The 258,139-nt window shown below is 34.3% G+C and overlaps 17 protein-coding genes and 1 long non-coding RNA gene across 22 annotated transcripts in view; 10 read left to right on the top strand and 8 right to left on the bottom strand.

The window, feature by feature from the left end:
* Positions 1–134, top strand: part of LOC133205743 (uncharacterized) — a 2,066-nt gene extending 1,932 nt beyond the window's left edge. Inside the window, exon 2 of the mRNA XM_061341611.1 lies at positions 1–134. This exon is cut by the window's left edge and continues 1,266 nt beyond it. The gene's annotated coding sequence lies outside the window, so the exon portion shown is untranslated.
* A 25,865-nt stretch (positions 135–25,999) lies between these two features.
* LOC133171810 (uncharacterized) lies at positions 26,000–28,872 on the top strand. Its single transcript, XM_061306610.1, has 5 exons — positions 26,000–26,123; positions 26,213–26,251; positions 26,835–26,870; positions 27,034–27,546; positions 27,701–28,872. The coding sequence occupies exons 1-5, from the start codon at positions 26,000–26,002 to the stop codon at positions 28,870–28,872; spliced, it is 1,884 nt and encodes a 627-aa protein (XP_061162594.1).
* Positions 28,873–43,406: 14,534 nt separating this feature from the next.
* Positions 43,407–44,393, top strand: LOC133206263 (uncharacterized). The gene is made up of 3 exons (XR_009723727.1): positions 43,407–43,614; positions 43,694–43,732; positions 44,358–44,393. It is a non-coding gene; the product is annotated as an uncharacterized LOC133206263 (long non-coding RNA).
* A 205-nt stretch (positions 44,394–44,598) lies between these two features.
* LOC133205811 (uncharacterized) lies at positions 44,599–46,532 on the top strand. The gene is made up of 2 exons (XM_061341694.1): positions 44,599–45,084; positions 45,241–46,532. Exons 1-2 carry the CDS (start codon positions 44,805–44,807, stop codon positions 46,347–46,349), a joined length of 1,389 nt encoding a protein of 462 aa, XP_061197678.1. The 5' UTR covers positions 44,599–44,804; the 3' UTR covers positions 46,350–46,532.
* A 590-nt stretch (positions 46,533–47,122) lies between these two features.
* Positions 47,123–48,570, bottom strand: LOC133171806 (uncharacterized). Its single transcript, XM_061306605.1, has 5 exons — positions 48,310–48,570; positions 48,040–48,162; positions 47,793–47,937; positions 47,609–47,681; positions 47,123–47,140 (listed from the first exon to the last, which is right to left on the bottom strand). The coding sequence occupies exons 1-5, from the start codon at positions 48,389–48,391 to the stop codon at positions 47,123–47,125; spliced, it is 441 nt and encodes a 146-aa protein (XP_061162589.1). The 5' UTR covers positions 48,392–48,570.
* A 22,256-nt stretch (positions 48,571–70,826) lies between these two features.
* LOC133171589 (transmembrane emp24 domain-containing protein 6-like) lies at positions 70,827–74,484 on the top strand. The gene is made up of 4 exons (XM_061306370.1): positions 70,827–71,081; positions 72,429–72,546; positions 73,679–73,824; positions 74,207–74,484. Exons 1-4 carry the CDS (start codon positions 70,863–70,865, stop codon positions 74,438–74,440), a joined length of 717 nt encoding a protein of 238 aa, XP_061162354.1. The 5' UTR covers positions 70,827–70,862; the 3' UTR covers positions 74,441–74,484.
* Positions 74,485–79,127: 4,643 nt separating this feature from the next.
* Positions 79,128–94,791, bottom strand: LOC133205588 (spermidine synthase-like). The gene is made up of 8 exons (XM_061341428.1): positions 94,587–94,791; positions 90,285–90,405; positions 88,458–88,550; positions 87,367–87,520; positions 84,855–84,938; positions 84,067–84,212; positions 82,915–83,037; positions 79,128–82,351 (listed from the first exon to the last, which is right to left on the bottom strand). Exons 1-8 carry the CDS (start codon positions 94,715–94,717, stop codon positions 82,313–82,315), a joined length of 891 nt encoding a protein of 296 aa, XP_061197412.1. The 5' UTR covers positions 94,718–94,791; the 3' UTR covers positions 79,128–82,312.
* Positions 94,792–104,072: 9,281 nt separating this feature from the next.
* Positions 104,073–110,191, top strand: LOC133172647 (zinc finger protein 664-like). Its single transcript, XM_061307588.1, has 4 exons — positions 104,073–104,136; positions 104,892–104,985; positions 107,486–107,559; positions 108,337–110,191. Exons 2-4 carry the CDS (start codon positions 104,907–104,909, stop codon positions 109,543–109,545), a joined length of 1,362 nt encoding a protein of 453 aa, XP_061163572.1. The 5' UTR covers positions 104,073–104,136; positions 104,892–104,906; the 3' UTR covers positions 109,546–110,191.
* On the top strand, positions 108,547–126,895 carry LOC133172646 (fructose-bisphosphate aldolase-like). 2 transcript variants are annotated; one of them, XM_061307587.1, is made up of 8 exons: positions 108,547–108,559; positions 123,889–124,029; positions 124,394–124,660; positions 124,896–125,056; positions 125,234–125,317; positions 125,419–125,593; positions 125,762–125,961; positions 126,218–126,895. In XM_061307587.1, exons 2-8 carry the CDS (start codon positions 123,918–123,920, stop codon positions 126,308–126,310), a joined length of 1,092 nt encoding a protein of 363 aa, XP_061163571.1. In that variant the 5' UTR covers positions 108,547–108,559; positions 123,889–123,917; the 3' UTR covers positions 126,311–126,895. The 2 variants fall into 2 exon arrangements, with proteins under 2 accessions (XP_061163571.1, XP_061163570.1); XM_061307586.1 differs by lacking the exon at positions 108,547–108,559 and adding an exon at positions 120,978–121,081.
* LOC133172536 (mitochondrial ubiquitin ligase activator of NFKB 1-like) lies at positions 114,802–117,314 on the bottom strand. Its single transcript, XM_061307447.1, has 3 exons — positions 117,145–117,314; positions 115,804–116,006; positions 114,802–115,683 (listed from the first exon to the last, which is right to left on the bottom strand). Exons 1-3 carry the CDS (start codon positions 117,262–117,264, stop codon positions 114,906–114,908), a joined length of 1,101 nt encoding a protein of 366 aa, XP_061163431.1. The 5' UTR covers positions 117,265–117,314; the 3' UTR covers positions 114,802–114,905.
* Positions 126,896–129,003: 2,108 nt separating the features above from the next.
* LOC133172072 (DNA excision repair protein ERCC-6-like) lies at positions 129,004–167,904 on the bottom strand. The gene is made up of 31 exons (XM_061306882.1): positions 167,843–167,904; positions 161,755–161,915; positions 160,876–160,927; positions 159,466–159,758; positions 158,005–158,050; positions 157,542–157,798; positions 157,339–157,378; positions 156,756–156,997; positions 156,587–156,638; positions 153,485–153,741; positions 153,234–153,297; positions 152,831–153,057; positions 152,363–152,556; positions 151,954–152,079; positions 151,595–151,757; positions 150,967–151,092; positions 150,041–150,133; positions 149,531–149,697; positions 147,048–147,153; positions 146,656–146,774; positions 146,274–146,487; positions 145,541–145,654; positions 145,210–145,258; positions 141,652–141,841; positions 134,573–134,721; positions 133,884–133,993; positions 133,281–133,482; positions 132,890–133,104; positions 130,837–132,295; positions 130,570–130,630; positions 129,004–130,368 (listed from the first exon to the last, which is right to left on the bottom strand). The coding sequence occupies exons 1-31, from the start codon at positions 167,892–167,894 to the stop codon at positions 130,242–130,244; spliced, it is 5,727 nt and encodes a 1,908-aa protein (XP_061162866.1). The 5' UTR covers positions 167,895–167,904; the 3' UTR covers positions 129,004–130,241.
* Positions 167,905–174,716: 6,812 nt separating this feature from the next.
* LOC133172472 (glutathione S-transferase theta-1-like) lies at positions 174,717–177,380 on the top strand. Its single transcript, XM_061307358.1, has 4 exons — positions 174,717–174,845; positions 175,883–175,970; positions 176,073–176,226; positions 176,786–177,380. Exons 1-4 carry the CDS (start codon positions 174,731–174,733, stop codon positions 177,131–177,133), a joined length of 705 nt encoding a protein of 234 aa, XP_061163342.1. The 5' UTR covers positions 174,717–174,730; the 3' UTR covers positions 177,134–177,380.
* Positions 177,381–200,305: 22,925 nt separating this feature from the next.
* On the bottom strand, positions 200,306–209,215 carry LOC133172474 (uncharacterized). The gene is made up of 4 exons (XM_061307360.1): positions 209,143–209,215; positions 207,558–207,742; positions 206,464–206,608; positions 200,306–200,385 (listed from the first exon to the last, which is right to left on the bottom strand). Exons 2-4 carry the CDS (start codon positions 207,708–207,710, stop codon positions 200,306–200,308), a joined length of 378 nt encoding a protein of 125 aa, XP_061163344.1. The 5' UTR covers positions 207,711–207,742; positions 209,143–209,215.
* A 1,624-nt stretch (positions 209,216–210,839) lies between these two features.
* Positions 210,840–213,764, top strand: LOC133172473 (glutathione S-transferase theta-1-like). Its single transcript, XM_061307359.1, has 4 exons — positions 210,840–210,971; positions 211,728–211,815; positions 212,151–212,304; positions 213,032–213,764. Exons 1-4 carry the CDS (start codon positions 210,857–210,859, stop codon positions 213,377–213,379), a joined length of 705 nt encoding a protein of 234 aa, XP_061163343.1. The 5' UTR covers positions 210,840–210,856; the 3' UTR covers positions 213,380–213,764.
* Positions 213,765–218,121: 4,357 nt separating this feature from the next.
* Positions 218,122–223,358, top strand: LOC133171691 (vitamin K epoxide reductase complex subunit 1-like protein 1). The gene is made up of 3 exons (XM_061306478.1): positions 218,122–218,332; positions 219,520–219,629; positions 221,236–223,358. Exons 1-3 carry the CDS (start codon positions 218,157–218,159, stop codon positions 221,460–221,462), a joined length of 513 nt encoding a protein of 170 aa, XP_061162462.1. The 5' UTR covers positions 218,122–218,156; the 3' UTR covers positions 221,463–223,358.
* Positions 223,359–224,591: 1,233 nt separating this feature from the next.
* Positions 224,592–240,258, bottom strand: LOC133171690 (fructose-bisphosphate aldolase-like). Of its 3 annotated transcripts, none has more exons than XM_061306476.1 (8): positions 240,155–240,258; positions 231,643–231,761; positions 228,589–228,855; positions 228,261–228,421; positions 226,801–226,884; positions 226,010–226,184; positions 225,369–225,568; positions 224,592–225,151 (listed from the first exon to the last, which is right to left on the bottom strand). In XM_061306476.1, exons 2-8 carry the CDS (start codon positions 231,752–231,754, stop codon positions 225,059–225,061), a joined length of 1,092 nt encoding a protein of 363 aa, XP_061162460.1. In that variant the 5' UTR covers positions 231,755–231,761; positions 240,155–240,258; the 3' UTR covers positions 224,592–225,058. The 3 variants fall into 3 exon arrangements, with proteins under 3 accessions (XP_061162460.1, XP_061162461.1, XP_061162459.1); XM_061306477.1 differs by lacking the exon at positions 240,155–240,258 and adding an exon at positions 239,932–240,039; XM_061306475.1 differs by lacking the exon at positions 240,155–240,258 and adding an exon at positions 231,899–231,945.
* A 3,232-nt stretch (positions 240,259–243,490) lies between these two features.
* On the bottom strand, positions 243,491–247,714 carry LOC133171499 (uncharacterized). The gene is made up of 3 exons (XM_061306263.1): positions 247,429–247,714; positions 246,103–246,296; positions 243,491–245,610 (listed from the first exon to the last, which is right to left on the bottom strand). The coding sequence occupies exons 1-3, from the start codon at positions 247,685–247,687 to the stop codon at positions 243,763–243,765; spliced, it is 2,301 nt and encodes a 766-aa protein (XP_061162247.1). The 5' UTR covers positions 247,688–247,714; the 3' UTR covers positions 243,491–243,762.
* Positions 247,715–250,989: 3,275 nt separating this feature from the next.
* LOC133205346 (density-regulated protein homolog) lies at positions 250,990–256,143 on the bottom strand. 2 transcript variants are annotated; one of them, XM_061341138.1, is made up of 6 exons: positions 256,052–256,143; positions 255,433–255,452; positions 253,971–254,064; positions 253,405–253,566; positions 252,619–252,758; positions 250,990–251,102 (listed from the first exon to the last, which is right to left on the bottom strand). In XM_061341138.1, exons 1-6 carry the CDS (start codon positions 256,137–256,139, stop codon positions 251,058–251,060), a joined length of 549 nt encoding a protein of 182 aa, XP_061197122.1. In that variant the 5' UTR covers positions 256,140–256,143; the 3' UTR covers positions 250,990–251,057. The 2 variants fall into 2 exon arrangements, with proteins under 2 accessions (XP_061197122.1, XP_061197123.1); XM_061341139.1 differs by having other exon boundaries at positions 253,405–253,563.
* Between the last annotated feature and the right edge of the window lie 1,996 nt (positions 256,144–258,139).

The raw sequence follows: 258,139 nt of genomic DNA, 5'->3' as shown, positions 1-258,139 counted from the left end.
AAAATTGACCAATAAAAATTTGTAGCTGACCATTATGTTAGGAAAACCTGCCATTTAGAAAAATTGTCAAATTATCTCAATTTGAGCAGAACAGGCAGAAAAATCATTAAAAAACACAAAGAGCATGTGCTGTAAAGTCAGTTCGTTTGTATACATGTATCTTAAGCTTTATTAAACATTTACATATTGTATACAGTACTGCAGGTTTTTTTCTGACGTACAATTGTTTACATGGATTTCCAGCTCCGATGAACAACAGCGGGTTGATACTGTAAATAAAACAAATTGAACTTGTTTTTTATTTCTAAATACAAATACGCGTCAAACCTAAGACGTAAACATAGGTAGTGACTGTTCCTTCGCCAAGCTCCTGGCATAAGAAGGGAAAGTTACGGGTCTTTTGGATGAGACCTTAAAAACCGAGGTCACGGTAGGCGTGGGCTCGGTAAAGAACTCTCACTGCTCAATGGCCCTGCTTGAGTGTCAAAATAGGTCTAAATTTGAAGCTCTTCACCGGCATATGGTGACATCTCTATATGAGTGAAAAATTCTCGAGTGGGACGTTAAACACCATACAATCAATCAAAATACAAATAGGGCGACATTTTTTTTTAATCTTTTGTTAAATGTTAAAATTTTAAACTGCATAAACACATGTATATATAAAAGCACACTGGTTTGATTCGTTCTTATACCCCAGTAAAGAAGTTTGGTGGTAATATATTTTTACCGTCTCACAGCTACCAAAGATTCCTTAAATTTCTCTCTTCCGTAAGTGCAACTATTTGAAGAACCCTTCCGCAATACTAGTATAATGGAATCATCTCTTAATTCAATTACATCGTTTACATAATTCGTAAATTCCATATTCTGATAAAAAAATCATTGTCTAATCTGTCGAAGATGATCATCTTGGAACAATCTGTGTACTGTTTGCTTTACAATACAAGATATGTTTTATTGCTCTCATGTTTAAATGTACGGGCGGCTCTACCCAGTTGTTATCTGAACTCCGACCTTGAGAAAAACAATCAACTGTCTCTATACCAGAATTCCACAATAGTGAATTAAATCTTGGTAATATGTATTTTTTAAATAAGGAAATCTATCAATATTATAAGGACCCCACATTTCATTCTTGAAAAATTCAGAAGAAACGAACCAATTATCATAATCAACAACCTTACTCAGAAAATCAGCTTTGTCATTCAATGACCTTGGAATCCATGTAACATCTATAGAAATCTGCTTTTGTAAACGCAATAAATATAGAATTGCAATGTCTTGTAAAGCTTTTCTCGTACAGCAAGAATTTACGATTTTTACACAGTTTTGACTATCTGTGAGAATTTTGATTGATTTTCCACTCAACTGGTCTTCAAAAGAAAACAAAGCCTTCTGAATATCTTTTACCTCTTTCGATGTTGAACTTCCTGCACACCCCAATTTTGAAAAATTGGAACGAGAATGTTGGTCCTCATTTTTAAAAGAACATGTGGCACCTGATACCATGCACCGAACTCGTATCTGAACAAACGATTGCATCCGTCTTAAGATAAGACTTTAAAATACGATTATACAAATGACAGTTTATTTAAATGAAGAGACCAAAACAAGAACTCTCGCAAAAATGCATGAGAACAAATTTAAAAATTTATCCCAAGAAATTCTTGACTTAATAAGCATGTTACATTGACATTAAGTCATGAGTCTGCTAACATTCCCTATAGCTAGACCCATGGAAATTATTTTTCCTGTAAACTGTGCTAACTGCCTAGCTGTAATTTTTTGTAACAATTTTGACAGAGTGTCTAAACAGTCCTGAGTCCTTCTATCTGTAATAAACAATAATCAGAAGAATTCCACACCAGAACTTACCATTCTAATTTCTGAATACGTTTAAAAATCGACTTTTCTTTATTCACTAAAAACACAGCTTGTATTAAAGAATCTTTGACAAAAGCACTATGATAAATACAAGATTCAAGAAAGCCATCATATAAATACAAGACAATATTAATGCCCAATTATCTCCGAAACTTTACTATTGGCCAAAGACATTTTGTAAAAATATAAGGCGCTGAACTGAGACCGAAAAATAAAACGGAACACATAAAAATGACCTTTCCAGCAAAAACCTAAAAATGACTTCGCTATACAAAAATCGATGTGTTGTTGTTAACTGAATCGAGATCGGAATTTAAACACAAGGATTCTTTTCAAAGTATTACGCAGCTACTTTTCAATCCTCAAACTTGATCTTATCTTTTCTGACAAAAATGTTTAAAACACTCAAATCTAAAATCAACCTTTTCTCTGCACACAACCAGATTCTAAGGGTTTTGATATAGCCCCTAAAATAAAGTCTTAGTTATAACATGTACCCTATTTTATTATTCTCCTTAGGTTTGAGGGCTGGGAAATCATATTTCTATTTCATTGTCAGATTTTATATTATAAATGCTATTATGAAATATGAAGATAACGAACAGTATTCAATCTCGAAAAGCCAATGAAACGATACAAATTTGGAGCAGAGCAAACACGCACCTCAAAATTTAGAGGTGGGATCAGGTGCCATGGAGGAGTGAGCATCCCCTGCCGACCGGTCACACCCGCCGTGTGCTCCTTGTCATGATCGGGAAATAAAAACTGGAAAAAAATCAGTCTTACTATTTGTGGAGTAAGGTCCGTAGCAAAAAAAGTGTGTTCCTTGGAACACTCTAGTCTTTTAGTTCTTTTGAATGAGAGAAGATAGGGTTTTCGTATGTTACATGTACTTTAATTATGGCAACGTCTTTCCATGATATTTATACCACAAAACATTAATTTATATAAGACCTTTCTTTTGATATCTGACTAAATCGACTGCGTATTCCAGCTAAGAGAACACACAATTATTATACCATGCCCTAAAAATATCCCCACAAGCAAAATTTGGGGGGATATATAGGAATCACATTGTTCCGCCATCTATGTAATCATGTCTGGGTAAAAACTTTTAAAAAGAAACCCTGGAAGCTTATTTTGACATGAATGTTGCTTCTGATCAGGGATTGTGTAATAACCTGAATGCAGTATCGATTTCGACAAGTTTAAGGTAATTTGGCAGGTTCAAGGTCACTGGCAGAGAAGTGTAAAAATCGTTCACTGCCCATTACTTTCTAATGGTGAAAATTGGAAGTAAAAATTGTCACACAGAGATTGCTTCAAGGTATCACACCGGTAATTGTTTTCACTATATAATTCTATATAGAATAAAAAATCATTAAAAATCAGGTATTCGAATTCATGAAAAAATATTTAGCAGGAAGTGTTAAACGTTACCAGTCACATCAGCTGACACCTAAAAAATAGGGTACGTACACGGCATTTTCTGATTTTTTCCATCCGCAAACAGGAATACCCTCAAAACCACGTGTATTCAATGTGTTTATAAACATCCTGTGTGCACCCCAGGAAGTGGCCTCTTATGCCCCGAAAGAAATAGTTCCTGTCAAAAACCTTTAATATTTTACAAAGTACATAAAATATCCTGAGCACAGTTACCAAAAATGTAAAAATAGAATAAGGGAAAAAATAAAATTTCTCACAATAAAAGAAAAATATTTCTTTATTATGTATGGAACTACAATTGACTACTAAGTTCATTTTGATTGGTCAATTACCGGTGTGATACCTTAAAACGTGGGAATGTGTCATGACTTTGACCCAAGGTCAGTTTGTCAAATTCATTTCCACAAAAATACAATTCCTGCCCTGTCCGCATCTTGTAATTTAAAATCATTTGTAAATTGGGGCTGTGTTAGAACCTTGACCAAATGCCATTGGGTCCAGTTCAAGATTTTCTACATCACGCGGCCCCAATGGAAAACCTACTCGTTGCTTTGCAACGATCTTTGCTGTAGTTAAGGTCTTCCGTTTCCAATGGAAGACCTTCTACTGATTGTGATGATTAAGATTATTCTTTTTTTTTCCTAGACGCCAACTTTGACGCTTCATATCTTCCTCATTTTTAAACAGATTTTGTTCAAATTTTCAGAGCTTTTAGACTTTACAAAACACTGTCAGAATACCGTAATACATTTCGGAAATTACCTTCTGTTCACGAGTTATTCCCCTTTGATTGAATTTTGCATGCCTCCGATTTCCAGACAAAGGCTCAGAAATGGTTATAATTGGAGCACAAAACCTTTTGAAATTGAAAAGAGGAAGCATTGAAGTTGTGCACATCGGTTTTTGTTTTTTTGATTTTTGCATTAAAAATGGCGCTAGAGAGGGGTCAAAAGTTAGAACGCGGAAAACAGCAAAAAATTTGACATATTTTCCTTTATATCTTGAAAACTAGAAATATTTTGTTAAGACATGTAGAACAAAAGTTGTGCATAATTGCAAGGGCTTTCATATTATTCTATTTAAAAGGGGCTGGCCCCTATGATTAGGGATCTAGGGCCCTTAAAAGTTTTTGCTTTATAACTCAAAAACGGTAAATATTTCGATCTGGATCTTGGGAACAAAATTGTTCTTTTACACCTTTTTGATCTAATGAAAATGTTGTTTTGTTCGAGTATACCATGGGTATTGCGTAATACGTATTAGAAAGCTGGCCAGGTAAACAGGTAACGTTTTTCATTCGGCAAGGAAATCAGACCTCTTCATGTGTATAACTTAAACAGACTTGCTATCAATAATATACCCTGCGGTATTTAATGTTAATTTTCTTTTTAATAAGGTTTAATACGTGGTTTATGGTTCACTATTATTATTTACAACTAGTCTTTCTTTTCTTCTTTTTTTAAATTAGATTAATAGTGTTCAAAAGCAGAGAATATTAAATCTATCTTTCTACGTTTATTATTAAAACAAACTTTGTAAGTGATTTTAAACTGTATGCATTGAATAATTCATGATCATTAGCTGTATGCATATTACGGTCTCCATATTCAGCTCGATGTTTAGTTATGTAACCCAACGCGCGAATCCCACGCCTTTGATCGAGGTCACCAGTGTACTAGCCACCTGTGGCCATAAACAAAGCTAGTATTTGTGATCGCGTATAATGTCATTTTGTACAAAGAGCTATTAATTAATGGAAAGTTATGTTTTTAATTATATCGAATCAGTAAGATTACTTTACCGATCTTTTATAATCTTAATTCCAAACACTGGTGCATAAAAATCATTTTGAATTTTAATCGCTGTTTTTGTCTGTTCACGCAACAATACATTTACATCGAAATATTTCGAAAAAGCTGCCGTAATTAAAGTTGTTAGTTAACATCTTACTGATCTCAAGAAAACGTTATTTTGTTTGAGTCTTGTGTTCTAAATGAGCTAGAAGCATAACACATATACAGGTAAGCGTTTTCATCCAGCAAGTAAACAAGAGCTCTTCATGCGTGTAATTAAAATAAACTTACTATAAATAATAAACCTAGCTACATTAGATGCTAATATTCTTTAGAATCGGGTTCTTGAAGTGTTCTGAGCTTTATTTCTAAATTATTTACTGACAACTTTCCCTTTTATTTCGTTTGTTTTCAAATTTGGATAAACCAGTCTACTTAACAGGGAAAAAAGATAACCTTTTCTTCTTATCATATAAAAACAAACAATAAAGTTAGAAAATAAAGCAAAACTTTAAACATAGACCATTCACAGCCATTAAGTACACGCCTTTTACATTCACCTTGTGTGTTTACAATTATGTAACCCCTCCCTCGATAGCGCGTGGCAAAGGAGGTCACCGGGGATCAATCGGCGTGTGATCCAGCGACCTAAGGTCATACACAAAACAAACCAGAGAATGGTCTTTCCAAATACATTTTGTAAACTAAGTGATGAGTTGATAAATATGTTGAATCTTTCAGATTATTTTATAATATCTTTGATTAAGTCGCTAGTACATTTCAATTTATATTTTATTCACTGAATTACAAGAAAGTTGTATATTAATTTTATTTTTATATACATTGTATTTCTCGATATCGAGATAATTGCGCTTTGTGAAAAATTACTTTAAAAATCATTCAGAATCTTTCATATTATTTCGTCTTACTGTTTATCACTCGCTCGTTTTAATCAACTAGTCTTAACTGACTTCAAATTCAATGCATTTTGAATGCCGAAAAGACCACTTTGTTTGCGTATTAAAGAAACAGTTTATTTATCTCTCTAATGTTATTATTTAACGAGTTGCTATTTCTTTCATGAACATTAAACAGCATGTATATAATTATCACGATAATTGTACGTAGAGGTCACATTTTTAATTGTCAGGAAAATCGAAAATAAAATTAACTACTTTTGAGTTTGTATTATTTTCTTCCTAACTTACAATATTATTGCATACAAAATACTAGGTCGGACGCAAGTAACCAAAATATTTCACTTGTATTTGAAAATTCTATCGAGCGTCGAATGAATTTTACCCGTTAAAAAGTGTACAAAAAAACCTTCCTATGCAGTTTTCTTTGGGAATCAATTGGCTTAGATAGTCTACTCCGACATGTGTTGACAAAACTCACGCAATGAGAAGCCATACATTTCAAACTTGTGACCTCTTGGTCAGTGCATGTGAAGATTACGCACGACAATTAGTGTCTGGAAAACGAAGTATGTTTTATAAATGATTTGACAGGTTAAGATTTGTTCTCATTCCAAATTAAATACAAGTTTACACAATCCCGTTATTTCTTTGTTATTTTATACCGTCAGTTATATTAGAGATTGTTTTAAAAACGTGTTGTTTAGGAAGATTAACCTTAGACAAAAAGCTCTAAAAAGTAAAAAAGACTCTGATTGGGCAAATTTTAAACATATAAGAAATAAATTCAACAATATGAGAAAACATGCAATTGAAAACTACCATAATAATCTAGAATTACATCTTACAGACGCTAGTAAAAACAACTCGAAACTTTACTGGAAATTATTGAAGGATGTTTTTAAAACTAAAGTTTCCTCTGATATTCCACCATTACAATATACAGCAGATACTGGTGACACAAAAATTGCCTATTCCAATGAAGAGAAAATAGATGTACTTAATAACTATTTTACTTCTGTATCATGTGTTGATGACAGTGGGTCAGAATTACCTGATACATATTATGTTTGTAATAATGAAATTAGTAATGTATGCATTAGTAAACAAGAAATAATTGATATTATATCAATACTCCCTACAAACAAGGCCATTGGTCCTGACAACATTAGTCACAAGATGTTAAAATCTGCAAAGTTTTCTATTGCCAAACCGCTTTGTTTGTTGTTTAATCGATCGTTAAATGAATGTATTTTCCCCTCAGAATGGAAACTAGCTAATGTACTTCCTCTTTTTAAAAAAGAAGATCCTTCTTTAATGTCAAACTATAGACCAGTTTCGTTGCTGAGCTGTGTAGGGAAAATCATGGAACGAGTTGTTTTTAAGTATATTTACAATTATTTTCATGATAATAATCTTTTTTATAAATATCAGGCTGGTTTCTTACCTGGTCACTCTACTAAATTTTGTTGTTTGATATTTTGTGACCTATCAAAAACATTTGATCGTGTCTGGCATAAAGGTATCTTGTTCAAACTTAAAACATATGGGATAAATGGAAATTTGTATAAATGGATAGAAATCTATTTAGAATGTAGGTATCAAAGAATTTTGTATCGTAATTTGTTATCATCACCTAAACCTTTGTATGCTGGTGTTCCTCAGGGCTCAGTATTAGGGCCACTTTTGTTTTTAATCTATGTGAATGATGTTGCTGATAATATGATCACTTTATGTAGACTATTTGCAGATGACAATTCTTTGCAGCATTCATCTCAAAATATGAAAATTATTGAAAGAAATCTTAATCAAGATCTTAATGCACTGGAACTTTGGTAAAAAAAATGGTTAATGAAATTCAACCCCTCTAAAACTAAAGCAATAATTTTCAGCACAAAGAAAAACATCGAATATCCTAAGCTTCTGTTTCAACAATGTCAATTGGACTTTGTCACTGAGCACAAACACCTTGGAGTATTATTTTCTCATGATGCTAGTTGGTCATCACATATTGAAAATTTACCGGCTAGTGCCTACAGAAAATTGGCTCTATTAAAAAAATTACAATTTAAAATGAATCGAAAATCTCTCTCCCTTATGTATACGTCATTTATAAGACCACAACTTGAATATGCTTCTGTGGTATGGGGCTGCTGTCAAAACAATGATAACGATAAACTAGAAAAATTGCAACTTTATGCTGCACGAATTGTCACAGGTTTAACAACTATATCTTATATATAAGATTCACTTTACTTCGAAACGGGATGGGAACCACTTAGTTGTAGAAGACAGACAGCAAGATTAAAGGCATTTTTTAAAATGCATAATAATTTAGTACCAGATTATCTAATGGACATACTTCCCAATATGCGATGCAATACATCTAGCTATTCTACTAGAAATTCTGAAAATTATGATATTCCAAAATGTAGATTACAGACTTATAAGTCATCGTTTATTCCTACTGTAGTTAATGAATGGAACTCATTACCACTTGAAAATAGAAACTTACAACTGTTGTCAAATTTTAAATCTAAAATAAGTATTAAAAAATCTGCCCCACCGTCATACTTTGAATATGGTAACAGGCGACTGAATGTTCTCCAGACCAGACTTCGACATAATTGTGCATTAAATATTGACCTCTACAGATGTAATTTAATCTCAAGTCCTTTATGCTCATGTGGCAAAAAAGAAGATTCTTATAATTATTTTTTATATGTCCAAAATATAAAGAAGCCAGAAAGGAATTTCTTGATAAATTTTTATTATTTGATAAAATTCACATTTTAGATACACATGTTTTATTATGGGGGATAGATTCATTGAGTGCTGTGGAGAATGAACGTCTTTTCTGTATTGTTCAAACTTTTATTAAACATTCTGGCAGATTTACATGTTAGTATTAGTATTATTATAAATATATTTATTTATATATACATGTATATACAAAATTATATGTATGATTTCTTAAAATGCATTGATTTGTAAATTTCACTTATGTTGAATATTTTGAATGTACATATTTAACTGTGACCTAATTTAATTTAATTTAATTCTTGTCATTTACATGTAGGGAGAGGGCTTAATAAGTTTTTAGAACTTGTGCCCAATCCCTTTGTAATTAAAAACTACAATAAAATATGTTCAAACCATTAACCTTATGCATTTGTTTTATTTCATCTAATAAACTGAATTTTCCCATGATACGAATTACTGGTACATGCATGTAAGTACGCGTAAATGCGGTCTTATTTGTTTATGTGGAAGAGCGCCCAAAATAAATACACTTCGAACTCTGGAATTTCCCTATTTTACTGTTTAAATCATAGGTCCGCTCAGCTGACGAGTTGTTTTAATAACGGTTATAAATTATATTCAAAAAAGTCCTGGCCAGCGATCGTTACGCTTGGTTACATTGCAATTAAACAGGTATATACTAATAAGATATAAAGATACTATCGGTATATATATTTTCACCTAATATGTTTTCATTGAGTGTTTTCATAAAAATAAATTGCTGGAGAATATCATGTTCTCCCTGATCATATCGATAGCGCGTAGAAACAGCGGTATATGAACACACGCTTTTGTGTACAAAGCAAACGTGTAAATCAAAAGGATGGGGGAAAACGATGAAATAAAAACATTTCTCTATCAACTGAAATTATTGTCTTTAGACAGATAAAAATAAATGAATATTCGCCTGAGAACATGTGAAAATTATACCCAAATACAATGTAACGAAGGATTTTCGGTTTAATCCGAGTACACAATAACAATGTTGTGTACATGTACATGCAGAATACCTCTTTTTTATCCTTCGCCCATGTGTTCCTCCTTAACGGAAAAAATTATCAGTAAATTATATTATACCGAACGAGGTTGAAAAATGACGAATTTTATTTCTTAAAATTAACAGCAATTATCAGACTTTTCTCATATCACTGTAAAAATGCCCTAAAAACTAAAACCGTCTGGTTTGACTTTGTCAATGCGTTTTAGATCGGGTTCGAGATTTTTATTAAATATCTGGAGTATTTCGCTTATTCTGCAAGTCTTTATAACAAGATTAGCTTTTAAAAAAAAAGCTGAGAGTCAGCCACTGGAATACAGAAAGTTTCTTTCTTGGTTTGTGATGGTATATGATTTGTTTTATCCATCATGTTGTGTTCATTAAAAGTCATTGTCGTCTAAGTTATTAAAATTCGCCCAGTCGTTTTCTTATTTGTAACATAATTCTGTACATAATAGATAATAAAGCATAGAATAAATTTTAGTTAAACTACATCGTGATCATTATGATGACCTCCAATCAATTTCTCTTAGGCGCGGACATCAGATAAAGTTCGTCTCAGAAATGAACAAAGCCAATATGATCCCAATCATTGAACGTGTAAGAATGTATACATTTTCATTTTTACTGTTAAATTCTATAAATAATATAGATTATGATGCTGAAAAGGAAGGTAGACCTTGGGTTAGATTGTGTTAATTATTATTAGATAAAAGTTTTTTAATCGTGCAGGTTCGAGGCAATGCATGATAGGGGAAGGAGGAGGGTGCATACTGTATGTATATTTAATTCAATTTCTAAATTTAAGCATGCATCCATTTTAGTGTTATTAGGAAAGAAAAGAATTGCTTCCAAAATAAAGTAATAAACTGGAGATTCAAAATATTTTATACATACAGTACGTATACCCTAAAATGATACTGGATTCCATCTCGCTCACTCTCTCTAATTGGGGGGGGGGGGGGGGCTGTCTATAAATCCGCGCAGTTTCTCTCAACTATCGCAGTTCTACTGTGGTCAGTTTCTCACCTGTGGGCGCGGTTCACGTGCACAAGCGGCACTTACATGTACATGTCTATCATCGTGTAAATTATAAGAATTTACACATCTTAAGTGATATTCTGACGTTTTCATAACTTTCATCATTAAAGTAAAGAGATTATTTTTTTTTCACTGTCTTGGGACCTTTGTGCAAGTGGATTATTGTGTGAATTCCGACCTGTACCTGTCTTATGCAAGGTATTGATCGAGGGAGTCTTTCATCAGGCATTCAGAGGAATACACACAAATCCTTGAAATTGCAACGGCGATTTAGGGTATATATCAAGTGTTAAATGTGCTCTGCATATAAACTTCTCATCTTCTATAAGAAGCACTGAAATATTTTCATAGTATCATATTTCCCACTTAGAACAATCTCTTCTTTAATTTTTCGTCGAGAACGGCGAAGAACAATGCAGTCTATAAATAGATCGAGGTCGCGTCTTTGTTTAGAGGTGTCTGTGAAGAATCACGCCCTTTGGTTGGAGCAAATAGCACGAGTTTCTTTAGAACAAGTCGTGTACATCTTTTTCCCAGAATTCCAAATTATGCAAGCGTACTTGCAGTTTTATCCCACCGTAACTAGTCAGCCCGTGGGCTGACTAATGAAAAAAAAAAAAAAAAAAAAAACACTGGCAGATTTAGAGGAGGTTCAGGGGGCCTGCAACCCCCTTTTTGTATCCAAAATATACACAAGATTTAATAAATCAATTTTTATGTGGCTTTGGGCCCCTACCCCGACCCAAAACTGGTCGGGCCCCCTTTTCTAGATTCCTTTATCCGCCACTGAAAAAAAGAATGTGTTGTTCTCTTGGATGTCGATATCTGAATTATATTTTAATTAAACATCCTGTCTAATATATCATGGGCGCCCATAATAGGACGATTAGGCCTATTTGTTTTTTAAAATAAAGTGGTTCTTACAAATGTTAAAAAAAACTTACAAACGGCTAAGTAATTATTTAATTCATCTAGAACAAAAGTTAGTTTAGTTATTTGCTTACATAATCTAACTTTTATAAATTAACACGAAAGTCGTGCGAGCGTATACAAATACTCAGAAGCAATCTTCATATTTAATGAACGTATAGGTGAATAAATTGCCTCTCATCGCTATACGTATACCCCCATCCCCGAAATAAATAGAATGTTTTCCTTCGCAGCCGCTTATGTAAGTACAAGTGAGGATGGAGCTTTACAGAAGCAGGTGATGAATTCCGAGAGAAAGGCACTGCCTATTTTATATACATGTACATTCCTAGGGACCTGGTTTTCTGAACCGATGTCACTGCTATTCAAAGACCTAGCTAGAAATTCTCTCTCTCTCTTTGAAATGCAGGCCCGTCGATCGTAAAAAAATGACAAAATAATTTCAATTTTTATTATTTACATTTGCAAATATTTTTCTTAGATGAACCTATTTGAAGAGAAAATATGTTCAATTCTGTACAAACTTATTAGGGGGTCAGAGGTCATGGCGTGACCGTATCACACAGCGAGATGATATACATATTTCTGTCCCGGTGACACTGGTTTCGGAACTTCTAAGCCGTTAAAGCGATGAAAAAGATAAAATTATTAAAACATATATGTTTTTTTTCGTTCAACAAATGATCATTAGTTCTTTCTTCGGTGTGAAGAATGTTTTTAATTAGCCTAAAATCACGCTTACCTTTTTAACCCGAAATTCCTTTGAAGGTATGTAAAGTGAAGACGATATCACCGCGTTTGACTTCATATAAAGAACTCATACAATAATAGTAAGATCATTCTCAGTAGCGATCATTGTTTTTTTTTTTTTTTAGTTTTTTTTATTATGAATAGATATTTCCTGAACTGGACTGCTGAACAGCAATATAAGTATTCAAATGTTGGAGTGAGGCGAACTCTCAAGACCAAACAGCTTCTACGCATGTGAGTTAAGGCTAGGTAGAGGCGTTTCTATACAAATGAGCTAAATAAAAACTCGCAAGAGGTTTATTTATTATTCAAAGAATGTTTTGATTTATTTTCTTATGCATACTTAGTACCCACGAGATGTTATAGCCAGTGCACATTATGACGTCATTGATCTTACCTACTGGAGGTAATTTAAGAAATGAATGTAATATTTTTTTTCTTTGACCGAAGTATCAAACAAAAATTTAGACGGAAAACGTCATCAATGCGCGTAGCGCATTGATGAAAACGTTTTCCGTCCAAATTTTTGTTTGATACTTCGGTCAAAGAAAAAAATATTACTTTCATTTCTTATCATTTAATTATGATTTAAAAATAATAAAATGAAACTTTCTTTCACTTTAATATTTAATTTAAGCATCGAAGACGGTGCGTAGGAATGCATCACAACAACGTTGCTGAAATTCAAAATGGCTGAATGTACAGATCTACGCGCATTGGATTGATGAAATTTTACGTCCAAGCTTTCTATGATACATCGACGAAAGAAAAAAATTATAAGATTTATTTCTTATTATTTGATATTTATCTTTCAATGATGAGATTTAACTTGAGAACGATCGAATGACTGTCCAACATATAGGCCTAGCTTAGTTGCCTAAATTTTCAGACGCAGAGTATTACGAACAAACAACATGTTCAAATATTGTCGTGTCATTACTAACTTTTTCTAACAAAAACAGTTTTAACACAAAAACTTACCTGTTGTATTATTAATTTTTGCTATGTTCCCCCAGTTAGCTGATATCTTTAGATTCGAAAATGTAAAGGGAAGCTACTCAAATTTAACTTAAGAACTCTTTCTAATTCACAGAAATTTTCGGTTTCATATGCGCATCTCTTCATCTGAATTTCAAATCGAACATATATATACGTATCACAACATGTCAATGCATAATACAACATGCTTCAAAATCTGGAAGAGTCTGTTGCCGACTGTTTAACTTTGAAAGAATACCCGTCCTCTATCAGCGTCGTTTTTCTCATGCATTCGTTTCCTAAGAATTAACAGATTAAAGCGGCATTTCCCCGCTTTGGTAGCATAAAAACATTTCTTCACAGTTCTATTGTTCATACCAGTTATCTCAAAGACAAACATTTAACAAATGTATGATGATTTCTTTCCTTTTTTCCCGCGACTGCATTGTTGTCATTTGCAGACGATCTGATTTGTTTAGCAAAGGGGGATAATTCGAAAAGAAACGAAAGTAGAAAATAACTCAGGAACGTAACGGACAAATTTTGAAATTCAGGAAAATAGAGTAAAATTATTTCATTTTTCTTTCACAAAGTAATATGGAAGCTGGAAATATACATGTCAAGTTATCCAAAGTAGTTCCGGCTGTCAAGTGCAAGTGAACTCCAGTTTCTATTGATGCAGTTATCAAAAGAATTTTTTATCCAATCAGAATCAATTATTTTATAGAAATTAAATGATATAACACATCAACAAAACAGCTTCGGCGCAAGGGATTACCCTATTTACTTTTATATATAAATTGTATAATGCTAATAAGAATATTCTATAGATTAATAAAACTGCTGCACAAATCCTAGACATTTTCTCATTTGATCGGAATTTGAGGAAACTTATACCGGACTGTACATTTTTATCCCAATTCAACTTAAAACTTTACAAATAGATATTATACAACTGAGCTGTTGATATTTGTGCAGCAATACCAGCAAACATTGGAATATTTTGCGTCTAAATATACCTTGTTTCAGTTAAATAAAATATAGCATGCCCTTGCGCCGAAGCATTTTTGTTGATATCCATTATAATCTTGTGTAGTAAAGAACAATGACGTCATAATATGACGTCATAATGCGTACTGGCTATCTCATGTCGTGGGTACCAAGTATGTATTAGACAATAAGTTTTAACTTTCTCTGTAAAATAGATATAGTCCTTAGGCATTTTAATAAGTTTATTTGCATAGAAATGCCTATATCTAGCCTTAACTCACCTGCGTAGGTCACTTCGCGTCACAACATAGCATGAATACGGCGGGCCGTTCGTGTAATAAATGCAGTTCTTTTCAGAAAATTCGTCTCAAATGTAAATAAAAGTAATAAACAACAATGTTAAAAAGTTCTCTGGGAAATGAACTTGGTTGGTACCTGATCAAATCTGAGAAGCCCTTAGGGCTTCACAGGATTTGATCACGTGACCAACCAAGTTCATTTCCCAGAGAACTTTTTAACATTGTTGTTTATTTCTTAAATAAGTATCTCATCTCCCAAGCCCAAAGCCCAAAGTAAGCTTTTCTGTTCATAATTCTTCAGCTTTGTTTGCTTTCTTGGCGTATATAAGCGTTATCGTCGTTGTCGTTCTAAAGTTACTTGTAAAATTTTCTCATTTTTATCTTATCATAAAAACTGGGCCATAACAACGAAAATTAACATAGAATATTTTTGGTAAAGTTTTGTTCAAATGAAGGGTCACATCCTCTTTTAACGGATACATGTAGTAAAAATTAGATGGGGTCCAGGCGCGGATCAAGGAATATTTTTTCCACGGGGGGGGGGGGGGATCCCAATAAAAAAATATTTCAACCCAGAAATTTCTTGACGAGCCAAAAAAAAAAAAAAAGAAATTCTTTTCACAAACGTGAAAAACCTATTTCTTGTGTGCGTGTGTGTGTGTGTGTGTGTGGGGGGGGGGGGGGGTCGTTGACTTTTAAAGCTTCATACCTAAGACTTTTCATACCATTTTAACACAGATCCGCGTTATCGAGGGAGGGTCTGCGTTTTCTAGGGGGGGGGGTGGTTACTAGTATATACATTTAACTGCCCCCAACCCCCTCTAGATCCGCGCATGGGGTCATTTGAAAATAGTATTCTCAAGAACCCCTGGACTAGAATAAGAAAATTTCCAACATTCATTTTATTTTTCAAATCTTGATTCCAGGGAGAAGGTTTGGGCCGGAAAGAGTGTTCATAATTTAACATAGGAATTTATATATCCCCCCAAACGAAGTGTGTTGGTTTGGGGTGGGGGTGTTTTGAGTCTTGGAATCACACTGTCCGTCTGTACGTGATAGTTTGCCCAGGATATAACTTTGTTATGAAGAAACTGGAAGGTCATACTTGGTACAAAGATTACTAATGATCCGAGGGTGTGTCATGGTTTTGATCCAACATCATTCCGGCAAATTCAAGGTCACTTAAAAAAAATAGCAAAGTTTTGTCCGACTCATTTATCTGTAATAGAGAGTCACCGGAAGCTCACTAGATACAGGAATTGCTAATGACAAAAAAGGTTTGCCACGACCTTCATTCAAGGTCATTCCTGTAAGTTCAAGGTCACTGACAGAAAAGTGTAAGATTACTGTATGTGCTATAATTTTGGAAGCTCATACTAGTAACAAAGATTGCTTATGATCCACCGGTTTGAGATAACATAGTACTAGATTGGCAGAAGAAGTGGCAAAACTCGTGCCTGGATTATAAATTTATAAGGGGTGGGAGGAACACAGGAAACTTTTTCTCAGATTGCTTGAGATGGGTTTGTCCTGACCTTGAATAGAGGTTTTTCCCGCAAGTTCAAGGTCACTGGCAGATAAATATTAATTTTTTTTTCCATGCTATAACTTTGTAATATAAAATCACTGGAAGCTATTACTTGATACAGAGATTGCTTATGATCCAAGGATGTGTTTTGACCTTGATCCAAGGTCTTTCTGGTAAGTTCAAGGTCACTGACAGAAAAGTGCAATATTCTTTTTCAGGAATATCTTGGTCATTGAGTATCACTGGAAGCTCATAATTAGTTCAAAGGTTGTTTTTGACCTTAAAATAGGTCATTTAGGCAAGTTCAAGGTCACTGATATAATAAGTGTAAAATTCAAAAAGGTCTAGTCGCCCAAATGGCGCAGTGGTAAGAGTGTCTCCTCTAAAGTCGTGGATTAAGGAGTTGATCCTTATGTCGCAGGTTTGAATCCCACTATGGGACGCAGAGACCGATCCTTCAGATGAGACCGTATAAACTGAAGTCCCGTCTGGCAGTAGGTGCTGGCACGAAAAAGATCCTTCACTGTTCAATGGCCATGAGTGCCGAGTATAGGTCAAAATTTGCAGATCTCCATCGGCAAATATGGTGGCGTCTCCACATGATTGAAAAATTCTCGAGAGGGACGTTAAACAAAATACACACAAACAAACAAACAAAAAGGTCTTTAATTTTGTAATACAAAAAATTGCATGCATTTGCATTTCACTGAAAAGATGATAAATATATCATCCAAAGTGTGTAATGGCCTTGACTTAAATTCGAGGTCACTTAGAATATGATGTTTTGGATGAATAGTCTGAAAGAATACGTGACTGTGAATTTTTTTTTGTCGATGACATACAGATGGTGTTTGCTCTTAACCAGCTGCAGAATGTGTCCTGGCTTGACGCACGATTATTTGGACAATTTCAAGTTCACTGACAGGGGAATTTTACATTCTTTTACTGTCTTTCTACTGTTGAAACATTGGAAGTTGATGCCCCTTACAGGATTGTTTATAACCTTAAAATGTTGCATGACCTTGACTCAAGGTCGCTATGTTCTGTCCGGAGCTCCGACGGAAGACCTATTCGTTGCATTGCAACGAGCTCGGCTCTAGTTTTTTTCTTTTTGTTTTTGATGTACATCTGTGTCCATTGTTTGATGTACATCTATTTCCATTGATTTCCAGCTTTGATACTGTTGATATAATAGAACAAACTCTTATTTCAAACCCACTAGTCCATATAAAGACTTTCATCTTCTTTCAACTTGTATTGATATCTGTCTTCACATATCTTTATTTTAAAAAAATGTAATCTACAAAAAAAATATACTTCTGTGCTTGATTTTTATTCTCTGCTGGGAATTATATTTTATCTTGGACGGGTGAACGATGGACATCCATTATATTTGCAGAAGACAGATTTTGTATGTATTAGTCTTTTGGGGTCTTAGCAAATAAACCATGTTAGGAAGATCCCTGCGGGTATTCATTCTTTAGGTCAAATGTCAAAGGCATTATGACGTGTAGATGAAACATTCATTTCCGGATTATGGACAACAAATTGATCTGCACGTATTACTTTTGAGGTCAACGTCTGTGAGGCAGGTTGGAAATAATTTGCGAAAGATAATGGTGAATAAAATAATATGTTTCTCAGAATACAGTATGTAATCTTTATTTATATAAGTGAATCAACAAGGAGAAAATAGTTTTAAATTATTATGACAATATAATGTTTTTGAACAAGTATGTTATTGAGTAAACTGTACTAACTCTGGCAGCAAAAGCTTAAACAAACCTCTTTTGAACTGGGTCCCAATAGTACTTACATACTCTCTTTTAATCCAAAACTTGGCAACATATTGACAGATTCCCAAGGCAACAAGTAAAATTCATGGGGCTGTAGTTAATGGTAAGTGAGTAGATGGGAATCGGAACCCTGTAAACCAGTTGGATGGCATGTTTTGCTAAAGATAGCTGTCTCTTACTTGACGACATCTGATTAAAGAAATGGCTTAGGAGTCCATTCTGAGAAACGAATTAACTAGATTTCACTATCTTTTTTCCTGAATTGTTAAACTGTTTGAACAGACATTTCTTCGAATGCAAGCCCCCTTCAAATCTCTGACGGAATTGTCTTCAGCTTGGCTTCATTCCGCATCCAGTGAAATACTTCCTTAGAGAATCCTGCTTCTTTATGAATCTGTTTTTTAACTCTTTGTAAGAGTTTTGGCGAGGATAGAGCCAATAACTTGCTATTGCTATTTCTTAAATCTGTATAACCCCAGGGTTTCTACACCACATTTTGTCTGTTAAAAAAGGAGAAAAAATATTTAACAGATCAGACATGTCTTTATTTCCTGCTTCACACAATGTAACTGTATAATGCAGGTCATCACTAATTGTACTGTGCTTGCTTGAATTACATATCTCATTATTTGTGTTTTTATGGGTGATTTTTTTTTTTCACCAACTGGTTCAAGCTGTTTTATTTTTTTCGTCAGATAGACATTTAATTCATTTTTTTCTTTTTAAGGTACAAATAATTGACACATTCATAGAGTATTTTGAGCGAAAGCAAATTTTGATGTAATTTTCGTCACCCACTTCTGACACTTGCTCTTGGAAATAAGTTAAATTTTTTTTCATTTCCCCAATTTTTCAGCTCTCCTGCAAAATTACAGTTGTCTGATAATATATTGTTCTGAAATTGTAATGTTCATTGATACCAAGACTTGCTGGCTTAACAATTCTTCCACAAATATTATTTGTCAAATCTTAGCATTTTGTAGTGAAAATTTAAATATGACTATACTATGTACATATATAATTTATTATATCACCAGTAAAATGTCCTAACATGATGGTGTCTGCAAGTTTGGATAGCACAAAAAATATTCAGAGATCATGGATCCAGTATCACTGAGTGAAATATTTGGCTCTGGGAATTTCCCCAAAGTAATTCCAAAGTTATTGAATTTTGTAATAATGTCCAGTAAATCAACATCATGCATACAGTGTATTTGGTGTTTATGGAGGATTCTAAATTTTCTAATATTCATATGTATTAGAAGGAATATTTTTCTTTCATTTCAAATATCTAAATTTGCTCCCATTGTCTCTTTGCACTTTAAAACAACCATGACAAAAATACTATAGTTAACTATTAAAAACGCTGATACTTTGATTTGCAATGAAACTTTACTGTGGAACTTTTTTCAGATTGTAAAGCTAAAAATCTCTTAAATTCGATAAAAGTGGTGTAAAATTTGGAAATAATATGTGAATATACAAGTTATAGTTCCATTTAATGTGAAAAAATGTGCATCTATGAATTGGAGAATATAAATATAAAAATCTGAAATCCTAAATAAAATACTTTTATTATAGTAAAGTATAGTTTGATACTATAGTAAACTAGTATTTTTTTTGCCAGGGAAGTAAGAAAAGTTTCTTGGAAAATCGATCAAAAATAAAAATATGCCAATGTTTAATGATATAGATAAACACACAATGAATGCACAAAAATTGACTGTGTAACAAATAATTTTTTTTTAAAAAGTTAGAAAAACAGACACAGCTGTGAAACAGTTCAAAACTTGGCTTCAGCATGATTCAAGAAAGGATCGGAAACCCGTGATATCAATAGGATGGATCCTAACGAGTTGAAAAATTCTCTTCTTCATGGTTCACAATATGAGCCGGACAACTTAGCAAGTTAACATAGATCCATTGACAGGTTTCTGTGAGGAAAAAAAAGTTAGTCTGGTAACAAACAAGGAATTTGCCTAAAGCAGGACAGTTTTCATATCTAAAGGCAAGGAACTAAAACAAAAAGGAATGGGTGGTAACCAGAACTTTTTTCAAAATCTGCAGAAAAAAATGTTGCAAGAGAAGGGCTGCATTGGTCTTAACAGTCCAAAGGCATTGCTAAACAAAATATGGTTACAGAACACCATGATGTAGGGCACAATCAGAGACTTCTTCTTTTCTCATGGAAGCTTTTGAATACATTCTGCTTCATATAAATACAAAAATTAGTTCTGCAACTAACGGGGTACAATTAGTACCCATGGGAATTCCAACAATTTGTGTTGCAGGGCTTGATCTCCAAGAAATTACATAGATACTATTTTTTCAATCAGAAACTCAAGCATATTTTAATATCAACTTTCAGAACCTTTTTGTATAATCAGAATGTTTTCTAGGAAAGTAATTTTGCTTATAACCAATGACAGGGTATTTAAATTTACGAGATCCAGTTTTATTGAAAAAAGTAGTTGTCTGTAATGTCAAAGAACTTGGACTTTAATTTCTTGTAGAGAATGGTTGAATAAAGTGTTGAAAAGTCGTACATGTACGTTTTGATGCTATTAAATTGGTTAAAAGAATTGATTTCAAATTTTCTTAAAGTTTCTTGGAGTTTTAAGTATCAACGGCTCATGATTAACACACTCTCTCAAATATGTTGTAGTACAGTACTTTCACTGTTGTTATATTCTTACTCAGGAATAAAGAAATAGAACATTAACTAAAACCTGAAATGTTTCTTTGTAAGGATTTTTTATGTAGTTTATGAATCCAGTCTTGGTATGGTAGTTCAAATTCAATTTGATTATTGAGAATATTTAAAATACTTAAAACTGGCATACGTTTTGAAGATTTTTCTTCATAGAAAGAGAACTTTGATTATAAGCTGGGGGAAGGAAGAATAACTTTTAATATTGCTCCCTTGTCTCACACAAATAATAACATTTCGGTCTTTCGTTCATAAAGGTGAATGCATACCAAATAATTAAGTCAAAACTGTACCTGAAATATAATATACCTTAGATACAGTTACTACATATGGAGCATTACAATGCCTAAATAGTGTAAAGAAGAAGTCCTTCTTAACATTACAATAGAGTTAAAGAGCGGAAACCGGATATTATGATTGTCATATGTTGCCTTTTGTTCAAGGTTTGGTTGACAGGAAGGGAATCAAAATATTTACATTTTTCGGATTCAAATGCCGAGGATTTACATTGAAATCCTTTTCAAAATAAAATTGTCAAATGCTCTATCATATATAGATTACCTATGGTTGTGGATTCTTTTTGCAACTTTATTTCATATAATAAATTGGTAAGGTTTTCATCACAGTTTATGCAAGTGAAATGCACTTTCTTTTTATTAAATAAGATGTCAATATGTATAGTAAGAATTTTCATATCAGTTTAATCAACTTAACTGCATATATTGATGTAAAAAGGTGAAGATAACGAACAGTATTCGATCTCGGGAGGAACCTACAAACAATGCAAATTGTGAACAAGGCATGAAACACGGACCCAAATAAATTCCATAATCAACGAAATTCTGACCTTAATTGAGGTTGTTGAAATCCCTGTAACATCAACTCATCTGTCAGTAGCCTGCTTAGGCTTAAAATTTGATCATACCTAGAGCATTTTCTGGAGTTTCGAATAGTTTGGGAGATACAAACATCATATACAGGTGATTGTTGGATATTACTTCTAAATTAAGGAAATTGACGATGGGAAAGCTGAAGTCATCTTATTTGTCATACAATTTAGTTGTTAGCTGGTCGTTATCATCTATAGTCATTAAAACATCCAAATATGAAACATGTGGCAGACTGATTTGTCTTTTATTTCGAATTCACTGGTATATATCTGGTCGACATATGAATGGAAGTAACTAATGTTTATTAATAATACGTCGGCGATATATCTAAATGTCAAGGTGATGGGCACAAAAAGTTTTTTCTTCTCATATGAAGTATTTGAAAAAAAAATTCTGCTTCCCACCTTTGATATTTCAGAGGTCCTTGTTTGCTCTGCTCCTGATTTTTATTGTTTGAATGGACTTTTGAGCTTGAATACTGTTCGTTATCTCCATATTTTATTTATTTTATACAAGCTGATGAAAAAAGGTAATAATGCATGTAAAATTGTAATAGTGTTTTTTTTTCATGAGTTATAGTTCTTTAAAGTTTCAATAGAAACAACCCGATTAAAACGAAAGTTAGCCAGATTATAAACTGGAGGACTATCACTGATTTTCAGGCGGAGTTTTTAAGTTTCTTTGTGTTACCTCGTAGGTTATTGCTGGGTTTGTATCTTCACTTCTCTAACTAAGATGATGGTATTTTGATGAACCTTTATTTCAGACTAGGATTTATGCATTTAAAAAAAAACAATACATGCAGCTAAAAGGGAAAAATATATAAACAATATTTTAATTTATACAGTCTATGATTTGAAGATATACTGCACAAATATTTTCACTCTAATGTGTAGATGATAAACGAATATCAATGAAAAGAAAATTCGCAATTTGAAACTAAAACATGTTACTCTGATATTTAAATAGGGATTGTGAATTGCGCAATTGTAAGAAGTTATTGGCGTTAGCTTTATGTTTAAACGGTTACCAGAATTTTTTTTTAATAATGCATAAACATTCGATAGAACAAACAAATAAAAGATTTTGTGGAAGTAAGATTTAACGCAAACATTTTTAATGTAGAAGAATTCAAAGCGCCGTGAAAACGTAGAACTTCTCTTTAAATGTCAGTTATTTAATCTGTTAAAATCAGTCCAAATAAAATTTTACACAGTAATCAGATGTGAAGATTAAATTCGAATTTTTCATTTATTGTTTATTTCTCTTTGTGTTTTCTTTATGTTTATTTGTTTCCAAATCATACGTGTGCATAATAAGAGAAAGATGCATAAAAGTAATATGCATAATTTGCGAATATAATTTATTTAAAAAAAGTAAATTCCTAACATTCAATATTTTTGGCATCATGATTACATTTCATGGAAGATGTATTCTTTTCCTAAGCGAAATACAAAAGACAAGAAGCGTTTTCGTTAGCTTGCAATGAATAAAGAACTTGGTAGGGTTAAATGTGGGTCGCGATGTTACTCAGGTAAAACACAACTCTTTCCACAGTCTAGTGAGCAGTTGTGTTTGTTAATTTCCTAAATGTTTCTCAAATTTTGAGTACTACACATAACTCAAAAATTTTGTAAACAAAATGTATCCAAAGTATCTAAATATTCAAAATTTGAATTACCCCCTAAATTTTAGAAACTGATAGGGGAAAATGGTATCTTTTTATTTCATGTATGAATCATAATATCATTTTATCAGTTCAAAGTGTTTGGTATACCTTTCGGGGAATGAATTTTTTTTGAGAAATTCACAACCAAAGTATCCATATATCCTTGCAAAATCTTTAATGTCTTTGAAAGGCATAATAACAAACTCTTGAAGTACACGTATCTTATATTGGTATTTTATGAGTAAGTTGACGTTTGTTCTGGAATTTGATAATCATATTTTGAACATATTTTGATAACTATAAATCATAAATTATTATGGAATAACGGTAAATCAAGTTGATTTTGTTTAGCAGATTGTTTTGATCATTAAACAATGAAACCCAGTGTAATTTGTCTTCATGAGAACGAAAGAAAGAATGATTAGACATTGAATGCACACTTAATGAAACAAATGCGAGAAAACATATGGCTTTCGGAAACTTTTATAAAAGACTAAATGAATAGTTGCTAACATATATTTATTGCTGGAAAATTTGGTTTTACAGAGGAAATTATTTGCAATAAGAGCAAAATATTGGAATTATTCACAATAGATATACGAGCTTCATAATCATAAACATTGATACCTGTAGAATCTAATGCCAAACCTTAGCAACCTAGATTCAAACGTAATGCGATACTTGTCAGATCAAATTGTATACCCTACTGAACTATTCTAACACCACCGATCTTTTGTAATATGCTGTAAGGAAATAACAAATTATTACTACTAAAAACGATAACAGACAGAAGGCACGACAGATTATTTTCTTAAAAGATATCGAGAAAAGAACAAGTTGAAATCGTAAATAAAACATTTTTCAGTGGATCCTCTAGATGAGGACGTGGACGTTCCATGTCAGTTTTCGACAGTCACAATTTAAAGGAAGACGATTATTTCGACCTGTGAAATTTGATAAAAGATATCTAATGTCCATTTTGGCTGCCAACCTGAACCAGTGCTTTGTATCCCTTTAGAGAAATGTATTATATGTTGCTGTGAAATGGAACAGTAGCAATCTCTGTATAACTTATATTAATTCCACAATCATCGAACACTGCTTAGCCATTAACAATTTTACCTACAGAAATAATTATCTTCATCATGATATACGTCAGATTATTCTACTGGCTCTTCATTGTTCTGATAAAGAACATTCAAGCAGAAAATATTTCCTTTGTTGTCGTCGATGGATGTCCTTCGAACAAAGCAGACTGGATAAGCAGGGCCGAAGCAAAACATTGTCAAGTTCCACCTGACTATTTTTGTGCTTCTATATACAAGCACCCTGGCCGCTTTGGTGAAATATGCACAAAGAAGGGCTTAATTTCATCAGGTAATTTCTTATGAACTTTTCTACAGTGAGCCCCTTTCAAGTTAAGTCTTAAAATTTAGTCTTTACCGATTTAATTCCAAAATGAGCATGTCACTGTGTAGCAATAATTATTTACTATTAAGTTTCCATTTTAAATGTAAAATCTTTATCATCGCACTTAATTCTGACCCGTATACATACATACATACATACATACATACATACATACATATATATATATATATATATATATATATATATATATATATATATATATATATATATATATATATATATATATATGTTTTTACCCACTGGTAAAAAAACTAATTAAATTTGTCTTTATTTACAGGACATTGCGGTGTACTCCACAGTGATACATATAACTTTGATTACAAGTCATGTCGAGCTATCCGTGGATGTCCTGATCAAATTTATTCGTCAAGTGAACTGTATAAATGTAAGGAGTTTATTAATTTTTCTTCATATTTTCTTTACTTGGTCTTTCAATAAACATTTATTTTTATGTAGTAATATTTTTCATTTAGAGATGAAGAGATTTTGACTATAAATATGTATAACGAATATACTGTCTATGTTTTTCAGTTCCAGTGTGTTTTACTGTATTTTATAGGTAAGACACTTTTTTCTATTATGAATGAAGATTTCATGTGAATTTTGGTTTATTAATAAACAAAAATGGTTCAATATAAAGGGATTTGAAAACTCTCTATATAGATTTCTATGTTCCCTGTATGACATCAAACCATGCAATTGTTTGCCCGAAGCCAATGCCAGAGTCATTAATGAACAAGCTTGAATATTTCATGTTAATGATGGCATATTAATTTGACCAATTGTCCCTCTAATGTTGCAATTTCCACAGTAAAATCAGCAATCAGAATCTGGGATAAATCAGTTAAAATATGTGTGGGACAAACGAAAGCGTGTCTCTTCAAGCAACTTCTAAAGAATAGCAGGGCGACTGGGATTGATTTAAGCCCATGGGCTTCTTGTTAGAAATTTCTTTATCGGAGCTATGTTTTGCATTGAAATAGTATTACCACACAGACATCTACATTGTTATCAGATGGAACCACAACAATCTCAAAATATAAGTAAGTTATATTTATTACAATCTAGTTGTATTTAATCATATCCCTCCGTAAAATTAAGATCAGTCGGTAATGTTTAATGAATGTAAACTGACTATCATTATGATTAGGGCCGACATTGATGAAAATTCTGATACTGGAATTGTACTTGGTTTGATGGTACCAGTGGTGATTCTGGTCACAGCTGTGATTATATTTGTTCTGTACCGTCAAAACAAATTGCCAGGTATGTCACTAGTGACTTCCTTACTGAATAACACCCCTATTTACTATACATGCTTTAAGTTTTAAAAAAAATGTTTATGTTTTTTGCAGGAGTGTTTTGTTGTCGAAATACAGCAACTGATTCAGAAGGTATGAAAAAAAGAAAGGTAATAATTTTTTGCTCTGAATCATTCTTAATAGATTCTTTGTCTAGCAATTACAAATATATCAAAAGTTGTTAAAATTTGCATCCTGAAGGCATTTTAATTTTTTTTTTTCAAAAGTTGTATTTCATGTGGTAGGAAAAGACTCTTTTTTATCCACAGATAAGAATGCATTACTAAGTTTCGATTTTGTACTTAATGTTAAGATTTTTTGAAAAGTTTATTAAGACAAATAAATTCATAATACTTTTCTGTTATTAAGAAGTCGGGTATACATTTGGTTGCATACAATTTAAAAAAAAAAATGAAAAAAATCTTTTTATTATTCAAAGCATTCTGAAAGAAATTTATACCTCGGCCATGCAGCTGAAGAATTACTGTATGTTCACATGCAGTGAGATTATTATCATGTATATTATTTATATGCTTTGATTTGTTTTCATTAAAAAGACGAAAAATATTGAATAGATTTTTTTTAATAAACGGTAAACATCAAAATTGTTATAACGGTTTGGTGTGATACATTGAAGCATAAAAATATTGTTATAAAATTATTGAGAATACTTTAGGTCTGGAAGAGAACAGTCAGATGATTCCTGTAACAGGTAAAGTTTTGCCTACATGTACTTAACCAGAAATAAAAATGAATGCACATTAAAAATAGTCATTAAAGAAAAATCAAATATCAGTCATTTCTGTGACTTTTTACGTTAATTGAATTTGTAGATATGCAGGTACTGTTTTGATAAAATATTTTGATAATTGTAGAAGAGCATTTGAGAGAACTATCATCAATTTCTGGTGAAGAACATGTGAGAATTCTGTCAAAGATTCATAAACTTTCTCGCTATCTTAAGCATATTTTGAAAACTGAGCTTCAAGTGTGGGACTTGAGGGAAAAACTTTTAACTTACTCAGTATCCTTAAATGAGCATTTGGGCGAGCGTTTGTTGAAGGATCTGGAAAACGTGAACAATACTGAGGACTATGACAATTTCGACGTGATGGTTGTGTTTACCTTGTTAATAAATTTCTGTGACAATGTAAAACCTCCTGAGACAGGATGGGGTTATACGCCTAATGATGATGATCACTCTCTTAGAGCTGACATAGAAAGGATCCATATATTGTGGAATCTGTATTGTGACGATCAAGTTGATATTCCAAATCTTCAGGATGTGTATAGACGGATTAGTGAAACATTTGGAGAACTTTCCAACAATGAGTATTTAACTAATCCCAATAAAGCTAAATGTAATGCATTGGAATCGAAAATTAAAAGTAAGGGGGGTATTTCATATGTTTCAAATACATATATACACACAATAAGAATTACTTTTAAAATAAAAGTTCATAATTTTTGAAAGCCACATACTACATTTAAAGGATTGAATGTTAATGTGAAAAGAAAATGATTAACTACTTTTTATTTTAGTTAGTCATTTGAGGAGAAATTGTGATCTTGAAAATGGAATTGTTGTGACAAGGAACATCAAATCGTCTCTGGCACTATTAAACACCTCAGACATTGTTATCTGTGTAGGCGCCATTGGATGTGGTAAAACAACTGCCATGAGATATATACAAGATAGATACGAGGACAAAGGATGGAGAACAGTTTGGTTTGAGGAATATATTAATGAAAATGAACTGATGGAAAATGAAATCAAAGATTCTCTCCTTTGTTGTGACAATTTGTTTGGGGCATTTAACTGCAACGTATTTTCGCTCGAAACTGTCACAGGATTTGAACATATTATACAGAAACAGAGAGAAATATGTAAAGGTCATTTAAAATGTTTATTGGGAATACATCAACATGTATATGATGCAGCTTTGAAATTTGGTAGGGTACGGTTTATGGACACCAAAAATTTGATTGATATTGATCATCTAGATAAAGCAGAAATGTTATTGATTTGGAAAGAGTTGAAAAAAGAAAGCCACTGTGTTCATGGCCCAAGTTGTTGGTTTAAAAACATTGAGTTTACTTCTGTGTCCTCAAAACTGTTACTCAATCAAGGAATTGTGGGTAACGCATTCTTAATGTTGATGTATTGTAAGCACCACGACTTCTTTTCTAATGAGGAATTCACCAAATCACCAGTGACGAGATTAGTAAATCATTTTAAAAGAATGAAAGAGGAGAATAAAGAACTTTTCTTTGTTCTTGTTTATATAATGTTTATAAGAGTTTACAATGTAAACCAAGATGTTATGCCCTGGGCGGGATCGCTTTCAGAAGAATTAACGGAGGAGAGTATAAAACGATGTGTGAAAAAGTATCCTGAGTATCTGACCGAAGAAAATGATACTGTAGAACTGAAACATGAATTACTTAATATTTCACTTTTTAAAGCTTCATATGATATATCCACTGTGTTGTCTGCACTCGTCCACCATTGTGATATATGGACTATTCTCCAATTAACCAGGACCCAGGAGGAATGTGACTGTGATTTTGTCAATTGTTTACCACCGTCTTCCACAGATGACAAGATTAAGATAAAAATCTTAAAAAGGATTGCGGAAGCTAAAGGTTGTCCGTTTACTAGACCACATTATCTATCTAGGAAGTGGAAAAAAGAAAAAAGAAATCATGAATGAAATTGGGAGAATTAAAAAAAAATCCTAAGCAGCTTAAACCTGAGTTAGAATTAACAACCTTTATCAAAACTAAAAGGCATATTTTCAAATGAGAGCAAAAAATTGACAAACACAAAGTTTGTAGCTAACCATTATGATCGGAAAACCTGTCATTTAGAAAAATTGTCAAATTTTCTTAGTTTGAGCAGAACAGACACGACAGGTAAAGGTTTGGAGGTCATAAAAAAATCATTATAAAACTGTAATTTTAAAGTCTATTCGTTTGTATACATGTATCTAAAGCTTTATTAAAAATTTATACTTCTTCAGTTTTTTTGTGTGTGATGTACAATTGTTTGCGTGGATTTCCAGCTCCAATGAACGGCTGCGGGTTGATACTATTAATAAAAGAAATTGAACTTGTTAATTATATCCAAATACAAGTACGCATCAAACCTAAGATGTACACTTAGTGACTGTTCCTTCTCCAAACTCCCGGCATTAGAATAGAAAGTCACGGGTCTTTCGGATGAGACCTATTAAAAAAAAAGGGCTGGGACACAGATTTGAAGCTCATATTTTCTAAAATTTTCTAAATAACATCATGACTTACCTGTTGCTAGTCAGGGATGGGGTAATCGTAATCGAGTAATCGTAATCGATTGTAATGATTACTTTTTTCCAAGTAATCGACAGTAATATGTAATCAAAGAAATTTTCAATTACTTGTAATTGTAATTTAATCGATTACAGCTAAAATTTTCAATGTAATTATAATTACTTTTTGGATTACTTTATACATAAATGAATGTTATTTTGAGAATTATTTCCAGTCAGTCACACATAAACATGATAAATATCAAATACAAACCACCCAGTGATATGTTTTGATTTCCTAAACTTTTATTATCATGTTAATAAATGTTCTTAATAAAATTTGAATTATAGGCCTACTGGTCTAGTCATATTTCAGATGTTTTTTTTTTTTTTTGTTTTTTTTAATTTTTTAATTAATTAATATATTTCAAATGTTAAAAAACTGTCTTGTATTAGAAAATTATAAAAAGCAAAAACAGATTAAAAATGCTGTGTTAAATATAAATAATTTAGTAAATAAACTACATTGTACTTCAAAAAAAGAAGATGGAAATGCTTATTCATTACTGAAAATGTTTAAACAATGTTTTAGTATGTAACTTTAAAATTTGCAAAATCATTCTCATGTTTTCATTCAAAATTGTAAGGTTACTTTTTCGTCAGTGAGAGGTTATAAGTGTCTGTATTTTTGATAGAGGGAGCAAGTGTCGCTGTCTTTGCTTATCTTGGCTAATTAATTGACTGAGATACCTAGTGTTTAACTATTATAATTGATAGTTCCATTGAAGACAAACAATATTATTAAAACAATTAATAGCTCTCAAATCACTTATTTCAATACAGAATGAAATTGTGCTATTGGTTTTACCTAAAGGCACATTTGATTTACATGTTTATTACTAGGAGTTTAAAAATATGAAATTAAACCAGAATAAAACCTTAAAAGAATCTGCACTGAAACTGCAGGAACACATTTAAACTTCAGTAGATATCATCAACATTACCATTTAACATTTAAATATTGCTTTGATATTTGAAGGGATAAAAATTGGAAGTAATCAATTATTAATCGATTACATCTTCTAACGTAATCGATTGCAATCGATTACAGGACAAAAAAAATCGATTAATAATCGATTACACAAAATTCCTGCAAGTAATCGATTATTAATCGATTACATTTTTCAGTAACCGTGCCCATGCCTTTTGCTAGAGCATATTCTAAAATCATGTAAAGGAAATTCTTTTATTTGGAAATTATTAAAACTACGATTTTCGGGACGCGTTTGATTGACACATATCCTTGCACTTTCACAAAGTAAACTTTGTGCATAACACTTAAGAAAAGAAGAAATTTTGTTGAGTATTAATGAAAAATATGCAAAATTGATTTGGAAAGAGTTGAGAAAAGAAAGCCACTGTGTTCGTACCAGAGTTGCTGGTTTAAAGACATCGAGTTTTCTTCTGTATTCTCAAAACTGTCCCTCAGTCAAGGACTTGTGGGTAACCAAATCTTAATGTTGATGTATTGTCAGCACCACGACTTCTTCACTAATGAGAATTTCACCAAATCACAGGTGACGACATTAGTTAATCATTTAAAAAAATGAAGGAGGAGAATAAGAAACTTTTCTTTATTCTTGTTTACATAATGTTTGTAAGAGATTACAATGTAGATGAAGATATTGAGCTATGGACAGGATCGCTTTCAGCAGAGCTAACGGAGGATAGTATAAAACGATATTTGAAAAGGTATCCTGAAAAATGACACTGTAGAACTGAAACATGAACTGCTAACCATTTCACTTTTCAAAGCTTCATATGATATGTACACGGTGTTTGCTGAACTCGTTTTCCATTGTAATATTTGGACTATTCTCCAATTAACCAGGACCGAGGAAGAATGTGACTGTGATTTTGTCAATTGTTTACCACCCTCTTCCACAGATGACAAAAACATGGTAAAGCTCTTTAAAAGGGTTGCGGAAGCGAAGGGTTGTCCGTTTAATAGACCACATTTTTTATCTAGGAAATGGAAAATTTTCAAAAAGAAGTAATGAATGAAATAGGGAGAATTAAAAAAAAATCCTAGGCAGCTTAAACCTGAGTCAGATTTTTTATTTCAAAACTAATAGGCATATTTTAAAATGAAAGCCAAAATTTGACCAACAAAAATGTGTAGCTGAGTATTATATTAGGAAAGCCTGCCATTTAGAAAAATTGTCAAATTTTCTTAATTTGAGCAGAACAGACAACACCGCCGGTGAAAGTTTGAAGGTCTGGACAGAAAAATTATCAGAAAAACTCAAAAGAGCATGTGCTGTAAAGTCAATTTGTATACATGTATATTAAGCTTTATTAAACATTTACATTGTAGGCTACTGCAGTTTTTTGTCTGATGTACAATTGTTTGCATGGATTCCCAGCTGCAATGAACGACAGCGGGTTGATACTGTAAATAAAGCAAACTGAACTTGTTATTTATTTCCTAATACAAATACACGTCAAACCTAAGACGTAAACATAGGTAGTGACTGTTCCTTCGCCAAGCTCCCGGCATTAGAAGGGAAAGTTACAAGTCTTTCGGATGAGATCTTAAAAACTGACTTCACGGTAGGAGTGAGATCGATAAAGAACTCTCAATGCTCAATGGCCCTATATGAGTGCCAGGTATAGGTCTAAATTTGAAGCCCTTCACCTGCATATGGTGACATCTCTTTATGAGTGAAAAATTCTGGAGTGGGACGTTAAACACCATACAATCAATCAAAATACAAATACCACGACACTTTTTCATCTTTTGTTAAATGTTAAAATAAAATTTTTTCATCTTTTGTTAAATGTTAAAATAAAATTTAAAATAAACACATGTATGTATAAAACGCACTGGTTTGATTCGTTTTTATACCCCACTAAAGAAGTTCGGTGGTAATATGTTTTTACCGTCTCACAGCTACCAAAGATCCCTGAAATTTCCTCTTCCGAAAGTGCAACTATTTGAAGAACCCTTCCGCAAAGTAATTGAAGCATCTCTTAATTCAATTACATCATTAACATAATTCTTATATCCCATATTCTGGTCAAAAATCATTGTCCAATCTGTCGAAGAACAATCTGTGTACTGTTTGCTCTACAATACAAGATATGTTTTATTGCTCTCATGATTAAATGTACGGGCGGCACTACCCAGTTGTTATCTGAACTAATCCCTCTGATTACAATACTGCCTTGAGAAAAATAATCAACTGCCTCTATACCAGGATTCCAAAATAATGAATTAAATCTTGGTAATCTAGTATTTTTAAAATAAGGAAATCTATCAATATTATAAGGACCCCACATTTTGTTCATGAAAAATTCTGAAGAAACGAACCAATTATCATAATCAACAAGCTTACTCAGAAAATCAGCCTTGTCATTCACTGACCTTGGAATCCATGTAATATCTATAGAAATCTGCTTTTATAAACACACAACAAATTTAGAAATTGCATTGTTTTTCTCGTACAGCCTGAATTTACGATTTTTACACAGTTTTGACTATCTGTGAGAATCTTGATTGATTTTCCACTTAACTGGTCTTCAAAAGAAAACAAAACATCCTGAATAACTTTTCCTTCTCTCTATGTTGAACTTTCTACACACCCGAATTCTGAAAAACTGGAATGAGAATATTGGTTTTCATTTTCAAATGAACATATGGCACCTGTTGCAATGCACCGAACTCGCATCTGAACAAACGATTGCATCCGTCTTAAGATAAGACTTTAAAACACGATTATTCAAATAACAGTTTATTGAAATGAAAAGACCAAAACACGAATTCTTGCAAAAATGCATGCGAACAAATTTTAAAAATCTATCCCAAGAAATTCTTGACTTTATAAGCATGTAACATTGACACTGAGTCATGAGTCTGCTAACATTACCTACAACTGGACCCAAGGAAATTATTTTTCCTGTAAACTGCTAACTGCCTTGCTGTAATTTTTGTTAGGGAATCATATTTTTATTTGATTGTTAGATTTTATATTATAAATGCTCTTATATAAGTCTTACTATTTGTGGATTAAGGTCCGAAGCAAAACAAAGTGCATTCCTTGGAACACTCTAGTCTTTAGTTCTTCTGAATGAGAGAAGATAGGGTTTTCGTATGTTACAGGTACATTAATTATGGCAACACTTTAGGAAGAACTATTATTTTTTACCATTTGACCTTAACCTAGAAGTTAGACCTACTTATCAAATATTTTAACTTTGGCATAATTTTTGCTTCAGAAGAGACAGGACGTTCATATTTTTTCACATGGCCATTACTTGTGACAAGACCTTTCGGATTGTAATATGATATTTGAACTCATGACCTTGATCTTGAAGTTTGGTGCAGTTTTGAGGAGATATAATCCTTGCTGCAAATTTTATGAATTCAAAATTTTATGTCTTTCTTGTATGATAGACATTAAAGACAGGACACACAAACATGGTTTTTAACCCCCTGATCTTGACCTATTAGTTGAACCAAATTTTCAGAGTTTTCACATTGCTAATAACTTTTGAATGAGAGAAGATAGGGCATTTATATTTAATATGTGCATTACCTCTTTCAAGACCTTTCAGAATGTCGTTTGTTTTTTTTTTTACCTCGTGACTTTGACTTTTCAGTGTAACCTTCAGTCTTTTTCATTCTTTTTTTTATATACATTTTTTACATTATGAATGAGAGAAGATATGGCTTTCATATTTTACATGTACATTACCTATGACAACACCTTTTAGAAAGTTATATCATTTTGACTTCATGACCTTGATTTAGAAGTTTGAAGGACACACAAACAAGACAGTTGCAATATGCTATAAATAATTGCACCACATATACACCAAAAACGAGGGACCGCAATTCTTTGAATTTGGTTGTTTTAAAATGTATCTACATATATTAACATTATCACTGGTGTCGACATAAATGTTTCGAATTCCATTGACCCCAAAAATAGTAGGATCATAGGTAAGTGAAAAAGGTGTATGTCTAGGGTCACTTCAGTGCCCTCTATGCAAAAACCAGCGTCTTTCCATGATATTTATACCACAAAACATTAATTTATATAAGACCTTTTTATTGATATCTGACTAAATCGACTGCGTCTACCAGCTGAGAGTACACACAATTATTATATCATGCCCTAAAATATTCCCACAAGCAAAGTTTGGGGATATATAGGAATCACATTGTACCTCCATCTATGTAATCATGCCTGGGTAAGAACTTTAAAAAAAAAAAGAAACCCTGGAAGCTTATTTTGGCATGAATGTTGCTTCTGAGCAGGGATTGTGTAATAACCTGAATGTAGTGTCGATTTCGACAAGTTCAAAGTAACTTGACAGGTTCAAGGTCACTGACAGAGAAAGTGTAAAAATCGTTTACTGTCCATTACTTTCTAATGGTGAAAATTGGAAGTAAAAATATGTCACAAAAAGATTGGTTATGACTTGGGAATGTGTCATGATCTTGACCCAAGGTTTTGTCAAATTCATTTCCACAAAAATACAATTCCTGCCCTGTCTATATCTTGTAATTTAGAATCATTTGTAAATTGGGGCTGTGTTAGAACCTTGACCCAATGTCATTGGGTCAAGTTCAAGATTTTCTGCATCACGCAACCCCAATGGAAAACCTGCTCGTTGCTTTGCAACGATCTTTGCTCTAGTATTTTTTTGGGGGGGGGGGGGGTTGATGTACATCTGTGTCCATTGATTTCCAGCTTTGATACTGTTGATATAATAGAACAAATTCCTTATTTCAAACGCCTAGTCCCATGACATTCATTTGTATGGTGTTTCCATATAAAGGCTTTCATCTTTCAACTTGTATTGATATCTGTCTTCACATATCTTTATTTTAAAAAATGTAATCTACAAAAAATTATACTTCTGTGCGTGATTTTTATTCTCTGCTAACGAAGTCGCTGGCAACATATTGATAGATTCCCAAAGCAACAAGTAAAGTTCATGTCATGGGACTGTGGTTGATGGTAAGTGAGCAGATGGAAATTTGAACTCCGTAAACCAGTTGGAGGTCATGTTTTGCTAAAGATAGATGTCTCTTACTTGACGAAATCTGGTTAAAGAAATGGATTTAGGAGACCATTCTGAGAAACCAATCAACTAGATTTCACTATCTTTTTTCTTGAATTGTAAATCTGATTGAACAGATATTTCTTCGAATGCAAGCCCCCTTCAAATCTCTGGGGATTTTTTTCAGCTGGGCTTCATTCCTCATCCAATGAAATACTTCCTTAGAGAATCCTGCTTCTTGATGAATTTTATTTTTAACTCTTTGTTAGAATTTTTTGCGAGGATAGAGCCAATAACTTGCTATTGCTATTACTTAAATCTGTATAACCCCCTGGGTTTCTACACCACAAGTTTAAACAAAGCCAAACTACATCCGTTTTCCACCCTCTCCATTTGGATGTCTATGACGTGTTAATTTTTGTGACATTAAAAAGGTTTTCATTTTGTCTGTTAAATCAGAAAAAAAAATTATTCAACAGTTCAGACGTCTTTCTCTCCCGCTTCACACAATATAACTGTATAATGCAGGTCATCACTTATTGTACTGCGCTTGCTTGAATTACATATGTTATTATTTGCGTTTTTAAGGGTGAATTTTTTTTTTTTTCACTAACTGGTTCAGGCTGTTCTACATTTTCGTCAGGTAGACATTTAACTGATCTTTTTATTACTATTTTTTTTTTGAATGTACAAATATTTGTCACATTCATTCAGTATTTTAAGCGAAAGCAAATTTTGATGTAATTTTTGTCACCCATTTTTGACACTTGCTCTTGGAAATAAGTTAAGTAATTTAACTTAAATTCTTTTTCACTTCCCCAATTTTTCAACTCCCCTGCAAAATTACAGTTTCTGATAATATATTTTTTCTGAAACTGTAATGTTCATTGATACCAAGACTTGCTGGCTTAACAATTCTTCCACGAATTTGTCAAGTTTTAGCATTTTGTAGTGAAATTTTAAGTATGACTTTACTATATGTACGTACATATATAATTTATTATATCACCAGTAAAATGTCCTAAAATGACGATATCTGCAAGTTTTGATAGCTCAAAAAAATATTTAGGGATCATGGATCCAGTACCACTGAGAGTAATTCCAAAGTGACTGAATTTTGTAATAATGTCCAGTAAATCAACATATTCGATGTTTATGGAGGCTTCTAAATTTTCTTATAACCATATGTATAAGAAGGAATATTTTTCGTTCGTTTCAAATATCTAGATTTGTCTTTTTAACTTTAAAACAACCCTAACAAAAATACTGTAGTTTACTACAGTTAACTATATTAAAAACATTGACACTTTGATTTGCAATGAAACTTTACTGTGGAACTTTTTTTCAGATTATAAAGTTTAAAATCTCTTAAATTCAATAAAAGTAGTGTAAAAATTAGAAATAATACCGGTATGTGAATATACAAGTAATAGTTCTATTTAATGTGAAAAAAAGTGCATGTATGAATTGGAGAATATAAAATATAACAATCTGAAATCCATAGTAAAATACTTTGATTTACTATATCGAAGTATAGTTTGACTCTAAAGTAAATTATAGTATTTTTTTTGTCAGGGAACGGTCGAAAATTTTCCCGTCCTTTTTTCGTGATCTTCGACAACTCGCCAGGCACAGAAGAGGGGTCCAATGTTAACAAATCAAAGTGACTTATCTTCTCTATTTTAAAAAACCGCCAACAAAATTTTTGAATAAAACGAGATCACAGCACTTTTAATTATGCTTCTAGATAGAGTTTAACTAGTTTAACTGTGCTGCGTTTAAAAATGATACCTTTTTTCTCAATTGACCCATCAGATACAACATACCAATGCAACCTGTAGATGAAGACAAAGTAAGTAAAAGTCTCTTGGAAAATCAATCAAAAAATAAAGAATATGCCAATTTTTAATGATATAAATGAACACACAATGAATGCACAAAAACTGACTGTGCAACAAATAAAAATTAAAAAAAAAAAACAGTAAGAAAGACAGAAACATCTGTGAAACAGTTCGAAACTTGGCTTCAGCATGATTCAAGAAAAGAAGCCCGCGATGTCAATAGGATGGATCCTAACGAGTTGGACATATCTCTTCTCCATGGTTCAGACAACTTAGCAAGTTAACATAGATCCATTGACAGGTTTCTGTGAGGAAAAAAACAACAGTTAGTCTAGTAACAAACAAGGAATTTGCCAGAAGCAGGACAGTTCTAATATCTAAAGGCAAGTAACTAAAACAAAAGGGAAAGGGTGGTAACCAGAACCCTGCAGAAAAAAAAGTTGTTACAAGAGAAGGGCTGCATTGGTCTTAACAGTCCAAAGGAATTGCTAAACAAACTATGGTTACAGAACACCATGATGTAGGCCACAGCAAGAGACTTCTTTTTATACGGAAGCTTTTGAATACATTCTGCTTCATATAAATACAAAAAATAGTTCTGCTACTAACGGAGTGCAATGAGTACCCATGGGAATTCCAAGAGATTGTTGCATGTCTTGATCTCCAAGAAACTACATAGATATTGTTATTTTCAATCAGAAATTCAAGCATCTTTTAATATCAACTTTTCAGAACTTTTGTGTATAATCAGAATGATTTCTAAGAAAGTAATTTTGCTGATAACCAATGACAGGGTATTTGAGATCCAGTTTAATTGAAAGTAGCTGTCTATGATGTCAAAGAGCTTGGACTTTAATTTCTCGTGAAGAATGTGTTGAAAAGTCGTAAATGTAGGTTTTGATGCTATTGAATTGGTTAAAGAATTGATTTCAAATTTTCTTAAAGTTTCTTGGAGTTTTAAGTACCAACAACTGCTCATGATAAACATTCTATCTCGAATCTATTCAGTACTCCTGAATTTTCTACTTCACTGTGTTATTTTTTTAGTGAGGAATAAAGAAAAAGTTTGGTAGAACATTTACTAGAACCTGCAATGTATCTTTGTAAGGAATTTTTATGTAGTTTAGGTAGTTTAGGTAGTTCAAATTCAATTTGATTGTTGAGAATGTTAAAAATATTTAAAACTGACATATGTTTTGAATATTTTTCTCCGTAGAAAGGGAACTTTGAGTATAAGCTGGGGGAAGGAAAAATAACTTTTAATATTGCTCCCTTGTCTCACCCAAATAATAGCATTTCGGTCTTTAGTTCATGAAGGTGAATGCATAACCAAATAATTAAGTCAAAACTGTAGCTGAAATATAATATACTTTGGATATAGGTACTATGGAGCATTACAATGCCTAAATAGTGTAAATAAGATGTCCTTCTTAACATTACAATAGAGTCAAAGAGCGGAAACCGGATATTATGATTGTCGTATGTTGCCTTTTGTTCAAGGTTTAGTTGACAGGAAGGGAATCCGAGTATTTACATTTTTCGGATTCAAATGCCGAAGATTTACATTGAAATCCTTTTCAAAATAAAATTTTCATATGCTCTAGCGTATATAGATTACCTATGGTTGTGGATTCTTGTTTGCAACTTTATTTCATATAAAAAGTCGGTAAGGTTTTCGTCACAGTTTATGCAAGTGAAATGCACTTTCTTTTTATTAGATAAGATGTCAATATGTATAGTAAGAATTTTCACATCCGTTTAATCAACTTAACTGCATATATTAATGTAAAAAAGATGAAGATAACGAACAGTATTCGATCTCGGGAGGAACCTACAAACAGTACAAATTGTGAAAAGGGCATGAAACACGGACCCAAAGAAATTCCATAATTAACGAAATTCTGACCTTAACTGAGTTTGTTGAAATCCCTGTAACATCAACTCATCTGTCAGTAGCCTGCTTAGGCTTAAAATTTGATCATACCTAGAGCATTTTCTGGAGTTTCGAATAGTTTGGGAGATACAAACATCATATACAGGTGAGAGTTGAATATTACTTCTAAATCAAGGAAATTGACGATGGGAAAGCTGAAGTCATCTTATTTGTCATACAATTTAGTTGTTAGCTGGCCGTTATCATCTATAGTCATTAAAACATCAAATATGAAACATGTGGCAGACTGAGGTGTCTTTTATTTCAAATTCACTGGTATATATCTAGTCGACATATGAATGGAAGTAACTATAATGTTTATTGATAAAACGTCGTCGATATATCTAAATGTCAAGGTAATGTCTCATTTGAAGTATTTGAAAAAAATTCTGCTTCATAGGAATATAAAAAAACAACTGAATTATAAAGGAGCACTATTGCCCATCGTATTCGTTTCTGTTCATGAACTATATTTTGATATCAAGGTAATATACATGATCCCACCTCTGATTTTTCAGAGGTCCTTGTTTGTTCTTCTCCTGATTTGTATTGTTTGAATGGACTTTCGAGACTGAATACTGTTCGTTATCTCCATATTTTATTTATTATATGTAGGTAATAATGCACGTAAAATTGTGACAGTGTTTTTTCATGAGTTATAGTTCTTTAAAGTTTCCGTAGAAACAACCTGAACCTGATTAAAACGAAAGTTAGCCAGGTTATAAACTGGAGGACTATCACTGATTTTCAGGCGGAATTTTTAAGTTTCTTTGTGTTACCTCGTATGTTATTGCTGGGTTTGTATCTTCACTTATAAGCTCTAACTAAGAATGATGGTATTCTGATGAACCTTTATTTCAGATTAGGATTTATGCAGTTTTTAAAAAAAAACAATACAGCTAAAATGGAAAATATATATAAACAATATTTAATTTATACAGTATATGATTTGAAGATATACTGCACAAATATTTTCACTCTAATGTGAAGATGATAAACGAATATCAATGAAAAGAAATATTGCAATTTGAAACTAAAACATGTTACTCTGATATTTAAATAGGGATTGTGATTGCGCAGTCGTAAGAACTTATTGGCGTTAGCTTTATGTTTAAATGGTTACCAGAATTTTTTTTTTAATAATCCATAAACATTCGATAGAACAAACAAATAAAAGATTTTGTGGTAGTAAGATTTAACGCAAACATTTTTAATGTAGAAGAATTCAAAGCGCCGTGAAAACGTAGAACTTCTCTTTAAATGTCAGTTATTTAATCTGTTAAAATCAGTCCAAATAAAATTTTACACAGTAATCAGATGTGAAGATTAAATTCGAATTTTTCATTTATTGTTTATTTCTCTTTGTGTTTTCTTAATGTTTATTTGTTTCCAAATCATACGTGTGCATAGTAAGAGAAAGATGCATAAAAGTAATATGCATAATTTGCGAATATAATTTATTTAAAAAAGTAAATTCCTAACATTCAATATTTTTGGCATCATGATTACATTTCATGGAAGATGTATTCTTTTCCTAAGCGAAATACAAAAGACAGGTAGCGTTTTCATTAGCTTGCAATGAATAAAGAACTTGATAGGGTTAAATGTGGGTCGCGATGTTACTCAGGTAAAACACAACTCTTTCCACAGTCTAGTGAGCAGTTGTGTTTGTTAATTTCCTAAATGTTTCTCAAATTTTGATTACTAGACATAACTCAAAATTCAAAAATTTTGTAAAGAAAATGTATCCAAAGTATCTAAATATTCAAAATTTGAATTACGCCCTAGATTTAGAAACTGATAGGGGAAAATGGTATTTTTTTATTTCATGTATGAATCATAATATCATTTTATCTGTTCAAAGTGTTTGGTATACCTTTCGGGGAATGAATTTTTTTGAGAAATTCACAACCAAAGTATCCATATATCCTAGTTATCCTTGCAAAATCTTAAATGTCTTTGAAAGGCATAATAACAAACTCTTGAAGTACACGTATCCTATATTGGTATTTTATGAATAAGTTGACGTTTGTTCTGGAATTTGATAATCATATTTTTGAACATATTTTGATAACTATAAATCATAAATTATTATGGAATAACGGTAAATCAAGTTGATTTTGTTTAGCAGGTTGTTTTGATCATTAAACAATGAAACCCAGTGTAATTTGTTTTCATGAGAACGAAAGAAAGAATGATTAGACATTGAGTGCACACTTAATGAAACAAATGCGAGGAAACGTATGTCTTCCGGAAACTTTTATAAAAGACTAAATGAATATTTGCTAATATATATTTATTGCCGGAAAATTTGGTTTTACTGAGGAAAATATTTGTAATGAGAACAAAATATTAGATTTATTCATAATAGATATACGAGCTTCATAATCATAAGCATTGATACCTGTAAAATCTAATGTCAAACTTTAGCAACCTAGATTCAAACGTGATGCGATATTTGTCAGATCAAATTGTATACCCTACTGAACTATTCTAACACCACCGATCTTTTGTAATATGCTGTAAGAAATAACAAATTATTACTAGTAAGTAAGATAACAGACAGAAGGCACGATAGATCATTTTCTTAAAAGATATCGAGAAAAGAACAGGTTGAAATCGTAAATAAAACATTTTTCAGTGGATCCTTTAGATGAGGACGTGGACGTTCCATGTCAGTTTTCGACAGTCACAATTTAAAGGAAGACGATTATTTCGACCTATGAAATTTGAAAAAAGATATCTAATGTCCATTTTGGCTGCCAACCTGAACCAGTGTTTTGTATCCCTTTAGAGAAATGTATTATATGTTGCTGTGAAATGGAACAGTAGCAGTCTCTGTATAACTTATATTAATTAAACAATCATCGAACACCGGTTAGCCATATACAATTTTACTTACAGAAATAATTATCTCCATCATGACATACGTCAGATTATTCTACTGGCTCTTCATTGTTCTGACAAGGAACATTCAAGCAGAAAATATTTCCTTTGTTGTCGTCGACGGATGTCCTTTGAACAAAGCAGACTGGATAAGCAGAGCCAAAGCCAAAAATTGTCAAGTTCCACCTGACTATTTTTGTGCTTCTATATACAAGCACCCTGGCCGCTTTGGTGAAATATGCACAAAGAAGGGCTTAATTTCATCAGGTAATTTCTTATGAACTTTTCTACAGTGAGCCCCTTTCAAGTTAAGTCTTAAAATTCAGTCTTTACCGATTTAATTCCAAAATGAGCATGTCACTGTGTAGCAATTATTATTTACTATTAAGTTTCCATTTTAAATGGAAAATTACTCTTCATCATCGCACTTAATTTGTCTTTATTTACAGGACATTGCGGTGTACTCCACAGTGACACATATAACTTTGATTACAAGTCATGTCGGGCTATCCGTGGATGTCCTGATCAAATTTATTCATCAAGTGAACTGTATAAATGTAAGGAGTTTATTAATTTTTCTTCATATTTTCTTTACTTGGTCTTTCAATAAACATTTATTTTTATGAAGTAATATTTTTCATTTAGAGATGAAGAGATTTTGACTATAAATATGTATAACGAATATACTGCCTCTGTTTTTCAGTTCCAGTGTGTTTTACTGTATTTAACAGGTAAGACACTTTTTTCTATTATGAATGAAGATTTCATGTGAATTTTGGTTGATTAATAAACAAAAATGGTTCAATGTAAAGGGATTTGAAAACTTTCTATATAGATTTCTATGTTCCCCGTATGACATCAAACCATTCAATTGCCCGGAACCAATGCCAGAGTCATTAATGAACAAGCTTGAATATTTCATGTAAATGATGGCATATTAATTTGACCAATTGTCCCCCTGATGTTGCAATTCCCACAGTAAAATCAGCAATCAGAATCTGGGATAAATCAGTTAAAATATGTGTGGGACAAACGAAAGCGTGTCTCTTCAAGCATCTTCTAAAGAATAGCAGGGCGACTGGGATTGATTTAAGCCCATGGGCTTCTTGTTAGAAATTTCTTTATCGGAGCTATGTTTTGCATTGAAATAGTATTACCACACAGGCATCTACATTGTTATCAGATGGGACCACAACAATCTCAAAATATAAGTAAGTTATATTTATTACAATCTAGTTGTATTTAATCATATCCCTCCGTAAAATTAAGATCAGTCGGTAATGTTTAATGAACGTAAACTGACTATCATTTTGATTAGGGCCGACATGGATGAAAGTTCTGATACTGGAATTGTACTTGGTTTGATGGTACCAGTGGTTATTCTAGTCACAGCTGTGATTATATTTGTTCTGTACCGTCAAAACAAATTGCCAGGTATGTCACTAGTGATTTCCTTACTGAATAACACCCTAATAATTGCTTTAAATAAAAAAATATGTTTATGTTTTTGCAGGAGTGTTTCGTTGTCGAAATACAGCAACTGATTTAGAAGGTATGAAAAAAGAAAGTTAATAATTTTTTGCTCTGAATCATTCTTAATAGATTCTTTGTCTAGCAATTACAAATATACAGAAGTAGCTAAAATTTGCACCCAGACGGCATTTTAATTATTTTTTCATTTTCAAGGTTATATTTTATGTGGTCTTTTTTTATCCACAGATAAGAATGCATTTCTAAGTATAATACCCTGAAGGTAGAGCCAATAAAATAAAAATCGTATCCATGTAAAGTTTTGATTTCGTAGTGAATGTTAAGACTTTTTAAAAATATTTATGAAGACAAATAAATTCATAATACTTTTCTGTTATCAGGAAGTCGGTTATACATTTGGTTGCATGCAATTTTCAAAAAACATGAAAAAATCTTTTTATTATGCAAAGCATTCTGAAAGAAATTTATACCTTGGCCATGCAACTGTAAAATTACTGTATGTTAACGTGCAATGGATTATTAACATGGATATTATTGATATGCTTTGATTTGATTTCATTAAAAATACGAAAAATATTGGATAGATTTTTTTTTAATAAACAGTAAACACCAAAATTGTTATAACGTTTTGGTGTGATACATTGTAGCATAAATATATTTTTATAAAATTGTTGCGAATACTTTAGATAAGGAAGAGAACATTCAGATGATTCCTGCAACAGGTAAAGTTATACCTACATGTACTTAACCAAAAATAAAAATGAATGCACATTAAAATTACTCATTTAAAGATTTTAAATTAAAGAAAAATCAAATATCAATCATTTCTGTGACTTTTTACCTTAGTTGAGTTTGCAGGTATGCAGGTACTGCTTTGATAAAATATTTTGATAATTGTAGAAGAGCAGGTGAGAAAACTATCAACAATTCCTGGTGAAGAACGTTCGAGAATTCTGTCAAAGATTCATAAACTCCCATGCTATCTTACTCATATCTTGAAAACTAAGCTTGAAGTGTGGGACTTGAAGGAAAAAAATATAATTTACTCAGTATCCTTAAATGAGCATTTGGGCGAGCGTTTGTTGAAGGATCTGGAAAACGTGAACAATACTGAGGACTATGACAATGTAAACATGGAGATTGTTTTTACCTTGTTAATAAATTTCTGTGACAATGTAAAGCCTCCTGAGACAGGATGGGGTTATACGCCTAGTGATGACGATCGCTCTCTTGGAGCTGACATAGAAAGGATCCATATATTGTGGAATCTGTATTGTGACAATAAAGTTGATGTTCTAAATCTTCAGGATGTGTATGGAAGGATGAGTGAAAAATTTGGAGAACTTTCCGACGAAGAGTATTTAACTAATCGCAATAAACCTGAATGTAATGCATTGGAATCGAAAATTAAAAGTAAGCGGTATTTCTTCATTTGTTTCAAATACATATATACATACAATAATAATTACTTTCTAAAATATAACTTGATAATTTTTGAAAGCCACATACTACAAGAAAAGGACCGAATAATAATGTGAATTGAAAATAATAAACTACTTTTCATTTCAGTCATTCGTTTGAGGAGAAATTATGATGTTGAAAATGGAATTGTTATGACAAGGAACATAAAGTCCTCTCTGGCACTATTAGACACTTCAGACATTGTTATCTGCATAGGCGCCATTGGATGTGGTAAAACAACTGCCATGAGATATATACAAGATAGATATGAGGACAGAGGATGGAGAACGGTTTGGTTTGAGGAATATATTAATGAAAACGAACTGATGGAAAATGAAATTAAAGATACTCTCCTTTGTTGTGACAATTTGTTTGGGACATTTAACTGCAATGTATTTTCGATCGAAACTGTCACAGGATTTGAACATGTTATACAAAAACAGAGAGAAAAATGTAAAGGTCATTTAAAAGTTTTATTAGGAATACATCAACATGCATACGATGCAGTTTTGAAATTTTGTAGAGTACGGATTATGGACACCAAAAATTTGATTGATATTGATCATCTGGATAAAGCAGAAATGTTATTGATTTGGAAAGAGTTGAAAAAAGAAAGCCACTGTGTTCGTGATCCAAGTTGTTGGTTTAAAAACATCGAGTTTTCTTCTGTATTCTCAAAAATGTTACTCAATCAAGGACTTGTGGGTAACCCAATCTTAATGTTGATGTATTGTCAGCACCATGACTTCTTCACTAATGAGGATTTCATCAAATCACCAGTGACTACATTAGTAAATCATTTTAAAAGAATGAAAGAGGAGAATAAAGAACTTTTCTTTGTTCTTGTTTACATAATGTTTGTAAGAGTTTACAATGTAAACCAAGATATTGAGCCATGGGCGGGATCGCTTTCAGCAGAATTAACGGAGGATAGTATAAAACGATGTGTGAAAATATGTCCTGAGTATCTGATTGAAGAAAATGATATTGTAGAACTGAAACATGAACTACTAAATATTTCACTTTTCAAGGCTTCATATGATATACACACCGTGTTTGATGTACTTGTTCACCATTGTAATATATCGACCATTCTCCAATTAACAAGACCGAAGGAAGAATGTAACTGTGATTTTGTCAGTTCTTTACCACCCCCTTACACAGATGACAAGAACATGGTTAAACTCTTAAAAAGGATTGCGGACACTAGGGGTTGACTGTTTGACATACCAAGTTATCTATCTAGAAAGTGGAAGAAATCGCAACAAGGAAAGTCATAAATGAAGTGGGAAGGTCAAATTGAATAAAAAGAACATTCATTCTAAAAAGCTTCAGAATGAATTGGATTTGACTTTTTTAAATATTAAAGGGACATATAAATACATGCATAAAAATGTTTTAGTAAGAATTTTATAACTGTATATATTAAGTTAAAAAAACAGCGTTATTAGTACAATCAGGACCGTTTGAAAAGTAAAAATTTCATTAATTCTTTAAATGATATATTATCATTCTAATGATAAACTTGGTTCATGTGATATAAGAAGGAGAAATATTTTCCTGACATTGTCTCTTGCAAAGAATGAGTCATTTGATACAAAATTTTACACTTTAAAAGACTTTATTTCTATAAATTTGTTATCTTTGGGTCATATCGGTCATATCCCAATTAAGGTAGAATAACACACCTAGTGATATTTTTGATATCAGTACCTCTCAAATGTATAGAACCATTAACAACATTCCAAGAATGCAGATATTTTTCCTTTATTTTTGAAGAATTCTTTTGTATTATTGAAACAAATTTCAATTTCTTCAATTTTCAATTTGTTTTCTTTCATTTCATTTTCTTTTCACTTGGAACATTCCCGTTTATTATTTAAGAGTTAAAATACAACAAAATAATTTTTATTTTCATCACACATTTTTTACTATTTCTGAAAAAAGGTGATTTTTTAACATTCAAGTTCAATTTCCTGAAAACCGTTGGTTAAAACTGTACCAAAATCTATAAATAGAAAATACACATGATTATCAATGACATGCAAATGAAAAATTGAAAATTTTGATAAACAAAAGTATAAAAAAAATTCATCAAAAATGTTGGTTCAGATCTGGTTTGAAGAGTTATCTTTCTTAATATGGTAGGACCTAAATAAACTGGTACTTTTATATGAAAATTTTACATATAGATAATTTTTTATGAACTTAAAATATTTTTTGCCCAAGAAGATGAAGTTATTAGTAGGTATATACATAAAAAAAGTATGTAGTGCTACATATTTGGCAAATGGATTAGAAAATATGCTTACATGTTTTAGTGCAAAAAGAAACAATTATACATGTATTTAAATGAAGCAGTAGAATGGGGGATATAATATAAAGCAATACACAAAACACAGTAATAAATCAAGAGTTACAAACATGTGAATAGCATACAGATATGATGAAATTTAATGCAAAAAAAAATCTTCACCAAGGCCATATCTACTTTCTCTAATGTATGATGACAAATGTAATGCTTGTCCACAGTTTGAGCACCTTTAATACTAAACATAATATATGTGTGATAAAATTTTTAGATGTACTTCATTTTGACATTTTTTTAATTGTAAAAACCAAACTAATATATAAAACTGTTCAATTATAAATGTACATACCCTTTCTCCAATCCTTCTGCCAAAACATCGAGTTCAACAATATGTCTCCGTTTTACCGACTGTTCTGTGTTGTATGTACAGGAGTCTTCATCTTCACACTCATCTGACTCGGAATCGTTTTCATCTATGCACATCTCACAATAATCTTAAAGTTTAAATATTAAATTCATTACATAATTCCCAGATTGAGTACAACTCTGCGGTATTCAGATTACTTCAATAGCTCATTTTAATATACTTTATATACCTGAAGTAGATGAAGATGTCAATAAATTTGAGTAGGAATGGTCATGTCCTATACATGTATCTTCATGTTGGGACGGTTTCCTCATTTTTCCTTCAAACTGGCCATGCCAATTCCTTTTTCGTTCTATGAAAGAAGTCAAGTTGAATTGACAAGTTTGTCTGAACAATACGTATATTAAAAACATTAATCAATGGTGACAGAAAGCTTGCACCGTGATCAAGTGATATGTTTGGCATACCAGAAATTGAAAACGTATAAAAATTATCTTACCTTCATTACTTTCATGCGTGTAGAAATGGTCATGTTCAATGACTTCAACCAAAGACAAAGCATGTCTGCGATCACTATTCATTTTCTCTCCTATCGCATAACATTCACACTGAACATTAATTCATTATGCCGGTTTCTAACCGGTTATTTACATACTAGTTATTTCAGCGCTTAATTCTTGGTCGATATTATCGTAGCATAAAGCGTTTAAAAGACCTGTGTATTAAAATTATCTTTCTTACAAAAGAGTTCCATTTTCGGGTTCCTGTTTAATTCGCTACATGGAAAATTCTCGTTTTCGCCGGAAGAAGCTAGAGTTTCACCGGAAATGCAGCCATTATGACGTTGTAGCATTCGTCCTTAATCAAAAAAGTTTCAGTGTGTAATTAAACTTACAAAAAGAGCAAAATTTTGTAAAACAAAATAGAGAAGAACCAGTTAACATTTTATGGTCTAAGCTGTAAGCTCTGGTGAGCATTTTTTTTAATCCGTTGTCCAGCGTGCGTCTGTCTGTTCATCTGTAAACTTTTACCATTTTCGACTTCTTCTTCTTCCTCCTCTTCTTCCAATAAAGTACTGATCAGAACTTCTGATATTTCGTACTGGCGCATGGTGGTGCGAGGAAAACAAGGTGATTTAAAAATAAGATAAACTACTTACAGTGCAGGTAAAATAGATTGGTTGGTTTACGGTCGGATGATGTGGCTAGATAGCTTCGATTTGAAGCTATCTAGGGAGGTGGTGGTAACCAAGGATGTTGGCAGAGAGTTCCACACTCGAATACCATCTGGGAAAAATGATTTCTGGTACACTAAGGTTCTGGCATAAGGAACCAAGAACATCATGCTGTTTCCTCGGGTTGTAGTGGCTGGAAACAGGAGGAGTGGTGGAATGTCGATGAGCTGGTACACTATGCGGTACATCATAACAGCTTTTGCTTGACCACGTCGCTCCTGTAGAGATGTCCAACTCAGCTGTTTTAATATGTCCGATACGCTGCTAGTTGTTCTATAGTCAGATGTTACCATACAGGCAGCTCGTCTTTGGACCATCTCCAGTTTGCCAATGCTGTCCTTGGTGTAAGGATCCCAGATGTTGCTCCCGTATTCCAAAATGGGCCTGACAAAGGTCTGATAGCATAGGGCCTTTGTTTCTGATGGACACTGGTGTAGATTGCGTCTCAGAAAGGCAACGGTGGAATTGGCCTTCTTTGCAATGGTGTCAATGTGGTGGTTCCACTTCAGGCCTTGATGAAGGTGGACTCCAAGGTATTTAGCTGTTTCTACTACCTCGAGGACATGACCGTGGATAACATATGGTACATTGACCACCTTCCTTTTGTTGGTAACATGTAAGACCTGACATTTGCCAGGATGAAATTCCATCATCCATTCGTCCTCCCATCTCTGAAGTCCATCTAGGTCTTTCTGGAGCTGTGTGGCATCATCCTCATTTTTGATGTCTCTATATAGAGCACAGTCATCTGCAAATAGGCGGACAGTTGAATTTTTGGATATATACTCTGGCAGATCATTAATAAATAGAAGAAATAGGAGTGGTCCAAGGACACTCCCCTGTGGTACTCCAGATTTTACTTCAGCTGTACTTGATGTTTTTCCCTCTAATAGAACTTGTTGGATGCGTCCACTTAAAAAGTCCTCTATCCATTGCAGGTGACAGCCTCTAATCCCATAATAGCTCAACTTGTACAGGAGGCGATGGTGGGGGACCTTGTCAAAAGCTTTTGAAAAATCTAGCAATATGGTGAAAATGCATTATTTCTTTAAAATTCTTTTTCTTTGATCCTGGGTATTAAGCTGATGAATTAAGAGTATAGTTATGATATGTAAGGATGCCTCTTCCAATATTGTGAATTTTATGGCCCCTGGGTCATGACATCTGTCAGTTGTCTAAGTTGTCACAGTTGTCTAAGTTTTTAGTCAAATCCTGTACTGTTAATATAAGCTGGCTTTCACAGGAGCGGCGTTTCCTGAATCCGTGTTGTGCATCATGCAAGATCTTGTGAGTATCTAGGTGGTCCATGATGTTACTGACCATGATATGTTCAAGAAGCTTGCATGTGACTGAAGTCAAGGACACCGGTCTATAGTTTTCAGCTTTGTCTTTGTCCCCTTTCTTGTATATTGGCACAACATTTGCAGACTTCCAATCAGTTGGTATTGTACCCTGGTTAACTGATGCCTGGAAGAGTAGTTGAAATACTGGGGCTATCTCTTCTGCAAACTCCCTCAACAATCTGCATGGGACATTATCAGGACCGGTGGCCTTGTATGGATTAAGGCCGGCAAAGAGTTTCCTAATCCCACCAGTACTGATGTTGATTTCCTTCATGTCCTGGAATAGTGAAGGACCCTTATCTGGGATGTTATCGATTCTTTCCTCTTTGATGAAAACTGAGGAGAATTGCCCATTCAAGATGTTTGCTTTCTTCTCACTGTCTGATTGTACTACTCCATGCTTATCCTTGAGTGATGAAACTCCTGATGACTCTGTTCTTTTACCTTTTATAAAACTCCAAAAACGCCTAGGGTTCGAGGATGCATCAGGGCTGATGATGTTCTTAATGTACTCGTTATAAGCACTCTGGCAGGTGTTTTTAGCCTCTTTCTTTAGTCTCTGATATCTATCCTTATCCTTTTTCTTCCCTGTTTTTCTAGCCTTCCTGAAGCTTCTGTTCTTCTGTCTAGTAATCCTCTTTACTGTGTTGTTAACCCAGGGTTGACTATATCGAGTGGATGCAAGTTTGGAGGGAATGTGATCCTCCTGGATAGTAAGAAGGCTGGTCTAAATAGAATTCCACATCCCCTTCTCAAGTACCACTGGGTCAATATCAACCAAACTTGACACAAAGCATCCTCGGATAAAGGGAATACGAAATTGTTCAAATGAAGAACAAAGCCACCTTCGAAGGGGATATAATCAAGAAACGCTAAAATAGATTGGGGTCATTTAAATATTTTTTTTCGAGACTCACCTTTTGGCCAAAAAAGAATATGCTTATGTATAGCCTTCCAGACATAATGTGGATTCTTAATTGTTCAAATCATGGCCCGTGGGGATAGTATGGGGCCACAACAGGGACCAAATGGCAATTCTTGAACCCAGGTTAGGGTGGGTCAAAATAGAGATTCAAAGATTTATATGGGAATCTAAAGGAAAAAAAATATTTGAAAATCTTCTTATTTTATTATTTAGGACCATTTTACCAGAGAAGATGAAATATATGTGTTTTCTGACATTGCATGGATTCTGAATTGTTCCATTCATTAACTCGCGGATGGGGCTACATTTAGGCAATCAGAGTATTTAGGAAAGAATCGTCAAAAATTAAAAAAAACACTGGGCCAAGAGAAAAAACAATGAAAATTATGTATAAGCTCCTTGACATAGTGTAGATTATGAGGGAGAGATCAATGTTTTACATGAGGATATAATTAAAGGAAAACACATTCTTCGCAATAACAGCAGAGCAAGATTATTGATTTTAAAAATATGCAAGAATCATCAGATAGTGAAGATTCATATTTGAATTAATGCCCAAAGACCTTTGGTGGGGTCACAATAGAGGAAACTAGTATTTTTATATGGGAATATATAGGAAAATCCTTTTAAATCCTCTGGAAAACTATAATAAATCATTTATTTGCAATCATTCCCAAGATTTGTTGATTCATTTTTCTTTCAAATTATGGGCTCTAGGTAATCTATTAAATTAGATTGCTAAGTAAGGATATGGCTAAAATTGGGAACCATATTATATGTAATGTTTCCTTAGAGCGACTACACTGGTGGATTCATGTAGTGTTACGAGTTTTCTGGGGAATAAGAAGGGATGGAAAACCTTTCTGTTGCCATGACGACGAGTTTCATGTACACGGGAAATTTATTTTCCATAACAACACGGTCATGATAGTCATATTAATATTCAAGTATCTTCATGTTGTATTGATATAGAGACCCCTTAATTCTAGGCGGGGCCACAATATGGGGTGATAATTTTTCTTCGGATTAAAAATTAAGGGGAAAAATATTATGAAGAACAGCAGGGCCAATGTAACTCAGGTGAGCTTTGTGGTCCGCCGTTCTTTTGTATTATGTGTTTCATTGTATGTTAGACCATTCCAATTTTTTTCTTGTTTAACGTCCGCGTGCTCCTTGATTTTGAACACCCAAGAACACACCCTCACACACGCGAGGAATGATTTTTTTTTCTAAATTTCCATGTCCTTTTAAATTTGTCGAGACTGTCAGATAAGCTGATACTTTAAAACTAATATCTTGAATATGCAAAAAACAGGAAGAAATGATACTGTCCTGTATGGCCTCAATTCTGCCAACTATTGAGGACTCTTTTAGACGTTATTTGGCTGACTGCCGCACAAGGTAATAATTAATTGCCTCAACAAGCTGAAGAGGGGGACTAGCACCCTGCAACAGGCCTAACATTGGGGGTAGATGTTAAAATAAGGTCGAAGATTTATGCCAATGAGTTTGTTAAATTTGCTGCTTTATTGCCCAATGACCTTGATTATGAGGACACTGAAAAGTATAAGTCAGTAGATAAAGATGGTCAGTTAATCTTTGTTAAGACAAACGAAAAAGGTTCATTGAAAAAAATTACCAAGTGGGTCGAGGCCTCCACATATGTGAAGATATTTATGCGGAGAAATCCCCCCATGAAACTGGTAAACTGATGACCTCTGCACACGCTGTGCAAAAAATCGCTGATTTCTGTGGGGATCAAGCGACCTTACTGTATGACGAAAAACTTCGGCGTTGGCGCGAAAAAGAACCTTCCTCGAGTGTAGGGATAAGAAAAATATTGAACTATATCAAGAAGCTTTAGTCTCTGGCATAGACTTCAAACTTAAAAGCAGGAAACAAACCTTTCGGGCCCAACCCAAGCAACATAGCTACTGCTATTCCTACAACAATCTTGGCTCATGCAATAAAATCAACTGCTCCGAACAGCATGAAATAGGAAAGCACCCTCGTCGACAATTCCACAATCGATCAAAACAAGGCTTTTCAAAACAAAACTAGCACATCCAACAAACCAGCACCCTTGTCTAAGTGAAAAAGATATAAGTATCATTACTATTCAAGTTGATAAATTGGCTAGTTATCTTGAGGGCTATGATTCTACCTAAACCTCATTTCTAATTCAAGGATTTACCTTCAGTTTTAAAATCCCGTACCAAGGTAGCGCGCATTTCGGATCTTCAAGAACCTCTCGTCTTCTAAGGGTATTGATAAAATTCTTGATAGTAAACTCATCAGTGAATGGCGAGCAAACCCACCATTCCCAAACATTCAGATATCACCCTTAGGATTAGTGCCCAAAAAAGCAGCTGGGGAAATTCGATTGATCCATCATTTATCTTATCCCGAAGGAAATTCACTAAACCAATACATTCCTAAAGAGTTCTGTTCAGTTCAATACCAGTCAGTAGAAACAGCCATTGCAATAATTATACAATTGGGGAGGGGTGCCTTGTTAGCCAAAACTGACCTTGAAAATGTTTATAAACAAATTTCTATTCATCCGGACGATTTTGAACTGCTGGGCTTCATGGTGGACAACAAATATTTCTTCGATAAAACCTTGCCTTTTGGCCTCAGTTATTCTAGTAACCTCTTTGAAAAATTCAGCTCAGCCTTCAATTTATGGATCCTTGAAACAAAATTTTCTGTTTTGCATTGCGTACACATCTTGAATGATTTCCTTTTCATAAGTTCACCTAACCCTCAAAGTGTTACAGTGCTCTCCTACCTTTTTATCAACTAGCAAAAGACATCGGTCTGCCTATCAAATCTGAAAAAAAAAAACTGTTTATCCAACCACAACTCTCACATTCCTAGGTCCTGAGTTAGATACGCTGAACTTGGAAATACGATTACCCTAAGACAAATTAACACAATTAAAGACAGAAATCAAAAAATTCCAAACAAAGCGTTCTGCAACGTTGAAAGAATTGCAATCTTTGATTGGTATGCTTAATTTTTCACGCATCGTTGTACTCCCGGCCGCACTTTCTTAAGACGCCTCATAGATCTAACGATTGGCCTCAAAAAACCTTACCATCACCGTCGGCTCAACTTACAAGTACAGACTGACCTGCGTTCCTTGGATTTGTTCTTAAACATCTTCAATGGCAAGGCCTTTTTTCCATTTGGTATAACTCATTCGTCATCTTCACTGCATTTTACACTGATGCAAGTATTGTAGGATTCGGATTCACTTTTCGTACAATGTAGTTTTACTATGTATTCAATCCAGAGTGATTGAAATACCATATTTCAATAAGGGAATTTCTACCTATTGTCATTGCATTAAAGATATGGGCTCCCCTTTTGGAAAACTGTACTTTAGTTTTACGTTCAGACAACATACATGTAGCTGTGGTGCATGTTAAAAACAAAAATACTTAAAGGATCCTCATGCACCTTATGCAATTGATGAGACGTCTTATGATTCTTTCATTGATTGATTGATTATATGCTGTTTAACGTCCCATTCGAGAATTTTTCACTCATTTAGAGACGTCACCGTATGTCGGTGAAGGGCTTCAAATTTAGACCTATACTCGGCACTCAGGGCCATTGAGCAGTGAGGTCAGTGAGGTTTTTAAGGGCTCATCCGAAAGACCCGTGACTTCTAGTGCCGGGCGCTTGGCGAAGGAACATATTCTTTCTTTGAAACACAATATTCATTTTCAGGCCAAACACATTCCAGGAATATCTAATACAGCTGCTGACTTACTTTCTCACTTGCAAGTGAAAGAATTCCGAGCCCGCTTCCCACATATGGACAGCAGGCCAACTCCAGTTCCTTGAGCATAAGTGAGAATGTGACCCAAACAGCTGACTTTAGTTCGAAATTCCTTATCACCATCAACTCTATCTGCTTACAAGTCAGCCTTTTCATTTTACAAATGTTTCGTTGAACAGTCATTTGGAAACCAAGCATTCCCACTACCACCTTGTGTCCAACACCTATCAGTGTTTATTGCACAGTGCTACCAGAAAGGATTTGCTGCATCCACAACTTCCACACTAATATCCTCATTGAGTTTCATCTTCCAGCTTCACACAGCAGTTCCATTCGGCCTTAGCTTTTTGTAACCTAGACTTACAAAATTACAACAAACATACATTCCGCATTGGCGCTGCCACCACAGCTGCCTCACTTGGGTTCTCTGTATTGCAGATTCAAAGTATGGGCAGATGTAACTCATGTGCTTTTAAAAAGTATATCAGAATCCCAACGCTAAAATTTAAGGTGACTCAAGTGTTGTGAAGACAGAAGCTTCATATCCTCTACAATAGCAACCATGTGGACAGAGGCTACTGGTTGTCAAATAGGCTACATGGTAGACTAACTCAGAGTCGGGGCTTTAAGTACCGGTAGTTAAACATTCTTGTAAGAACATGCACTGTATTTTCTTTTATTGTAACTTTTTCATATCAATAGTATTTTCCGTGTGCTTGATGATAACTAACATATGTTGTACACAGCCACTTCCTTTCCCTTTGTATATATGCATTGAACATGAATGTTGGATATGGGGCGTAAACAAGATAGCCTATATTGTACAGCAGTTAGAGAACTGATAGACATAGCCTACCTTGTTAAGATGGCAGATGAACACTCCATATCACTGCTTTGTTTCGCACATACTTTATATCTAGTCCTTCCAATGGCCCAAACTTTGTTGCATAATATTTTTACTAGTCAGTACATTTTGCAGGATACCACTGTGTGGTAGTTTTGTAATGTTTTGTATATATATATATATATATATATATATATATATATATATATATATATATATATATATATATATATATATATATATATATATATATTTATATATATATATATATAGGACTCCAAAGTGCGATGGGACTCCAGAGTCCGATGGTCACGCCAAGGTCCGATGGTCTGCGCCAAGCCCCGATGGTTTGACACGTCAAAGTCCGATGGTGCGGAAAAACGATTGACGTTTGTGACGTCAAAGAACTACTGCGCCAAACTGCTATCCCGCGCCATGCCAAGGTCTTAAATAAGTATAAATAAATATCATTATGCGAAAAACTAACCCTTATCTCTCGGATAGGTGCGAAACTAACCCTAATCGCTCGAAAAGTGTGTAACAACTATAACCTAGATATCTTGGGTGGGTGCGAGACTAACCCTAATCACTCGGCTAGTGTACAAATCCTAAATCTCTCGGGTTGGTGCGAAGCAAGGACTAACCCTAATCAGTCGAGTGGTGTGCGAGGACTAACCCTAATATCTCTGGTGGATGCAAGCAATAAGCAAAATCAGTAAAATTGTATGCGAGGACGAATACTGAACTGATGGCTTTTGAATGCAGGACAACGGCATCAAGGATTGGCGTCGGAATATTGTGACGTCATAAACGTTGATTGTTTCTCCGCACCATCGGACTTTGGCGTGTCAGACTATCGCACTTTAGCGCAGCGCGTCTCATAGGAAACGAGCCATCGAACTTTGGCGTGACCATCGGATTTTGGCGTCCGTACCGACATCAAACCATCGGGGTTTGGCGCAGACCATCGGGGTTTGGCGAGACCATCGGACTTTGGCGTCACCATCGGACTTTGGAGTCTTACATATATATATATATATAGATATATATATATATATATATATATATATATATATATATATATATATATATATATATATATATATATATATATATATATATATATATGTTTTTGATTTAATGTCATTTATTGAATGAGTGTTGTATTTTGTTCCTGTCGCAACACGTCACATGTTAATTCTAGATTTTGGTGTAATATTCGTTTGTGACTTATTATATGGTATTATGTTTTGTGCAACTCTTATGCTTTGTGCTCCTTAATAAATGACCAGTTTTATTTTTTATATGGTAGTTGAGTCGTCTTACTTATATGGAATCTGGGCAGGCAGGCATGAAAGTAATATATCTTTAGACAAGAAAAAGAGAAATAAAATCTTTTGAATAGTGTCTGTTTAAATTATGACTATAAAGTGTTTGTTTTATTTATTTTTTTTTTTTTTGGCCCATGTGTGGTGAATAGGTAGGTTCTTGAGTGATATTTGGACGGTAAACCAAAACAAAAAATTGAATTCCCTTATAAAGATGTTGAACGAACTAAATTGATGTATCATATACATAATTTTAACCTTTCATATAAATTATTCATTTATTTTGGTTGTGTTTTTTTTAACCGGCACGGATAATTTTTGTTTTCAGGAAATATGATTTCTTTCGTTTGAGGAACGAGTTAGACAGAAATAATTTTTATACCCCCCGCTTGAAAAGTGGGAGGGTATATAGTGATCGGGATGTCCGTCCGTCCGTCCGTCTGTCCGTCTGTACGTCCGTCCGTCTGTTACGCTTTGGGGAACCCATCTCTTATCCGCAACTCCTCTTATACCACTGAATGAATTTTAATGAAACTTTCACAGAATCTTTGTTACATAGTGCCATTGTGCACCTCCTATATTACTTTTTGATCGGACACATATTTCGGGTTTCCCATGGCAAAACATGGACACTGCCATTCTTTCTATAATATTGAAGGGTACCCATCTCTTATCTGTAACTCCTCCTATACCACTGAATAAAATTTAATGACACTTTCACAGATTCTTTATTACATAATGCCATTGTGCACCTCTTATTTTACTTTTTGATCTGACACTTATTTCGGGTTTCTCAGAGCAAAACATGGACTTTGCCATTATAATCATATGGGAGGCGGGGGTATCATTTAGTGAGCTCAGTGCTCACAGTACCTCTAGTCTACTTGGTGTTTTAATGAATTACAAGGTTTTCATTCGAATACCTGGTTAATATCACGTGCTTCTTTAGAACCGGTTTCGTTAGCAAGGCTATATAAGAGGTGAATAATTGTTTAAATGCCAGTTTAGGACGACAGAGGCCTGTTCAACAGAGCGAATGTTCGCGAGCGCTCGCGAACATTTCTGTTGGAAAGATAAGGAATTTTGGCGAGCGCTCGCGAACGTTCGCTCTGTTGAACAGGCCTCTGGTAGAGCACGATGAAAGTTTAAAGGATGATGTGCCAAAACCACTGTCTGGGGCCCTGTAGCAACCTCTAATGATAAAACGCCGCTTAATGATACAAATATCATTAAGCGTTGCAATTGCAACGCTTAATGCCATAAATTATTGCATTAATAGCTGACATTCTCAACCGCTAATGCTAAATCGCCGCTTAATGATAGAATTATATCATAAAGCGTCACAAATGCAGAGCAACACTGACGCTTAATGAAACAATCAAATATCGACATAATCGACGACTAATGAAACACACTAGTGTATCATTAAGCGTTGCAGTTGCAACCTTTAATGATATAAATTTTAGAAATGGTTTGCAATATCTAAGAGAAACACACATCCACCTTTCCTGAACAATGAGATATCACTTGCCAAAACATTTATACAGTACCAACCAGACCCAACCTGACACCAAAGCAGTCCCAGAAAGCAGTCCCCGGGACTGCTTTGGGACCGCTCTGGGACTGCTGTGGGACTGCTCTGGGACCGCTGTGGGACTGCTCTGGGACCGCTATGGGACTGCTGTGGGACTGCTCTAGAAAGCAGACCCAGCAGTCCCTGGGACTGCTTTCTGGGACTGCTTTGTTCACTCATGCGTGAAAAAGGTTCTGAGTGACATGATAGCTCCGCCCCTTGTGTATTCTGAATTTGCAGCTCCTTGTTGTTTTGTTTACTTTCTGCAGAGAGGTGTTTAAGATAAAAACAAATATAAAAAAACAAGTATTAATTTCTTACAAAAATCAAATAAATAGAGATAGTTATACATGTAATTACTAAATGTCTTCAGAGGGCTGTAAATTTACACAATTGTAGTCTAGAATTAATTTTAGAAAATAAAAGTAGTTAAAAAGGTAAGTCAGGGGATGATTTTTATCCCTTAAATTAAACTTCAATACAGGTGTGTGAAAAAAAAAAATTATCAAGGCCTATTTAATAAATTAATACTGTCAAATTACATATGTACTCAAAGTTTGCATTAGCACTATTTAAAAAAACAAACAAACTTGTCATTTCAGTAAGATACATGTATTCAGAGGAACGTACTGTACTGGATTTTTTTTCTTAATTGAAAAAGCTAATACAATGCTTAAAAAAGAGCACTCCATGCTATTTTTACCACCCTCAAATAAAACCTAATACATGTAATTTATTTAATGACCATGAAATAAAATTATTCTACCATTCTTCTTTCACATAAACAATGTGAACAATTATTCGGGGATTTATTTATGAATTAGTTTTTAATTTATAAACAAGTTATTAAAAGAATACATTTATTTAAAAAACAAACATTTGAAAATATCAGGAATTGTGACTTGTTTCTTATTTCTTTTGTTTGTGTTTACCTTGCCGGTTAATACAATGGGATTGTATAAAATGGTGTCAACACCTGAGGTTTCAATCGCCTTTCGGCATAATTAACAGAAAGTCAATGTATGTTCTTTAGGTATCAGTGTTACACATCACTGAACACGCTGGTCAACATTGACACTAATTTCAATCTATGTCCTGCAAAAAATCTTAGTTTCAATAATTGTGTATAAATTTATTTTGGGATTAATTAATTTTGAACATAATCTGAGGGTTCCATTTGTGTGATTTACAAATGTACACTCAAACATTTATATAATAAAACACTTAAAACTGAGAATCTAAAGATAATTAAATTGGAAAGTCATTGAAAATAATCATGACTGAAATATAATACTCGGCAATGTTTAACAAAGAATTTTTCAAAAGCTCCAATACTTAAGAAAAATGCATTCAGAGTATAGTATGGGAATCAACCTTGCCCTATAATTATAATTATCTATTTAAAGCTAATTCTGGTATAAAATAAACAATTCAAGTTTAATTTCTATATAAAAAAATAAATATGTTCATGTTATTAATAGGTGTGAACGTCTTCTTCATTCAATAATTATAATTTGTTTATATACGCGTACTGTGATTTTCTTAACAGTTCGGAAATGACTGTCGTGTAAGAATTGTAAATATTTGTTGATACTACTCAGAAAGAATTGCTCATCAATATCAGCTACCTTTTATATAGTTACATTGTTTATTGGTAATCTCATTCTGAGTAAGCTCCGCCCATTAAATTAATTAACCCCGCCCACTGGGACTGCTGGGACTGCTTTCTGGGACTGCTGGGACTGCTTTCTGGGACCGCTGGGACTGCTGGGACCGCTGTGGGACTGCTCTGGGACTGCTGTGGGACCGCTATGGGACTGCTCTGGGATCGCTGTGGGACTGCTTTAGCAGTCCCAGAAAGCAGTCCCCGGGACTGCTCTGGGACTGCTTTGTGTCAGGTTGGGTCTGGTTGGTACTGTATATGCCCTTGTGCTATATAAATGGTAATTATTTGAGTTTTACTATGTTTTCTAGCTAGTCAAGGGTACTTCTTTAAGCTCCGGATGTTTAAAAGACAGCAGTCAGATAGCTGAGAGAAAGAGATACAGACAAACAGATCAATAAAATGATATTCAAATCCTTTTAAAAGAACCAATTTTTTTTACTGAAAAAACAGAAACAAGCAAATTCCTTTTAAATTGATACAACGATTTGAATAGTCAACCTTAAATATGTATAATATATTTGAATATTTTTTATCGAAACTTTGTATTTTAGATTTGATACAGCTTAACACATGTCACTGTTAACGTTTCAGATATACATATCGAGAAATAAATTTATTATTTTTACTATTGTATTTCTAATCTGCTCCATTTCTCCAAATTTCGAAAAAGAGAGACATCAATATTGACAACTTATGTTTAAGGATACATAACACAAAAAATACAATGTAATACATTGAATAATATATATTGTTTTAAGAAAAAGGTTCATTTATCCTTTATTCGTGATCAGAGTTACTTGAATACATTACTGTTGCATGATTATTTTATTATCATTTTTGAATTTATATCAAAATATAAATATGGATTTTTCATGTTATCAAATCTCATAAAGCCTGGGCCGAGGAGCTTCTTGTTGAAATATGATCATTTACCAATCGTATTTTTATCCTTTTTGATGTTTAAAAATAATACATGTGCCTTATTACTGGTCGGATATAGAGATTTGGACTAAAATCCCCCCCCCCCCCATGGATGGTTTATAGTCGAGTACAAACGGTACTTATAGGAATACTTGTGACTGATTTTTAACAAATATTTGCAAAGTATAGTTTTTAGCCCATGAAATGATTATATTGTCAGACCTCGGTGGTTTATTTTGGAATTTGTTGAACTTGTTGAATACTTACGACGTCATTGTGAATCACGTCGATCATTTATAATTTAACAATGAACTTGTGGTCATGTGGGAAACCTGTTTGTATACAGGGTTAAAACGTAACAATGAGATAATGTTGTGCAAGAGGAAATATTTGCGAAACAATGTAAATATTGAAGAATACAGTGTATAAATTCCACTTTTTCTGTGACTGAAAATAATGGACCCGAAGCGAAATTAATAATTCTAATCCTATAAAATAAATGTATTCTTTGTCCATTTCATACTTCGTGTGTGTGGTGCGCATTTTAATTTTTTATTGTGTGTCATACCAATCCATCCTTATGCTAACTGTTACATGTTACTTATAAATGTTTCATCATTATCATCAGTGGTGGATCTAAGAATGGACTACTAAATAATAAAGATGATTATAAAGATTCCAGTTTGCTTTACTTTAAGTCTTGGTTACAACTATTAAGAGATTTACATGATTTATAGCCAGTGTTTGCAGGCTGGGTGAAAATATTTCTTTTAGTAATAAATCAATGACATCAACAGAGTTAAAATGGTCGGTTTTTAAACCAGATATCTTCTAGTTCAGACCAATTATTATCAGTCGCCCGAAGACATATCCATGCGTGATGCCAATCCGAGGAAGCAATTATTCTTTTGATCTCTAAAACCAGTCCACTAGACGAACCCGCAAGTCTTACGAGTCTTCTGACACTTATGATTGATGGTATATTTGTTGAAAGACTTGGTGAAATATATACTCTTGGGCCTGGTTTAGCATCAATGATTGAACGAAACAATCCATTAACGTTCCTGATACGAAACCTAGAATTGGGATTCATTTCCAAAACGAATTGGAATATTTTACTCCAAATTTCCCGAGGTAGGCACAATGACTTATCTCTTTCAGGACTTTTGCAATAAGGAGGCGTGTTTTTTTTTTTTTTTGCAACTTCTTGACAGGACTGCTACACTTGTTAAGCGTGTCCTCGTTTAGCTTGTCATCAGGATTAGTACAGGTGGGAGGTGTTTTATCGCCAAGATTGTCGACTAGACCGCCGCTGTTTAGAGGTAAGTCCTCTGCTAACACGTCGACAGGAATGTTACAGTTGGGATGCTTGTCTTCTTGCAACTCATCCACACGACTGCTACAGTTGGTAGGTTTGTCTTCGTCCAAATTGTCGAATTGAATACTACAGGTTGGAGTCATATCCTCGTCGAAGTCGTCGATAGATATGCTACAGTTAAAACCGTGTCTTCTTCCAACACGTCCACAGGAATTCTACAGTGTAATGGTGTGTCTTCTTGCAACTCATAAACAGGACTGTTACGGCTGGGAGGCGAATCTTCCTCCAAGTTGTTGACAGGTAAAAAGTCTCGAGATGCCTCATCAAAAGATTCAATATTTTGCAAAATATAAGAGACTTTGACTTGATGTAACCTAATGCTTACGTAATGCTACCCCCGTCCTTCGGGGAAATATTCCAGACAGAGCAATGTTAGGTTTGAATCATATTTTCCGTCACTGGATATTATTCTACAATGACTCAAACCGTCTGATGACACAATTAAGAACTGTAAATTGAGCTCTCGAACCAATGCTTGCAAAGTTATGTTATCTCCATACTCCCCATCGTTTGACATATTTCTAATATATTCTGAAAAGCTATGGCAAACGTAAGATTTATAGAATTCTTCGTTTTTCTTTAAATGATTCACAGTCTTTTTTCTAATGATAGAAGCTGTGATGTAAATGCCAGTCATGGATAACTTATGAACAACTGCTTCAAACTGGCAGTTACCATCACCAGGAGGGTCAGCAGAACGTTGACAAACTTATTTTTAATCAAATCAAGAGCTTTCAGTCTGTCTCTGTGTGACAAAGGAATAAGATATTTCTTCTTGTGTTCCTTGATTCTTGTATTCATTTCACAGGTACTCGTGGACAGGACCCCCCCCCCCCCCAAATATACCCGCTGGGTCAAAAAATATTTTTATATCTTTTTCTCATAAATTATTCTTCTAGTACACATTTACAATGTATTCCGTGAGAAAAATCCAAAAAATAACGCAGAATTAACGTTTTACTAAAAAATCATACCCGTGGTATTATAAAATAAAGAAGGTAAGTCACTTCCATTTGTTTACACTGGACCCCTCTTTGATATCAGGCCCGAGTATCCATCGTCAAACGTGAAAAATGCTACAAGATTTAGAAATGTCAAAGTAGAAATTACGGACGTGATGCAAAAACGACACCTAGCGTGTAACTCTCGAGTTCCGAGTGTTATAGAATCGAGGGAAATGCCAGAGGTCTACGAAAAAGTTCGGGAAAATTTTGATAAAGAAGTCGAAATTGATTCATTAGAATTTAATAAATTCTGCTTAATTCTGCTTAATTTTCGAGATGAGTGAGGGTAGTCTTCAGTATACCCTTTAAAGGATGTTATCACTGATAGCAATTAGCGTTTAAAAAATCGCTTAAACATTACAAGACATGTAAACCCCCCCTTTCCCCTTCTACATGAAGATGCTTGCAACTAAATTCCGCTAATATTAAGCTTTATAATTATGTGTATTATTCTAATATTCTTATGCTATGATTATCATTTGCCAAGGAATTTAAATGTGAGTCTTTTCAATATTAATTCTTAAGAGTGAAAATCAGAACCCCCCCCTTTTTTTAAAATTTTCATTATCTCCTTTACTCTCGCGTCGCACTGCTTAGTTTATTTCTGGCCTTGACTATATACATGTATATATATCAAGCTGCTATTATTTTAATTGAACAGACGGAAGCTTAACTTCTATGATATTAAAGACTTTTTAAAATTTTGTTTAGGTACGTCTTTTCTAACAGTCATAGCTTAATAATTGCCACTTGTAGTAAGTAGCTTTTGACGACCAAATATTGCATGGATTGTACAACCATTCATCAAACGATCAATTGTTTTTCTCCAACATTGTAATCTGTAATGACATGCACAGCCCCGTCCCCAAATTAATCAATATTATACATTGTAGCCGACTCATAACAAATGGAAAATAAAAAAAAAATTGTACGGTTTTAACTCATCACATTTCTGTCTTTACTTATTTTTAAAACTAGTTTATCATTCTAAATATTATATTTACTACCGCATTAATTTAACGGATATCCACCTTTCCGCAGACACAATTTAATGAAAATTCCATGTACACGCAGAAGGGGAAGCGGCCGAGGTGGGGACACTGGGGGTGGTTTACATGTCAAGATTATAATGTTTAAGCGATTTTTAAAACGCTATTTGGTATCAGTGATAACATCCTTTAAAGGGAATATTGACGAATACCCTCACTCATTTCGAAAATTAAGCAGAATTAAGGAGGCTCAGGGGTCAACAAATTAACCATCAGATATAACTTATTTTTTTTAGATATGATATCTTAAGGTGTGAACTATCATTTGACAAAGAAAAATTTCATACATTTTAGTTTTAAAATTTGATCATTTTTGTATATCTTCATATGGAGCTCTTCTTCTAAAGGAGATCAATATAGTCTGAAAATGGCCACAACCACCCAGCCCTCTTAAGCAGAATTTATTAAATTCTAATGAATCAAATTTCGACTTCTTTATCAAAATTTTCCCGAACTTTTTTGCAGACCTCTGGCTTTTCCCTCGATTCTATAACACTCGGAACTCGAGAGTTACACGCTAGGTGTCGTTTTTGCATCACTTCCGTAATTTCTACTTTGACATTTCTAAATCTTGTAGCATTTTTCACGTTTTTGACGATGAATACTCGAATTATTATGGAAGGCTTGGGCAATTAAAGAGCACGATTAAAGACAAAAATATCTACCGAAATAAGATATAATGACACATTTTGGTGACATGTATTAGGTAAATGATATTTCGGGCCTAATGTCCAAGAGGGGTCCAGTGTAAACAAATGGAAGTGACTTACCTTCTTTATTTTATAATACCACGGGTATGATTTTTTAGTTAAACGTTAATTCTGCGTTATTTTTTGGATTTTTCTCACGGAATACATTGTAAATGTGTACTAGAAGAATAATTTATGAGAAAAAGATATAAAAATATTTTTTGACCCAGCGGGTATATTCGAGGGGGGGGGGGGGGTCCTGTGCACAAGTACCTGTGATTCATTTGCCTTAATGTTTCCTGTTGCAAAGTCTCACTTGTGATATTCTCTACACCAATCCATTCTTTTTCAACGGAGTTACATTTTGGTTCACAAAACTTAACGAGAAATTAATGAGTTTTAAATCTGTCCAATATTCTACCAGGTAAAATATATCTGCATCTTGGTATTCTGGATTTGAATGTGGGAAAATATCTCATTCCTTTGTCACATAGAGACAGACTGAAAGCTCTTGATTTGATTAAAAATAAGTTTGTCAACGTTTTGTTTGACCCTCCTGACGATGTTAACTGCCAGTTTGAAGCAGTTGTTTACCAGTTATCCATGACTGGCATTTACACCACAGCTTTTATCATTGGAAAAAAAAGGCTGTGAATCATTTAAAGAAAAACGAAGAATTTTATAAATCTTACGTTTGCCATAGCTTTTCAGAATATATTAAAAATATGTCAAACGATGGGGAGTATGGAGATAACATAACTTTGCAAGCATTGGCTCGAGAGCTCAATTTACAGTTCCTAATTGTTTCATCAGACGGCCTGAGTCATTGTAGAATAATATCCAATGACGGAAAATATGATTCAAACCTAACATTGCTCTGTCTGGGATATTTCCCCGAGGGACGGGGGGAGCATAACGTAAACATTAGGGTACATCATGACAAAGTCTCTTATATTTTGCAAAATATTGAATCTTTTGATGAGGCATCTCGAGACTTTTTACCTGTCAACAACTTGGAGGAAGATTCGCCTCCCAGCCGTAACAGTCCTGTTTATGAGTTGCAAGAAGACACACCATTACACTGTAGAATTCCTGTGGACGTGTTGGAAGAAGACACGGTTTTAACTGTAGCATATCTATCGACGACTTCGACGAGGATATGTCTCCAACCTGTAGTATTCAATTCGACAATTTGGACGAAGACAAACCTACCAACTGTAGCAGTCGTGTGGATGAGTTGCAAGAAGACAAGCATCCCAACTGTAACATTCCTGTCGACGTGTTAGCAGAAGACTTACCTCTAAACAGCGGCGGTCTAGTCGACAATCTTGGCGATAAAACACCTCCCACCTGTACTAATCCTGATGACAAGCTAAACGAGGACACGCTTAACAAGTGTAGCAGTCCTGTCAAGAAGTTGCAAAAAAAAAAAAAAAACACGCCTCCTTATTGCAAAAGTCCTGAAAGAGATAAGTCATTGTGCCTACCTCGGGAAATTTGGAGTAAAATATTCCAATTCGTTTTGGAAATGAATCCCAATTCTAGGTTTTGTATCAGGAACGTTAATGGATTAAATTGTTTCGTTCAATCATTGATGCTAAACCAGGCCCAAGAGTATATATTTCACCAAGTCTTTCAACAAATATACCATCAATCATAAGTGTCAGAAGACTCGTAAGACTTGCGGGTTCGTCTAGTGGACTGGTTTTAGAGATCAAAAGAATAATTGCTTCCTCGGATTGGCATCACGCATGGATATGTCTTCGGGCGACTGATAATAATTGGTCTGAACTAGAAGATATCTGGTTTAAAAACCGACCATTTTAACTCTGTTGATGTCATTGATTTATTACTAAAAGAAATATTTTCACCCAGCCTGCAAACACTGGCTATAAATCATGTAAATCTCTTAATAGTTGTAACCAAGACTTAAAGTAAAGCAAACTGAAATCTTTATAATCATCTTTATTATTTAGTAGTCCATTCTTAGATCCACCACTGATGATAATGATGAAACATTTATAAGTAACATGTAACAGTTAGCATAAGGATGGATTGGTATGACACACAATAAAAAATTAAAATGCGCACCACACACACGAAGTATGAAATGGACAAAGAATACATTTATTTTATAGGATTAGAATTATTAATTTCGCTTCGGGTCCATTATTTTCAGTCACAGAAAAAGTGGAATTTATACACTGTATTCTTCAATATTTACATTGTTTCGCAAATATTTCCTCTTGCACAACATTATCTCATTGTTACGTTTTAACCCTGTATACAAACAGGTTTCCCACATGACCACAAGTTCATTGTTAAATTATAAATGATCGACGTGATTCACAATGACGTCGTAAGTATTCAACAAGTTCAACAAATTCCAAAATAAACCACCGAGGTCTGACAATATAATCATTTCATGGGCTAAAAACTATACTTTGCAAATATTTGTTAAAAATCAGTCACAAGTATTCCTATAAGTACCGTTTGTACTCGACTATAAATCGTGGGAGGGGGGGGGGGTGATTTTAGTCCAAATCTCTATATCCGACCAGTAATAAGGCACATGTATTATTTTTAAACATCAAAAGGGATAAAAATACGATTGGTAAATGATCATATTTCAACAAGAAGCTCCTCGGCCCAGGCTTTATGAGATTTGATAACATGAAAAATCCATATTTATATTTTGATATAAATTCAAAAATGATAATAAAATAATCATGCAACAGTAATGTATTCAAGTAACTCTGATCACGAATAAAGGATAAATGAACCTTTTTCTCAAAACAATATATATTATTCAATGTATTACATTGTATTTTTTGTGTTATGTATCCTTAAACATAAGTTGTCAATATTGATGTCTCTCTTTTTCGAAATTTGGAGAAATGGAGCAGATTAGAAATACAATAGTGAAAATAATAAATTTATTTCTCGATATGTATATCTGAAACGTTAACAGTGACATGTGTTAAGCTGTATCAAATCTAAAATACAAAGTTTCGATAAAAAATATTCAAATATATTATACATATTTTAGGTTGACTATTCAAATCGTTGAATCAATTTAAAAGGAATTTGCTTGTTTCTGTATTTTCAGTAAAAAAAAATGGTTCTTTTAAAAGGATTTGAATATCATTTTATTGATCTGTTTGTCTGTATCTCTTTCTATCTGACTGTCTGTCTTTTAAACACCCGGAGCTTAAAGAAGTACCCTTGACTAGCTAGAAAACATAGTAAAACTCAAATAATTACCATTTATATAGCACAAGGGCATATATAAATGTTTTGACAAGTGATATCTCATTGTTCAGGAAAGGTGGATGTGTGTTTCTCTTAGATATTGCAAACCATTTCTAAATTTTATATCATTTAAGGTTGCAACTGCAACGCTAAATGATACACTAGTGTGTATCATTAGCCGTCGATTATGTCGATATTTGATTGTTTCATTAAGCGTCAGTGTTGCTCTGCATTTGTGACGCTTAATGATATAATTCTATCATTAAGCGGCGATTTAGCATTAGCGGTTGAGAATGTCAGCTATTAATGCAATAATTTATGGCATTAAGCGTTGCAATTGCAACGCTTAATGATATTTGTATCATTAAGCGGAGTTTTATCATTAGAGGTTGCTACAGGGCCCCTTTTTCTACGACGAATTATATGTTTTCCTCAACGGTTTTGATAGGTTTCAAACAAGAGTGAATAAATACAACGTTCTTTTAATAGTTTCAATACTTCCAACACATTATAATTATGAGGATTATTGCATTATCTATGATTTTGTAGACCCCTTGACAGCAAAATTTGGCCTGGTTTGTGACAATGTGTTCCATTATGAATAAGAATAGGCGTGTCTTAGTACAATAGAGGGATATGCAAGTCCGAGAAATATACCTTATATGGCTATTGTTATTATTTCGCCCATAGTCGCTTACAGAGAACAATTGTCCAATCCGATGACTGAACGACAAAACGTGCTGGTTTACTATTGTTTACATTTTATCAAAGACACGTGGTTTAGGTCAATTTACACATTATCTCTACTACTTTTAAAAACTTTTAATAGTCAGCAAAGGCTTTTTTAATGCATGATAATATACATGGGACAATAGCATATGAAACTAGTATTCACTGATACTCAGTAATATACATGTAGCCAATTGCCCACCAAACGCCTTACAAAACTATGACATTATACAAAGTAAGTTTAAAAATCAATTCTTTGTAATTATGAGCAGGGAAATTGCTGATTCGTGTCTAATCTGTGACTGAAATGCATAAAAAGTGTCAATCGGAAAGCAAGTAAAAATAAAATGCCTTTTTTCAAGCACAACATTGTGATACTCACTCGTAATGCAACTCATTTAGCTGATTGGTCAGTTGGAAAGTCGCGCCGGTGCCTCAATATTAGCATATGAATTTATTCTTACGTCAGAAAAAAATAGTTTCGTCGATTTGTTCATAATGGGAAAGGCCAGCTAGATTTTACAATTTTTTAAACACAACATGTGAGCGCAGTTAGGTACATTTTACTCCTTTCACATATAGGTAGATTTCAATAAAATACAGTGACCAGCCAAAGGAGAAAAATGTACCTTCTTGCGCTCGTATATTTTAAGGGCTTCAAAGAGTGGGGCGGGGCCAAAATTCAATGGGAATTGGATGTAAACATGGTACCCCTACTCAAAATAAAGACATATACCTTCCAAATAATGTTTCCATTTTCGGTAAAAGTTGTATTCCATGAGGGCACACATATCAGTGACTAAGTGCGTGTAAAATTAGAGTAAAATTTAGATATTTAATTTTTTGTCAATTTACCGGGGGCCGTATGGCACATCATCCTTTTATCTATATTTATTCAATCCATCATTACGATATACATGTATATAATTATGGATTTTCATGTTTTACATGTTATATGTACATTATACAATAAAGCTGCTACGTGTCGTTGCTTTGTCCAAATAGTGTGTTGTTGTTTATTGTACTTTCATTTGAAAGTAATGAATGGATTTAAAGTAGAAATATGATGAATTGGTGCAAGCAAGTCCGTGGTACTTCGTATCGGAAATTTAATGCATAATACATGTAGTATTTTAAACGAAAACTGTACTTCATTAAAATCTTTAAGGATATTCCTGTTTACTTTTTTTAGCGTTGCTGAACTTATATAAGAAAGAATTTATTTTTAAAAGCTATTATTTTGTCACCATAAATAAAGCAATGTTAAGAAATATTCTAAAAGTGATGGCATATCTTATCAGTTCTGTACAAGAAACACGTGGAAAACATGGCGCTGTCCACAAATTCTTTACGTCTAGTTTACTTACTCTGTTTCTATCAAGTGTCATTGCCAGAAAAACTTGGAGGGAGTCTTCCAAACTTTGAATTCGATTTCGATGCACTTCCTGGAACTCAGCATGAATTCAAAGTCGACGTAAAGGCAGGGAAAGAGGAATGTTTTGTACAGAAGGTGGCTCAAGGAGCCAATTTATACGTCCAATTTGAGGTAAAATCTCATTTTCAGAAAAAAGCGATTTTTGGTCAATGATATAGATCTACATGTATTATGAATTAAGAAATGTAATGTGTGTGTGAAATTTTACGTAAGAGCTTAAGTAAAAATCACTAGTAACAAGAAATCTTATATCTTAGATAAAGTTCTTTGGTTGTCAGGTGTATTTATCAACGTTACCTGAGTTTATGTAGCTAATTGTGGTATCTCTAATAGAATTGTAACACTATAATGATCTCTCAAAATTAACAAAATGGATAAATAAAACTTGAATTAGGTAAGAATCATGAACTAACAGAAGTATTAGCTTTACAAATAATATAAATGTATGAGAAATAACTTGGGTTACAAGAGGAAGTATAGTCTCCATCAAATTATCAGATTATCATTCAAAAGTTGTGTGACTTTCACATGTATGCCAGGGCAAGAGGTGATCATGATGGCTCAGGTACCTGGTTTTTTTTTACTACTTTCGTATATTTTAAATATTTTAACTTATCCATTTTAAACATTAATTAACATTAAAACTTTTAAAATATTTTTTGAATTTGTTTTTAATACCGTATTTAGTACATGATCCTGCTGTATTCATTATGAAAAAGTGTAAGAATTTTCAGGTTTAATGACGTTGGTCATCAACACCATTAAGGTTGGTTCCATATCTTTCCTATAAGACTTCTTAAAGATTTAAAGATTTGTACAATTTCGTGTATTTCAAAAATCTATGCAATTATTCATATTGCAGATACTTCTGTTAGGAAAAACGTGAAAAGACCTGACACCTCAATATCATTTTTTAAAAAAGCAAAGATTCTTAAACTTTTCAATTACAGAAGGGATAATGTGCCATTACCAAAGGAGGATCCAGCGCCAGCGCCCCCCCCCCCTCATTTAAATTATTTTTACATGTATGTAGAAGTTATATGTCCATTTTCCTAAAATCAAGGGAAAAACACCTCTTATTTGTAAGAATTCGTCAGTCCCCCACTAGGGCGTTGCAGCCCCCAGACTGCAGACTTTGCAGCCCCTCTTCCTTCTACTGCCCCACCCCCCGTTATGAAATTTCTGGATCCGCCACTGATTACATAAAAATAATTTGCAAATTGCAACTTTTCTGAAAAATATTTTCTGTTCTTTGTGAATTTTTGATGTTAGTGAAGCAATTTTTACCTGAAATATGAATAAAAATAATATTTATGATTTTTTTTAAAGACAGTACATTGTCTTTAAAACAAAGTTTACTTATAAGAAAATATTTCCGTATTATGTTTTACATTGAAATACAAATTACGTAATATCAATATCTAGAGGATGACTATCCCATGTGATGTTATATTTCAGGTTTTACGGGGAGGAGATAGGTCCATAAACGTGGTGTTGATCGATCCTCACTATCAAATCATTCAACATTTACCCTATCAAACAGACGGCAAAATAGACCATGTAGCGGTGATGTATGGTAAATCATCAAAATTGCAATAAGCTTTGAAAGCCTTTTATGTAGTATCGTCGGATACCCACGGGTGATCTCGGCTACTTATTACTTATGATAACTAAAAGACGAGATCACTCGTGGGTATCCGACGAAGTTTTAGTACTTGTTTCAAGTAACTGGATGTTTGATATTCTGCATTTTGTTTTTAAAACAGGGTACCGTCTTAAGTTTTCTCCATAGAGAGGGAATTAAAAGAAGGTACCTGAAATACTGTTTATTCGGAATTAATAAACTTTCATTTATCGAATGTATTTTATGTAACACAATCTTGAAATAATTCTGCATTTTTATGCCCCCGATCCGAATTCGAAATTTCGGGGACACGTAGTTTTTGCCCTGTCTGTTCATCTGTCTGCTTGTCTGTTTGTCCACAAAAACTTGAACCTTGCCCATAACATTTGATTGGCTGGAGCTATGGCTTTCATATTTCACCTGTGTATTCCTTGTGACAAGACCTTTCTTTGGGTACCAACGCGTTTGACCTTTTGAGCTTGACCTTTGAGTTTGTCCCAGTTTTGCATAATTTTACCCAACCTTAACCTTGGTTATAATTTTTGAATTTCTTGTGACAAGACCTTCCTTTGAATACCAAAAATTATAGCCCATTGACCTTGGCCTTGGAGTTTGACCTACTTTTGGAAAACTTTAACCCTGACCATTACTTTTGAACAGTTGGTGCTAAGGTTTTCATACTTCACATATGTAATCATTGTGACAAGACCTTACTTTGGATACCAACAAATTTGACCTTTACCTTGGAGTCTACTTTTGAAAAACTTTAAACTTGGCCATAACTTTTGAATGGTTGGCTAGGGCTTTCATATTTCACATGTGCATTTCTTGTGAGAAGCCTTTCCTTGGACACCATTAATTTTAACCATTTGACTTTGATGTTTGACTTACTTTTGAAAAACTTCAACCTTTCCATATCTTTTCAATAGTTGCTGCGAGGGCTTTCACATTTCACAAGTATATTCCTCGAGACAAGACCTTACTTTGGGTACCAACATATTTGATTTGCATATGAGAAAGTTTAACTTTCACTATAAGTTGCCATACGGGGGCATCAGTGTTTCACAAACATATCTTCTTTAAGGTGCATATCAACTTTGTTTCGACAATACCGCCAGTAGATTCGCTGGAAAGCTGGTATACATTTACATCGTGACGTACGTTACAGAGGAATGGACGAAATATCTAGAGGAGATTCAGAGTGTCAGTGCCTCTGTTAACAATTTTACGGTAAATACTTATACTTAAAATCTACCATGATCGCTAGGTTGAAAATTCTTTGCAAAAGCCCAATTAATTTTTCAAAGATCTTTCAATTTTTTTATGTATCCATAAATTTTCTTAAATGCATGTCACTTTGTGTATCTTTCAAAAAGCAAGAAATGTATCTTCAGGAATAAATATATCTTCTTTTGATCGAAAAAAAATCTTCAGGAAAGAGATTTTTAATACATTAAGAAATACTTTGTTCTGGCAATAAATATTTCAAAGAACTTACAGTGCCAATTTCTGGAATGAAAAGCATTATCAAAAGTTCGAAATGTTTAAAACATATAAACTAGAAACATTTCTGGTACATATTCATATTTATAAGAAGTCTTTATTCATCAAGGGTGCATTGGCTGGAGTCCAAACATCTATAGAGCAAATGAAACTCCATCAAACAGAGAGCCGGATGCACGTCATAAAGGATTGGTATCTCGTGACCGGAAATAACAAATACGTCATGTATTGGTCCATTTTCCAAATGTGTGTTGTTCTTTTCACAGGAGTATTCCAAGTATTTTGTTTAAGGAGATTATTCCGAGTGCAAAGTGTGACTCCAACGTCAAAGCCAAGAGCCTGATATATCGTCAGATTTCACCACCATTTGTTTGTAAAGCCGGTTAACTAAACATGTCATCCATTTATTTTTTAAATAAGTATAGATCATATATAATATGTATGCCCAAGTCGACATTGCCAATCTTATTCAAAATGTGAAATTCATGGCATTGTGTACATTTCTAGATTAGTTGTATCGAAATGCACTCCATCAATGGTTCATGTTAACCAGATTAAGACATTTTATTGATTGATATGTCTACCGGGTATTATGGGCATTTATTCCGAATAAAATTCGCTCAAATTTGTTGTTTTGAGTCAATATAGAGAACTTTGCTGTTAATGATATATAAAATATTTGATGGATGTATTGATTGATTTGTTTCATTATTGATTAATTTGATCGTATTTAAGTTCTTGTTTATATTCATATGTTTTTTATATTTCATCGAGTTCAACTTAACATGTCACGACAAGAAACACTGCCAATAAAATTGATATAAACTTGTTTTTGTGCATCTGACCTTTATTAATCTCTACAGTGATTATGATGTCGTATGATTGACACAAATATTGTACCAGCTAGACAGAAACCAGTGAGACAAATCCTGTGAAAAAAGGCAGGCCTTAATGCATTTTAAGCAAATACTAGTTCCTCGCCCACCTTTTATTCTCAGTGCATAGAAAAAACAATGCACAGCATCGACTCACCAGTTGATTGATTCTGGGTGTTTTTCAACTCAAGGTACCTGAATACTCAAGAAAAATGTGCTGATCAATATCACATCTCATCGGTGTTACCGATCATGGTGCAACAGATCATGCAGATATATGTAGTTACTAGTATCCCGGCGGAAAAAAAACTTTCAGGAAGTTCATAGTTATTAAACGCACAAACTGACAGCACTACCGCGACACATAGAAGTTATGTCAAACAGAGGGTAGGCCTTTGATTCCTACATAGAGAAAATACTAGTAGTTAGTGGTGATAAATGCAGCAAGTAGTTGTTTACCTTAGTTAAAGACCAGAAATGAGACAGCAGTGGCATCTCACCACTCAAGAAAAGTAGAATTCCAAGAGTTGATCCAAAGGATAAGGTGGACATTCTGAGTAAATTTTCTGTTTTTTTTTCTGTAGAGGGTAATTCAGTACTTCCTGATCTTGGTACCCATTCAAGACCTGCAGCCCATATCCGTCAGCTGCTATCAAGACTGACCCCGCTTAAAGCCAGCGGTCCGGATGAGGTGCTCACCCGCTTACTCAAGAAAATGACCAGGAAAATCACACCCGCACTCACATTTGTCTCAGGTCTCACTACACCTGTACAAAACCCGAACAGACTGGAAGAAAGCGACAATAGCATAGATTTTCAAGGAAGACAAGAGCAAACCATCCAACTATCGCCCAGTGTTTCGAACTTCGGTGTGTTGCAGTCTTAGAACAATTAAGTTATAGACAGCTCCATCATGCAGTTTTTCGACCAGCACAACATCTTGTCAGGCGTGCAGCATGTCTTCCGAAAATCACTATCCTTCGAATCCGAACTTATCCAAGATCTGAACTTATCCTTATCATTCAAGACAAAGCGAATGGACAGACGATTACTTCCATACTGAAGTTGTGCTCCTTCACTTCTTTAAGGCATAAAGTGTATCAGCACCAGGCTAAAAAAACTACATCACTATGGAATCAATGACCCTAAGTGCCTCACTTGTCTTGGGTTGACTCATACCTAAACAACAGAATTCAGCCAGTGGCCGTTGAAGGCGTGATGTCGGAATCAGCACCAGTATAATATCCGGAGTACAACAAAGGGCTCTGATGGACCCGTTGTATTCTTTGTTTATATAATTGAGGAACAGCAATGTGGAAGACATGACGGAATTTCAATTTCATACAACACGGCCTGAACAATCTTCAAGAATGGGAAGCTAACTGGTTAATGGCATTTAACCCCTATAATTTTGAAGTAATCTGTCTCGAGTCCGACCAAAAGGGCCAAATGCTACACTGTAGCACGTTGGAGTGACTGAGAATCTCATCTGTAACCACTGCATAGACCAGGTGTCTAAGAAGGTTAACTCCAACACAGACTTTCTCCGACGGAACCTTCCATCCTGTCTTCGAAAAACCGAGGAGATGTGTTGTATCTCAGTGGTCCGACCACCAATTGGACTATGCCTGTACTACAGTAATTGACACCCTGTACCCAGAGCAACATGAACGAAGTGTTTACAGCACAGGGCTGCATGATATGTGCTTACCGACTACCAGCAGTGTCACATTTATAATTCAACAACTGGGATGAGAATCCCTTCCACAACACAGACAGGCAGCAAAAGCAATGATGATGTATAGGATCTTACGCTCCCTATTATAATGTACTAATAATCATTACATCTTCATTCTGCAATCCTTTTGGTACTGCAACTAAAGTTTATCATCAACGACTGCAGAACCACCGGGACAGACATCATCAAAGGATCTTTTTTTTTCTATCTCGTGATCTTGGATCCGCCTGTGGAACACAACCATCCAGTGTCACAGGAGCCCAAACCCCCACTCGTTAAAGTCGGGGCTTGCAAAGATGAAGCAAATATCAGTACCAATAATTGGTTGGACTAAATTTAACTTAAAAATATAAAGGAAAAAAAAACAACTTTTAAAATCTTCTCAAGGACATCAAAGGCACGATGAGTCATATTATCATTTCGATATGGAAGCATCCCCAGGCACTGTAAAATTCAAGTTTATTCAAATCATGACCTACGGGGGTAGGGTAGGGCCTCAATAGGCGATCAAATTTTTATACAGGAATATATAGGGAAACAATCTGCTGATGAAGATCAACAGGACCATTGTGACTCAGGATGGGTCTTTTGTTCTTTGGCTTTGCAACTTCATTTTGTAAATGCATATCAAAGATAGGGTATGAAATCTTATCCGATTTTCCTTGGATCAAGTTTTACAGAAAGTACTAGGAAAATTCATGAAACTATAACGTGGAATGCAGAAAACCAGGATATTTTCTTGTGTTTTAGCTCTGCTAGTCAGAGACCAGAAGTACTTATGTATTAGCAAGGTGTCCGTCTGTTTGTTCGTCTGTAAAAAAAAATTAAACGCTATTTCTTTTACAGTACTGTTTTGATTTGATCTCAGTAAGACTTCGTAAAGAAGTAGACTAGATACCAAGATACATAATTCTCTTTGTCGATTTTGGATTTCAATAGAGAGTGTTACCATGGGAAATAAAAATATTTTTAAACTTATTTCAAAATGCTCCTTCTTACAGTGTTTTGGTATGATTTCAATAAGAATATACATACAGTGTAATACTGTATATATCGACATCCGATATCGTGAACAGTGTTGTTAGAGTTACTAAAAATAGACAAATATAAATTGATTTTTTTCAAAAACGATGTTCCTCCCAAAGATTTGGTAAGATTTTAACAATACTTAATGCCCAAGTAGATTATAGTAAGATACATAATTTTCTGGTGTTATCATGGCTACTGAACACAGAAAAATTGTGATTTTTTTTTCAAAATGCTTCTCCTCCTAGACTCTTGGTCCGATTTCAGTAAGATGTTATATGAAAACAGACTATATAAAGAAATATAATTCTGTATATCGGTTTCTTATTTATATGAAGGGTGTAGCCATAGTTACAAAAAAAAAAAAAAAATAGAAAAATCTTTCTCTGAAAATCTTTCAAAACGCTTCTAAGATACGTTATTCTATTTATTTATTTCTGATTTTTCAAGGTGTTACTATGGCTGCTAAAAAAGAATTTTTTTGTGATTTTCTTTAACTCCCTCCTACAGCCAATAAGACACGATGCACAAACAGACTGTACTAAGATACAATATTCTCTATCAGTTTGTTTTCTTTTTAGTTTTCACGAATGGTGTTGCCATGGTTACTAAAAATAGAATTACTTGTGAAAATGCTTCTACTCTTACAATCAAGTTCAATTTCATTAAAACTAAGACATTTTAGATAGTTTTGGTCTTATTTGAAGAGGACTGTGTACACAAGTAGTCTATACTTAGATCATACATGTATATCTTTTTATAAGGTTTTAATTTAGATATACATGTAAAATTTTACAATGTTTATTGATAGACCTCAGGAAAATGTTTTAATTATTTCAAAATGCCATCCCCCTTCTGTTTTTGGTCCAAGTTTAATAAAAACCTGGTACACAAGTAAACTAAACCGAGGATCATTTCTTATTTATTGGTAATGAAATGGTTACTAAGTTTCAAGTCAAGTTTTTTTATTCTTTTTTCTAAATTTGTCAGGCTTCTGATGCCTCCGAGACTTCTGGTTGTTTTTTTTTTAAATTCTTTTTTTAATATTTTTTTAATATCAGAGACCTAGACCTCTAGGTCTATGTTAATATATGACTTTGTCTCCATGTGTGTGTGTGTGTGTGTGTGTGTGTGTGTGTTTGGAGGGGGGGGGGGTTAGGTTTATTAAACTGTATGGGTTCAGTAATGGTCCTTTCTGGTAGGGCTATATTAAAAAGGAGTGTAAAGTGGAATAAGTACATAATTATTAACTATCAATAAATGTAATACATTTACATGTAATAAGTGATCCTAATAAATATGTAAAACATGTCCACTGTTTGATTTTACTGTAAAGTATATTCCACATTCCATTATTTGTTTAAAGCTGGTTTGAAATGATAACTAACATACAAATCATAGTATATTTATTGCATTAATAAAATTCATAGACCAAACTTAATCTAACAAAGGAAAAGATAGAATCACAATATATCATCAATCACTAACAAAAATATTGTCCACTACCTGAAAAGAACTAACAGGCAAGTATATTGGATGGTGAGCAAACAATCAGAAGAATTCTAAAGATAGCACTAGTAAAAATTAGTATCTATCACAAGGTCACTGGATTGTATACTAAGTTGCCAGAGAAGATATATATATTGCACAACAACCAAACTAAATTTCAATACACAGAGTGAAAACTCATTCAGCATTTGGTATATATAGCATATTTTCTCCACAATGTGGAAGATGAAGTGAAAGATTAAAAAAGAATTAAACTTATAACATATGATTCCTCATTTATTATGATAATTCTGAAAAATATACATGAAGACAAGATTTTTTATAATCAAAAAAAAAAAAAAGAAACCCACCACAAATTGATGTTAAGGTGTCCTAGAGTGCTGCAATTGCCAAAAGTAACATATTTTTTTTTTTACCATTTCAAATCTTTTCTAATTACTGGCAAATCAGAGGAAATAAAAAGAGACAAATGTTCCTTTCCTCAAATATTTTTTTAATGAACGCAATGAATATATAGATATATATATCTGCTATATAAACACAATCAATAATGCTCTCTTCAATGTTTGAGAAAGCCAGGGTTTATGTGTGTCCAATACATGTAAGTTAAAACAATAATTACTTTTAAAAATTAAGGGAGATAATAATTCAAACAGTAGTCATTAAAAAATATTCTCCCCCCAAAATTATAGAAATCTATGCAAATTTTAAGTGCCTTAAAGTTTCAATATTTCTAGAGAATTACAAAGCAATCTGAGAACAGAAGCACTGAATTACTGACTTGAACTTTTCCTATGTGACCTTTGACCTAATTAATTCTTTGAATTACTGCAAAATACATGAAATACTTTTAAAAGATACTTTTTCTGGATATTTTTAAATAATTTTTTGAATCACACATACATTACATCAATTCCTATTTCTTTTTTTACTACAGTGCATGTGAACAAGTCACATATAAAATGTTGTCTCATCCAATATAAATCATCTATCACTTGCCTCTTAAGTGCTATATCACATGACTTCTTAGCCATTTCCAGCATCAATGACAATTTTCTAAAAATTCTATCCAAAACAAATAAAAAATGATAAAATGTTGTGTCATCAAAAATTTCTGTTTTCCTAAATTTTTTTTAAATTTATTTTTTCTTGCCATATAATAAAAAAATCAGAACATTATTAACATGATATTCAATTTTTACTTTGCATCTCATAACACTCTTCAATATAAACTGGACATTAACCTTAAAACCTGGAGGGTGACTTCAGACTGACATAGGATACTACAGAAAAACAGCATGTGAGAGTCTTTATATTCAAATCTCCATTAAACTAACTCATATAGATATGTAAAAATATACAACTGATTTGGTATTTATCTTATAACTGTCCAAGCAATATATCCATCTAAAACAACTGTCAAGTCTATATTATAGTACATAAAATATGAATGATAATAAAATAGACTTGTATCTCGTAAAATAAAATTGAACTCAATTGAATTCGGTTACATTTTTAAGAGGAAACAATCATGAACAAAGCATGCTGATTTTAAAGAAAAAGCTTAGAATTTAAAGCATAACATAAAATCTGGGAATGTTATTATAACAAAGAAATATTAATAATTGCATTGTTCTACATGGCAGCCCTATTGTAGAGAGAACACATGATCATACTGAAAACATTATAAAGTACCAAAAAGCATCAATATTACAAAAAAGAATCTAGTGAGATTTTCACTTTTTATATCTATATATAAAAAAATGTCTTCATCAATCGTTTTTTTTTTTTACACTGAAAAAAAATCTTAACTTACCTATTTTTTACTGCAGAAAACAAAGAACATTACAAGATGCAGGGCTTAAAAATAATGTACCGATATGCCCATCAAGGTAGCCAATATACCATGAGTTAAAATAATATAACTGTGTTTTGGGACAAGACCTCAACACACTTGAATATGTCCAATATAGTGGCAATATAGCAATTAATTGAAGTGGATCTGTTAATTTAAACCGGGTCCATAGTACAATATCACTTAGCAATAGAATACTCCAACCAGTACACCACTGATTTACCCAGTCTGTCCTATTCATCTGATTTCTTGACAAATATTTTCTTTGTTGATGAAAAATCCATTTTGGTACTTATAAAACTCTTTTTAGGAGCTTAAGATTCATGATTTTAATGTTGAAATGTTTGTATTCCAGAAATTTCTTTTTCTTTTGAGTAAATATGATCAACAACAAAACAATGTAGAAGACAATTGTACAGTGATGTGATTTTGAAATGGATTTATTTCCAGGAATTGTGAAAGACAAGTAAGAATGGAACAAACACTTTAGGCTAAACAATACGCTAATGATTCATGCAGAACTACAGTGAAGGACAAAGATGGCTTCTCTTTTGTACAGAGACCCTAGTTTTTTTTTGGGGGGGGGGGTTTAATTTCATTTTTTTTCCATGTTGTGTGTATCAATATAAACAAACATTAAAGCAGTCAATGGATTTTATTTTTGAGGCCAAAACTTCCATTCAGAAGCAGTTAAGCTTCTTTTAGAAGCTATATTTTTTAGAAATCATTCGAATCCTTTTGAACTGAAACTATTATACCTTTGCTTAATTTGTTGAAATTCAGACTGACTCAATATTTGGTGAAATGATTAAAATTACATTCTGTCGGTAGAAAAGGACAGGTTATGTGGTTTCAAACCTTTAAAAGATGCAATATAAAGTTTGTGTTCTGACTAATTCAAAGTTGTAAAATTTAACATAAAATAATGCTATGATTAAAATATCCATATTTCCTACATAGACTGAGTATTTATTCAAACTGTATACTAGCATAAAAGCTACTCTAAAACTTTCCTATAGTAAAAAAAAATCTCTAAATATTCAGGAAAACTGGCCAAGGCAAAAACCAAGGATCTGAACTCTTGATCATCACATCTGCATATTGAAATTCATCTGTCTATACACATCATTACTGGAGTGCAGGAAGAGTGCAAGAAGGTCATACAGATTACGCAGTAATCAGTGCAGTGGCAACTCAGGTTAAAACAGCTGATCATGTGTCAGAAACTCCATTGGAGACCTGTTCCAGGGCCTGAAATACATACAGTCCAAGAATTGCAGTGAGTTCTGGCTATCTCAGAAGACTGATACTGTGAGAGACAAGATTGCTATTCTTGTTGTGCATTTATGTGTTGAATAGATGATAATCATACAGTGTGAATTTATGTTGGCCTTAGATCCAATAATAAAAAATGGTGAACATATTCATAAAGCCTTCTAAGCAAACAATGATCCAATGTGCTACATAAAGCTGATGACAATGCAACATATTATTAATGTTTTAATCATTTTTACTTCAATATTCTATTATTTCAATGAGATTTTTCACTCACTTTACATCAAATGTCACTATCAATGGTCACAGTTCTCCAGATGTAATGAATGAAGCAAAACTCCATGGTACATGGCTTTGCTTTTTTTAATGTGTAATTATCTACCACAAGTATGAGATATATAACAAAATACACTTGTTTTTGTTTTTTTTTACCTATCCTCAATTTTATCCCTGTTTTTCATTCTCCATGAACTGATTGAACTCTGAAGTACACACATTAATTTACAAACAGGACATAACTATATTTTCAAAATTCTCACCTCCTTAGCAAATTGTGGAATCACGAACGATGCCTTATGAATTTCTGAGTTGTAATACTTCATTTTCATCTTCTTGATCTCACTCTCATTGTAAATTCTTCTTGGTTCATTAAATTTAACATCCTTAAATCAAAATAATCCATGATTATGAATTGATCGATCAAGCTGTATATACATTAAAAAAAACACAATGCTCCAGATAGTGATAAAAAAAATTGACCTTGCAACATCACCTTAAATAAGGATATGATGCTGAACTTTATCAAATATGAAGCTTTTTCCTTGAAACTAAAATACTACATTTTAAATATGAAACCTGCCTTCAAAGTACAGTAATTATGACCAAAGGTAAGGTTATAGATAGACATATACACCCAAGAAAAAATGCTTCTCTTTTTGATATACCGTATATACTCGCCTATAAGTCGGTTTTTTGGGAGTTAAACTTTGGTCCAAAACTCTGTGTCCGACTTATAGGAGAGTCATAAAATGATTGGTATTTAAGAGGGTCAATCCCTCTAATATAAGCTTAAAAAATGCAACCGACTTATAGGCGGACCGACTTATAGGTGAGTATATACGGTACATGTATGTATATATAGAGAGAATCTATTGACTTTATGTTCACTTGATGGCATGATCTCTACCGTATATACTCGCCTATAAGTCGGTCCGTCTATAAGTCGGTTGTATTTTTTGAGGTCATTTTGGAGGGATTTGCTATTGACCGCTCATAAGTCGGTACAACTTTTTGCCAGAATCAGTTAACAATTTCAAATCAATGCTCTGATCTTTGAACCTGGTTTCCATTAATATTTTTAGAAAAGACGCCGATATTTAATTTTAAATCATTAAGAAAAATACACTTAAAAATACACTTAAGATAAAAAAGTTATCAAAATGTGTAAATACTTGTAATTAATGTATATTTTTAGAATACATGAATGATATAATATATCCAGACCTTGTTCAACAATAATCGTGGAAAATGTTTTATTAAATTCTACATTTCGACGTCCTGAAAAATACTTATTTTTATATGACTTGCCTACAAGTCGGACATAGAGATTTGGACCAGAATTCAACTCCCAAAAAACCGACTTATAGGCAAGTATATACGGTAATTCAAAGTGTGACAAATATTTCTCTTACCGGACTGGTGCTGGAAAGAACAAATCCAATATGGCCACCAGTGTATGTGGGAATCAGAGTGTAGGCATATCCCACAGCTTGGAAAGTCTGTCTACAAATTCCCATCAGCTTCTTAATCAATGGTAGATCAAGGTACAGATTCTCCCCTGTGAAAGAATTTAAATTTCAAAGCAATTTACCAAAATATGATTATTTATAGCTCTGAGTAATATTTATCAGAAGTATCAGACACTATGCCATACTTCAAAGGAAGGACTTGAAATTGTTTGAGAAGAAAATGTGCATTTTTTCTCAGCTTTTATGTATTTAGGATAAACCAGGAAAAAAAATAGCAAGTTGAAATAATATTGGAAGTTGTAGATTATATAGTACTGTGGAATCATTTTCATTTGTGGGGGTCAATGTTCATGGACAACCAAAATTTTATTGATAATTTCGTGGGTAACTAATATATTCACCCTCCTTCCACATATAGTACATGTATATATTGGAATTCTTAGTTGCACATAAGGTGTATCTTTGAATGTTTTTTGGAATCATGGATTAGATGCAAAATTTTATCTACATATTTTACCTTGTAACTCTTGTTAAGGGCAGTATAAAACCTATTTAAATTCAGATAGTGCCAGACAAATGAAACCAAAGCTTTTCACAGAAGCTTTTACCAATGCATAATTTATATGCTGCATCTGACCTTCCTGTTTTACTTTTAAGTATTATTCCTAAGTGCACATTTTGCAATTTTGACAACTTTCATAAAAAACTACAGACTTGAGACTGGGTCTAACCTTGACAGCAGATGATTCCATTGGTACGTAGAGCTGCCTTCATACTAGCATAATACGACTCCTCATAGAGCCCGGCTGCTGCACCTAAAAGGCATTTAAATATATCTCTTATAGTGGATGAATCCAAAGGATGCAATTAACATTCAAAAATCATCATAAATCATGTAGGTTCTACACATGAAGATTTTCCTTTTTCCTGAGTGGAACAAAAATTGTTGCTTACAGGAAAAAAAACTAGCTGCCATAACAATGTACATGATAACAAATACATGTACTAAGTATACATCTAACACCTATTCTCACATAATCCGTCCACATGCAGCCTAACTTTCATTGAAAAAATAAAGTCATTATTTGGGGGAGAAGTCGATGTTTTTTAGCAAACAAATCATGGGAGAATTATTTTTCAAAATATCAGAACTCAACCATGCATGATGACAAAAATATTCAATATGCAATATAGGTAGTGTATTTACCTTCGTAATTTACGTTATTATCTTACGTCGAAATGAACCCGTCAAAAATCGTTTTATTGCCGAAATGAATATTCAGTTTCACTTGGATTTTTTTAGCACTATGTCTGTACTAATAAAAATACTTCGAAAATTTTGTTTTTTGCCAGTGTTTTTCTCTTAATTTGTAATTAACAAATTTTATTTGCTTTAATCTTATTTTTCAACTGAAATAATTCTGTTCCTTCTTACTAGAAATGTTTAAGCTGAATTCCTGTGCGACTTACTTTTATGTTTATGAATCATAAGAGAAGAGGATTTTAAAATTTAATTTGGGAAGAGACTGTGAAAATTCTAAATTGGTTTTTCTTAAAGAAATATATTGATAACGTAAATTACAATTTTACTGGTATTCAAACCAAAAATTAATATTTTCTTGAACTTATTTTCATCCATCTAATGACATGCATTATTTTCAATTGCCCACAAAATGCCACAAACACTGATTATTTTTCATCCTTTTGAGAGATTCACAGTTAAATATAATGACAATGTAAGATCTGCTGTTGGTATGTATTTTTTCCTATCTTTCTCTAGTTATGCCTCTCCCTATTTTTTCCTCTTTTATTCCCCATTTGCTTTTTTAATTTCTGCTTTTGACTTTACAATCTCTGTTAAATGAAATCTATGAAATATAATTACGGAGAAAGGCAATTAAATTATATTTAATTTATGTTATTTTTACTGTAATTTACGTTATGAATGTTTTGCTTCATCAAGTAATCAATGAAGAGAGATTTATGCGTAAAATATTGCTACAAATAAATAGAAGTACACCTTGTTTGTAAAATCAACTGAAATTCACGCCAAAAATACATCTTTGAGGAATTATTTGAAAGTTGTTAAAGGTAACACGTAATTTACATTATCTGATGGCGCTTCCTGCATCAGATCTACATCGGAAGTTCGGTGATGTTAAGATGCTTTCGAGAAGAAACCAATAACGTTTCCTGCATGGTTCCGTATTGTCCCGACGTCTTATTTGCAAGATAGGTACCATATATGTATTATACTGATAACGTAAATTACATAACGTAAATTACTTTCTATCAGATTAATTAGTGTAAAATGTGTAGTCGCACAGATCAATGTTCGTTTTAATATTTTACGTGTTTGGTAGGTCAGGAGGAAGAAATAAATTAATATGCAAAGACAATTTTACTTGTATTCTTTAAGTATCGTTGATAACGTAAAATACATCCTTAAAACGAACCACTCACCTCTGGTTAAAAGACCAATGTGTTTCTGTAAGTATTCTGTCATATAACTTTTCTTTGTTTCTGATTGCATTTTATGGACTTTGTTGGATATTCTAGTAGATATTTTATGTTTTTAGATACCCTTTTATGCTGTTTACACAAATACTAAGATTTTGATAACGTAAATTACAGAAATTTAGCGACAAAGTTATTTCATATTTTTTAAAAATTTCACTGTAGACAAATATCTAAAAGTGTGAAAAATCAATATATTCATGCATTGTTATATGTAAAAGTCGTGCTTTTTAGCATAAAATGTAATTGTTTTGTTTTATTCATTGGTCCAAACTTTGCCTTTTGCCTAAGCGACAGATCGAGAAGCCATTTATTAGACTATATACTTGGATCCCAGGGAGGTTTTAACCTGTGTATTAACACTTAACAATGTTGGTTTGGTAACTAGACGTATCACAAACGAAAACACTACAAAATTTACCAATTATTTTAATAATAATGTAATTTAAATTGCTTGCGACATCCAAATAGCGCATATGGACGGATTATGTGAGAATAGGTGCTAAATATTTTAGGCAGAGTATAAAATTCTAGTCAGTGCTGCATGTCCAACATCAGTAAAATTTCATCAGGACTGACACTTGTAAGGAATTTTTAGCATGAAAAAAAAAAAATAAGTTCAATGGGTTTTTTTTTTTTTGATATATAATAAATAAGGATTTGTAACATTTAAGAGTTTCCTACACTATAGGAATTTTACATGTAATTTACTAATTATTTAAATACCAATAGGATCTGGTGCATCAGTGATGATGACATCAAACTGTCCCTTGTGTTCCTTCATATACTTAATTCCATCTCCCACAAACACGGTCACTCTGGGATCACTGAGACAGGAAGCCATGGAGGGAAGATGCTTCTTACATACTTCAATAACCCGCTGTCTCCAAAGAAAACAAAGTCAAGTGAACAGATTTCATATAAGATCACTTCATTATTAAAGGTTTTAGCACTCTTTTTTTTCTTTAAATCTATGGTTATTACATTTGAAACAAACTATTCAACTAGTTCTACTTTATACAAATCACTGGTTTCATTCTTCCCCCTTAAATCCTGTGATATATCGTACCAAGACTGCATCATTCTATGTGTATAAAATTTGCAGCTTATTCCATTGTACTGAATTAATGTAAAGGGCAATTATAGAATCACATGTACTTTAATCTAATGAAGTCAAAGAAGGACAACTAAAAACTGCTGTAGATCCACAACTACTACTACATGTATTTGTTGAATGTTATCTCAGGCCATCATTATAGTGAAATTTGGTTATAAAGAACTTGCTTATAAGGAAATTTCACTTCAAAGTACTTTAAAATGGGTGATATTGTAAAGCTTTATCATGTTTGTATGAAATGTATGTCCATACAGTTCACCATAGATTTTAGAAGACAAAACAAAAACTGCAAGTTGTTTAAGGGAAATATTAAAAATGTTCATCCCTTGAAAACCATATTAATTAAATAAATATTGTAAACAATTAATTACATCTAGCATTACTGATAATGCCCTAATTTATTCTTCCAGATAAAGTGTATGTTTGCCTGTCCAATACTTGAATCATGGATATAACTTTGTAAGTGTGAAATGAAGACTTTATTTATTCAGGTCTTTGAAAGCAACCTCCATAAATAATGCCAAGGCAATCAATGTCAAATGTATACATGTATTTGATCTATATATACATGATATAGGGATCAAAGTTTAAAATAGAATCTGATATCACCATAGTCATTGTGTTTGAACAACACATTTTCCTAATAATAATTAATATAATAAAACCTTATTTGAGGTGACCTTATAAGAATTAACATTACCTCATCTATTTCACACAAAATGACCTTCTGGACACTTGTATTTTTCAGAACCTCCCGGACTACACCTCCATCTCCACCTCCCACAACAAGCACCTGCAGGAGGTATACAGTAAAACATATACAATGTACTTGGAGCAAACATAATACATGTATACTTAAAGCAAGTCTGGTCCTAAGAACATAAAGTGAAAACAGATTTATCAATATAGTCAAAATTTAGATTTTGAATGTCTATGTATGTTTAAAAAGTTGAAAGTTTGTATAATACTCAAATACAAATATATGATGAAAATTTAAAGTTTTGGTGTAAGGAAGGTCTAAACACTAATTAAAAAAAAAATGGGACTTTGAAAAAATTATATCATATTAAGATTACATACTGAATTTATCTCGTTCATTTTCAACACAGTGTGTCTTCCATATTTCTCCAGGAAAAATGTTCAAAGATAATAAAGTAATAAAGTACAGAATTTACTGTTGTTAACTTACAATGGAAAAATATAAATGCAAAATAATGTTTCAGTTACTCACACAACTTTTAAAATATCTTTTTCAAATTCTGTCATTTATAGGGCTGGGACGATATATGGATAATATCAATTTTGTGTGAGGAAGATACGCATATCAATACATATTGTGTAAAAATATCGAAATATTGCCAAAAATTTTCGACTTATTTTTTTTTCTTTGTCTGATTAATATTTTGGGTTAAATATATAAAACAAATATGCTAAATATAAATATGAAATACATAATAATTAATACCACTTTTGAGAAATAATTTTGTTTGACAACAGATAAACATCTATGAATAAATTATTCTTTTTTGCAAAGAAACGTTTCGTTCTTTCTTAATAGAAAAAGATTTTATAACTAATTCAAAATATTGCGATACATATCACACTGTGGCTCTTATATCGTGATATGTATCGATATAAAAAAAAGTTGTATCGCCCCAGCTCTTGTCATTTTTTTTATAGATTTCTGGGTTTTTTTTCCATTTTACGTTGAAGATAAGATCATTCTTACTGCATAAAACTACCAGGGAATCAGAACTCCTCAGTGAGCAGTGTTTAGAGCTTCCTTATGTCTTTTCTTAGTTCATGGTTTTGAGACCTGTTTACAAAGTCACACTTTGTCAGCAGAAAGTTCAGACTATAGTGAAATATCTACTGGATATGTTGAATATCTACTGGATAAGATGAATATCTACTGGATAAGGTGAATATCTACTGGATCTGATGAATAAAGATAACAAAGTGACACCAGCTTCTCTAAAAGTTCTGTAAATTCCTGATCTACTGTTTTCATTATGACTGATGTACCAAAAATTTAATATGCATACATTTCAGGGATTAATCTAGGTTTTGGGGAAAACTACCCTTTTTGGAGAAATTGGGAAAATCAGCCGGGGGTGTAGGGACCTTCCAGGCCCCTAGCAGGTGCAGGGCAAGCCCTGCTGGGGAGCCCAGTTAAATTTCAGCATGTTTATGACCATTTAGATTGCATGAACCATATTTCAGAGATATCTGATGAAAATTTTACTTTAAATTTCAAGTTTTTAAGAATGAAAAAAAAATTATTTTACTTTTCATTTTTGTAAGGGAAATTTTTTACTCATCAAAAGGAGAAAATGGGATAATCAATGGAAATTTTCTCTTGTGGAAAAATACTGAATATCGGTAGTAAATATGCCCTTATTAATCCCTGCATTTTATTTCTAAGTAAAATGATATTTTGTGTCTATTCAGTATTTGTAGCATCCACAAGTCAAGTCACGTCAGTACATAACACTATGGACACACTGCCTTATATACTGTTGTATACCTGCTGAGGGTTTTCATGGCAGGACAGGGGCAGGTGGGCTATCATCTCCTGGTAGGCATGCTCATCTCTCTCCGTACACTGAATAATACCGTCAAGGACCAGCACATTCCCAAATGATTTGCTTCAAAACAATTCAACTGGCATTATTTCACAATTTTATTATACAGTGCTACCTCGGTATATTGCCCTCCGTTATATTGCAACCCTTACTAAATTGCCAGGAATTCTCGAAGAGTGGATTTCCCCGTGTTAATACACTGTTATATTGCCACCCCCGCTTATTGCCATTCTGATTCAGAAATTCTTGAGACAGTGAAATAATCTACTTTCGATTCAGATGCAATTAATGATAATTCTCAAATTTTTATACCAAGAGGCTATAACGGCCACTGACATCTTTGTCATTGGGTTATTAAATTCTTAGAGCATGATGAAAGGAAACTGATGTGTTCAATATTCTGATATTTTTATATTTATTTTCCATCAAAATATTGTAAACAAAAAAAATAATAATAATAATAATAATGACTTTTTTTTCAAATAGAAATGAGAGATACCCTTATACACATGTGACATCAGAAGCTTATGTAATCTGAAATAGATTGTAACTGAAATAAATTACATAATCTATTTATTTTGTTTTGATTACCCACTGAATTGTAATTTATGACAGAATTCATTTTATTGCCACCCTCGCTTTAATGCCAAAATCTGTCTTGGACAAAAGTTGGCAATATACCGAGGTAGCACTGTATCTTTTAAGAATTCTAAAGGACTAAGTAATGCAAGAATTATGGATAAAGGTAAAGTTTTGCATTATCATTGTGGGTCACACCTTTATCAAGAAATAAATCAAATAAATAATAATGTTTTATTTACTTTTGGTCTTTAAAAAGTACATAAACATGATAATGTTAATCTTCTATTAAAGTTTGCACACATTGCAAGTTGCAACACATATTTAATAGTCAAATATAACCTAAGTGTTTTCTCAAGTATTTGTCATGTGATCATATGATTATTACATAATATATATCATATTACCAGGTACTTGTAATATTTGCACAACTGATTTACAAGTATGATTTATCTTCACAAATGAGCCATTTTTATGTCACACACAAGTATCTCATACTGCTCTAAGATAAATTTATGGTCAAGTAAAAAAAATCATAAATTTCTTTTGGTCAACAATAAACTTCTAAGTTTCTGCGGTACTCTGTCATTTAAAAAGGGATTTCAAGAGATCCATTGTTGCAAACCATGGGTTGTATTGCAATTTTAACTCCTATAAAACCTGTCACTGCAAAAAGCTCTTGAAAATTTTAATTTGGTCTGGCAGACTTTGACCAGGACTGGTAACTTTTAAGAGAGATATTTTCCAACCCTGTCCTTGGGAAGCTTCCATGAAAGTTTCACCTTTTCTGGCCCAGTGGTTCTTGAGAAGATTTTTAAATATTTTTCCTATATATTTCAATTTAAAAATTTTATCCATTATTGTGGCCCCACTCTAACCCAGGGGATCATGATTTGAACAATTTAGAATCTACACTTCCTCAGGAAGCTTCCACATAAGTTTCATTTTTTCTGGCCCAGTGGTTCCTGAGAAGACTTTTAATGACCCCACCCTATATTTTATCTTTTCTTGATTATCTCCCTTTGGAATAGGACTTGGCCTTTCATTTGAGCAATTTAGAATTCCTTTCATTTAGGATGCTTTGTCTCAACTTTGGTTAAAATTGGCCCAGTGGTTCTTGAGAATAACTTGAAAATATGGAAAGATTACCACTGTTTACAGATGGACACACAGACAGCTAGACAGACAGATGGATCCGCGCAGGACAATGGGTGATCAGAAAAACTCACTTGAGCTTTCACCTCAAGTGAGCTAAAAACAGTTTGCCTGCTATATTTTGGGGGTTTGAAGATTCTAAATATATATCCATGATAAATGCATTTTCTCCCCATTTTCTATATTTGATCACTTAGCCTTGGGGCCAAAACCTTTTCTCAAGAAATGTGAATTTCAAGGATCTATTTCTTGTCATGTCCTTAATTAAATGTACACGTAATGAAGAAGTTTTAGAAGCTCATACATGGCACAGAATGTAAGTTATGGTTAAACAATTTGCAATGAATCTGAGCCAAGGTTATTCGAACAAAGTCAAATCTGTCCCATTGAACTGGGACACATTCAGAGGCATTCATGTTCTAATAAACACATCTTGATTTCATAATTTTTTGTACAATTCATTTTCAAATTGACTACATTGGAAAACAAATCCAATTTTTCTTTGGCTCATTTTTTTCTTTCTTTCTTTTTTTTTTCTTTAAAAATGGAGGAATTAAATTACTAACTGGCTATCCTGCTTCATCTTTTGTAGAACATTCAATGCTAAAACTTTGACCTACTTCATTTTGTTCTTTCAAACTTAAAAAAAAAACAAAAAAAAAAACCTAAAGAACTTTGCTTGACATTTTAAAAACTAAAATGTCTAAGATAGTATTGGTTCCTTCTTCATGCATAAATGCTTTACAATAAGACTCGGATTTATTTTACATACATATACTTTTAAAACCTGTACATTAGCTATGGAGGTCAAGATTACAGATTTTTAAAATAGCTGAGATTCACTAGACTGGCAACCAAACTGCATTAAAGGTTTGGGCCTTTAGGAAAATTGGGACATATTTAAATAATTACATTGAAAATTATTATAAAATATTGCACAGAATGCTGTCTCCGGTGGGTACTGTTGGATCCAGATGGTATTTCTATAGCTGTTGCCTTTAAGTTTATTCCACCATCTATGTATTGCATACAATTGTTATTTACATATTTATTATGTACATGTAATTAATGGTCACGTCACAAAAAGCATGTCAATCATAATGTAATTATTGTTTTTATTTGATTGAAATTATGTCTCACAGGGTTAAATTATGTTGTAAATTAGGTATCTTCTAAGTTTCAAGTTGAAATGGTCACTTAATAACCAATGTACTGTTTCTGAAACTAACATGTTTTGATTTTGCATTTTCCCCCTTGTTTGGTGAATCCCTTTAAATATACTATTGCCCATAAAACACACCCCTTTAAATACAATCTGACAATTGCCCATAAAACAATGACATTATGGATATTAACGGGAAAAAATCATTTCAATGCTACAGTCATTTTACCAGTAACAAATATTTGCCAGTATCAAATATTTTTTAATTTAATTATTCTTGACAAGCATAGTGACGGGTTTAAAATTTTCTTACTATGTAAATACAGTAAATGGATGAATATTCTATCCCTGTGTTGTGTCTTTGTAACACCTGCATGGTTATTTTTCGCACTATTTACAATTTGAAACAATGACCCAGATTTGAACACACGCAAGTGCAAGTCATAGAAAACGAAAGTGTGTGAACAAATGCCTCTAAATCAAACTTTTCAGTGTGCTGTTGATCCAGATTGAGTATGTTATCAATATTTAGGATAACTGTAACAATTTTAAATATTAAAATAAATAATAATTGACTTTTAATTGAAATTATAACATCCAAACTAACCACTGGCTGTTTTCCTAGTTTCGAATCATGAATTTTCGAAGTTTGAAAAATGTCGTTTTACAGGATGCAAGAACATGAAAAGCTCACAGAAGTGAAAATACTACCAAAATAAATTACAAGCAAAGATATTTCTTGAAAATTATGTCTTTGAGATCGTTGATTTAATTTTGATAAAGCATATCACGACAAGTTTATCATAAAATGCAAAGTTTATATTGATATACTTGTTTTGTAGAATTTTTCCTGAAGGCATATTTCAACAATAATTTCGACCCGCCGATTTTATTTATTGGGTCAGCAGTAGTAGAGGGTGCTCGATTCGATACTGAAAAATCAATTCGAAACTAGGAAAATAGGGGGTGTTGTAATTGACATCTCTGTCCCTGTACCATTCATATTTTGGGAATTTTGGTACCACTTATTTGAAAAGCATAGAAATACAATTTAAATAACAACCAAGAACATTTGGAACTTTGTAGGTTGTGTGCAAGACGTAAACAATAAACCGATTCGTTACCGGTAAAACGACTGTATAATATGTGGGAATATTTTCTGTTTGTTAAATCATGTATAAACATGATAAACAAGAAAAAGATTTTTTTTCCCTTCCAACCCCCATGATTTTTTTTTTCATTAAGCAGTTAACAAATTTTAATTTTATTCACTAAATTCATCATGGAAAAATTAACAATCTCTTATCACCTTCATCAAGTCATCGTGATAAATGTAACGTGCGCTTACCTTTTAAACACGAGGATCTCTTGAAATTTAGATTTTTCTTGGTGCAAAATTTGTTCTATTTGCAAAGACACACAATATCCAGACCACATCTCGTTCATTTCACGAAACCATTTCCCCTCAATGCACGACATTTTTTGCTTGCAATTTGTCTCTGTGCTAACAGCATCCAAGTATTTCTTAAACAAATACTTCGTCGTCTACTTCTTTACCATGTATTTTTGTTTAACACAATTTAGAGAATAACAAGCCCGATGTGACAATCAAATTGCTCATACAGTGCATGCAGTTAAAACATGAATTATGTAAGACTTACATTTGCTTCAGTAATTGATATTAATAAACAAAATAGAGGGACCAGATCAAGAGAACTTTAACAAATGTCACGTAGGTAATTTTAGGACAAAAAAAGGCAAACAACTCACTGTCCAAACACTTTCCTTTGTCAATTTACTTCAGATTCAGGACTCTTCTTACCATATTAAGGAGGGTCCATGTTTTTCGGGGGAGGGGGGGAGTCATATTTTTCGTTACTTTCACATGTAGAATTTTAATTACTCTCAAAATCCCACGGGGGTCTGGACCCCTCCCCCCCCCCCCCCTGAGCCGATCAGATTAAATTTTACCTATTAAAATGTAGGTTACACGTAGCTATGTATGCAGCCAGCGTCCGTAACACGATTCAAAATGCAAAACCTATGCAAATACAAGTTAGCCGTTAATAACACTTCTGTTGGAAATATTTTTCATATCATGCTTAGGCGCGGATCCAGAATTTTTTTTCCAGGGGAGGGTTCCACACCAGTCAAAAACATTTCGGACCCAAAAAGCGTATTAGACGCTGAAAATTTCTTGACAAGCGAAAAAAAAAATCCGCGCATGATGCTGCAAACATCTTTACTATCTGGATTGAATTCAAGAATCTTTTTTATTTATTTTTTTCCTTCAAAAATCGAGCTATATATGTTTTTAATCTCTATATCTAATTCCAGATAATGTATATACATAGCATCTTAATGAAAGCATCCATATCTATAATGATATTGTTATGCAACGATCATAAAAGATGGTTATTGTCACGGTAGAACTTCAGTAATTAACGTGATCTCTCGTATACTAGACATGCAGCATCCGAGTCGTATTTAAATGGTATCCTTTTATATTGGAATTTCCCATGTAACTTACAACAATAAAACCAAAACAATGTCCCGATCAGTCTCACTCTGCAGAAAATAAATGTTACATGCAAAATCCGAACTATTAATTGTAATTGCGATATGCAACCTTGTTGTCATTATGCAGTTTTATCTCAACATATAGCCACTGGCGGATTTAAGGGGGGGGGGCGTGGGGGGCGCACGCCACCCCTAAAATTTTCAAAGTATGATATGACTAATATCAATAATGCCATACTTTGGTATATAACAAACCAATACCTCTATTTTTGTGCCTGGTTTTACTCTTAAAATACACGAAAACCCAGGAGCTTCCGGGGGCTTCGCCCCCTGGGCCCCCTCTATTCAAAGTATGATATGACTAGTATTAATAATGCCAAACTTTGGTACATATAAACTAACCAATACCCCTATTATTGTGCCTGGTTTTACTCTTAAAATACACGCAAACCCAGGAGCTTCCGGGGGCTTCGCCCCCTGGGCCCACACCAGGGCTTTGCCCTGGGCCCCCAGACCCCCTGCCTGAACAAAGTTATCCACGCCCCCCCCCCCCCCCAATCACAAATCCTGTATCCGCCCATGATAGCTACTTGGAATAATAAACCCACTTTAAAAATACAACCCATCACTAATCCGAAAAAAATCAGTTTACAAGTAATATCGGCATCCTAAATACAGTCAAACCTCGTTACATCAAACACAATGGCACCGAGAAGAAATTTCGAGATATCCGAGGATTCGAAATATAAAATTCAATGTTAAAATATATGAAGAGAAATTGATTGGTACTTCCAAATCACTTCGATATATCCAAGGTATTCGAGATATCAGTGTTCGAGATACCGAAGTTCAACTGTAGTTTTTTTAACCTTTCTCTCTCGTTTTGCGTTTAAGATTTTCTACAAACGCCTTATCAGACTGTACAGAGACCTTTTCTTTATTTGCTGTAAAAATCGGAAACCCATCCCGCATCAGTCCCCACAAGAGTATAAAATCGAAACGTAGGCTTCTGATCTGTTCCTCACATTTAATTAATTTTTCATAAAAAATATTCACACATCAGCAATTTGTATTGCTATACTACTGATAAATAAAGGGAAAATTTCTTCTCATAAATTTGTATACGCACTGAAACCAACCAGTTCTCCCTTGGATCAAGACAAGGCTGCGTCTTTCCACAATTTTTGGGAGGGGAACATGGATGTCAATTTATTGTTATTAATTTATCTCAAGTACAAAAGCCTATTGAAAATTATAGAAAAATTATTTAAGAAAACTTTAATCTCCTATTGTGGCCCTGTCCTAACCCAGCAGGCAATGATCTGAACAAACTTGAAGCTACACTATACCAGGAAGTTTTTACACATATGTTTCATCTTTCCGACCCAGGGTTCTTGAGAAGAAGTTTTCTTTTGTATAATACCACCCTATATTTGCCTTTTCTTGATTAATTCCCCTTGATAAGAGGAGTTGCCCTTCATTTGAAGAAACCTGCATTCCCTTCATCCAAGGATACTTTATACATGTCAAGTTTGGTTGAAATAGGACCATTGATTCCGGAAGAGATGAAAATGTGAAAGGTTAACAACGACCCCGACAGACAACGGACAAATTTTGATCAGGAAAATTCATTTGAGCCTTCGACTCAGGTGGTCGCCCGCGTGGCGCAGTGGTTAGAGCGTCTGTTCTAGAGTCGCAGAGTAAAGAGATGATCCTTACGTCGCGGATTCGAATCCCACTGCGGGACGTGGAGACCGGTCCTTTCGGAGGAGACCGTATAAACCGAGGTCCCGTGTCGCAGTAGGCGCTGGCACGAAAAAGATCCCTCACTGCTCAATGGCCCTAAGTGCCGAGTATAGGTCAAAATTTGTAGCCCTCCATCGGCAAGTGGTGGCGTCTCCATATGAGTGAAAAATTCTCAAGAGGGACGTTAAACAACATACAATCAATCAATCAATCGACTCAGGTGAGCTAAAAATTCTTATTCGTGAAATTAATTGTATAACCACCAACCATAAAAACCTGAATACCCTCTATTTACAAAAGTCATACTAATCACTGTGTTATTTTGTGTTTTCTTTGTCTCTCTCTTATTATTCATACTAATATTTTATTGAATAATGACAATTTAACAGCCAAACATTCTTAAATTTCTATGCAGTAGAAATTAATTGACAGGTCTATGCAATAAATATTTGTTGTATACTTGAAGAACAATGGTATTTTTAAGTGTTTTTCTACCCCTATAGCTGCTGATGCTGTTCTGATTTCAATGCCTTCTCTGAATCACAGGTCAAACCTCCGCATATTAGTCCCTTACCGAAGGTGCACGTGACTATAAGTTTCGATCCTCTCGTCTGTCTGTCAACCTGTCCCACTAGCTGCAGAACTGTAGCGTTATTGTTTTATATTTCAGTCTTTGACCATAACTAAGATATAAAATCATAAGGCTACAGTTCTGCAGCTACCTGTCCCACCTGATTTTCCACTTTTTTTCTACACGCTTGCACATATTAACCAAATATTGGATATATGAGTCTACCTTCATGAGTTATACAGGGTGATCTTATCCTGTTAGATTTTATGTTGCCCTCGTAGTGTACAACATATTTAAGAATCCAAAATTGATTTTCCATACAAGTTATTGAAAAGAAATTTGACAGTACATTGAGTGGGAAATAGCTTCATATTTTCAACTAAAATATATTCTGTAGGTAAAAGTAATATTTTTACTATTTGGGAGTGGAAGGGAGGGGGGGGGTTAAAACAAATTCCACTTTTCCACTAAAGTTTTTGAGTCTGCTACTTTGTCAAATACATTGGGATGTGAAATTTTGAGAGGATAAAAACACCTGCAATTTGTAAGAATGGGTTCAACTTGTTAGTTAATTTAAAAAAAAACTGACAATAGTGGAATCTTTTATTGGAAGAAATTCTGTAGATTTTCGCAGTAAAGAACTACGCACGCTAACTCTCGATTCCCGCCTACATTTTACATCTATTTGATTCAATACTAATGGCAATTTGGCCGTAAAATCTTTGTTTAATGCAAAGAACAGTTCAATTGTAATTGACTGATAATTTTAATACCAGTGTTAAATAGTTAATTACCCCTAATTCCAGCTCTTTAAATAAGGGGGGTAGACGATATTTTTCATTGAAATCGGGCTTTAAAGCATCAACACATTTTAAAATATTCTTGGATATGAATAAATGTTCCTTAAATCTTTTCTTATGTTTTACTCATATAAAATAAAACATATATTATTAATAAAATACAATGTTTTAGTTATAAACCCCTTTGAAATTGGTGAAAAAATAAGCATTTTTGTAGTTTTTTGTCTGTAAACATATGTTCCCCCCCCCCCCCCCCGTGAAACACAAAAAGCGTTGGTATGAATTTGTGAAATGACAGTCCATATTACCTGTGAAAAGGAATTTTTGTTTCACGGGGGGGGGGGGGGGGGGGAGAGAGAGGTTTTAAAAATATTTTCCGTTTTCCTTTGATTTCTTTAGTGAAAAACAGAAGTTTTACCAAAATTATAGAGTTATCTCTCTTTGTTTTTCCAAAGAAGTAATGTTTTATGAAAATTCATATAAATATCTAATATATAGATATGAAAAATCATTCAAATGTGTTAACTTTTGAAAATTGACTTGGAGGTAGGCGGAGAACAATACTATCGTTCGCAGTTCTTTAGGCTGAACTTCTCGGGGGGGGGGGGGGGGGGTCAAAATAGAATATACAAATATATAATAGGAAATTACGAAAGCCTATTAGGATCAAACTACGGTAAAAAAAAAAAAAATTGAAAGGCGTAATAACGCCTTTTGAAAAGGCGTTATTACGCCTTTTAATTTTTTTTTTTTACCATAGTTTAATCCTAATAGGCTTTCCCGTTTAAAATATATTTATTCATTACAAATGAAATGGATTGAACAGCAGGCATAATGCCTATAATCGTTCTCTCCATAGGTCAAGGTACATATAACAATTATTGGTACATTTAACATTGAAAACAGTATGTAAAATAGATCATTAATTGGTACATATATAAGGTGAATCCAGAGAAAGAGAGAGTAAAATAAAGAGAAAAAAAAAACATAATAAAGTACATTTAACATTGAAAAGCAGTATATAAAATAAACCATTAATTGGTACATGTATAAAGTGAATCCGCAGAGGGTGAAAGAGAGAGAGAGAGAGTAAATAGAGACAGAGAAAGACCATAAAAAGAAAAAAAAAGAAAACATAATAAAGTTGACTCAGAGTGAAAAAACTTCCTTAACATACCTAAAATGAGATATTATTCTTCCTAGCATATCATGATAAACTAAGATTTCAGTGAAAACTTCTTTGAGTTTCTTATAAAGGTATGTATATGATCAAAAAATGAAAAGTTGTCTTCTAAACATAAGGATTCAGCACCATATAGTATATTATCTATATTAATTGGTATGTCTTTCTCATTCATATATTTAATCAGCATCTGTCTTTGAAGAACGTATTGTGGGCAATACATGAAAAAATGTAATGAATCTTCAATTTGGTATCCACAATTTGTACATTTTGGTGAATCATTGAGGTGGTCTTTAAAAAGATCAGCATTAAGGTTACTACATTTATTTCTCAACTGGCAATGTAGTATATTTTCAATTCTATTCCCATAATTGTACAACTTAACTTTATTTTTCTGGAAGGGATTGGTGTAGGTTAATCTTTTTTTGAAATTTTGCAATGTAGGGGAAGTTCTACAATCATCAGGTAAATTATTCCATAAGGATATTGTGGATGGTACAAAACTATTATAGTAAGACACTGTTCGAGTGATTGGGATACGATATGAGTTTTGGTTGCGTAAATTATAATTATGCTGAATTGGCATACATCCTTTGAGCATATTATACATGTAATCAGGGGTAAGGTTATTAAGAATTTTATACATCAGTGTGAGCTTATGCTTTTCCCTTCTTGAACTTGAGGTTTCCCATCCCAACTCATAATATAGGTTAGTTTTTGATGTATTGCACCTAATACCTGTAATTATTCTTGCAGCTTCCACCTGAACACTTTTCAGTAATTTGGATTGTTCTTCAGTGCAATTATCCCATACCACATCCCCATATTCTACAACTGGTCGAACAAATGAAAGATATATTTTGATTAACAAGTCCCTTTTTAATTTATATTTAAGTGTACGCAATATATTTAGTCGTAAGCAAGCTTTCTCATAAATTGTTGTAATATGTTCGGACCACCCCCCATTAGACTGTAATGTCAACCCTAGATGACAGTGACTTTGATTCTGAGAAATAATATTCATTGTGTTCCCAAATGAGATATTTGGGTGTACTCGTTGAGATCTGGTAAAATTAACATTTACTGTCTTCATAGGGTTAAATTCAACTAGCCATTGATGAGACCATTGTCTTATTTTTTCAAGATCATCAGTAAGAGATACTGCTGGGCTGACTTTGTCAGCATCTACAATGACAAACAAGGATGTGTCATCTGCAAACAGTCTTATTTGGTTTTGTATGTTTTCAGTTATGTCATTGATATAGATAAGAAAAAGAAATGGACCTAAAACTGACCCTTGCGGGCTTTCGTAGAAAATAAACGAACAAATAAAAAAAATAAGGTAAATGAAAAAAGAAATTTAATGTTCGAAACTGCGATCTAGAGACAAAGTTATATTAAAGATTTCTAATTTTTGACCATGCACGCAAGAAGATAGAAGTTTTTTTTTTCTTTAAAATTTCTGCCTTTGGGATGTAAATAAGGCTGGAATGGGTTGATTTTAGTGCATAAATGAAATGTAGAAAGTATGGAAAATAATTTGTATAATTTATAATAATGGAAAAAAATTATTTTTAAATGTAGTAGGAGGGGTGTAAAGAGGCCATGTTTAATATTACCTTGTGAAATATGCATTCAGGGAAGGGGTTACTTGTTTTTTTCGAGGGGGGGGGGCAATGATTATTCTGAGAATAGTTTTTTGCTGTAATTTTCATATGTGAATTTTCATTTAAACCTGTCCCTCTTTCTTTGTTGCTGTAAGGTCGAATTCGGGAAAATTCCAGCATATGAAAAACAAAATATACCGAAAAGTTAGAGAGATTTCAATCCACCGACCTCCCCCTCCAATTTTCAAGTTTTGAGAGTATACGTGTGTTTTGTTTTTCCTGCTTGTTAATATGGGGTGCTGGTTGCCCCAACCCATTTTGAAAATTGTTGCTACGGAACCTGCTTTTAATGACTTCACCCCAAAACTAGATCGAAAGAATTTTTTGTCATAATAAAATTACTTGATAAACTTGTGTAAATATAGGTTTTGTAATTTATTAAGACACAATCTAATTAAAATCAGATCCTTTGATACGCTCAGATTTTTGTTTGACCCAATAACAGATTGTTGTTCAAAGCAGGTTAATTGGGGGGCAACAGATCCTTTCGAGGGTCAAAAGAACTTGATGGATATATTTTGTCAGCACAGAACGAGTCTCGTTAAATATCGGGATCGGCATTTCGGTTTGTTTACCCAAAGGGTAACAGGTGATTTTTCGATTTTTTTCTTATTAACCAAAAAAAAAAAAAAAGAAATCTAATGTTGACCCTTGCACAAAGATATGCTTTAAAACAAGATGTCATCGTAAGAAATAGAGATATATTGCTGAGAAAGGTTTGAGAAACAAGATATCATTATAAATATATCATCATAATGTTGTTCCATTCCCTACCATAGGGCAGGCATATATTATTATATATGACTCTGGTTTTATACGTTTCTGCATATTATAGAGGAAAGTGTTGATAGATAAAATGTTTTCATTAAACTTACAAATACTATTGAACTGAAATGCCATTCCGGGATACAGTCAGGCTATTTTGATTTGCTCTATGTGATGAAATAAGGCCTAACAGTAAGGTGTATCAAAAGGGTGTTGCTAAAACGCGGAACGGAACGGAAAACGGAAAATATGATACCAGTTTAAAGCCCTTGAAAAATACAAATTATACCAAAAACAATATAAATTATATGTGTTGTTCATATTTAACCTTGATTATTAAGAATGAGTTGATCTCTTCATGTAAACCGGTATTCTCATATGAAGTTTCCAGTACAAAAGCAAAGCATAGGGTACGGAAAACATAAAATATATACATGTGGTATATATAAAACGTTGTGGTGAGAAATGAGTGATTTAGCTTTATAAAAGACCACTCTGATCAACATGAATAGCCAGTATTCGATATTTATATGTGCGAACACAACATAATTTTCGATGCACAGGCACCTAGAGCGCGAATGATCATGATATCGTACAACTCTGCATCCCCACCCACCCCCATCCCCCGTATTTGGCCAAATTGTGAAACTGGAAAACAACACTGACCGATTGCACAGAATATGTTTAAAATTGCTATGATGGAGAAATCACACATTTTTCAGAAAATGCACTCTGGTAATTTATATATTATTTGGTAGAGATGGGGGGTGATGCATAGATGTAGCCTACGTTGTCCTTTCTTCAAGTGCCTAATGGTGGATAGCGCGGATTCAGGATATTTTTAGGAGTGGATGGGTTATATTGTGTACTTTTCCCATCAACTTCACAGGGGTCCGTGATTTTTTTTGGGGGGGGGGGGGGGGGTCATTTTTCTTAATAAATATTTACTTTACAACGTACACGTAATAACTCCGCAAATTTCAGGGGGCCCGAACCTCATCCCACACCCACTCTAGATCCACACATGCCCTTAGTTTTAATAAGCATGTCCTCTATGCTTCCTTAATGTCAGTGATCATTGTCTGGAACACAAATGTGTACATAATTATTCTCTTTCTCTGCCACCCAACCCCCCCACCCCTCCCCTGTTTTAAAACACCATTGTCTGTTACATAATAAATGATAAAAAAGAGAGTTTTGTCTTTGGTGAATAAGCTTTAAAAATTAGATTTGGACAAGTGATGAATGAGTATCAGATAGATACTTGGCTTGGGCTGTGTGTCTAATTAGTATGTATTTCATTGACCACCGCATGTAGTTCTGAGGGGGGGGGGGGGGGGATGGAAGGGTCATGAATAAATTGAATTGTTATGTTATTTTTTTTAATGAGACATAAACTGTATGATAAAGAATACTGGTTCCTGTCTGATTTATATATGCTTGAAGTAAATAACTTGATATAAGATTTTCCGTTTTCCGTTCCCTTCCACTTTCCGTTCCGCGTTTTAGCAACACCCGTATCAAAAGGATGAGCATGGAATAGGTCCAGCACAGTCTTCTGATTTAGCTATACAGCTTGAAATAGCTATATAGCTGAATGAAGCTATTCAAAGAAGGCAGATAGAACTATTTAATTACTGTTTTTCGTAAGTTTTTTCTTTCCTCAAGAATTTTTATACACAAAAAGTCGCAATTATGTGACTACTTAGTTGTACTAAGGTCTATTGAAAAAACAATTCGAATCAAATGGTAGTTTAAACACTGCTTTTGAACACTTTTGAACAAAAGATGTATTTCATTTGTTTGGATAACTGTATCAGGTTGGGTACACTCGTAACCTTTTTATGGAAGGCAGTTTTCAATATTGACAATGTTTTCATCAGTCCCATTCTCCAATCAATTGAATGAATTGCAAAGCATATGATGTGTTTATGATTCAACAGCAACATGTGGTTTTTGTCAGTTTACTGCATAAAATTTATTTGGTCACTGGAAAAACTGTACAGCTTCTTTTTTCACTTTATAAGGCTGAAATTGAAAGACTACATTCCAAAGACAATGTTCCATGCTCACATTTAATATTGTTTTAGATGATTAATATTTGCTTCAAATTCCATACAAATGCTTTGATGTTTGCATGTACATTAAATACATGTTGATGATAATGAGTTGAACAATAATTACGTACTGTACTTGGTACTGTAGGGCATATTTCTTTATTAGATGTTATAAATTTTATGAATCAGTCGTGTATTTTGAAACATTTTGTATGAATTTGAAAAATCTTGTTGCTATTCTATATTTATCAGTGATCTTTTTAAGAGATTTGTGTATAATACAATTTTTTCTAATTTTCTAGAATTATTGTAAACAATTTGTTTATTTTGTTTTTATAAAACAGTTTTTTTGAGCAGTAATGCAGATTATGATGTCAGAGTTTAAGATATGGCCTACATCTTTTTCTGAAGATCCAGTTTCAGATGACGAATCTACTGGTATGTATAATAATAAAAGAAAATCCTTTGTAAAGTAATTCCTCAAGTAATTAATGAATTCCAACTACATCAACATTTTTTTTGACCTTGACCTTTCCTTTGACCTCACTTTTCTTAAATTAGTGTTTAACTTAGTTTTAAAGAAACCATTCAAGATATTCATTATCAAACTTCATATGCTGATACATTCCCAAGTAACTATAAGCCCTACCTGGTCCAAACTTGCATCAATGATGTATCTATGGATGTACACCAACCAACCTGCTTCGGATGCTGGATCTGACCTAGATTTTCCACATGAGTGAATTTTAGCCATATTTTTAACCAAATTAGCATGGATGATGTATGTAGGGATGGACACTTTCAGACTTGCTTTTTATTCTGAATCTGACCTACATTTTCCAGATGAGTGACCAGGATAATGTTTTTTGAGTAGCTATTATTATACTTTCATGTTAAATACTAAAATCTGATTGGTTTAGACGCATTTAACAATATATAAATATTGCATGTAGTTGAGTGTAACATTGAAAATTTTCACCCCAAGAAAACCATTGTCAACCGAGGCGCAGCCGAGGTTGACAATGGTTTTCGAGGGGTGAAAATTTTCAATGTTACACTCAACTACATGCAATATTTATTATATTATACTGAATGTTTTATATAAATACATATAACAGTGAACCTTGCGCGCATAAATTCTGCGCAGTCGCTATTTTTTGGAATAACACCCGTCGTCAAGCAATGTTAACTGTTGCTACGCTGGTGGGCGTGGCTTCATTATTCAGCGGGTAATAGTGTTTTTTAACAAATGTTTCTCGACGAATCAGATTCAACTAATTTACATGAAAGTATAATATTCCGTAATGTTACCCTCAGCGTTAGCAACACACCTGACAACGGGTAACATTACGAAAATATCACATGCGTTCAAATCATGCGCGTACGGTTCACCGTAGAATTCTCAAAACGTCGGTTGTGCGTTTGAAAGAAGCCGAATAAACGACGTCAATATAAGCTTGCGTCCGATGTAGCTTACTTGAAAACAACAAACGACAGACGAAACATCCTTGCGAGTCCAAACTTTAGATGATAAAGGACTTTTTGAGTAGCAAACAAACAATAAAGAGGTTGGTAAATCTTTTCCGAAGCTTTCTTATTGAGAAAAATAGAAGCGGGGAGTTTGAAAGCTTTCTAAGCGTGACCTTAACGACGATCTCCGAATTTTTTTATGACATCCGAAATCAAAAAGACATTCAGTATAATAAAATAAATAGTGCACGTTTTTGAGGGTAACAGTTGAAATTGACACCCCTCGGAAAACCATTGTCAACCTCCGCTGACGCGTCGGTTGACAATGGTTTTCCGAGGGGTGTCAATTTCAACTGTTACCCTCAAAAACGTGCACTATTTATATATTATAAATAATATTATTGCCTGTTATGATTAAACTTGCATAGATGGTGCATCTAAGGATGAAAACTTCCAGACTTGCTTTGGATGTTAGGACTGACCAAAATTTTCTTGATTAGTAAACAGGTTAAAAGTTTTTTGAGCAAGTCTATTTCCAAGTAACAATAAGTCCTACTTAAACCAATCTTGCATGGATATTGATCTTGGGATGTACACTAACTAGAAAAGAAAATGATGCGAGATTTGCCTTACTTATGGACAACATTGGTTGAAGTGAGCTTTGTAATCTTTGATTACCTTTTTTTTAACATGTGCCCTCTGAGCATGTAGATCTAATTTTACCAAGCCCACAACAATATCAACATCCACTAGTCAAAATTTCTGCATTTTTGTGAAACAAAAAAAAACTTTTCAGATGTTTCATATTTATTACAATTAAGTACTACAGTCAGACTTTGTTATCTAGAACTCAGTGGAACCAAGAAAAAATACCACGATATCTGAAGGTCTGAGATGTTGAGGTTAAAAATTGGCTGGGACTTCCAACTCCCTGACATATCCATGTCATGTGTGAAATACACGTGTACCAAAGTTCAGTTGTCTTTGACTTCCCTAATATATTTCATTGTCTGTAACTCTTTACTCTGCATTACCAAACTCTTCCCCTCCACTTACACCCTAGGGATGTAGTAACCGTTTTAATCATTAATTTTTCTTTTTCTAAAACATATTAGAAATGCATTCCATGCAAAAAAAAAAAGTTTATAAACTCGAGAAATTATCAAAATATTTTTAATAATCTTAAGGGTCATATTTATTATGAAGGTAAGTTACTTATGTTTGATTATATTCTTATGCAGACCTCTCTATGATATCTGGCCTAAAATTTTCTGTTTGCTTCTTTTCACCAAAATTTGTCAAAACATTGTCTTGGGGGACTCTTGCTGTGATATTGAATTGTAAAGGCAACACTCTTCAAGTTCCCCCATCCAAGTAAAGATTAGTGGCCTTGGTCCAAATGATTTACTGCATTCTTGTATTAAAAAGAACTTGTAGCCTCCATAAAGATAAGTTCTCTTTATTGTAGAAAAGGAGAAAACATATGATAACTGTGACCCCACAAATGAAAAAGAAGAAACTCCAGAGCAGAAAATGTTGAAGGTAAATAAATTTTTAGAACCTTGTTTCAAGGTTCTGTGGTAATCAGTGTGCCCGTCTGTCTGTCCATCAGGCATCTGTCAAATGCACAAATTTATAAACCATCACAAAAGCTCAGTAGGTAGAACCCTTGTTCTGTAGTTGGAAGGTCTTGGGTTGGCACCCTGGCCATGACAAACCTATGTTGATTAAAAATAGGTAGCAACTGTTCCTTTACCTAGCACTTGGCACTTTGAGGTGGTAGTTGTGGATCTTTTGGATGAAGTTCTAGAAAATGAGGCCCTGTGTCATGGTAGGCATTGGTACTGTAAAGAAACCTCACTGCTCAATGGCCCTGAGTGCTAAGTAAATTTTGAACTCTTCACCAGCATCTGATGACATGATTGACATCCCTAATGAGTGATGGAGTTGTTTATGGAAATTCCATATTTATCCCAGATTTTTGTTTCAAAATACAGATTATGGAATTGCATCCAGAAATTAAGCTTCTAGATTTGCTCATTTTGATGTCACGATGAGGCTACAGAGATGTTAATAAAAATACATGTATAACAATACAGGGCAGTGAGAAATTCAAACATTAAGTGTATTTTTGCTGCTTCTAAACATTTAAAATGTAAATATAAGGAAGGTGTGTCACATATTAAATGAAAAGGAAAGTATTTTGCATACTTCTGGTTCATTTAAATAATGATTGACTCACCTACTTACATGTAATATCACCTAAACATTTCCTTGATATAGTATTAAAAGAAATGATTTTTTGGTCAATTTTTACAGGGGGATCAAATGGCTTATTTGAGCCTTTTACATAGTCAAAGTGGTGCTGAAAAGTTAAAAAACTTTACTGTTGATGACAACCAAACAGAGATTTTGGAAAGACACATCAGTACTCATTCAAGTAAAAAGTCTAATGAATGTAACATCTGTGGAAAAATACTAAGTCGCTCAAGTCATTTACAAAGACACATGAGGACACATACGGGTGATAAACCTTTTAAATGTGATTTGTGTCAGAAAGCATTTTGTGAAAAATCTAACTTAAAGAAACATGTGAGGATACATACCAATGAAAAACCATATGATTGTGATGTGTGTGGAAAGACATTTCATTACAAAGAAAGCTTAAAACATCATATGTGGATACACAAATGTGAAAAGCCATATCATTGTAAGATGTGTGTGATGGCCTTCCGTGAAAAAACATCCTTGCAAAATCACACGAGGATGCATAAAATTTATAAACTTCATAAATGTGATGTGTGTGGGAAGGAATTCAAACGATCAGGTGAATTACAGAATCACGTGCGAATACATACAGGTGATAAACCTTATAAATGTGATGTTTGTGGAAAGGATTTTCACCAGTCGGGACACTTACAGTTACACATGAGGACACATACAGGCGACACACCCTATGAATGTAGCGTATGTGGGAAAGCATTCAAGCAGTCAGCGCACTTACAGTATCACCTCAGAAAGCATACAGGGGAAAAACCTTATGAATGTTATGTGTGTAGAAAAGCATTCTCTGATTCAAGTAGCTTACAGATACACTTGAGGATACATACAGGTGAGAAACCTTATAAATGTGATGTGTGTGGGAAGGCATTCTGTGATTCAACCAACTTACAGAAACACTCAAGGATACATACAGGTGATAAACGGTATCAGTGTGATTTATGTGGGAAGACATTCCATCGATCAGATCACCTACAGATGCACATGATGAGGTCACATACTGAAGACAAATCTTATCAATGTGATGTGTGTGGGAAGACATTTAATGTTGTACAATCCCTTTATTACCATATGAGGATACATACAGGGGAAGATCTTAATGATTGTACTCTGTGTGGGAAAGCCTTCAGTCAAAAGAAATCCTTGCAGAGACACATGAGGACACATACAAGTGAAAAGAAGGAAACATTTGATATAAGTGTATATGGGAAGTTGGTTCGTTGCTTAGATGAAGATGCACACACATGAAAAACATTGGAAATGTAATCTGTATAGAAGGCCTTTCATATAAAAAAAGTTAAGCATTTACACATGAGGACATTACTGATTTGAAACCTTAAAAATATTACATATATCAGAAGGCATTCAATGAACATAAAGGGACATCTGAGGATTCATACTGTTAGTAAACCTTTTCAATGTACATGTATTGTATGCAGGGCAGCATTCAACTAATCAGACACATATGGACAGATAGCCATACAAGTGATAAGATATATGAAAGCAGACACATGGTTGATCATTTTACTTACAAAGACATATGATGGCGCATGCTACAGTGTAGTTAAACACCTTATGAAGATGAAGCCTGTAAGTGGAAAAGAGGTCCATCGGACAAGAAAAAGAGAAATAAGAAAACATATCTGTATTGGAGAAAAACCTTTTCTCACCTGAGCTGAAAGCTAGAAACACATGAAGATACATACAGATGAAAAAAATGAAAATATGATTTGTGCAGAAAAGCATATATTTAAAATTGAAAATATGATTTGTGTAGAAAAGCATTTATTTAAAATGGACACTTTGAAAAGATGTGCAAACACTCATATTGATGAAATGATTTGTTTCAAAAAACATTCAGTGAAAAGCAGACAGACTAAAAGGGTTACTTGAATACAGAACACAATAAAACTTATAAATTCAGAGAATTGTGGTCTCTCTCTCTTCAGGTGCAAAAGCAATTGCCAAGGTTCAAAAAGTATGTCAAACTTCATGGTCATGAGGTAGAAAATGATAGTAATTGAAGGATGTTGTCACAGGGAAAGTACACGTGAAATATGAAAATCTTATCTTCTCTAATTCAAAAAGTTATTACCAATGATAATTAAAAATTTTGAAAATAAGGTCAAACTTTAAAAGGCAAAAATTATACAATGTAGTACTATTGGAAAGGTCTTGTCACAGGTAATTCACATGTGAAATACTTATCTCATTTTAAAAGTTATGACTAAGGTCAAATTTTTTGTGACAGACAGCCAGCCAGACAAATTAGATTTAATGTCCTTGCACTTTTGCAAAAGCGGGGGACAAGAAGTATTTAATGTGATGTATGGGTAAAGTTGCTAAGTAATTCATGGGGATGAAAATACAGTAAAACTTGGTTATAGTAAAGTCCTGTGGACCACTATATCCGTAATTCGTTATATACATATAGAATTTGTTAAAGCATATACATGTTTATGGTGAATCACTATATACATGTGTCCTTTCAAGTATTACTACCTTATATGTTCAGAGAAGTATTTATATACAAAACTAAATTAATTTGAATTAAACTAATTTGCATTAAATTCTTTATGTGAATGAGGTAAAAATGTAATTTGCAGTAACTTTTGTTCAGTTCAAATTAAGCTGTCCATGTGAACAGAGAATTAAGTCCAACAAATGTTAAGATTACCAGAACCTATTTATTTGATATGATTGCACATGTATGTTGAGCAACCTACAAGTAAAAATTGTTCTATAGGCTCTATGATTCAGAAGATCATACTGTACAGTTTTGCTTTTAGAAATAAGTCTAGATATCATTTCATCTTTAATCCATATATTTAATTGCAGGTCATTAAAAATAAGACTCTGTTTTCATGGTTACTAAGCAGTATAAGTGAAAAAAATTCAACATTTTTCAATGTCTTGCAATTATTTTTTAATTAAGTGTGCTTTTCTGATCACCTATCATCCTTCCATCCATCTGTCTGTCCATCCATCCATCAATCTATAAACTTCTCACATTTTTGACTTAATTCCTCTCAAGAACCACTGAGCCAATTTTTGCAAAAAAATGATTAAGTACAATAGCTGGTATTTTTTCACAAATTATCAAAAATCAATTCCATTCAGTATGCCCATCTCTGATATATGTATAACTGATCTGCAAAATAAGAACTTCCTATCTTGAAGACTGTAGGAGGAGTTATCCTGACAAATGGGGTACCCTATAAGCAATCTTTTGCACACAAAAAAAGTTCAGCAGCTAATATTTTTCTCATAAATTATCAAAAATCAAAACCAAAGCAGTATGCACATCTCCAATATATGTACAATTATTCTACAAAATTAAAAAAGTCCCTCTCTTGAAAACTGTAGGAGACAAATGATGAACTCTTTTTGCAGCCACCTGCTTGCCATTTTCATTTTTCACCATTTCAGTAACTAAATTTTTCCTGCGAAAAACCTGGTTTAAAAAATTGACATAATGTTTAAATTTAGCCCTTAAGTTGCAAAAGTAGGTTAGGGTGACCTACTTTTTGGTTGATACACTTCGAGAACTCAAGAAGCATCATCTTAAAAATTTTGATAATTCCAAGTCAATTAGTATCTGAAATATTTAAATTAAGCCATGAAATTGCAAAACTAGGTCAGGGTGACCTACTTTTTGGTTGATAAGATGCATCAACTGACAAAGTTTGATGATTCTAAGCCCATTAGTAATTGAAAAATCCACATTCCAAAAGGTCACGGTGACCTACTTTTTGGTTGACACACTTTGCGGACCCAAGATGAATCAACTGACAAGGTTTGATGATTCTAAGCCAATTTGTAACTGAAAAGCCATCAAATTCCAAAAGTAGGTCACAGTGACCTACTTTGTGGGTGACACACTTTGAGGACCCAAAATGCATCAACTGACATCAAATTTCACTCCTCACATGCAAATTTCAAGACTAGGTCACAGTGACCTACTTTTTGGTTGATACACTCCAAGGACCCAAAATGCATCGACTGACAAAGTCAATTAGTGTCTGAATTAGCTTCAAATTCCAAAAGTAGGTCATAGTGACCTACTTTTTGGTTGACACACTTTGAGAACCCAAGATGCATCAACTGACAATGTTTGATGATTCTTAGCCAATTAGTATGTGAATTAGCCATGAAATTGCAAAAGATGGTTGTGTATTGTATGTCAATAACTGTGTATCAGGGCTTGGTTGTGTATTGTATGTCACTTACTGTGTCTTGTATATTGTAGGTCATTATGAATGAAAATGTACACTTTAAGCACAAAATAAACAAACTATAAAAAGAATTACAGTAACAGAAAGTAGGTCATGGTGCCCTACTTTTTGGTTGACATACTTTGAGGACCAAAGATGCATCAACCAAAAAGTAGGTCACCAAAGATGCACCAACTGACAAAGTTTGATGATTCCAATCCAATTATAGTATCTGAAACATTTAAATTAAGCCATGAAATTGCAAAAGTAGGTCAAGGTACCTACTTCTTGGTTGATACACTCCAAGGACTCAACATGCATAAAAAAAATCAAAATGTAGGTAATTGTGACCTACTTTTTGATAAATATGTTTTAAGGCCCCAATGTGCATCAACTTACAAGGTTTGATGATTCTAAACCTCTTAGTACCTGAAATAATGACCTTTCGTGTTTAGAAAATGATTAGCCATAAAATTCAGAAAGTAGGTCATGGTGACCTACATTTTGGTTGACACACTTCAAGGTTTCATGATGCATAAACTGACAAGTTTTGTTGATCATAGGCATCAAAGTATCCAAGTTATGCATCAAAATTAAACTGAAAATGAATACCTGCAAAATTCAAAAAGTAGGTCACTGTGACCTACTTTTGAGTCAACATGATATGAGGTCCGAAGATGCATCAACTGACAAGATTTGATGATCCTAGGCCATACAGTGGGCAAAATATCAAAGTTTTAACAAAACATAATTTTTGGTTAACTTTGAAGTGACCTTGAGACCACACCCTTTGCCCCAGGGTGATGCGTTGAACAATTTTTAATCTACAATATATCCTCATCCTTTAATTTAAGTATGGTGATAATTTACACAGTGGTTCGTGAGAGGTAGATTTTTTTAGCAACCACTACCTTTGCTTTTATTTCCCTAATTATCTCCCCTTATTTAAGGGACACATCCCTAGTTTTAGTACAAATGAAAGCCCTTGGGCCAAGGATACTCTGTGACAAATTTGAAAAAAAAAATGACCAAGTGGTTCTTGAGATATGGCACATTTTCCAAAAAAGTTTACGCACACCTCACAAATGGCCATTGCATTAGCTTTTTGAGCCTAGCTAAAAATGGTCTAAAGTTTAAGATGTTTTTTCAATATTTCAACCTCTGATCCCAAATTTGCAATTATACTGTTTCTGAAGATTATAAAGCACATTTTATTACTCTGCTGGTCAGAGACCAAAAGAGCTTATGTGATAGTAAGGTGTCCGTCCATCTGTCTGTAAACAATTTTTAAACCGCTACTCCTCCTACAGTTTTGGTCTGATTTCAATATAACTTGGCACACAAGTAGACTACACTAAGATACATAATTCTGTATATCGGCTTTTGATTTCAATGAACGGTGTTGCCATGGTTACTAAAAATAGAGATTTCAGGGAATTACTTTCAAAACGCTACTCCTCCTACAGTTTTGGTCCGATTTCAGTATAACCTCCTATACTTTTGGTCTGATTTTAGTATATCTTGGCACACAAGTAGACTACACTAAGATACATATTTCACTTTAGCAGTTTTGGGTTTCGATGAACAGTGTTGCCATGGTAACTAAAAATAGAAATATCTTGAAATATTTTCAAAACGCTACTCCTCCTACACTTTTTGTCTGATTTCAGTGTAACTTGGCATACAAGTAGACTACACTGAGATACATAATTGTCCTTATTGTTTTTTTGAATTTGTTGAATGATGTTGCCATGGTTACTTAAATCAAAATTTCTGTTAAATTATTTTAAAAGGCTTCTCCTCCTACAGTTTTAGTCTGATTGCAATAAATCCACAAAAAGAGACTAAACCAAGGATCATTATTCTATTTATTGCTGTTGCAAAGTTTCAAGTCTAAGTGTTACTTTTATCTTCCTTTATAAGTACGACCAGTAGAGCTACAGTCTCATCAGAGACTTCTGTTTTGTTTTTTGTTTCTTTAGATCACATCATTTGCTCATATTTTAATTTTTTGCAAAATTTCACAAAACCTGTTTCAACTGAGTCCTTTCTGTTTACATAACTGTATACTTATGAAAGCTTCAATTTGATTGGTGCTTAATGAGAGAAGCAAGCCCGAAAAAAAAAAACGAATGATCTTTGTCAGGGGTTTAAAGGCAACAATGATCTTTGTCGGGGTTCAACAGCAACATGTTGACTCAGGACCCCTGATGTTGTGAGGATGAGTTAGACACAGTGACTTTGCTATATTTTTTTCTATGTACAACTGTTAATTACTGAATCAAAGAAATAAAAATTATATTAATTTACTGAACTCTCTTTAGCACTACAATATACAAAAATATGAACTTTGATCAATACATCAGAGCTAACATAGCAGGATATCCAATTTTATCATGGAGTGTAAGTTGTAACAAATCTCACTACTTTACTGCGGCATATAGGACATAACTTTGGTTCTGGTAGTGCAAATGCACAGTCCCCACATAGACAAACATGTCCACAATCTAAGAGTACAACCTCTCTTTCATTGTTAAGACAGATAACACATTTATTGCTATCTGAATTGGACATTTCACTGGGGGATAAACTGTCTGGATTTGATCTATGTGCAGCTCTAGCCCGCCTTTGTTCCTCTATCTCTCTTTTCTTCTGAAGATTTCTCCTTAGTTTTTCTTCCTCCTCTTGATTTCTAAGTTTTCTGTAAAATCTATGGACAAAGTAACAAATGAGAGCAACTCCTGCTACTCCAAATATTCCTAAAAAGACTTTTAACCATGTGGCCTTGTTTCTGAGTAGTCTAGCTAACTCGTCTTTGGTTTTCCGGGAGATGATGTACCTATATTCAGAAGAGGGTGGCTTCATCTTTATATCACTTCCCTCTTTAACAAGTTTACCAATAGCCAAAAGGTGTGTTCCAACAAGTAACATTTTTTCTGATTCCTGGTAACCCTTGTTCACCTCTCCGCTGATAAGTTCCATTCCTTTCTTAAATACATTAGACTCGGACTGAGCAAAGTTTTCATGGATGATGGTCAACTCTTCATCAATATGGTATGCAGAGTTTGGCTCAGTAACCATGACTTTTGTAGGATACCATGAGTTTCCATGTGGAACGAGATAAAATGGAATCACCTCTAGTGTGTCTCTAATGACATTTTTCACATCAGACCTTTAAAAGAAAACATACAGTCTTTTTAAAAACAAATGTAAAGATTAAGTTTTAATTTTAACAATTTACTAAGAGACTCAGGTGACCTAACAATTGATAAGATGAAAACTTCGATTGTACCAAATGCCTTGGACCCTCCTTGATTTATGTTCAATTAGCGAGTGGTGTTGCATGACTCCCTCAGTTTTCTCCTTGAAGTGACTCTTCAGTGTCGTTCCCACCGGGCTGACAACTCCTTCTATACACCCATATGGTATGGTTCTGTAGGGCATATATTCAAGCTTTTTATGCAGGTCTTGATTGATCTGATACTGTTCAACATTCTAAAGATAGAAATAATAACAGGCATTTCAAAGTGAGGTAAAATACAGATCAAATTATATGTATAAAATTATGGGTCAGAAATAAACTCCACATTTATTTTTCAAAAAGGTGCTATCTTTGTAGATAATCCATCCACAAGAGCTTCCTCTAATGGTTGAAGTCTGCACTGTCAACATAATCAGTATTGTAGTCAACAGTATTTGTGAAATGAAGTTTGTTTACAATGTTTTCTGTCCTTTTTTGGTTGGTGGATCTAACATTTTTTAAAGAGAGGTAACTTAGTATTTCTAGAAACACTCTAAATTTTTATGACTGTTTTCATCATTTTCTTAAAAATTACAAGTTTTATTCATAATAAAAATTTTATTTAATGACTAGTAGTCATCATTTTCAGTCTCACCCCCATCCTCACAAGCCAGAGGTCCCAAGTCAACACGTTGTTGTTGGACCCCTGGCACATTTCATTCAATATTTGTGGGCTTGCTTCTCTCATTGAGAAGCACCAATAAGGATTCAGTTGACACCTCAAACGCATGTGTTACAAGTTGTTTAACATAGAATGGCTTAATGTGATTGGTTGAGAGATAAGAAAAACAATCAAGATTTGTAATTTTTCCAGAAGACGTCACTACAGTCAGCCCACAAAAATTGAATGAAATATGTCAGGGATCCAACGGCAACGTGTTGACTCAGGACCCTTGGCTTGCGAGGATGTCTCACCCCTGATTGTATATGGGACATTTTCTAACTGTTGAGGGCTTAATGTTCTGCGAGTCCAGTGCGAGATACAGATTATTCTACTAACTTGCCCATAACAGTTTCACTGAATGGCAATTAGCTTTCATTGTTACTGAAACCTCCCATTGTGAAAGATAAAATAATTATTGCTTGCATCTATTGTTTCAGTATAATCATGTTCAATCTAAGTTAACACACAAAAGGCTTATCGCCTTATGTAGCTTACTCATCAACTGATTCGAATCCAATTGATTGCAAAACATCTTTTAATTGATAGGGGCGTAAGAATTTGGCATGTTATTTGAAGGGATATCCCATTTTCTAACTGAATGGATTGTATCGAGCATGGGAAAGAAGTACATTTGTATCCTACTTTCTCTTTCAATCGACAACGCTTACCTCTATGTTTACAGCATTGCGCAATGCTCGTTTGTACAAACGATATAACCCATATGAACAAAGGATGTCAACCCCAATCCCTAAAAGAATGCCAACATCTACACCATCTATTACACCCATTATTTTGGTGAGGATGCGGCGAGATATGTCTCTTATCTGTCACCTCTCCTCTGACATTTTCACTATACAATATTTTAAAGTATTCCGATCCCAATCAAAATAGACTGATTTTGTGTATCAGAAGGGGTCTCATCACACCCCGATTTATCCAAGAATAGTCTTTAGCTGATAATTTAGTAAGGAAATAAATATCCCGCCCCGGTCATTGTGCTTATATTTATATAACACCACTAAATTATAGAATTATTACCATATATTTACATTTACAATGTATTTGTCCGAGATAAAATTACAAATTGTAAAAATACTTTATTTCTACATAAATCTACTGGTTCGTCGATAGGCGCGGTTAAAAAAAATCACGTGCGGGGCGGGACAAATAGAGACAGAAGCGGGGCTATTAGCACGGGAATTTCCAGAATCAGGAGCATGTAAATATAAGGAATAACTGTCAGATTTTTTGGATTCATGACGATGATCAATCGATTGGCTTGCGTGATAATTTTATGCATAAACGCCTTCGGCGTTTATGCAAATTATCACGCAAGCCACTCGATTGATCACATCATGAATCCAAAAAATTAGACAGTTATTCCTTAAATCCGTGTACAACAGCTAGAAACATGTAGGAAAAAAATTACGTTAATATAATGTATTTATGTGTTATATAATGTCGCGCTAACATATCCCCAACGTGCAGTGCATTAAGCATGTTAAAGCAATATGAGCTGCATTTTAGAGAATTTTATTTTGCTGTCAAAATGTGCTGTTATGGTAAATCTGTATGTAACTTAAACCTTTATGATCAATTAGACTTAAATAAAGTATTTAATTGTTTCAGAAGAAAGATTTCTATACAATGAGATCAATGTTGTACAGGACGACAATAATGTATTTTTTGCTCAATCAAAGCTTATATATAGTTCTTCCATCGCAAATATCAGCAATAAAAGTTTACAAACGTTCTTTTTATTGTCATTGAAATAGTTTTTTTTACAATGTTGCAACAAAAATTTTCCAATGCCCAAGTTGCAGCTCATATTGCTGGGGGTATCGCCAAAAATTTTGTATTGTAATATATTACGGTATTTTCCTCCCAAATACTGTATCACAATAATATCATGATATTTTTACACATAATTTTTTTTTAATAATTTTAAATGAATATCCATATTTTTCTTGTAAATATGCTCGAAAAATGTAACTTCACTTTTTTTTTCATTTTTATTTACCTAATATAAAGCATGTTTTGATGCTAGGATGCCGTTCTTTTACAGTTTTCAACATTTTTTACACTTCCTGTAATTGAATTGTAATTCAAAAGTATGAACAAATAATTATAAATAATTTCTGGAATTTATGGTTATGTATATATTTTAGTCTCCGTATAACGATACATACATGTATCACGCAATTAAATCACGATATACCGGTCTTGTAGAGTAGGCTTTCCTCTCTTAACCAACCAACCCCCCCCCCCCCGGAAAACTGGCTCTAGAGTTGGATTTCCCCCCTGGAAAATAGGCTCTACAGTACAATTTTCCCCACGGAAAAATGACTCTAGAGTAGGATTTCCCCTACGTAAATCCCACACCAGATTCAATTTTCCGGGGGGAAATCCTACTCTGTGTAATAGTTATAGAGTGCGATTTCCCCCAGAGCCAGTCCCCCCCCCCCCATCAAATGGCTGTACTTGTGTATGAAGGGGAAGGAGGCGACATATTGAACTACACGTGTCCCTTCTTCCAAATGGCGACTAGTTCCATTGAAATATACGATGTGTGGAAAATGAAAATTTTAAATCTCATTTATCTCAGTAACCGTCCAACCAATTTTTGAAGCATTAAAATCTTATTCTTTTCATCTGGGCAAACCTCGTTTCTAAAAAAAAAATGTTACAATATTATCGGTTGGATAAATATTAACTGTATTCATAGAAATAAAAGGAATTTTATAATTAAATGATTTTTTTCCCTCTCCAGTTGTAATTCAATCTACATGCACATAACATTGATGTGCAAGTGTCTTCTCAAAATTCTGGTGTTTAATTATTGCCATGGATCTAAAAATTGGTCATTTATTTCTATTTCAATTCGAGAGTATTTGCTCTCACTGGGATCTAGGTGACATACGAGGGTTGTCCCAGAAATACGCGAACATTTTCAATATCTTTTGTTTCACTAATACTATAAAGTTAAAAATTGGCATACACCATAATCAACATTTTTTGAATAATGCATAGAAACTTCAATGAAATATCTCCATAAATAACATTTTATCTCAGGTAAACGAATCTTACAAATCAGTTGTCGGCGCAACACTGACGACGTCAAAATGTAGCTCATGGCGTTTGTGAATTTGGTCTGGAAATGTGCTTCTGATAAAATTCGTTTAAGCATAAATTCAGCACTGTATTTAATTTTCCTTTATTTACCAATTTATACATCTCAAATACTAGTGTTACCAAAAGATGCGGAATTAATTCTTTTAATATACAATTCTCAATTCCGATAATAAACCTAACAGTTCACATTGTTTAACAGCGGCCTTCACTTAGACCTATAACGTCCAGCTCCAGACTTTCAGTTTGTCTTCATTTTTGTTGTTTTACAAAACGCCTCTTCTATCGGATAACCAGTCAAACCATCCTCAAACCTCTTCAACTAGGGATAAGCCTGTGCCCGAGATTTATGTTTCTGTTTTTCGTTTGGATAGGATTTATATCCCGCTCAACACAGTTCTGCTTAATAATTTGGTGCTCCACATTATCGCCAAACGTCACCATTTTGACAATATCTAATTAAAAGTGTTTTGGCATATAACGCCATTTATTTGCCATTAATGATGTCAAATTAATGAACTTTTATACACGAGTACACCAGATCAAAGAGTATATTTTACTGTTAGTATATAGGTCCCTGGTACCGCTGCGCCGAGAGAGCTAGGGTGTTAATTGATACATCGAGTCTTACTATCTTTTACAATTTCCCAAATGTTAAATTTCTGGATTTAGACTCAATGATTTGAACTATATGTTTTAAGATTTCATACTAAATTCGACAATTCATGAGTCAAAAACACTCTTATATCCATAAAATAATCAGTTGACTTTCATAAATATTGTCGATATGATATAAGCATTAATAAAAGAGGGGAAATCCTAGTTAGAATAATCTAACTGTGTCTCGGGACAAGCCCTCATCACCGGGTCCGTAGGACATCATTTTAACGATAGAATGTTCTATCTAGGGAAATCCTACTCTGAGAAAGAAAAGGGGGGGGGGGGGAGTTGGCTATGGGGGAAATCCTACTCTACAACACCGGTTTGTCGATAAAGCTCATTCTTATGCATGTCTTAAAATGTACTTTATATATGTACATACATAATTATAAGACGCTGGCTAAAGGAAGAGACAATATCTGTAAATGTACACACTTAAGATATTTTGTAACGGCAATGAGTGTATATATAGCACCCAGGAAGAGTACCTGATTGTCCACCTCTCAAATTGAATTTAACACCCCCCTTCTACGAAAGCCTATTAGTATCAACAGGGACCTAGTAAGTATATACGTCCCTGGTTTCAAACAAAAATAAATGTAGTAGGTCTTTTTTAATTAAAAAAAAATCTTTTAAATCAAATGTGATTCATTGCATCAGAAATATCTGTTTACAAACGTTTTTTTCTCATGTCAAGGACAGTTTTCAATCAGCCAATCGGCTAGCGTCAAATGCACACACCCACTACTTACAGCGTGGTAAACAACTCATCAACTTCGAAGCGGCTCAGCGGCAAGTGGGAGGATTTTTGCGAAGGTAATATTCCTTAAAGTTAAAAAAAATGTATACGATACGTTATATTTTGTATAAGCAAACATGTAAAATTTTAATCATATAATTTTACCAAAAAGTTGAATTGTCTGCAGCCTCATGTACAGTGTAAGTTAGTGACAGATATTTCATGTTGTTTGTACCGCTATGGACACGCTGGCTTTTGACCCTATGGTCAGGATATAAACCTACTTTCAAAATTTAGTTAATGATTATCGTTCCCTGCATATGAATTTTAGATTAACCATGTTAACCATGTTCTTGGGCATAATTAATGAGATACTACGCATTATCTAATGAAAACGTACTACGCATCACCAATGCTCTGACTTGGGAACCAGTATCAATCACGTATACCAGGGACCTATATACAAGTATAAAGGTCCCTGTGTATACTTAGTATCGTTTTTGAAAGTGGGCAGCTGGAAATTTTTTTTTACAACTTACCTGAAAAACTTTGATAGCAAATAAAAAAAAAATAGATTTCCCAAAGTCCTCCGATTTATTTATTCCTGTTTGGTGATGGTGGGGAGGTAGTTCAAACCATAGGCAATCCCCACCTTCATTGTTAAAAAAAAAAACATCTCTACTATACTATAAACAATGTTTAAGAAGAGATTTTTGTAAAAATTAACATGACCAGATTTCACTACACTACAAAAAAATTGGGGGGGGGGGGGGGGGTAACCACCCTTTCAATGAACATTTTCATAGTAAATTAAAATATATAGTAGAATAGAGTTTGCCTAAACCATTTTCAGTTTAAAAATTACCGGTAATGATTGAAGTACACATCAAATTAGATCATAACCCAGGAGGAAATGATTCACAAATCATTATGTATCAGCAGCACTTTAATTGATAGTACATTTACTTTGTGTACTTGTATTATCATATCCATGTTTATAATAGTAATCCCAACATCCTCTCACCAAAGCATAAGATACTCTGAACATACAATACTCAAAGGAAGAATTAAAGTATGTGCATGTAAAAGGGGATGAAGAGATTTTGGGGGGGGGGGGGGCTATGAATGACAATAAGGGGGAGGGAGAAATAAAATGAGGAGGAAAGAATTTCAATTCACATTAGAATGATATATTCAAAGAATAAGGTAGACAGAGGACTTGGGTATTTCCTGCAAACCTAAAAAGTAACAATAAGTTTATTATAAGTTTTGGAAACGATTGAAAAAGCTAGTGCATGCATGAAGAATAGGGGAGGGGAATTTAACCCCATTTCCCAATTTTAGTGAATGGAAGAAAAGTGCATGAAGAATAAGGGTCAGCTAGGGGAATTTACCCTGCATACTTCCCAATTTTAGTGAATTAATGAAAGAAAAGTGCATGAAGAATAAAGGGAAGAGAATTTAACCCCTACTTCCCAAGTTTATTGAATAAAAGAAAAGTGCATGAAGAATATGGGTCAGAGGAACCTAACCTGCATACTTTTTAGTGACTTAATGAAAGAAAAGTGCATGAAGAATAAAGGAAAAGAATTTAACCTCCTACTTCCCAATATTTCCAAACAATTCAAATAATTTCAGGTAATGTAATTACAAATAGACAATCAGACATATAATGTGTTATTAAAATCCCTTTTTCACAGTCTGGTTTTGGCCATTCATGATGCTCAAAGAGTACTGCAGTATATGCCTATTGTCAAAGGATATGCTGGGCAGAACAACCAGGCCTATAGTATTGTTTCATTTAATTAGCATATATCATACATGTATATCTTCCTAACTATGCTCGGTTAACACTTTGACAACCATAATTTGAATCTGTATTGACCCATTTTATCAGTTTTCATGAGTCATGATCCATCACCAAGGCTGTTACATGATCAATGTCATCTTTATTGACAGAATAAGTTTGTCATTAAAGGGTATATTGAACATCAAGCTAACAATCAAAAATGATTTGTTTAATATACTCCGACCGACCCATCAAAATCACACCAAGCCGATCTTTTTTTTATTGAGTACTTTACATTTTAAATTTTTTTTATTCCAGGGAAATACGGAGTGTCCTTATCATTTTCAAAATTAAGGTTTATCATTTCTCAAAGACGCTTCTGAGATTTAAAGTTTTTACAGCAATACTGGTAAATATCAAGTCTGTCTAGCTGTCCAGTGTATATATATTGCAATGAAAATAATGGTTATCAATGTGTTCTGAGATAATTCAATTTAAAAAAAAAACCTACCTACCTACCTTGAAAAATATGGGTCAGATTACTTCAAACAGAAACATTCTAAGACTAACGATGCATGGCCTCAATTAATTTGTTGGCAAAAAGACAGTATGTTACATATCAGAATTAAATAGGGGAAAAAATGTGCTCACTGCCTCTTCTATGCTTTATGGTTTGTGACTTAAGGTTGATGACTTGCATGTTCAACATTTATGTTCAGTAATGATCACAAATTTTGAGGGATTTTGTAATGTGATACTTGTATCAATTTCACTTGGGCATGTATATATAATCTTGTCAATTTAATCTACTGATATATTCATAATACATACTGGGACAGTAATCCAAAAAGTAGACAGTCTTTGTTCTGTTATCAGCTTGTTTGCAGATCTCAATCATGACCTATATTCTTAGGATCTTCCCTTGAACTTAAATTATTTATCTCACACCAGCTGATTTCTACCTGCAAACAGGACAGACTGCATTTTTTAACACATGTTTGTGGGCAGTATTTAGTTATACAGTGAATTCTCTATACCTGTATCTGATCAACTACCAATATGATGTTTCCAATTTTGTTTTTTACACTGTTTCAGATCTGGACTTTTTACTGTGACATTCAAGCATGCCTTCATTTCCACAATACCTGACTGTTGATCAAGAGAATGAACTCCGAAAGATTGCCAATGCCATTGTGGCACCAGGGAAGGGGATATTGGCAGCTGATGAATCTACTGGTAAGAAACAAAGTCTGGTATATTCATTAACTGTTACATTGAAAAGGCATAAATAAATGCTTTGTTACTTATAACTAAAAGTTTGTAATATTGTTGATGAAATGTCAAAAAATCTGAGACTACCCTTGTTAATGTAAGCAGTCACTGTATTTTAGATTATTCTGTTATATTAAAGTGTTATATTTACTAATAGAGACAGATGAAGAAAGGAAAACAATTTTCCTTTATCATTTGTTCATGTTCAAAACTTTGGGCAGGCAAGAGACTCCAATCGCACAAACATACTGATAATACCCTTTAGCTGGGCAAGAAACTTCAATCATACATGAAATGCAGCATTGATGAAGTTATAATTATCTTGTAGGTACAATGGGCAAGAGGTTTGCCTCCATTGGTGTAGAGAACACAGAGGAGAATAGACGACGATACAGGGAACTGTTGTTCACAGCAGACCCCGCAGTTGCTCAGAACATCAGCGGTGTCATTCTGTTCCATGAGACATTCTACCAGAAAGCAAAGGACGGCACTCCATTTGTGAAAATTCTGAAGGACAAAGGCATGATCCCTGGCATCAAGGTCGACAAAGGAGTTGTTCCCCTTGCTGGTACAGATGGAGAAAGTACAACACAAGGTAGACTTAATTCCCTCAAAAAAAAAGACTTGTTAGAAATAAATTTATACGAAATAAAGACTACATGAATTGTTACCAAATAAAAATTCAATGATTGAAAGTGTTTTCCATAAGGGTGTTGTCTTAAAAATTCCGAAAGCTGAAAAATTACCTTCCCTTTCATAGTTTTAAAGAAAGTACCATACAAATTTGTACACTTACCTTATAGTCAGATGAATCAATGAATTTATTCCAGGTTTGGATAGTTTATCTGAACGATGTGCACAGTATAAGAAGGATGGAGCAGAATTTGCTAAATGGAGATGTGTCCTCAAGATCGGTTCTCACACACCTTCTTACCAGGCTATGTTTGAGAATGCCAATGTTCTGGCTCGTTATGCCAGCATCTGTCAACAGGTTTGTTGTGAATAATGTAGTACATATACTTACAGTGTATGAATGAAAAAAGACATCCTGTTTATCTATTCTCGGAAACTTGGAAAAAATCTTACTAAATGAATATACATTTTTAGACTACCTGAATTTTGTTCATCAGTAAGACATATATAAAGTAAATGACTTCTTTTTTCCCAGAATGGCCTTGTTCCAATAGTTGAACCAGAGGTTCTTTGTGATGGAGATCATGATTTAGAAACAGCACAAAAAGTAACTGAACAGGTATAAACACACATTTCATATAATTTCTGACAATGGAAATCACAAATTACACTTGTTTAATGGCATTTAAATATCATTGCAATTTCATTGTCATTTTCCAGGTCCTGGCCTTCACCTACAAAGCCCTGGCTGACCACCACATCTTTCTGGAAGGAACTTTACTGAAACCAAACATGGTCACTGCTGGTCAGTCCTGTACCAAGAAATACACTCCTGAGCAGAACGGTAGAGCTACAGTCATAGCCCTCAGTCGTGGGGTTCCAGCAGCTGTCCCTGGTTTGTACTTTCTCAGTTTTTATGCATGTTTTTTGTAAACAGAATCTATTAATTTTCAAATATTTCTTAACAAGAATATAATTTTTTTCCCAAATTTATGCAATAGATTTTACCTTGGTAACTATTTCTTATCTATCTAACTTTGGGTTTCTAATTTCTATTTTCCAGGGATCACCTTTTTGTCAGGGGGACAATCTGAGGAAGATTCTACCATCAATCTGAACGCCATAAATCTCTGTCAAGGCCCTAAGCCCTGGGCACTTTCTTTCTCATTTGGGCGAGCTTTACAGGCCTCAGTACTGAAAGCCTGGCAGGGCAAGGATGAGAATGTGAAAGCTGCACAGCAGCAGCTTCTGACCAGAGCTAAGGTATGAAGCCTTCAACATTCTTCTTTACTCCTGAATATCAATCAGGGCAACTGTTTGCCTAATTATTTAACCCTTTACCAAAATTGCAAAATCCATGACCTTAGTTGCCAGGATGATTTTAAGATGGATACATCTTTACTCCTGGACATATAATAGGCAAACTTTTTGCATGTAGCCTTTTACCAAAAAATTTTAAGTTCATATATACTTAAAATGTATTTTAATAAATAACATTTTCATGATTTACTTTGTGTAGGCCAATGGACTTGCTGCCATGGGAAAATACCAAGGAGGTGAATCAGGCAAAGCTTCAGGAGAATCCCTGTTTGTAGCCAATCATGCATACTGAAGGCCATAATAAACAATAAAATAGGATCCTACAGCAATATAAACATTTAGAACAATACCTGGGAGACAATAGAACCTCAACATGTATTAGCAGCGAATACACAATGCAACATCAGTTTCATATCTCATAATATATCTTGTACATTTCCATGTTGATGTACTATTTAGCTTTTTTTTCCAACTGATCTCGCATCTTTTAACACACTACACCAACTTCAGAGTTGATGCATTGCCATAATTGCAATTGGTCATTTTTTTATATAGATTTTTTAAAATATTAATAACCACATACTTGAGCTGACTTGTTAACTGTGATTGACACTGGTACTGTGTACCTAATTATTTAATATATTTTGAGGCCAAATTTAATATTTTGTTGTAGTTTGAACTAAATGTTTATTAAAATGTAATGCTACTGCCCAAGACATTATGAAATCTTTTCATTATGTAATATTCGGTGCAACCTATTAAAGTATACATGTACATGTATTCTCTAGCTTTTGTTTCATTTCAGCCTTATACTTGTATATTTACAATGAATGATTTTTGCCATAAATGAGGGAACAATAAAGAAGAGTATATGTAATCTTGCTTTGTTACTTATTTTAAAAAAGCATCAAAATTTAATGGGAAATTTAGAAAAATAGGGCTTGAAGCTTCACTTTGAGCCTGCTCCAAGGACAATAACCTGATCACTCATCTGGAAAATGTAGGTCAAATCCAGCATCTGAAGCAGCTCTGATAGCGTGCATCCTTTGATGCTCATCCTTTTAAGTTTGGTTCAGGTAGGCCTTGGTAGTTTTAGCTCACCTGAGCCAAAGGTTCAAGTGAGCTTTTCTGATCAAATTAGTTTCATCTTCTCTAGAACCTCTGGGCCAACTTCAACTAACTTGGCATAGAGTATCCTTTGGTAAATGGGATTCAAGTTTGTTCAAATGAAGGTCCACACCATCTTCCAAGGGGAGATAAATAAGAATTCAAGAGTAAAAATTGGGTGGGGTCATTTAAAAACCTAAAGAATCACTGGGCCAGAAAAGATGAAACTTGTATGAAAGCTTCCAGACATGTGTAAATTCAAGTTTGTTTGAATTATGATCCCCTGGGGTTTGGTGGGACCATTATGGGTAAACAAAGTTTTGCAAGGGTATATATAAGAAAAAAATCTTCTCAAGACCAGCAAAGCAATGATCAATCTTATTTATACAGGAACATCCTCAGGTACTGTAGATTCAAGTTTGTTCAAATAACGCCCCCCCCCCCCCCCCCCCCCCCCCGGGGAAGGGTGGGGTCAAAATGGGCAATTAAAGTATTACATAGGAAAACAAAGGAAAAATCTTTTTCAGAGGATCAGCAAAGTCAAGATTAGTCATATTTAAATGGAAGCATCCTTAGGTAGTGTGATTCAAGTTTGTTCATATCATGACCCTCAGGGGTAGGGTGTAGAATGGGTCCACAATGGGCAATAGGGACACATACAAAAATCTTTTCAAGACTAGGAAAGCCTTGATTAGTTATATTTATATGGAAGCATCCTCAGGTAGTGCAGATTCAAGTTTGTTCAAATTATGACCCCGAGGGATATGGTGGGGCTATAATTGGCAATCAGTTTTACATAGGAATGTATGGGTAGAAGAGTGCTGATGAAGCACACAGAGCCATATTTACTCAGGTGAGCATTATGGCCCATGAGCCTCTTGTTTTTGGTAATGGACCTGCTCCAAAAACTAAGTTGTCATTGGTCCGATCCAACATTTGAAGCAAGTCCAGAAGTGTGTATCAATAAATGTATCAATATATGACAAACTTGGTACCTGACCAAAGGGTTTGGTGGGATTTAGTGTGGCCCTGTTTTTTCTAATTCCCACATAAAACTGATCCTCAATTGTGGACCTATCCTACCCCCTGGGACCATGATTTGAACAAACATGAATCTGCATTATCTTAGGATCCTTGCATATTTTAAAATATGACTATTATGGCCCTGCTGTTCTTGAGAAAAAAGCTTTTAAGTATTTTTCCAATATATATTACTGCATAAAACTTTGATCCTTAATTGTAGCTTGATTCTGCATTATCTGAGGATACTTGCATATTAATATGGCTAATCATGGTTGTTCTTAAGATTTTTCCTATAGAGTCCCATGTAAAATTTTGACCCCTTATTGTGATCCCACCCCATCCCTGGGAGCCATGATTTGAAGAAATTTCAATCTGCATTACCTGAGGATGCTTTCATATTAATATGATTCATCATGGCACTGCCATTCTTGAGAAAAAAGATTTTAATAAAGAATTCTTCCAATATTTTTCAGTGTAAACTTTGATTTTCTTCTGTGGTTCCATCCTACTCTGGTGCTAAGATTTGAACAACTTGAATCTGCACTATGTCAGGAAAATTTCATACAAGTTTCATACATAGTTATTCTGGCCTAGTTGGTCTTGAGATTTTTAAATGACCCAACACTATTTTTGCCTTTTCTTGATTATCTCCCAATATTTATTTGAACAAGCTTGAATCCTCTTCACCAGGGATGCTTTGTGGCAAGTTTAAAATTGGTCCAGTGGTTCTTGAGAAGTTGGAAGACATAGAAATATTGACTCAAGTGACCTAAAAAATTCATATTCTGCAATAGGGCTGGGGCATTACTGCAATACACTTAATGTATCATGACACAGTAGTTACAATATATGATACTTATTTAAAACAATTTATTCAAGCTACATGTTTATATCAATGCATCACACTTTTATCTGGCAATTTTTTTTTTCAAAAGGGTGAAAAAATACATTTGTATTTCATCATATACTACACGTAGGAGTGAACAACTTATACATACTTGGAATTCATTAAGTGAATCTAAAATCTTTTTAAATCCTTTGTATTTAACAAATAGTTAATATAATAAAAAATCTAAAACGATGACATGAAATATTTGATACTGAACCTTCTTTATTAACGCACCTACTGAACCTGGTATCATATTAATGTATTAGAATATCATTTGAGCACTATAATGTCATCATGAAGCTTTTCCAAGTAAATATTTAGTTATGTACTAACATAACTCAAATTGCTTAACTTTGTTTGAAATAAAATTTGAACACATTTATCTCGTCTAGTCTGTTTTAATGTTAAAAAGGTAAAGATACATTTCAAGCACAGAGAAATCAGCTCATATGAATTCAGTTCAGCACAGAGAATACCAATTTAGTACGACTACAATTGATTCAAACAAATGCAATGTTTGCAAAAGCATATCATTAGGCAGAAACATTACTACTGCTCATATTCTAATGTATCTGAAAATAAGTACAAAATTTACACAGTTACCAGTATGTACATAGTGTACATACCTATATTTGTCTGCTAAATGTAAAGATACTGAATTCATTTTTGAACATTATGTTTTACACCGAGAACTCATTGACACTGGGTTACTCATTAGTGACCAATTTATGTTTTAAGGGAATAGTACATGTACTTATAATGCATAAATATATTCAGTTGGTGAAAAAAAAAACATGCTGTATTTGTAATAGTATCAAAAATGTAGATATAGCGTTCACAGTTAAAAAAAATCTTAATGCTACAATGTACATGTGTGTATACCACCTGTATACTGTAATGATAAGCATTAAATTTCCTCAACAGCAGATTCTGAACTATTTCTATAGATCTCATATCAAACACAAATCAACTTAAACAAATGTATTCACTGATACCTGTTCAAAAATAATTATTTCCAAAGAAATAAAAAGCAAAATCTTTGCCAGGTGATCCCAATGAAAGCATTGTTAAAAAGACTGCATATTATTTTACTTTATTACTTAATCCATTATAAAACACCATCATGCAATCTTAAGAGTTATCACCTTCCCCTGTACCATGTTTGAGATCAATATGAACAGATCAACCGGAATGTGTGAGAATTCTATCCCTCCATCTTGCTGTTTACCATGAGGGCAAACGCTTGTAAAGCTGTGTTCTCTGGGTAGATTTCCAAAGCTTGTAAAGCATTGGCCAGGCATTCTTCATAGTTTCTGGATTTGTACAACTCCCTATTAAAGAAAAGTTTAATACTGCTCTTAAAATTTTACCACAATGACACACATGTACATGTAAATACATCGATAACCATCTATAACCATCAAATATCTTGGTCAAACTTACAATATACAGTACATCCCATACATTTTTGATTTTCATTTATCTTAGAAACTAATTTTTGTTACATGATTAAATGAACAAAAACTTCTTACTTTGCTCTTTTCACTGTCATTAGATACTGTTCTTTTAAATTTTCTGCAAGATCTAGGAAATCTGGAAGTTTGAACATACACTGTACATATACCGGTAAATTATTTCATCCTCTTTAGGGTTCAGTCCAATACATGTATTTTAGTTTTATGGAAAATTGAATAACAAAATAATGATCGTAAAATTGAATTCAATACAAACATTTTCTTGAATTATCTTAATTATACTGTTAAATCTATTGCTTTTGACAATGAAATCATCATACAAACCTTCATCTTCACTATCCACATCTATATCTATAGAATCCTCATCTATATCTTCAGAATCCTCATTGTTCCCAGACTCCTCACTCCTCAAATCCTCCTGGTTCTCAGCTTGTTCATTGTCAGAGCTGGACAGCATGGCATATTTGGACTGGGATAGACTGTTAGACTCAGAAGACTTCCTTTTGTTTCTGTTTTCTTGTTCCATACTTCTCTGTGCCTCCTCCCCAGGGTTCACATCACTAGTGTCACTTTCAGAATCACTCACAATCACAGCCTTTTTCACAGATTTCTTCTTGACAGAAAATGTGGGCAAATCATCTTCTGAATCTATCTCTATTTTTGACTGGTTATTTGAAGGCTTACAGTTATCAGAGTCACTTGAGTGTTTTTCTTCATCACTCAGCATGCTGTTTTCAACAACACTCTCTGACTTGGATATAGACATGTATTTGGCAGGGGATGATTCTTCATCAGTTTCTTCTATGGCTATACTGTCCTGTCCAGAAATGTCCTTGGCAGACAAACTAACATCAGGCGTATTCTGTAAAGAATTTGGCACAAAACTTTTCTCGAGTCTAGAAGTAGCACCACTTTGATCCGGGGATTCCCCCAATAATGTTTCCTGCAGCTTAGAACCAGTCCTCTTCCTCTCCAAGAATGACTCTGATGTCACTTTCCTCCCAAGAGGTGAACTTCCTGGTTGAGGACTGTCAGAGAAAGCCGATAAAATCGTAGCATTTAAGTTACTTCTACTTTTGAGCAAATCAGAATTGTCCTTTGATTTCGTTCCCATCAGAGGTCGAAACCTATCTGGGGATATAAAAACTTCCTCTTCTCTCACAGTATTTTCCACTTTTTTCTCATGGGGTTGTGTCAGCCAGGGACTTTGAGACACACTTCTTCTTGGTTTCTTTTTAGCAGGAGAGTCAGTAATTGCTGGAGAAATGAGGATGGGGGCTAGGGGAGACCTTGCCTGACCATCTGTTGATCTGTTCAGTTTGAACGCATCAGACGATCTCTTGGCTGAAGCTATAATTTGTGAAAGAGGAACATTTTCTTTATTTTCGTCATCCTCTGAGTCGATTATAGATTCCTCCATTTTGTCATTCTCTGATTCATTTGATTGAATGTCACTACTTGTCTTCTCCACATCCTCAATTTCATCTTGGTATGTCTGAACTTCATCTTCATCTGTCTGCATTCCATCTTTGTCTTGGCTTTTTGGACCTATGCCTCCATTATTGGAAGTGTTATTTTCCCTATCATTTGAATCAGACTCTAACATGCACATACTGTCTTTATCTAAAGAGGTCCTTTTGGGACTAGCCTTTATAGAAAGATTTCCCAAATTTTCAATGGTCTGCACATCTTCATCTGATTCTGCTGCCTTTTCCACATGTTGACCTGGACTCAATACCTCAGTCATCATTTCATTTTGTTCATTTTCAATTTGGATGTCAGTCTACAATATAAATATGGGAAGTAGAATATGATTTTTTTTTTAATTTCTGGAAAAGTACTGCTTGAAAAAAGATTTACTTTTTGCAGATACATGTAAATTTCTTATAAATATACAATGTACAAGTACACATATAAGATCATATATATCACTTTCTATGGCATCAGTATCTCAATACCATGAATTTGTCGAAGTGTTTGAAATCCCAAATACTTTTTCTTTATGTATTTTAACCTTGTTATCTAGAATCCGCAGATACTGTAGATCAACAAATTTTTGTGACACCTTATCTTCGAGAGATAGGTACATGTATTTGGTATTTATAAGCCAGACAAAATTTTCATGAATTCTGGGTATTGCTGTATGTAATATATACTGTTATGAAATTTTTATGAGCAGATCATCTCACAAAATTATGCGAAAATAAAGTTTGGGAGAATAAAAAGTGACTTAAAGAACCTCTTAAGTTTATTCTTGGCCCCATCTAGTCTGAGATAACAAGGTTTGACTGTACATATACACAAAAGACCAAACATATGAAAACTACAGCAAGAAAAACCAAAACCTTCTAAAGGAAATGTAACCAGCTGTTTATACCTTGTTTAATTCTGGCTCTGTCTTTACTTTGACTCCAGGTATGATAGCTGTCAGATCTACTACAGTATTGCTGCCTTTGATGGGGGTGGGCTCTGGGGTCACAAGGTCAATATGACTGGTCTCCAACACTTCAGCCTTCACTTCTTTAACATCATTATCTTCCTCTTCTTCTTCATCATCATCATCATCAACATTCTCAGCATCTAAGTCTATCTCTAGGAAGAGAAAAAAAATAATTGGAATATTTTAAACTGAATCAAACAACCACTTTTGTTTCAAATTTTGCAAAATCAAGATCTTTGTTATACTGAAAATATTTCGAAACCCACCAAGTTTGGTTTCTTAAAGATCAATTCTACCAATACTATCAGCATTTTTTGTCCTGGCTGACCTTGTACATCCTTAGCATCCTCCTCCTCCTGTGTGTTGACCGTTCCCTGGAGATTCCAGTCAGCCCACGGCCGAGAAAATGGTTTTTGGGACCCTGCATCCTCTGGCCCAGCTGGGACATTTCTCTGATACTTTCCAGTTCTCTGTTCAAAATCCTGTGTTAAATCAGACTCCATCTGAAGCAATTCCTTTGCTTTCTGTACCTGTCAAAAACATTTATTTACAACATATTAATCATGATTTATTCACATCCTACATTTAACATGAGGCATAAGAACAGAAATTTTTGCTCCTTACACACCCTGTGATGTATGAAACAGTACATGTATATATTTTAGCAATGTAGTATTCCTATAATTGCTTGATGCACACCCTGTGTTGTATGTAACATGTACATGTGTATACTTTAGCAATGTTGCTTGATACACACCCGGTGTTGTATGAAACATGTACATGTGTATACTTTAGCAGTGTTGCCTGATACACACCCTGTGTTGTATGTAACATGTACATGTGTATACTTTAGCAGTGTTGCTTGATACACACCCGGTGTTGTATGAAACATGTACATGTGTATACTTTAGCAGTGTTGCATGATACACACCCTGTGTTGTATGTATTCTTCTCCATGTTCTACTTCTGCTTCTCCGTTGTCTTCAAAGTCGCACTTCTCCCGAGTAAACATCAAGTCATGGTCACTGATACCAAATATTTCTACAACACATAAAAAATATCTACAACGTGGTGTATGTCACCCACCCCTATATTTTTTAAAGTCTGAAAAGGACCCCGCTCCAACCCCCATTTCCTTCCAAATTGTTTAATATCAAAAATCACAAACATCAGCTCATGTAAATCAGCTTGCAGATATGTATGCCTGCTGAATTGTAAAATTCCTTTTTAAATAGATACATGTATTTCAATGTGTTTAATGTGAACAAGTCATACACATAAATTCTTAAAAAGTATTCTTCAGACTTGCGGAGTCAGTCAAAAAAATTAAAATTTCTGAAACTATATCATCATTTGATATCAAAACTATGTGCAGAGTTTAGTATGAGCAATCAGCAGTGATACAAAATGACATTTTTGGTCACTGTGTGAGTAGAGAAAAACACTAAGAATCTAGTACATTGTAAAAGTCCTGTGTCTTTGTGGAAAGTTTTGAAAATAACATTGCAATGACAAAAAACAACACTTTGTCAGAGGAGAAATATTATTATTAAGTTAAAAGTCTGTTTTTCTGAGGAAAGTAACCTAGCAGTGACACAAAACAACACACTGATTACTGACCCAGTGAGTAGAGGAATGCGATGTGAGCGTCCAGGGAGGAGTCTGTGTTTCTCTGGTGACTGTGCATCTCCTCTAGCTGTTGCTGAGTTTTCGAGATCCGTGGATTGTCAAGTGTGAACAACTCTCTCAGCTCCTGCTTTGTGAAGTACCTAAAACATGAAACACACAGAAATTTAACTTATAAGTTTACATTTACAGCAGAACAATTCAAATCATTACATGAATTGGTAGAAACTTTCTGATTTGCATATGCTTGGTTCCTGAACCAAATTTTATAACATCTGTTCAGATTAAACATTTAGGAGAAAAGTCCTTTTTTCTAACACAAAATGTATATACATGTATAGATATTGTATGTGCTATTGTGTTTAACAGAAGAAAAATTGCAAAAACTAGGCAACTATTTACGGCACATGGCAATGTGTGAACCAAAACTGCAAATAACTTGTCCCCATCCTATCAAATTAATTTCGGTTATGTGCATGTGTAATGACATAGGTATAAAGAATACCCCCATCTCAATAATTGATAGTGGGAGGGGCATAAAAAAACTGACAAAAACATAAACTTACAATACAACAAGATTTAATTATGCTTTTGATGGGATTCTTATTTATTGGAGAATTCTTAAATATCTTATCATTTACCAAAATTGAGAGATTTTTAAAAAATTATCTTGAGGATGGAAAAAATAGTCTACCAATATGTTATCGATAAATGCGAATCCTGCAAATTCCTACTACTTATAAATTGTAATAAATGTTTTACTTCAGAATAAAATTCAATCATTATTTGTATAAATAAGGTATACATGTACATGTAACTAGAAATTCTTTAGTGTATATAGTTTTATAGATTATTTATGCTTTTTGAATAATCCTGCATACATACAGCCAGGCAAACAAAAACTAATCATGGTTGAAGACTTACATGCAAATGCAATGAAAAATCAAAAAGGTTTTGCAAAATTTATACAACAAATCTTTATAAAGAAAACTTCACTGTTATGGCTACACTAGAATATTTTAAACTTCACTATTTGCCTATCTACATGCAGTTTTATCCATATCAGAATATGGATGACAATAGTTTTGAGGATTCCTTCACTATAACTTTATAAACTACTTAATTTCATTAATTATGTGTATCTACCAATGTGACTAACTTTGTAACTTTAATATTTTCCAATCAAAAAGGTGTGGAACATAAATCATACAGGGATGGGAGCATGGCCTCCCAATAGTATCTATAATGCTAATCCCCCTTAAGCTTCTTACAATCTCTGTTTAATATCAAAGAGATTTAACATTAGGTAAGTCTGAAATCAGAAAGAATGGCTGGCAAACACATTATCCAATTCAAGCACAATTTGAGCTAATATTATGAAATGGATTTCAAATTTAAGATTATTCCTACATTCAAATCTATGAGTGGACAATGTTAATTTGCAGATAAAGTTTAAAAATTACTCAATTCTATTCTCTCAGAGAAATCTTTGGTTTAGAATTATTATGCATGTAATTGTGTTTTATGGTGCTGTTCATACCTTAAAATTATTTTAAAATGCCAGATTCCTACAATTGGGTATTTTGTTTAAGATGAAAGACAGAAATTAATGATATTTAAGACAAAAAAATTTAATTCAAAAATTAGAATAAATGTCTCCGAGTTGGACTCCTTTAATTAGAAGTTACACATACATGACACATTCTGAAAATTGATAGTAGTGTAAAAGTGTCAGAATGTCTGTAAAATAATAATCTACACTAAACAACATCATCTTGCTGGGAAACAAGCCCTTATCTATCTATGTATCACAAAACACTTAGCTCTCTCAGTGGGGTACAGCAAGGAGAATGGACATGAGGGATAGGAATTCATATAGAAATGATATAAAATCTAATTTTCATTCATGGATAAAAATTTCAGCAAATATTTAATGCCATAAAAAATTCACCGATTTCTACTTCTAAAGGCAAATAAACTCATATTTCCTCTTATTAAATGGAAAGAGAAATCTGCAAATTTTGGAATGTGGGCAGTATTAATTTTCCTTTTTTTAGTGTGAAATTTTCTTTTCAAGGTTAACTTTTGGGGATTGTATTCCAAAGTAATTTTTCTTCATTCATTTCTTTTTCTTATAAAATATATATCTAATATATAAAGTATGGATTGTTTCCCCTGTGGGTGCCTTATCTAATTACATTACATGGTCTGTCTCTATTCAATTAGTATGGCTTGAGGGGAATTTGGCCATGCTACTCTGACTGGTCAAAACAAACTAGGATTATGGGAACTCTGACACTTTTTCAGGTCTTTGTCTGGCCAGACCCAAGCTAACCATGGCAACAGCCTACCTGTCCAATTATCACACCATTGTCTGGAGAGCCAATACAAAGGGGGATAATTAAGTTGTTTTTGTGATCAGCCAGCTTTTTTATGGTGCTTGGTGGATTTACTGACTTAGAAATGCACAACAAAATACCTCAGAATTAAGAAGAGGACAAAGGAGCACTAACAAGCTAAACAAAAACCATTTTGCTCAAACTTGTTTTGAGCAAACCCATAGGTTGAATGATATCTTTTCTTCTGTTCAGAGGTTTATTTGTGTTTCATCCACTTTTGGAAAAGGACAAGTAATTAGTCTCAGAAGCAGAGGTAAAATTGTTTAAACAATATTAACAATCTTTTTAGTTTCATAGCTAAAATTTTGCTAAATTTTTATTAGACTTTTTATGAATATGATTCATATTTTAAGTGACATACAATTATAAAGAACATCTTGTTTTCTAAGACCTAGAGAAGTTAAAAATAATAAATTTGTTTCAATTTAATTATTTTGGTGTGCTACAAGGTGAACCCTTACGAGTCTGCTTTTTTTTTTCTTTTTTTTTTGTGGAAAATTTTATCTTAACTAGTTGGTTTTCATTTTCCTTTTTTAAAAAATTTGTTGTTATCAAGATTTTTTCATGCATATTCAAGATTTTTAATATTCCTTTTGCTATGAGCATGTTGAAATTCAAATGATTGTTGTTACTCATTTTCAAAAAATTTCACAGTTATTACATAACAAAATTGCAGCATTTATTAGCCTGCTTTATTGACTAAATTGCTTATTTGATCATCATTTTCATATTTTTTTTTCCAGTCTGTTTATTTTTTTCTTTTGACTTTGAAACCAAAATCTTATTTGAAAAAAATTTTCCAGACAGTTGTTTACATCATAAATTTGCCAGCATTGTTTAGTAAACACATGTCACAGTGTAAACAGAGGTGTTTGTGGGGAACAAGCTGTGAATGTTATCACTACATTGACAGCATGTGTAGCAAGGTGCCCTACATGGGGCCCCAAGCAGTCAAGCCCCTTTATCTTGGGCATGTCTAAATAACCTTTTCTTGTAAATGATAAGCTTGATATGAACACCTGTGTAAACCCTTTTGTAAAGGATCAAAGGGAGAGAATTCAGCAATAAAGCCTGGGGGTGTTTTCTTGACAATTTCTTAGAAGTAACAATGACATTCCACAAATTCCTTCTTTGCATAATTAAAAAAGCTGTTGATAAAATGCTGGCTGGCATTTGAAACCATTTTAGAGATTATACTTAAGTGAAGAAATCAAATAATTAATTTTTAAAATGTATTTTGAAAATTTATATAGAAGCAGTTAATTTAATTAAAAAAAAAAAAAAGAACAAAACAATCAATCAAGAAATAAACCACTAAAGCATTTTTTTTATCTAAATGTGACACAAACCTAACATTGCATGGAAAATTCATGAATTTAATACTGCATGTTTTCTCTGTAAAAATAAATTAACAAAAATTCACATCAAACAATGCAGGAAATAGCTGATGCATTAGTTCCCAGGTATTGGTGCAGTGCATGTATTAGGCAAAAGACAAGCACTTACCAATGCTGGGGCACTAATAAGGCATTGAACCCTCAAATGTTTTTTGGCTAACATCTGTCTCAAGTAAATGATTCTTTGAAAGGAATGGTTTAATGCATATCTGAACACTTAATTTGAACAAAAAACCTGTAAATTTATCAGAAATAGTACGAGTTGAACTCTGTGTAAATTCATATGTAAGACGATAAGCCATTTCCTTCAATTCTCAGTATTAAATATAAAAATCAAAATAAAATTTTAAATTCAGTAACATGACAAATCTAGCCCAAAAAAATCTTCAAAACATGTCAAACAAGGGTCTCATTAGCATATACTTAATGCACTTCTTTTTCAGAGGAAAAGCATTTACAATTGGTTGGATAAGTCTTAATTTTGTTTCTTTCTTGGATACTTCCTTTCAACTTTTACTTTTTCAAAACTTTTAACTTTCTCTTAAATTTTTCTTGATACAAGATGTGTAACTGACCCTGTTATCTGATTGGTGAGGGATGACCTTTGAACCTGCACCAATGAGATGCCAGAGGGACAGTGCCATCTGTTGGCAGCTGCACACCTTAAACTGTTTTTTCCTTTGGCTGTGTCATATCCTGTCATTATGTCTGGTGTCACATATCAAATAATGTGCACCAAACTAATGCCAGATCTATGACAAGCCCCATATCATCGTATCCACTCCCGCTTTACTTCTACCTGCTATAATTTCTTTGTAAATGTACATATATTTATTCTTAAAAGATGTGGACCCTTGGCACAATGTTGTGTGTAGAATACTAGGTCAGAATCTGCACCAATATGATGCCAGGCGATCCATGTTTTACATTTCAACTTCTCTTGCCAATAATGATTCCACTAAATTCACTCCATCAAACACCAAATAACTGCACATCGCAAACTTGTGTTTCTTTCTTCCCTGTATTTGTAATGTGCTTGTATGAGAAAGTAGAGAACTAGCACTTACAGATGCTGGGAAAACAGGAATGCACTAATTTTCAATTAAAGAGACAAAAACCAACTATCGCCCTCTTTTTTACCCTTAATCCCAAAAGGGAACCATCCCCATACCTTAAATTAATTTAAAGTTTTTTGATCCTCCAACGTTCCCAATATCACTAATGTGCTTGTCTGACCAGAAGAACTAGCACTTACTGATGCTGGGGATCTAAATGGGACAAAATCAACGAACACATGTACTCCTCCAACAAATACATGGACTCTTCCAACAAATACATGTACTCCTCTCAACATATCTTAAAAGAAAATGAATATATGCACCATCCAGAACATAAAATGCTGATTTATAATAGATCAGCAGACAAGATCATATTAGTTATTCAGTCGTGTCCAAATTAACAACTCCTAGTGGCAAAACTCTTAAACACACAACTTGCATGCCCCTATAGCACACTGCATAACATTCATCTAAGATCTTGCTCATTGGACTCAGAGTAAAAGCAAACACTTCAAACACTTATAACTTACTTGACTTCATACAACTGATTTAACATGGTAGATGTCATGAAGTTGTTTCTTGCTTCTTTGTTTAAGATTAGGGTAAACAAGAAATAGTTAGGTCAAGGTCACAGGGAAGGATAAGGTCACAAAATTATGACACAGTTGAATAGGTCTCACCAATTTGCATTATTGTATGAAGTTTGATGAAAATAAAGATAACATGAAGTTTGATAAATACATGTATATCTTGAATAGTTTCTTTAAAACTGAGCTAAGCACAAATTTGAGAAAAGTGAGGTCAAGCTCAAAGGAATGGTCAAGGTAAAAAAAAAATGATGCAGCTGAATAGCTCGCACCAATATGTATCAGCCTATGAAGTTCGATAAAAATATCTTGAATAGTTTCTTTGAAACTAAGCTAAATGCAATGCATGACAGACAGAAAGATGGAAGGATGAACGTCTGACAGGATAAACATTAAATGCCCCAGCCATATTTATGGAAGGGCTTAAAAAAGAAAGCTTTTATTGTTATATCTTTTTGTATTCTTAGAAATTTAGTTAATAGAGCCAAATTACTTTCCATAGCCTTTTATTCAGGGCTCAACATTAAAGCTTGTCCACTTGTCCGGTACCAGTAAAAAAAAAAAAAATTATGGACAAGTGAATACTTGAATGCTTGGTACTTGTCCGATTGGATAAGTGCTTTTTATGTAATTGTGTCTCCAATTCATAAAAAGAATGACTGGTGAAAAGTTTATCGGTAGTTTAATACATAAAAACCAAACTTTGATCCCGATATCAATTGCTATGTAATTGAGTTCACACTACATCAGTCCTCTCGAGAATTTTTCACTCATATGGAGACGCCAACACTTGCCGGTGGAGAGCTGGAAATTTTTGACCTATACTCCGCACTCAGGGCCATTGAGCAGTGAGGGATCTTTTTTCTTGCCAGCACCTACTGCGACACGGGACCTCTGTTTATACGTCTGTCTCATCTGAAGGACCGGTCTCCACATCCCACAGTGGGATTCGAACCCGCGACGTAAGGATCAACTCCTTACTCCGCGACTTTAGAGTGAACGCTCTAACCACTGCACCAGGCAGGCGACTCACTAATTGTATACTATTGCAAAGGCATCATGGATCTTACGAAGTTTGGATTTTGTTTGATGTTGACAGTTTCATTTGCGAAAATTTATATTGTCAGGACAGGAAGTCTAGATAAAATTTTGTTTTATGTGTGTGTTAATTGTATTTATTGATAACATCATAAATCAATCAAACACTTATTTAAATAGTTTTTAAGTTGACAGTATAAGATCTTTATTGAAAATTTTTTGGACAAGTGAAATTGAAGTTTGGACAAGTAGGAAAAAAAGTTTATGTAGAGCCCTGTTATTTTTAATTGTAAGAATCTAATAAAGCCAAAAAATTAATTGTTTGACATTATGCAAACAGTTCCATAAGTACAAGTTTCCATTTGTCTTAACGGAATAATTGTCTCAGTATAAAGCGGAACCATGTTTTGGTTAATGTGAAGACTGGTCTTCTTCACAAACATATACAAGATACATATAAAAAGTACTTGAAGGTATTATATCAGCTTTTAAGAATTTTTTCCAAATATTTACATTGTACTTATAGGTATACCTTTATTCACCTGAAGCGATTTTTTGTTGATATTTACACTGTACTTGTATATCATTATTTACCTGTAGGGATTTTTGGAGTTTCCTGTTGTCTGGCGGGTTATGGAGTCTTTAAATATCTGTCTGCGGTAGATTTTCTCCTCCACTGTGCCACATGTAATGAGGCGGTAGATGACTACATTTTTATCTTGACCAATCCTGAACACTCTGTCTACAGCCTGGGCATCAGTGGCGGGATTCCAACTCGGATCATCTGAATTACAAGGCAAATAGTCCTTGTGCATGTAAACTGACAGCTTGATATACTAGAATATATAAACTAGTATGGGCAAGATTTTTCTTTTTAACTGACAAAAAGCTATAAATAGAAAATTTATCTAACAGGGGATCAAAAAATCTTTACAAAATATTTAACGAAAAAAGAGGCCCATGGGCCACATCACTCACCTGAGCACATTGGATATGAAAAAGCAGAAATCAGTTCAGTATTGAAAAGTTTATGTGGGGGGGGGGGGGGGGAAATTGAATTTACACTACATCAGGATGCTGTTATATCAATATTACTAATCATGGCTTTGCTGTTCTTGAGCAGAATTTTAAAGACTTTTTTTCCTATGTATTCCCATGTATACCTCTGATCACTCATTGTGGCTCCACCATACCCAGCCTAGATTTGAACAAATTTGAATCTACACTACCTGAGGATACTTCTATAATAATATGATTCATCATGGCTTTGATGTTCTCAAGAAGACTTTTAAAGATATTTCCTATATATTCCCATGTAAAACTTTGAAGCCCAATTGTGGCCCTGCCCTATCCCCAAGGGTTATGATATGAACAAATCTGAATCTAAAGTATGTAATAAAGCTTTCACATAGGTTTCAGCATTCCTTGCCCAGTGGTTCTTGAGAAGAAGATTTTTAAAAAATTCCATCAAATTTTTACAAATTCTTAATTATCTCCCCTTGAAAGAGGGCACTTCCTATGAATAAACTTAAATTCCCTTCACCCAAGGATGCTTTGTGGGAAGTTTGGTTGAAATTGGTCCAGTGCTTCTGGAGAAGAAGAGGAAAATGTAACAATTACAACATGGACAACAGACAAATTTTGATCAGAAAAGCTCACTTGAGCCTTCAGCTCAGGTGAGCTAATAAGTGCCATGGCATGACTCTAAAGAGTGGTGTATGAAACTGAAATTTTCATTTCCTTTTGGAGAATTTGACTGCATATTTGAAGAATGTAAACAAGAGGTCTCTGATGAGACTGTAGCTCCATTGGTGTGTAATTGTAATAACAAGAAGTCTGCGAGCCAATGCTCACTAATAATACCCCCGCTCTGATGTGAATACACAAGTTCAGTTATGGACAAACACAGTGATAATCAAGAAATTGACATTGGATTAGTAAAAAATGAATCCCAACATATGGCATGCCTAAACAAACATTGTGTTAAGATTTCAAGCACCTGCAATGAGTAGTTGCTGAGAAAACTGCGACCAAAATTTGTTATGTATGGTACAGACAGATGCAGGGATAAACAGGAAGTTGACATTGGATTTGTACCAAAATGAATCCCATTATATGGCATGCCTAAACAAGATTGTGCTAAAATTTCAAGCATCTGCGATGAGTAGTTGCCGAGAAAACTATGACCAAAATTTGTTATGTATGGTACGGACAGACACATGGATAAACAGGAAGTTGACATCAGATTAGTACAAAGATGAATCCCACCATATGGCATGCCTAAACAAAGATTATGCTAAAATTTCAAGCATCTGCGATGAGTAGTTGCTGAGAAAACTACGACCAAAATTTGTTATGTATGGTACGGACAGACGCATGGATAAACAGGAAGTTGACATCGAATTCGTACAAAAATAAATCCCACCATATGGCATGCCTAAACAAAGATTGTGCTAAAATTTCAAGCTTCTGCAATGAGTAGTTGCTGAGAAAACTGCGACCAAAGTTTGTTATGTATGGTACGGACAGCTACACGGATGGACAGACAGACACACAAGGGTAAAACAGTATACCCCTCTCTCCTTCGGAGCAGGGGTATAATAATAAAAGAAGTATGTCTCATTTAGAGTCTACCTAATGTGTACCAAATCTTATTGAATGGAGCCAAAACTGTAGGAGGAATAGCATTTTGAATAAATTTCCTATAAATTTATATTTAGTAACTGTGGCAACACCATAAGTGGAAACCAAAGAGCAATTAAAAGATTATGTATCTTACTATAGCCTAGTTGTGCACCAAGTCTTATTGTAATTTGATCAAAACTGTAGGAGTAGCATTTTGAAAAATTGTTTATGGACACAAACAGACGGACTGACTATGGACACATTACTAATGCATAAGTTCTTCTAATCTCTGACCAGTAGAGCTAAAAACAGTGTACAAGTTAATGTACGAGGGTTGTTCGAAAAGTTCGTGGACGATGGCAATCTATGTTATACTACTTCCAAGAAATATAAAATAAGCACAATATCATGTGTAAAAATATTTGTTTTGTTGATCTGTGAAATTTCATTCCATTCGATTTGATAGAAATTAATTTACTTCATTTTAAAATCAACATGTTTTGTAACCACGGCGCACACTAAAAAGCAATGTAACGTCAAAAACATAGCGTCAAGAGTTTCTTAAAAATTCTATCCCTATACATTCACACAGTATAGTCCAATACCCACGTATTAAAAACCTTTTTCAATCACTTGGCATTTATTTTTCTAACAATTGTTCTCGTTTTATAATTTCCTTTGTTATAATGTTTAATTTCTTTTACCACTTAACTGTGCTTTCACAAGATCAGCAACTCTGAAGCGTCTACGTCTTTCCATGACGTCCCAATTTTTAAAAGTTTTCGTTCAGATTTTTACACTTAAACCGTTTCTTCACAGATTGTCCTCGTCCGATACAGAGTCTCTGTCAGTCAAATACCGCCTCTACCATTCACATACACATGCACGACTCGCATGTGGCATATTTTCTGATTCCTCCAACATTTTTAGCGTTTATTCAGGATTTTCCCCGAGTATAACACAAAACTGCATCGTTATCTGCTGCTCCGTGACGTTCTATAAAGTCATCGTTTTTGTCGTTTTCAATGAGGACTACCTATCTTCTCAAATTGATTTCTTTTTACCGAAGCAAAATATTAAGCCATAATTTGGAATACGAATCGATATAACAGTTCTTAATTTAACCATCTAGGATTTTTTCGTTTTTGCTCCATTTTACAGAGAAGATGACTACAGACATTATTTAGTGTATTGTTTGTAAATTACTAAATTTTCACCTGCGCCGCGATCCAATATTTGCAGTTTTTAATTCTGGATAAGTTTTAAATAAATCATGATATTTTTGAAAATTTTAAAACATATTGTTTAAATTTATTGTTAAAATATTTCTACCAAATTTGGATAACATATGACGTTAAATAAAAAAAGATATGACAGAAGTCCACGAACTTTCCCAACAACCCTTGTACTTTGACTTTGACTTGTATTTGGAGAGTACTTAAATACATGTAGATCTTAATTTTGACTTGTACATGGAGAGTACTTAAATACATGGAGATCTTAATTTCGCTTCCATCATTTACTCACAAATGATGACTCGATCTGCAGCTGTCAAGGTCAGACCTACACCTCCCACCTACAGTAAAAAAAACTTAATGTAGATTAAACTGTACTGGAAATATATATGAACAGAATCTTTACGAATTGAAATCTATTTTAAAATAAAAATCTGCCATGATTGAATGCATTTCTGACTTCTTATGCTTTCTGTTAGTTCACAACACATGAAAATTACATGACTTGTGTGCTTTAAAAAACTGGAAATATTATCTGATCTATGAGTTACATGAGGGTGATAAGAACATGTCCATTTCTATCTAATAAGCAAGGGTTAAGTCAAACCAGGGTATCATATAACCTGTGTTGTAAGAAGAAATGCAGAGTAACTCATGTCCTCCTGAAAAGTGGCAATTCTTCTGTCTCTCTCACTCAGCTGAGTAATGGTGCCATCCAGTCTCATGACTTTGTGTCCCTGATACAATCATAACTTACTATTACATGCATGTGTTCACAGATTACAAGAAACTAGCATATTGTAAATCAAGTTTATACTATAAATTTTATTTATTTATCTCTTTCATTAACATCAATACATGGATACAACAACAATCAAACTCACTTCACTGTATCCATAATTAGTTATACCCTACTGATATCTCAGTAGATTCTTATCTCAGTAGATTGACATCTCAGTAGATTGATATCTCAGATTTTTATCTCAGTAGAATTTTATCATGGTAAATTGATATCTAAGTAGATTTTAACCATGGTAAATTGATCTCTCAGTAGATTGATATCTCTGAGTCAGTAGATTTTTATCACGGTAAATTGATATCTCAGTAGATTTTTATCTCAGATGATAAAATTTCATTATCACAAAGAAATGAATTCTCTTTAACCAGGTATTTTTCACTATAAAGGTGTTTCACTGAATCTCAATTTACAAGTAAAGAAATAAAAAGAACATATTCTAAAAGCCATATGCTCCTACAGAAAATAAAATTATAACACATAATGACAAGTACAAACTTAAATGAAGAAGATTACATTGACACTTAGAACAGCCTATAGTAATCTGACCTTGACCTTACCCTGTTGGAGATCAGCTGTTGAATGATGTCCAGCATCTTCCTGGACTGAGAGAAGACGAGACAGCGATGCCCCTCCCTCTTCATCTGGTCAAGTAAATCCATTATGACGATCAGTTTCCCTGACTCCTGAATTAATACATTGTCTGGCATGTTCTTGATTTCATTGGCCGCACACTGGTGTCCTTCCTCCGACTCTAGGGCGGAGTCATCTAACCTACAAACATACAGACAACGCAAAAGTGTTCATGTGATTCATACAAAGTTACTAAAATAAAGTATTACATAAATATTTAGGTTCTAAATCATTATTCAGAGTAATAAGATGTGTACTTCTCTATCATTGTATACACTTCTCCTGTAAATCCTTGTGATCAGTACTTACGCGTGCTCTCCGTCTAGTCCCAGCTGTGCACATGCTCTCCGAGACAATAGACGGGGGTGGTCACAAATTTTCTTCAGGACAGTCAGAGCCACCAAGGGAGACTTCTTCGTCATCAGTAGCTGGAAATGTGCATAGTTACATGCATTGATCAATGTGATTAGAGGTTTTATCATATAATGTACATTAAAAGTTTTAATAAATTTTAATGTAACACTATTTTCGGTAATGGACATAAGAGTGAAATAGCATTCTTTACAACACTTAACCTGATCAGCAAAAGAGACTTAAACTGGGAAGTTTACAAGTGCACTCAATAAAGTAATGTCAACAGAGTATAAAACCCATCAGAGGTAAAAGATACTTTCCTTTTTCTTTCCTTCTAGCAGTATTACCTCTTTAACAGAATCCAGAGACAGGAAGTCACTGTAGATTCTCTGTTGGTCTGGGGTCAAGAACAGCCACAAAATCAGGTCGTTCTTCCTGGTCATTGATGGCATCCTAAACAAAATACAATAAGCCCACGTACAAGTGTACATGTAAAGATAAAGTCAAACCTTGTTATTCCCAAATCAATGGGGTTGGGAAAAATATCTGAGGATTCAAGATACATGCAATGAGGTTTAAATACAAGTGTTTGGGACTTTCAACTCACTTCAACATATCCATGGTATTTGAAATTACAATGTCTGAGATACTGAAACTCAACTATATATCAACCAAGGGGTAGGTACAAGGAAGTCAATGCTCTGTGTTGAGTTACTGAATATATTATCCAATACTAAATAGTTACCCGGTACAGTAAAACATGATTATAGCAAACATGATTATAATGAATTTGTGCTTACAATGAAGTGATTTTCATTCCGTTATTTTTAAAAAAAATTACGAACCTAATGGATGTAATGAATTACATTTATAACAAATCATAATTGCACTTTGCTAGAAACAGGATAAGTGTGAATTTTCTTGTAATGGTGCTGGAAATTGTACATTTATTGCATGTCACGAACTTTGATTCATAATTATACATGTTACTAGCTGCAGATCTGTAGCTCGCTGGTCTGACAAAAATGGGATGGACGACCAGAGAGCTTAAGTCCCACCCATTGAAAAAAGTGTGTATTTATTGCGCATAAAAAAAAAGCGCTGTTTCTCGATTTATTTCTCAGGTACATGTATACTAGTATATGAAAATATTACTAACCGTGTGTTCCTAACATATTATTTTACTACTTCCACAACAAAACAGTATGTACAAGTCATGTACCAAGTGTGTTGGATCAATTGATGGCAGTATAGATAGGCAAAATTTTCAATGGTCTCAATTTTAAACCCAGAAGGGCTATTTACAATGGTATTGGGAAATGTTTTATTGTGGAATTAGTGAAAATATATGTTAGGAATACACGGTTTGTAATATTTTGAGATGGCAGCTAAAATATACGGAGAAATAAATCGAGAAACAGCGCTCTTTTTTGTGCGCAATAAATATACCGGTACATTTTTTCAATGGGTCTGGTTGTCCATCTGAATTTTTTCAGATCAGCGAGCTACAGATCTGCAGCTAACATTTTACTTATTGTAAAATTTGAATCATTCATAGATAATGCTTTTTTAAAATTATGATGTGTAAATCTGTAACATAATGAAAGAATATGTAACTAAACTAAGAGAAAAATTGACAGGAAAAAAAGAAATCATACAAGTTTAGTTAACTCCAGAACAAAAATATTTTAATAATACAATGGCAAAATGATGCTATAGGTGTCTCCCAATAAAGAGTACTCTCCTTGACATGTATATACTAGGGATGTCAATTTGTAATCGGTTAACCGGTTACTTGGTTGGAACATTGGTAATCAGTCAGACAATCTGTAACTGGTTAGTCGGAAAAAAAATCACATACGGGTATGTGTAAATTTGAACACAATATCCTGAAAATTCAATCAAAACATATAAATCAAAATATATGAAATTTTAACATTTTCACCTATCCATTTCTTAGGCTGATCCGAAGATAATTAAGGTTCTCCTAATTGACATCGTGGGGGTAATTAGTCAGCTTTCGAGATGTTAATTGCTGTTTAAATACAATGTTGCTACCCAGCCAGTCCAGTGTTTCTTTAATGATAAATTTTAACTGAATGATTGTTGAGTACCGTGAAGTGATTATAATGTGTAACATACCCCTCTATCTTTTGCAGTTACTATCAAATTATATTATTAAACAAACATTGTAAATTAAGCGATAGTTCAGACTTAGTTTTGATTATGTGAAAATGCAGATTGAACTTCTGGGACCTCTCTTCTGAAATTTTTTTTAATGTATCTGATTCTTCAGGCATGTTTCATGAGTTTCTTATTTTTTTCTTTTTTCATTTCTTTTGCTTTAAATTTTAAATAAAATATATATATTGTTCTGATAAACATAATATTACTACATGTAACATCTTTATAGTCTGTCTGTTTGAGTAGAACTTATACAATAATGAAATACGTCAAGAATTTTTGATACGATTAACCGATTAATCGGTTGGAACGTCTTGCGGTTAACCGATTGGCAATTCTGCATTCGATTGCCACCCCTACTATATACATATACATGTTCATATATATTGCCACTACTCTGGTCTCTGGCTGCAGAAAAATACTGAAGCTTAAATATTGAATACTAGCTAATAAAATGTAAACAACTAAACAAGGGAAAGATGAACATGTAAAAGTGAACATGTTTACATACTTTAAGTCTTTGCCATAGCTAAAATGAAGATTCTTAATCAAATACACAATGAGAAATAAGCAATCCAATTTTTTAATTCTTCTTCCAGTTTTTAAAATAGACATCACACACTTAGTGGAAGATTTGAACACTTACTTCAGACTCTTTGCAGACGAAGACACATCAAGTTCATCCTTCTCCTCTTTGTCTATAACCTCGGCCTTCGTTCTCCGTAAAAAGTAAGGGGAGATAATCTGCTTCAGGCTCTCTGCCATCTCCATACCTAGTCTTCTCTCATTGGCTGTGGCATCTCTCTCCCTGGCCTTTAATGAAAGGAAAGCTTTCTGACATCATTAAACTTACATTTCTAAATCATTTCATATTTTCATACACTCAACAAGTATAAATCAAAATTTAGGTCCATTTATAAGTTTTGTTTGATGAAACTAGGGGATAGATTCAGATAGGAAGGGGGAAAACTTGATATACCGTATATACTCACCTATAAGTCGGTTGTATTTTTTAAGCTTAAATTTGAGCGATTGACTTGCTAAAAAACCAATCTTTTTATAACTCGCATGTAAGTCGGATAAAGGGTTTTGGACCAAAGTTTAACTCCCCAAAAAAATGACTTATAGGCGAGTATATATGGTACTTCTTACATACCCTGGTTATTGGGGTGTCAAATTCCATCTTAAAGGTCCTTGCTGTTCCCAGTAATGTCCCTTGATGTACAAAGTCAAACAAGGACCACATCTCCTGAAGATTCAGAAAGAAAGAATGGAACAACATATTTTTGTACTCATGAGGTCAAAAACATGACTGTCCAGTATACTAAACATACACAATTCTGACATCATTTACAAAGTTACTGCATCACAAAAGTACAAAATGATGTCACAAAATGTGTATATTTTGCTGCACTTTTCAATGATATCAAAATCATTAACTTCCATCAAACATTAACATTTTATCAAACCATAATCAGAACTTTTCAAATGTCTCTTGTTTCAGAAGTGTGGCAAAGACCTCAATTTTCCTTTCCTTCACAATGTATAAGGAAAAATTCCATTATAAGATAGAGTAATAAACCATCCTGACACAAACTACAGAGGACAAAGTCTCTCCAAATTGTTGTAAAAATCAATGTTTACAATTTTCAATCTCACAATTGCTAAGCTATGACGTCTTAAAGCCACTCAACTATGACATCACAGCCAACTGACAATGCATTACAAAATAAACAGAGGCAAAAGAAAAATCAATGAAAATGTAATAAACTGAAAATTCAATGTTTTGTACTTGGATATGCTATTTATTTCATTTGTGAGAGAGGGTTTTTGATATTTTCACTCATACTTCAAAATTCCTAGCAATAGAACCTACATTCCTAGCAATGAATGCCCACTGGAAACAGGCACAGTTGCTTCGAAAACAATCCCAAATTAATTATGTTATTTGACCAACCCAACAAGCATTCAACAACCTTATCTACAGGAACTTGATTGTGTGGCATGCAATGAGGTAACTATTGGATATTGATAATCCAGAAGTCGTTTGATCCAGTACATGTACATGAAAATCTGACTTACCCTGAGATTATTCTGTATGGGGGTACCGGTCAGAAGGATTCTGTGGCTGGCCGGGATCTGATGAACCCCTTTTGTTGTTTTGGTAGGATTTTTTATCTTGTGACCTTCATCAAGGATTAGGTAATCCTGCAAAATAATAGTCATTCAATAAAAAAACATCTGAAGCCAGCCGCCATGTTTAGTACAACATTTTCAAACCTGAGATATCAAAACTTTACTTATTACAACATAACCATATGTACAGTGTATATATCAGTACTGTTTATAATTAATAAAAACAAATACACCTAATCAAAGTGACTTTCTCATTGCCCAGTATATTATCTTTCTACTTCACCATGATATACAGTGCATGTACTGTAAACCAACTATTATTCACAACATCTTTTATTCGTGATTCTTCAGTTAAGAATCCATCCGTGACTACTAATTTTCGTGACTGAGGTAACATTCTACATAAATACAAAGGCAAATAATTAGTTCACGATGATAAATATTCGCGAGTAAAAGAAGGTCGCGAAACTCAAGAATATTTCTTGCTCGCAAATAAAAGTTGGTTTACAGTAAATTTACATATCTGAACATCCATCTCGAAGGAAATCTCTTTTTAATTTAATTAAGGTTTTACCCATTTGAATGGTCGCCCATCCTGCTGGCTCATCATTTCCCAGCTGGTTACAATCAATCCGTAGGAAGTCAACAATATACCTCCTTTTCGTCTGATCTTTGCTAAAGATCGCTCTTTCTCTTTCTTTGATCCATGATAGGATTCCACCTTAATACCTGGTGCCCTGGATTGGAAAGGAGATGTGGCCAGAGATGAAAAATTCCAAGAATGAGTTTATTCAAATACAAATTACACAATATTGATATTCTTTCATGATTGAACATTAAAATTAAATTATGCGTTTCTGAATTTATTCCGAACTGTCCTTATCTACAAACCTTCCCACTATGGGACTTCATAAATTATTTTTTAAAATTTACCATTTTTTCAATTCTTTATCCCAGTTTCCTATTACAGACACCGGCATCACGATCATCACTGAGTGAACTTTCTGCATGTCAAACAATCCAGACAGAAAAGCTATCACCTGAATTGTCTTACCCAATCTACAATGTCAGATGTTTTAGGAATAATTATTTTGGAGGAATAAATTTTTCAAAATATTTTCAACTTTTCAAATATCAAATGATTTACAAGTACATATCTTACACCCATTTGTATCCTGTATAGAGAAATCAAGTGCAAGAAAACATTTAACTGTGCATACAGTTCCACTTGATTTTAAAAAAAAACACACAATGGTTGAAAATGAAATGAGACACTTTGTCTGAAGCACAAAATTTTACACAATTGATCAGTGCATACACACACACGTATCTATTCACGTACCCCATATCGTCTCCCAAAATCCCTCCTTTACGTTTCTGATGAAGCCCCCACATCCACATGACTCCCTGTTTCTGGTGGGCATAAAGGTTCTTAACCAGGTCTTTATAAAGGTAGAAACTATTCCCCATGTGGACCATTCCCCCGCTCTCACTCGGTTCTTCATCATCCTCATCATCATTACTGGCAAGATAGGACTAGAAAACAAGATTTTTATTTTTTTTTTTAAATATCAAGCTGAAAGCCTTCAAGAAAGACCTACATACATGTATTTAAAGAGAACTAATTAATGAATTTGAAAGTGACAAAGTCTGTATAGCACTAAAATTTACATAAACTTTGTATATGGAATAATATTAGCAAGATTCCAGTAGATGGAAAAATTAGATCATTCTTCTGATAAATTTTCAATTTTCTCTTATTTCTTCAGCTTTTTTATTCATTGAAACTGAGTCCCAATTTTTCCTTTACCTCCATTTTCTGTATTCTTTTTTTAAGCTTTTCACTGAAGCAAATAGCCAGAGCTTTCTTATTACATTCCAAGGCCTCCCTGATCTTTCCATCTGTCGCTAGTTTTTTGGCCTTCACTACAAGATCATTATATTTCTTCTGCTGATCAACAGAGGGGGCACCTGATTGGCTGCTACTGGACGATCTCCTTTTTGGAGTTCCCTCTGTAAGTAACCTTACAATTGTCACTCTCAAATGATGGACATATATTAACAAATACATTACTAAATGACATTAAAACACTGGATGTCATCAATACTGATATTCATGAAGCACATTCAAAATGTTTATCAAAAATTTCAGCCAAAGTTAAAACTCTGACTTAATACATACATATGTAAAAGTAAGAAATTTTAAATTTTACTTGGAGTTTTGACAACATTCACATTTCTGTCCACATCTGACTTCTGCGATTCTTTCAGAAAAGTCTAAAATGAAAAAAAAAGATAAAACACAGTAAAACAGTGGTTTATCAAGTACAAATTCACTGTATTACCTGAAAATCCTAATGTACAAAAGACAATATATGTAAGTAAATTATCAGTAAAATAAGAGGTACAAACATATCAAAATTTTCCCAATTGATTTCGTAAGTGGCACACTATTTCACATTACCTCAAGCTTCTGGATTTTGCCCTGTAGTTTGTTACTGGGGCATATTTCTGCTGCTTGCTTATAAGACTGTAAAGCCTCGGCTGCCCTCCCCTGCAGTGTCTGTTCCTTGGCTTTGGACACCAGTGTAGCAAATCGTACCTGGTCCTCCTCACTTAAATCATTAACATCTCTGTCTGTTGATTTTGGAGGGACATTTTCTGTAGATTGACCACCTTGCTCACACTCCATTTCTGTGGGCGTCTTTTCTATTGTCTCAGCTGCTAAAACATATATTGAATATTGTATCTGGTACACAGTAATTTATGTCTGCATTAAAATCCACTTGTGACATTTGTTTGAACAGTCCCATTTATTTTTGGGGAATGGAGCATTTATTTTCAAGTAACATGGGGAATGGAGTTTTTTTTAGTTATGCACAAGTTCTCCCTTCAGTACCTCTATTGCTGCCAAGCCTTCGAATTTTTTTTTTAAGTTAAATTTTTATAAGAAAAAGCAAGGCATTGCTGAGAATCGAACCTGGTACCCACTCATTTAATTCAGGTACTGTCCACACCAAGCTACAATGATCAATGTCAACATTTAATTCAGGTACTGTCCACACCAAGCTACAATGATCAATGTCAACATTTAATTCAGGTACTGTCCACACCAAGCTACAATGACCAATGTCAAACAGGTATCTAAATTACTTTACAACACATTCTCTGCAATACCACAAGTACATTTGACTACAAATTATCCAAATGTACAATGTACTTAAAATCCGCTTGTGACGTCACTCTTTTGTTTGAGTGCTCCATTATTTTTCAGGAATGGAGAATTGCAAATTACATTGAAAATGATATTTGCTATGTTCAAATTCTCCTTCCTGTGCCTCTACCGGGGAAAGAACTTATAAAATTTCGTTAAGTTCATTTTCATATTAACAAAAAAAAACATATTGGTATTGCTGAGAATCAATCCCAGTAACCTCACCATGGTAGTCAGACACCCATCTCACTACGCTGTCAAAGCTGTTGATAGATGGCTGATTTAAATTTCTTTATGATACTTTACTCACCTTACTCTCTCTCTCTCTCTCTCTATATATATATTAAATACTACTAATATGTTAAATATGTATTTATTGGGTATATCATATATATATTTTTTATTATATATTAACAAACAATAATTACAAGCATATAAAACAGTGGATTTTAAGCACGTTAATATACTCGTAGCACTCAATTCCTTAAAAGCAATGGGCCTAGGCCCCTTTGGGGCCTCGGCTCCATTACTTTTAAGGAATGGAGCGCTACTTGTACATTAACCCTAACAAATTTTATTAAAATGTGGATTTTATGTAGGTTAATATCCTTGTGTCTCTCTATTCCCTAAAAGCAATGAGCTTTGTTGGTCCCTTTGGGGCTTCCGCTCCATTACTTTTAAGGAATGGAGAGGTATTAACTTAAATATCTTAGAGAGATGTCTTAGAGAGATATTAACTTATATGTACTACATGTATACGAGGGAAATATGCACTAACTAATAATCTAGTAGTGTGCATCCCTAGATGCTACATTTATGCAATTTTAGTCCAGGTAGGACTGCAGTTGATTAGGAATGGACTTATCCTAAAAACTTAAACTGGTCATTCGGCCAGAAAATACACGTCAGATCCAGCATACGTACAAAGCAAGTCTGTTTAGTGTGCTTCCCTTGATGCATCATCTTATTAATTATGAAAAGATCTTTTTTCAGTGTTTTTAAAATCGCCGATTTATTTTATTTCATCCATAAAGTGGTTACATTTTTTGGATTCAATTTGAAAAAAATAGGTTCATACAAACTTTTTATAAATTTCTTCTTCCAGTTGCTCTTATTTTTTAAGCTCCTCTTATCTGGGGATATTGAGACTAACCCAGGTCCATCCTTTGAGAAATCCTTGATATTATTCACTTGAATATTAGAAGTATTAGAAATAAAATAGACTCGTTGATTTACTTAGTACAAGACTTTGACATATTATGCTTCACAGAAACCCATTTAAACTCTACAGTAAGAAATGACGATCTCCATATTGAGGGATTCGGAAGTATTTTTAGAAAGAATGCATTACTTGTAATTAATAATGTAAAAATGTTAAATGTGCATAAACTGCTATGGGGAGATGAATCATTATCTTTGCAGGAAAATGAAAAAATATTTGGTATTGTTCAAAAATTTATTCAGGATACTGGTCGTTTCAATTAACACTTACATGTACTTGTATTTACTACCTTTTAAAACTATTTTAATATGGTTATTGACGTCATTATAATCAACATTATATCAACTGATATTCCTTAGCAATAATAACTATTGTCTTTGTTCTTCTATGTTCATGTATAATATTGTAAAATTGTAAATCTTTGTAAATGTTGTATGGCTATTAAGATTTTATGTATGGGAGAGGACTATCTAAGTTTTTAGAACTTGTGTCCAATCCCTTTGACACATTGTCAATAAAATATGTTCAAAACAAACATCATCTACATATGTTTAGTCCAGGTAGGCCTTATAGTCACTTTGGCATGAACCTGCTCAAAATGCTTTAAACTAGTCAATCATCCAGAAAATGTAGGTCAGATCCAGCATCTAAGTGTGCATCCTTAAATGTATTATCCATGCAAGTCTGGTCAACTTAGAGCTTATATTACTTTAGAACAGACCTGCTCCAAAAACTTTTCCCTGATTGCTCATCTGGAAAAAGTAGGTCAAATCCAGCATCTGAAGCAAATGTGGTAGAGTGCATTCTTAGATGTATCATCTATACAAGTCTGGACAATAAAGAGATTATAGTCACTTGGAAATATTACCTGCTCCAAAAACTTTATCCTGGTCATTTTTTTTGCTGAAAATGCTGTATCTAAACGGGACTGGTACATTGAAACATTCTAAAAGTATTGTCCATGCATCTCTGATCAATATAGGGCATAGAAGTACTTAAAAAGAAAACTGCTCCAAAAACTTTAATATGGGATGCTGAGGGTATTACATAAGCTCCCCAATTTCATTGAGGTGCTTAAATCTGTGTTATTTTTTGTGCTTGCTGGCATTACTTTTGTTTCCTTTTCTTACCTTTACTTGGCTGTACATCATCTACAGACATACCATTCTGCTTCAGATAGTCCTGAAAAAACATGCTTCAATTACATGTACATGCAGAATTTCATTTGGTGTCAGAACATAGATCTGTAAGTTCCAGTACTCGTACAAAATTTTTTAACATAAATACATTTGCTTGTACCTCCATTCTCTGCATTTTTCGAGTCAGTTTATCGCTAGGCTTGATTTCAGCTGCGAGTCTGTACAGACATAAAGCTTCCTTCACATGTCCATTCTCAGTGAGGTCTTTAGCTCTAGATACCAGCTTAGTGTACTGGTTCTCTGCTGCTGGATCTGTTGGGCTTATTTCCCCTTTGGTAGAGCATGAATCAGCTGTTTCCATGGCTACATCCATTTCTCCCGTCTCCTTCGGGATCTTTGGTTCTGTTTAAGATTGTGAGATACTTTGTGTTATGTAAATTGCAATGCTTTAATAACTTTAAATAAAATTCACTGCCCAGTTTTTGACGTTGAGAAAAAAATTATTTATTCCTAAATACTGTATACAGGGAAACTTTCGCCCCCGTTTTATTTTCAAAGAGCACAGCATAATTTCTTAAACAGAACTGTGGCTAGGCGAATTTAAAATGGGGCAAAATTGTTTGCAAATGTGAAAGGGCAGAAATAACAAGTGGTGAAAATAACCCGGTATACAGTATATCATATCCAAAGTCTTTTCAAAAGCTCAAAAATATAATTCTCTTGTAGAAAACCAATAGACTTACCTGAAGAATCACTTGCAGTTGTATTCTGCCTTAAATAATCCTACAAGAATATTGTTTTACATACATGTATATGTATTTAAAAAGAATAAAAATTCTATTACAAATTCAAGGTACCAATTTAATATGACATTAACACTGTATCAATGAAGTTTAAAACATTAAACAGTCTCCTTTTTCTTCATTAATCCATACCCAATATTTACCTCCATTCTCTCCATTTTACGACTAAGTTTGTCACTTGGACATATCTTTGCTGCTTCTTTGTACAAGTCTAGAGCCTCCTTCACTTGACCTTTAGAGGTCAAATCTTTGGCCTCTGACACTAGTCTGGCAAATTTTGATTGCTCTTCCTCTTCTGTTTTTGAGCTTTCATCTGATGTTTCCATCACTTTCGGCACTGATGATTGCACTGATGTTGGAATTTGTTTTTCTTCAGAATTTGTCATCTCACTGGTTTTTTCTAATAATCATAAGAAGGGAAGAAAACTGTTCTGCAGTCAAAGAACAACAAGAAAAAAGCATGATCTTTTGAGAAAAAGGGGTTATCTTACATGCATGTACACGTAAATAGATGTATGAAATTTTTCAAAATTTTCTGGATGTTTTTTTTTTTTTTTACATGTACATGTATATTCCATAAAAAAAAAGGTAGAAATAGCAACATACCTAAACTATCTGAAAGTTCTGATAAGTTGTTCTGCTGGATATACAACTAAAAATATAAAATTATGTAAGAAGTTAAAATTATATATACAGTTAATTCTCGATAAACTGTCGCCTTTTGTAAATTAGAAATCATGGCGGTATAACGAATTTGGCAATGAATTGAATTTCCCCTTTTGGGGAAACAAGAAATAGAGTTACTGTTCTGGGAAATAAAACATTTAGCGTTTATATTCTTAGCATTATATAAAAACATATTTCAAAATTGGTAAATGCTTCAAATAGTTGTTTTACTTACAATAATTTCGTTTTAAAACAAAATACACAATTATAAAATAAATACATATACATGTTGTGTAAATCTGAACGTAAAAAACATGCCGTGTCGATCGTTGTGATGAATTGCAGATAGTATGTAAAATGAATTCCTGGAAATATCTTTATTGTTTATGGCATCGTCGTTGCTAAAACTTCCACATTTAATACTGTATCATTATTTTAAAGCAAATTTTATATTATATGAAGTAGGGATATTTGAACTAATATCGTTGTCGGCAAACTCAAGTTTTACAACAACTGCTTTCGTGGAGAAATCAGGATTAAATCATTTTTATTAAACAGAAAACAAAATTTATAATTACAGTTGATGTTAAAAATTATTGTTTATTTGATTATTTAATTACATGTACCTTCTCTGGCTTTAATGGTGATCTAGTCGATAGCGACAACCAATTAGTCGCTTCACTGACCACATGCACCTGTGGTGGTATATTGAGATAATTGACACTTTGAATTGAACGTTTGTTGTATAAACAGGGTGGCGGATGACGGTATGCGAATTTGCCGTTATAAAAAGAATTTTATATAGCAGGAAAAACATTCTAGAAAAATCATGGCAGTATTGCGAGAATGGCGATGAATCGAATGGCGATAATTCGAGAATTGACTGTGTATATATATATATATATATATATATATATATATATATATATATATATATATATATATATATATATATATATATATATATATATATATATATATATACATGTATATATATTAAGCTAGAATCCAGCTTTCAGATTCAAATTACAATCGAAAGTGCTGCGTTATTATCATAGTTGTATTTAAGGAAGTACTGTCTTTTTTTTTGTTTTATGATGTCATCAAGCAATTCAATGTTTATGCATAAAATTAACATGCAAGACATTTGCATGATCATCATCATAAAACAAAAAACTGAGATTATTCCTTATATTCATGATTCCTTAAATTCACATGCTCTATTCAAGCCCCGCCCACTTCTCTAGCTTTCTATGTCTCTCACTCCCACCCAGCAAGTGATTTTTTTTTAACCAAGCATTTCAATGAACCAATAGCTTTATGAAGAAATCAAGTTTTTTTTTATCATTTGTAGTCTTATCTTGAACAAGGATATTTGAAATGCAAATATTACTGTATTACCTCCATACGCTGAATTTTCCGCTGCAGTTTATCACTATAAGCAATCTTCAGGGCCTTTCTGTTAAGATAAAGAGCCTGTGGTATTTTTTTCTCCTCCACTTTTTTACCAGCTTCTGATATCAACATGGCATACTGGACCTGATCCTCCTCTGACAAGTTCTGCATTGCAGGGACTGAGGGGGAGGAAACGGTTGTCACGACTTTGTCCATCTGTGAGGGTGACCCTTCCATGACTGAGGAGCTGGGCGAGGTCCTTTCATTTTCATTTTTGAGAGATGGAGTCCTGTTGACTTCTAAACAAAAGTCAATTACATGTATTTGTATTTCATGACACTGGAATGTAAATTTTTTAAAAAGTACATTGAGAATGATCAAATTCCTAAAGATTATACAGCCAAATTGCAAAAGTATTCTCAATTTGCTAAAATTGAAAAAAAAAGCTCTGATCAGTCTAATCCTGTTTTACTTAAACAGTTTAGCCATGATTAATCATATAATTGGGTAATATGGAAGCAAGTTTATTCAAATCATCATCCCCCCCTCCCCCTTTGGGGTAGGGTGGAACCATCCATTTTTTGGACTTTTCAATTCTAAACTTCTCTGCTTTCTCTAACCAGAGTGTTCAGGTGAGCAATATAGTCCATGGGCCTCTAGTATTTTAACTTCAATATCTAAAATCCTCATATATCACTTCTTTTGGCCCCATGGAGATAACTTGGTTTGACTCTATATATTTACTTTGCTTCTTCATATTATATCATTTATTACATTTTCAACACTGAAAAACTGAATTTATTTATTGAATAAAAGTGATATTCTGTTACAGTTTGAAAGGATATCAGAATCAGATTCTGTCACAGTGTGACAGAATATCAGAAGTGCGGCAAAACTTGAGATTTTCCTTCCCTTCAAGAAGAATGTTGTAAAAAATTCTCCCTGGCCTGTTATAAGATAGAGTAAATAAACCATCCTGACAGAGAAAAACTGCCAAAGTTTCTCTAAATATCTTGTTGAAATCCATGTTTACAATATTTTCAGTCTCACAATCTCTAAGCTATGATGTCTCAACCCCTTAACTATGACATCACAGCCTATAACACTGTGTTACAAAAAGAAAGAGGCAAAGAGAAAATCAAAGAAAATGTAATTAATAGAAAATTTAATGATTTGTAGTTGGATATGGAATTTATTTCACTCATGAGACAGGATTTTTTGATATTCTCACTCATGCTTCGCACTTGTGAAAATTTTAAAAAAATCCTGCCCACTCGTGAAATAACTTCCATATCGAACTACAAAACACTGAATATCTTCTATATATTAAATCAGTTAGTTTAGAGAAAAAAAAATATGCATGTAGCTACTGCTATAATGGTTATAAATATATGCTATATTTAGAAATTGTCATACCATTTTTTTCATCACCTTTTGTAACGTCAGTGGAAATTTCCTCAATGTATGCCTATAAAATAAAATTAGAAAATCAAATTAAATATCTTTTTTTTTTTACTCCTTTCCAGTCTGAAATATTTTTAATAAATATAAAAGTGGGATAATATTCTTAAAAGATATAAAAAGCTTGATATACTATTTGATGAGAAAGAGCTATTTAAATATAAAGAATAATAATTTACTTTTCCATATCACATCCTGTATCAGCCCGAGACACCAATACCAGCCAGAGGGCTGAAGGCCCGAGGGTAGATATTGGCCAAGGGCTGATACAGCATGTGATATGGAAGGGTATGTTTTATCATTTATTACAAAATTAGTAATAATTATGATAATATACACCACACATCTACTTTCAAGTGCAAACACAAATAAATAATCATCAACTAGCTTGCGGTATTACACGTAAATCAAATAACAGTAATTTCAAATTAAATACAAGATTTTTCGCAGAAAAATGGGTGTATTATCACAAGTACTGTAATTCAAGGTTAAGTCTGCAAGGGGTGTACAGTAATATTTTATATATATATATATATATATATATATATATATATATATATATATATATATATATATATATATATATATATATATATATATATATATATACATATGTATATACATCTGTGTTTCAGCCCTGCAGATCCATATCAGCCCTGGAAGCTGATATGGCTGTGGTGACGTCAGGCATTTTGCATATTTATCTGTATTTATTATTAAGTATTTAATAAAAACATTTATCAAGCTGTAGAAAATATTGAAAGCATCTGATTCACAATTCATAATCACTCAGAATTTTTTTTCTTCAAATGTGGATATACAGAGACAGTTTACCTGCATACGCTGAATTTTACGCTGTAATTTGTCTGAGGGACACAGCCTATAAGCTGTCTTGTTCAGTTGGAGGGCCTTGTGAACATTCCCCTGAGAAACCAGCTCTTTTGACTGGAGAATCAATCTGGAATACTTCTCCTGAATACATTGTGCAAGCGTACCTGAAAGATGGAATATAGCATAAAGTTTAAATTCAGGTACCAGTAATTGTATACAAATTTAGGTCTGCCATTTTTATATAAATGGTGCTTCAGAACATGTCATTTGCAGAAAACCTTACCCTTTATCAAAAGCCATATTTAGCAACTAATATTTTTATTGGATGTAAATATGGCCATATGAAATAGAGACCTACATGATTTTCAAGTTTATCATTTTTTTTTTCTCAGAGCCCCTCAATGAAATGACATGACAGCTGCTGCTCTTTGATACATTTGTTCTGTGTGGGGTATTCAATTTCTGTTTCTTGAGTGTAGAACTATATGTAAGATGATAAGCTAAAGTTGTCCTTAGAACTATGATATGTATTATATACTGTGGAATCATCATTGTTCGTGGGGGACTAATGTTCATGGATTTCGTGGGTCACCCCTACCCATGAATTTACATCCCCACAAACACTAATTGTTAACATATTGATTCACTGAACCACTGTATAAACAAGTAACCCACAAAATTATCATGATTATGTCCTTGTGAAAAAGTAAAATTTTGCTTGCCCACGAACATTGACTCCAATGAAGTATTAATGATTCCACAGTACATGTATTATTTGATCTCCTTCATAAATACATAATTTGTCTTAAGATAGAACAGTAAGCTGTGAACAGTTTGTAAGTATCTGGATTTTTTATGCCCCGTAATCAAAGATTCAAAGGCATCTAGTTTTTGCCATGTCCATCAATCTATCTGTCTGTCTACCTGTCTGTAAACTCTGTCTGCAAAAACTTTAACCTTGCCCATAACTTTTGATTGGAGCTATGGCTTTCAAATTTCACACGTGTATTTCTTGTAACAAGACCTTTCTTTGAATACTAACATATTTGACCTCCTGACCTTGACCTTGGAGTTTGATCCACTTTTGCAAAATTTTACCAAACTTTAACCTTAGCCATAAATTCTAAACAGTTGGTGCTAGGGCTTTCATACTTCAAATATTTATTCCTTGTGAAAAGACCTTTCCTTGCATTTAAATTTTTTTTTACCTCTTGACCTTGACGTTTGACCCACTTTTGAAAAATTTTAACCTTAGCCACCTTTTGAATGGATAGTATTAGGCCTAGGGCTTTCATATTCAAAGGTGTATAATTCCTTGTGACAAGACCTTCTCTTGGATATCAACAATTCTGACCCTATGACTTTAACCTTGGAGTTTGACCTACTTTTGAAAATTTTAACCTTGGCCGCAACTTTTGAATGGTTGTTGCCAAGTCTTTCATGTTTCACATGTTCATTATTTTCTTTTGACAAGACCTTTCCTTGGGTACCAACAATTTTGGCCTTTTGTCCTTGACCTTGGAGTTTGACCTACTTTTGGAAAACTTTTACCTTGGCCATAACTTTTGAACAGTTGATGCTAGGGCTTTCATATTTCATATGTGTATTTCTTGTGACAAGATCTTCCCTTGGGCACCATTAATTTCTTTAACTCGATGTTTGACTTACTTTTGAAAAACTTCAATCTTCACCATAACTTTTCAACAGATGGTGCTAAGGCTTTCATATTTCACAGATAAGACCTTTCTATGAGTACCAACATTTTTTATCTCTTGATCTTGACTTTGGAGTTTGACTTGCATTTGAGTCAATATGAGTTTAACAAACAAATCTTGTTCTTTGTGTTACTGTATTCAGGAAAATTTTCACTCTGGTTTTTTTTTTTTTTTTTTTTTTAAATTATTTCTTTTTTTTCCATTTTTTTCCCCTAGTCGTCAGTGAGAAAAAATTTAAAACTAAGGCAAATTCAACAAAAACATGGTAGTAATATCTTTTTTCAAAACAATCGTGTCTATAAAGCAAATCAAAAGAGGACAAAATTGTTTACAAGTGTAATAGGGTGAAAATAACTTGGGGTGAAATATAACCCTATATACAATATAATGGAATCTTAATTTTGGCCTACCAAGGGTTTTCCTGCCCTTTTTTTGGGGGGGGGGGGGGGTATTGGAACAATTAGCATTAAAAAAATCTTATTCCAAGGTTTGCTCTATTTTTTCCCAATCTAGCTTCTTGCAAAAAATACTTAGGAAAGAAAAACTCATGCTGAACATATTGGATTAGTTCTTTGGATTCTGGGCCAATTTTGAAAAACAAGAGGCCCAAGGGCCTTAACGGTCACCTGAGTATAATACAACAATTTAGAAGTTAAGGACATACGCAGTGTACCTTACCTACTGATAATTTTTCAAGATATTCTTAATTTAAGATTATAGTGCCATCAGATGTTCGTAGACAAAAAATCAGCAGACATTACCAGGGGTTTTGAAAAGATATCAATTGATGAAAATTTCCGTATAATTCAAAGAAAAATATACAAAAATTACTTAACATATATTCTAGATGTTTTGTTTATTAAAACTTCTTTTAGAAGAAGTGTACAATAGCATATATAGACATTAAAATGTAGCACACATTTCCTTTAAGTTTTGGAACTCTTCAACTCCAGGGAAAAAGACAATAAAGTTCAAACTACGTTGCGTATGTCCTTAAATACACTGATAGATGAAGCATTGTTGCCCTAAAGCAAGAGAAGTAGGAAGATCAGGATCAACAAAATAATTAGTCTAGTATTCAGTATCAACTCATAAATTGAGTTCTAATCTGTTCCCCACTTAACACTATCACCATGCAGACTATTAACAAACTATTAGTGCTTCAGTACTATTTTTAAACCCATATTAAGAGCTCTAGCATTGACCTCTCTTATGGTCTTTGAAGAACTTTTAATAAGATAAGTTATTTTTGTCTAATTTTTATTTATCTATTACTTACAGGTCACGTGATTATTAAAACTAAGAAAATACTTTTTGAATTATATGATAAACATTCTTGCATAATTATCTTATTCTATTAACGTTTCAAATACACTATTTACAGTGATTAATTAATGGTGAATGGAAAAGGGGAATAACTTCTCTCAGTAGAACACAAATTAATAGAGCCCTGCCCAGGACTAGAATACTTAGACAAATGGTCCAGATGTTCAAAAATCTGGTAGAAATACGCTTACTTATATCATTTAAACTTTTACTCAGTTTTCTTCCAATATGCCCAGAAGCAGAGAAGAATTTCACAGGTACAATGCATTTTCACTACAGATTCAACAAAGCCTTACCCTAACACCAGAACCCAAGATCAAGGGTCAAGAAATTTACAAATTTGGAAGAGTTACCCTCATCATCATACCTATGGACTTCTAAGAATTAACACTTTTCCACTATATTATCAAAAGCCCCCCCCCCCCCCCCCCAGTTATGCCAGAACCCCTGACCCTAGGACCACAAGATTTAAAAATTCTGTTCGAAGCTCACATTTTCATCATAGCTAAGCAATTTATTTATCAGCTCAACGCCAAGGAGCAGACAGGATTAATTAATGATTAATTAATAGAATTAATGCTTTTTCACTATATAATCAATAGAGCCCCCCCCCCCCCCTTCCTCAAGAACCCCAAAAACTGAGGCCATATATTTGAAAATTTTGGAAGAGGCATCCTTGCCTATCATAATCATGCACTTAGTTTGTTTAAATAATCTCCAGTAGCAGAGAAGAAGATTTTCAAAGAATCAATGCATTTTCACTATATAATCAATAGAGCCCCACCCTAACACCAGAACCCCTGACCCTGGGGCCATGAAATTCACAATTTTTGAAAAGGCATCTTTATGCATTATAACCATGCACTTAGTTTGTTTAAATAATCTCCAGTAGCAGAGAAGAAAATTTTCAAAGAATCAATGCATTTTCACTATATAATCAATAGAGCCCCGCCTAACACCAGAACCGCTGACCCTGGGGCCATGAAATTCAAAATTTTTGAAAAGGCATCCTTATGCATCATAACCATGCACTTAGTTTGTTTAAATAATACCCTGGAGCAGAGAAGAAGATTTTCAAAGAATTAATGCATTTTCACTATATAATCAATAGAGCCCCGCCCTAACATCAGAACCCCTCACCCAGGGGCCATGGCTTTCATAATTCTGGAAGAGGCCCACCTCCTCATCATAACTATGTACTTAGTTTATCACCTTAATGCCCAGGAGCAGAGGAGAAGATTTTCAAAGAATTAATGCATTTTCATTATATAATCAATAGAGCCCTGCCCTTACACCAGAACCCCTGACCCTGGGGCCATGAATTTCACACTTTTGGAAGAGGCACTCTTGCTCTTCATAACTACATGTATGTACTTAGTTACTTTATTTAATACCCAGGAGCAGAGAAGAAGATTTTCAAAGAAATAATGCACTTTCACTATATGATCTATATAGCCCCACCTTGGGGCCAGAACCCCTGAACCGGGGGGCATGAATTTCACAATTTCGGAAGAGGCACTCTTGCTCATCATAACTATGTACTTAGTTACTTTATTTAATATCCAGGAGCAGGGAAGAAGATTTTCAAAGAATTAATGCATTTTCACTATATAATCAATACAGCCCCACCCTAACACCAGAACCCCTGACCCTGGGGCCATGAATTTCAAAATTTTGGAAGAGGCACTCTTGCTTTTTATAAATATGTACTTAGTTACTTTATTTAATACCCAGGAGCAGAGAAGAAGATTTTCAAAGAATTAATGCACTTTCACTATATGATCTATATAGCCCCACCCTGGGGCCAGAACCCCTGACCCAGGGGCCATGAATTTCATAATTTTTGAAGAGGCACTCTTGCTCATCATAACTATGTACTTAGTTACTTTATTTAATATCCAGGAGCAGAGAAGAAGATTTTCAAAGAAATAATGCATTTTCACTATATGATCTATATAGCCCCACCTTGGGGCCAGAACCCCTGACCCGGGGGGCATGAATTTCACAATTTCGGAAGAGGCACTCTTGCTCATCATAACTATGTACTTAGTTACTTTATTTAATACCCAGGAGCAGAGAAGAAGATTTTCAAAGAATTAATGCATTTTCACTATATAATCAATAGATCCCTGCCCTAACACCAGAACCCCTGACCCTGGGGCCATGAATTTCACAATTTTGGAAGAGGCACTCTTCCTCTTCATAACTATGTACCTAGTTACTTTATTTAATACCCAGGAGCAGAGAAGAAGATTTTCAAAGAAATAATGCATTTTCACTATATGATCTATATAGCCCCACCCTGGGGCCAGAACCCCTGACCCAGGGGCCATGAATTTTACAATTTCGGAAGAGGCACTCTTGCTCATCATAACTATATACTTAGTTACTTTATTTAATATCCAGGAGCAGAGAAGAAGATTTTCAAAGAATTAATGCATTTTCACTGTATAATCAATACAGCCCCACCCTAACACCAGAACCCCTGACCCTGGGGCCATGAATTTCACAAATTTGGAAGAGGCACTCTTGTTATTCATAACTATGTACTTAGTTACTTTATTTAATACCCAGGAGCAGAGAAGAAGATTTTCAAAGAAATAATGCACTTTCACTACATGATCTATATAGCCCCACCCTGGGGCCAGAACCCCTGACCCGGGGGGCATGAATTTCACAATTTTGGTAGAGGGCTCACTGCTTATTACAATGATGCCAACAGTTTGACTGCTTGATGTCCTGGAGTAAAGAAGAAGATTTTTTAAGATTGCATTATTTTTGGTGGTTTTAGCCCCACCCCTCGGGCCCCAGGGGGGCAGGGACCATGAAATTCACAATTTTTGTTCCCCTTCACCCATAGATGCTATATGCCAAATTTGGTTGAAATTGGTTAAGCAGTTTCAGAGAAGAAGCTAAAAATGTTCAAATGTTAACGCACGACGCACGCCGACGGACGAGAACGGATAGCAATAGGTCACCGGAGTGACTCAGGTGACCTAAAAAAAAGTCAAGAAAATCCATGCATGACCAGCCATGTACATGATACATACTCTCTTCACTTATGGATAAATTGTGCAGTCCCTGACAAGCATCATCTTCCATTTTGCCAGAATCTGAAATGAGAACAGTGACTATAGCTGTTTTGTCAGAATCTGAAATGAGAACAGTGACTATAGCTGTTTTGTCAGAATCTGAAATGAGAACAGTGACTATAGCTGTTTTGTCAGAATCTGAAATGAGAACAGTGACTATAGATGTTTTGTCAGAATCTGAAATGAGAACAGTGACTATAGCTGTTTTGTCAGAATCTAAAATGAGAACAGTGACTATAGCTGTTTTGTCAGAATCTGAAATGAGAACAGTGACTATAGATGTTTTGTCAGAATCTAAAATGAAAACAGTGACTATAGCTGTTTTACCAGGTTTTACTATACACAGGAAAACATTAATAGTACAGACGATCTGTAAACGTTATTATAATCAGGAATACAAGTCCAAATCTGGATAACTACTTTTTAAACTTGTAATTCCAAGAAATAAATGTACGTAATGCAAGGTGGGACTAATATCAGTAATATTCCCATTCAATATTTTTAATGAGAATTTTTTTTACAGTAAATTCCCGTTCAATATATTTTTTTAAAAAGTAAAGAAATCCTATTTTCCACTTTATTAAAAGAAAATAAACATTTATGAATATATAACGTATTTACATAAAACACAGGGGCCGTACCTGGTCAATTCCAGGGTTTGGGGTGTTCAACATTAAATGATTGGAAATAATTGGTCTGATTTTAGTGGACTGCAGAAATATACAAATATGTCCTAACCTTATCTAGGTAAAATAAAATCAATTATTACCTAACCTACTATATAAATTGTAATTAGGCATTTTGAACTGTTTCCTGATTCTTTTTAATGTTTTTGCAAATCATGAAACAGTCAAAACTGTTTACCCGGTCACAGAATGAACTGTTGCATGGCTGAACTGTTTCATTATGACATCATAGTTAATTTCCCGTACTTTACAGCTATAATATTGAATTATATATAAATTGAAGCATTTTTATTCAATTCGAAATTATCATCTGAAAAGTAAACCTGATACCAATTTAAATATATATTCAATTTAATATCATTTCAAAGAAGAGGCCATGAACACCTTTTCTGAGGGTAGTTTGGGAAAAATGTAGGCCCCTTTCATTCAGTATAGATCTTTGCCATAAACGTGCAATATTCAAATCTTTAAGACATCATTATGTTGTTTACTACATGCTTTTTTTCCCCAATTTATTAGTGCATGATAATATCACACCCATTAATTTTTCACCAATCAGTGTGAATATTTGATTAATATTCATCTTGTTTAGTTTGGTTTTAAAAAATAATACAAACTTTTGTCAATGTATTTTAAAAGCCATTGATTATTATGTCGATATCATTACTTTAAGAAATTATATAGTAGGTTAGGTAATAAAACACTTATTTCATGACAACTCGGGAAACAGTCAAACTGTTGTCCCTCGATAATGGGGAAGACCTGGGAAACTGTTGCCCTCGGCCTTCGGCCTCGGGCAACAGTTTCCCAGGTCTTCCCCATTACCTCGGGACAACAGTTTGACTGTTCCCCTCGTAGTCATGAAATAAGTGTATACTAGTAAATCACCATAATAATCAGAGGCAAGCAACAATTAATTAACTGGTAGTCCTGACCTAACACTTAAATAAGAGCCCAGTCGCCTCAGACTATCGCATATACTGTAGGATGCCTTATTCAGGATGGACAGTATATGTGATAGCCCTTCAACCACTACACTCACTGTAGGATGCCTTATTCAGGACAGACAATGAGTATAGCAGCCTGGACAGGTCAGCCAATGCAGACGAGATCAAACAAACTATGACTAGCCTCCATATTGGAGGTCAACCTCGTTTGTGGCAGGTCTTAACTGGTTTGGCCTTCCAAATTCTCTCTCTAACTGTAAAACAGGCGAGGAATATTAAATGTGAATACTTTTTCACTCCACTCGTCTTCTAACCTTGGCTGCGTCTGAAGAACAACAGTGAACTCCAGACGACTGCGGAGTCTCAGTATTTATACATGATTGATGTCAAATGATATTTTTCCTTGGTAAAAATCTGAACTTAAATCTGAATAAGTTTATTAACTGTTTTATATTTATTTCATTAAGCTAAAGATTCGATTATAATTGATAATTAATCGATTATGCTCAGCCAATTATTACCGATAATCGATTATGATTTTTTCCCGATTTCCCATCACTAGTGCTATGTCAATATCGACAATATCATGCCATTATCATATCAATCCTAATTTGTACAATTTATTTTAAAGTTGAGGTATAACATAATGATACAAGGCCACAAGCAATGCTGATATTGATTCATTATTGGCATGACTACCTGTATGTAAATAAATAAGGATGACTAACAGAGGTTTGGGATTGTTATTGTTAGGGGTTAAGGTTCGGGTAAGATTTTGGATTAGGGTGAAGATTGGTAAATACATTATGTTTTGAACAATCATAATTCGAAACCGATACAATATTGTATCAAAATTAATAATCAGAGAGTACATGCCCAGAAGTATTGCATAAAGAAATACAGCCACAAGAGGGATGACAAAAATGATTCACTATCAATATGATATCATGGATATTGAAGATATCTATGGCAATTACAATCTTTGTAAATTTAAAGTATTTCAACATAGATACACATACACAGAGACAAGGACAGTTTCAACCAAGGGTTGAGCAAACTTGATTCGATATCAAAGTGATATTGTCAATATCAACGATATTGACACTGCAGGGAAAACTTCATAAAGAGATAGTATTCAAGTAACTTGTATGTTAAAAACACATAATAACCATAATCCATTGAACAATCATGATTCGATATCCATACAATATTGTGGATATTGACAGTAAGGAAGACTTGCTAAACAAGAAGTACTATGTCTAATATACACTCAAGTATAAAGAAATATTGAAGCAACCTATAAAAAAGTAATTTCTCGTTATTGTAACTACATCGTGTCTTGGACACAACTCGCAAAATAAAGGGTGTTTTTATACATGGGGAAATGCATTTTTGGAGATGTCCTGGCAATAAGCAAGCTAGGGTGGCAATATACAGGTCCAGCAAAATTCATCATTTTTCTAAAATGATGATTTCTAGTCATAAAATTGATTTTTAAAAATGACTAAAATTCGTCGTGTTTTAAAATAATTGATGAAAAACAGTCATAACTATTTGGAGTTTATTTTAAAATATAGAGTTACTTCTGAAATAAATATGACTGTATTTCATCATTTTTTATCAAATTGGTAGGTCTGGGTGCACTTTAATTATCTCATTTGTTATACAGGGCGCACTGATTTATTTTTGTTTCAATTGTTTGTCAAGATGTTTCTCTACACATGGGTCCATGGCAGGATAGTGTACTATATCTATTATTGTAGTAAATGGGTTGGAAGAATTAACTTGGGAATGGAAATATGATGAAAAGTCATATTTACCAAAGTAATAAAAATATGTATATAAAATTATTATGTAGTTATTAAAAATGACAATTATCAATCATTTTTCAGTATGATGGATTTTAGTCTCACCCCTAACTGTTTGGGGGTATATAAAGCAATTGATTTGTGACCATACAGTTATTCATGAATAAAATTGTAAAGCTGGTCAATTCTGGTCAACAAGATGATTGGTAATAATTCAACACAATGTGAAGTTATCACACTTATCCATGCCTCACCACACACAAGATGGTATACAGTTAACCAAACAATGGAAATACATAATGTACATCTAATTTTTTTTGCTTTGCTTTTGCTTGGGAATTGATGATCAAGTACAAAAAGTCTTATATAAACTGGGTGTTTCTATTTTAAGCTTCTAAAAAAGATTTATAAACCTGCTGTTTCTTTCTTCTGTGAAGCAACAAAGTGCTCACGTCACAATAGTCTTTATAAACTGGATGTTTCTAAAAACAGATACTGCAGCTGCTATTCGTAACTGTGATGTCATAATGCAAACAGCGTTTTTTTTCCCTTAAATTACTGGTACCGATAAACAGTACCATTCCCAATGCCAAAAAACGATAATTTTTCCCAATTTTGAGACTAAAAATTCCCAATTCAACTGCCAAGCAACAGACTACGATGACATCATATTTCTTTTTATATGAAACATTGTGCAAGTTGCAGGGATCGACATTAACGGTTGTCCGATTGCCCGGGACAAGTAAATTCTCAGTTCGGGCAAGCGAAATTGTTGACGTACTTGTCCGATCGGGCAAGTGAATTTTTCTCATACAAATATACATATTTATTTAGTTTACCTTAATTTATAAATAAAACAATAAATTGAACACTTGATTTCTGCCACGGACCTGACTGACAATGTTTTTGCATTCAGAATTCCTTCGTAGCGCTTCTGGATTATACCACTCATTTTAAAAATCGGGTTCATTATTTTCTTTTGTAGTAAATACGCTCTACGTCTAACAAAATTTTGTTAACTTCTTATTAGGAATTTATTTATTCAAGCATAGCATATAAGTACAGTGTAACACGATGTATCCTGATCAAGATAAGATGTATGTTTTGTAGCAACTATCTTCCTTAAGCGTTGCTTCACAGTTATCTCTGAAAGCACAATCACAAAAGGATCCTACCGAAAATAATTTTAAAAATAGGAATTTTATGAAAAGGAAACTGAGGGTTATTGTTGCATGGCAGAGTGTGTTAGCAGGTTAAATTTACAAGCACAGTGGTATTCATTTATGTACAAATGCAGCATGTATCGACATTTTTCAGGTAGCTCAACTTGCCAAATTGACAGTAGTGTACTTGGTCACATTTTTTCTTACGTTAACGTTTACAGTAATTAATAATTTTCTTTTTAACTTCTTTCCTTATTTTGGACAACCAAGTTTTGCATTCGGACAAGTCAAAGTTTGAGATCACTTGCCCGAAGGGCAAGTTAATCTGAAAGTTAATGTCTATCCCTGAGTTGACTAACTGCTTTACTTCCACTTAAATCGAAAGTAGAGATTAGTTGCAATATGGCGGGACCTGTGGTGTAGACATGCATCATACATTTGACAAATTGAAAGCATGAAAATGTGAACACAAGGACATTGAAATGAAAAACAATAAATACTTGATGTTTATTCTTTAAAACACAGAGTAATAGGTAATGAAGTTGGAATAAATGCAAAATATGTTTCATTTGTTTAATGACAGAAAATTCTCGTTTGTTCTACTTCGACGCTACTTTTCCCAATTGAACCAGTACATGACCCTTTCCCATTGGGTTAAAAAAATTGCTGATGAATGACATAACAATGCCTTATATGAGAAAGTATTGAGTATTAGAATCAGAAACATGGATTTTGAGACATTTCTTATTAACTGATAAAAAAAAAATAATAAAACAATTGTAGTCTTTTGATTCAGTACAATCCTCAGATATATAGACCTTAGAGAAAGCATATCGAACTCGCCCTTCGTGCTCGGTCCATATGCTTTCTCTAAGGTCTATATATCTAGGGATTGACCTCATCAAAAGGCTATAATTGTATAATAGCTATTTCAAGCTATATTAGCTAAATCAAGAGATTGTGCTGGACCTGATATAATGGAGGGTAATATCATGAGGTAGCACTGTATCTTTAAAAATCAAAGGATGGAAATGTTGCACATTTACATAGAATGATGTCAATTTTATCAAATATTTTGATGACACAGCATAAAAAATTCTTTGTTATATTTCCTTTTTTCTTTGATAGATCCTAGTAATCAGGTATAAATGTCTTATATTATATCAGATTATTTTCTTAGTTTTCTTGGCTGAAAGGATGTCACATGATATTCATCCTTTTGTGATATTGACGCAAAAGTGTGTCTGCGGAATATATCTCACAACTCACTGTTAGGCTGCACCAGTTACGTAGAACGTGACGTCATAATATGAGAAGCATGTTTTTACCATTGTGACGTAATGACAGTCAAGTCTGTGCACTTAGGATTGTGTCGCATTATTCACTTTGAGTTATTATATAATATAACTATTAAAGACTTCAGTGAACGGACAATGTGTGGTTCTAAGGACCCATCTTGGGATGTCAAGAGATATCAACCTCAGACACAGAAAATGATAGTGACCTCGCAAGCTGGGTTGCTATCACTTTCTGTGTCTGAGGTCAATATCACTTGACATGGGTCCTTAGAACCACATATCAACCTACACTGAAGTCCATAATTGTATAATATTTATTCCACACCAGTTCAAATTATATACCACGGAATGCAAGGAAATACAAAAAACTTTTCTCTCCCATATAGTCGATAAATACTGTTTATAAAAAGGGTAAACCATCATAAGGGGGTTAAACCACTGTTTGATGGTCTGTGCCCTACCTGATGAAGTCAACATTATGAACATGCATTGACCGTGATGTAATTTTAATTTTTATGATGGGTCAGTTTAAAATTTTGCACCTAATCAAAATTAATACCTATTATAACTGATTGTGCATTTAATACTTATTGAAAAAGTCATCAACTGACGTAATCAAACTCTACTAATACGAAGTTTGAATCTCTTACCTTTTTTCAATGATTTCCCTCGGTTGAAAATTCCGCCATTTTCGTAGAAGATGAAAAGCTAAGTCGTACCTAGAAATTTTTTGCTTTTGAAGGGTGGGTGGGGGCTTTTCGGTTTCATTTTATAGTTATTCCATAAGGAAACTTTATGTAATAATGAAATTGACTAATCTATGCCTAATAATTAAATACGATTTGCTTCTTTTACTATATTTTCATATATAAATTTGTCCACTACCCGTAACTCCTCTTGACTCTTCATCCAGGTCACATGGTCTACTTTCACTTTATAGGAAAATGTCAAAACTGAAGCTGTACTATGATCTCATGTCACAGCCCTCGCGGGCGCTGTACATGTTTGTGAAAAAGAACAGAATACCATTTGAAGACAAGGCACTTGCATTACGAAGAGGTAATATGGTGAAACTTTCTCGAATGCATGCAAATCGAAGTCGAACAGTCGAATAGGCTGATCATCCCACTTTTTGACCTATGGAAAAACTCGTACCCTATTGCAGTTGAGTTTTTCTTCTCTTTTTTTCTACTTTCCTACAAATTTTTAGGTGCAATTCGGTGCAGTTCAAAAGCCTGATTGTATTCGTCCTCACAACATCATGATCATGGGTCCTGTGTCAACTCATTCATTGGGACCCCTGACATGTTACGGGCTTGCTTCTCTCATTGAGAAGCACCAATCTAATTGAAGTAGACAGATAATGTAAACAGAAAGGAATCAGTTGACACCTGAAATGCACGTTACGCATTGTTTATCACCGAAAGGCGTAATATTATTGAGAGATCAGAAAAACAATCAAGATTTGTAATTTTCCTGACAGACATTGCTGCAGTAAGGTATCGAATGAAGTTTGTCAGGGGTACCACAGCAATGAGTTGACAGAGGACCCCCTGACATTGTAAGGATGGATTGTATTTAGTGAGTTGTACTCATGCTGATTGAAAACTTGAGACTATCAGAGTACTAATACATATTTCAGGGTTGATAGCTGAGGATGTGTAACCCCATGCAATAAGAATGTAGAATAGCTTGATGAAAATTATAATTGTTCCACAATATGGTAATTAGTTACAAGTTTTCCTGCAACTGGAATGCTTTAGTTGTTTTCAAAAAATGTCAAAACATACTCAGCAAGCCTTATCATAGAACAATTAAAACAAATTCAGAACTCCTGGAAAAACTGTGGCTAACTTGCAGGGATTATTGCACATTTGTTTTATGTAATATATGTTTTTTTTGTTTCTGGTTTTTTTTTTTTTTTTTGTTTTTGTTTTTTGTTTTTTGTTTTTTTTTGTTTTTTGTTTGTTTGTTTGTTTTTGCAAATAACCTTAGAACAGTTCAGTGGTAAAAAAAATTGAGGACAAAATGTCCTTTGCACAACTAGTAGAAACTACAGTGCTTATTGAAATTTGTTATAAATTCTGTCTTTAAAGGAGAGCACAAACAAGAGGCTTACAAGAAAATAAATCCTTTACAGCTTGTACCAGCTATTGATGATGGTGGATTTATCCTGACAGAGAGGTCTGCTCAATTTGATGGCATAATGAAAATTTAATTTATTAATAATTATGCTGACATAAACACACAATTCAACATTAAAGGTTGCACCTGTTTGTATTTTAGTGTGGCAATTCTCCAGTACTTGTGTAGTAAGTATGACCTTCCAGAACACTGGTACCCAAGAAAAGACCTCAAGGCCCAGGCCAAAGTTAATGAATACCTCAACTGGCAGCATGCCAACACCAGAATGAATTGTGCAATGGTATTCAGACATCTGGTAAGTTTACTTCTTAATTCAGTTTACAAGGTCAAAACTGTATTTTATTTGAGGTTCATGACATGACCAAGGCAAAATAATTCTTGAATCTAGCTCCCAATTCAGGCATTTCTGCATGATACAGGAACTGATTTTTTTCAGGAGAAAAAAAAACTGTATGTGAACTTTCTGATTTTACCACATTCATGAAGGTGTGCTGAATTTTTTGTTTGCTGTATTTGGAGTGGGGTGGGTAGGTGATTAGGCCCTTGAGGTTTTTCAAGCAAGTGTTCCCACTCCAACCAAAATGAACTTGCATACATGGCTAAATGACAATGTTTTTTTTGGGGGGGGGGGGGGAGTGGGGGGGGGTTACTTCCAAATGCAAATGAAGAATAGCTGTACAAAATGTAAAAGACATACTCCTAAAGTTTGTTTTGAATTGATACTGCTTACTCAAAGTTTTGATTTTTAGTGATGTGCATTTTTTAGAAGATATCTGTAGCAAACATTAATATTGAGTGCTACCTTACAGTATTAGAAATATAGATTAAAATGTGTAAACGGTATAATCTTTCAGGTGGTAATCCCCCGAGAAACAAAGAAACCAGTTGACTGGGAACAAGTAAACTTGATGAAGAAGAGAGTATCTTATGTGGTGGATCATCTAGACAAAAGTTTTCTGAGAGATAAACCCTATCTCTGTGGTAATGAGGTTTCTGTGGCTGATCTACTCTGTATTTGTGAACTGATGCAGCTTAATGCAGTCCACGAGGAACAACTGTATGAATCCAACCCCAACATTAAGGCTTGGTCAGACCGTGTGAAGAACAGGCTTAATCCGGAGTTTGAAGAAGCACACAAGATTGTTTACAGAGTGAGAGATATGTACAAAACAGTGCTTGCTCCATCTTTTGCCAAGTTATAGTTCATGGGGATTGTGATCCCTACCTAGAGGCTGTGATAAATTGTCAGAATTTTAATGCCTTAATTACGAGAATGTATTCAAGATATGTCAGGAGCAGTGAAATTAGGATTTGAAATCCGTACATCAGTACATATTAATGATACAAATTATAGTAATTTGATATTTGTTTCTTGTTCATTATTGTTCTTTCATATGACACTGTAAAGTCAGTAGCAAGGCTTTACAATAAATTTCAAGTTAGAAGAAACTTGGATGTAATGTTTTTTTTCCAGTTACAATATAGTACCATAAAACATAGTTACAGGGAAAAATTGAGACTTAGAGCCACAGGCACTTGTTTCGTATATGGGGATCCCCTACTTATTTTTACCACAAGGTACCTAACTCAATTTCAGGCACCCCCGCTTCAAGCTCGTATTTTGTTTATATATCAATCATTAACCTACTTTAAAATGACATCGTTCGCTTCAAAAGACTTTTTTCTTGTCAAATTAATCGTTTCGGACGTCTCTGGTCGATCCTCTTTATTGTATACCACTCATTTCTTCCTTGAAAATTATCTCGATACCAAATGTAACAGGTTTTGAATTATTAAAGAATAACAGCCTGTTGAGGGTTCTTTTGACAAGACTTTATTGCCAGAGAAAATCAAATGAGGAAATCATATGATGAAATCAAATGATGAAAACCCTGCAATATTAACAATATAACAAGTGTAAATATTTAAGCATAAAAATAATACAATGATTGTCAAGGGAGATAATTCATTACACATAGAATATACATATATTTCTCCACAATTAAAGAACAATCAAATCTCATCATAAAACTTTACAATAATTATCATCATAATGTATTTGAACATTATATATTGTTGAAAAATCATAATATCATTATATGCATACCATTCTATGGGAACAGGTGTGTAACTGCAAGCAATAATGCTGCATATATACAATATGTATACAGTCTCAGAGTGATCTGTAAATTAATTACACAATATTACACACCAGATCATAAAAATATGTTACCTTAAAAATATATAACAATGAGATCTTTCTATTTACATCATACTTTAAAATATCATTCTCACTGATCTCATTTACTCAGGGAAAGTGCTTGGGAAATATATTATATATGCAAAATTACAGATTGGACATTTAATTGAAATATTAGAATCATATTAATATTAGTAATAAATTGTTAACTTACCAGAAGGAGAAGAAAAGTCTGTCTCTATAAAAAGGTCATAGTCAAATTGTCAGATAACCAAATACACATGATGACTGACCAACCTCTGGACAAAGAATGTCCAGAAAACCAAGAACCTTCTGGAGGGAAAAACATGAACCAATCCCCAAGTAAAATACAAAGTAAAACACCAATGAAATTAAAAGAAACATCCAACATTAGGCCTGGATATAATTAATGACCTAAGGCTATTTCTATCTATATACACCTATTGACAGACCATGGGTGAATGCACACAAAAGGCTTTAAACTGAATAATTATATTATTCAATATGTGCATTTCAAATCAAAATAAATATAATAAATGACACTTATAATACATGTACATAATATATACATGTATGCAAAGAAAAATAATAAAATATGTATCTGCCACACAAATAAGACTTTGAAAGGGATACATTGACTTTCAGTTGGGTTATAAATGAAGGATAAAACCAAAGACCTCAGAAAGGATTACTCGTAAGTCTCTGGATTTATCCTACATTATAACCGGAAGTCAATTACTAATTAAAGGTGTGTATGTATATATATATATATATATATATATTATCAAGCTAAAATTCCATAGTACATGTAATACGGCTTCTCTATTGTTTATACCATGTGTGGTAAATATCAAAGGATCAAAAGTTAATTTGAAGGTCTCCACGAGTGCCAGACAAGGTGTACAGGGTATACACAGGGACTAGTAAGTAAATATCAATCAAGTTCTAGCACCCAATGATGTACCTTAGAGCACTTGATTGACAGGAGTACACAGACCAGGTATTTTTGAAGGCGGTGCTTAAAATCTCTGCCTTTAAGTAGAGAGAAGATAACATAAAGTCAATAGCCAATGAAAATTAAGTATGCTAATTAGGAAAGTTTAAAAGTGCTGTCTTCCCTATGAAGTAACATATAGTCTGTAGGACAGTGGAGAGGTTGGTCAGAAGTAATTTAGGATAAGGTGAGACAGGGATTAGACGTGATTAAATAAGTCTTTCCTTCCCTATCTTACATTTAAGTTAAACTATTGATTAAAGCAAACTAAGTTATAAATATTGAGACACAACTGAAACCACTAAATAGACTAAGAGCTATACTGAGACCGTTATTAATAGAACTAAATTGAGACTTAGGTTATTACCTTGTCCCAAAGCTTTTGTAAATAAATTCTCTTTGTAGGTTCTCAAAAGTTATCTGAGCTATCCCACGAATCATATTTTGAGAAAGTAGCTAAGTCTAAATATAGGAATAATATTTTTGTTATTTTTTGGGGGTGATTATAATTGAACATCCGCTCGGTTACACGTCACATGTAATGGTGGCAGCGTTGGGATACATAACCAGACACTGAGAAATTTTGAGACGGAGGTGATTGAGAGTTGTATAAAGTACTGGGACAGATCTAAGACCGAAAAGAATCATCGTGACTAGTGAAGATAGATCGTCGTTTGAGATAGCTCGGTTTGAACTTGAAAGTGAGACATTGATGAACAAATATTTACATTTCCAATGTCTTTGTCCGAGATAAAATTACAACTTGTAAAAATACTTTATTTCTACATAAATCTACTGGTTCATCGATAGGCGCGGTTAAAAAAAAATCACGTGCGGGGCGGGACAAATAGAGACAGAAGCGGGGCTATTAGCACGGGAATTTGCAGGAGCATGTAAATATAAGGAAAAACTGTCAGATTTTTTGGATTCATGACGATGATCAATCGATTGGCTCGCGTGATAATTTTATGCATAAACGCCTTCGGCGTTTATGCAAATTATCACGAAAGCCACTCGATTGATCACATCATGAATCCAAAAAATAAGACAGTTATTCCTTAAATCAATTCACTTTATTACGTAAGACATACATCTTATTGTATACAACATAAATTTATAACATATAAACAGTAAGGCATAGCGCAGGTTTTTTTTTTAACAGCATAATAATTATACAATCAGTTTAATGGTGGAGAATGTACAAACCATTTTATATAATGTGTTTATAAGACAGTGAGACATTCATTACGTAAATTAAAAGCATGGTACAGAAATTTTCCCAAATTACAAGGATCCTTAACATTGTGTGCACATAACAACTGTATGAATTTGAACATAAATGGTTTTTCCCAGTAAAATTTTTTAATATATTTTGCTCGTAAATCCCTATATCGTGGACATTTTAAAACAAAATGGAATTCGTCTTCAATTTCACATCTACATAATTCGCATATTCGATTTTCGCGTAATATATTTTTATAGCGTCCACTTTCTATAGCTAAATTATGTGATGACAGTCTTATCCTGCTAATTTGCTTTTTATAAATGGAAGGAATAGGTTTTACCAAATAATATTGCAGTGTGAAGTGGTCAATAATATTCTTAAATAACATACATCTAGATGAACTATTGATATCTGCAAGGAGATTCTGTACATAGGTGTCAATAATTCTTTGCTTTATAATCAAGAAATGGCTGTTATAACAAATTCTTTCTTGGTCAGTCCACATGTAACCTAACCCAATTTCGAATAATTTATCTTTAATATTGGAAGCCCAGTTCGTGATCTTGTTCATTGGTTGTTCAATTTCCTTTAACATTTTCTCATAACATGATCTCAAAATACAATTCTTACTTTGTAATATTTTAAACCAAAATTTGAAAATCCGGAATTGCCGTACAGTCTTCATAGGCAGTCTGCCTGTTTCAAAATATATCATGGCCGTGTTTGTGTTTTTTCTAACATATAAAACATTCTTAATGAATTCCAGATGTATCTTTTCAATATCACATGCATTGTGGTTTCCCCAAACTTCACAGCCGTAGTTTAGTATGCTACTGACATATGTATCAAAAAGTGAGAACATAGTTTCAGTATTTAAACTCAATTGACTAACCTTAGATTTTAGACAAAACATTGCTTTTCTTCCTTGACATGCCAATTGTTTTTGAGTTACGTTAAAATTTCCATTGTAGTTCAATAAAACACCCAGATACATAAATTTATCTACAACTTTTATTTGCTCATTATGTATATGCCACTTTTCATTATCATGAACCTTTCCCTTATTTCTAAAAACAACAATTTTAGTTTTCTCAACATTAATGGTCAGATCCCATTTCGAGGCGTAATTATACAAAGTATTTATCATTTGTTGTAGATCTTGTACAGATTCCGCAAAACAGACCATGTCATCTGCATACATCAAAGTAAAAAGATTCAATTCTTGAAGTTCAAGAGGAACATTACCATTTTTTATAAACTCAATTTCAAAATCATTTACATACAATGAAAAAGGGATAGGGGACAGAACTTCTCCTTGTAAGAGACCAAGAGAATTTTCAAAAACCTCTGATAGCATTCTTGCCGATTTCACACAGGATTTCATATTCTCGTACATAGCGCGTATAACATTTAGTAATTTCCCTTTAATTCCGTACATACTTAGTTTTTTCCAAAGCTTAAAGCGTTCTACTGTGTCAAATGCTTTTTTAAAATCTATAAAGCAACAATATAATCGTTTTTTCTTACGTAAAGACATGCTGATAATTGTCGACAAACTAAAAATTGCTTCGGCAGTGCCCACCCTTGGTTGAAACCCGAATTGAGCATCTGTAATGATATCATTAACCTTAGTCCATTCGATGAGTCTATTATTTAGAATCGTAGTAAAGAGTTTGCAAAAACAACTAATTAAGCTGATGCCTCTATAATTATTTGGATCTAACCTATCACCTTTTTTCAATACAGGAACAATTACCGACTTGGCCCACATATGGGGGAAAATGCCTGATGACAAAATTCTGTTAAACAAATTATGTACAATAGGGAGAAGACATTGTTTAAACTCAATAAAGTATTCATTAATCAACAAGTCTGTTCCATGAGATTTATCTTTTTTAAGTTTAGATATGGCGTCCTGTATTTCTTTTTCGGATATTTCGCAGTCAAGTTCTTCAAACACAGTCATATTGTCACCGTTCACAGTCTCATTCATCGTCGCGTTTTGGTTTGATGCCAGGTCCTTGAAGTGTTCATAAAATATTTTCGGATCAACATTCGCTTGATGTGGTTTTCTTTTTTGGAAATAATTATAAAAAAAATTGGGATTTTGTCTACGAATATGATCGAGCATATTTCCCTCCGCACGTAAATATTGTCGTTTAAGCTTTGAGGCAAGGGCTTTATATTCTTTCTTCGACTGGAGTAGATTATTATGTGTATCGATACTTTTGTTTCGATTAAATATTCTAAGATTATATCTATATTTATTGTATTTTCCTTTCAGTTCTGAGGTTACCCAGGGTTTGTCTACAGGCGTTCTGCTTGAGTAGTCTGTTTTACGCTGTGTTGATTGTGAATGGTGTTCGATTTCAAAGAAAGGCTGCATAGCTTTTGTTAGCTCTGATGTAAATAGGTCAATGGACGAATCAATGGACTCCTGAGTCTCACATTCCGGCTTTTCAGTGGCTGACATAAGTGTATCATAACTTAAAAATAAGACAGCTTGTGCTTCATTTAGGTATTCTGGTTTCCACTTAAACGATCTTGATAAGTTACCACTGTCGTCAGAGGTGGTTTCACTTATTTCACTAACTACAGGAGAGGTGGAGAGATGTAGGTGTAACGGTGCATGATCAGAATAAGTAGTAAAATTTGATACTTGGAATTTTTCGATAAAGCAGATGATATCTGGCGTAGAAAGACAGTCGTCTACAAAACTTAACCCCCTGGATCCCATGAATGTAAAATCCCTGTCCATATTACTTTTATGCCGACCATTTAGTATCCTCATCCCAGATGATTTGCACATTGCTAATAGTTTCGAACCATTGTCATTTATACTTTTATCCGGGTTCACCCGTAATGGCAAATCGTAGTCCATCTCATAACCAATAGTCTCAATATGACTCAGATTATTCTCATTAAGAACATCGTCAATTATAAAGTCTTCCCTAGATGAAGTCCGTGCATTCATATCTCCTAATATCATAACTTTTCCTTTGCTCTGATATGAAGTTATTTGTGTTTCCAGATCATTGAATAGGTCACAGTCATAAAGGCGATAAAATGTAGAATTGCTAGGTGGTATATATATTCATCCTATACGTACAAGTCTTTGTCTATATTTCTTAGAAGACGGTGTATTTTTAACCATACAATAGTATCATGCTGGTTTTTTTACAACTGATATATAATTGTGAAATGTTTTACGAATCAATATTACAATTCCACCGCCTTGGGTGTTTCTGCTTTTCTGTCTTGGGAAAACATAAGAATCAAAATTTTCGACATGCACATCAATATCTTTTTGAAGCCAACATTCAGTTAAAAGAATAACATCATAAGACAGTAAGAACTTTTGAAAACCTAATTCTTTTTAATTTTAGTAGCAAAACCACCATTGGTATTCCAACAGATGAATTTCAATACTTCAGTCCGAACTGTTTTTGTATGTTTGCCATTCTCCTGAGAACCCTATCCTTCTATAACCTCATCATCCCTTGTGCTTGCAACCATAGTTTCCTGTGTTTCCGGTCCTCTGTACTCCTCACCTTCAATATAAAGTCTGTTAACAACCATTGTTGCCCTTTTACCACTTCTTCTTGCTTCTTTTAGAATTGGGTAAAGTTGTTTTCTTTGCTCCTGTATTGATCTTGGGAATTGCTCCGAAATTGCATATCTCGTGTCCACTAGCCTGCTGGCGTTCGCGCGGACTTTCTCTCTCACCCTAAACGATGAAAATTTCACTACCACTGGTCTGCATTCTCCATCCCTCCTTCTTCCTACCCTATGAGCTCTTTCGATATCCCGCTTTACATTACGGAGCCGAAGGAGGTCATCACAAAAGTCATCTATGAGACCCACGCAATCCTCTTTTCTGTTACCTCTGTATTCTGCCAGGGCAAATCAAAGTACTGAAAGTACTGAAAGCCGGGCTTTAATATGTTCGAGTGTATTGTCTAATCCTAAATTAGTACATATTTGAAAATCTTTCTTTCTGACCATTGATATTTAACAGGTAGAGTTTGTATGATTATGATTAACAATAACCCATCTACCAATAATTTACGGTCCAGAACCCAACGTTAAGACCCCAGGATAGGACTTGGTGATATTTTTCATGAAAATACATTTATACCTTTCTAAACATTAAGCTCACAGTGGTTATGCATGGTAACAGTGCACTTTGAGTGGTTTTTCTGATTCATACAGGCACATATATAGTATCGGAGGAGCTAGGGGTGTCACCATTTTTCAAACATAAACTTTTACAATGGACATTGTACATTGAAAGGTTGATTGACTCTTCGCAATCAAATTTAAATTGGAACTTTCATCTCACTCTTCGTAATATAAACCAGGTATTTATCACGAGCGACGAACAGATTTACTAAAAGCAAAATGGATATAGTCTAATTTTAATTAGATTGTACCATCATTTTATTGTAGCATATTAAAAGTACGGTAATTTGGTAATGAATTAATGAAATTCGAAATGTGAAAGTAAGTTGTAGCCCACCCCTACTCCTTCTCCAACGGAATAGGATTTTTGGGTTTGGACAATTCTCCTTTTTTCTGATAATGATACTACATGCCTGTATTAATCAGAAAAGAAATATTCTTTATTTTTGGTCCTCTAGGAAACCAGCTGCACGAAAATTATAATTATCTAATCTTTATGACATGAATATGAGTCTAGTTCTAGTTCCAGGTTCGGCCATAATGGTCATTGCCTGAGAAAATCATGATGTATTCAGGTCTTTATGGCTCGTACATAGATGGCTCTTCATTCTGAACAGGAAGTTTTGAAGCAAAGACTAACCAACTTTTTCTGAAAAATTATAATGTGTTGTACTTAGATAAAGACTAATGAACATTTTTATATGTTGTTTTCTTTTAATTATATATTAACATAAACGAATTTTATTTCCGAGCACCCTTGAGAGCTTGCATGTGTTTTAAGACCTTTTTTTTTGGAATGCGCGCGCACGCTCAATATACTATAAAGCGCTTTGGGAGCACATGCGAGATGAATCCAAGGTGAGAAGTCTCGAACAAAATTTTCACATTCAAAACATACCACATACCACTTTTCACTAAAAATTTGATCTGAATTTGTAAGCATAAAAATTTTCGACGCTAAATTGATTGTTAAATGGGTATAAATAATTCATATATTATACATAAATATATTCACATGAAATTTCTATCTTAAAGTTTACATTTTTATTTATTTATATTCCATGCTTCACAGAATATAAATCTTTATCCCAGTCATTTAAATTAATACTATTAAATTAAAATATTAACCAAATGGAATCGCATTGTTTATTTCATATTATGAAAGAAAACAAATAGTTTTGAACTTCATTTACATCACCTTTACACAAGATCTTAGCCGCTCGCGTGGCGCAGTGGTAAGAGCGTCTGCTCTAGAGTCGCGAAGTAAGGAGTTAATCTTTACGTCGCGGGTTCGAATCCCACTGTGGGACGTGGAGACCGGTCCTTCCGTTGAGACCGTGTAAACCGAGGTCCCGTGTCGCAATAGGTGCTTGCACGAAAAAGATCCCTCACTGCTCAATGGCCGTAAGTGCCGAGTATAGGACAAAATTTGGAGCTCTCCACCGGCAAGTGGTAGTGTCTCCATATGAGTGAAAAAATTCTCGAGAGGGACGTTAAACAACATACAAACAAACAAACACAAGATCTTAACCATCATAAGGATTTTTTTTCGAAATTATTTATTAGAAAGGAGAAAGTTATTTTAATTGCATTCAGGGTTATCGAAGTAATACCGTATTTTCAAACCCTTTTCTTTAAACGCATTCAAATTTTAACTTATTTATTTGAGTAGTAATATATTGAAAACATTACAGCATTACCAGTATTACAACTGTAAGATTAATCTTCATGAATATTTACATACATACATCATTAGGCTAAAAAAAAATTGTTTGTTTCCGGTTATACCCGACTGACCTCCTACACATTTTTTTTTTCAGAAAATTACGAGTATCCGTAACTGTCTCTTTGTTTTACGAATTCGTAATGGCGGCGCACTTGTTTGCTGCAAGTATAGTCGGTGTTCGCTGTTATTTTATGCCGTTAATATAATCATAAAATCATCATCTTTTTGCAATTATTTTGAAAGGAAAAATTTAATAAATTGTCTCCTGTTAAGCCGTTTTCACAAGATCAACCCTGAAAATATCAGCAGAAATTAACACGGTATCGTACCAAATTACATCATTCTGATAAATGACCACCGATGTTTTTAAAATTCATTATTACATTAAATTTCTTGCCATTCAAGACACCTTAATGCTATACTGATCTTAAAAAAACAATTACAGATATCACGACAATGTCAGTGAGCTTACTGTTTATACATGCATCACGGACGTAAATTCAGACTAATTATACTATAATATCAGTAAACGAACAAAAAATGTCATACAATTTTTTTTAATTCTACCAATAACATATGGCTAGTGAGGAGAATATATAAGTCATTTGTTTTATTTAATGTCACTAATTTAAACATTTAAGGTCACTAATTTTAACTTTTAAGAAAACAATTAATTTTTTACAAAAAATGTTTGTCTGTCAATTGCCAAACTTTTTTTTAAAAGAATGTTGAACCATATGGTTTGCTGATTTTTCTTTAGATATATTTGAATTAGAAATTTATTTAAAAAAATTATATTCATATTGGTTTAATAATTTATGTAATTCATAGTTAAAGAAATGCACATATTTTTAGAGATATTCTTAAAGTTTCAAACAAACAGTACTTTTATCGCCGACTAGATACACCAGATACACCATGTACAATTGTCAGGCGACCTAATTCAGGCATAACGCACATTAATTAATTCTTTAAACTCCAATTTACTTATCTATTTATTTGCTGAAAGACAAAACAGAGAATATAACCACTCACATAACATCGACGAAAACGATATGAAATATAGGCAACCTGTCGAAAAGCCAGCGCTTATTGAAAATAGTTCGCTTACAATATGCATTCAGTAGTGTATGTGCACAAATTGTTATATCACGATTACCCTAATAAAGTAAATATCTAATTCCTCTTTCAATTTAATTCTCAAACAAAAATATTGATCAATTAACAATTCCGTAGATTGAGATGTAAAAAATATTTGTTTAAGTATCGTCTTTCAATGTGACTATTTTGTTTATCGGAAGCGTCTGCTTTGACGCTGTTAGGCTTTTTGTTTACTTTTCTGAACATGTGCTATTTATAGTAAGGCAGTCGATCACGATGCCTACAGCCAGGACTTTGCTTTCAGCAAAGCCCGGCTAAAAACAGGAGGTTGTCGCGCATACTACGACACTGTAAATCAGTCATTGTTTTTTCCAATGTCTTTCTGTGTTTTTTCTAAGCTCTGGATCTGAGACAACACGTCCTCGCTGACATAAGTAGATCGTGATCGGTCTATATCCCGAACTCGCTCTCTGTTTTCAAGCCTTTCGAGATGCTTAACAATAGAGTCTATTGTTTGTGCCAGTTTATCTATGTCGGCCTTATGGACAGCAAGTTCAAGGTCGATGTCCGACTTCATGGCCTTAAACTTCTCGTCCACGCTTGCTATTAAATCATTCTTGAACTTGTCTAATTTACTTTCTACCATGGATTGCAGGGAATGTTGGCCCACTTGTAGTTTCTGGACGGCCTCCGCAATCACTGTAATCTTGTCCACCATACCATAATCTGAACCACTGTCCAATCCTGTCTTAAAGGTGCTTAGACACAGATTTGAAGTTAATATTTTCTCAAATTTTCTGTATAATATCACGACTTATATATTGCAATAACATTTCACACGAAAATATAATTAAAAACTTATTTTATCTGGAAATTATTGGAACTACGAATTCCTGGACGCGTTTGATTTAAACATCCTTGCACTTTCACAAATTTTATCTTTATCCCTAACAATTAAGAAAAGAAGCGATTTTGTTGTGTATCAATTAAAAACATTACATCTATAATCCAGAAAATTCAGAGTAGAAATGTGCGAAAGGAAACCCCCTCACTATTATCGTCAGCCCGGCTCAGTGTTGTGTACAGAGTTTAACAAATTGAATACACCCATGAAACGTAAGCTGTTTTTGTAAACAGGGCACGAACTCTGTTATTGTTAATGTTTACGATTCACCGGGTGTGTTCAATTGTTAAAGTCTGCACACACCACTGAGCATGGACTGACAATACTGAGTGGGTTTTGCTTTCGAATATTTCTACTCTGAATTTTCTGGATTATAGTTTTAATATTTTTCATTAATACACAACAAAATCGCCACTTTTCTTAAGTATTAAGAGTAAAATTAAAATTTGTGAAAGTGCAAGGGTGTGTCAATCAAACGCGTTCAGAAATTTGAAGTTTCAATAACTACGAGATGAAATAAGATTTTTATTATATTTTAGTATGAAATGCTATAGCAACATATAAGTCATGAAATTTTACAGAAAATTTGAGAAAATATTAACTTCAAATCTGTGTCCAAGCACCATTAACAGTCTCATTATCTGCCATTTTTACAGTTTTTGTTGATGGCTTTGGGGTATTTCCGTCAGAAGACAGTGGCCGCTTCCCCTCGGTTTTGTCCGTTTTAGGCATCAATGCAATATAAGGATATCGAGATATTTAAACATACCTGATTTTCCAAGGTTATTCTTTTAAATTTATAACAGATTTATAACAGATTACTCACAAAATATCACAGCTAAAAAATACACGTCCATGTCTACCCACGCATGCGCATCTCTTCAAAATCATTGAAGAGGTCGCGTCTGGACCATTCTACGCCCAAATCAAGTGATTAGAGAACGAAAGACTCTGGATTTGAGACGAAGAGACTTTCAGAATCAGGAATTAATAAGCATCAAATTCCTTTGTACACTGATGAGGAAAATGAGATAAAAGAAGAAAGAATACTTGGAACGCATGGTGCCAGCCCCAAGTCAAATGCAGAGAAAACTTTTGATGAGAAGTTTGATTTCAAGCCCTATTTAGTGATAGAAATTGACCATACACCTATTCAACAAGAAAAAGATGAACACAGAATATCGATTGAAAATGGGTTCTGGTGAGTATGAGCCAGGTATAACTTATCGGAAGCGGCCGACAGAGCATGTTAAAAAAAAATAAGCACAGGACGGGTCAGGGTATAATTCAAGAGCAGAGAGCAAATTTGAGAAAATTAACATGAAATAGGCTCAAAACAGGCTCAGCCCATGTTTGGTGGAAGTAGACCAAATTTAAAACTGCTACGTATGATGGAACCAGCTCATGGCAGGTTTATAAATCTCACTTCGATGTCTGTGCAGTGCTTGGAAATTGGAGCCAACTTGAGAAAGGACTAAGCTGTTTCATTGAGAGGACAAGCACAAGGAGTGCTTGGTAATTTGTCCAGTGATGCTCTTAATGATTATAATGAGCTTGTTGGAGCGTTAAGTGAGCGATTTGCAACCTCAAATCAGACAAAGCCCTACCAAGTTCAGTTACGAGAGCGCAAAAAGAAGACCACAGAAACACTTCCAAAACTTGGATAAAGTATCGGAGGATTAACTAATTTATCCTATCCAACGGCACCCACTAATATCATCGAAACGCTTAATTGCTAAGAGCAATTCCTTGATGCTCTTTTCGACTCAGATATGAGACTCCATATAATAAGCAGAATAGACCAAGAGACTTGAACGAAGCCATTAGACATGCTTTAGAGCTAGAAACCTACAGATGGAAAAAGAAAGGTTTCTACAAACCAACAGGCAACAATGAGACACCAGGAAATGCATCTCATCTTAGCAAGATCATTCAAAACATGGAAAAGGCGATGAATGATATGAGACAAGAGATAAAATCCATGATGTAGAACCAGTCTCAACGAAGGAACTACCCAAGCCAAAAAGTCACAAAGGTTTCTTTTCAAAATAATTGGAAGAAAAGAGCAACCTGTCATAATTGTGGACGATATGGTCATTTGCAAAGAGAGTGCAAAGTTTCAAGAAGAAACAAAGATGGATATGCTCAAAAAAACCAAATCTCAAACCAAGACAAATGAGTACCAACAATCTTGACCAAACAGTTTGTTTCTACAGATTCTCGGAATCGAGACAAGAAGTTTAAACGGAAGAAAATGCTCGAATAGGTATAAACAACAGAATCAGTGATCCAGGTATCTATGTTGAAGTTTCATTCAATGGTATTCGAGCGAAATATTGCTTGATACGGGTGCCACTGTCTCACTGATTTCTAAAGGACTGTATAGCAAAATTCCGGCACGAGAAGAGAAGCTCATACAGCTTACCAGAGATAGTTTTAAATTTCCACATCGGAGATAGATCACACAAGAACACTGTAGCTGTAGCAAAACTGTATGTAGATGGTGTATAACGTGTAGTGGGACTACATTTCATTATTGAGAATAACTGTACAATAGACATGACAAACAGAAGAATACGAATTGAAAGAAATGAAGTGCCATTGATTTTAAAAGGGGGTGTTGGTTGCTACAAAATTGTAGTAGCAAATACCCACCTAGAACTGAAATCATTACTGCTGGTGATATTTGCCTCAAAGAAAAGGAAACGATACCTAGAGGCATTGGACTGATTGAGCCAGATGAAACGTTCATCAGATCGGACAGATTTTAAAAAGGCAAAGTGTTTACCAATATGGAAAATGGCATTCTGATTAGAATCAAGAATTTAATGTCAGATGTAAAAGTTCTACAAAAGGGCACAGTAGTTGCTACTCTGAGCCCAATTGAGCTGGTCATAGTAAAAACGCATGATACAAATTCCACAGACTTAAATCAACTCAATCCTGTACTAGAGGATCTGTATGAGAGATCCAGGAAAAATCTGAGTGAAAAGCAGAAGATCAAGCTCAGGTTATTGCTTCAGAAACATCCATCTCTTTTTGGTGCAGATAGTAAGGATTTTGGTAGAACAGATGTCATAAAACATAAAATAAATACAGGAAATTATGTGCGTATTAAAGAACCATTGCGCAGAATACTCCATGTGCGTAAGGAAGTAGACAAAAATAGAGATGAGATGTTAGAAAGAGGTGTAATTGAGCCGTCAACGAGCCCCTGGACAGCTGGAATAGTACTTGTGAAAAAGAAAGATGGCAGTACACGATTTTGTATAGATTACACCAAGTTAAATGCCGCTACCATAAAAGACTCATATCCACTACCACGTATTGACGAGTCTTTCGACCATTTATCTGGAGCCTGTTTGTTCTCAGCATTAGACATGTGCTCTGGATACTGGCAATTAGAAATGGATCCAGCAGATAACCGAAAACAACCTTCACAACCAAAAGAGAACTCTTTTAGTTGAAAGTTATGCCATTCAGGTTATGCAATGCCCCAGCAACGTTTGAAAGACTCATAAAGACCATACTTTATTGACTACAATGGGACATTTGCTTAGTGTGCCTTGATTACATTATGGTCATAGCCCAGAACGTTTGACGAAATGATTAAGAATCTAGAAGCTGTGTTTGAGCGATTGAGATCTGCTGGTCTCAGATTGAAAGCATCAAAATGTTGGCTTTATTAAAACAAAGTTGTTTATTTAAGTCATATAATATCAGAAGGCATTGTCACAGATCCAAAGAGGACATAGCAATCAGGAATTGGAGTTTGCCAAGTAATGAAACAGATTCTAGTAGGATTATTTTTGAGCCTCTGTAGTTATTACAGACGATTCAGTTAAAATTTTGCATCCATTGCTAAACCACTGCACAAACTGACAGAAAAGAGCAAAGCATTTGTGTGGACGACTCAGTTCCAAGAATCGTTTGATACCTTTAAGAGTAAGCTCACACAAACTCCAATATTAGCATTCCCAATTTTTGAAAAGCAATTCATCCTGGACACAAATGCCATTGAGACACAGAAACAAGGAGATAATGAGAGGGTCATAGCTTATGCAAGCTGCTCACTAACAAAGTCGGAAAGAAATTACTGCGTAACAAAGAAAGAGCTTCTTGCCTTCATTGCATTTGTTAATTATTTCCGACACTACCTTTATGGGAAGTCTCATACCATAAGAACAGACTATAGCTTATTAAAGTGGCAGATGCCCTGAGTAGACATCCGTATAAACGGCGCAAGTTTGAACCTAAATGGGAGGAACAAGAGGTAAACACTACCACAACAGTTCATAAGGTTGTTATTAGTAAGCTGTTGGAGGAAGAAAAGAGCTCATTTGAATTCAACACCCTCTGTGATCATCAGAAAATTGATAAAGATATTTTCATCATACGAAAATGGCTAGTAGGTAAGAGAGTCCAAGACCACAAGACTTAAATTCTGGAGGGACCATGATGAAATCTTTGTGGGCCCAAAAGGAGATGCTTACAGTTAAAGACGATTTGTTATTTAAAAGATGAAAAAGTATGGGAAAAGAGATCTTGCAAGCAGTGATTTCTTTGAGCGAGCGCAGGAATGTTCTTCAATACAGTCACGACCTAAAGACATCAGCTCATTAAGGAGGAAAACTCTTAGCAAGATCAGACAGTCATTTTATTGGCCTAGACTCCAACGAGATATCAGTATATTGCAGGATGCACTGTATGCTTAAAGCGCAAAGTCTCCTACGAAAACAAAGAGAGCACCGATGCAGATACGAGGGGTGAACAAAAAGTTCGCGAACTAATTGAATTACTTCTACAAAAGAAATAAAATTAGGTTTCAGTGTTTAACTGAATGTTTATTTTTTAAAGTGGTCCTCTCCGATTTTAATGCACATCTGTCACCGTTCTGCCCATGCACGAATCACGTGATCCAGGCGGTCACGTGATATGCTCCGTAGCGATCTGTTCACAGAAGCTGAAAGATTTTTCCGAGTCTTATATTTCCTACCATGCAACTTGAGTTATTTTTTACAAGAAGAACAGTCCATTTGCCAAAAATGGTCAAATCTCGGCAATAGGATGGGTGGATAAGGATATCCTTCCCCAGAATGAGCATGTTGACCATCACAACCCGAGTCCTTTGTCTTTGGAGCGTCGATTATCCAAGGTGGATAAAGTATGGGCGCCTTCTTTATATCATATCTGATATGTTTAAAGTATAAAGTAGACGATATTTTAGGGATTCAATCATTATATTATTGTTAAGATATTCAACTATTTTTCTAACTTTAACTTGGCGATCTTTCATAACAAATTGCTTTACTAAGGACACATATCTTTCCCCACTTGCAACAGAACAAACATCATTTTTAACCATCTCCCTTTCTTCACTAAAAAATCAGTCCAATTAATGATTAAACTTCTGGCAAGTCTTTTGTCTTCATTAACCTTGTACAAATTATTATATGCTACCGCAAAGGAATTTCCAAGATATACATTATACTTTACAGCCGTTCGTTGCTCGAGAACGACTGAGTCAACCATTTTTTATCACAAGTCACCTATATATTGACGTCATTTTCATATTGTGACGTCACAAACATTGAGCAAAACATTACATAACACCTACTATTTATAGAACATGTGTATGACTATATGTGTGTCAAATTAAATTCTGATTTGATTTGTGGTTTTGTAAATATAGAGAAAGTTCGCGAACTTTTTGATCATCCCTTGTAGTTGGAACTGGCCTCCCAATGGAAAGAATAGCGATGGATATTCTTGAAGAACTGCCAACAACTGAAAACGCGGCAACAAATACATATTAGTAATATCCGACTACTTCACGAAGTGGACGGAAGCATTCGCCATGTCTAACATGGAGGCAAAAATGATTGCAAATATATTTGTAAAAGAAGTTGTTAGCAGATTTGGAGTTCCATCTTCCCTTCATTCTGACCAAGGTGCTCAATTTGAGAGCAAACTACTAGTATTCTCGAAAATAGCTTTCTTGGAAAGCTCTTATGCATAAAGATGACACATATGAGTCCCTATCACCCGCAATCTGACGTAATTTTGTAACGATTTAAGGAAATTCCAATCTGATTAAAATCAGATCTTTGTTACGCTCCGAAATTCTGATGGTCGCTGTACTGATGGTCGCTGCACAGCAACCATCAGAATTTCGGAGCGTAACAAATTTCTGATTTTAATCAGATTGAGGAAATTCCACCCTCCTGTGATGTCATAGGTTTTAAGCAAAAACTGTTATTAATTTAAATTCATACCCAATAGATTAATATCTTTCGAAAGAATGTTTTTCAGTGGGTGTAATGAAAAATATTGTAAAGTAAAAGAGTTAAAAAATTGAATATTTTCCTTATTTAATCATTTATTTATTCCTTAAAAAATGTTGTTAAGGGCAGTAACTCCTGCTGATGTATCTTCATTCAGGCATTTTCTAAACTGTACTTCTAATGTAAAATGGTTTCGCTGATATTCACAATTCAATCACATTTATAAAGTAACAATTATTTTTGGGACTTTCAGCATCAGAATTAAGTACTTGAACCAGTTTTTACATAATTTTTAAAATACTGTTTACTAAAATGTTTACTAAAATGTACGATTTTTTTATGCTGACATATACTTCTTGTTTAAGTAAAAAAAATATTTAAAAAAATATGGCAACGTATACATTTTTGGTGATTATTAATTAATTTAAACTATATTCAGTGACAATAAATGCAGTTTTTCTATTTTGAACCCATAAATTCGCGAGGGTGGAAATACCTACGACTCTTGTCGCCATGCTTAGCTCCTATGTAAACGAGTTCCAAACATACTGGGATGACTACCTACCATTCGTGATGATGACGTATAGGTCTGTGGAGCACGAAACCACAGGGTGTAGTTCTAACTATTTAATGCCGGGTAGAGAAGTATCAACTCCATTTGATATCATCTACGAAGTGCCAGTGAAAATAAAGAAGGTTCCATAGAATCAGTGGGCATGGGAAAGAATGGAGACTGTACATTGACTGCACACACAATTGTGAGACAAAATTCTCAAGCATTCTATTTTGAGATGGAAGTCTTTGCATGATCAAAAGCTCAACTGGCAGATTTTCCAGCCAGATGACTAGGTCTATGTATTTTTCCAAGATAAAAGCCAGGTACATCTCCAAAATTAACCGTCTTCGGGAGAGGACGATTTAAAGTACTGGGAAAATTCACTAAGGTGAGTTATGAAGTTAACTGTGTTGTAAGAGGTCGACCCTAAGTTATTCATGTTGATAGAATGGGGATTAAGAAAGAGCTATTCTTCATAATGAACAGAATGAAGACCATGGAGAAAAAGATACGTTGAGCAATGATATAGAAATTGTTTCAGAAATTATTCTGAAAATGCTTCAGTCTCAAGACTGTGAGGTCGTACTAAACGTCCCCCACACTGGTGGAAAGACTATATAATTGAAAATTAAAATTTGTAATACAGTCATAAAACTGATTTAAAGTAATACAGTTTCTCTGATTGTAGGATCAACATGCCGAAAACAAAGGCAACTCCCAGAAAAGAGCAGAAGTGTCCAATGTGCCCTTTCAAGACAGTGGACTTGGAAGAGCTGAAAAGACATATTGTGGCATGTGGTGTAAGAAAGATAGAGAAGAGATTTCGATGTGGTTTGTGTAACTATGCATCAAACAAGAATGCTAATCTGATAAGGCACAGAAACTTCAATGAGTCATGTTCAGGAAAAATCCATGATTGCAGAGATGATGACAAGACATCGGATCCCAATGATATTCATGAGATCATTGAAACCTGTCAGAAGACTCTGGGAGTAGCGAGTATAGTTCAGATGACTCTGGTGAAGATACGCCAGAGAAACGGAAGAGAAAAAAGAGAAGAAAAACTCCCAAAGAACAAGGAGTGGTACACTAAGAAGCTCAAAGATCCACATTTGAAAAGCAAGAAGAGATTTAAAAATTGGTAGAGAAGTGAGAAGTTCCAGTTAGCTCTAAAGAAAACCGTTAAGTCGGTACACAGATTATTTATCATCATTTCACAAAAATAATTTTGGATTCAAAAAAGGTATTTTACAGTTGTAAACTACAAATTATTTCGATCGTAAATTATAATGTATAAAGATATACCTGGTAACTAGTGACTAGTTCACGTACACTAAATTTTATCTAACGACTAGTTCATGTACACTAAGCTTTATCTGTACTTGAAGCTGAACGAGAATTGCTTATATATATATTATTTATTTATTTATTTATCAAAGGCAAGTTCATTTTAATTTTATTCGACAAAGATTGGAAAATGTATTATTTGAAAGATATTGTGTTAGAAATATTATTGTTATACCTTTAATAATTGTTTTTTATTTAAATCTAAACTGAAAAAAGTCTTAACTACCAGTGTTTTTTCTGAGCGGTCAAAAAAGATGTTGGCCTGAGTGAGATATTGGACCTTTTGGTGAGATATTGGATCGCTATGGCGTTTTTTACATCACATAGACGGGATCAGGTATATTATCTTATCATGGAAGCCAGCGCAACTCCAAATTACGTTTGCAGTCTTCACTTGTTAATTTCCATGCACTTCAACCTTGAAGTCTCTTATCAAGATCGCTTAAAATGCGGTCTTCGTTATCCAGACTGTATCAGTCTTCTTTATGGCATCCTTGCTATTAACTGACGTGTTGGTTTAAAACCAGGTATGTCAAAGTCAAGGACATTATCATTATATTAAGTAACTGATTATATTGTGTATTGTTTTAGCACGTATGTCGGTCACGCTCAAGTTTGATCTACTTGGCAGTTCGTATTAAAATAATTAAAAACGATATTTAAATATTATTTTGTAGGAATGAAGAAAAGGAAGCTTCCGAAAAGCCGTCAGAAGGGGTTGCGTTGGTGCATTTGCTCCCCCCCCCCTTTACAATAATGAAAAAAATCTCGAAAATGCTATTTTTGAAACAAAATAAATTAATTACTAGCTTAAATAATGCCGCTAGCTTATGTTTTCTTACTCATGCGCGGTTCTAGAGCGGAAGGGGGGCCCTCCTGGAATTTGCAGAGTTATTTAAAGTATATACTGAAGCAAATAAAAAATGACTTTGAACCCCAGCCCCCCAAGAAAACGTAGACCCCGACGCCACCACTACGAAATGGGTATTATTCAAGTTTCGGAAATGGAGTTTACGTGTTTTTTGGGGGGAGGGGGTGTTTTGTTTTGTTTTGTTTTGTTTTTTTTTTTTTTTTTTTTTTTTTTTTTTTTTTTGCTTGTCAAGAAATTTCTAGGTTGGAAATTTCTTGACCGGGGTGGAACCCCCCCCCCCCGGAAAAAATCCTGTATCCGCGGGGGAAAACGATTTAATTAACCCAGATATACTAGAAATCATTTATAATAGTTTTCGGGCTTAACAGAGGGCATACTTCATCCATCCCCAACCCTCATCGAGCTCCGCACCCCCTTTTCCAGAAACCTGAATACTGCCCTTTCTGGGCAGTTCTTCAACTATACGCCCCTTTAACCCCATTCAAAAATTAAGTTTCCACTATTTAGACATGTACCTCTTTGCAAATTATCAAATTTGTTCAGCAGAAAAACAAAAGGGACAAAGCATCGTTTTTAGGTCACTTGAGTTTACTCAGGTGACCTATTGCTATCTGGTTGCGTCCGTCGTCGTGTGTCAACATTTAAACATTTTCAGCTTCTTCTCTGGAACCACTGAACCAATTCCAACAAATTTTGGCATATAGCATCTATGGGTGAGGGGGAATAAAAATTGTGAAATTCATGCCCCCCCCCCCCCCCCGCGCCCTGAAAGGTGGGGCTGTCACATCAAAATTAATGCAATCTTTAACAACCTTCTGCTTTACTCCCAGACATAAAGCAGCCAAACTGTGTGCATGATTGTAATAAGCATATCGAGCCCTCTACCAAAATTTTTAAATTCATGGCCCTAGGGTCAGGGGTTCTGGTACAAAGATGGGGCTCTGTAGAATAAATAGTGAAAATGCATTTCTTCTTTAAAAATCTTCTCTGCTCCTGGCTATTACACAAACAAAATAAATGCATATTTATGATGAGGAAGGGTGTCTCTTCCAAAATTGTGAATTTCATGGTCCCTGTTTCAGGGGTTCTGGTGTTAGGGCGGGGCTCTAATGATAATATAGTGAAAATGCATTAATTCTTTGAAAATCTCCTTCTCTGCTCCTGGGCATAGTTAAGGTGAGGAAGGGAACCTCTTCCTAAATTGTGAATTTTATAGCTCCTGGGTGAAGGGTTCTGGTGTTAGGGCGGGACTCTAATGAATATACGGTAAAAAATGCATTTATGTTTTGAAAATCTTCTTCTCAACTCCTGGGTATTAAACCGATGAACTAAGTACATAGTTATGATGAAGAAGGGGACCTCTTCCAAAATTTTTGAATTTCACAGCCCCTGTATCAGGGGTTCTGGTGTTAGGGCGGCGTTCTAGTGATTGTATAGTAAAAATGCATTCTTTGAAATCTTCTCCACTGCTCCTGGGTGTTAAGCCGATGAACTACGTACATAGTTATGATGAGGAAGGGTGCCTCTTCCAAAATTGTGAAAGATGTGGCCCAAGGGTAAGGGTTTTCGGGGGCTTATTTATTATATTCTGAAAATGAATTAATGCTTTGAAAATCTTTTTCTCTGCTACTGGGTATTAAACAAACAAGTTAAATGTGCAGCTATGATTAGCAAGGGTGCCAAAATTTTGAATTTCATGCCCCCTGGGTCAGGGGTTCTGGTGTTTTAGCGGGGCTCTATTATGATATAGCAAAATTGCATTAATACTTTGAAAGTCTTCTTATCTGCCCTTGAGTATTAAGCAAACAGACTAAAATCAATAATGTAAATGTATAAATATAAATAAGTAATTGTGCCTTTCTGTGCTCCTGGGTTTCTAGGAAAACAGAGTACAAAATTGTAATAAGTGAAACAAATAAGAGCTACGTCCCTTTGCTAAATTGTGTTAAATCAAGAAGTCCTTTTATTTAATTTAATTAACAGTCTATTTGATTGAATGAGAATACAAAAAAAAGAATGTTTTATACATATAGAAACAAAATAAAAATGAATGTTTTGGTTTAAACGAGCGAAGCATGCTCAAAGTCGGATTCTTGTCTGGATAGCAGTATAAAAGATTGACATAAAGATTATTTATGTAGCAAAAGGGCTAGTTACATGTAGAATTAGTATACTGTAGTGTCCTGCTTGGCTACTGATGAGTTATTGTCAGGTTAATTCATATAGAACAGAGTAGATTGCATAAAGTTGTTTTTATAGGTATACAAATTTTTATGCATGATTATTTTAAAATATTATCCACATATAAACATATTTGGAGAGTTTAACTTATGTTAAGACTCAAAACATTGCAACACATTCTGAACTAAAGAGAGTTTTAAAACTTCTGATTTTTTTCTTTAAACCATTGAAGTTTGAAAAATTTAATTCTCGGGACTTAATATTGTACTTTGATCATTTAATTAGGTAGTTAATAACACACATTTTGAGGCCAGTGCTTGATGTATCCATCAACATTAATTCTTGTCATGTAACATGACCGATCTATAATGAGATTTAAACTGATTTAAACTTGACATATATCTGGCTAAGCCAAGTCGATACACTAAAATGTTTTCCAGAATTGGGATATAAAAAATTTATCCTTCATTTATTTTATGATTCATTTCCAATTTAATTAGATTTCAGCTATAAAGCAGGAATAAACTTAATTTTTATTATTATACATGTACATGCATATGCAATATATTTTCGGATTTTGACAAAAGGAACATCGTCTCCCTAAGAACCCAAATGGTAGCTGGGTAAGGGACAAAACTGGTCTGAAGAAACTGACACCACTTTTGACCTATACTGTTCAATAAAAAATCTCAGATATTTAATATATTTGTATGATTTTAACAATTAAAAAAAAGTTCAACACACTTCTATACACTAGACTTGAAATGATCATAAAATCTATACTAACTGTATAATTTGTTCATGTGTACTTGAACTGTCTTTCGCAGCTCATTGACTTTTGATTTCTCTGGAGTAGAATAATCTGTAATAAATAAAGATTATTAAAATACACATTTCCTTTTTGTGATTCTCATTTCATTATAAAAAAAAGGGTCATCATATATTTTTGAAAAAAAAAAAGATTTTCAGACAAGACAAAAAAAAAATTTTCTTTGATCCTCAATCTGGGACAGATCGAAATATCAAATGGATAACAAAATGCAAAAATACAAAATACAGGAAAATTTAAAATTTACAATCCATGAAATACACTTAACTTAATATGTTCTTTATTTTCTCCATACCTAAGAATTTATGTTTAAAAATATATTTTTTACTAAAGGATGAATTCCCGGAACTATGATCTGGGGCCCCTTTTCTACGATGAATTATAATAAACCTCATATCAATCTGGTAATTCTAAAATAAGAGTAAAGGAAAATAACACCTTGAGAAAATAAATATCTATAGTTTGTATTGTTTTTAAGTTGTAGGAATACCACATTATAGAGGAATTTTTAGACCCTAGCTATTACAGCTATAACTGGTTTGTGGCTTTTTTCTTTTATTAATATAGATGAAAGGAATGGGCAGATAAGTATTAAAGAAGGATACACAGGTCTGAGAAATTATTTTATAGGGCTATTGTTTATATTTCACAGTTCACAAAGAGTTGCTTATTGACAAAAATTGTCCAATCCAATGAATGAATGATGCTTACTACAAATTTGCATTTTACCACAGACACATATGGTTCAGGTCAATTTACATCCCATCTCTTCTACATTTCAAACTTTAAGTGGTCAACAGAGGCCATTTATAAATGATGATGTGAGGAACCTGTCTATTTTTTTGGGACAAGTCAAGAAATGCACATAAAATTTGTATTCACTGATAAAGGGTATATATAGGCAATTGTCCATCAATCCCTTGCCAAATGAAGTGGAGAAAATAGAATTCTAAAAAGTATGTCAATAAAACAATTGTTTTTAATTGTGAGCAAAGAAATAATTAATAGCAAAGTATGATTCATATTTCATCTGACTAAAATGCATGAAAAAATAATATTGTCTATCCAAAAGCAAAAAAAAAAAGGTTTTTTTTTTTTAAATATTAAGAGCCATTCTCTGTAATGACTTTAACTTTTATATAGGAGCTGTGGCACGCATAGTCTCAGAATTTCTCCAAACTCTCTATGATAAAAGTCTTTGATACCTTAAACTCAAATCAGGCAAAACTTGGTTGCTACGTGTCATGGTTACCATAGCAACGTGTCCTAAAGTATGAAAAATGGCATTTTTCAACATGTTCAGAGACCCATAGCTAACGTTTGCGGCAAAGCAAACAAGTACCAATGACTGTTTCTGAAAGTTGAAGGCCTGATGTTTTAAATGCATGATAGACATGTTTGGTAAATCAACTATTACATACGTTACTATGGAAACAAAGTATTCAAAAGTAACAATTTTGTTTATTTAGTTTTATAAAGTCATACACTTAAGAATAAAAACAATTATAGGTTGAATTGCAATCAAATAATAGACAAAAGTCCTTGTAACATATACCAAGGAAAAAATATCATATTTCTTAGAGGTTGGCAACGGTTGCCATGGTTTTATTACCACGAAGGGATTTTAAATTTCCTCTATTCGTGTTTTAATCTTATCCTATCTTTTTAAAAAGCACATTTCTAAATAACTGATGATCAATTTTTAACGGCGTTGGTGTGGTCCTAATTTTCACATTTCAAAAAATTCAAATTTATTTTTTTAAATAGAGCGTTGCTATGGAAATTAACTGAAAAAATATGCATAAAAATTTGAAAAATATTCTGTTTCCATGGATACGTACCCTTGTAGGTAGATTCCCAAAACTTTTATGATTGATTTTTATGAACAGCTAACCTGACTTTCAATTCTGACTTCCACCCAATCTCTAACTGGATGCAAAAAGCTCGCACATAGGGTTTACTATTGATATAAATTTAACAAAATCAAACATTTTCCCTTCTTGGTAACCATAGCAACATTGTTGTATTTTTCATCAAACTTAATCAATATATGATATTCAACTTTAGTTCTACCAGATAAGTACTATTCAAGGTGAGTCAAATAATATGTTTCTTGATAAAAAGGTAAGTAAATTCCTAAAGCAGCAAAAAAATATCACTTTAAACAACTGGTACGTTGTTTCCATGGTTACACTGCAAAGTAACAATTAATCCCAATTTTTCTTATGTTGTCGGTGTTGCAAGGTCTTAAGGATGTATATTTGCCAGTCATGAATTTTATTGTTTTCCCTCAAGATAGTAGCATTAACCCAATCTTTGCAACAGATTTTGAATGGTTACACTGTGTTGCCATGGCAACCATGAAAGTTATTTTTAGAATAATATTGCCAATACCTGATTACTTAAGGTCAAATATTTTTTTTGTTTTTTCTTAGGTTGTTGATTGAGTTTGATCATGTAACACCTATCATCATTGAATATTTAGCGTTTTTCAGCATTTTTCAGCATCTAAAATGTATTCCAAATGTACCCATGGTTACCACTTACTTAGAGATAAATTCTAAATAGTTTCTTTTTAGCATAAGTGGCAACAAGGTGTCATGTTTTTGTGAGAATGGTTTGTTTGTTTTTCTTAGTCTTTATTAAGGCTTAATAAAGAATCAAAGTAGCTGAAAATCTCAATTTTTCCAACTTTTCTGGCTGTTACCATGGCAACCAAGACACATAGCAACAAAATTTTATTTGATATATGTTTATGGCGTCAAGTTGTAATAATGGGCAAAGTTTCATCAAAATCGGTGACCATGCGTGGCAAAGAAGTTTAATTAGTTACAGAGAATCGCTATTAAAATTTCCTAGCATTTGTATTTTTGTATTATTCACCCGAAATGCTACTCATTTATCTGATTGGTTGGTTTGAATGTCACATTGGGGTGAATTAAAAAAAATGACCACCAAACTGAATTTTTTTTGGCAAAATTCAACTTCATATAACATATTTTTCACTTGTATCATCATATTGCACATGCATTCTAGTTTAAAATCCTGAAGTGGCAATAGAATAGACAAATGGATTAAAAAGTTTCAGAATTTTTATTAGTAAAATTTCTTTTGAAAAAAGAAAATATCATTATACCTTAAAAGACTTTCTAAAATACATAATCACAAGAAATTATAGTTCTTTATGCTTCAAAATGGTAAAAGGGGTATAAATGATTAAATCTAGACCTTGAATGAGTATCTTCTCTTGTACATGTGACAAAAAATTGGCTTTTTGATTGTTATTTTACATTATTTTTTCGATTCTGGTTCGAAAAGTTTTAATATGAAAAAAATATGAAGCAATAAAATTCCATAAAATTCACTTTTTTGTCTGTTCAAGTCAAATCTTTAAATCTAAGCCAAAAAAGAATTGTTATATACGAGTTCTCTTACAAAAAATACTAGATTTTGAAGTGACCCTATGTTACATTATTGTGTTGCACTCCTGACATCTGATATGTATTTTATTTAACATTGTTTTAAAAATTATAACACACAATATCCCATTCTTACTTTGTAAATTAATTTGTTGTGTTGATATTTTTCATCGTTTACAGCAGGTTTTTCATATTTTGAAGACCTTAAAACATGATTATTTGCAAAGTGTAATATATATAAATTTTATTTAAAATATATGTGAAATGATGAAAACTATTCCCTGAATTGACTGTAAAATTTCTGAAATTTGTTGATAGACATAGTGATTTGAACATCAAATAGTATCGAACATTTTTTTTCAACTTATTTGTTTTAGTAAAGATCAATAGTTAACAAGCATTGGTAATTATAAAGCAGTTTTGTTGCACTCCTGACTGCAGTAAAATTTAAAATTAAAACCATAGAACACAAAAATTCATAAAGTGTTAGCAACATCAAGTGGTAATGAAATTGTGCAATGTTTATAGTCCAATACTTCATAATTAAAACAGATGAAAGTATTTAAAATTCGCATTTTATCTGGAATTATACCCTATATTATGCCAAAAAACTAGCTTAAATGTATATTTAAAAGATAAAATATTTTTAAAGCATATTTTCCTTTAGAGAACAAACACAGTAACCCACCAGAAAAATTCTACTCATCACTTTTTCTTTATTTTTATTCTTATTGGATGATTTATAATTCTAACATATTTGTTGCACTCCTGATCAAAAGCATTGGGGCCTTTAAAGTAGAATTGTGAAGTGAAAAATACATAAGAACTTGTTCTGTTGTTTCAGTGAAGTTGAGGAGGAATTACTTGAATTTAATGACAATGTTTTAGTGTGTTTATTTTTAACGTTCATTAAAAAAATCACAAAAAAGATAAAAACACATCTGAATTGATAAAATTGAAAAGGGAAGGATTTTTATTAATAAAACTATCAATAATTTAGCATTAAATTATACAAAAAAGATCATTATTAATTAATGAATACTTCTAAGCATGAATAGAAGTCTTTTCATCACACAACTTGAATCTTTAAAAAAATGTGTTGCACTCCTGACCATAGAAATATGGATCTGAAGCACAGACAGATCCTGTAATTGATAAATCTATTTGGTAAAAATGTTCTTTGTGTCTTTATTTTCCAAAATAAAAATCAGAAAATCATATAATGATAATAGTTTTTTCATGCTTGGGAGCAAAACATCAAATGTTGCACTCCTGACATTTTTGGGTATGCACATATACTTGACTCTCATTAATGCTGCTTGTGATTTATATAACATTTTTAAGTTTTAAAATGTATATCAGTTATTATTTTACACGTCCAAAATTCTATTTTGTCTTAATTTTCTATCAGAATTTTACAATTGATGTTTTTTTGCAACACTACATTTTTTCTGTTGCACTCCTGACATGGTATAACATTTTTTTAAACATCAGCCATGGCCACAACTTGATTAAACAAAAGTTATGACAGTCCACATTTAAAGCTCAATACTTTGAATATTATCAGGAAAGTCTTTATTTTCAATGAAACATTGTTTTTTATTTCACAGATCTCCAAAAAATATTGAAATTTCAAAATGTCACAAAAAGGTGTTGCACTCCTGACAATTTTAGCATCATTTTTGGGTATAACTTTTTTGTTAGTTGAGATATCAAGGAGATATTTGGCAGGTATTTAGACACTATCTAAAGACATATGCTGAGACATAGAAATCTATTTTCATTGCCTGTGTTTTTAGTGTGGGTTGATAAATATGTGTTTGGTCATTTTTTTTGAATTCACCCATTGGTACCTCAATTAGCATGTGAATTTATTTTGATTGGAAAGGCCAACAAGATTTTCAAATGTTTTAAAACACACTATTTGAGTACAGTGAGGTACATTTTTCTCCTTTCACATATAGGTATGTATAGTCAATAAAATACAAAGATGCCAAAGGGGCAAAATGTACCCTCTTTTGCTGGTATATTTTTAAGGCTTCATTTCAAAGAGTGAGGCAACTTCATGGGCCAAAATTCAATGGAAATCGGATGTAAACATGGTAGGCCTACCCCCAAAAAATATTTAATCTTTCATATGGTGTTTGTTTTTGGTAAAAGTGGTATTCCACGATATTATACTTTCATGTAAATTATTAGAATCTGATTCGTCAAGAAACATTTGTTAAAAAACACTATTACCTGCTGAATAATGAAGCCATGCCCTCCAGCATAGCAACAGTCAACATTGCTTGATGAAGGGTGTTATTCCAAAAAATATTGACTGCGCAGAATTTATGCGCGCAAGGTTCACTGTAATATGTATTTGTATAAAACATTCAGTATAATATAATAAATACTGCATGTATAGTTGAGTGTAACATTGAAAATTTTAACCCCTCGAAAAAACCATTGTCAACCTCGGCTGTGCCTCGGTTGACAATAGTTTTCTTGGAGTGAAAATTTTTAATGTTACACTCAACTACATGCAGTATTTTTATAATGATATCAACAATTAAGTGCATGTATAAATAAGAGTAAAATTAAGATTTTATATTTTTGTCATATTACTGGGGGCCGTATGGCACGTAATCCTTATCGATTATTACAAAAGTTGACATATAAACCAATATCAATTTATAGACCTACTAACCTTGATTACAAAATCGGCTGAAATTTGGTTCAATATCCTCACGATCAAGGAATTCTCGACCCCTCCCTGTTCCAACGCTGTGGACAGTATTATTTTCAGCCACCAAAGCGAAATTGGGCAAGCCCATATTTTCCAATCGCCTACTCTACAAATATAGATCATTTTACATTATCAAAATGAGTTCAATTAAAAGAAGACTCAAATAGAAGTCAAGAAATCAGCATTTTTTGGTCCCAAGATGACTGCAAAACCCTGATACTTATAATTTTCATGATATATAATATGAAAACAGATTCTTTTCAACAAAAAATGGAGATTAAATGACATCATAAACATGAGAGTTATAATAAAACAGGCCTTTCAAAATCTGCTAGTACCTGATATTTTTACCTAGCTGAAATTATGACTATACCAGCCAAAATATTTGATGGAGAAAAATTGAATTCTTCATTTAATCAAAATCTTTTCTATAAGTTTCCTCCTATTTTTATAAAAATACTGTCTGTTTCTAGTCAGGAAATAAGTTTGTTTTGAGTGACTTAATTTATATACATAAACAATGCATACCTTAGTACATGCATGCATTTATGAATATAATATTAACAAATTCATTAACTTGTTTACATTATTGTGATAATTAAAACAAGCTTGAATTAAACTATCATAAAGGGAAATCATATTAATCTGTGGTGGTTGGTTCATATGTGGTAGTGTACATTAGATACAGTACATGGCATCCTACTAGCTTGGACTAGTGGGTTAACCCACTGGACTGGCATGCCAGAGTCCCTGGATTCAATCCGAAGCCAATTCAGATAAATGTCTCTGTTGCACATTGACAACCAAAATTTAACTGGATTTTGGGGTCATAATGATTTCATATTTACAAAACATTCGTTGTAGTGAACTGATACAATTGTAAGATGTCCCTTGTGGATATGTTAATTCATAGGCAAGCGTAAATTCATGAAATCCATGAATATTAGTCCTTCATAATCAATTATTAATCCACAGCAATAGAGGCAAAAATAATTAGGTTAACATGAATAATTGTAAAATATCAAAAATCTCTACTAAAAATCTAAGGTATTTACAGTCCATTCCAGTTGCTTCAGAAGGGTTCTAATGGTCTTCTTCTGAGTAGTGGGATCATCATTTGTTGATCCACTTCCCCCCTCTTCTGACATCTCCCTCACCATCTTTGCGTACCTCTCTTTCTCCTTCTCTCCAGCTGCCTCCCACTCCATTTTCCATATTGAAGGATTAAAGCCAGGATGATCTGCAAATTTGAGTATTTTTCAAGTGAAATAGAACATACATGTAATCAAGATAATAATGTAAAATAATTTTCTTACTAAATTAATAAAACTTAATAAATATATGTATGAATGTATGTGGCATACGGTTATAAAAAAGGAAATGAAGATACAATGAAATAATATTATTTGACAAACAAGAGGCCCACAGGCCTTATAGGTCATCTGAGTATCATGTAGCAATTGAATTTGGTTCTTGTGTTAACAGTGGTTAAACCAGAGGACATGAAATTCACGATTTTGAAGGAGGCAGTACCTTTGCTCATCATAACTATACACTTAGCATGCTTACTTTTTATACTTAATACCAAGAGGCAGAGCAGAAGAACAAAGAAAAAATGCATTTCCACCATATAATCAGTAGTGCCCCACCTCACAGGAATCCCTGACCCTGGGGACACACATATAACAATTTTGGAAAAGGTACCCTTGCTCATCTTAAATCTTTGATTAATAACAAAGAGCAGATTTTAAAAGCATTAATTAAATTTCAGAATATAATCATTAGGGGCCCCCAGCCAACAGGTACCCCCCAGAGGCCATCAAATTAACAATTTTTGGAAGAGGCACCCTTCCTCATCATAACTATGTACTTAGATCATCGGCATAAAACCCAGGACCAGAAGAGATTTTCAAAGAATTAATGCATTTCCACTATATAATCAATAGAGCCCCGCCCTAACATCAGAACCCCTGACCCAAGGGCCAAGAAATTCACAATTTTGGAAGAGGCACCCTTCCTCATCATAACTATGTACATAGTTCATTGGCTTAATACCCACGAGCAGAGGGGAAGATTTTTTTTTTAAAAATAATGCATTTTCACTAAATTCAATAGAGCCCCACCCTAGCACCAGAACTCCTGATCCTGGGGCCATGAATTTCACAATTTTGGTAGAGGGCTCATTCTTACATGTACAATCATGTGAACAGTTTGACTGCTTGATGTCCAGGAGCAAAGAAGAAGATTTTTAAAGATTGCATTAATTTTAGTGGTTTTTGCCCCACCCCTCAGGCCCCAAGGGGGCAAGAGCCATGGATTTCACAATTTTTACTCCTCTTCACCTATAGATGCTATATGCCAAAACTGGTTGACATTGGTTCAGTGGTTTCAGAGAAGAAGCTAAAAATTTTCAAAAGTATACGACCGATTGACGACGAATGACGACAGATGAAAACATATATCATTAGGTCACCTGAGTGAGTCAGGTGAACCTAAAAAAGGGAACTGTCACTTAACTATATCAAAACCTGATTGGCTATTGGATTAAATTTACCAGATTCTATAATTTTCAAAGTGAATTATAATTCATTGGAAAAGTTTAAAAAAAGGTTTTTTAAAATTTTAAAAGTCAGATCTTACCCTTGGAGTATTCCTTACAAAATAAGGAATAAGCAGTTGGCCTTACTGCTGGGAGTGTCTTCCTTTGAACCAATTTACCATGTTCACTTTTGGATTTGTGGTGATTTCCCAACCAATTCTGAAATAATATATATATATATGAAAAAATAAAATACCACAATCAAGCATGTAATATTAATATTATTAATATGTACTTCTGTTATTGTAAAAATATGGATTAACCTAGGGCTTTTGATCAAACTGAGGCAAATACATGGTAACATGTACCAAGGTTTATTTATCTAAAAACAAATTTAAAGCATAAATGGATAAGGGAACTACCTTTACTTGAAGTTCTGTTAAATTTAATTTTGCTGCCAATTCCTGGTGAGCACCTAACCAGGCCTTTCCTTTCTTTGTGCCCTGTCCATAGGCCTCCTCCAGCATCCTCACTTGTTCTGGCGTAAATTCTGTTCTCTTTTGCTAAAACATTGAATGTTCGAACAAAACTAAATTTTCACTATGCTCAGTTTTACAACAGAATTTGAGATAAAAAGTAATCTTTCTGGGACATTATATAGTAGTATTTATCAAAGTGTACATGTAAAGAATTATTTTAGATTAATCAACTACATAAATGTACATATATACTTCAAAAATAAACACCCTCACTTTTGTACCTTTCATCATTGTTACTGTGGATACCCACAGGTACATTAATAATATAAAGAAGTCAATTGATGAGTACACAATACACACTATAGGCGTCGGAACCGGGGGGGGGGGGGGGGGGGGGGGCTAGGGGGAGCTTAGCCCCACCACTTTTTTTGCAAAGATATACATAATATAGGCATTGAAAATTGGGGCTTACCTTTTCTCGTTGGTTTAGCCCCCCCCCCCCCCACTTTCAATTAGCCACCTCACTTTTAATTTGCTTCCGACGGCTATGCATGCATTATAAATCTCTAAACATGATAAATGCATTCCTATACAGAGTATGAATATCTTTCTCATCATAAAAGGGGGTTTAATTAGTATGCGGTTGAAGAATTTCTGACAGGAGCTAGCAATTTATTTATTCAGGTCAATGGGAAGGAATTCCATGAATTTTCCCACTACAGCCCCCCCCCCCTTTTTCATGTTAACAGTGTTGTATCATACTCAGGTGACCGTTAAGGCCCTTGGGCCTCTTGTTCAAAGATAATTTAGAAGCATAAAAAGTGCTTGAAAAAATTTTGACAAACAAAAGGGAAAAAATATTCAAAATTTGAAGAAAAAAAACTTATTTCGGAGGTGATGGGGTGGTGGTCTCTCTCTCTTCGACAAAAAGTGAGAGACCAACCAGCTATCAGAGCAAAAGAATATTCTCACAATAAAGTGGTCATATCCTATGTCACACCTAGGCATAATGAGGGAGGAGGGATGTAATTTTTAAAAATATTTTGAAAATGATGGTCTTGGGAATGAACTGAAGATCGACCTCGCTCGTCCTCCCACCTTTTTTGCCTGCAGACTTGTTCTGCTGTCAGTTAGAATACAATACACATACATACACGTTCTAATTTAATTTTTTACATCAGATGAAAACATTCATACCAATATCATATAGCTGTGTCACTCTGTATATAAATGCATAAAGAATGTAAATAACCTCCTTCAAGTTCACATGATCCTATCTTGTGACCGAATTTCTGATTCGATTTCCATCCATTGACTGGAAAGTCTCTACCTAGGAATGCCGAACCTGAAGTTATTCTACGATTTAATGTCTCAGCCCTCCAGGGCTGTGTACATTTTTCTCAAAGCGAATAATATTCCATTTGAAGCTATACAAATTGCTATTAGAAATGGTACGTATGGCAGTTTATAATTTTGATTTAAACTGACCAGGTAAGATACTTCTACAGGTGTGTCAAACATAACACCTACATGTAGGTCATTACAGGTATACTGGGTATTCTCATTCAATATAAGCCATTTTGTAGGAGAGTTGTATCTAGTTACACGGAAGGTAAGGAGGGAACATGACACAGTACCATAAATTGTATGCTTTTGTGTCAATTTCAATCTCCATTTCGTAAGTTCCTTTTCTTTGTCAATGCATTACCAGTGATTTTGATTCTCCATTTTCTTTTGAAACAATATAGTTTTAAGAGAGTCACTTTCAATTTTTTTATGGATCATTAGTTATTCCCAACGATAAACTATGATTATAATGAATTTTGAGGAAAAGGAGTCCACAAAATAAAACTGATACGCAAAATTGAAATATTTTTAGTCATTTTTTTTCTAATCAATGAAATTGACAGTTATTTGAATGTTTTATATGTTTCAGTTCAATACTAGTATGTCATTGCTCTCTTTACTTTCGATTTCCACATTTCTAAGGAATTCATATAAGTTTCCTTATAAAAAAATCCTTATAAATAATGGATTTTAAAAAGGGGAAACGAAAGTGAGAGTGAACGATTTAATTTATTTATTTGCTAATAATTTCAGTTCGATGGCGGATATGTCGAATCAATTAATGGATTTTCTGGGCGATCATTACAGTCAAAACTAACTCACTTGACCTCATTTTCCGGTTTGTCCATCTGTATTTGTAGGTGATCACCATAAGGAAGAATATACCAGGATCACTCAATTTCAGCAGGTGCCCGTCATCGACGACAATGGATTTGTCCTTACTGAAAGGTTAGAATTTTCATTCAAAAGAAAGAAATTAGGGCATTATTCGACAAACCAATTATTTATTATTCGCAAAATATAACATGCACATCCTCTTTTTTCTTAATGCCCTCTTCTTCTATAATGACAGTAAAATGTGCATTCCTTTTGGAGGTAGGTGGGTGGGGTGGGGGGTTACTTTTGTCTGTTAGTCCCCTTTTTTCAATTTTCTGAATCTGTCATTGTTTGTCATGTCTTTAACTAATAGAACCCAAAATAACACTACAAAATTTCTACATGCTAAGTCTACTTTGAATGTTTATTTAAATTTTTAAGTATTATTCTTTTTTTTTTACTTTCAGTGTAGCAATTTTGCAATATTTATGCATGAAATACAAATTGGCAGACCATTGGTATCCCTTGAAAAATCCAGAAACTCATGCACGAGTACAGGAATATCTAAATTGGCAACATGCAAACACTCGATTTCATGGAACCATGCTGTTTAGAATACTGGTTTGTAAATTGGTGTCCTATTAAAAATTGTGGCCATCAAAAGTAGATATAGCCTTATACGAAATACATGTATAATTCTTCAAGTAATATTTTGAAACCAAATTTAATGCTAAAAGAAACCCCTCCCAAAAAATAAATAAATAAATAAGAAAAATAATTATTCGTCAAAATGAGCAGTCTACATTTAGCCTAACTGTTTACGAATGGTCACGAAAAATCTTTAAGATATAAATATTAAGATCATTTTAGTGTATGAATTGATTAAGTTGAGTTTCTCAAGATCATTCTATATACTTTTCTAGTTTTCTTCTCTTCTAATGAATTATTTTAAAAGCGACGTATTATTTTTATAATCCCGACATGTTTTCCATACGAAAATTAAACCATGAACCCCAAACCACCACTGCGCAACCGCTTTACCAACAATGTTGCGTTGAGCATAGTCCCACATACAATCGGAACATCACTCGGCTTTTTCCGTTAAGTCGAGATTTTCTCGATTTGACGGAAAAGGCCGAGTGATGTTCCGATTGGTTCCACATAGACACCGGGTGGAATTCGAAATAAGACTAGTGTTCGTATAGTGCTTCAGGAAGAAATTGATATCCACTGCGCATTACATATAAAGAAATTTTTAAAAATGACTCTTCAGTAAAATATATAAATTGACATATTGAAATTTTGTTTTATTATTATTTTTATTTTTTTCCTTCCATTTCTTCGATAGCTTAGACTACCACAAGAAACAAAACAACCGGTAAACCAGCAGGAAGCAGGGGAATACAGAAAGGGAAACATGACTGTTGTCCGCCATCTTGACAAATATTTCTTAAAGGACAAGAAATTTCTGTGTGGTGAAGACATTTCTATTGCTGACATTCTGGCCGTTTGCGAACTGATGCAGTTACACGTGATTGACGAGGATTACATCATATACCAGAATGATAAGGTCAAAGCGTGGTTAACACGTGTAAAGAACCGACTGGGGCCTGCTTTTGATGAAGGTCATAAAATTGTATATAAAGTCCATGACCTTTACAAGAGTACCTGGAAATCCGAACTAGCAAAACTTTAAACGCGTCATCGTATAAATTAAACGAATGCACTGAATTAAGATATATTACTTCAAGTATATTTTTATGTGATGTTTTTTTATTTACCTTTTACTTAGTATCCTGCTCTTATCTCGCTCTTATGTCTGTTTGGAGTGCTAAAAAAAACTCTGATACTGTAAATAAGGCTGATAACAGAAATAGCTGGATGAATTCCTGAAAACGACACAAAACATAAAAATCTGGTTGTTAATGACGGAATTATCTTTATAATTTTAGGAAAAGGATTTTAAGAGAATTCCCGAAAACGACCCAAAACATTAAAAAAAAACATTCTGCAGTTGTTAATGACGGAATCAGGAAAAGGATTTTAAGAGAATTCCCGAAAACGACCCAAAAGATGGTTTAAAAATTCTGCAGTTGTTAATGACGGAATTGTCTCTAGATTCTAGAAAAATATTGTTAGAAATAATTAATGTTAAAGTGTAACATGAAGAATTGTGTACATCGTAATGCAGGGATAAAAGTATATATCATACTTTTTCAAATGATCGACGTGATAAAATTGCACCCATTTCTGCATGTCACAGTAGCATGTTTATCTTATCTAGTACTTGATGTGTATTTTAGTGATTACTAAATAAAGCTAGCATATCTATTAAAAGAGTTATTAAACTTGTGTAGTTACACGTACTTACGAAAGTCCATTGAGCTCATTTTCGTGGGTACAAAAAAAATATTTTTTTTTGCGTTATAACGCGAAAGTTTCGCGTTATAACACGAAACTTTCGCGAATAAACGCGTAACTTTCGCATTATAACGCGAAACTTTCCCTGTAAAACAGAGACATTTGTATAAGTCTCCAGTTTCTTTTACTTTAATGATCCAGTTTATTCGTTACAATGAAAAACGAAAGACTACTTTGAGCATGGATTATCACAAGCTGAAATTTTATGTTTTATCGCCATTAAATGTGTCTCTCCTTCTCCTCTTTCTTAATCTTTTTTGCCGTCACATTTTGTCTTTTTCAACGCTGTTCAAACATTTTCAAAGGTAAAGGACAAGGTATGGTAACGGCCGAATCTGGCTTCTTATTTGAGGAGAAAATCAGAACACAGTTAAAACTGTGATAGTTTGTAGTTAAGAACTTAAAATGAGGCTTGTTTTAAAACCAACACTAATTTTGATTCAAAGTTTGCATGAAGGCCACAAGAGGGTGCAGAAGTAGGACATTTTCCCGAATTTCCTCAATTCTGGTGAAATTTCGTCAAATTTGAGATACTTTTCACTTCGGGAAACATAGAGCACAAGCTTGCCTATCTGTGATTTTTTTATATACAAGATACATCTGATACTAGTGTATGATATATATAAATTTGGTAGGTAGGCAAGCTTGTGCTCTATCTTTTCTGAAACAAAATGTGCTGTAAAATCGATGAAAAATTGCATAAAAATGAGAAAATTCGGAAATTGACATATTTTCTGACCTTCCTGTTAGGAGTGAAACGGTTCACCGGGGTATCGATGCACCGCGGTATTTTTTCTCGGTTTGATACACGGTGCAAAATCTCAAATTTTCGGTTCGGTTCATTTTTCGGTCGGGATCGTTATTCAGTCGGGTTTGGCATAAGGTATAACACGTTACTCAGTATAAAAAAGTATAGAAAACGTAAATTTTTGATGACTGATAGATTGTAAAATAATTTTTGACAGTCAAATAATTTTAATCAATTTCTTCTAGTCAATTTGCAAATAAAATTCGTAAAATATGTGACTAGATTTAGAAAAAGAAAGCATAAAACAACGTAGAATTTGTTTCCTTCTATCAAAATGTATCGTATCGAAAATAACCGAACCGAGACAAAATTATACAATACGTATCGAACCGTGAAGGAGGTGTATCGTTTCACCCCTACTTCCTGTGACCTCTGTGTACCCCTTAGAACCAATACTCATTTTGTGGCAGAGGTGACAACAGGTTTTTACTGATAAAATTTTGAATCATTCTAAAAGACACCCCAAACCAGGGGCCAAAAAGGGGTCTTACCCTATCTTGTCCTTTGTATATTTTACAGAACAATTGTGTCACATCACATGAGTAACCTAATGTGAAAATTGGATGACAAATATTCGTATCAAATGAGTCATCTCCGATAGACTCACTGTAGAAATACAACATCGTATTTTAAGGTTGCATTATTAACCATATATACTAGTAGTAAATCATCAATAACTCGACAAAATTGAAGGAGTTCATTGGTGTACTTTTGTCTTCTTCATCCTTTTATCTGCCTCCGAGAAACTCATTATATTGCAGTTTTGTTGCCCCCCCCCCCAAAAAAAAAATCATTCTTTTTAACTTTCACAGAGGATAAGAATTAAGGAATAAATTAACACCTTAATTTTCATTTGGAAACATACACAAAACTCGCTATCACAGAGAGAAACTTAACAGTTTCCTGCACAAACATCTGTCGTATAATTTGCTAATTCCAGTTATGCCAGACCGACTATGTATACTTGTTGCAATCGTACGAGTACTTAATTTAAAAAGGGTTTTATATTGATTTTTCATGTGTTTGAGGCAGCTGAGCCAGCATTTGGTCGCATTTCTACATAATTATATCGCATGTTGACATAAATAAGTTGCATGTCGACATAATTATGTTGTGCACATCTCGTATGTATGATGTCAGATACTGGCGTTAATACGTAAATTTACCCATCTTAAAATCAAATTCTCTAAAAAGTTAGTAACTGCATGTAAATTAACATAATTGTCTTGCATGTCAACATAATTACATGTATCTTACATGTAGACATAATTATCTTGTATGTTGACATATACTTTTCTCGCATGTTGACATAATTTATCTTGCATGTAGGGGGCAGGAATATGCTATACACCATACCAGCATGCATACACATGAAAAAAGTCCCAAATAATTAATGTTTTTTTCTTCAAATTTTATTAATTTAAGGGCGAGGTCAAAAGTTCAATGTTTGAAAAAAAATATAATTTCCCCTCCAAAATCAAATGATTCAAATCTGATTATGAAGTACTAACATTCCTTAAACTGTAAATAATATAGACTTTTTTTTTTGTTTATAGATAATAAGAAATATACCAAGAGCAAAAAGTATCATGTACAATAAGATTCCACCCATAGCCCCCCCCCCCCCCCCCGCCCGGGAAGCTGTACTCTAGAGTAGACTCCCTCCCGAGGGGAAACCTCACACTAGAGCCAACCTTCCCTCTCTTTCTCAGAGTAGGATTTCCCCCATTTTGATAATGTTAAAAACCGACAATATTTTGGCTAAAAGTTTATATGAAAGTCGACTGGTTGTTTAAATGAAAATACGTGTTTTCGATTCAAGATTTGTTCAAATTTAGTATGAAATCTTAGAATATTTAGTATCACTGAGTCTCAGCCAAAATAAATAAATAACTCATAGGAAATTGTAAAATTAGTCACTCAAAAAATCGCAAGACTCGATGTATTAACACCACTCTTGGTGCAGCAGTATACCTGTTCGTTCACGAATTTGAAAATTTATGTTTATCAAGGCCACCTTTAGAGATTTAATTTGTTTACCCTTTATATTTATCTATAGATCGGTATTTTTACAAAGAGTGTGTGGGGAAATTCTGAAACTTATATCATTGATAGGTTCAACATACCATTTTGTGAGTATTTGAATCGAATAGTTCTTCAAAGAGAAAAAAGAAGGGGACCCCCCCCCCCAAAAAAAAAACACACACACACACACCCTCACCCACCCCCACACACATTGATTTTGCAACTCCTAGCATGTCTCCTCGATTACAGTGTTGTGATGTTGGATTTGGAAATTTGAATTACGGTATTGTTTTGGTGTTGCTTTACAATAATATTCTTGCAAGCATTTTTTTTTTCTGATAAATGAATGTTACTTTATTGAACTAGTGAACAAACTGTGATTTTTTTTTTCTTTGTTTTTTTTTTAATTAATACAATATTTTCACAATCGGGTTGCCTTTACAATTGGAAAAGTAACCCCCTCCAATTGTATTGGTTTACACCAGTTGTTTACGTTGTGACCTATACCAATTTAAGGGTAAAGTCAACAAAGACAGGAATTGAATAGTGTTCTTTGTATACTTCGAAGTTACAATTAATGTCATAACTTTTTTTTCTAAATCAAAAGATCTGCAAATGTTTAAAAAAGAAAGAAACCCAATTAACGGTCACCAGTAGAGGCCCTGTCAAAGAAAGAATTAACCACTTTTTTTATTGATTTTTTTTTTCAAAACTCCCCCCCCCCCCCAAGAAAAAAACGGGCCAATGGGTCGATAAAAAAATTAACTTAAATCTCCCATACCCTCCCCTTCGGCCCTACTAACATCACCCCCCCCCCCTATGAATTTCTTTCCTCGTAATAAAGAGATAATTTTCTAGTATTACAAGACAATTTTTTCCTCGTAATAACGAGATCTCTGCCCGTAATCTTGAGATCATAATTATCTTTTCTCGTAATTTATCATTTTTAACCAGAGAGATCTTTGCTCGTAATTACGAGATTATTTTTTTTTTATCAAACATCTTTTAATTTCGCTCTTTATGGAGAAAAGGAAACAATTTTTATGCGTAAAAATTTCTATCTATCACCTCTGATCACAGTGCGAGCAGAATGAAATATTTACGTACTACTTACTATAAAAAAAAGTTTCGCTCGGAACATTTCGGGAGCGAGAGGAACTTCCGCTTTCACTTTGTGTGATACGTCGGCAAAGACGCAAATTGGATTTTTTTTGTGAAAATGGGCAGTAGGTCTTCAAAAACATCGAAAACTGTCATTCTTTTGTGTTGTGCAGTAGGAACTCTGCTGTCTGTATATGCTTTATATGTAGAAATAAATGCAGAGCACGATAAAAATTACCGCGCAAGCTGTGATATCAGTCCCTCGGTCAGTTGCTCGAAAGTGTTTAAATCAAGGTAATGTTTCACACTTCGAACAAAAGGTTTTTGCTGATACCAAATAGGCTAACTTTGTACACTCCAAGACCAAGTTACGACCATGACGTGTGCATGATTATTAAAACTATCATTTAATTTATCATTTCAGTTTCAATGATACACTATGATCATGATCACAACGTCAAAGGCTATAATCATTCTTAATATATCACATGAGGCGAAAGTTATTTTTTGAAGGTCATTTTTCGTATTTTTATATAGAAATTTAATAACTCTGAACCCACACACCCCTGACACCCCCTTTAGATCCACCCCTTTGCATTTGTAACTGGAAGGGAGATGATGTGAAGAACCTGGCAAAGATTCAAACTTTGATTCTCAGGATTCTTGACAAGTGCTCTACTGGCTTTTGATAAACAAACAGGCCTTACTGGATAGGATTTTAAATTTAAAAATGTGGGGAAAAAATCATTGGTATAGCATTATTTGTTTTTTTTAGGAAAAGTCTTGGAATTTGGTGATCACTCCTCGTAAAATTCCATACAGTACTTTAAATGATAACTCATAAGTGTATCATATGATATTTTTTGTAAAAAGATACCCTAGTCTTTATGAGTTGAACCTCTGAAAGTGTGAGCTAGATTATTTCCTCCCATGCAAATGTTCCATAATTGATATAAATTCTGACACCTTTATCCTCAAAAAAAAAAAAAAAGAAAAGAAAAAAGAAAACAAAAGAAAGAAAGAAAAAAGGAGTCCCCATGAAGAGATGAGAAAGTTTGCAACTAAACAGATGATAGGCTAGTTGATGTTCAGATGTAGCTCATTTGGCATCTGCCTATAAATCAGGGGCTTGGATTGAATCCTGGTCTATTTCAGTTTTTACCTTGCTTCCCTATTACTATTGGTGCTATGTCATGCTGTGATAATGTTGGTTGAAAACTCTCAGGGATGTGCATGAGATGGGGCATAGACATTGGTGGGGTGGGGGTTGAGGATTATTTGCCAGTGGCCAGTTAAATTGGTATACCAATGACCACTTCTCTAGAGGTAGGGTACATGTCTTCAAATCATAGTCAGGTTCACCTTGTTCACATTCCCTCCTTCTAGTAACATTAGTGTTAGTGTAACAGTATAAGGGGCTCTTCACAATCTTCAAATTATTTTTCAAAGTAATACATGAACTAATTTACTTTTTTCAACAGATGGGGCAAAGGATTTGGGCTGATTGGCCTTTTAATTGGAGATGATCATCCACTCAATCTACCCAACAGTGTGTTTGGAATTGTATTTTACACACTGCAGATAGCCTTAAGTAAGTAATAATACTCAGTGGCACTTGATGCACCAGCACCTAATATAAAACACAGCTTGTATAGCAGTTTTATCATGGTCCTATTATCATTTACCAAAATATGAAACTCCTTTAAATTAATATAAAAGATATTTTCTTTATTTTTTTTTTAAGGTGGGATCACAACGATCCCACCCAGTGCTCTTCCCCTTCTGATGGCCTTGTGTATGTATCCTATTAGCAGTTTTTAAAACAGAATAAATGTCCTTAACCAATCAAATACTGTGTCAATATTGTATGTTAATAAATATATTCAATCCTCAGTATTTAGATTCAACCTTGTTTTTCCTTAAAAATTTTTTTTGTAACAATATTAAACTTCATCCTCGAATGAACAACCACCATTATATCAGTAAGAAACGTTAACATTTTTTCAAGTGTCTTAATGAGGCCCAGTCTAATTCGAGTGCGCATGACTTTGCGCAGCTTTTTAGTTTCATGCAGTCGTATGTGCAACATAACATTTATCCTAAGTATTGTAATTTTGATACAAAATTAACATTATATTAAATTATCTGTAACTTTTATGGGTCTTAAAATTTGATTTTAAGACAACAATTAAGGAATAACTGTCTGATTTTTTGGATTCATGATGTGATCAATCGAGTGGCTTGCGTGATAATTTGCATAAACGCCGAAGGCAAATTCCCGTGCTAATAGCCCCGCTTCTGTCTCTATTTGTCCTGCCCCGCACATGATTTTTTTTAACCGCGCCTATCGATGAACCAGTAGATTTATGTAGAAATAAAGTATTTTTACAATTTGTAATTTTATCTCGGACAAAGACATTGGAAATGTAAATATTTCGGAATAAATGCTGAAATGGCTTTCATGACGTCATTGTTTTCCGAGCAATGCATGACGCTTAAGTATGACGCATGACTCGCTTGAGTTTTCAAGATGTCCATGGACATTTTATTAAAAACTGTTGTCAGAACATTAAAAGAAACACACAGTGATCTAAACATTGTTATTTTTTACCAAAATAATTTATCTGTGCCGATATATACAAAATGTGTGCAGCAATATGGCAAATTTAGAGGTATTTGGTATTGGAAAAAAATAAACTTTTGTAATAATTCCTAGACCAAACCGGATGGTCAACTTCTTTGAAATTTCACGATTTGGTGATTTTTTACAATAACTTTCATGTATTTGACTGAAAAGAAAATCCCTAGGGCAGAGATACAAAAAATATGGGGAAAATATGATAATTTGGCACTTTTTCAACAAATTCCCATAGGGTCCAATAGTAAAATTTGACAAATTTTGAGATGCCCCCCTAAGAAATCGGGATAATTAACATTTAATTTTTTTATCTTAAAATAATTAATATAATAATAAAAATGCATTAAAGAAAATTTATCAAAATATCTAGGGTAGAAATAATTAGACTCGGCCTTGTTAAGTTCAGATGTCAATGTTTGACATGTTAAAGTTTCTATTTCATTATGAGTAGGAGTTTATTTGACTAAATAGCCGAAATGAAATTAATGCATTAGCATTGCTTTGTAAATGTATGCAAATCATTATATTTGATGTTTGTGATATCTGTGTCTATTTACAGCTTTCTCCTCCTCACCAGTCCTTGCCTCTCTACAGTTTTACATGAGTGCCTTATCCAATGTGGCATCAGTGTATCTGGGATATATCTTGTATTTTATCCTAAAGGACTTATGTGTTGTCTGTATGTCAACTTATATAACAAATGCAGTCATTCTAGTAGCTATTTATAACAAAAATAAGGCCATGCAAGAGGCCAAAAAGACTAAAGAAAAGAGAAAACAGAAGTGAAAAATGTGGTGGATAACAAATGCCATGGATCATGCTTAATCATTGCTTGATTTTGTCAGCATAATGTATAAATGAATTGGTTGTGTGTCATGTATCATTGAACAGTAGATGTATGTAGCAAATCAATTTTTATTGAAGTTCCTAGTACATGTAAGTATGTCCACAAAAAATTAGCATTACATATGCAGAACTGTCATGTTAGTAACAAGGACCAGAGGCTATAATTTTTTGATTTCAGAGCTAGACAGAGGCATATGATAAATGATATGTTGTCATGATAAGAATTGTATTTTAAGATCACTTGATCCAGACTCAAATGAGCTATTCTTATTATAAGTTAGTCAAGTGTCCACCTCTCAAGCCTCTTGAGACATTTTCAACTTCTCCTGAACCACTGAGTGTCATCTAAAGCCACAAAGCATTATGGGTAAAAAGACTTTAAATTTGTTCAATCAAAGGGCCAAGTCCTTTATCACAGGGGAGATAAGAAATAATATATGACCACTTGAAATCACCTCAAGAACCAATGGGGCAAGAAAGTCAAAAGTTTGAGAAAAGCTTCCATGTGTAGTGTAAATTAAATATTTCAAACAATTCCAGAGGATAGGATTAGGCCACAACAATGGCCCTAAATTTTACACATGAATATGTAGTTTAAAAAAACTTTAAATATCTTGTATAACTTAGCTATGTTTTGTCCAATTAATATTCATCAAATTAATATGGAAGCATCTTTAAATGTGCTTGTAATATGTATGTAAGTGATGATTGCAGTTTTTTTTTTCAAAACATGACCCCAGGGCTAGAATGGACCTCATTTGAGGTCAACAGTTTAGATTTAATATAGAAAATTAGTTATACTCATGCACAGTGTGTATATTTATAGATTTTTTTTTTTAAAAAAAGGTAAATAAAAAGCCTACAATTTGTCAAAGTATTTTGCAAACATTCTTATGCACAGTATAACTGAAAAGTGAAGGCATGTTTCTTTGTAGTCAGGGTAATCATATTTGAATGCAAAGTTTTACACTAAAATTTTCTTCATAGGTAAAATCATATTCTGAATGATAAAAAGGATGCAGTTATTCAGTTAATTCTATTACATTTGCAGTTACATGTTTATACATATTATTTCATTTTGTGCAAATCAAAACCCCCTACCCCACCAACAGGCAGTAGGTAGGGGACAGTAAAGAGAGGTAAGATGCATATTCAAGTGACAGGTGGATATGATATATGTTCTGAATATGTATCCACCCCAAGTGTGGTCACAGTTCTAGTGGTACATAAGCACACTGGGTATGTATGCACACAGGTGTATTTTGTATACAGCCTTTGAACAATGAGAAGTTTCATTTATTTATTGATTAGAAAGAGAGGAAAATGGGACTCAGGAGAGCATAGTGGCCAATGGGTCTCTTTTCACTTCTTCATACTGTAATCATTCAATCATGGGTTTCTCTAAGGTTTAGTTACTAAAGACTAAATGCTGTCATCAATTGATTAGAATGTATTTTGGTTCTGCATGAACCCTAAGCATAAGCATAATAAAGTACATAGACATGGTGCTTGAGCTCAAATTGAAAGGATGTCCTCAAAACTTTTACATTAGTTTTACAAAGATTCTACTTAATATACTGTGTTAGTATTTTGTATCTGCCAGTATTTTCTTTGGAACATGTAGCTAAATCTTTAATAATCTTTATGATGCAATAGAAATGTGATTATATTTGAAATACATTTACAAAGTATAAATCAAAAGTATTTCATATCTTTTGTCATCTTATTCTCTTGCATTTAACATGTTTTGTAAGGGAGTGTTTTTTCACTGTCCATCTCAAATTCCTGATTATTGAAGAGGATTATGAAGAAATATTAAAATGAAGCATAGATCTATTTTTGTATCTTGTTTCTATTTTTTCAATCAACAACAGGGGAGAGTATACAGTATACAATGCCATCTATTTAGTGACAACCTGGTGTTTCAAAAATAGAAACTGTGAAGTAAAAAAAATCCATAGGTAATCAGAGATACCAGAGCTCACCTCAGCAAATGTTGTCTTTAAGTAAGGCAAAGTCCCAAACTAATAATCTAGTAGTGTGCCTCCCTATATGCAACATTTATGCAATTTTGGTTTGATAGGGCTTGCATTTACTTGGGATTGGACTTCTCAAAAAACTTAAAACTAGACACTCATCCAGAAAATATGTCAAATCCAGCATCTGAAGCAAGTTGGAATTCATCCCTCGATGAATGGGATCATCAATGCAAGTTTGGATCAGGTAAGCTCAATAGTTTCTTTGTCATGGACCTGCTCCAAAAACTTTAACCTGTTAATTCATTTGGAAAATGTAAGTCAAATCCTGCATCCAAAGCAACTGGTAGTATGCATCAATAAATGTATATGCTTATAGTCACCTTAGAACTGCTCCCAAAACTTTAATCTGGTTGCTCATCTGGAAATCAGCATCAGAAACAAGTCCAGCAGTGTGCATCCTTAGATGTATCATTCATGCGAGTTTGGTTTCCAGGTAGGGCAGATAGTTACTTTAAAGTGAATCTACTACAAAAACTTTAACCTGGTCACTCATACAAAAAATGTAGGTCAGATCCAGCAACTGAAGCAAGTCCAGTAGTGTGAATCAGAGGTATCATTCATACAAGTTTTGTCAACATGGGACTCATAGTTACTTAAAAAATGAACCTGCTCCAAAAATTTTAACCTGGTCACTCATCCAGAAAATGTAGGTCAGATCCAGTATCTGAAGCAAGCATGGTAGTGGGCATTCTTAGATGTACCATCCATGCAAGTTTGGTCAATAAAGGGGTTATACATATAGTTACTGGAAAAGAGACCTGCTTGAAAAACTTCAACCTGCTCTAAAAACATTAACCTGGTCATTGAATGACTCATTTTTTAGCTTAAATTGCAGCATCTGAAACCTTGACTGGTACAATGAAACATATTAGATGCATTTTCCATGCATCCCTGATTAATATAGGGCATAGAAGTACTTGGAAAGAAATCTGTTCCAAAAACATTGACCTGGGATGCTGACACCAATGTCAATGGTATTACATAAGCTCCCCCTAACTTCGTTGAGGTGAGCTAAAATTACATGAAACTGTAAAGTTTAAAGATATTTATTTTGTATTATGCAAAACTTAAAAACAAACATTCCCAAAAAGAATGTATATAAAGTTGTGAATATCTAGAATGGCAAAAATGTCTATCTGTACATTTACTTCATATACTCATTACATAACTGAAATACTTTACAAGAAAGCTCATTGTTTTACCATTGGCTGCTATTTCAAATAAAATGAAATAACCTGCAATGAATATTGATTATATTTTATCTACACTTCATCAAATAATGCCATGAGTTGTATGCATGGTAAAAAAAACAACACTGTGATGAAGTTAATAAATATTTAACAAGCTGATAGGAAGCAAAACAAAATAGCACTTGTAAAAATTAGTTCAACAATACATAAAATTTTATAAAGTTCACTTTACAACATTAAAAATAGAGAGCACTAGTCTCAGATCTAAGATTTTCTATCTGTGTGGAATTGTTTGATATAAGAGTATTTAATAAGCATGTTGGGCCACAAACAATGACTGTCCTCCTGCAGCACTTTCCATACCTCCCTCATACTTCCCTACAGCCGCTAAACCATTGGCCTGGTATAAACAAGACAACATACAGGTTAGAAATTAAAAGCAAATGACTGAAAATTTTACAAGAATGTACATGTATATCAGACATTTTCTAGTTTCTGTAAAATATTTGATAGTAAACAAAAGAAGTAGTTCACAAATGAAATCAGAAATGTGTTGAGAATGTATCATCAATGCCACAAAACCAAGTGCATGCTTAATACACCTTAAATTTACCAACCTTTGCACGTTTAATGAGTTCTGCCTGAGCAGCTGCCACATTTTCATCCTTGCCCTCCCATATTTTTAAAACAGAGGCCTGCAGGGCACGTCCAAATGAGAAGGTCAAAGCCCAAGGTTTGGGGCCCTGAATAGCATTGATCATGTTCAGGTTCAAGGTCGCATCCTCCTCAGATTGACCACCAGACAGGAAGGTCACACCTACACAGAGAAAAGAGAAATAAATGTACAGTACATGTACAGTAAAACAAGGTTAAAGCGAACAAGCTTACCCTGTATAAAGAATTCATGCTTACAGTGAAGTGATTTTTATTCCTTGAAGTATTAAAAAACATTTTATGAACTTATAAACCGATATAACAAAATATATTTATAACAAATTAAAACTGTTCATCCCTAGCACTTTGCTATAAGCATGTTTTACTGTATACTTAACCACAAATCAACCTAAAATAAAAATTCTTCACAAAGGTAATTGTAGTTCTTAAGAAACATTTTTAGGACATAATATTGTATCTTTAGAGCTAACATTAACATTCATTCCTGATCTTTACTACATATCCTTTCAATGCATTTATCTGCTTCTTTTTTGTGTGTTACATGCATTCTAATGTACATATTAATGTATAAATGTTAGTGTACCTGGGACAGCAGGGGGGACTGTCCTACTGAGAGCAAGAATGGTGGCTCTGGCATTGTCCTCCTTAGCAAATTTCTTGGGACAGCTCATTCCAGCGGTGACCATGTTGGGCTTTAGTAAAGTTCCCTCCAGATAGACGTGGTGATCTGCCAGGGCTTTGTATGTAAATGCAAGGACCTGTTCAACAAGAAAACAGTAAACTAATCCTTGTCTTGAGACACTAGTTAGAGACAAATATATACATATGTAAAGAAGGTCAAGTCTCCTGACTTTTAAGACAACACGCATGGATAAACTTTCAAACAATGGTCAAATACAGACTGATTAAGTTCTTTATTTACATGAAGGGATATGAAAGAAAAAGAATTTTTGTGTTATGTTCATTTGGGCCTAAAGTGTAGGTGTGCTTTACTGCCTTTCTTATCAAAGAGTGTACAGTTTCTATCAGTTTGGTGCCATCTGTAAACTTTTCACATTTTCACTTTCTTCCCATTTTACAGAGGAATATACAGTATCTTATTTTTAGTTTTCTCAAGAAAACCAGTCATTTTAGTCAATTCAGTAGGGAAGCATCTGTAGATTCAGATTCCATCAATTCATAAAATCATGAATCCTCCTCCCCAATCCCCTCCCCCCTAACTAACATTAGGCCACAACTATGGCCAAAGTTTTCTGTGGCATATAAAGAAATTTGCCATCAGACCTTAATTAATATACCATGGATTTACTTGAGCTTTTGAAATATAGTACATTACATGGAAAAACAGAAGGTAAATGCAAGAAGAAAACATACTTGCTCTGTGACTTTTTGTGCTGCTTCTAAGTCGTGATCACCATCCGGTAAAACTTCCGGTTCTACAATGGGTACCAGGCCATTCTGAAACAAAAATATTAGGTTAGAGAAATGTACATCATATTTAACTGCTAGAACTTTCTGCTTTTCACAAGATTGATTGGGCAGACACAGTTTTCAATTTAGGATAATGTTAAGTAAGACATAGTACCAGTACTCATTCTATGGATGATTGCATAACTTTTATCTTGTGAACAAATACAATGCTGCTGTTTCAAAGAAATAAGATAAAAAGAAATATGTGATTTACCTATCAAGTTTTGTATTTCTAGCATTTTACAATACATGTATAGAGAAGTTCTATGATTGTCTAAAACTTCTATCCAATCTACAGGACAATATGCCTAAGAAGACATAAACAAACATTATCTTATGCTAACTTTATCTGGGTTCAATATTAGTTAACTGTTATATCATGACCTTTTTCCAAAAGATAAATACATTCTTAACTACATGAATACAAGTGATCTTGAATAAAATAATCTTAGTAAATCACATTTCTGGAATCCAGGAACTAAACCAGCAAGAAATATGACTAATGACAATGACTGAAATAACTGGGGGCCTGACCATCTGAGGCAAATAAAGATTTCACTTCAGGCGATTAACTGTATCACACCTGGCTGGACATGTTAAAATTTCCACAAATTAAAAATTTTCACTGATGAATCTATCTCAAATCAACTAGCTTTACCAGTAGCAAAGCATAACAAACCAAGTGGCAGAGCTCCTCAGTCTATATACGTTATGCTGACTCAGTCCTATAGTCACAGAAGACACAAGTTGCTTTTTGAATGACTTTTTAGGATTGCAACTTGCCGGCCACTTGCAAGGCAGACCATGTTAACAAATTCCATGGTTTTACATATGTAATAAAAATCATTTTTGAAAATGACCTCTTTTTATCAGGCTAGTAGATCTTTGGCAGGGCTGACAACTTTCAATGGCAGTCAGCCCTGCCTGTCTAGCTATTTTCATAGTGAGATTCAAACACTGCTAATGAACACAAATTGATAAAATGAAACATGTCCTTACATTCTGAACTGAGAAGATAATTTAGGATTGCTAGTACTTCATAAAATAAGCCTACATGCAAGTCTGTGTGATTTAAAAACCAATAACTCACACAAAACTAAAAAACTTTCTTCATATTTACATTTTACATGTTTAAAAGCAGAAAAAATACACTCAAGCTTTGAATTTATTGCTGCCCTTTATTGTTATATTTTTATTGTCTCTTTAGCCTTATTGTAATGTTTAGCGCAAGTATCTCCATGTATATTTCTATGCATGAGTATACACAAAAATGGCATTCAAATCATTTTCATAGTTGGTTTTGTAGAAAAACACAGCAAATGTAAATATTTAACTGTATCACATCAAATGTATACTTGTCTTACCTGCTGACAAATGCTGGCATAACGGGCCAAGACATTGGCATTCTCTAACATGGCCTGGTAGGAAGGTGTGTATTGCTGGATTTTTAGAACACAACGCCATTTAGCAAACTGGGCACCATCTTTTTTGTACTGTGCACATCTTTCTGACAATCCATCCAGACCTTAACAAGAATTTCAAGTATAAAAAACTTCTAGAAATCTAATTGAGTTCCACATTAGTCATGATATTCTGTATCAAGACAGGCCTATAACAAACATCTGCCATGGAATGATCCTATACATTGATTATTTTTCAAACATTTATATGCACACAAAAAAATAATCCTACCCTGTGTAGTACACTCATTCTCTGTGCCAGCAAGTGGGACAACACCTTTATCCACTTTGATTCCTGGAATGATACCCTTGTCTTGCAGAACTTTTGTAAATGGAACTCCACTCTTAGTTTTTTGATAAAATGTTTCATGGAACATGATGACACCACTAATGTTTTCTGCTGCAACTTTGTCAGATGTGAACAACAGCTCCCTGTAGCGCCTCCTGTTTTCCTCAGAGTTCTCCACATTTATGGGAGCAAATCTCTTTCCAATGGAACCTGAACACATATACATTATCATGCATGAACTATTGCAGATATCTATTAAACACTGTCATTTTCCTACTCATAGTTGTATACACTCTGATAATAACATTCGTTGTGAAGAATTTTCAAATAGGCAACAGTACGCAAGACAATATTTAGCATATTACCTATAAAAACATAGGTAATCAAAGATTACGAAGCTCACCTCGACGAAGGTTATCTATAAGTAAGGCAAATCTCACATCATATTTTTTCTAGTTAGTGAACATCCCAAGATCAATATCTATACAAGTTTGGTTTAAGAAGGACTTATAATTACTTGGAAATAGACCTGCTCAAAAAACTTTAACCTGGTCACTCATCTGGAAAATGTAGGTCAGATTCAGCATCCGAAGCAAGTGTGTAGTGTTCATCCCTAGATGCATCATCCATGCAAGTTTGGTCCAGGTAGGGCGTATAGTTACTTGGGAATGGACCTGCTCCAAAAACTTTAACCTGGTCACTCATCTGGAAAATCTAGGTCAGATCCAGCATCCGAAGCAAGTGTGGTAGTGTCCATCCCTATATGCATCATCCATGCAAGTTTGGTTCAGGTAGGGCTTATAGTTACTTGGGAAAGGATCTGCTCCAAAAACTTTAACCTGGTCACTCATCTGGAAAATCTAGGTCAGATTCAGCATCCGAAGCAAGTGTGGTAGTGTCCATCCCTAGATGCATCATCCATGCAAGTTTGGTTCAGGTAGGGCCTATAGTTACTTGGGAATGGACCTGCTCCAAAAACTTTAACCTGGTCACTCATCTGGAAAATCTAGGTCAGATCCAGCATCCGAAGCAAGTGTGGTAGTGTCCATCCCTAGATGCATCATCCATGCAAATTTGGTTCAGGTAGGGCCTATAGTTACTTGGGAATGGACCTGCTCCAAAAACTTTAACCTGGTCACTCATCTGGAAAATCTAGATTAGATTCAGCATCCGAAGCAAGTGTGGTAGTGTCCATCCCTAGATGCATCATCCATGCAAGTTTGGTCCAGGTAGGGCTTATAGTTACTTGGGAATGGATCTGCTCCAAAAACTTTAACCTGGTCACTCATCTGAAAAATGTAGGTCAGATTCAGCATCCGAAGCAAGTGTGTAGTGTTCATCCCTAGATGCATCATCCATGCAAGTTTGGTCCAGGTAGGGCGTATAGTTACTTGGGAATGGACCTGCTCAAAAAACTTTAACCTGGTCACTCATCTGGAAAATCTAGGTCAGATCCAGCATCCGAAGCAAGTGTGGTAGTGTCCATCCCTAGATGCATCATCCAAGCAAGTTTGGTCCAGGTAGGGCTTATAGTTACTTGGGAATGGATCTGCTCCAAAAACTTTAACCTGGTCACTCATCTGGAAAATCTAGGTCAGATCCAGCATCCGAAGCAAGTGTGGTAGTGTCCATCCCTAGATGCATCATCCATACAAGTTTGGTTCAGGTGGGGCGTATAGTTCCTTGGGAATGGACCTGCTCCAAAAACTTTAACCTGGTCACTCATCTGGAAAATCTAGGTCAGATCCAGCATCCGAAGCAAGTGTGGCAGTGTCCATTCTAGATGCATCATCCATGCAAGTTTGGTCCAGGTAGGGCTTATAGTAACTTGGGAATGGGACTTGCTCCTAAAACTTTAACCGGGACGTCGACGCTAACGCCGACGCCGACGCCGGGGGTATAGCATAAGCTCATCTCGACTTCGTCGAGGTGAGCTAAAAATGTATTGATTAAAAGACTTAATATATATCAAGTCAAAACACTTGTATCAGTTACCATGGGTTTGAAAAAATTAAGTACAACCGAATATGATATAGGGATTAATTGACCATTTTTTGGTACAGTGACCTGAAACCTTTCAATAGGGAATTTTCACTTGAAAAAGTGGCAAAATGGGGAAAATTGATGATTTAATTTTACTGACCCCCCCCCCCCCCCAAAAGAGTTGCTTTTAAATTTGGGACAGCAGGGTTTGACATTAATGTTAGTCTGTTAGTCTCAGACTAATACATTTTCATTCAGACTAATAAAATCTGTGGCTAATTAGTCCGAACGGACTAATACAAATTTCTGGAAAAAAAATCAATAAATTACCGATGTTTCATTCTCGACAACTTTCACTGGAAAACCCTGCATGTATTTTTAGCTTTCTAGCTTCTTGGGGGGAAGTTAGGTAATTCCGAGTCAATTCGTCGCTGAATTTTAGGACTGATTGGTATGAAATTAAACATTTTAGCGATCATGATTTAGTATGACACATAAAGAAAGATGTCAGATGTTTGGATGTAATGTATAGAGAAAAACGAACGAGATCGGGAATACGATCGTAGTTTCTAACCGTGAGATTTCAATGAATCTTGGAATAAAACATTTCACATAAATGCTTTGTTTATTTCAAAAAAGTATAAAAAGTACATTGCAGTGTTTATATTTAAATTAACTGTTACAAAACATTGATGTTTTTTTTTTTGACAGACTCATAAAATTGCGTGCAGACTAGTAAAAGTAATGAAGCACTAGTCCGGCCAGACTAAAGCCTAAAAATGTTAGTGTCAAACCCTGGACCGAGTCCTTCTACTGGACACACATGCATTGCAATGGTTATTAAGCTCTGTGATATCAAATCAGTATCAATATTTACATTTATCATGCTTACTGAATTTTACTATTAGCTTTTGTCTTCCTATATTTGGAAGAATATACTAAATTATCTTTAAAATTATTTAAATTTTGAAGTTTGCAGAGAATGTGAATGAGTCAATCAAGTACAATAACTACCTGTTGATTCATCAGCAGCTAGAATTCCTTTGCCAGGAGCAACAATGGCTTTAGCAATGTTTCTCAATTCTTCCTCCTGTTTCGGAGTGAGGTACTGTGGAAAAACCGGCATGTTTGATCTGAAAACATAAATTTAAGCAATACACATTACCACTAAAGTAACTGCCGGGGGTATAGTACTTATAACAATATTTATTATCACTATATACAAATATACAATATACTCTGTAGTGGGTTCTGGCCCGGGCTGACTCACCGTCTCTGCAGCACGTCTTGTCCGTCTGACATCTTGGCGCTGAAAGAGATCCGTGCGACTGTCCCGCCATCTGACGTAGCCTCGTCAGTAAGTCGTACCACGGGACAGTCGCACAGATACTACACTCCCCCCCGTTTTCTTTGAAAGGCGGGAGTCCACAGTGCGAGGGAGGGTCCGGAACCATCTCCAACGATGGGGCGCTGTTAACGCCCACCCGGGCGGACTGCCCAGGGACGACTAGTGCCGGGGCGAGCCCCAGATAAAACACACCCAAGATAACTCCTGGGAAAAAGGGGTCTGGGATCGCTCCCAATTAAACACTTCCAGGCCCTAGAGTCCGGGATAGTTCCCAGGTAAAGAGTCTGGCCTGGCAGGGTACGCTAGAGCGGGTCACAACCAGCTGACCCACTCACCATTCCTGTAAAACCGCCAGGGTAACCCGTCTTACCCTGGGCCAAGATGGGGGCTCCAGAACAACACCAATGTTTGCTACCCGGGGTTCCCCCATACAATTGGGGCAGATATACTGATCCAGGGAGGAAGCCTCCTCTGAAGTGACCCCCACACAAACCCCGTGGAACCAACCGTCACACTGGTCGCATTGAATCATTAGCCCCCCATCGTCCGGTCTACGACAGAAACAATAGAGCTCAGAATCTGTCAGATCCCCATCTGACGACTTAGCAGACTCGGTAGAGGGCGACCGCACTTTACGTGGGTGCCCCCGTTTTCTCGGTATACGGGGAGGGCTGTCTGAGGACGAGCTCAACTGGGAAGGTCCAGGGACCTCACTCGAGGGAGTTTTCTCCCCTGGGGACAATGGGACACTACTTAACTCACCACCTTCCTGGGACTGGGCTCTGAACTTCTCCTGATACCGGGACAGCCATAATGGTATGTCCCGATCTACACACTTTTTCAGGCGATCATGGTTGACAACCATCACCGAGAGCTTGGTCTTCACTCGGTAAAGGTGGGAGCTCAACTTTTTCAAGATAATACCTGGTCCCTTCCAGGAAGGGCTCAACTTCCTGCATTTCCCCTTGACAGTAGCTGTGTCAAGGACATAAACTAGGTCACCCTCATGGTAAGTTCTGGCACAGACCTTCAAGTCATAGTCCCTCTTCATTCGCTCCTCTGAGGTCCGGAGACGTCTCCGGGCTGTCTCATGAGCTGACTGGATGGCCTTCTCCAAATTCACTACGTAGCCCTCAAGGTCAACAGCCGGGTCCCTCTGAGGTGGGGCATACATCAGATCAGCAGGGATATTCACTTCCCTGCCCAACATCAGCTTGTTCGCAGTAAAGCCTGTGTTCCGGTTGACTGCAGAGCGCAAGGCACCTGCTATCTGGGCGAGATGTTCATCCCAGCAGTTCTGAGCCTTGTCTATATAACAACGCACAGCATCCATCAGGGTTCTATTATACCTTTCTACCTGGCCATTGGCTGAGGGGCGATAAGGAGTGGTGCGGGCCTTATGGATCTGCAACAAGTCGCACACTGCTGTGAAGAGCTTACTTTCAAAGTTCCTACCCTGGTCGGTGAAGATCTGGAAGGGACAGCCAAAGCGAGCAAAGAGCTGATCGACCGCAGCAGTAGCTGTTGCCTCAGCAGTCTGAGTGGGCAGAGGGACACACTCCACCCACTTAGTGAACTGATCGACCATGACAAGTACATATTCATTACCCTGTTTAGTCCGGGGTAGGGGCCCCAGAAAATCAAGATGGACTCTCTCCATAGGGGCGCCAGCATGGTACTTAATCATCTCTGCCCGGGAATGGCGCTGAGGATGCTTATTCCTGCTGCAAGGACCACAGGTGCTCACGAACTGTTCTGCCTCCCTCATCATGCCATACCAGAAGAATCTATCACGCAGGCGTGCCTTGGTTCTATCAATGCCCTGGTGGCCTGCTGCTGGGACGTCATGGCACAGGCGTAGAACCTCCTTCCTCAACTCCTCAGGGACAACTAAAAGTCTAGTCTTCACACTCCCCTCCCCCACCTCTTTCCAAAGGACCTTGTCCTGGTCTAAGGTGAAGGCCGCCCTATGGAGCCAATAGTTTTTAACTGCGGGACTCGCAAGGAACATCACACCTTCCTCTGGCGCTACATCATCGTCCAACCAGTCAAGAAATTGACCGATTTCCGAGTCCCTTGACTGGCATAAACTCATTTCCTCTGGGGTCAAACCCACAAATGACAACGGGCTACCAGAATCATCAGGGGGTGCCCCCACTACTGCCACAAAGTGGGGGTGCTTAGTGAGGCGAATCTGGGTCCGGAAGGGCCCCTCTACTGACTCCTCATCTTCAAAGTCAACTTCCGGGGGAGAGTAATGACCAATGCGACCTAACAATCCCCCAGAAACATAACCATAGGCCACTTCACTAACTGAAGGTTGGGCTGTCCCAGGGGGAGAGGGCAAGTCACCTGCTTCCTCAGTATTGCCCTCAGACTCTAAAACTGTCTCCTCCACAGTTTCTACCTCCGAGCTAGGCGTATATATCCAGCTTCCAGGACTGGCCAGGGGCGCCACATTGTCAACTTCTTCTGCAAAGACATTCCAGGTCTGGTGAGCCTTAACACACTTCGGGCATCCGCCGCAAGGTAAGTCGCTTGGGTGTATGGTGACATCAGCTCCAGCACAGATGGCACTAGAAGGCAACCGGGACAGGGCATCCGCGTTGACATGGCGTCGCCCTGAGCGATGCTGTATCTCCATGTCATACTGGCTGAGCTCTTCCACCCATCTGGCGAGTTGATCCTGGGGGTTTCTAAAGTTAAGGAGCCAAATAAGACTATGATGGTCCGTCCTCACAATAAATCTCCTCCCCAGCAAGTAATGGCGAAACAGGCGGGTAAAGCGGATAACTGCCAGCAGCTCCTTCCGGGTTGTGCAGTACTTGCGCTGCTCCGGGGATAGACTGAGGCTTCCATAAGATATGGGTCTCTCCTGGCCATCCTGTAACTGGGAGAGTTCGGCCCCTATGGCTTCATTGGAGGCGTCGGTGTCAAGTATAAACTCTCCATCGGGAATGGGGAGGGCCAGGACAGGCGGAGATGTAAGGGCCCTCTTTAAACCATCAAAAGCTGCTTGCTGCTCCGGGCCCCAGACGAAGGGTTTCTTGCCTGTGATCTTGTAGAGGGGCAGTGCCCACTCAGCATAACCCGCAATGAATCCCCGGTGATAGTTAGCAAACCCAAGGAACCTCTCTACCTCCTTTGCGTTGCTGGGGACAGCCCAGTCCTTGACTACAGCAATGTAATCATCTCCCATCTCAATGCCTTCCTTGCTTACCCGCCGCCCCAGGAATTCAACCTTGGTTTGGAAAAGTTCACATTTCTTCGGCTTAAACTTTAAGTCGTACTCCCGGAAACGCATGAACACAGATCGCAAGTTCTCCAGGTGATCCAAGAAGTCCCGACCTAAAACCAGGGCATCGTCTAAGAAGGCCAAAACAATACTCCAAGTAAGGCCTCTGAGTACAAGGTTCATCGCCCTAGAAAAGGTAGCCGGGGCATTACATAGACCAAACCCCATGCGCACAAACTCAAACAGACCATACTTCGTCAAAAATGCTGTCTTCTTCCTATCCTGGGGACGGATCTTTATCTGATGGAAGGCAGAGTTGGCGTCGAGCTTCGAAAACCACACATTTCCTGTAAGGGTGTCCAAGCACTCGTCTATCAAAGGCAGGGGGAATACATCCTTCCGAGTCACCTTGTTCAAACGGCGGTAGTCCAGGCACCATCTGACCTGACCGTCTTTCTTCCTAATCAGAACTGGAGCTGAGGCCCATTCAGACATAGAGGGCTGTATCACACCAGCCTCCAGCATTTTCTTAAGGTGGGATTCCTCCTCACCAGCAAAGAACATGGGAGTACGTCTCATCCGCTCCTTTACAGGGGGTGCGTCTCCGGTATCTATCTCGTGTTCTAATGCGGTGAAGTTCCCAAAGTCAAACTCACTCCGAGCAAATACATCTTGAAATTCTGAGAGCAGACTGGCCAGCAAGGCCCTCTCTTCTAAACTGAGTTCCACCGAGGAGCGCTCTAACAAATCCTGCAGAAATTCAGGCACCTCAGGGGATGTGGCTCCTGCCCCCCGATCCCCGTCATCCAGGCTGCCTACTGTCCGCACCAGGTAGGGCACAGGCTGGTGTGGATCAGCTTCCACTGCAGTACCAACAAGGCTACCCCCCATCAAGGTCACATCCCGATCTGAAGCGTTCACTACACAGATTACTGCACTGTCCCCTCCCACATGGTATGTATGGGGCATAAGAAGCACATCAGACTGCATATCAATGCCAGGGACCACCACAAAATCATCCAGCTTCTGATCCAGGCGACAGGGGCATAAAACAACAGAGCCAGCTGGAACTCGTACCTTCCGGGCCAAAGTCACCCTGGCCTCCGGAATCTCCTCAGCTCTGCCGAAGTTCATTTTAATTGTCTCCCCTCCCAAGGTCAAAGTCCCATGCTCTAAATCTAATTGAGCCTTCCGGGCATGAAGAAACTCCATGCCCAGCAACATGGGGTCCTGCAAGGGGGCGACATAAAGGTCAACCTCGTGAGTCTGTGTTCCTATGCTCACTGCCACGGGTCCCACTATGAAACCTTTCAACTTGGTGTCTTTACCCGCCTGAGTCATAGTAACATGTCTTCGTATCGGGGGCTTGGGCTCTAGCTGGTCATAAACCTGAGTCGACAAAACACTGACCTCAGCCCCCGTGTCAACCACAGCACTCACCCGTGTGCCTTGCACAAGTAAACCAACAGAAAACCCCGTAGATGGGCGCAGCTGTCCAATAGGTATAGTGGGCTCATTCCCCTCATCCTCTGGTGACCTCTGACCAGAGCCACCAGGCTTGGTCCTCCAAAAGCCCTGGAACTTCCTAGTCCTATCCCGAGCTGGTCCAAGTGGCTCCGGAGTGGAGTGGGGGGCCACAAGCTTCCCCACTTCCTCGTCCAAGGATGCCTCTTCCTCCTCAGCTGAGAATAGCTCCGGCGATTGGGGCGTCTCAAAGCGGACCCTTAGCCTGCGCCGCTTGCGCCTACGCCGCATACAGGAAGGGGGTTGACTAGCCCCCTGCTCCTTACTCTCCGAGTCTGTCCTCTCTGGGGACTGCTCTGGGTTCATAAATCGAACTGCCTGGGAGGGCCCTCCCTGGGATCCAGGCCTTCCACTTCTAGGTCCCCTCTCCTGGGACTCTGGCCTACGATACCTCTCACCAAGGGGTCCCTTCATCCGGGCTCCGCCCCGCGGCCCATCAGTAGCTACTAACTTCCCAGCAGCTTGGGTGGGGCAATCTCTACGAAAATGCCCCACCTCTCCACACTTAAAACACACAGTGGACTTCGGGTTTCGCTCTGCCAATCTGGGTGGCAGGGTACCAGTCCACTGGGGTTTAGGGAGGGGGGCAGATCCTGTCTGCTTAACAGCTTGTTCCAGCTTTTCCATTCTGCTCCGGAGGGCTTCCAGCTCCTCCCCAGCAGCAACATTTACCGTCCCGGGATCGTCCTGTTCGGCATCCTCATCAGAGATCACCTTCCGCAGCTCTTTCTTGGTCTTAGGCCTATGTAGCCGGGAGTGCTGGTAGAACTGCATTCGCTCCACGGCTTCATCCACGGTCCTGGGATGCCCATCGAGTGCGTAAAGGCCAGCGTCTCGGTCCTCGGCTCCATAACATAGCCTAGGTATGGCGTGTGTGTGCACGTCCGGCACACAAGGGAAGGCTCGTGTCGCCAAAGTCAGCACCCTGTCTGCCCACTGACGAAGTGACTCTCCTGGATTCTGATTGGCAGCCTGGAAGTTGAGTTGATGAGTGAGATCGGGGGCAGAGGAGCCAAAACGCTTCTCAAATCTCTGCAAGATCTCACCTAGGCAGAGCTGGCTACTGGTTTCCAACAGCAAGGTATAGTATTCGCTTGCTGCCCCCTCAAGGCAGAAACAAAACTGGTCGTGCTGCTCCTCCTCTGTCCATAGCTGGCTGCGAGATAATCTAACGAACTTGTGCAAAAATGCCTTCCAGCTGGTCTTACCATCATACCTAAGGTCCTTATACCGGGGCTTACCCCCAGTGGCTGCCCTACCTGGGTATGGTGTGGTGCCCTGGTAACCAGGTGAGCCATAATGTATTGGTGTACTAAAGTTGCAAGCCTGGTTAGCCGGGACTGACTGACTAGCATAGTATCCCGGATGGGCTGCCCCATACATGTTAGGTTGAACATGTGCTATCCTCTCCCCCTCCCTTCCAAAATGGCAGGCTGGGGTATTGGGATGGGCAAGACTACAAGTCATTGACACAGGAACACTATGGTGCTGCAGTGCACTGGGCATAGCCATACCATGGAGTGTGGCTGGAGTACTCTCGCCTCGATACAACACAGAATGGGCGTGGTCGGGTACTGGGGGTTGGGCATGCCTACCCCCAGGATTGATGTACACTGATTGGGGCGCATGGTAAGGTGTGCTTGAGGAACTAGCATACAATGATATAGGGTGGGGTCTTGCAGCAGTCACACCAGTGTCTAAAGGATTTACTTGTGAATGAACCATTGCTGGGGACACTCCAACATTTACAGGGGCTGGGGCAGATATAGTGCGTGGCATTGAGCTCCGGGGTTGCAAATCATCCCCAGGGAGAGAGGGCGCACCAAAATCTGCTAGTCTAGGTTGGCTCTGTATGGGTGCAGGGTCCCAGGTGAGCCCTACAGGATCTACGGGCCTCACATGTTGACGATCATACTCGGAGGTGAGCTGTGCGGGCCTCACAGGCCTCTCAGGTTGCTGACTAGCACACGGTGTATGGGACGGAAGGGCGGGGTCAAGTGGGTGTGGTACAACCTCACCCAAGCGGCTTGGTCTATAACCCATAGTAGCAGGGCCCCCCAGGTTAGCTATGTCTCCCACAAGGACAGGGTGGCTACTAACTGAATGCACATGCCCTAAAGAATATGGATGCTCTAACCCTGAATTTGAAGGGGCCTCACTATATTCTTGTTTAGGGTGGGTACAACCCACAGTGCTACCAGGTGAGCTACACCTACACAGGCTACCTAGAGAGGACACCAGGGAGTCACTTGACATCATCCCTGGTGAGCCAAATTGAGGCTGGGCAAACCTTACCTCTTTTCCTGACTCTCCATGAAATACACTACCCTCCCCACAGGGGATGCCCGAGTGCAGGCCGGGCATAGGTGTAGAGGGACCCCCCAGGGGCAACCCCCCTCCCATGTGGCCTGACATTGACTGAGCAAAAGGTGTGTGACGGGAGGCAAAATGCTCACTCCCGCTATAAGCGTATGGCGAATAACCCCCCTCCCCGGGGTATCCCCCCACCCTACCCGGAGTGTGAGGGGTGATATTGTCTGACCGCGTGATAGCCGGGTCACTACCCATACCTAAAGCCGACACGGCTTCCTCCAGGGACATATTCATAATAAATGGTACAAAATAGTTTTCAAATAAAATCACAGTCTACAAAATCACTAAATCACTTGCAATAAATATATACACAAATTAATTCCAGTTGATTCAAAAAATTATTGCATCAGAATCAAAAAAAAATTTGCAACTATCACACGTGCTCTCAGCACCAAAAATGGCGGCTAAAAACAATGCCAAAAAAAAAAAAAAAATTTTTCCTGACAGCAGTACGGGAATCTAGCACCGGGCCCCGCGAGTTGGGCGCCAGTAAAGTAACTGCCGGGGGTATAGTACTTATAACAATATTTATTATCACTATATACAAATATACAATATACTCTGTAGTGGGTTCTGGCCCGGGCTGACTCACCGTCTCTGCAGCACGTCTTGTCCGTCTGACATCTTGGCGCTGAAAGAGATCCGTGCGACTGTCCCGCCATCTGACGTAGCCTCGTCAGTAAGTCGTACCACGGGACAGTCGCACAGATACTACACCACTAACAGGAAATCAATGAGTAATAGGCAAGACAAGTCTTCCTGGATGAAACCTAACGAGTTTTCTGTCTGAAAATATGGTGCACTTGTCAATACATGAACATACCTGATACAAAGTCAAAGAAACTAGATTGAATATACAGATCAACAAACTCAAGTTCCTTGAAACAACCTTGGCACGTACAACCGTAAATATTCAGCCTGCAGAGTCGTGAATGTGTCAAGGACAACCGACCCACTCTCGTATTTTACAATTTCTGCCAAAATCGCAGAACTTTGGGGGTTTTCTCAAAGTATAATTTGCAAGCAATTTACGATGAAATAATTACCTTTTATGCTAACTGTCAAAAGACTAACCGTTCCTGGATTGTTATGTCCTTCGGGTTCACTGCAAACCGGCTGACTGACGTCACAATAAAAACGCAATCGTAAAACCTTTGTAGTTATCCCATTTCCGATGGGAGTTTTCGGAACGCCTCTCTAAAAGTAATGCCCAGTGTCGATAACGGTGAAACACACAATTTCCGGATAGTTTGAGCCTGTATTTTTTAGTGCTTGAAATTTTATATCCTGTAGATTTTTTCTTAAGCTTCTCTTTTTCATGTCATTTATTTTTTTCTGCCCCCATCGATTTGAAAAAAAAAATATCTTTATGCCTCGATCACTTTAGTTGCAGCAGGGACCTATGTACTAGTATATAGGTCCCTGGTTGCAGGTTATAACACAGATACTTGCACGGACAGGCAAACCTGCTTCTACGATGCAACCCACCCTTTTAATAATTTTATGATTAATTCTTTCTTAATGAATTAATTTCTTTTCTTTATATATTTTTTGGGTTATCTCTTTCCACATCTTCTACGTGTTCCTGATAATATCACTCATTCACTCATGACGAGGTAGATACAAATTTTAATAACAGTCGTTACCCCTACATATTTAAAAAGAGATATATGTATATTTGAGTTTTCAGGTGGGAAAAATATCATAGAAACAAGGAAAATAGTTGACATGAAGATTTAGCGAAGTTGCTTACCTTTTCTCTTTACATTTAGAGGTAACGTTCGTATCTTATTAAAATTTGAATCTGGGTCATAATTTTTAAAAATTTAAAGTGATTTTTGAACAGGGATATGTAGAGGAAGTGGTTAGAGATAAAAAAAAAAATAAAGAAAATTATATAAAAGAATAATTTTAAGAAATCATTTAGGTGGGGGGGGGGGGGGGGTCATCGTAGAACCAGTGTCTGTCCACAAGTACAGGTCTGTGGATTACAAGGGTGATGTACATACAAGTATTATGTATATACAAGTATGTATATGTATCTTTTTAATGCAAATACATGTATATACATGTAGTAATATTTGTAATACAGTGTAGGATTTGCCCACATGTCTATCATCCTCACAAGGTCGGGGTCCTGAGTCTACTCGTAATCGTGGGACCACAGGATCCCATGACCACGAGTGGACCCCGGATTCCTCATTGTGGGTGCATATCTACTTGCAGATTTCGCTTGGACTATATACATGTACATCATATGTATATATTTTACACCTTTAGCACCTGTTGGGCATTCAGAAAGTATACATACATTCGCCAGTGTTATTAATAAATCTGTATCTTTAATACCAAATGTTCCTGAAAATCTATAAATTCAAGAGTATTTTCTCTCTTTATCACATCATAAAATTTCACATATTTTATGGAATCCGTAGGTGTTTGTGAGATATGCAATCAGTCGGCGATATCATATGAAAATTCAACATTTTAAACCGGATTCATTTCAAACTCAGATCATTTCATTCTCATCTTAAGCTTTTCTAAAATTTTATTGAAACCTGTGTGCAACATTCTAGCATATTTTGCTGACAGTCAGACCCCCCCCCCCCCAATAAAATTAAGAAAACTTAAAAAAAAAATGAAAACACGATATTCACCTTAACTGTCTAGCTTTTCACCATGCATGTACATGTAGCAGAGGGTTTGTTAAGTACCTGGTGTTGATAAAAACGGAGCTTATAATACCGTTTCTTTGATATTGCATGGAGTCCATCAAGGGGATCCAAAGTAGGCAATTAAGACTCTTTCCGAGTTGTGACAACTGAGAGGTTCTCACGAGGCCCGTAGGAAGCAATTTCAGTTAGGGGGAGGACTACAAAATAAAAATTCTTCGACAAGAAAAAAAAGTTCACCGGGTGTAATTATTGAGAAGTAGCTTTGTTTTCTATAGTATACTATAGATGTCGACAAAATCGGGGGGGGGGGGGGCACGACGCCGTATTGCCCATTCTCCTGGTTCCTACTGACTTCCTAAAAAATAAAAAAAGAATACACTCCCTCCAACCAAAGAAAAAAAATCTTCTATACAAACTAATAGCTCCATCCACCCAAGGATTGAAACTCAATAATACCAACCAGTCATTAACCCGTGCACACAATGGTTGAGGAAGAAGTTCATTAATTGGAAAAATTATATAAAATTTACAGGAGTTGAACTATTTCACCATTTTCTGAAAAATTATTGCATTAATTACGCGTAATTTTGTTGTTTGTTTGTTTTTTTATTTGGGAAATCTAAAATCAAACAGATGCATGTAATATAAGTTCAGCTTCAAATTGTACCGGAAATAATCTAACATAAGTACATGCATACTTTCTTCATTCACCATGCAGTTACTGTAAACGTACATTTGGCTGTGCTTTTTATTTACCGCCTTTCGCGGAAAGCATATTCCGCTCAATCAAGTACATCGCTAAATGCATGTCTTGTGTATATATTCATATAAACCACATTCAATAAGCTCTAAATCAGATCGACGCCAGCTTGTTGAAAAATCAAACCAAATATTGTAAACGCATAATAAAATATATTAATTTACTACTGTAAATAATTTACAGTAGTTTAGTGTTCCAGAATTAAGCAATTACTGCTGTTTTGTGAGATTTATAAGACGATTTAGCTACCAGAGTAGTAAAATATTCACCAAGCCTGAAGGACAAGGTGAGTATTGTACTTCTAGGGTCAAAGATAAATCATTGTATTGACTGAAAAAAACATCTACAGTTGTTCTATTATATTATTCAATGATACAAACTTGTCAGGCAAACCTTGCCGTCTTTCTTGATTGTTTACATTTGTTGAATTCCTATATAGCCAAACTCAGTGAGAGAAAAGGGAGTAAAATAAACATAATTTCTTGATCTGTCTCTTGGGTCCAATATAGGAAAAAATGGAAGTTCGGGTGCAGGTATACATAAATTTTGCATAACTAACTGTATGAATTTGGATGATTCGGTCTGTTTTTGGTCCAATATGGGGAAGAACAAAATAAATGTTATGTTCATCTGGAGGGTCTAGAGAAGGTGATCAAAGCTAAGTATATGATTTCTGTAAAGATAGATCTCAGCCATTCAGAGCTAGGAATTATTCAATCATATAATAATAAATATATTAAAGTCTTAATCATGCGCGGCTTTTGCTTAATGGCCTAGGCCTAACATTTCTACCGAAAGTGCTGTCGGCACATATATTTATTTTATAATTGAATACATATAATTCCTATCCCTTCGGGATCGGTGAATATTGTACTCCTCACATGGCTAAATCATCGTATTGACATAAAAAAACAGCAATAATTGTAAAAAATTAATACTGAGGCAAATAAAGATAAAAAATTATTTTGCGTTTGTTGCTCACGTCTTTCATATGTATTGAATAATTTTACCAATTTTCTCAAAATGAATTTCTTTCTTGCTAGCTAATGTCCAAGTCCGTAATTAGTTTGTTGGATATGTCAGAAGTTTCGTTTGATGTTTATTATAAAGTTATAATGACACAATAAAATATCAATAACTTATACAAATGCAGACAACATATCCGACTAAACATTTAAACATCAAGCATTAATAGGTTTTTTTTTTCATCAAAAACGATTCATACACCACCAATATGGCCGTGATCCTCATCTAGGATGATCCTGGCTTGTTTTTGTCTACATGTTCGTTCTCCGTGTCTCTGGAAACACCTTCTTTCCACATCCTTTGCTAGATCCCATTTCTTCATTTTGACATAAGACATCCCCAATAACTGGTACGGCCTCCATCTCGAGTCATTGGTTTCCAAACATTTTTCGAGTCTCTCTGCAGCTACGTCAAATTCTGATGCGGTGTAAAGCCAGCTTCCTTCGTACTCAAGCAGTGTTGCATTTTCTCCCGAAACCATGGACCTAGACAAGGAGATACTCTTTCTCGCTTCTTTTTCATTGAGATTGCGATATAAAGTCAAAAAACCTTCTGTTGTATATATAGGCTGAAATCCCAACTCAATGAATATTGCAGCCCTTATTTTATCACAGATCACATAATTATATTCTGTTCTTCCAAGCATTATTTTTTTCAAGTAAAATTCATTATTTTTGTATACAAAGTCTGTAAAACGATTCATTATTCGTATGTGTTCAGTTATATGGAATTCATGATGTGAAATAAGTAGAAAATCCCTACTTCTGTACTCATGGTATTCGTTGTGGATGAGAATAAGTAAAGGTACGTTGTGATTAATAATGGTGTATCCATGTGTAAGATATAAACTACTGTCCACAAATACACCAGTCACGTTGCTACGGTGACTAACGAACTGAAGACACGAGTTAACGTCCCTGGACTCTTTCATTCGTGGATATGTCCATGGATTATCTAATGATGAACTGGGCGATGGATACATACTATAAGAATTCAAAGCATAAAGCCCGAGAAAGAAAACTAGTAACACTTTCAGATGCTCTTCCTTGAGAATACTTTGTCTCAGTAATGCAAGATTATGATGAAAAGAACAGGCACATACAATTAACACTAACACAATGACATTATGTAGATGTCTTGTTTCCAGCTGCTTCATTAGGAAATGGGATGCAAATTGTAAAATGGTTAAAAATATCAGAACGACTGTAATAATGTTCTCCAAATTAGCTGTTCTTCTACTTGACTGTCTGAAAAATCCCACGAACAATCCAATAATTCCTAAAATAATAAAGAGAGATGAAAATATATCGGTAAAGAATATTTCCATGAGAAATTTTAACGGCTTCTGGGCGCCAAAGAAAGTGGAGGGTAAACTGTTTTTTAAATTGAAGTTCATCCATTGAAAAGGTGATATGAACATGCTGCCGTATCTGTACAAATCTTCATATCCACCCACCCAAACAGCTGCAAGAAATCCACTCCCAGCAAGAAAAGCCATTATAAATGAACTCATCAACTGATTTACTTGAATAAATATCAATGGATACGTGACTAGAAGTGTACCAATGAAAATAACCGAATCAATACGAATGTAACAAGCAATACCCAGTATGAATCCACTGAAAAGATATATCATTGATTGAGATATTCCAAGGAATCTAACCCTTGATGTCTTCTTTAGTATTTGGTCCTCTGTTCCATTTTCGCTTGTAGATGCATTTTCGCTTTTTGTTGTATTTTCGCTCTTTGTAATGTTTGCATGACCATTTTGGTTACTGGCATAAGAAGCCAACATAGCAGATGTTGGATTATATCTACTGTCTAGAAAGAATCCAAGTAACGGTGTCAAAAAGGTGATCACAAAGGGACTAAGAAGACTATTGTCTAGCGCATGCGTCCCAAGGACGGATAGAGGAAGTGAGCAAGCAGTGAAGATCGCGGTTAATTGACTTGTCAATACACATGGATACAATCTCCTCACAAAATAATAAACTGCCAATGGTAGAAATGAAGTCACAATCACATGACCTGTTCTTGCAATCTAGGGAAAAAAAAGATTTATAACCTTACTGATAAAAAAGTCGAAGAATTATATGAACTTAATTTCTTAGAAATAAGAAACGTATATCATTTTTATATTATCATTGATATTTCTTAATATTATACTTTCATGTAAATTAGTTGAATCTGATTCGTCGAGAAATATTTGTTAAAAAACACTATTGCCCGCTGAATGATGAAGCCACACCCTCCAGCGTAGCAACAGTCAACATTGCTTGACGACGGGTGTTATTCCAAAAAATAGCGACCGCGCAGAATTTATGCGCGCAAGGTTCACTGTTATATGAATTTGTATAAAACATTCAGTATAATATAATAAATATTGCATGTAGTTGAGTGTAACATTGAAAATTCTCACCCCTCGAAAACCATTGTCAACCTCGGCTGCGCCTCGGTTGACAATGGTTTTCTTGGGGTGAGAATTTTCAATGTATTTTCATTTTCAACTACATGCAATATTTATAAAATGTACCATCAACGGTTTAAGTTGGAACCCCAGGAAGTCTGCAGTGGCGAACATGAGCATGTAAATTCTGGGCAGCAGGAACGACCGTAGGCTAAACATCCCAGACAGAAGCTCCTGCTCTTCGACAGAAGTTGCATTGGTTGGCGGAGGAAGATAGTCATAAAATCGGAAACCATAGCCGTGGTACTCAGAGAAGGCAACTGCATAAAAAAATAAAAACATTCAATGACGAGTACAAAAGTAGTTTAAGACATTATTAAGGAAGCTCTAAACAATGCACGCTAGAGAGGTCTACGTTAAGGTAGTTTTATGTAGTTAGAGTGATCTTCCCTAAGAAGTATGATATAAAAATTGTTATTTACAATTAATTTCACAATTTGTAATAAATTAAATATTCTAAACATTATATTAGACCAAGAATAAGTAATTGAATTCATTATTTCCATAAATTTTCACAATTTAAGTCAACAACAGTGAATTCTGTTAACGAATAGTCCATTGTCTTTGTACAATTTTCCTGCGGAAATAAGGCAGGTGCCATGTGATACATTTTTACTCAATGCAATGTCCAAAAGGCATTTTTTGTTAGTGTTTAGAGCTTCCTTAAACAGTTCTTTTTATCTTTTAAGCTCTAGTTTTCGAAATGAAAGTATATGTTAAGTTCTGAAATCTTGTATTTGATATTACCGGTACATAGGACCGATGAAGAAAACCTCATTAGAAATAATTAGATCATCTCTGTACAAACAGTAGGGCATAATTGTTTTCTTGGTAATTTTTAAATACTGCGAATTTATTGACATTACAATACATGTAATTCCTTTTCCCAGAAATAGAACCTTAACAAACTTTATAAATATCTCATCTTTCAATGTCATCTAAATTGATTTTTTTTGTAGACTTCATTTCAGTCTTCCAAAATTAACGATCTACAGAATAGACCAGAACTTTACCATGGTGAAGATCGATTTTCAAATATACCATTTCACTTGATCGATGCCTACTGTACAAACTATAATATACCAAGTATAACTGTTACTGGGTACATAATTTATTAAATGTAATGGTTGAATCGACAGACTTATTCTGGTTTAAATACATACATAACCTCGGCTAAGTAAGAATTTACCTCTGTTCTTGTCGTGTTTGACCAACTGGAAATATAGGGTCGCTGTCACATACAGGCCATTAGTTAGAGAAATATAATAGCCAGTCGTTTATTCTGTATGATAAATTGGGCGTGAAATACAAGCCAAAAGACATTTACACTCTAATATGGATACAATAAATTCGCTGTTTTCTCTGTATAAACCCCCTTGTTTTTCTTCATACCTTCTACTGTTTGAAATATTTCATCTGGGTGTAGAATCCACAAGCTCTGAGGCTGACCAATGTAATGGATCCGGACACACATTGTGACAAAACAGACAATCCAATGAGCCCACCTCGGGAGGAATTTATCTAGACCACAGTCACACGTTCCTCCCTTTGGGGGGCACCTGCTGGGACACACCTCTTTCCTATCTGGTCCAGTTCCGTTTCCTTTTTGGACTTCTGACAACTTATATACCATTTGCTTTCTGTTCCTCATCGTTCCATTAATTTTGCTTTTTTTATTTTTAAAGTCTAAATCCAAAGAGTTGTGTTGAGTATCAGCTAGAACATTCCATACCACAAGTTCATTAATTGCACCGTTCCTCTCTAACAAGAAGTTGAGTATAGATTTTTCGAGTCAGAATACAGAACCTTTTTTTTTATCGCGTTAAACACAATCAACAGTCTCTATTAATAATGCGCTTTCTCTTTAGCTCCTCTCACAACAAAAGTTTCGCTCCAACTACTCGGTGGGTATCAAATTAATTGATCCAAAGCCAGATTAAAAAGCAGAGTAAAGCGATCGCATTCTTTTTTCTCCAAAAATGAAAGAAAACTCAGTATGGTGACACAATCACCTATCTCCAAGAAAATTACATGGCACAAGCAATGCGCTTAGAATTGTCAACGTCTCTTTATGCAATGTAAACATTACACCAAATTTAAAGCAATCGATTTGTAGCAATATAGTAACATGCTTTGTTAAAGAATGACTTTTTTTAAAAAATAGAAAATTGGGGGTTTTTTTTCCATCAAACGCTTTAAGTTTTCTTTCAAATTTCAAAAAATTTAAAAAAAAAAAAAAAAAAAAAAAAGTGAAGACAGGCACGTAGCAACGGTTTCAAAGGGGGGGGGGGACTTCCCAAAATTATCTGACAAGCAAAAAAAAAAAAAAAAAAAAAAAAACACACACACACACACACACACACATAATTAACTGTCCAACTCCTGGAATTTTCCAGTGCTCGACCTTACAACATAAAAGGGGGGTGGGGGTGGGGGTGAACCAGGATCTAAAGTAAAATTTACTATAGCAAAATACTATACTCAGAAAAAAGTAACCCCCCCCCCCACGCGCGTACTACGGGCCTGGAAGATAACTAAGAGTGATCGATCTAAAAACAACAACAACAACAACAAAACAAAAAACAAAAAAACGTTCAAACAATACAAATCTGTGAAGAGGACATAAATCGCGTACGGACCCCCGGAAATTCGAGAGGTGGGGCCAGGTGCTTAAGAGGGGTATGCATCCCCCGTCGACCTGTGACGCCCGCCGTGAGCCATTTGTATTGACCAGGTAGTGTCCAATGAAATGGTTAAACCAAAGTTTCCGTTGTATAAACATGACATATAGTCAATCGCGTCAGCTCATATTAAAGAAAACTTAATTTAAGAAAATTGTGTTAACTTTTAGAAAAGAATGGATGTCATTAAACATATGGCGTCGGATGTTTAGTTTGTATATATGAATGCTCAATTTAATACACAATTTATGGTATTCAAGTTTACACTTTTTTGCCAAGGCTGTCTCGGAGAATTTCAAACCATGGTCAATTGTTTTGAATTCAAAAAACAGTTTTTCAAAAGCCACATAAAAACAGTAATTTATAAAATAACATAAAACGCATTCCGTAGTTAAATAGAGTGTTGCAATATGGCACACAACTATGCATAAAAACTATCAGTTGACAAAGATTTTTTACTGACAGAATGATGACAATACAGGAAATTGTATAGCTCGACCTGAAAAATCACACTACACGGAAGAAAAAAAACTCAGCTGCTATCAAATTGAATCAGTATTTCTTCTGGAAAAAAAATTGTCAATTCACATGAAGGTTACAACATTATCTTTTTATATTAAATGTAATTCTTTAAATATAACATTTTCGATTTCTTCCCTAGAATCACTGGGTGAAATTTCAACCAAAATTGCACAAAGCACCCTTCGTTGAAAGGCAAATTATGAGCGTCGTCTTTCAAGGGGATATACATAAAACTAGCTCAAATTGTAACGTTGACCGTTACAGATGTTCCCCAAACGCTCACCTACTGCCTCTTGGTGTCCTATTCCCTATAAACTTCATTAAATTAAGCAAAATCTTTATATCATAGACTTTTTAAACCTTTTTTTCTAAAACATTTGGGGAAATAACAAGGCATATACAGCAAAATGAGCATAGCCCATCAAATTTAAGTATACGTGCATGCACGGGTTTCCAAAAATTTCCATACACATTTATCTCAAAGTATGCCGTAATAAAGAGCTACATTTTAAATTTCAAAAACTTTCACTGAAAACGTAGAATATTAACTAATCAGAATTCAGCACATGTGCATGCATGTTCTCATATTTAATGTTGATAGCAGCATAATGTAGAAACCCAATATACCTATCTATATTTTAATTTTCATCCTGTTTTGTAGAAAACTAAGGAAGTTACAGACATTTAAAGTTTTAGCCAATCAAATTGCAGTACACGTGCATGCGCGTATTCTCAAGAATTTCCGCAAAACATATTGTCGAATTTTATAATACTATACATACCTATATTTCACATTTCAAAGTATTTTACCAAAAAACAAGGAAGTTGTTGAGATTTTTGATTCAGCTAATCAGAGCGACGCACAGGTGCATGCGCGCGGTTTGATGATAATTTGACAATGTCATTTTGTCTAGACCATTAACATATCTTCATGTTATAAGTTTTCAAGCATTTCATCCAAAAATTTCAAAATTTTATCAAAAATTTATCAAATTTAACAGTCATTTCACCCATCGCACGCGCATGCACGTGCGCGCAAAATGACCTTCGTTCCGCAAATCTACACAACATGCCTATTAAACTTTAAAAGGTTTCACCTCAATCAGATGAGTAGTTTCTGAGATCACTCGTGGACAAAAAAGTACCAAGGAAGAAGAGGAAGAAAAATAGAGTAAAAACAAAACGTTTCCAAACTCGTTTGGGGAACATAATTAAGAATACATGAAAATTTGGTAACATCGTTTTAAAATCTTCTCAAGTACCACGCGTGCATTTGGGGAAAAAACTTCTTTGAAGTAAAGGAAAGCCATCATTAGACATATCAATATGCAAGCATCGCCAGGTAGTGCATGTTCAAATCAGGGCCTCATGGGCACAGGCACTTGTTTCTGTAATAAATTTATGTTATTTTATAAATTTACAGATAGATGCAGGACAAGATGTGAACAGAAAACCTCACTTAAGCTTTCAGCTCAGGCATGCTTAAAAACCCGTTTTAAAAGTGTAAGGCTATGTTTAGTTATACATGTACTAATTTGCAAGCATTCTCAGGTAGATGATTCAAGTACTTGTATGATCAAATCATGACCTCCAGGGGGTGGGGTGGGACCACAACCGGAGATAAACGTTTCCCTCTAAAGAGCTGACCTAAAGGAGGCATAAATAGATCATACATATCTGTGTATGTATTCTATGTTTAGATTAAACCTTTTGTGTAAATCACAAAAGTGTCAAACAAAAAACAAAAATATTGCACAAAAGCTTTGTTTTAATATAAATGTAAAATAACAACTGTACTAAATTATACATTATTAACTCCTACTTCTTCATTTCTCCAACATCATCTATATCATCTTCATCAATCTGAAGAAAAAAAAGATCATCACAATTAAAACAGGGAAATGGCTACACATTTTAAATATTTGTTTTTTGTTTTGTCTTTGTTTTTTGTTTAAATTAATATTATCATATACTTCATATCACTGACACCAGGGTTCTTCAGAGGAAAAATAACAAAGGGAAAAAAACTGATGGTAGACTGATCCTCAGGTTCTGAAAATCAGCTTTTCAGTAATTAAAAATGCTCAAAAAATGTTTCTGATTTCACAAAGTAGCATATATTTACCCATGGTATTTCTTCAAGGTTCATAATTAAAGTTAGTTATTATATAGGGAAAATTATCATATCTCAAGTTTATTTTCAGTATACACAAATAAAAGTAGCAGCTATGCATTTTCAAATTAAATTTTGATCAAGAAATATATTTTAGGATTCAAAACTAAGGTATCCAGGTATTTGGAGAAAATTGCATGTTTTTTTACACTTATACAGTATTTAATTTTTTCTATTTACTTCAATTATTTCAATATAATACATAGGTGAAAGAAGTTTGTGCTATCATTGCAAGACATCAAAGATCACTTCCAATTTCAAATCATGGTAATAAGCATTGGTATTTAATGCTAGATTAAAAGAAATTGGATTTTTCTAGAAATGAATTTATTTCTGTACTTAAATGGACTACAAATGTCAACTTTTTACAAAACCGTTTGTAAGACTTCAGAGAACCTTGAATCCTATTTAGATGCATAAAATGAAAATTGTTGCAAGAAAAGATTTCAATTTCAAGCATAATTTTTGAGACTTTTTAAATTAAATAATAATTTTCACAGTTATCCTTCCTGGCTGAGGATCGGATATCCTTAAACAACCAGTATTTTTAATTCAAATCAATTAATTTCTTTTTTTTTAATTAAATTTTAGAATTGTGCCATACGTATAGAAAAAAAGTCTCAGCATGGATTCAAATCCAGGGCCTCTGGTGGACCATGCCAGAGCTCTGGCCAAATGAGCTATTGAGACCCTGATATATCATCTATGCAAGCCAAGGGGTTTCAGTCCGCTTCACATTTGTGGAGAGCAAAGCAGACCAAAAGCCCTTGACTTGCAAAGATGCTGATATATTAACTGGTTATTAATTTACTGGCCAGTGAAGCATGATACATACTCTACCTCATGACATATGTACAACATTTCTTTTGACTTACTTGAAATACAGTGAAGTTTATTCTCAGAGATCAATGGGTTACATAAGTTAAATAAAGGGTTATTTTAACTCCAAGTTATTTTAACCCCATCAAACTTTCAAACAATTTTGCCCTGCTTTAATTTCCCCCCAACAAAGATTGTTACAAGTAGTGAACTGAATCAGTAAGAATTCTATAATCAATAATTGGTTTTCTATAACTAACTATCAACTATAGTCCAAAAACAAAATTTGGTAAAATAAACAACTGAAAGAGAGTAAATTAAATTGAAACATAACATGAACTGTTACATATTTCACTTAGAATTATTAGTCGATGATGAGTGACATACCTGTGGCCACTTTTCTGGTAAGAACTCAAACAGATCATCTGAGACGTCCCCCTGAATGACAATCTCATCGTCCCCCGTTACCGAGGATCCACAAGAGAACTTTGATGAGAACACTTTGCTGGCTTCCTTCAGATCAATATCTGAAAAAATAAAATATACAGATAACATCTGATTCAGTAATGTCCATACACACTGTATAACTACTTTTTCCATATGGTATTAGTTTATCATATGTACATAGTCACAAATTTTCTGCAGAAACTTGTCCCAGCATATTTAAATTATATTTAAGGCTTATAGAGACAATCTAACAAATCTTCTACCTGCAGATTAAACGGAAATTGTGAATCCACAGAATTATGACCCCATGTTAAATGTATCAGAGCAAAGTGTGTAAGACTCGGTCTTTGGATTTTAAGAAAATGATAATGAATTTATATGCAAAGAGTAATATTTATAGTTTTCAAAAGAAATAAAATTATATCTACATAAGTTTTACATGTAAGAGTATATTAGGCCAAATTTAAGATAATGTTTGTTTGCCCTCTCCCGACTCAGATGAAAAAATTGTTTCGGTAGGTAAGTGGGAAAATTTTTTTCTCAGAAAATTTCAATTTCAATGCTAATTTTTTTTTAGCCAGACAGTCTGGAGAGGGCAACCAAATGATTTTTTAAGGTGGCCTTAGTCTAAATATTTAATTCAAAGACTACTGTTTTTCCTCCTTAGTACATCTTTACACAAACAATGAAACTATAAAGCTAATAAGTTATGAACAATGCAATTACCATACGTTCCCAGTCCTATAACCACTGTGATGTGCTTCTTCTTGCCTCTTTTTGCTGTACCCAGCCTGATGCCTTTAGGTTCTGACTTTTTTTTTGTTTTGATCTGTCCTTTACCACCCCGCTTCTGTCGTTTTTTATCTGTATCACCATCTCCTTCATCTGCTGTCAAGAGAATATACAGTTATCTTTCTTTGTAAATACATTCATCTATTGGGGTTATAAATACTGAAAATCACCTCTGATTTTACTACTTTAAACAATAAAATAACTGTAGTCATAAAATAGAAATAAATTACTTTATAACAGTTTTCTGAAAAAGTTGCTGGTTTTTTTTTGTATAAGTTGAGCTTTGGTACATGTAATCTGGATACCAATAATATGTATGCTTAACCTTATGGACAAAATTTGTATGGAACATAATTTATTATTTATATCTACTAATTCTAAAAGCTATGTTTAAAGTAATCCATGCACTTAATTAATCCAGGCGATTTATAATTGTTATGGATTAAACAGGCTTGACTGCATGTATGTAAATTCTACATAAGTGGTTTTGTTAAATTTACCTGGTTTATCACTCATCAACTTGCTGAATTCATCTGGTAAATTTTTCTCTAGCCATGCTTTGCATTTTTCATAATTTGGGTAATATTCACAATACTGGAAAAGAGTGACGAAAATGATAAAATGCCCCAATATCAAAAACAAAACAAAAGAGTACAATATTTTACAATTATAACACTAATACCGGTACATATTTACTTGCTTTTCATTAGGCATGAGTAAAAATTGTCTTTGTTTCCTACTGTAACCTTTGAGTAGATAAATACCCCCCACCCCCCAAATCTTTTGAGAAACACTGTTATCACAGTATATAATAATTAAGTCTAATAATTATCTTGTTCAAAGATATATATTGAAATCATTTGAATTTGCTTTTTGGGGTAAATGAGTATCAAATAAAATTTAAAGTCGCTTGGTCCCAATGAGACACATATTTTTCTTACACAATAAATATATACATGTATAGGTAGAATACGTATAAAAATAAATCATACAACTGTTTTTTACTGGGGGTTGGGGTGGGGTGAGGGGTTGGGGTTTAACAACAATATTTATAAGAGAAATATCAATCAAAAAACATGTTGACAAAAAAAACATGCTATTGATATTTAAATGGGTGAGACCACATGACTTCCAAAAGCTAAACAAACCTAAAGGTGAGAAACACGTGAAAAATTTGTATCATATTCTAATCAGAATTGCAGTTCAGCTCATGCGATTTCCGCAGGTACTCACTGTGTGCTTTCCTATATAAAAACACTGCTTTTGGACTTTTTTCCAGTCCAGGTTTCTTTTCTACACCCAGTGTCAGTTAGAGATTTTGTTTGTTTTGCTTGTTTGACTACCATTGTGTGATTTGTTTACAAAGCCACAGCACATGCACATGCTTTATATTCTCTCTCGTTTTTTGAGTGATCCAACAAAAATTACTATTTAAAATTTAATTTATCAATATCTTTTAACAGAATCTGACTTGGAATATTATTTTATAAAAGTGGAAACTTTCTATGGAGAATTATTTTTCATGAACAAGCAGAAATATTTTTTTACCATACTGTAGATTCCTTAATTTGCTAGAGTACTTAATATCGCCAAATGGCTCCTAGATGTCATATTGGGAGAACAATAATTCACGAGTGGATCAAGAGATTTTACATGAATTTCAAAAAACAACAAAAATGGGACCAAGAGACTTTCATTTTCAAACAATAATACCTCAAAAAATTAATCAAATGAATTTAGCTTTCAGCAACATAAAATATCTACAATGCACTACGCAGTTTGTGTAGAAATGACAACTTGCATAGTGCATTGCATAATAAAAGGAACTGAGTAATAAGTTTTAGATAATTAAAAAAGTTGGCTAGACTAGTGTTTAAAGTGTGCCAGAAGCTGTTTTTGTCTCCTAATTTGCTTATTCATTTATCTTGTTATAAAGAGAAAAGCTCTAAAGCTCTACCCTACCTCCAAAGGCATGGTACATTCTGGAATTAAAAAAAATATAAAATAAATAATTATATATATATATTATACCAGTATATATAATAATGAACTCTTAATCTTATGTATAATTAAGACTTTTTTCATGTTTATAAATAAATTTTAGCAGAAAGGCAGGAAAAATCTCGAACCAAACAGCATTACAGAAATACTGACTGTTATCTTGTGCAAAAGTTAGAACCTGTACTTTCAATTACTATTTTAAGATTTTCAGATGAATTTTTCCTAGTACTAAGATTCTTTGAATATCTTTATATATTGTAGAAGCACAATATTTTGTTGCGATAAAATTTTATTGATGTGTCATCTAAAAATGTTTCGTGGGATTTAATTTTTGTTGTTTTGAAAGAAATCCTATTTAATACATATTCATATAAAAATTTCGAGTGGGATTTAATTTCATTGATAATTGTTAGCAACGAAATAAACGAAATTCAATCCTCAACAAATATTTCTGCTTTTACAGAAATAAAGCAGTTTAATGATTATCTGAGCATTGTGTGTAATACTTTGTTATTGTATGGCTTTCAAAGTATAGTATTATACAGAAGTACACTTCATAATTCTGTATGATGATACATACCTCCACAGTATGTGACTTTCATTGGGTATGATACATCTGGTCTTGGTCCTTCTATTTCAAAAAACTGCCTTTCCTGAACTTCTGCCATACCTCTGAAAAAAAAAAATGCAACTTTATTGCAGGAACTTAAGTCTAACAATTAAAAATAACAAGAGGCCCACTGGCCACAATGCTCAACTATTTCACTGTGACCCTGCTGTTCTTTATCAACAGAATCTTTTTCCTTATATATTCCTTTGTAAAACTTTGCTCACATATTGAGGCCCCACCCTACCCCAAATATCATGATTTGAAAAAAAAATTGAATCTGCACTACCTGATCATGCTTCCATATAAATATAACTTATCATGGCTTAGCTGTTCTTGATAAGAAGATAAAAAAAATTCCTATATGTTCCTATGTAAAACTTTGATCTCCCATTGTGGCTTTACCCTACCAATGGGTATCATTATTTGAAAAAAAAAAAAATGAAACAAACTTGAATATACACTACCTGAGGATGCTTCCCTATATATATGACTAACATGGCCTTGCTGTTCTTGAGAAGAAAATTTTCAAAGATTTTTATTATGTATCCCTATATAATACTCTGAATGCCCATTGTGGCCTCACCCTATCCCTGGGGTCATGGTTTGAATAAACTTGAATCTATACTATATAATGAAGCTTTCACACAAGTTTCATCTTTTCTGGCCCAGTGGTTCTTAAAAAGGAAGATATTTAAAAGATCTTTAAACTTTCAATAATTCTTAATTGATCTCCCCTTGAAAAGGCCCTTCATTTGAAAAGATTTTAAAAAAAAACTTAAATTCCCTATTGGGCCTAGATTAATGATAAAAGTTAAAACTGCGGACTCTTCTGAATGAACGTATCTGGACCATAGGGGCATCTTAATCTGCTCTGTTCTCTATCTCACATAATGAATGTATTTATTGTATGTGAAACCGAGAACAGAGTGGATAATTAAACAATAAAATGCTTTCTTTGGTTGTTAGTACTGGAATTAATGTCGCAGCTGTTGCAGAAAAAATACATAACCCGCGTAAGCGGGTTATGTAATTTTTTTCTGCAATAGCTGCGACATTAATTCCAGTACTAACAACCAAAGAAAGACATTTTATTGTTAATATTTATATCTGTATAAATAATCATTAAAAGTAGGATTAAAAAGATTAATTATTGATATGTACGTCATAGTACGTTTCATTGAAGGAACAGCCACTGATCAAGAAATCCGTACAGGGATATACCTATAGATAGAATGTTCTATCGTTAAAATGATATTGTCCTACGGACCCGGTTTAACGATAGAATTCGTTCCGTGTATTCGCAATGTAGCAAAATAAACACGGGCGATAACTCGAACTCTGTGCATTTTCTATGAACAATCCAGAGAGTTCCGAATGTCAACATGGCGTTAAATTGGAAGCGAGGAAAAAACGTTGAGAAAATGAGTTGAATTTTCGTATTTATATGGATTATTTTTTAGGTTAAAAGGCATATATAAAATCTCAAAAAGGTTTGTTATGATTAATTTGGTAGTTATTTTCAGTGCAACTCCTTTTGTATTCTTCAAAATCATTTCGGAGTGGATCCACTCCGATTTGCTACATTGCAAGTATATGGAACGTATTCTAACTGTGGTGCGGGCTTGTCCCGAGACACAGTTAGATTATTCTAACTAGTAACTAATATGCCTAGTGTTGTTCATGAACTGATAAACGGCAATGGTTTTTCTTTGGAAATAAAGGAGAAAATATTGAATGGATGTAAATATAATGTCCCTGTGAATGGACACCAAGTCCTTACATTATGATTATGCTACATGCACTTAGCTGTTGTACTGTTTACATTAACCTTGTTTTCTGGGTATGACTTGAAAATGATTATCTCCGGTCATCCCCCTTTTTACAGATAAGGACATTTACAAAAAACATTGATAATTACAGCTTTTCATTACTGGTAACATCAGGTCTAAGGTTAATGATTATGATATTTTTACAACTCACCGTCTCACGTTGACAGATGCCTCTTTCGAAAAATTATGAGGATTTCCGATTGATAAGTTGGTTGATAACTTGTACAAT

The sequence above is a fragment of the Saccostrea echinata genome, unplaced genomic scaffold, assembly GCF_033153115.1.
Source record: "Saccostrea echinata isolate AGI-Se365-2 ecotype Australia unplaced genomic scaffold, CSIRO_AGI_Sech_v1 ptg000054l, whole genome shotgun sequence".
Classification (NCBI taxonomy): Eukaryota; Metazoa; Mollusca; class Bivalvia; order Ostreida; family Ostreidae; genus Saccostrea; species Saccostrea echinata.
The sequence above is the reverse complement of the archived record's forward strand: the minus strand, read 5'-3'. Positions and strand labels throughout refer to the sequence as shown.

What these genes read in the sequence shown, in the direction of transcription:
- LOC133171810 (XM_061306610.1), top strand. Translation starts at nt 26,000, where the DNA reads ATGATTAGGGCCGACATTGATGAAAATTCTGATACTGGAATTGTACTT. An exon ending in TACAGCAACTGATTCAGAAG is followed by an intron (nt 26,252 to 26,834) that starts GTATGAAAAAAA and finishes AGAATACTTTAG; the next exon opens with GTCTGGAAGAGAACAGTCAG. An exon ending in TCAGATGATTCCTGTAACAG is followed by an intron (nt 26,871 to 27,033) that starts GTAAAGTTTTGC and finishes TGATAATTGTAG; the next exon opens with AAGAGCATTTGAGAGAACTA.
- LOC133205811 (XM_061341694.1), top strand. Translation starts at nt 44,805, where the DNA reads ATGGAGATTGTTTTTACCTTGTTAATAAATTTCTGTGACAATGTAAAG. An exon ending in ATTGGAATCGAAAATTAAAA is followed by an intron (nt 45,085 to 45,240) that starts GTAAGCGGTATT and finishes TTTTCATTTCAG; the next exon opens with TCATTCGTTTGAGGAGAAAT.
- LOC133171806 (XM_061306605.1), bottom strand. Translation starts at nt 48,391, where the DNA reads ATGAATAGTGATCGCAGACATGCTTTGTCTTTGGTTGAAGTCATTGAA. An exon ending in GACATCTTCATCTACTTCAG is followed by an intron (nt 47,938 to 48,039) that starts GTATATAAAGTA and finishes TTAAACTTTAAG; the next exon opens with ATTATTGTGAGATGTGCATA. An exon ending in GCAGAAGGATTGGAGAAAGG is followed by an intron (nt 47,682 to 47,792) that starts GTATGTACATTT and finishes TATTATGTTTAG; the next exon opens with TATTAAAGGTGCTCAAACTG.
- LOC133171589 (XM_061306370.1), top strand. Translation starts at nt 70,863, where the DNA reads ATGGCGCTGTCCACAAATTCTTTACGTCTAGTTTACTTACTCTGTTTC. An exon ending in ATTTATACGTCCAATTTGAG is followed by an intron (nt 71,082 to 72,428) that starts GTAAAATCTCAT and finishes GTTATATTTCAG; the next exon opens with GTTTTACGGGGAGGAGATAG. An exon ending in CCATGTAGCGGTGATGTATG is followed by an intron (nt 72,547 to 73,678) that starts GTAAATCATCAA and finishes ATCTTCTTTAAG; the next exon opens with GTGCATATCAACTTTGTTTC.
- LOC133205588 (XM_061341428.1), bottom strand. Translation starts at nt 94,717, where the DNA reads ATGTCGTGCATTGAGGGGAAATGGTTTCGTGAAATGAACGAGATGTGG. An exon ending in GCCATGAAAACCCTCAGCAG is followed by an intron (nt 88,551 to 90,284) that starts GTATACAACAGT and finishes TACCTCCTGCAG; the next exon opens with GTGCTTGTTGTGGGAGGTGG. An exon ending in TTTTGTGTGAAATAGATGAG is followed by an intron (nt 87,521 to 88,457) that starts GTAATGTTAATT and finishes CTTTGGAGACAG; the next exon opens with CGGGTTATTGAAGTATGTAA.
- LOC133172647 (XM_061307588.1), top strand. Translation starts at nt 104,907, where the DNA reads ATGCAGATTATGATGTCAGAGTTTAAGATATGGCCTACATCTTTTTCT. An exon ending in TTCAGATGACGAATCTACTG is followed by an intron (nt 104,986 to 107,485) that starts GTATGTATAATA and finishes TCTTTATTGTAG; the next exon opens with AAAAGGAGAAAACATATGAT. An exon ending in CAGAGCAGAAAATGTTGAAG is followed by an intron (nt 107,560 to 108,336) that starts GTAAATAAATTT and finishes CAATTTTTACAG; the next exon opens with GGGGATCAAATGGCTTATTT.
- LOC133172536 (XM_061307447.1), bottom strand. Translation starts at nt 117,264, where the DNA reads ATGGGTGTAATAGATGGTGTAGATGTTGGCATTCTTTTAGGGATTGGG. An exon ending in GCAATGCTGTAAACATAGAG is followed by an intron (nt 116,007 to 117,144) that starts GTAAGCGTTGTC and finishes TTCTATCTTTAG; the next exon opens with AATGTTGAACAGTATCAGAT. An exon ending in AGGAGGGTCCAAGGCATTTG is followed by an intron (nt 115,684 to 115,803) that starts GTACAATCGAAG and finishes TTTCTTTTAAAG; the next exon opens with GTCTGATGTGAAAAATGTCA.
- LOC133172646 (XM_061307587.1), top strand. Translation starts at nt 123,918, where the DNA reads ATGCCTTCATTTCCACAATACCTGACTGTTGATCAAGAGAATGAACTC. An exon ending in TGGAGAAAGTACAACACAAG is followed by an intron (nt 124,661 to 124,895) that starts GTAGACTTAATT and finishes AATTTATTCCAG; the next exon opens with GTTTGGATAGTTTATCTGAA. An exon ending in ATGCCAGCATCTGTCAACAG is followed by an intron (nt 125,057 to 125,233) that starts GTTTGTTGTGAA and finishes CTTTTTTCCCAG; the next exon opens with AATGGCCTTGTTCCAATAGT.
- LOC133172072 (XM_061306882.1), bottom strand. Translation starts at nt 167,894, where the DNA reads ATGGAAGATGATGCTTGTCAGGGACTGCACAATTTATCCATAAGTGAA. An exon ending in TTTATCCATAAGTGAAGAGA is followed by an intron (nt 161,916 to 167,842) that starts GTATGTATCATG and finishes TCCATCTTTCAG; the next exon opens with GTACGCTTGCACAATGTATT. An exon ending in AAGAATACATACAACACAGG is followed by an intron (nt 133,483 to 133,883) that starts GTGTGTATCATG and finishes TGTTTTTGACAG; the next exon opens with GTACAGAAAGCAAAGGAATT.
- LOC133172472 (XM_061307358.1), top strand. Translation starts at nt 174,731, where the DNA reads ATGTCAAAACTGAAGCTGTACTATGATCTCATGTCACAGCCCTCGCGG. An exon ending in GGCACTTGCATTACGAAGAG is followed by an intron (nt 174,846 to 175,882) that starts GTAATATGGTGA and finishes CTGTCTTTAAAG; the next exon opens with GAGAGCACAAACAAGAGGCT. An exon ending in GGATTTATCCTGACAGAGAG is followed by an intron (nt 175,971 to 176,072) that starts GTCTGCTCAATT and finishes TTTGTATTTTAG; the next exon opens with TGTGGCAATTCTCCAGTACT.
- LOC133172474 (XM_061307360.1), bottom strand. Translation starts at nt 207,710, where the DNA reads ATGGAGTGGGAGGCAGCTGGAGAGAAGGAGAAAGAGAGGTACGCAAAG. An exon ending in TGAAGCAACTGGAATGGACT is followed by an intron (nt 206,609 to 207,557) that starts GTAAATACCTTA and finishes CTATATTTGTAG; the next exon opens with AGTAGGCGATTGGAAAATAT. An exon ending in CAGCCGATTTTGTAATCAAG is followed by an intron (nt 200,386 to 206,463) that starts GTTAGTAGGTCT and finishes TATTTATTACAG; the next exon opens with ATTATTCTACTCCAGAGAAA.
- LOC133172473 (XM_061307359.1), top strand. Translation starts at nt 210,857, where the DNA reads ATGCCGAACCTGAAGTTATTCTACGATTTAATGTCTCAGCCCTCCAGG. An exon ending in GGATTTGTCCTTACTGAAAG is followed by an intron (nt 211,816 to 212,150) that starts GTTAGAATTTTC and finishes TTTTACTTTCAG; the next exon opens with TGTAGCAATTTTGCAATATT. An exon ending in CCATGCTGTTTAGAATACTG is followed by an intron (nt 212,305 to 213,031) that starts GTTTGTAAATTG and finishes TTTCTTCGATAG; the next exon opens with CTTAGACTACCACAAGAAAC.
- LOC133171691 (XM_061306478.1), top strand. Translation starts at nt 218,157, where the DNA reads ATGGGCAGTAGGTCTTCAAAAACATCGAAAACTGTCATTCTTTTGTGT. An exon ending in TCGAAAGTGTTTAAATCAAG is followed by an intron (nt 218,333 to 219,519) that starts GTAATGTTTCAC and finishes TTTTTTCAACAG; the next exon opens with ATGGGGCAAAGGATTTGGGC. An exon ending in CACACTGCAGATAGCCTTAA is followed by an intron (nt 219,630 to 221,235) that starts GTAAGTAATAAT and finishes GTCTATTTACAG; the next exon opens with CTTTCTCCTCCTCACCAGTC.
- LOC133171690 (XM_061306475.1), bottom strand. Translation starts at nt 231,930, where the DNA reads ATGTCAGACGGACAAGACGTGCTGCAGAGACG. An exon ending in CACAAAAAGTCACAGAGCAA is followed by an intron (nt 226,185 to 226,800) that starts GTATGTTTTCTT and finishes CTTGTTGAACAG; the next exon opens with GTCCTTGCATTTACATACAA. An exon ending in AACTCATTAAACGTGCAAAG is followed by an intron (nt 225,152 to 225,368) that starts GTTGGTAAATTT and finishes TGTTTATACCAG; the next exon opens with GCCAATGGTTTAGCGGCTGT.
- LOC133171499 (XM_061306263.1), bottom strand. Translation starts at nt 247,687, where the DNA reads ATGAGGAACAGAAAGCAAATGGTATATAAGTTGTCAGAAGTCCAAAAA. An exon ending in AATATTTCAAACAGTAGAAG is followed by an intron (nt 246,297 to 247,428) that starts GTATGAAGAAAA and finishes TTTTTTATGCAG; the next exon opens with TTGCCTTCTCTGAGTACCAC. An exon ending in TCCAACTTAAACCGTTGATG is followed by an intron (nt 245,611 to 246,102) that starts GTACATTTTATA and finishes TTTTTTCCCTAG; the next exon opens with ATTGCAAGAACAGGTCATGT.
- LOC133205346 (XM_061341138.1), bottom strand. Translation starts at nt 256,139, where the DNA reads ATGGCAGAAGTTCAGGAAAGGCAGTTTTTTGAAATAGAAGGACCAAGA. An exon ending in AATGTACCATGCCTTTGGAG is followed by an intron (nt 254,065 to 255,432) that starts GTAGGGTAGAGC and finishes ACTCTTTTCCAG; the next exon opens with TATTGTGAATATTACCCAAA. An exon ending in GTTGATGAGTGATAAACCAG is followed by an intron (nt 253,567 to 253,970) that starts GTAAATTTAACA and finishes TTCTCTTGACAG; the next exon opens with CAGATGAAGGAGATGGTGAT.